General features: G+C 41.9%; 2 protein-coding genes across 2 annotated transcripts; one reads left to right on the top strand and one right to left on the bottom strand.

Moving 5' to 3' along the window:
* Positions 1–25,180: 25,180 nt before the first annotated feature.
* On the top strand, positions 25,181–81,297 carry LOC124775249 (zinc carboxypeptidase-like). Its single transcript, XM_047250090.1, has 9 exons — positions 25,181–25,222; positions 41,867–42,003; positions 42,907–42,982; positions 48,029–48,173; positions 52,748–52,908; positions 55,515–55,605; positions 59,421–59,623; positions 64,919–65,003; positions 81,101–81,297. Exons 1-9 carry the CDS (start codon positions 25,181–25,183, stop codon positions 81,295–81,297), a joined length of 1,137 nt encoding a protein of 378 aa, XP_047106046.1.
* A 43,677-nt stretch (positions 81,298–124,974) lies between these two features.
* Positions 124,975–250,695, bottom strand: LOC124775238 (synaptic vesicle glycoprotein 2A-like). The gene is made up of 11 exons (XM_047250079.1): positions 250,668–250,695; positions 246,169–246,240; positions 207,549–207,710; positions 188,515–188,677; positions 176,294–176,415; positions 169,876–170,120; positions 159,517–159,722; positions 142,194–142,555; positions 137,442–137,601; positions 133,479–133,606; positions 124,975–125,630 (listed from the first exon to the last, which is right to left on the bottom strand). Exons 1-11 carry the CDS (start codon positions 250,681–250,683, stop codon positions 125,563–125,565), a joined length of 1,704 nt encoding a protein of 567 aa, XP_047106035.1. The 5' UTR covers positions 250,684–250,695; the 3' UTR covers positions 124,975–125,562.
* Positions 250,696–288,358: the final 37,663 nt, after the last annotated feature.

The following is a 288,358-nucleotide window of genomic DNA, read 5'->3' as shown; positions in this document are numbered from 1 at the left end:
TCTTTTTCTTATGGTCACCTCCCCTTTGGCAGCCCCTTTCCGGATATCTGAATGGCGGACTAGCCTGGAATCTTTTGCCACTAGAGAGATAACCATGACACTTTCAATTACAGGCCATATGTCCTGTGGACACACATTATGTGTGTTTAATGCAGTGATTTCCATTGTCTTCTGCATCCTCATGCCATTGATCATTGATGATCCATCCGCCTTTTAGAGCCAGTTTCCCACCCGAACGGCAAGAGAGTGCCCTGAACCTCTGTCCGCCCGCCGCCTTCTTTGACAAGGCTTTTGGCAGAATAAGGGTGATTTCTTATGCGGTAAGTCTTTGGCCCCAATTTCTGACAATTTTTTTTTCAAAATTTAAGAAGTGTCTGGGTTCGAACATGGAAGCCATGATGGTTTAAGTGCTAGTCAAAGACGCTACCAGTGAACCACGCTTAGGCTATTCAGCACAGGTCTCCACGCTGGACACTCGCACCAGGGTCGACATCTCTACTCCTCACGCATTTTGGAAAGTGGGGTGATTCTTATCACGCAATATCTATCTCATGTACTAGTTGTTAATAACTGCAACGTCAGTGCTTTCATGAGTCGGTGAAACAGAGTGCCTTAAGAAAAATTTCAAGGCGTATGCGAAAGTTCCAACCGTATACCAGTGTCCTGGAGGAACGGTAAAATGAAATTCTTGTAGTCAGATTCTGGTGCCGCAATAGTAATTTTTTCGCTGCCTTTCCACTTATCATTGTTGGATTTTAGAGTTCTGAGAGCTGTCCACTCTGCAAAAAAATGGACCCACAAGTACGTCCACTATTCCCTGTCATATGCTCGTATAGGTAAGAAACAAAGGTTGCTATGCCTTCAGCTACCCACTTTTGGCTGTTTTTTCGCAGTTACTGACTTTCGTTTGCTGTCAAGATCATCGTCCAAATACACATATACTTTATTGTAAACAGGAGACTTTTTGTGGTTTTTGGCATGGTAGTGCAAGGATATTCTTAATGGAATTAATGGTTGGTTTATCACCTAACATAATTTATGGTCGTCAAATAAAGCCAAAATAAAAGGAAAACACTTACAAAATTACCACTGGGCTGCATCTCCCACACTCTGCGCGAAGAATGGAGTTATGTTAATGTAGGTGTAGAAATTTTGCTGCCTCGACCTCCGACCTGTTGCAAAGCGGCAGGTAAGGAGCCTATGGTGATTGAGATCTGAACTTAACAGCGTTGCCCAGGTAGCTGTTTGTAGCTGTGCCCAAGACTTCATACACATGGAATTTATTTTTGGCTTATATAGCTTATTTGTGTACAAAGTTTGAAGTAGTATTAAAACTTCCACTTTGAATGTAAAGAATGCTGGTAAACTTCTACGTTACTTCATATAGAACCGGATGAGTAAAACTGAGCGTACTCAGACAGTTTCCTCTTTACTTATTCTGATCATCACTAAACTGACACACAACATTTTGGCGCAACGCAATCTGCCTTTTAATGATCCCTACAAAAGAATAGCCCCGACCAACAATAACCTATACCTTTCAAGAATCACTTACCTCACAAAAATCTTCGTTACTCGAACTACTGCAATACAGCGAGCACCAATACTGCCAGCTAAATAAAAGATTCTAACTACTGAAGGCACTAGTAACTGATAGGCATACAGTTAGCAAATGAAAGAGTTTGACAGATAACAAACAATGTATTTACCTTAATAGTGTTCAAAAGTCATAATATGTATGTAAATTCTTGATATCTATCTTGCCAAATTTCCTTTTTCTGACAGACGCGCGTCCAGATCGTCCGCTCTTATTAACATTTCAAAACTCTGGCATCTCTCTCCACACATTCACCACTGCTGGCGGCTCACCTCCAACTGCCCAACGCTACGGGCTGTTCACATCCAACTGCCCAACACTACACTAGCGAATAATACAACTATGAGTCCAACCAGTCACAGACTGCACACAGCGGAGTCAGCGATTTTAATACAGAGCGCTACATGGCGTCACCAATATAAAAACCTAAACAGCCTACTTACAGTAAGATTGGGGATATGCACGAGATCTGGTTTGCTTCGCTAACACGGTAGAGAGCCAATTAGAGGCGGTCGAGCAAAAAGGAAGTGACACCACGGTCCAAGTCCGCACTACGTAGCGTCCGGCCTTGTCTTTTGTATATGGTCATGGCATAAGTCCACAGGAACTTGTTCACGTTTGAAGCGAAATGGTAAATTGTTAGGAATAATCGGGATTCGACACATAAAAACTTACTCACCCGCACTGTTTTCGTCAAAATTTCCGCTTAATTGATGTTACATTGCAGTAAAGTAACTTTAAGTCACTGCGACTGTTTTATTCTAAGCAAAAAGTAAGATGTTATGAGTTGGCACCAAATCACAAAGCAAACTTAAATAAAACCTATCGAAAAAAAGCAATGTCTCGACGTTTTTAATACAAAGACCGAAATCAAGAATCCGTATATCCTAGCCATGTAAATCTGCCGTTAGTCTGCATTCGTAAAGATAAGACTGCGGCGCTTAATTTTGCCGCTGATGTAAACTTCGGAAAATGCATCTGTCAGTGAGTTAAGAAAGCTAAGAGCGCCGTCTATCAGTTCCATAGTGTAATAAGCCGTGATGATTAAAAATCCGAACTACGGTTTCAGATAAAAATTTTAACTACGACATGATTTTGATGAAATGAAGCCTCTATGTTGCACCAAGCTATGCTCAAGTTACGTGTAAAAACTCCATGAAAATTCGTCTTTTAAGTTAGAAGATTTGTGAATTTAAACTGACAAACAAACAGATAAGACAGTTTTAGATAAAAAATTAAATCACGATGTATTTTTTTCCGTGGTCCGATTTTGAAGAAATAAGCCTGTATATAACCAGGAGCTACGATCAGCTTACTTGTGAAAACCTCATGAAAATTCGTTTAGTAAATTTGGTTATTAAAGTATTCAAATAGACAGACCCGACGATTTCACGGTTTTATTATTAGTAAAAATATAGATCATACTAGCAACCCGCAGACGATTTGCCTGGCATAGTGGTAATTTTGTTTATGGGCCACTGCATAGAGTTACGATTAAAATATAGAGAAAAGCATTAGGTAGCTGAACATCATCACTTTCACATAATTTAATCGAATTCAGCAGGGAATACAAGGGTAGTTCTCAGGAAGCACAAATTTCATGTACCAGAAAATCTGTTCTTATCAGCTTTGGAAGTCGGCGGTAGCTCGCACCGGTCTCCCGGTGGAAGTAGCTTATCCCTGCCTGCCGTCAAGCATCAGACATCCCATATGTTTCGATACTTCCAAGGAATTCTGCCATTCACTACTAGACGGCGATGGTATCGTTTTCACAGCGGCGGGGGTCCTTGAATCATCGCAGTTAAATCAATACGCATGACAGATTTATAAATTGTATGCATAAACTTTCGTTGTGAATCAATCTATCTGTTATTGAAATCTGTGTCAAAATTCCAACGGTAATTTCTGAGATTATCCCAAACAGACAGAAACCGTGATGGGGAAATTTAATTTATGTATGTACACAAGAAGATAGACATCTGCATCCATCTCTTCTTCGGGTTTATTAGGCACGCCCAATCGACAAGTATTAGCAGCTCTTATACACGTAAACATGTGAAAAGTCCTGTCACAAATACTTCGAGGCACGGCAGTTCTGTAATTGAAACAATTTACAATGCTGCACGTTGTGAAACAGTTCTTTCACACCAATACATGCACACAAGCTTTGATATTGCATACAGCATTTCGAGTGTCCAGCACTTTATGTAAGGAATTTGATTTAGAGAACTGCACTTTATTTAAACAATTTGGTTGCTTGGATGTCTGCTGATAGTCCTACTTTACAGAGAGCTACTGATGGCTCTAGATTCCACACATGGCTGGCACATACATGCCTCCGCACGTGACAGCTAGGGAGAGCGAGTGCTTCGTGATGCAAGAAAGCATTTCATCGAATTTACCAGAGGCCATGAGATCTTCCAAATACATATGTGTCTCCACTCGCTAGTGCTGAGATGACAGGTGCCCCTACAAAAAAGAATACCCCCAGCACTCAGAATCCAATCACAAAGAACACCGGAAAGCAATAATTTAGAGCCAACTTGTACACGTCAGACCGTACTCCAGTAACCTAGCGTCAGAAATAAAATGAAGTACACGATTCCGTTACGATCACACTGAAGGTGGACACTAGTCAGGCAATGTTTACGTTGCTCAGAAGGTCAATGTCCAAAAGACCAATACACACATGAAGTATGTTATAGACAACTTCCGAGCTCACGACAGCATCTACATGTCAAAACGTGTACACACAGAAAACGCGGGACATTCTAAATTATACTCCAAATCACGAACTGCTTGCAATGGGAGCCGGTGCACTGGCGATATTCAAGGATTCGGAGGCCGCGTCTCTTGGTAATATATTTCCAGGCGCCCGGTAGCTTGAAGCGGGATCGTGCTATGAGGCCTTAAACCTAATGGGCTTATCATTTCCAGCGAATGCCACAGCAAGTCAGTGTTGTAGGACAGCAGGAAAATTATTCACACGTAGAGCTGATGTCGCGGGTTGGCACAGTGTTACCTTGGATGAAGTACCGTGGTAGAATTTGAAGGAGATGATTGCGGGGACACCTGCGAGTGAAGTGGAGTTCGAGTTGTGTTTGGACTTTAAACTGAGCAGTGACACGAAAATGTTACGTTTGCTGGTCCAGAAAAGTCTCAGTCGAGATCACGAGTTGTACATGCTCTGATGAAAGTGCTGTCTTTTGTATCTGAAGTTCAACAGGCACAACAAGAACGACTCGCGTTATTTGGAAATTTGGATTTCACCATATTGCTCGTAGATTTTCATCGTAACAAAAGAAAAGAGAACCCAAACAAGTAAACTAACGGTTTGATAAGCAAACACTTGTCATTTTTGGTATTAATGTATACCATCGATTAAACTTGTTAAGTAGTCTGACTTTGTTTGAGAGCATTGTGTTCAACTCTATATTGTGAGTGGTACTCTGTGTGGTCAGGCAGTTCCCCGATGTTTCAGCATTTTCTTTTGGCTGAGTGACGTTAGGTTTTGTGTCCACGTGATGCTTATTGATGCACTGCTTTTAAAAATTATATGACCTGGTACATTATTTCTTCTTAAATTTTTTAAAATTGTTTTAAAAGCAAAAACATTTTTATTTTATTGCTCTGCTCTTGGTTAAGATTAGTGATCTATTTTCCTTACAGAAAGAAAAAAAGAAATTTTTGATAAACTGTGATTCACACAAGGTGCTTTTGAAGTCATGCTGTAGGAAATTTGTTGTAAACTTTTAATGCGAAATATTTTGTCCAAATATGGCAAAACCTTACTATTTAAGAGCAGAATTTTATGCAGGGGCGGCTCTAATTTAACATATGAGTTAGTTCCGTCACTTATTTGTCAGATCACATTACCGAAGAAAGTGTTCCTCATTCTCTTAGAGTGTAAAGAATGTAACTGCTTATTTCATTTTAAGTCATGTGTTGTTAGCTGTTTCTTATGTGTGGTTTAGATCGCTGAATAGTGTGTGACCCACTGAGAAGAGAACATTCTGGAAGGGCAGACCTGGCAGCTATTTTTGAAGCTGTTGTTAAATGCTGTATTCCACGAAGAGACTGTACCTGTCTTAATGTTTAAACTGTACATGTAATAAAGAAATATCTTTTTGCCATTGCTGACCGTTGTTATTTTCAAATTTTTAGGCTGGCAGTGTTCATTAGAGTTACTTGACAAAATAAAATTATGTAAACATGGCATGTGTTTATATCTCGATATGTAACTTTGGTACCTTCCATTACTGAAATGAGTGTACAATCTTGTGGTAATTTTGAGACAGTTCACAATGAATAAATGATGGAAACATTAGTTGTTTAGCTACAATATAAGAGGGAGATGACATCACATATATGGCCTTTAATAAACACACAATACTAATATTCATTCATAAATAGGTGTTTTGGAAGAGAGAGTGACACCATACGTCAGCACTTGGCAGCGGAAAACTACAGGGAGTCCCACTCAAACCTCCCTGATTCCAAAGACCCAGGAAAAAAAACAGAGTAGTTACGACAGTGAAGAATGCACCACATTGTAGACCATCTCAAAGAATTTATTTATTTATCATCAATACACCTCTACATGTGAACCACTTGTAGCACAATGAATATCGAGTCTATATTCAATTTCTTGCCAAAGTCTTTGTAACATTTCCTCTGTGATTGTTGCAATCGCATTAGTGATACGATGTCGAAACGTAGGAATATCGTCCACTTTGGCTGCATACACGCGGTCCTTCACGAATCCCCACATGAAGAAATCAAGTGGCGTAATGTCGGGTGAACATGGTGGCCAGGCAATGGGTCCTCCGCGACCGATCCAACAATGGGAAACTACCTATCCAGGAACTTGCGAACAGCCGTTGACCAATGCGGCGGAGCTCCATCTTGTTGAAAAATGATGTTGGGTTGCAAGTCTTGAATCTGAGGGTCCACAAACTGCTCCAACATGTCCAGATACACTGACCCATTCACTGTTTGTTCTGCAAAGAAGAACAGTCCAACAACCCTGTCGTGCATTAACCTGCACCAGACGTTTAGTTTAGGGCTCTCACGAACATGTTCAATGACAACGTACGGATTTTGCGAACCCCAAATGCGAACATTATGCCAATTAAACCTTCCTGACTTTTGACTTACATGGGCTTCTGAGAAACGCTTGTTTGATGTCATCCACTGTCTCTTCTGAAACTCCGTAATGTGCACTGACAGAATGTTTCAGAACAATCTCCCTGTTGCCAGAAACTTCCTATACCACTCCTTAATTGTTTTCACATCAAGTGGATCATATTCATACACACGACGGTAATTTCTGTGCACAGTAATTGGCGATTTTGCTTCTGGAAACCACACTACTGCTTGTGTGCGCTGCTGTGGAGTCGCCATTTTCACTCTGTGCGACCATGCTGCACTCTGAAGACGATAATTGGCACTTCTGACTTGGGAGTATGAACTCTTTGAGATGCTCTACAATGCAGTGCATTTTCATTGTCGTATCTGCTGTGGTTTTTCTCTCCTGGGTCTTTGAAATCAGGGAGGTTTGAGTGGGACCGCCTGTATTAGGATACCTGAATCATTCGTTAAAAATCTTTATCACCGGGTCAGACTCCTATGGATAGAAATTGCTGGCAGTGGAAGCACAGAGGACACTGTTAAGAATTTGATCGAGTGGGAAGCCTTATTCCATATGTTTTCAGATCATATCGTTATTAATTACGCAATTATATTTTACATCTTTTTCATACCTACCATTACAATAAAAACACATCACACTGTACGAGCTCTCATTTATGTTTTTCACATGACAGGGTAGTTTCTGGCCAGAGAGAAACAATGATACATCTCCAGTAACATATCAGAGAAAATTATATCAGTAACTCTGTTGACTATAAAGCTAATTATTCGAAAGGGAACTGCCATTCCGTTTAACTAAACAAACATGGTGATACATTAAGATGAATCATCTTATGTAGCTAACTATTGTTCCCTTGTCAGTAGAAATGTCGAAGCTATCACTAAGAGTACAGACACGACAACAGAAATTGAAAAGTTTCTCATAACTATATTTATGAAACGTCGAGACGTTACTACCTTCTATACATCAGGTAATTAGTACTAATCAATATTTCTGACGACAACGGACAGGCAGAATGTTTACGACTGTAATATTGTAGACTGGATAGAATACTATCGTTATCTGAAATCACTAAATGTACTACTACAAAGTCCCTGTCCAAACAAACATTCAATGAAAATATTACGATCGGTTGCTCAACTGTGTTTCTAATTTTTACAGTGACTTCTTACACTTGACTGATAAGAAAAGAATATCACTTAGCCGGAAAGTGCTTTTTGAAAAGCATTGTCTGGACCTTGCATAACACCAGTGTTTCGAAACAATATCGTACATCAGCTCCTAGCCGGTGGACACTGATATATCACCTCTCGAGAGCACTTCACGGGCAGTAAACGTGAGAAACGTCTGCCCTGATTACCACTCTTTCAACCTGAACGTTTCGTCCGCTTATTTCTGGGTACTGTTTAAAATTCCCAAACACGATTTTGGGCGATCACTGGTTTCTCCCTTTTAGCTTGTTCTAGAGTAGAAATTGTCATTTTGTAGATTCTCTTGCCACCGTATACAAAGGTAGCACGTTGATAAGCACAATAGGAAAGATCAGTAATATGTGTCGTCTAACTTACACACTGAGGTGACGATAGCCTTGGGATAGCAATATGCACATATACAGAAGACGGTAGAACCGCTTTCATAGGCTATAAAACGGCACTGCGTTGGAGGAGCTGTCTTTGTACTCAGGCGACTCATGTGAAAAGGCTTCCGACGTGAATTTATGGCCGCAAGACGGGAATTGACAGACTTTTAACCCGGAATGGTAGTTGGAGCTAGACGCATGGGACATTCCTTTTCGGAAATCGTTAGGCAAGTCAATATTCCCAGATTGACAGTCTCAAGAGTGTGCCAGGAACACCAGATTTCAGGCATTGCTCCTCACCATGCCGACCGCTACGGTCTCAGGTTCGAATCCTGCCTCGGGCATGGATGTGTGTGATGTCCTTAGGTTAGTTAGGTTTAAGTAGTTCTACGTTCTAGGGGACTGATGACCTCAGAAGTTAAGTCCCATAGTGCTCAGAGCCATTTGAACCATCTGAACCCCTCACCATGGACAACACAGTGGCTGAGGGTCTTCATTTAACGATCGAGAGCAGCAGTGTTTGCATAGAGTTGTCAGTGCTAAAAAACAAGCAGCACTGGTCAGATGTGTCCTGATTTCAGTTGGTAAGAGTTTATGGTAGGTTTAGAATGTGGCTCAGGCCCCACAAAGCCATGGACCCCAAGGTTTTGCTCTGAGCACTATGGGACTTAACTTCTTAGGTCATCAGTCCCCTAGAACTTAGAACTACTTAATCCTAACTAACCTAAGGACATCACACACATCCATGCCCGAGGCAGGATTCGAACCTGCGACCGTAGCGGTCGCGCGGTTCCAGACTGTAGCGCCTAGAACCGCTCGGCCACTCCGGCCGGCAGGACCCCAAGGTTTCATCAAGGTAGTGTGCAAGGTGGTGGAAATTCCGTAATGGTGTGGACTGTGTTTATATGGAATGGACTGGGTCCTCTGGTCAAACTGAACCGATCATTGACTGGAAATGGTTAAATTCGGCTACTTGGAGACAATTTTCAGCCATTCATAGACTCCATTTTTATGGATGAGAGTGTATAATATCACCGGGCCACAGTTCTTCGCTACTGGTTTGAAGAACATTGCGGATTAGTTCGAGGGATGATTTTGCCACCCAGATCGCCCGACTTGAATCCCATCTAACATTTATGGGACATAACCGATAAGTAAGTTAGTGCAGAAAATTCTGCAATTATGGACGCCTGTAGAAGCAGGATGGCCCAAATTATTTGCAGAGACTTCCAACGACTTATTGACTCCACACCACGTCGAGTAGCTGCACTAATCCAGGAAAAAGGAGGTCCGGCACGATATTAGGAGCTATTTCATGACTTCTGTCACCTGTTGTATATATGTACACTTGATAGCACAAAAACTGACCAGCGGAAATCGCAGCCAGACTTGAAGTCCGGTACAGCACTGACGTGAATGAAATGCAAGGTGCCGTATTTTCCTATTTACCTTGAGCACATGCAGAAGAGGAAGTATTACTTCAAAAATTATTGGAAATTCATCTTGTCAGTAATCGAGATCTGTTGCAAAAAGGCAGAATTTTTTCTGCAAATAGAATATGCTGGTATTAACTTTAGATGTAGTGCACGTGAACTCAATCTAAATATTTTGTCAATGGTCAGTGTAAAGTGCAAGCTTTATAATTATACACCTAAAGTGTCCGACATTCGAATCCATGCTAATCACTTTTCTTTTTCTTTCGCCATAAGGGACACATTCCTCCGGTTCGAATTTGTTCTCTGTGGATCCTTCCACTGCATTATATGACACATATTTTGATGATGTGCAGCTTATTTCCCACAGTCACATTATCCACGTGCCTTGCCTCGTCGTCAACTGGCTATTTGTGACAGGGTCATTCCCTAGCGGAGGAAAGTAATCTGACAGCGTCGGTGGGCAGGGACAGCATGACGTTCCTGAGCACCTGTACGGGATAATGAACTTATCAACATGTCACAGCAAAGGCAAGTGTAGCTGAAACATACAACAGTACTGCAGTTCCCGGGTCGGTGGACACGGTTTGGTGGACGTTCTGAAGGCCGAACTACTTAGCAAACCTACGGCGATCAAGAAGAGGATCCAGGGACACGAATTCGCTGCTGCTGCTGCTGCTAAGGAGGCTTGCTCCCTTCCTCCCCCTGCCAGCTGTTCAGTCCCTTTGAAGGCTGTCACTACATTTGTGACCAGGAAGGCCGTATGTTGGTGGGAGTCCCTGTGGCTGGAAGTGAGGAACAATAAACTACGTTCCATCAAGACTTCAGTGCTACCATGGACTTCCAGTGCGTTAACTTCGAAAATTATGTTAATAATTTCATAAACTCGACGAATTATAAATATTATTATCATTAAAAACAACAAATCTTTCATCGAGTTTAAAAAATATATATAGGACGGGGTAGGTTGGCCCAGGTGGCCATCGTGCCCCGTCGTCTCTGGGCCAGCCTGCCCCATCGCCATGTTTACAATAAATTCTATTCGTCCCAAAACCCACTGAAGCAATTTAGATTGTATGCCATATAGAAATAATCCTTAAACTACTACGTTTAATTATACTACTCAGCTCTCGCGCCTAAAGTAAGCAAACTTTACACAACACACATTACCCGACGAGTAGAATTTTACTCACACACGCACAAAAACAGTTAATCAACACAACTTGTCGAAAACTGCTCCGCCCACCATATTGCTCCTGTAGAGGGAGTGGGACAGTGCTACCAACCTGTTGATTGATTCCCAGCACGATCTAGCGTCTATTGTATGAACTAACTCGACTGGACCATCCTGCCCCTATGGCCAACGTGCCTCGGTCTCCCCTACTAACTTAAAACCATTAATTAACATAGTTGGACTGTTGTTTCTAACTGACATTCAGCATTACAGTATTGCTTGGCTGAACGCAACACAAAGGACCGTTTAGTATACTACTACAAACTAAACACTGAACTGGGTGAAGAGGCACGCTTGTGACATACTCCCTGCGCAATTGCAATTTGCAATGCGTCATTTACCTTCGCTGCATGGTGTGACATTGGATGTGCGAGATGCCCGACGACTAGATCTACTCCTTGCTGCTTATTTTTGAAAGTAGTGTCTGTCATATACTCTTACCGAGTTCTTCTGCGAAGCAAAGCACTGTTTATCCGAAGTCTGTCTACAATGGCTGTGTACACTTACCTGGTTGGAGGTGTGATTCCCTCGTAGTTCTCGCAAGAATGTATTAATTATCAGAACTCTTCTCCTTCTCTGCATTTGGAGAATATGCGAGACTCTCAGATTATTTAACAATGATCCATTTAGAGTCCATTGTGATCAAAGCGACCACAGAATAAACCTCTTCTCCATGGATTTTAATACCTTGGTAAACATAATCTTCTGTTTCCCTTTTCCTTCAAGCGACAATAGTAGCAGGAACCATTTGCGTAGAATGTATTTGCGCCACATTATATTCCATCACGTCCGCACGCATACGCAACCCCCATTTACTTACTTTGCACGCACGGGCTCAGTAAAATGTTTCGCATATGTATAGATGAGTAGAGATAAGTATAGACGTGTACGTCATATTCCGATAAACATAAATGAGAAATGAAATTTAATATAGAAACGAGTTACTGTTTAGTACCAGGAAGAATAATTACCATTTTGTAAATAAATGTATAGGACGAATTACAGCACAACACAGCTCTTCGAGGCAAATTTCCTTGTCGATTACACCTAGATTAAAACTGCAAGCCACTGTGTACCAGCAGCGTTTATTTTGTTTCTGCATTTCTGTCTGCAGACCTTATGAAGAAACATCAAGCGCTCCCCTGTTTCATAAATAACTGACTTTTCGTGCACCATAAAATGATTTACGGTAACAGCTTTTAGTATCTTACTCACCCAGGGAACTTTAAGGGGTGATAAAGTCTAAGAACATATCCAAAACATTTTAGTTTTTAGCTCAAGATCATAAACAAAGTTCTTAAAGCAGTCACTCTGTCTCATAGGAACATTGAAGTCACCAGATGAAATCTAGGATTCAGGTCTTTTGTGGTACTGAATGTTCCATTATCTTTCGTTTTTGACAAATGTAATAAAAACAAGAATATGTCATTATATAGTTTATGGAGACAATTTGTGCAGCTCTGCGAAAATTTCTGAGGTTATTTTTTCGAAAATTTGAACCTCCTTTGAACTCTCCTTCTCACCCTAGACTCGTAAATACGAGCCTCTACATACATCAAGGATAAGATACAGGTATATAATTACGGCATGTTCACCAGACACTGTCGTCTCTAACTTCCTTAGCGAAAACTTACTTTTCTTTATGCCAGTACGTACTATTTTCTGCTTTTATAAAGTGCAACGCCGTCGAAAGTTCCTTCATTTTTCCATTTTCTGTGGTATGTTTATTTGAGGTGTAGGAGTGAGACTACCTTTCGAGTGGAAGCTGAGATTCAATATACCACAATGATAAGAGCGCACTGAACTTATCTTTGTAGTGGATTGCCAGATGAATGATCACCCGTCAACAGACGCGTTACCTTGCAGTGGCGGACTGCGCAACCCGTGGGCAAAGGCTATCCATTTTATCTCACTTGTTGCTGAAATGCGTGGCACTGATATAAATAATCATCCAGTGTGGCACAGTTAATTTCACTCTTCGGCAGACACAGGTAACTAGCATATGCGCCTGTTAAGCGTTCCTGTGGCTTCATCTATTATTTTAATAATGTTCAAATACGCTGCTGTTACATGACCCACCGTAGATGACGTATATTGTTTCGTGTGTCTGTTGAGCTTAATTACTCACCAGTTCCGACCATATTTCGTTCATTGTAATGTGCACTGACATAGAAAAACGTTTTCGGCAGATTCATCCCTCACATGTGTGAATATGACATTAAAGACGGCGAGTTAAATATTTTGTGGTTGCAGAAATACTCAAACTGTATTTATAACCGTAATCTATATGCTACTACCATTTTCGGCCTTTGAAGCATTCTGTAAACTGTCTTGCTCAATAGTTCACAAAATTTTCTCTGATATAAAGATTCTGACCGAGTGTGTGCTTCCAGATTATATAGTACAGCCGCTTTTAGTAGACCTTTTGGCAATCACTCCTTTTCATGTCCTTCGACTGCAGTCTGGTTTCTGTACAAGTTGTAGATGACCGTTCGCTCCCTGTATTTTGTTCCTGTCACTTTCAGTATTCAGTAAGAACATTCCAGTCAACAATGTCAAAAGCATTCTCTAAATGTACTTCAGTCGCAGTCTCTCTACGGCTTTATCGGACAGTTATAGAAACGGTATCATAAGCGTGATTTAGTAGAAAAATAATTATTATCTTCACTTAAATTACGGTGGGGAGCATCCTGTTTTAAAATTCAGTAAGTTCCGTATATTTCTTTATTTGGAAATTCAGTGTACAGAAGTTATTTTCATCTTGATAAATTGATTATTGTTGTCGTCGTCTTCATTCCGGACACTATTTTGAATGTCCTTTCACGCTGGTCTGTCTCGTGCAAGATTCGTCATCTCTACATAACTACTACAACCTACATTAAAGTATAGACTTTACTTTGATGTAGGGACCGATGACCTCAGCAGTTTCGTCCCTTAGGAATTCACACACATTAAAGTCTAAATGTGATCAGTGATGATGTCAGCTTCCAGCTCGAAAGCTTGGCTGTGTAATCAATGAGCGCTTGAGAACTGATTTAGGGTCCTCAAGTCATTCGCCAAAATTGAAAAATAAATAAGTAAAATAGAAACAAACTGTAGCCTTAGAAATTATTTTTGCGAAACAAAGAGACCCGCAAATAGAATTCTCTTTCGAAATAAATCGAGGCGATCTTCACCCGACATCTGCTTGAATCTGTTTACTTTAGCTAAGCTTTTGTCTCCGTCTACAACTTTTACCCCCTCTCTCCCACATTTCCCTCCATTAGCAAATTGATGATTCTTGCCTCAGGATGTGACATATGCACCGATCCATTCTTACAGTCATGTTTCACCTCTGCTTCCTTCATCCCCTGTTTTGTTCAATACCTAGTTAGTTATTCGATCTAATCATTTAATCTACAGCAATGTTCTGAAGTGACACATTTCAAAAACGTCTGTTCTCTTCTGGTCTGAACAGTTTGTCTTCCTCTTTGCATTTCCGTACAAGGCTACAGTCCAGACAAATAACTTCAGAAAACATTTCCTAATATTGAAAATTATGTTAGATGTTAACATATTTCTCTTTTTTCAGAAAAACGTTTCTTACTAGAGCCAGTTAGCATTGTATATCCATTCTACTTTACCCACTGTCACTTATTTTGCTATCCAAATAAAAATATTCATCTACTACTTTTAGTGTCTGAGTCCCTTACCCAATTCGCTCAGCATCTCCTGTTTTTATTCGACAACATTTCTTTATTCTTATTTTACTATTGTTGACCTACATTCTATAACCTCTCTTCAAGACACAATATATTAGGTTTAACTTTAGTTCCATGTCCTTTGCTGTCTCTGGCCGAATTGTAACATCACTGGGAAACTTCAGTGTTTTAATATTTATAGAATATTCCGTCGGTTCGTGGAGGACCGTAGACATTAACTGTCTCTGCAGTAGAGTGGACGGTCTGTTTAGTATTAAGTTTTCCGACGATGACTTAGGAAGCCGAAACCCGGTTCATAACTAACTACTAAATAAATGTTATTGTGTAACATTAATTTAATGTTTTAATTTCTTCTCTTTAAACGTAAAATTAATTTTCTAACTTTCTCCTTGACTGCCTTCACATCTTGTACAATCTACACACTGAACTACATCGAGGATATGCTAAACCCTGTCTCACTCCGTTTTCGTGTCCTTAGACTGCGGTCTGGTTTCTATACAAGTTGTAGATAAACGTTCGATCCCTTTATTTTGTCCCTGTCACCTTCAGTATTCAGTGAGAATATTCCAGGCACCGATGTCAAAAGTTTTCTCTAAATCTACAAATGCTACTCCCTCTGGCGTTGCTACTTTTCTCTGAAACCCAATTTGGTCTTTCCTGAGGTCGGCTCTACCAGTTTTTTTCCATTCTTTTGTAAATAATTCACGCCAGTATTTGGCAACCATGAATGATTAACCTAATGGTTCAGTAATATTCACACTTGTCAGTACCAATATTCTTTGGAATGGGTGTTATGTCGTCCGTCTTATATATCTTGCATACCACGTTGAATAGCTTATTCACGGGTGCCTCTCCAAAGGAGTTCAATAACACAGAGAAATGTCGTCAACTTCAGGGGACATGTTTCGACTTTAGTCTTTCACTGCTCTGGCAAAATCTTCTCACAGTGTCATATCTCTCATCTGATCTTCATCTGCTTTCCTTCCCCTTTCTATAACATTGTCTTCAAACTCGTTTCCTTTCCAGATTCCCTCCATCTTTCAGCTTTCTATTCTTTACTTAGTACTGGCGTGCCATCCCAGCTCTTTATATTCCTACAGGTGCCTCTCATTTCTCCACAGGTGTCTTTAGTTTTCCTACAGGTGGAATCTATTTTTCGCAGCTTTGAATTTCTTCTTCAGCCAGTCCTGCATTGCATAATTGATTTTCTGGCTGATTTTTTAGAGGTCTGCATTTCGTTTTGCCTGCTTCATTTGCTGCAATTTTATATTTTCTGTTTTCGTCAGTAAATATAATACCTCGTGTGCTATTCAAAGATTTATAATGGACCTTGTTTTATTGCCTGCATGATGCTCTGCTTTCTTTAATATCTCGTCTTCTATTGTGCTCCTTTCCTCTGTTTGTCATTCGTTAGATCTTACTCCCCTTGAAACCCTCGGCAATCTCTGGTCTTTTCAGTTTATCCAGGTCTCATCACTTTAATTTCACACCTTTCGGCAATTACTTCATTCTTAATCTGCAGTTCATAACCAGTAAATTATGGTCAGATAGTACATATGTCCCTAGGAAAGTTTTGCAATGTTAAATTTTATTTCGAAATCTTCGTCTTTCCATTATTTATTCTGTACAAAAACTTTCGGTGTCTTGAGGGACCTTCCACGTAAACAGAGTGATTTCGTGATGGTGTTACAAACTTTCAGGGAAGATGGAGAAGGATAAATGCATCAATTTCAGGTAACCATCTAGTCGAAAGTTACAAGGTAAAATCATTCTGATACATCTAACTGTGGCATGCGTGTACCGGTACTGTTGTTGTTACGATTGTAGGCTAGGCAACTTTCGGAGGTAGATGTATGGACCAAAACAAGAAAAGAAGTATAGTAAATATGACCTATAAAATCCCATACCAAAAGCGCAATAGGCACTTACACAGTGAAGACATGTTTTTCACAGTATTGAGGATGAACAAGTGTTCCTAGATCTCAAGGTATTCATTTTAGAGCCAATGTTTACTAGCCTCTTTTTCTTGTATTCGTCCATACTACCACGTCTGACAGTTGCATACCCCACAATCTTAACAACAACATGCATTTTACTGTCAGAGGTATGAGAACGATTTTCGCTTACATCTTTGGACGAAGGTCTCTTACTTCAAATTGATACATCGACCCTACTCCATCACCTCTAAAAGTCATCAATGAAGCATGCCGTGGCCGAGCGGTTCTAGGCGCTTCAGTCTGGAACCGCGCGACCGCTACGGTCGCAGGTTCGAATCCTGCCTCGGGCATGGATGTGTGTGATGTCCTTAGGTTGGTTAGGTTTAAGTAGTTGTAAGTTCTAGGGGACTGATGACCTCAGAAGTTAAGTCCCATAGTGCTCAGAGCCATTTGAACCATTTTGAATCATCCCGTATAAGCTTCTTTCATGTTTCTTGAACCAAGTGTGAGCAATCACTCGTATGATGTAAGTGTTATAAGCTCTTCAGTTCTGGCCACACATGAACCAATCGGCCCGACCGACCGCCGTGTCATCCATCAGTCAATGGCGTTATGTGGATGTTGTATCAAGTGGTGAGAGTCAACACACCGCGCTCCCAGTTGTTGTAGGGTTAGCAGACCTGCTGCCGCCACCACTCACGAGTGTGACAAGGAACCACTTGATTGCGAGGTCGCAACTGCAACCTTTAGTAGGGATCATATGAAAGTGCTGTGTTAACTACTATGATAGGAAAAATATAGATGCTAATAACTCATCATATGAATCAGGAGGGCGACAGAAAATGAGAGTCCGGGAGGTGCAGAAACCAACCTTCTACGGGAAGAATGTATTACACTTCACAAAATGGACATCATCGACATTCAAGAGATGTTCAAAGCAAACCATTAACTTTCTCCATGAACACCGAATAAAAAATGGCGCGCCACAGTGATCACTAAGGTTCGCATCATCAAGATCGAAGGCGAAATCCTTGGGAGTTGTAAACCGTACAGGACGTTCAGCTAGGAAACCACTTTAAAATAAGGCATATAGAATCATATAACAGGGTGAAGAGAACTGGTCAAATGTGATGGCATGCCATGCAACCCAATATGAAACAGTATGTCGTGGATCTTATCATGACACTTGATATCCTTTACGGCGTAGCTGAAGATAACTCCATAGGCACGGAAAGAACAGACATCCAGAGGCAGGATTTGTCCAATAGTTCCGTGTGGTATGAACCGTAATGTCACACATTTCTCAGGAGGGATAGATTCCCCTACTGGAGTATGATCTTCGTACGCACACCAGGAATCAATCAAAAGCAAATTAGTTTGACCAGCTATGGACCAAAAGCAGTTTTCATACCGTAGTTGCAAATCTTTTGCGCCCATTTTCCCACCCTTGCTTGCTGTGACGTAAATATTCCCTACTGCCCTTGCAAGATCATCCGCACGAGAAAGAATCGTAGGTGCAGAGCACCTCCAACTTCTTGCAGCGCAGTAAATAAGATTAACGGTCAGCATAATTGTATACGAATCAGTTAAGGCACTGATGTTAGTTCATCTTGATACAGCTCCATTGGTACCTCTAATTTCCAGGGTTCCTTTCATAAGCATTTCCTCTTCAAATCCCGACTGGTCGGAGTTGAAAACAAACTCCTTACTGAACGATGGTATAAGTTTGTTTATCTCATCCACAAATTTTCTGGACGATTCCGCTGTTTGCTCTGCACCGTCAACTTGACGCTTCAATTCTGTAGCAAATGTTTGAAGTTACATAACCATCCACTGTTTATCTTGAAATCACTGTAATCCATGTCACTCGCAATTTGATGTGCATTAACGTAGTAGCTCACTATCACGGACATCTTGTAAACTGTATCGAGCACCCTTGAAACCAGTTTTTGTAACAATTGCGCCTTATCCTCCATCTTATGAACTACGCGGTCATATTGCTGCAGACTTACTCGAAATCTGTTCATAACTTTTTCTTTTTTTTTACTATGTTACGGATGATGTTCCATGTACGTAATTACGTTCAGTACCCGCTCCTTGGACAACGATTGTCATTTATTACGTTTCACTGGAGACGGGATTTGTGGCACCGTTTCTGACTAAGCTGATGAACTACATGGCTCGACACCCGTTTCAATATCACATACACTTGTCTAGAACGTACCGTCATCATTGTACTCCTCATTTACATTGCCCGCACGGTCGAGGGTATTCGACACCAAACATTCCAATGACTCATCTTGCAGAAACGGTAATATTTCATCTGTCACTTCTTGTTCACTCTTGGAAAGGACTTGGGATCCTTTCTGACGAAATGTCAACTTCGGCAACTGTTGTTATACGAATAATGCATTGTTTACTTTGTTTATCGTTGCCATTGCTCTGCTTTGTATCACCAGACTTGTACTATAGCACCGTTGTGAGTTACCCTTCGAGTAAGCAGTTCAACCACGCTTCGTATCCTCATGCTGTACTCACCATTGGACAACTCCAGTCTCGCCCCCTGTTGCCATCAGCTGCCAATATTGTGGTTGCATGGCAGACAATACATGGGGCGTCAAATGCCGTAAACACCATTGGCGTTTTACGACCTTGCACTCAAGGAGATCTTTGTGAGTGCAACCCGTTCCAGTCTTCCCACAAAGGAAAATTCCCTGGCAGTACCGGGAATAGGACCCAGTTCCCCTACATGGCAATCAGCCATGGTGACTACTCAACGGAGGTGGACAGTGATCATGTGCTTGGTGGTAAAATTCTACTAGGTGGCTTCCCGTTTCATCCTTTTACCCCATTCCATTATCCTCTCAAGTTTTTCCTTCCGTTCTATCTCCTGCTTACGAATTCTCCGTCATCTCAGCGAAGTTTTTGTCTGTCTTAAGTATCTGAATATTATCTCTTCATCATCTGTGGAGGTATTAGGATTACAAAGTTGCACTACTGTGTTGGGAGTTGTCTCCGAGTTTATCTTGGCTACAGTTCTGTCACTATACTGCTAATCATAGCTTACCCGCAATGATATTTTTCTTTTCATTTATGGCCTATTCCTGCATTACTTCTACTTAATTTTGTGTTGATAACCTTGTATTCACACGGGCAGATGTCCTTTCTGTGCTGGCACCGCGCTTCAACAATTCTTACCATAGCTATATTAAACTTTCTCTTTTTAAATTCTCTAATCTGCCTACCCGACTGAGAGTTCTAATATTCTACGCCCCAACCTGTAGAATGCCAGTTTTGGTTTTGCTGATGACAACATCTGCCTGAGTGGTCCCCGCGCGGAAACCCGAATGTGGGGCTTTTTTACCTTCTCAATATTTTACTCAAGAGGATGTTACCGAAGACATGAACTGTTCGTCCTCAGGAAATGCAATGGGTGTAGTTTCCCCTTGCTTTCAGCCGCCCACAGCACCAACCCAAAAGGACCATGTTGAGCTATGTTACCTGGTCATATCAGTCTGCCATCCAGATTGTTTCCCCTTTCCCCATCAGGAACCACACGTTAGTCGGACATCTCAACAGATGCGCCTCTGATGTGGCTGCACCTACAGTGGGGCTACATGTATCGTTGAGGCACGCAAGCCACCCCAATGTGACGATTTTGTGATTCGTCATTATCTATTTTAAATTACAATTAGATAAGGGTTTTTTCCAAACAGCAGTACTGATTAATAACCAAGAATCCTTCAGATGACGAGAACAATGATTTCATCTGTGGGACATTTCGATGGCGACAGAAATTGGGTAATATAATATGAATATCAGAATGAACCAGTTTTCAGATGTTTTTAATAACTTATTTGAAAGGCTTATCTTCTGCGCTCGTTGTTGGTGCATACTTTATGATCAAGTAACCAGAGCCGCCAGTGCATCTTTGAGTTAATTTGTCGTAAGCCAGGAGCCCCAGTCCCACAAATTCAGTAAATTGTCTGCAAACATGTAGTTCAGGAATCAGTGGTAGCAATTACACGTATTCTGGGATATTTAGAGTTACTTCTTTTGGATGACCACGATGTTGATAGACCTAAATTGGAACGATCACATAGATAATATTGCGGTTAGAGCAAACCAAAGACTGCGATTCATTGGCAGAAGACTTAGAAGGTGCAACAGGTCTATTAAAGACACTGCTTACACCACGCTTGTCCGCCCTATTCTGGAGTACTACTGTGCGGCGTGGAATCCGCATCAGGTGGGACTGACGGATGACGTCGAAAAAGTACAAAGAAGGGCAGCTCGTTTTGTATTATCGTGAAATAGGGGAGATAGTGTCACAGACATGATACGTGAATTGGAGTGCCAATCATTAAAACAAAGGTGTTTTTCGTTGCGACGGGATCTTCTCACGAAATTTCAATCACCAGTTTTCTTCTCCGATCGCGAAAACATTGTTTTGGCACCCACCTACATAGGGAGAACCGATCATCACGATAAAATATGAGAAATCAGGGCTCGCACGGAAAAATTTAAGTGCTCGTTTTTCCCGCGTGCCGTTCGAGAGTGGAACGGTAGAGAGACAACTTGAAGGTTCTTCATTGAACCCTGTGCGAAACACTTTACTGTGAATAGCAGAGTAATCATGTACATGTAGATGTAGAACTACTGAATTCTAACTATCGTTCCCTGCATCTTACGAACATACGTTTTGTCCATGTTCTGTGCGGTAGCAATGTCTCCATCAGGTTCTGAGCTGGAAGACTGACACTGGTCTTTGGCTTATCGAGTCCACGCAGTTAGTGTGCGACTCACGTTTCTCATTTTGAGGCAACGAGAACAATGTTGACGTCACACCGGCCAGAGTGATTGTGTATTTTCTTTTCCTGGCAGCATATTTACTATTCAGAAGACGTACCGCCGAACACGAAGCGTATCTCATGCACGCTTAGCACCAGCTGTCTGCGGCATTCGTGACACTGTGCAGCCGGAATGGTTTCCTCTTCTTTTGACGCTCGGTTTTATGAAAGTGGGACATCGCTTAACCGTAGTGCCTTCGGAGAATCCCCTTCAGGAGCTCTGTCGCTGATGAAAAACTGAGAGGTAACTGATCTGTCCATTTTAATAACAGGTTTCGTGGAAATGTAAGCTTGCCTCTGTCTTGATTACGACGTCGCAGAAAGATAGGAAGAAGTCTGACATGTTTGATGAGTTTTCCCGCCGTCTACGATGTACTGCAGATTTGCAGTTTGAAAAACTTCTTCGACACTTCTCCTCCACTGACCCATATTAGGACTCTTGTTGTATAGAAGATTACTTTCTTAACGGGGTGCATCGTCTTAGCTCATTTCTCGTTTCTGCTACTTTGTTTCAGCCTTGTCCTAGAGATACAGTCAGGTGACAAAAGTCATGAGTTAGCTATAGCCGGCCGTGGTGGCCGAGCAGTTCTAGGCACTTCAGTCCGGAACCGCGCGACTGCTACAGTCGCAGGTTCGAATGCTGCGACTGCTACGGTCGCAGGTTCGAATCCTGCCTCGAGCATTCATGTGTGTGATGTCCTTAGGTTAGTTAGTTTTAAGTAGTTCTAAGTTCTAGGCGACTGATGACTTCAGATGTTTAGTCCCATAGTGCTCAGAGCCATTTGAACCATTTGAAGTTAGCGATATGCACATAAACAGTTGGCAGTAGTATCGTGTACACAAGGTATAAAAGAGTTGTTCATTGGCGGAACTGTAACTTGTCCTCAGGTGATTCATGTGGAAAGGCGTTTGGCTTGGTTATGGCCACTTGACAGGAATTAACAGACAATGAAGGCCGAATGGCAGCTGGAGCTGGATGCATGTGACATTCCATTTCGGAAATCGTTAGGGAATTCAGTATTCCGAAGTCTACAGTGTCAAGACTGTGCCGAGAATACCAATTTTCACCATGGACAACGCAGTGGCCGATGGCTCTCACTTAATGACCAGAGCAGCGGCGTTTGCGTAGAGTTGGCAGTGCTAATAGACAAACAACGCTGCGTGAAACAACTGCAGACGAACGTCTCCGTCAGGGCAATGCAGAGAAATTTGGCTTTAATGTCCTATGGCAGCAGATGACCAACGCGAGCGCCTTTGCTAACAGCACGACGTCACCTGCAGGGCCTCTCCTGGGCTCGTGACCATATCGGTTGGACCCTAGACCATTATAAATCGTGATTTAGTTAGCTGAGTCCCAATTTCTCGTGGTAAGAGGTGATGGTAGGATTATGGGGGGCGCAGACCCCACGAGGCCATGAATCCAAGCTGTCAGTAAGGCCCTGTGCAAGCTGGCGGTGGCTCCGTAATGATGTGGGCTATGTTTACACAGAACTGATTAGGTTCTCTGGTGGAAGTGAACTGATCATTGATTGGAAATTGTTACACGGAGACCATTTGCAGCCATTCATGGTCTTCAAGTTCTCAAACAACAATGGAATTTTTACGGATGTCAATGCGCCCTGTCACCGGGCCACAATTGTACACGATTAGCTTGAAGAACATTCTGGACAATTTAAACGAATGATCTGGTCACCCAAGTCGCCCGACATAATGGAGAAAACTGGAGAGGTCAGTTCGTGCAAAAAATCCTGCTGCGCAATGCTTTCCCAATTTTGGACGGCTATTATGAATATCAAGAGCTCAGATAGAAACCCAGTTCTAAGCAAAGAAGGGAAAGCAGAAAGGTGGAAGGAGTATATAGAGGGTCTATACAAGGGCGATGTTCTTGAGGACAATATTATAGAAATGGAAGAGAATGTAGATGAAGATGAAATAGGAGATACGATACTGCGTGAAGAGTTTGACACAGCACTGAAAGACCTGAGCCGAAACAAGGCCCCGGGAGTAGACAACATTCCATTGGAACTACTGACGGCCTTGGGAGAGCCAGTCTTGACAAAACTCTACCATCTGGTGAGCAAGGTGTATGAAACAGGCGAAATACCCTCAGGCTTCAGGAAGAATATAATAATTCCAATCCCAAAGAAAGCAGGTGTTGACAGATGTGAAAATTACCGAACTATCAGTTTCATAAGCCACAGCTCCAAAATACTAACGCGAATTCCTTACAGACGAATGTAAAAACTGGTAGAAGCCGACCTCGGGGAAGATCAGTTTGGATTCCGTAGAAATGTTGGAGCACGTGAAGCAATACTGACCCTACGACTTATCTTAGAAAATAGATTAAGGAAAGGCAAACCTACGTTTCTAGCATTTGTAGACTTAAAGAAAGCTTTTGACAATGTTGACTGGAATACTCTCTTTCAAATTCTAAGGATGGAAGGGGTATAATACAGGGAGCGAAAGGCTACTTACAATCTGTACAGAGGCCAGATGGCAGTTATAAGAGTCGAGGGGCATGAATGGGAAGCAGTGGTTGGGAAGGGAGTGAGACACGGTTGTAGCCTCTCCCCGATGTTATTCAATCTCTATACTGAGCAAGTAATAAAGGAAACAAAAGAAAATTTCAAGTACGTATTAAAATCCATGGAGAAGAAGTAAAAACTTTGAGGTTCGCCGATGACATTGCAATTCTGTCAGAGACAGCAAAGGACTTGGAAGAGCAGTTGAACGGAATGGACAGTGTCTTGAAAGGAGGATATAAGATGAACATCAACAAAAGCAAAACGAGGATAATGGAATGTAGTCCATTTAAGTCGGGTGATGCTGAGGGAATTAGATTAAGAAATGAGACAGTTAAAGTAGTAAAGGAGTTTTGCTATTTGGGGAGCAAAATAACTGACGATGGTCGAAGTAGAGAGGATATAAAATGTAGACTGGCAATGGCAAGGAAGGCGTTTCTGAAGAAGAGAAATTTGTTAACTATAGATTTAAGTGTCAGGAAGTCGTTTCTGAAAGTATTTGTATGGAGTGTAGCCATGTATGGAAGTGAGACATGGGTGATAAATAGTTTGGGCAAGAAGAGAAGAGAAGCTTTCGAAATGTGGTGCTACAGAAGAATGCTGAAGATTAGATGCGTAGATCACATAAATAATGAGGTATTAGATAGAACTGGGGAGAAGAGGAGTTTGTGGCACAACTTGACAAGAAGAAGGGATCGGTTGGTAGGACATATTCTGAGGCATCAAGGGATCACCAAAATAGTATTGGAGGGCAGCGTGGAGGGTAAAAATCCTAGAAGGAGACCAAGAGATGCATACACTAAGCAGATTCAGAAGGATGTAGGTTGCAGTAAGTACTGGGAATGAAGAAGCTTGCACAGGATAGAGTAGCATGGAGAGCTGCATCAAACCAGTCTCAGGACTGAAGACCACAACAACATAGAACAGCATGGCTCTATATTTCTGCATGGGACTTCCAACGAGTTGTTGAGTCCGTGCCACGTCTAGTTGCTGCAATACGCCGGACAGAAGGTGGTCCGACTCGGTATTAGGAGATATCCCCTGACCTTTGTCACCTCAGTGTGCAATTTCTGTGTTACCCTTGTAGATGAGTTCAGTCAGCCTGTGGCCAGCCAGCGCCTGTTTCTCTCGCCCTCCCCGCCTCTGACTTTCCCTGTGCCCCCAGCTCCGCCGACATGCCTCGTGTAGCCGTGCTGCTGCTGGCGCTGACGACGCTGGCGAGCGCCGCCCACGGCGCGCCGCCCCACTCGGAGGCCGCGCCGGGCAGGGCGCGCTACGACGGCCACCGCGTCTACTGCGTCCAGCCTGCCTCCAGCAGACACGTCGCCATCCTCCAGGAAATCCAGCGCCGATACCCGCAGGTAAGGACCCCACCACCAGTGTCACTGTGGGATGACATCAATGTACAAAATTTCAAACTTCTTACAACGTACTCCAGTTAAGAGTTCCGGGCTGATTGGCCGTAGACGACATACGAAACTATTCACAGACGTTGCGTCCTCATCTGCGGTAAGTACCCTCAGAACTGTACCGGCAGTTGCTTCATAAGCTCGAGGAGGTGCTACATTAGGAAACTAGTACGGAGGGCACAACCACACATCACGTCTCATTATACTTGCCTGATGAAATGGTAAATGATAGTTATTCTGTTGGCGCAAAGTTCGCATCCAGACTTCATTTAACTCAGCTTCCTCTTCTTTTGTGTTGAAATTATGAATGTTCGTAAATCTCAGTTGGATAGCTATCCAACAACGCAGACAGGGTGTTTTCCTAGCTACAGTGCTAGTCTCACTAAATGTCATTGCACGTCCTTCACTGTGAAAGGCATGTTTCACTAGGATTGATTTTTTAGTTTGTCCCAAGCTGCAGTTCTTTTTATGCTCTGCTAAGCAAGTGTTCATACTTAGTAAGCCCCCCGAGGTATTTCTAGCATATGGCATTCGTATGTGTGGTTGCCTAATGTTGTCTTTGCAATGGAATTCACAACCTACAAATAATTTAACGACTCTGGCTTTGACAACCTACAACTAGAGATTTCCACGAAACGAAGTATCATGTTGAGGTTTTACTTCGCTTAAGCAAAAAACCAATAATTCCCGTCTGAATCCTATTACAATGAATAACAAATTGGATACCGTAAACGATTTATTCTCAAAAAGACATAGTGTCCAAACATTGTATAAATACGAAGTACACAATTCCAAATTCTACTCTAAATGCAATTTCGAGAAATGGCATTGCGTTGCGTTCCCCCCCCCCCTTCCGCCCCCCCCCCATGCCCCTTCCCCCCCCCCCATGCCCCTTCCCCCCCCCGCCTTTTTTTGCAAAGACACAAAGTTGGCTGATACTGATTAGCCATGAGAAACAGAAGACATGATCCATGACTGGCATTTCCAGAAAAAGATCAGCGGTGCAGCAAATCGAACTCAACACATTTACTTTTAGTGTCTCCCTATCTACGAAACCGAAGTGCAGATATCACGTACTGAAGGACAAACAGCAGTTGTACTGAACCAGTGAACTACTCACTCGGTCGTTGCTTGTTGTGCAATTGATGTACATGGTGTACCTCTAATTCTCTGCCTAAACAGTGGGCGCGATAATCCGTCCGCAAACCCCTAGTGCTGAAATTGCTTCAGTACAAGACAGAAAAGGAGTCAAGATTTCTGTTTGCTCACTAGCCAGTGATAGAAATTCGGCTCAGGTAGTCTTCCGCACGCATTTCAGTGTGCGTCAGGCTTCACAGAGAGGTAACGAATCCTCACTCATGTGAACAGAATAACCACTCTGTTCATGTAGAAACGACTGCACACACTCCTTGAGGCGAAATCAACACCTCTGAAAATCTAACTGCCAGATTCTCCGCTCTGACTCTCACCAGCAAAGTCTGTCAGTCGATCCATGGTGGGAAGTGTCTTCGGGCAACCTCCACAGGATAGTGTCTCCAAGGCATATGCGTGCTCCCTCCTGGACACTCATGATCTACATTTGTGCTTAGGCAACGAATTTTAGCAGCCGCTACAAAAACATTACCTCTCACCACATGAGTCATGGATCTGCCAGCCAATCTCCTGAATCTCGTACTCCTTTTAGAAGATTTTCTGTAAGTTTCCATTTCCCCTCCTACAGCCTTAGCACTCAAATACGTGCCTCTGCGTTTTGGTTGGAAGCGTGCTCTGACGCTCCCTGTGAGAAGATTCCTCAGAGGTCAGCTCACGACCATTTTTTGTGACTCCGCAAATTCCTTTACGTTAAGAGGATGTCTTTTCGCCTTGTTCCACCCATGACGCTCTTAAGCCAGGAACGCTATTCTTTTTCTTTTCTTTTTTTTTTCTTTTCCACCAGAGTGCAATCTCCCACCTGTACTGTCTGCGCCATGAGCGTTCTGCAGCCTTCAGTTTGTATATTGCTACATCCTCGCTCTGCTCTCTCTCAGGGCACCCCTGCATAACATGACATCTCTCATCCCTTGCCCCTCTTTAGCCAATACTGACTTCTGGGGAACGCGTTGCCCAATCACCTTTCCTACCAACCCTCAACTCTAATTAACTCCCAAACACGCAGTACTTCACAAATTGTTAGTATGTGGTGCTAAACAGTATCAAATAATGAAATAATTAATAATCTAATTTTTCATCATAAACAGTGATCTAATGTAAATAGTAAACGTTGGTGGCAAAATCTTCATTTCGTTATACCAAAAAAGTTCCGAGCCGATTTTATTCATGGCATATAGGCGATGTGAGTGCAGTAAAACTACTATGGTAGCTAACAAGTGCAAACAACAAATGTGCATTCGACCAGTCAGTTTTTGGCAGACAGTGTTAACTCGTGGACATATGGCCATAGTGTCTTAAGTTTGTTGTGTCAGAAACCGCAGTGGAACAACATCTCTAAATCAGATGTCCCAGATTTCTTCCAGAGTCTTTTGAAGAAGAGAAAAGTCTGTGCAAAATTTGTCCGACACACTTCGATTACCAAATAAAAACGACGACGCAAGGACACATGCCACAATTTGATTAAAATATACGATGTGAACAATTGAAACTTCCCCTTTGAACAATTTATACAAGACTGTGCTTAAACTGACACACAATATTTTGTTAGCACAACGCAATCTGACTTTCAAAATTCCCTACAAAAGAATGGCCCTGACTAACATTAAACTATACCTTTCACAAATCACTTACCTCACAAAAATCTTCGCTGCTCAAGCTACTGCAATACAGCGAGCGCCACTACTGACAGCTAAATAAAAGATTCAAACTATGGAAGGCACTAACTACTGATAGGGATAGTTAGCAAATGAAAGATGTTAATAGAGAACAAACAATGTATTTACCTTAGTATCATTAAAAGTCATAATATATATAGCAGTTCATGACAAATTACAAAACTCCGCCATCTCTCTCCCCACATCCACCACTTCTGGCGGCTCACCTCCAACTGCGCAACGCTACGCGCTGTTCACAGCCAGCTGCCTAACACTACAATGGCGAGTATTACAACAATGCAAAGCAGCCACAGACTGCACACAGCACAGCCAGTGATTTTCATACAGAGGTGGCGTTACCAATAAAAAAACCTAAACAGCCTACTTACATAGAGAAAACATGAACAGCCTACTTACACAATTACTATTTTCCGGAGAAAATCATCATGGGTAATTAGACTTGGTGTTACCAGTACAAACCTACCACAAAACGACAAAGTGCAGAAATTCACATGAAGGTTCAACACTTCGACGACAAAAACGACATTCAAGCCAATGAGGCCCCCAAGTTGACATACCTTCGAAGGACGTTTTGACAGCTTCACGTGATTGTATGAATGTTCTGCGAATTTTACTCAAGTGCGAGAAAACTATCTACATTCTAAACATTCTGCGCGGTGTCTGTTTGTTCTATATCGTGTCTCCCTACCACTTTCGCGTAACGACGCTCTGAGCGTGTTTTTTTAGGGAATTGACTAGTTTGAACCTGGGACCTGTTGCCGGTAAGGAGACGCCAGACCACACATGACATGTAGAATTCAGAAGAGTTCAGTGAGACTAGCAATGATATAACCAAATACTTAATGATTTCGCAACGCGGGATTAGCCGAGCGGTCTCAGGCGCTGCAGACATGGACTGTGCGGCTGATCCCGGCGGAGGTTCGAGTCCTCCCTCGGGCATGGGAGTGTGTGTTTGTCCTTAGGATAATTTAGGTTGTGTGTAAGCTAAGGGACTGATAACCTTAGCAGTTAAGACCCATAAGATTTCTCACACACTTAATGATTTCAGCGTCAGCTCCACTGCACTCCTTGTAAATTTAGTGGAAGGGGTTCAAGGTTTTGCTATTTTTAGTTAGTTGGTAAAATAACGTCGAAAAAGCAGTTAAGTTTACCATTGAGAACTTTATTCTACTCACAAAACATCGTTTATAAATTGCACTATTGATAAGAGGAAATGTTTTAATACAAGATGGTGAAAACCAACTGCGTTCAACAAAAATGTGAACGAATGTTCCCTGAATGGGTTTCCAAGTTCTACAATGGATCGAAGGATGACCTATGCCATATCACATCTATAATCTAGGTTTAAATTAAGTTTCATAAGAGAGAAAACTATCAAAATGGTCTACAGTGACCCTCAATTATCTTTAATTACTGATCTAACTTGTCGTAAATTACAGTGGCTGATGTGGCTTCTCAATAACTATATAACAGAAAAATCATCGAGTTTCAGATTTTTACTTCAAGTGGCAAATGTGAACACCATGAGCTTTAATTGACGATCGACACTAGTATTACGTAAAGGGGATGTAACAGATGAGACTTCTGCAGTTCTGAGTGAAGCCTTATGCGCTCAAAAACGCGGCATCGCGTTCATTACCTTGTCGGTGTTCGTCAGGGGGCGGCGGCCGGCGCAGCTCCGTCCAGCTCGCCCTCTCGGAAGCAACTCTCCTCCTAACTTCTCCTTACTACAATTTACCGAAGTTGGTTTAAAAAAAGGTATCTGGCTGTGTTTTCATCTGACCAATCAGGGTCTCAATGTTAACCTTAAGCTCCGCCTACAGAAATTCTGTCCATCCAATGAGAAACATTATACGTTTCGTTGTGGAACAATGTTTTTAAAGTTTGCAACGTAACAGAGACGCGAAAAAGTCTCACGCTAAAACTTGCAGCTGGTGTGGTCCTTTTAGCGTTATCGTAAGATCTATACTGTTCTTCTGGAGGGCTCTATCTTTTAACATGGGCTGGGGGTGGTCCTGATGTAACAGAGACGCGAAAAAGTCTCACGCTAAAACTTGCGGGTGGTGTGGCCCTTTTTGTGTTATCGTAAGATCTATACTGTCCTTCTGGAGGGCTCTAGCTTTTAACATGGGCTGGGGGGTGGTCCTAACGTAACAGAGACGCGAAAAAGTCTCACGCTAAAAACTTACGGTTGCTGTGGTCGTAGCGGTTAGCTGGCGACGTCGGTGTCAGTCCCTTATCGTAGGGCCTTCTCGCTTAACACGGTTCTGCTCTCGGCTTCTGTTCTCGTTTCTCCCCTCGGAACTGCGTCTGTCTCACGGTGGGAAGGTATGACATACATTTAGGCATTCTTGTGTTAGTCTGTGGTATTCCATTTGCTCATTCGTTACTCATATTACTTTGGTTAATTTAATGTCACGATTTATTCGGAGCTATGTGACATACTACTGTATTTGCTTATCATGTCAGGGTTTTCATGGAAGGTGTTGGATTTGCCTGACACCTTACAACATCTGCATCTACATCTACATCAACATGATTACTCTGCAATTCACATTTAAGTGCATGGCAGAGGGTTCATCGAACCACAATCATACTATCTCTCTACCATTCCACTCCCGAACAGCGCGCGGGAAAAACGAACACCTAAACCTTTCTGTTCGAGCTCTGATTTCTCTTATTTTATTTTGATGATCATTCCTACCTATGTAGGTTGGGCTCAACAAAATATTTTCGCATTCGGAAGAGAAAGTTGGTGACTGAAATTTCGTAAATAGAGCTCGCCGCGACGAAAAACGTCTTTGCTTTAATGACTTCCATCCCAACTCGCGTATCATATCTGCCACACTCTCTCCCCTATTACGTGATAATACAAAACGAGCTGCCCTTTTTTGTACCCTTTCGATGTCCTCCGTCAATTCCACCTGGTAAGGATCCCACACCGCGCAGCAATATTCTAACAGAGGACGAACGAGTGTAGTGTAAGCTGTCTCTTTAGTGGACTTGTTGCATCTTCTAAGTGTCCTGCCAATGAAACGCAACCTTTGGTTCGACTTCCCCACAATATTATCTATGTGGTCTTTCCATCTAAAGTTGTTCGTAATTTTAGCACCCAGGTACTTAGTTGAATTGACAGCCTTGAGAATTGTATTATTTATCGAGTAATCGAATTCCAACGGATTTCTTTTGGAACTCATGTGGATCACCTCACACTTTTCGTTATTTAGTGTCAACTGCCACCTGCCACCATATAGCAATCTTTTCTAAATCGCTTTGCAACTGATACTGGCCTTCGGATGACCTTACAAGATGGTAAATTGCAGCATCATCTGCGAACAACCTAAGAAAACAGCTCAGATTGTCACCCAGGTCATTTATATAGATCGGGAACAGCAGAGGTTCCAGGACGCTTCCCTGGGGAACACCTGATATCACTTCAGTTTTACTCGATGATTTGCCGTCTATTACTACGAACTGCGACCTTCCTGACAGGAAATCACGAATCCAGTCGCACAACTGAGACGATACCCCATAGGCCCGCAGCTTGATTAGTTGTCGCTTGTGAGGAACGGTGTCAAAAGCTTTCCGGAAATCTAGAAATACGAAGTCAACTTGAGATCTCCTGTCGATAGCGGCCATTACTTCGTGCGAATAAAGAGCTAGCTGCGTTGTGCAAGAACGATGTTTTCTGAAACCATGCTGATTACGTATCAATAGATCGTTCCCTTCGAGCTGATTCATAATGTTTGAATACAGTACATGCTCCAAAACCCTACTGCAGACCGACGTCAATGATATAGGTCTGTAGTTCAATGGATTACTCCCACTACCCTTCTTAAACACTGGTGCGACCTGCGCAATTTTCCAATCTGTAGGTATAGATCTATCGGTGAGCGAGCGGTTGTATATGATTGCTAAGTAGGGAGGTATTGTATCAGCGTAATCTGAAAGGAACCTAATCGGTATACATTCTGGACCTGAAGACTTGCCCGTATCAAACGATTTGAGTTGCTTCGCAACCCCTAAGGTATCTACCTAAGAAACTCATGCTAGCAGCTGTTCGCGTTTCAAATTCTGGAATATTCTATTCGTCTTCCCTGGTGAAGGAATTTCGGAAAACTGCGCTCAATAACTCCGCTTTAGCGGCACAGTCGTCGGTAACAGTATCATCGGCACTGCGCAGCGAAGGTATTGACTGCGTCTTGCCGCTTGTGTACTTTACATACGACCAGAATTTCTTTGGATTTGCTACCAAATTTCGAGACAATGTTTCGTTGTGGAACCTATTAAAGGCATCTCGCAATGAAGTCCGTGCCAAATTTCGCGCGTCTGTAAATTTTAGCCAATCTTCGGGATTTCGCGTTCTTCTGAACTTCGCATGATTTTTCCGTTGCCTCTGCAACAGCGTTCTGACCTGTTTTGTGTACCATGGGGGATCAGTTCCATCTCTTAGCAATTTATGAGGTATGAATCTCTCAATTTCTGTTGCTACTATATCTTTGAATTCGAGCACATCTCGTCTACATTTGCATAGTCAGTTCGGAAGGAATGGAGTTTGTCTCTTATGTAGACTACTGGAAGCGTTAGAAGCACCATCTTAACTTTACTCTATTTTTATTAATTCATTCTAAATCTTTCTGAACTGGCAAGGTAGACTTGGTCACAACTAGACCAAACTTCGCCATTGTGTGAAGCACATGTTTGGCAGGTCTCAAGCATTCTATTAGTTTCCTTGTCGATTTAAAATTCATTGGAGGCCCATATTTGGTCAAAACTTTTTCGATGCGATCAGTGACCTTGGTGATAAACATGAGGGAAACAACTTTTGGATTCGGCGTCTGTTATTCCTCATCGCTCCTGAAATTCTCTTTTCTGAGTGTAGCGCTCATTTCACCTCCTTATTGAGGTTCTCCTTTTTCTAAAAATATTGACTGTAGGTATTCGAGTTCTTCTTGTACATAAACTGGCTCGTATAATGTATGAGTCCTATACATAACGGTTTCAATTAAACATCTTTTTTGTGGTAAGTGATGATCAGATTCCTTGTGGGGGAAACGACCAATGTCTGTTGCTTTTCGGTGCACTTTATGGACTAAATTTCCGTCCCGACATTCCATTACTGATATACACATAAAATTATGTTGCCTGTTGCTCTCTTCCTCCATCGCAAATTGAATATTTGGGTTGACACTATTGACATGCGTCTTGAGAACATACAAATCCATAAGTCAAAACTATAAAGGTTATACGTAAAGGCAATGAAATTATACGCCACGACAATTTTAACAGAAAGTAAAAGGGAGCTAAACATTTGGATACCGATTATTTAGCAGGAGGGTAACGATTGTTTGTTTGTAATCGAGAACGATGTCACCAGGTATCTAATACGGCGAGTTACGCAATTTTATTTTTCGTCACACAACTATATATGCAGTACCAGCTACGGCGCTGGTTAATCACTTCTTGTTTTCTTATCAGAGTTTGTGAAGTCGAAGCAATTTTGTTAGACAAAGAAGAATGAAGGTTCGGCAGCGATAAGGTCGCTGAAACAAGAATTTCAACTCTGCTACTGCCTCTCAATAATATCGATTAGTTTTATGATTTGATCGTTTTGAGATGTGGTGTCGACCAAGTAGTTCTTTGGTAGACATAGAGCATTCCATGCCTATACAACACTATTAACACACAACGGGCATATGGTTAGCTCTCATACTCTGACATGGGAGTGTAAGCAGGTGGCCAGAATGCAAGATGCAGACCGAGACTGATGTATACGGACTAAATTAAGAGACCGCATTGACGGTCTTAGGCAGAACTGAAAGCAGCAGGAGAGAATATCAGAGAATAGATAACAGATACTGCTATAAACCGGTCTTCAGACTGGAGCTTGCTGAAGAAGGCTGAATTTATATCGGACTAGTGTCTTAACTACTCAACGGCCTTGCTGCACGGTAACAACGGTTCCCATCAGACCACCGAAGCTAAACACTGTCGGGTTTGGCTAGCACATGGAAGGGTGACCCCCGCGTCTGCTGAGAGCTATCGGCAAGCAGGGTGCACTCAGCCCGTGTGAGGCCAATTGAGGAACTGCTAGACTGAGAATTAGCGGCTCACAGTAACTGACAATGGCGGGAGGGTTGTGTGCTGACCGCATGCTATGTCCACATCCAATGACGGTCGGTACCGTTGGGCCTTCCGAAGCCTGTTCGGACGGAGGTTAGACTGGGTTAGTCTCTTAACTATTCTATGACATCAAGATTCTCATTACCCCATGACTCTCAGTTTAATCATTCTTACACATTCTTTGTAACACAATACCATCATTTTGACAGCCACTGGAATAACGATGACTCGTGCTAGATATCTTACGTATTCTATACTCTGCAGCTGCTACAATGGACATCATACAAACAGTCGTTTTCACCTGTGATTAAGTTTCCAAAGCGTGTGGTTAACAATACAAGGAAAAGGGAAGATTAGGATTTAACGTGTAGCCAAGTCGAGGTGATTAGAAACTAAACGCAGATCGCATTGGAGGTGAAACACGGAAGGAAATAGGCCATGTCCGTTTCAAAGGAACCATCTCAACACTTAAGTGATCAGGGAAAGCAAGGAAACCGTGATGTGGACGTATTAGGAAGCACCTTTCTGCAGAATGCGATCCATTGCCTCAAAATATGCCGACCTCGCCCGGTGTTGTAATTTATGTAGACTTTGTCGTTATTACCAATCCAACTGTGCACATAAGATGTCATCGCATGGCAGTTCGGCTGGTAACAACACAGTGACACTGTGCTCGGAGAAGATACATCTCTTTATGCTGACACTGTTAAAATCAACATTTTTTATATACTGTTATCAAATATTTCATTATAAAATCTTGTTATTAGTTTACGGGAATCAAGTGTTTACAGAAACAACGTAATTAATTAATGTCTACTCCGGCCGTAATGGTGAGTTCTGATTCTCGCTGTACAAAAAAATACAACCACTTCTCACTTTTGTTGTTTTACGAAATCTCCTCAAAACGTTTATGCTATTTGCATCTTGGGAAAAATTCATATACAATTAATAAACTGAAATTTTCCAGGGCAGGGGAGGTTGTGGAGAGCTATAGTTGAGAAAGTAGTTTGATTCAAAGCTTGATTAATAAATGAAACAAATATTATGACTTCTCATGGTATTCTATGAACCATTTTGTATGCGACAAGGCCTCATGAAAAGCAACACTGATCTAAGAGTGCTGCGTTATTTCCCATTAAAGTTATGGTTTGCGGATGATTTTACGAAAAATAGTCCGGTATTAGACTGTGTTGCGAAAGTGTGTATGTGTCTCCAGGAACAGTAAGCACAAAAGACTTCATTTATATTGCACTAGGTTAACGCTCGCACCTTCACTCGTGTAGACCGTATGGCTTGCAGAGAATCTATTTTTTATTTAACAGAATTTTTATGATTTTCACAAACTGCAACACCTTCTAGGCTTTTCACGCTAATTAAAGCAATATAAGCGTGGTCTTTTCCAAGTGTACTTCTGACCAAAAATCGATTCTGGTAGCTGGAACCCAAAGTTTTGTTAATCATGCCATTTGATTACTTGTGGAAATATTTCGATAGCGACTTTCATCCCCTAATAAATATTTATTTCTATCTAACCGAGAAGTGAAATACCAATTTTCATAAATTTTACTTTAAACTTTTTACTGTAACTAAATATTGTCTTACAAATGTTCGTCCCCTATTGCAATCGCTTATCGGTTGAATTTCCAGAAACACTGAAACACGTATTTTTTTTAAATTTAACCGAGAAGTCAAATACCAGTTGTTGCAGATGTAGCCTTAAAAACCCTTTAGTTCTGTAGTAATTATTTAATTTCAAAAAAATTGTCGCCTACTGTTTTACCCCTAGTGACTTAATTTCCAAAAATGTTGAAGCACGTACTTTTTATTTTCTGACTGAGGAACCAAATACCAGTTTGAATATTCCTAGCTTCAAAATTCCCTTAATAGCGAAATATTTTCAAAAAGTCATTCATCTCCTATTTCGCCCCATTAGGGGTTGAATTTCCGAAAACAGTGAATCACGTATTTTTTCGCCTGTAACCAAGAATCCAAACACCAGTTACAAAAACTTAGCTCTAAAATGTTTTCGTAATAAAATATTTTCATACAAAAGTCTCATCCCCTATATCACCTTCTTAGGAGCTCAACACTGAAAAACATATATATATTTTTTTATTTGTAACTGGGAAGTCAAATACCAATGTTCACAGATGTAGCTTTAAAAGTACTTTAGTAGTTCGCCCACTATTTCATCACCATATGGATAAATTTCCAAAAATGATGAGACACGTATTTCTTTATTTCTGACTGAGGAACTGTGTACCAATTTTCGTAGGTCTATCTTCAAAATTGCGTTAATAATCACATTTTTCAAAAAAGCCCTTCATCCCCAAATTCCCCTCTATATGGTTAGAACTTCAAAAAATCCTTTGTTAAACGATGCTTATGGTAAAGGATTCTTACCTTCTCCAAATTTCAAGTTTCTATCCTTAGAATTTTGGGCTGGGCGAAGATGATTCAGTCAGTACGAAAGTCAGCTAGGACGTTGCCTTTCATAAATAGAGATGAAAGACATCTGTCTGGAAAAGCACCTTGCGATTTAGCATCGCACTTTCGTCTCGTTGTGTTCTTTAGAAGAGACTCGATCGCCTGCTTGTTACTCAAGCGGACTTAGTCATGAAACAGCCTTCTTATCGGATCTTCCTTCGTCGCAACACTGATCCCAAACAGTTTACAATAATTAATACACAGTCTTTCTTAAGGATCTGATAGCTCTGTCTTGAACTACTGAAGTACCCACCATCTGATACATCGCTATCAAAGCATGAGACGGGAGCTCGCGATATAATCAAAGGCGATAGGGCACAAACGCCAACAATTTACGTTAATGAATTAACGACGCTTTCTTTGGTGCTTTGCAAGTCATGATCATATCATCAAATTTTCCATTTACGTGATGAGTCACTTTTCTCAATAGGATAATGTAAAATAATAATCGCGAAGTAAATGCAGTTGGTACCGGGTATGTTTCTTTTCTGTTTTTCGTTGTGCAGATTATGAGAATGATACGAATTTAGTTTTAGCCGTCTTCTCTTTCATTTGCGAATCTGAATGCTGAGGTCTGCTTGCTCATCTTTGTTTGTTAAATAAACAACAGAAATACTTACCTTTCAGGGCAACGAAGATAAGATAGTTCGCGTTGTTGATCTCTCTTTCGGTGAGTGTGTTACATCTTTCCAAAAAAACAATACCAGTTCCGAACACCTCTGCTCCACTAACTGTTCTCTGGGATTTAACTGAAAAATAAACCATCTCTACAATGGGCAGGCTCCGTAACCTTTGGAGTAAGTATTAATAAGGTTAAGAATAAAAAATACATACGTCGTCTGAGTAACAATTCTTACTAGTGCTACAGTCGTCACATGAAAATGTAAAATCATTTATTTCAAACGAACTTAGAAGATCAAGCGGGTTAACTAGTTATGCTGTAATGATTGCCATAAGTGGTTCTTTACCTGCTATAGCGGTATGCGATGTGAATGATATAAGAACAACACTAGGGTCAGGTAAATCACACCAAACAAGAATGTAAATAATTTTTCTGTGAAGTGCACGATAGTTTTCGGGTACAGTTTATACAAATATTTTTGTGAGTTGTAGTTTGTATAGAAGAATCATATCGCATTCTACTGAAAGCCATTCTGGTAACGGAATTACATTGATATTCATATCATGTGGAGCTACTCTACGAATCCAGGCTCTGAATAGGGTCTATCTCCTTTTTCTTGTTTACATTATTGTTCTACCAGACGTTGCATTCTACGTGGTGCTGAAGTTCTAGATAAGCTGACCGACGGACTGTTTTAATGTTGCTACTTTCATCACATCCATCTTTCCGGACGTAGCTTTCCTCATACGTCTGCTGTCAGATAGTTATAGTATGTTTTACAATATCGAATAAATATATTTATTATTCGCAGAAGCCGAAATTTGTAACCATTGAAGGACGTCATTTTGCGTTAGTTGTTTGTACATCAAGTCGAAGACTTGCCTTGAAATTTTTGTGCTCGTTAATGATGTCCATTCTTCAAAGAGTACGGAACACACGCCAGCATTACTCTGCATCGTCCTGTACCTTTAACCGCTGCTGCTTCAGACTTTTTCAGTTTCAACAGCATTTCCAGCTGATACCTCAGATATGATCTTTGCCTAGTTTCTTCATGATGGACATCGTCACTGAAGTGACAAAGACAACACTATTTTCCTAGATCCAGTCGTCTTGTAGACACCTCTTCAAACAACTAGCCATTTTAAATGCTCCTTCAAAATATGAACAACCGATAATGAAATTTGTCATAATAATTCACCAGAATTTGAGAAGAATAGTGAGGTTCAACCTGAGAAGAAAAAATGACCTCTATTCCTCTATTCTGCCAATGGCACAGCAGATTTTAAATTCAGTGTAATATAATTTCTTCTGAACAACCACTTCTATTCCAGGGACGATTTTTTAATTAAAAACTGGCGTGTGTAACTTAAAAAAAACTAGATTTGTTTTTATCAATAATTACATGAGTAGTATTAAGGACTAATTCATTCATTCGTAGTAATCTGCATGTGGCCAGCATGTAATCGTACTCACAAGCAAATCTCATATACGTAGTCTGTGCATTGGCTCGTTCCTCATCATTTCGATGAGAATCGTGCAGTTGATCTACGGAACAAGTAATTAACTAATTAAGTAACCAACTATCCGTGGCTACCGCGAAGTTACATTTCAGTATTACCCACTAAAACAGTTTACTAGCTCTGACTGCGCAAATAAATATCTCAGATATCCAGAAATATCTAAAACCAGTCTATAGATTCATTATTACTGCTAACTTTAACCTCATGATAACTACGGGGCACATTTTCTGATATTTTGTTGCTGCATCAGTTGGCGATTTTCAAGGAATGCCAGAAGTAGTTCTTCTCGACATCATTTACGGAGACTGAAAGACGTTACCTTCAATGCCTTTGATGTAAAACGCCAATAGAAATTATCCAAGCAAACTACATAGAGCCACGCTTAACTTGCTCATTACTATGCTGTAATACACCAGTTACTATGCACTTTTTTCCTGCCTGTCAATCCACAGAGCCAGAATAATAAAGACGGCACTATTCCTCCAGCAAATGCAAACAATCCAGTTGGTATTTTTCATCAGACTGAACTGACCATCAAATGAAACATTAATTGGGAAGATATGCAGAGGTAGCGCTGAACGAAAAGCAATATGGTGTTGGCTAAAATTAGTTAACTTCTAAAACGCAGAGCAGTGGATAAGCAGGAAAAAGAGGGGTGCACTATGTCGCATGGTACGCAACCTGGGAAAACACAGAAACTATCTCGATTCCTTTAAAAGAAAAATTAATACTCGCTGGCTTATGTGACACTGACGTGCATGATCCAGTGTTCGATGCACGCTACACCATAACGCTTGTATATAGCTCGACGGTGGTCAGACACTTACGGCACCATGCGATAGGTGCAACCAAGAGAAAAATCACTTTGTTCATTAAACAGTGTATAGTATTCTACAACTGGTAGAATTTAATAATTGCCTCAAAAAGAAAACTATCCAACGAACGACGACTTTATCTGATTGACAGAGAACCTGCCAGAAACAGCATACCAAAACAGTGAAAGGTAAACCAATATAACATCTATCTTTGACTTCCTTTCTAATGGTGTGGGCAAGGCGGTCCCTGAACCAGTACAATCCAGTAAGGGAAGAGAAAGTTCCATTCTGGAAATGCAGCTCAGTGCATGGAACGTATGTTCTAAGTACAGTCCATTAAGAATTCCACCTAAGGTTTATGTAACTAGAGGACACAAATACTTAGTTGCTACCAGTTAGCACCTCAGAGTGGGGCAAAAGAAATTGTTGTAAGCCTAACATACTGTTTGCTCTTCCGACTAAACGCGGCATGTTAGCGACCTGTAGGACAGGACAGAACACAGCATACGCTCGTAAGGTAGAAGAAAAACTGTTTTCGTAGGTGGAAGTGATTTAGTCTGCGTATTCATGGGTAAATTCGGATAGTGTGATCGCTGAAACCAAAGAGTTTAAGCTGTACTAACAGTACCTGAGGGAACGGGAAGGAGGGAATTTAATATTTGTATAAGATACAGTGGTGATTAAGATCACATACGCTGGAAAAGTAATACTATCGCTTCAGAAAATTAATACTTAACTGCCATGAGAAACATTGGCTAATTTGATTAATAAATTTATCGCACACCTGTTATGTATCTTCAGCGTACAAACTGTTTTCATGTCCAGACTGTCCACACTATAATCAGAAAATCAATAAGTCTTAAAATACTTTTTCATGTAAGAATGGATATTCTTAATCGCACACTTGCCAATTTACTAAGATGAATTCCTCCGTAACTGAAAAAGCAGCGAGTCCACTGTCCAAAATCCTCTGTACTCGTGTATGAAGAGAGCGTACCTGTTTCTCCCACGATCTCTTAAATCATACTGATTTTTACAGAGGCAAAAATTTCTCGAGAGCCCTACGACAGGTCGGCTTCAACACGCAGACATGTGGGAAATACGCTACGTCACGCAATCATAAAAAAAAACACTGGGATCACGTCCTCTTTGCTCCTGCTACCTTATTAGATCTAACGGTCTTGTGACGTGTGGTTGGTATCGGTCACTATGGCAAATTACGTTGTGTACTCCGCTCAGGAAAGAAATTACGAGGAAACCCGTAACGTCTTGTCCAACTCTCTTTTATGTTCCTGTCCTTAGGTTAGTTAGGTTTAAGTAGTTCTAAGTTCTAGGGGACTGATGACCTCAGAAGTTAAGGCCCATAGTGCTCAGAGTAATTTTTTGTGATTACGTATGACGGTAGAAACACCTCGTGGTTATTCCACGCACCCTGACTGCAGATTTGTCCGTCAATCTGGTTATTCGGCCTGTTGCGCTGCCGTAAAGAGTGTCGAAGGTTGTCTTGGCATGCTCAATCACCGGGCCTTTCTCCAGTCCAGCAAATATTAGACATCATCTGACGGCAACACCAGCGTCATCCACGAACAGCTTTAATTATCCCTGTATTGCATTCAACATTCTGACGGTATCAGCATTTCACATTTACAACGGCTTATCTCGCACTAACATTAATTTGTAATCTTACAATGTTAATCACTCACATATGTTACCTAGACAAATTTATTCTCAAAATTTCATTACTCCACATTAATTATTTTTTGGTGTTTCGATTTTTTGTGTCGTGTGTAATGAGAACTGACACGTTCCAGATTTTTCTGTAGTTTTATTCTGATCGTTCCACTATCATTACCTATTTTCTTCAGTATCTGCACAACGTTGTTGTTAAACTGCTGCAGAGCCCTCTGCGTCGCTGTTTGCCTCTGGCGAAGTTCCTTATCTGAATCGTTAGTTACAGACGTTGCTTGATACAGCAAGAGCGATGCCGTGGTTGCCAATTTTCGAACATTTATGATTTCTGAGTTCTCCCTGACTAATATCTTTGATTTCTGTTGTTGCAGCTGGACTTCTGGACTCAGCCCATTGCAATTTCGCGACCAGTGGACGTTATGGTGCCCCCTGAACTGCAGGAACGAATAACGGAAACATTTAACGGATATGCCATGCCCTACAGCATCTTTATTGACGACGTACAAAGGTAAGCCCTGCTATTTAACTGCGAAACGTTGCTAAGAAGTACTACATTATATTAAAAAGGCTCTTCATAATTGAATATTACTTACGTTGAATTGTTTTAAGTAACTGCATATGAAGTGAAGAATACCTGCAACGAGAAAGAAACTGTCCGTATACGTTTCATAATTTTTTTTTGTGCGTGGAGACAAATGAAAGAGAACTACTTATCTAAACACATCGAACAAATCAAGTTAACTAGTCGAAAAATTAGGACACCGCATAATACCCTGGATGACATGTGCATTGGTTTCCACTGTCATGTCTGTGTTGGGTGTATTGAATTATACGCTTTTGCTGGGACAATGTAATGCAAGAGACAAAAATTTATGAGCTAGGTAATACTTATACATGCCGTACAATCACACATATAAATTAACGAACACATTCCATAGAAGAACTCTGTTTCTTCACAAATGTCATTTACCTAGAAGACATTTTGTCCATTCATGAATTAGCACTGTCTAATCGCTTATATTGCCATTCTCCGCAGTTTTTCCTTATGGTAGCATTAGAAATACCATTTTTTCAACCGATTAATATCCTACAGCGTGGTCTGTCCTAATAATCATTTCCCAGAGCAGTTCCTTCAGGACCCAGTTAGTCGCTTCTCGTTCACAAAAAAGAACTATTTTAGAAAGGGCATAGAGAAAGCGAGTGGAAGCATTTGGGAGGAGATATCAGTTCGGACTTGCACTTGACAACCGAAGGAAACCTCCTTAAAACCTTGGTGGGAACTGAGACGCTGGAATTATCATCAATTAGTTGTGCTGACCTACTGTTCTCTATCTCACTATGAGAAAAAATATTATAGAACTTATCTGTTCTAGTGTTCATCTGACGCGATCTAATCCTTGTTTCTGTCCAGACTGATCGACAACGAGTCATCGCACCGGCAGCGCGCCGCTGGCTTCGACTGGACTGACTACTATCCGCTGGAGAACGTGAGTACCACCATGCCTCCATAGAAACACAGGGATTCTTGAGAAGGCACCTCACTTACAAGTCACCCTGGAGCTGAGCTTCTCTGCTGCATTCCGTTCAGTTGGTTTCTGTAGTATTTATTGCCCCACCCTTACATGACAATGCAAACGTTGGTTGGCACAGATGTGGCAGACACTGAGAGCAGAGAATTCGTTGTACGTCTCTGGCAACACTAACAATGCATGTGGAAAACAGCACAAAATAATCTAAGAATGTAACTATCAGGGATCCTTCAGCGTACGGGGCATGCTGAAAAATCTCGGAAAACTCTCCATTACTTGAAATTTGCTTATAAAACAAAGTCAATAAAATTTTTGTCCAAAATGACTGTACAGAATGAGGAGGAGGCTTCTTTCGTTTTTAACAGGTACAGGGTGTTATTTTGTCCAGTTCTAGAGGATGTCCCAGGAAGAATGGTCAATATTCAGGGTACAGGAATGATCATTTTAGGCAAAAACTTCATACGGACATATAATCTATCCCGAATGGTTTCCGAGATAGAGCACTTGTAATGTACATTGTTATTATTTTTCTGTGTTATTCAATACATAGGTTTAGACAAATACAACAGTTAGTAAACATTGCAATTTTACAAAGTATCAATTGATAAAGACCTATATTTAACACATTCATCTGTAAACATTACCTTATACTCACATCACAGCTTTTGTACTGTTCAGAATAAATATTCGAATATGCCACCGTCAAGTTTAATGCATTTTTAGGCTCTTGGAAGAACATCTTGTGTTGCTTGTCTGAGAACTTCTGCAAGTTCGCTAAGGGCAGCAGCGTCCATGATGTGACCAAGCGATTCAACTCACTTACACGCCTTTCGTTTGTGCAACTCATACTTCATCCAACCCCATAAACAAAAATCTAATGGCGTAAGGTCTGGCGGCCTTGGTGGCCAGTTAATTGTACTGTCACAAATGAACAAGTGATTAGCGTTAAGTGCGGTTGAGATATTCCCTCACACGTCTGGTATTATGAGGAAGGGCTCGGTCATGTTTGAAGTATCTTGCAGACAGCATGGCGAAAGAATGTCATCAAGACGTTCAGCAAACGAATTTTCCAAAAAGTGCAAGTAATTCTGTCCCAAGATTCGTCGTTCTAAAATGACTGGACCTATCAAAATGTTACGGATCATGCAGCACCAAACATTGATCATAAAACGAACTTGCAAATTAGTTTCCATGTACTCTCTGGATTTTCTTGCGACCATCGATGAATCATCTCATTCGGCGTAAACATGACTTCATCAGTGAATAGTATTAATTGAAAAAAAATGATTGTCATTTATCTAGTCTCAAAATTCAAGTCGTGTGGCATTTCACGAATGTGAAGACTGTAGACACTTTGTTTACTAAATAGGTGCAAGTTTTCCGCATGTAATGTTCGCCGTACAGGTGTTCAAAAATGATTCAAATGGCTCCAAGCACTATGGGACTTAACATCTGAGGTCACCAGTCCCTAGACTTAGAACTACTTAAACCTAACTAACCTAAGGACATTACACACATCCATGCCCGAGGTAGGATTCGAACCTGCGAGCGTAGCAGCAGCTCGGTTCCAGACTGAAGCGCCTAGAACCGCTCGGCCACAGCGGCCGGGTACACGTGTTCGTGGGACAGTGATATATGCAGAAAGTTGTCGTGTACTGGTAGTGGGACTACGCTGCAGCATTGCAACATTGTGTTGCTGTTCCTGCGCAGGTTGCTGAACTAGACGTTAAGAAGAAAAATAAGGACTTGGAAGAATACTTGTTTACCGCTATGTGCTGAAAACTCTGGTAACACACTACGATCAGGAATTCGACGTGTCGGAAAGCGCCGACTATATTCTTCGACAATAGCAGTAGAACTGCCAGCGCAGAAGCCCTAAATATCACCATATCTGCATATCCTGCATTTGTATAGATGTGTGGAATTTTAGTCAGCGCGAGTACATTGTTAACCGATGCATCTCTCTGGCACACTCCCAAGGCCTCGCATTTCTCTGTTCACAACACACCATGGACAACTGCGTGTTCAACGGGCCACTTTAATAGCAGGAACACATCAAGAGCAAGCAGGTTGAAAGCAACGAAGTAGGTTGGGTTAAAATGAAACGTCGAAGACGTGATTGGGTAAGACACATACGTGTGCGCCACTAGCCCTTAAACAAATGTACACTAAATGTGTTCGATCTCGGAAACTACTCGGAGTAGAGCATATGTTCACATTAACTTTTTTGCTTCAGATGATCGTTCTTCTGATATCCGTGAACATTGGTCATGCCTCCTGAGACACCCTGCATTTTCTTCCGTTGGAAATTTTAGTGTAATATCGATTAATGATGGACGACATCTGATGTCTGTGATTTTAAATCTTTGTTTCGGAGTTTTGATTTACTTGAAGATTCTCATTCACAACGAGAATAAGTGACTACGATTATTTATGGCGTAGTAAACCTCTAAAGCAACAAAAATTTCCAGTATTCGACAACTGTACCAATCTTTGCTTTCGTAAATGATTTGAAGTATGTGTACGCCTTTCTTCAAAGCTTATTCTTCTGAATGAAAAGTAGCAATCACCACATCATCATTTTGTTCTGTTGAACTCGGTAGCTGTAACCAAAGTGCAGCTACTCACAGAGGTCCAATGTGGGGTGTAATTAGGGTATGGCAGCGAAACTTGGTAGATGTGCTAACGCGATAGTGCGGAACCGATGTACGCTGCAAAAAATTAATTACAATTTTGGCCACCTGGTGCAAATCTGGCGCTGTACAGTATCTTGTCAACGTATCCGGTGCAAATATTGAAAAAATTGTGTAAGCGGCAATCAATAATAAAATTAGCATTATGCCTTTCTCACCTGACCTTTTCTACCTATGTTCCGTTCTTAAATCATTATATATGCATACATTTCCATACGCCTTTCTCGCATTCACAGTGCCAGATTTGCATCTGGTGGCCAAAATTGGAACTAATTTGTTTCCAGCTCAAGTCAGCTCCGCATTAACGCATTAGGCTATATACGATAACCGAAAGCCTCGTAGGACTTCTGTGAGTAGCTGCACTTTAATCATAACCACCCGGTATATTCCATCATGATTCCTCTTCTTATATATTTCTATACTCGAACAGAAAGTTTAAACTTCGAAATAGTATTGAAGAAAGTCCAAAATTTCTTGGAGTTTGAATCTGAGTTTCTATCATCACATCTTCCACATGTTACTAACTCTTCCCGTAACACATTTCTTCTTTTACAAAATGTGTTACAGATTTGAGTCTGGCGTTCTTCCGAAAACAGTTTTCGCTTGCTTTCGAATGATGTACAAGATCTCTAATGTATCTCAAATTATTTTGGGTACCAAAATTCAGTTTCATTTGGGTCTTGCAAGCCACATAGAAGAAAAATAATACAGTTTTAGGCTTCCGTACACTTGCCTAAATGACAAGCGCCTAGAGATGTAGCTTTTCCCATTCCCATTTGGAAGGCAAAGCTGTTAATTGAGAACTGGTTGTGGTACATACCCCCTAAGAGCCTACTGCCAGACCCTACCGCCCTAATTACAGCGTTTAAATCAGTGGGTGCTGAACCCATCCACTGGAATCGACTAGTCGATCGCCATGGCTTTAGGAGTCAATCTTTTAAAACCTATGTCCGAATATGTTTAAGTGAACTGTTTTTGTAAAATAGTGTTCTGTTGACGACGAGTGTTTCACACGGTATTTAAAGGCGGTACAGTAAATCTGACAACACCGTCACCGCCTCTTTCGCCTCCATCTGCATTTCACCACTTTAAACGCTCATGCCATGTAACAGTCTTTTCTTCTATTTGGGGATATTACTACTAGGGAATTGTAGCTTGGCAGAGAGCTAAGAGCAGGGGGAACGAGCTCCGCACCCAGTAGGCAACATAAATCTATTTTTCCGAGCTTCCACAAGAAGACGATGTGCATGACGAAGTTAATGATCTGTTAAATACTTTGTGTTATCGAATCTGAGAGGTCTGTTCATATTGATAAGAGAATAAGATCAGTCACAGCTGTATGTTTTGAGCTGGTTGTTTCATCTGGCATTTGTGACTTATGACACTTAAACTAAATGAGTTAAACAAAGAACTTCAGGGAAAAAAACAAACTGTCATAACTTTCATGGCTTCTATAACGTGTTTCTTGCAAAAACGTGAGGTTTGTATATCCTAATTAAAGAAATGTTAAACACTTTCCTCAAATACAGTCACAACTCTCGGATTAGCAAGCATCATTGGATCAAGAAGCTGCTAAAAGGTATATGGCCAAGTTAACAGCACTGAAGTCAGTTTGAAAACTATCAAAGGAATAGATCCGGTTCTGGCTTTCATAGCTCAACCTTTCGAAAAAGTGGATGTGCCAGATATTTCAAGTAAAATGAGTAATCTCTTCTCTTGTTGTGAGCCTGAACCAGAAATAATTTGTTCAGAATGATATCTACTTAAAAACACAGTAGAATGAATAAAACTTCTGGAAATTAGTTAATGTATTGTTTTTTGGATGAACTGATCCATGTTAGGTAGCGTTTACAACGATGAACATAGTGAAATATAAGTGTACAAATGCACTGTTTGGTCTTTATCTTTCACAATGTGTCAAGCTGGCGTTGACAGATTATCGTTTTATGCTTAAACCTTAACGCATTTTTAAGCCAGTAGTTCTCTAAATGGATTAAATTGCATATAGTAGATCTCAAGCCTAAAATGTTTGAGCACTCCTTGTTTGGATACTACTGAGGCTTGTTATGAACGGTCATCATCTGCCATCCATGGCCACGATGTTAACTCGTCCAACTGACACAGTCCTCTCCTCCCCTCCCGACCAGCCTGCCCGCACCTCAGCTTTGCTCACAGGGGGTCCGTGAGCGATGTCATGTCCTCACGTCTGTGCAGTACACATCTTGGTGAGTGTTACGCGATATGCAGTTCCAAAATGTTGCGTCACTGGAGCAGAACAATTACTGAGTGCTTGTTGCGTGACCTTTTGCAGGTGTACTCGTGGCTGGACTCCCTGGTCGAGCAGTACCCCGGCGTGGTGTCCTCCGTGGTGATCGGCAGCACGTTCGAGGGACGCGAGCAGCGCGGCGTCAAGATCTCCTTCGGCGACGGCAAACCCGTCGTCTTCCTCGAGTCAGGTTAGTCATGCTCACATGGAGGCGCTGTGTTCAGAGAAGAGGTACCATTAAAAATTATTTTTACATTAATATCGTGGTGAAACTAAAGTGACAACAGGTAGTCTCTTTCTCTTTGCCGTAGCCAGATAAGATCACAACTAGTAATGTTTACTTTCCGTGCTGCTCACTGCTTCAACATGTCTTTTGTTTGGATGCCATATCTGTGGCTTCTGTGACCGATGGGGCAATTGTGTAGGATATACATTCCGTGAATGTGATGAGTGCAGGTAATACGTAGTGTTACAGTGGTTGGAAAAAATGAAGAAGTGTGTGTTTGAACAGAAATACAGACGGTAGCCAAACCTGCAGCATGATGCGCTGTTGCATTTGACAAGTGACGGTACCTGTGAAATGTCCTCAACAGGTGTAAGTGTTAGTCGAGACAAGTGAATTCGAACTTGGACAAATTATTGGCGCTTGTGTGGTGGGTGCTTCCGGAACCAAGGTATCCGAAGTGTTTGGTGTTTCGAGATCCACCGTATCGAAAATTTATAGCACATACAGGGGAAAGATAAAAACATCATTTGCTAACTCACAACATGGAGGAAAATATATATTGAGCGATCATGATGGACGGTCGTAGAAAATCATTGCGAGGAAAACGAAGAGGACTACAGCTGCGAAAGTCACCGCAGAACCCTGTCAGCACCAAAGCAACAAGAAGGGAACTCCATAACCAGGGAACGCAGGACGAACTGGAACTCCAAAACCACTCATCAGTAATGCAAAAGTTCGTAATAGGAAAACGGGGTGTCGCAGCCATAAAACTTGGGCTATGGAGCAATGAAAAAAAGTCATGTAGTTGGTTGAGTCTTGTTGCACATTATTTCCAACTTCCGGTGGAATTTAGGCCCCAGCAGTGAAACATGGCGGCGGTTCGGTGATCATTTGGATACTTATATCGTGGTATTCACGGTCCCCGTAATTACTCTGCAATGTCGCATTGCTGTCAAGAATTACTTGATTATTTTAGCTGACTCGGTCGATCCCATGTACAGTGTTGGTTCACTAATGGCGTTGCTGTGTTCCAAGATGACAAGGCCCTGTTCACACAGACCGCATCGCCCAGAACTGGTTTTGCGAAATCGAGAATGAATTGTCACATATCCCCTGGCCACTACAGTAACCATACCTCAACTTTATTGAGCCGCTGTGGTCTACTTTGGAGAGAAGGGTGTTTCGTCGCTTCCTTCCCCATGATCCTTACCTGAAGTTCCCACTATTTTGCCGGAAGTGAGATACAAGAGTCCTTTGTAAATCACAGAGGACCTTTGTTTATCGATTCTGAGGCGACTTGAAGCGGTTTTGAATGCCAGCGGTTTTCCGACATCATATTATGCTTTGTAAGGTGCTGTGTTTTGGTGTGTTCATTTTTTTCTCTAGCACCTGCAACTTTGCTTTGAAGCCAATAACGAGTGAGTAGAGGGAGGGTGAAACCTGGTTTGGGCACGTATCCTATTTCCCTTAAAAAGCGGTTGGAGTCAGTCAATAGCGTCAAATACGCTCACTCCATGAGACACTGCGAAGAAGTTCGGAATTATCCCAGAGGATAGGTACAGTGTCTAGGGATCAGCTACTGTACACCGCTGATCTACACGTGAGGATCTGCTATTCGAGAGCCATTGCACAAGTGGGCGTTTGCGAACTCGCCTGCGAAAACGAGTAGGACGTGCAATGAAATTTAGCTTTATTCCTAGAGTATACAACTGATGTCTTAATCTGGTCATAAATATCCATTTCTCTAATTCGTTTCAAAACAGAATTCTGGACATTGATGAGAGAGGGGGGAGGGTGAGAGCAGGTCCTCCATTCACGAAACGTTGATGATAAAAATTCTTAGTTTCGATTACGCATGTATAATCAACAGTGTTTCTTTTAGGAAAAAAAATCTCTTATTGCAACACGTAATACTCTAAAACGGGTGAGAACTTCTCTTATGACTAAGAAATTCAAAAAGAATCAAGACTTCTGCTTTCTTAATAACAGACTCAAATAAAGCTGACCACGTAGGGACAATTTGAAGGTCTGGTTTTTACAAGAATCTTGTCTTATTGAAACATATCACAACACAGTAAACCACTTTTATGAACTCACAATTTTCCATTAACATACAGTTTAGTGGCTGCCTGTCTCAATGTTAGGTTGCGGGATAGAACATGATGTATATATTCAAGACATGGCTAGACCTGCGTCAATCAGTAGCATAAAAAATAAGCTCAACTCTGAGAAACGCAAAAGTTGCCTTTGCAGCTACTAAAATCTCTGCTTTTTGGTATAAAATCAGGTTAATGGTTCTGAGCACTATGGTCCAAATGGCTCTGAGCAATATGGGACTTAACATCTATAGTCATCAGTCCCCAAGAACTTAGAACTACTTAAACCTAATTAACCTAAGGATATCACACAACACCCAGTCATCACGAGGCAGAGAAAATCCCTGACCCCGCCGGGAATCGAACCCGGGAACCCGGGCGCGGGAAGCGAGAACGCTACCGCACGACCACGAGCTGCGGACAAAATCAGGTTACTTAATGATTTGTAATTCAAGTAAGTGAAGTATCGTCTTCTGTCAGTGGGTCGAATCTCTCAGCATTCTCGACGTATTGCAAACTAAGAGGAAGTTTGTCACAGGCCATCAAAAGATCCGAGCATTTCTCAAAAGTGCCGCTTATGCAAGCATCGTCTTTCTTTTGTAGGCAACATTTCCTACTGCCATTTGTTATAATTTATGAATTTTTTACAAATCAGTTTCAAATGAGGACTTATTTCGACACTGTTACGACGTACAAACGTCATTGTACGCTACGAAGGCCGAATGGCGATCAAAGAGTATTACTACAAACTCTGTCTTTTGTAGTGAACTCTGAACTTAGAACGTTTTGAGTAATATTGGATGACAAGGTACAAACGGATTTTTTTGCTACAGGTAAAATAACAACTGTAACAATCAGAATTCCCGCTGCTATAAATTCCTTCGATTGTTTTGAAAACCGGAATAGCACATTTCCGTCGTACAATAAAGTTATAGTTATCCTAGCAGAGCCCAAACAGCTGGGCCATTTCGGGCTATCTTCTCCGAAAAGTTTTATTGCGATGGTCTGAGACAGTACTTGCTAAGTATGGTGGTGCAACAACCGTGTTGTGTGATTTTCTGATACAGAACACAGATCTAGTGGCTCTTTTACTCCAGCCAATGTAGATTATACATTCGATTTGATACTGTCTTCAGCTTTGACTGCGAATTGAACAACTACATAGATGAGTTAATGTTGAAAATGATGACTGCTCTGCATTCACTACAACACCTTTAAATTTACGTTGTTGAGGTCTTCAGTCCTGAGACTGGTTTGATGCAGCTCTCCATGCTACTCTATCCTGTGCAAGCTTCTTCATCTCCCAGTACCTACTGCAACCTACATCCTTCTGAATCTGCTTAGTGTATTCATTTCTTGGTCTCCCTCTACGATTTTTACCCTCCACGCTGCCCTCCAATGCTAAATTTGTGATCCCTTGATGTCTCAGGACATGTCCTACCAACCGATCCCTTCTTCTAGTCAAGTTGTGCCACAAACTTCTCTTCTCCCCAATTCTATTCAATACTTCCTCATTAGTTATGTGGTCTACCCATCTAATCTTCAGCATTCTACTGTAGCACCACATTTCGAAAGCTTCTATTCTCTTCTTGTCCAAACTATTTATCGTCCATGTTTCACTTCCATACATGGCTATACTCCATACAAATACTTTCAGAAACGACTTCCTGACACTTAAACCCATACTCGATGTTAACAAATTTCTCTTCTTCAGAAATGCTTCCCTTGCCATTGCCAGTCTACATTTTATATCATCTCTACTTCGACCATCATCAGTTATTTTGCTCCCCAAATAGCAAAACTCCTTTACTACTTTAAGTGTCTCATTTCCTAATCTAATTCCCTCAGCATCACCCGACTTAATTCGACTACATTCCATGGTCCTCGTTTTACTTTTGATGATGTTCATCTTATATCCTCCATTCAAGACACTATCCATTCTGTTCAACTGCTCTTCCAAGTCCTTTGCTGTGTCTGACAGAATTACAATGTCATCGGCGAACCTCAAAGTTTTTTATTTATTCTCCAGGGATTTTAATACCTACTCCGAATTTTTCTTTTGTTTCCTTCACTACTTGCTCAATATAGAGATTGAATAAATCGGGGAGAGGCTACAACCCTGTCTCACTCCCTTCCCAACCACTGCATCCCTTTCATGTCCCTCGACTCTTATAACTGCCACCTGGTTTCTGTACAAGTTGTAAATAGCTTTTCGCTCGCTGTTTTTTACCCCTGTCACCTTCAGAATTTGAAAGAAATTTTAGCGCAACTTGTTGCAGTTCAAGCTACCAGCTAAAGTCACAATTGTCATATAAAAGACACGTACGACACAAATTACACAGTTATTTTACGCTCACATGGCTGATCATCATCGTTTTGTGAGAAACTGAAACAGTAGTCATTTTCAGCCCATCATCAAACATACATTTTGGCGTTGGACAGGGGCTCACGCACGGGAGTGGATCACGGTGACGACGGCCACGTACATCGTGAACGAGCTGCTGACCAGCAGCAACGCCACCTTCAGGGCGCTGGTCGAGAGCTTCGACTGGTACGTCGTGCCCAGCACCAACCCGGACGGCTACGAGTACACGCACACCTCGGTGAGCTCACCCTGCGACCACACTCACGTGGCTCTCACTCGCTCTCCTTCTGTACAGTAGCGCAGTAAGCGCTCGCTGCTTTACTTGCCGAGGTTTTTTTCTTATCAACAGTTAACTAAGATAATGTTAAAGATGTGGGTCCCCCATGTGTTTGCCTAACATGCGCTTCAATTTAGATGTGAGTTCTACATTTTAAAAAGTAAGGAAATCGGTGAGATCAGTTCTAAATGAAAGATATAAGATCTGCGTAGCATAACGTATCAATGAAAACGGACGAATGCATAGCTCTACTGGTCCGAGCACCAACAGAATGCGTTTTGCTCTTCCATTTTCTTCACGAATGTAATATTGACCTCCAAATATTAAATCTACAGAAATACTTCATGTCACCAAGTGGTACTAGAAATTAACCAAAACAAATTAAAAAGTTTATTGAAGTGACCAATTTCCGCTGCAGTTGCCACTTGCAAAGACGATGAAAGAATTATAAAATAAGTTAACATGGAAATAAAAGAAACTTGTAATATGATATACTACTGAAGAAGTATTAAGGGGAATGCTGATTGAAAACCCTGTCGAGCCAACAAGATTTAGGTTTAGCGTGGCTTCCCTAAACAGCACAAGGCAAATACCAAAATGGTTTCTTCAAAGAGGTCAGTGCTGAATTCTCTTCTCATCTTTTCCAAATCCGAGCTTCTGCTCCGTCTCTAATGACTACGTCGTCAACATTACGTTAAACCCTCATCTTCCTTCCTTCCTCAGGAGATTTCTTCGGGTATATCCACGCCACAGCAGCAGCAGTCAATGTTTCTCTTCACTGAGTGTTTGGAAGCGGGCACAGGACCTCTGTATGGATCAAAATGTTTAACGTTTAGTCTTTAGCAAATGTCAGAGAAAATTGAATAGGTAGTTAAGTCTTAACTGAGAGTGAGACATCGTTTTTATCTTCCTTACAACCTAATATTTTCAAAATTATTGCAACATCGTATTTTATGCTATTTTATCAGAAACTGACATTTTGAGCCCGTAGCTGTGTACAAAATATAGGCTGACTCTTGCATAGAAGATAACAGCAACTAGCCACTTTTTACAATGCTATTTATTTATTTAAATAAAGCCGTTACCGGTTTCGAAACGACAGGTTCATCTTCAGATGGCTAGTTCACGTTTTACATTAGCTTTCTTCTTTTGTTTTCCCAACTGATGAAACTTCCTTGCGGTAGTGGTGCCCTACAATCAAATCAAGATGTGAAACGATGTCTTTTAACTGTGGTTGTGCCTCACAACGATTTTCAGTAATGTAAACAGATTATGAAAGGGAAGATGTTTCTTTTACTTACGATGAAAAATCCGCGCCATTATGTTCCAGTGCAGACTGCTTATGACCTTGCAGCAGCAGAAACTGTATGATGCACATTTTTATATATATGTATGCACATAATGTAAAGCACCACTAACACAGTAAGAAGTTTCATCACATGGAGGTATGAATACAAAAATGGCAATATTACAACCATAACAATGCCCAAGACTTCCACTCTGAGATATTTCGTTATATACGTGTATGTGACAGTAGATATTTACAAATCACTTATGTTACATTACTTACTATTTACATTGAAAGAGAACTGATTAAAATGAAGATAAACAAATAAAGCTGTCAGTTTATTATAAATTGTTACTGCAGCGATTTAACGTAAATATTATGGTATACATTGGAACCAAAGTAAATTGTAAGGGCCAGATGTACGTAAACAAATATTACAACTATGGATATATTATGTAAATATTATGGCACACATTAAAATTACAGTAAATGGTTTGGGATAGATGTGCGTATATAAATATTACAGCAGTGGATATTTCATTGATTTTTCTTTTTTCTTTTTTTTTTACTTGAAACTGGAAAGCAGATGAATGAAATTTTGAAGAAAGGCTGCATTGGCTAACTCGGCCTGTTCACTGAGGAGATTTTGTGGTGATTTGCTTTTATGTACATATACTTCACCTGCAATATGCAGCCTTTCTTCAAAATGGTGTCGAAATAGTTTGAAGAACACGACATGGACACGAGGTTGTTCGAAAGTCTTCTCAACTCATCTGAGGCCAACTCATTTTGGCACGTCGATTTTTCGAATGAGGGGTGCATGCCAAAGAACCAGCCACCCAATCAATATCCGTGAAATGCGTGTCTCGTTTGAGCGGACACGTGTCAGAATGGCTCTTCAGTGCTTTCAGTGTCTCATAGACGCCGTGCCATGACTCTTCTCTGTCGTCATCAGGGCGAAAGCAATTGCTAAGTGCTGCTCGTTAGGGATCTAATTAAATTATTTGTGAGCGAAGTGACTCCGCACTTTCCTCCAATTATTCAACGTATTGGCTCTATGCATATTTGTACGTCGAAGATCCCCGAGCAGAAGATTAGCTGTCTCCAAAAGCCCTAACCAATGATGAGAAACACTTTGTTTCTCTTGGTTCACTCTTTTAGTTTGAGCTACTAGGCCCACATGCTATATAAATAACGAAACGTCGCACCTGTTATTTGTTTAGCTCACAATGTAAGTTTTTTTCAGCTGCTCTGTACAGACTATGTGTATGTGTTTCAGAACCGCATGTGGCGCAAAACCCGAAGCCAGTCTGATGATCGGGTGTGCGTCGGCACGGACCCCAACCGTAACTGGGATTACTACTGGCTGGGTAAGTACGGTATAGCTAAGTTGACACCTTTAGTGTGACTGCGTTATTACCTTGCACTTTCGTTTAGTGGACCGAGGCTTTGTTCAACAGCTTTTGTCAAAAACCCCAGCTGACAGTTTCACCAGTCAACACCCACAAGTAGCTCGCGATGCAGCATTGCCTTTTTCACAAAGTGGTTCTAACTTAACCTGCACATAATTTAAAGCCCTTCCCAACTATAATTTCTCCCTTTGGTGTGCCAGCATATCTTTTTCATTAAAATGCAGTGTAGCACAGTTCATGTTTAAGCAATCTGCTGTCACGATTATGTCTCCATTCTTATCTATTACCAAACTCATCACAGATCATAAGCGAGAAACATGTGTGCTCTGTGACTGTTCGTTGCACATTTTTGACACGGTTTTCACATCTTCGGAAATACCATTTTTGACTTTGTTATGGTGATTTGAAAATCGGTCTCGGCCCGAAACTAGTCATCGAGTCAATAAAAAAGTAAAATTGGGTACTTTGGACTTGTTGTTGTTGTTCTGACACGGCGTTTAGTTTCCACAGACACAGAATTACATTTCTGTTATGATTCATGAAGGAACTGCTAAGCACTCATGTCAGATAAGGCACTGATTCAATGTATGTTAGTATGCTGAAGAATGTATGCAATACTATAGCTACCATTACACTCATGAAGTTAGTGGGAAGTTCAGAACTGAAAGAACGGGTAGACAAAAAGGTTTCATGTCACCACGACAATTCTCAGCTATCCTAAACTAAATTTACAGTATGTAAACTAGTAAAACAAAATGATGCATGTTAACGGAAAAAAAACAATTTGTAAATCATCTTCATACCGTTTCCCTCTACCACTAACGCATATGAACTCCAACAGCAAAAGTAAGGACTTTTTAGAACAAATCTGAAAGTAAGCAAGCTTAAGTCTTTGCATCAAACTTCTAGAGCTGACAGATCACAGGGTGGGGAAGGGTTGACAGATCACAGCATGGCAAAGAACTTCTGTTAGCGACGAATGTTCGCTAACGTTTCCAGATGACAACAGACATGCTTTTGTACTGGTTATATCCCTGAGAGGCGGCAGTGCATAGACTCTCTGCTGCGTGCGTATTCAGTTATCTGCTGCTCCGGGGGGGAAAGGGCTGAGTCCAGCAAAATTAAAGCTAGTGATACGCTTCTAAAATATCTTTCTCCGTTTGGAGACAATCACTCTTACATTTTTTGTTGACAATCGCTCAGAGTAGCAGTATGCCGCGCATTTAGTTTGCAGACCATGCAATTTCGGTGACATCTCATCATCCTAGAGCGGAGAAAACTAAAGGTTGCCTACCGTTGCTGGGAAGCGTGAACGAGCATTTTGTCTCTAGCAAAAGCTGTTCGCCATGAAGTGATTTAGTAAATGTATCAGTTTGAGTTAAGTGACCCTGGTCCGGAAACGACCGAGTCGAACGTTATAAGCGAAAATCGCCTTTTACACCTAGGATAGTGGGCCTCTTCTACTACTAGCGTTTTGTTTTCCATATTTTGGAATAGGGTATTAAGGACCAAAACAAGAGAAAAAAGTCCAGTAATCACGGGCTGCAAGATGCATACCTTATGAGCTAAGAGCACTTGTTCATTATTGGTACTGTAAAACACGTCTCTTCCACTGAACAAGTGCGCATTGCTCTTAAGTAAAGCGTTTTAGACCCGTGGTTATTGCATAATTTTTTCCTGTTTCGATCCATTACTACCCCTTCTCAAAATATGAAAGTCAAAGAGCCTGCAGTAGAAGAGCTCCACTGTATTAGAACGATTTTCGCTTGGAACGTTCCACTCAGTCGTTTCCTGACCAGGGTCCCGTACCTCACCTTATCCATCATCTCTGAAGGTTTCCAACGTCATCACGGAATTGCCCTGTACATACTAGCCGAGAACATTGCATTGCCTGGATATATATTTATTCCAATTCTATTAGTCCATCTCTCCTTTCCCCCTCTCTCTGTCCAAACGCTCCTCCCCCCTCTCTCTGTACATCTCCTCGCCCCTATTTCGGTCCATCTGCTGCACCTCCCTTTCTCTATCCATCTCATCCTCCTCCTCTCTGTCCATTACCTTTTCCCCTTTTCTCTGTCCATCTCCTCTTCCCCCCACATTTATGTCCATCACCTCCTCTTCTGTCGTCCCTCTTCTCCTACCCCCTCCTAACTCCGTGTTATTACCCCTTCCCCAATAGGAAGTTGCTGGTTCTTACCAGCCCCCCCCCCCCCCCCCCACTGTATTTCTCCCCAGATAGTAAGTAATATGTGTATCAAATTTAGTTAAAATCGCTCAAAGGATTTAGGAATCTTTTACCCGCAGCTTTACTCGCACACCCACTTGTCACATATATTTAACATACTTCACACATATTTTTACACGTATTACACCTGTACCTCAAGGAAATTTCGCCCTGAACTTTCGTTTTCACGCATCTCATTGTTTATGACGTCACATCTTGTGACCTATGTGTCGTATAATGTCACATTTTTGCAGTTTCGTTCAACCGTATGCGTTAATATGCGTGCGAAATGTGTTGCGGATAGTTATTAGTAAAAAAGTAATGAATTAGAAGATTGTGCCTGATGCGGCAGTTTTGCTGCGGAAATGTAGTAAGTAATAAAAAAATTTTCCTTCCATCATTTTGTGGGCCGGGGGAGGGGGTCGACAAAAAGTCTCGTCATGAGTTTTAAGTTATGTGTAAAGTTCGTTGCAAGTCACGAAGAGCTCTCATTCTGAAATACTGGACGAATATAATGTGGCTATTTGCGCATCTTGAGCTACGCTTCTTCTTCACCCTCCTGGCCCCATTTTTAGAGATAGGTGGATCTTACCACTACAGTGGTTCCATCCAAACAGTAAGTGATATTTGTACCATGTTAGGTTGAAATCATTCATATGGACACATTCATCCATACTTGCACTCACTTTTTAAAACTTATGGATTAAACATAAAATAACACAAATTAATGATAGAGCTACGGAGCCATTAGATAACAGGATAGACAACAAAAGGAATACACAGTAAAGTAAAAATGGCCTGGGAAGGACTTTTGGTTAAATAAATAGGATTTTAAAACTCAAGCATTCGAGATAACTGGAAAGGCTTAAGATCTGAGTATATTGCCTATTTTGAATTGTGGTACTGAGAAATGGACTTGCAAAGTAATAACCATTCAAAAACTGGGTGCTCTTCTGCAGGTAACAGAGATATGTATGTTGGGAATTACTAGGAGAGACACGAAAACAAAGAAATGGATCAGATAACAGAGTAAAATGGAGAACTTAGTTGTGACTGTAATGAAAATGAATTGGAGGTGGATAAGATATGTACGCAGGCGAATGGCTAAAATTTGGATCAAGGAAACTGACTGCTGAATTCCAAGAGATATTATGAAATCGAGGCGAAGAGGCTGGGTTGACGACATCAAAAAATATGTAGGGACAGCATGAATGCATACGGCTGAATACGGTAGTTCATGGAGAAGTCAGGATGAGGCTTTCGCCAGGAGTGAATGTCAAATGGCTGGTGATGACCACTGAGGAATCTTTTGGACTAGTCACTGAACCGATCGGGGCTTCCTTCATAAGTATTTAAATTGTATCCTAGCTGACGACCTCCATCTATACCATAGGAGAATGTAATCTTTCCGTCGTATTTGTCAAATTCCTCCATCCTCCCTCCATCTGCCGCTGTCCTAAGGGAAAAATATTCCTTTTTTTTTTTTTTAATCAAACGCTGCAAATTCAGCAGAACGGCGTGTAACCAGCCTACCGTGTCGTGCTTGCAGACGAGGGCGCCAGCGCCATATCGTGCTCGGAGACGTACGCCGGCCCTTCGGTCTTCTCGGAGGTGGAGACGCGCACGCTCTCCGAGTTCCTGCAGAGCATCTCCGACGACCTGCTGGTCTACCTCAGTCTGCACAGCTACTCCCAGCTGCTCATGATCCCCTACGGCCTCAACTACGAGCGACCCGACAACTACGACGAGCTGGTGAGTACTGCACACAATCATTTCCCTTAGCTATCCGAGGCTAACTTAGTAATAACTAGAGTTACGCTCTGCTAAAATTACGGTTTGGTAGTTTTGGTACACTAAATAAACGTCCTAGGAAACGGTAGCATTACCAGTAGTATTGACAGCCAAGATAGGGAAAGAAATGAATGTAGAATTGAGGAACTGGGAGCCAATGACTTCTCTTTGTTTTTTGATTGGTTGTTTGTTTTACACATAATTGGAGCCGCACATCATTCAGTGTTAGTCCATTGTGTCTTTTATATCCTTACAGTAAGTTTAGCAGTACAAAAAAATTATATGATCGTGTAACTTCTGCACTTTTATGCAACCAAAGCAATTACTTTTGATGCAAGCAAAGTTTACATGCACAAACTGTTGGGTCTTGCCCACTCATCTCGCATAGTGTGCCTAAGGGATGCTACGTTCTCGGAATGCTGTACAACAATTCAAGAAAATAACATTAGTAGTTTTATTTCTATAAAGCAGATTTAACAGTACTTAAATTGTATGTACAAAATGTTGTCGCAAACGATGGGCGACATGCAATATAATTCAGAGTCCTGGCTATACACAATCTTCCTGCACGGTTAACACATTGCACTACTACTGCTCGGCGAATCCTGTCCACTAATGCCGTTTACTCACCCGAATTGAGCGGCCTAGGCTGGCTGGAGCGGCGCTTATATTCACTTCCTTCAGAGGTCGTTCCTGGCACGGCGCGGCCCTTGTCAGCGGGCTATTGGCTGACGTTTCCTCACCGCCATCTCTGGTCTTGCGTTCTTCCTCTTCTTTCCGGCGCTTATGGTCACGCCACAGCACAAACATAAGAAATAGATATAATAACTGTTCTATTTTGCACTCAATGGAACGTTCATCATCATGACGAAAGGCAAACGTCTCCTGTTATTATCGATAAAAGAGGAAGTTGTTTATGAATAACAGAAACGTGTTTTATATAAATTGTTCATTTGTGTGGCCATAGTGTCTGTTTATATAAGTTCGTCAAATTACTGAAGCGATGTTTGATACATTTTTGTTTCGCAGTTTTTTATTTTTCATTTTACCTTTTTGTTGAGGAAATTGCGTTTCCTTGCACTATATGACAAATCTGTATTGTTTTCTTTATTTTTACTACCACATCCCTCTGTTTCACATTAAAAATCAATTTTAGAATTAAACCTGAATTAGACATTGAAAGTTTCAGTTTTGCAATAAATACCGTTTATTTGTATTGAATAGAATTGGGGAGAAGAGAAACTTGTGGAACAACTTGACTAGAAGAAGGGTCGGTTGGTAGGACATGTTCTGAGGCATCAAGGGATCACCAATTTAGTATTGGAGGGCAGCGTGGAGGGTAAAAATCGTAGAGGGAGACCAAGAGGTGAATACCTTAAGCAGATTCAGATGGATGTAGGTTACAGTGGGTACTGGGAGATGAAGAAGCTTGCACAGGACAGAGTAGCATGGACAGCCGTATCGAATCAGTCTCTGGACTGAAGACCACAACAACAACAACAAAAACTGTTTATTTTTACATGAATACGGGAGGAAACAATGTTGAACAAAACTTTTCTGTTGGCTCTTCGTAAACTCTCGCTCATTTTCTAGAAGGTTCACCATTTCCGTTTTCTAGGGCTATCTAGTAAGACACTGATCGCATGCCCAAGGAAAGCGATCATTAAGAGGTAATGCCTGATAGGTATTCAACACACCTAGCATACAGGTAATGTGGACACGACCTTAAATGCCCAAAGCTACTAGGCAAATTACTGTAGCATGTGCTTACGTATGTTAGTCTGCGATAACCTACGACAGTTTTACAGCTCTAGTAACAATCGATGTCACTACCCACAGACGTTATACTATTTTTGTGGAGACATCGACAGCATGGAAAACGTGATAGGTACTCCCTTTACCTAGCTCAAGAAACCTGGGTGTCTTAGCACGGGTGTACCACCAAAATGTTCTTCGTAGTAATTTTTTTTTTCATAGGCCTCAATTAGTAGCTGTTCCGTTTTTTACCCTTCATATGTCCGCTTAATTTATAAGGTCATTTTGTAACGTTACATTTAAACTTCTGCTTTTTTCCTGTTCTCCATTTCCTTGATACGAAGTTTTTGCTGATCAGAAACGAAATACGATGTCAGCTCAAAGACACCGGTTGCTTTTGTTGGAAAGTCAGATTGCTCTATGTCGCCTTCTTGCTTCAAGTAATGTAAATCCATATCCCTTCCTACAAAACAGAATTCTTCCAATTATCCCAATTTCTCCTAGCAGTTTCTGATGCTAAGTGGCTACTGTTGGCATATCGCTACTTTTCAATATTTTTATGAGTTGCGTCCTATTGCACCGAATTCCTCTCTGAGAAAGGTGTCCATTACATTTAACAGTGCTTCTAAGCCTTGAAACGGTTTAGTTTAGTACTGAGTGGAGGATTTCCGTTTTATTGTTGGAGTGGAGGACAGCATATACTTATTTCAATCGCCCTTCCCTTCACCTGTATTTTATTTTCCCTTTAACTACCCTTTAATCTTGACTTTTTGAGGTACTAATCTCTTTACTTGGATCTGATATCCATTTTGAGAAAGGCACAAGAACAGGACGTTTATTTTCATCAATAACGCTTCAACTTACTCTTCCACAAATACATTTAGGATGTGGAATGGGATTTTAATCATCAAAACATGGAACATAGGATCCACAAGGTTTAAACAACAATTTCATTTTTTGTGGACCAAGCTCAGAGAAGACGGTAGTATTCAACTAATAAATTGATGTGATCCTCTGCAATACACTTATGTTTAAAGGCGTATCTTAATGCATCAGTTCATTTACCAAAAGAAATCAGGAGAGGATGATCTAAATGTGAGAAATACCACGAAATTACTTTAAAGTGGTCAATTGTCGAACCATCAAATAATTTAGCAAAGTAAATACATATTCCACACTACGGATTGATTAAAGAAATATACTCTATTATGTTCACACGTGGTGGAGATACCTTGAATCCCAGAACGAGAAGGGGCTGATTCAATAATTAAAACTGCGTTTCATACAATGCTCATGCACTGAAGGTGCACACATTTACTATGAGTTACCAAAGAATGAGCTTAGATTCCATCATCAACCACGTCGCAACGTGGATGTACAAAGCCACCTATTTTCGAGTTCCCAAACTCGCGAAAGAATTAAAATTCAGACTCGTACCTCTCGCAATTCCGTTTCATTAATTTACTCTGCATATTTAGAATGAATTTATTAGAACACCGGTTTGGGAAATCAGGTCTCTATTGTCTTATCCCAAATGTGGAGACCAGATTATTCATACATTAAGTATTCTTGACAAAACCTTATTATGATATTAAAACTTCACACTAATATATTCCCACGCTAACTAATATGAGTACCCCTGATCGCCAAAAGAAACTGCAATGAAGTGACTGAAAATTCGCACCTTAAACATTTGAAATTCCACTACTCCTGATCTATCCGTAAATCAGTACATACTCACCAAGCCCCGGCAGAATAGTGCCTTTCTTTTCGCACCGAACACAACCGCTCCCGCTACCTCTCTGGTGGAGAGGCCACGAAAGAAGTTGACGTCGTTACCTGCCAGTCTAACTCTTTTTCTATGCTACGTACCAGATCTGATGACCTAGCTAGTCCTCTCTGTCTTTCTACGTCGCCTACAGCTATTGGCAAAACTGGGTAGGCAGACGAAACCGCAGCAGCAGACGGACACCTACTGGCCACTCTCACAAAACTCGCATGCACTCGTTTTATTCGTGCACAGTAAGTCAAATAATGCACGAGGGATGCGGGACTGGTTCAAGTGCCCACTTAGTAGGCAACACAGTAAAGAAAGGAAAGACATATTCGTGTACATAACACAATTCCTACCGAAAGACTAGTGCCACAAAAGCAACAGATACACAATATAGGCAGGAATCTCTATCTCTCGCTCCCAATCCCTCTTTCTCTCTCTGTCTCTCCCTCTCTCTCTTTGTCTCTGATGGAGTTCTTTCAGCCTTCCTTACAATCCCACTGACCGGCAATGCGCTGTCAGTTACTCGTCTAGCCGTGTATTTCATACTTACTATCCTGACAATTATGAACACATCAGATGCCTAACTCTCGTTTGACAGAAGTATCAGCTAACTCAGAAAGCTGCATACATGGCCTACTTCTTGGAAGCACATCGTACTTAAGATCTGGTTACCCATACATATTCTTCATTACAAAGATACTGTGCGGAACAAAAACACTTTACATTCTCTGAAACCCGTAACTGCTGTATTTCAACTGCAAGAAAGCAAAATGAAATAAGATTATCGAGATCTTTGTTCGGCACATTGTACAGTGGGAATTCCAGTGCTGTGACAGGTCCGCTTTGGATAGAGCAAAATTCGCCGGATAACCGGCGATCGCTAATGAACCGTCTTGGAGCACCTCCCACAAAACGGCAGTCAATGAGAGACAAGTCCGCTCAAGTGAATATTCGTGCACATCTGTTCTCAATGAGGCTGTGAAAATCGTTTCCGGAACGCCAAAAATTTTCGAGGGTATGACCTAACATTGTTTTCGAGGACAAAAACTTTGTAACGATGGTGGAGGTAGAAATTTCGAAAATAAGAAAATGACATTCGAGAAAAATAGTGTTTAAAATGCAAATTTTTGTTCCCATCAGCTTCGGTTACAGTTTTGTTGGAATAAATAAGTTCATCTTAGCAGGAATTCTACACGTGGTCTTTAAATTTTATAATTAAAAACATTTCACGTTTCAGTCGCAGAAGTCGACCTACTTATTGCCGAGTTGTTTTAATGGTGATTCTTATTGGCTTAAAAATGTAATAGAGTTGCAGTACTTCTTGTTTAGATGGTAACAACAGTCCAACTTTACACAGTAAACATTACAGCGAAATCGTGTCTAACGAAGCAAGAACTGGAATTTAATGTTTGTCTGCACATACCTATTCAGTTTAAAGTTTTATTTTAATGCAATTTAACCCCCTAAAAAGATGGTTCCTTTAGCAAAAGTGGTGTTAGGTGAGGCAAGTTAAGTTAAACGCTCACACTTTTACACGGAATCCGGTAAGTGGCTATCGTTCTATATTAGTGGTTTTACTATGCTCTATTTTCAAACACTTGTTTTCTGGAAAATTATGCTCGATTTTACGTCCGAACCCCGCCCTGATCTTATTATGAAATTTATTTTACTTCATTCTGTGTGTTAGCTTACAATCTAACAACAATTTCTGTTTGCCGTAACAGATGGAAATCGGTGGGAAGGCAGTGGACGCCCTGAAACAACGCTACGGCACGCAGTACCAGTATGGAACCATCTATGACATCATCTGTAAGTATCCGCCTTCTCTGCGAACTGCGCGGGTCACGGCGTAATGGCTGTGCGTTAAGCCATTTTTCTGCAGTGTCGATGGATGATTAGGGATACAGCGTATGTAGCTACACACACTTCAACATTACTCTGACGCGTGTGGCCATGGAAGATCGAGACTGTTGTTAACTGAAAAGTTAATTTCAAAAGTGTTAATTTTCTTCAGTATATCGTGAAGTTTCCTTGTACGCTTTAACGGTCAAAGAGAGGAACTGAATAACCTAGCAGATGAAATGAATGAGATGGATCCGAGAATCAAAGATCACATTCATAGTTGAACAACAGAAGGAAATAATTTCCTTGACATGACTGTTTGCTGTCATAATAATAAACATACCTTCCAGATGGAAACCCTGTTCATTAACAGTAACTCACTGCCACATAAACCAACATAAACTCTCTTTCTTCGGTTCAGCTGCAAATCGTATGCTCCGCATTTCTATCAGAGAAGCACATGCATGTAATGAAATAAACATACTTAAACCTTTTGTATTAATGAGTATAATCCCTCCCTCATAAACATCATAACTGAGCAAAACAAAAGCAAAGTACAGCATTCACCTCACCACTGCATACCAAAAAAAGGAATACCAAAATTTATGTCTTCAATTCCTCAGCAAAATGTCACAGAAAAAGTTGCAAATCTTTTCATACCGCCTGACAAAAAAATATTCTTCCATACAGACCATAAATTGCAAAATAAAATTATTCATAATAATAAATCGACTGGACAGTGGCATCAGAAGTCGAGCATATGTAATCTTACATGCTTATCTTCTTGCTTCTACGTAGGACAAACAGGGAGAAACTTTGCAACCTGCTACGAAGAGCATATGGATGCGCTCCCATTCCAAAACTGAAGTAAGTCTAGCTTTGTTTCACACGCTGCGGATCATGAATATTCTGTGATGACACCAATGACAACCTTCCAGTGTTACACATTTTTGACAATGGGTTATGGATGGATTTTGTTGAACAGTTAGAGATTTGCATTTACTATCTAAATCTTGTCACAAAATTCTTAACAAACATACTGAATCAACACATATCTTCTTCCAGATTTTTCGATGACAATCAGGCACGAAAATACTTATACCTTTCAATGATCTTCTATATCTGTCACATACGCTAGTAACTCGTTCATTGTTTTGTTCTTTAGTAAATATCCCACACTGTTTGTTTATCTATAACATTTCCTTCTTGTGTTATGTATTCTGTCAACAGCTGGGAACTCCTGCAGCTTGCAGTGTTCTCCTACGTCCATTATGAGTGGATATAAATATATTATTCTATAATTTAGTGGATCCCATCCAAACACAATGATGCAGAAAAGTGTGATGTCTAACAACTTGATAGTCTGTGCACATGTTTAGCGTTTTGTTTACTCTGAAACGACGCCCACCTAAGTGCTTTGTGTGTGTGTGTATTTGCTTGTTTCTGTCTGTGTAATTGCGTGTGTTCTGTAATCGCGGGTGTTCTGTTGTTGTTTCCAAGCCATGCACGATATTTCGACGACTAACCAAACCGTCTTCTTCAGGTGCTGAGAGTTTTACTGTTATGTATACTCGCTGCCTGGACTCCAACCGCACTGTCGGCTATTATTGGTCTTGCTCCGCTACTTATAGTTCGATTCCCAACACCGTAGCCGGACGAAGTGGCCGTGCGGTTAAAGGCGCTGCAGTCTGGAACCGCAAGACCGCTACGGTCGCAGGTTCGAATCCTGCCTCGGGCATGGATGTTTGTGATGTCCTTAGGTTAGTTAGGTTTAACTAGTTCTAAGTTCTAGGGGACTAATGACCTCAGCAGTTGAGTCCCATAGTGCTCAGAGCCATTTGAACCATTTGAACCCAACACCGTCTACGGCCTTTAACGCTCTTTTGTTTTCAGAGCCGGCACTGATTGTTCCGTGAAACACAAATTCTCTGTGTCGCAACACTGTTGGATGTGATGGCCGACGAGATCTGAATAAACTGTATCCCAGCTCCCAAGTCTTGTTTAAATTCAAACCTTCGCCCCTGTTTTTTATGGTTTCTTACATCTTTCTTTCGATAGATTCCTTAATTATGCTCTCCCAGAAAACTGTCGTTTGCACCACGAAACTGGTGTCATCATATTTCATTTCATGATTATATTCCAGGCAGCGCTAGACTTGGTCGTTTAAAGCGGGCGCGTTCCTTGATGTCCCTTATATCACTCCTTGACCGTTCTGATAACCTGTCTCAAGTAACGTATGTCACATTCGCATGGAATGCGACGCAAACATTGGTCTCAGAGACACGGATCGTAATTAACATTTGTAATGTTAAAGACGGTCTTTGTCTCGTAATTAACATTTTTAATTCAAAAGGCGATGTAAGTCTCCGAAAGCAGACTGGCACGTGTGGTGTCACCGCCAGACACCACACTTGCTAGGTGGTAGCTTAAATCGGCCGCGGTCCATTTAGTACATGTCGGACCCGCGTGTCGCCACTGTGTGATCGCAGACCGAGCGCCACCACAAGGCAGGTCTGGAGATACGATATAGCACTCGCCCCAGTTGTACGACGACTTTGCTAGCGACTGCACTGACGAAGCCTTTCTCTCATTTGCCGAGAGACCGTTAGAATAGCCTTCAGCTAAGTCCATGGCTACGACCTAGCAAGGCGCCATTAGCCTTACATAGTTTGATAGCTATCGTATGAAATGTCTCATCAAGAATGCTGTATTCACATCAAAGAATAAAAGATAAGTATTCGAGGAGCTGCATACTTTTCTTATGAGAATTCACTACTTATCCTGTTCCAGAATTCACGCCCGTCTGCATTAAATAGCGTGCATTTCGGCCGCCTCTATCTACAAGGTGTTGGCACATTTACCAACACATCAGCACGTATTACATGGGGTAGATTATCAGGACAGTCGAAGAAGGACGAAAGGAATATCAGCGACACCCGCAACTAAAACAACCAAGCGCGTCAACTGTCCCCAAGCACTGCCCCGAATGTAATCGTGAAATGATGTACGATGAGACCAGTATTGTGGTGCAAACGACAGGTTTATGAGACAGCATAATTACAGAGTCTATCGAAATAAAGATATCAGAAAACCTAGCAAACAAGGACACTGCTTTCAATTTACACAAGGCTTGTGGTTTGGTACTCAATTTATTAAGATCTAGCACGCCATCACATCCACCAGCGTTCCACAGAATAACCAGCGCTGGCTCTGAATAAAAAAGAGCATCAAAGGGAGTAGTGCGCGTCGGGAATGGAACTGAGTTTAAAATAGCGGCGCACCAACAATAATGGTTCACAGTCTAGTTGGTGTCCAGGCAGCGAGTGCACATAACAGCAGAACTCGCTGGGTCTGAAGTGTGCTCCCTGCCGCCGTTGGATAAGCAGCTGCAGCAGCAAGTCGTATACTCCTAGCTCACTCATTTGTTACATAGTTTAATTCTTAATTTCTTTGCGTGTTTTTGGTACTTGCATTGTGTAATTCATAAATTTCGAGCGTATTATAGTATTTGAGAGTTGTAGCATCGCGTTTTAGTACCTGAATAGTGGAAATTCGCGTAGTCGTTTGTCTACTGTTTTGTTTTGAACGGCCAGTGTCGGTTGGTCGCAGTCAGTGTGCTCCCTGCCGCCGTTGGATAAGCAGCTGCAGCAGCAAGTCGTATACTCCTAGCTCACTCATTTGTTACATAGTTTACTTCTTAATTTCTTTGCGTGTTTTTGGTACTTGCATTGTGTAATTCATAAATTTCGGGCGTATTATAGTATTTGAGAGTGTAGCATCGTGTCTTAGTACCTGAATAGTGTAATTTCGCTTAGTCTCCTTCCGCCGCCGAGCAGTGTCAGCAGTGCGCAAGTAGCAGCATTACTGCATTTACTAGGCAATCTTGTATTTTAATAACCGTTTAAATTTTGTCGATTTGTTTGCGCTCTCTGTAGATTAGTTCAGACGTTCTTAGCAAAACAGTTTTTAGCATGGATAGGAACTGCAACTGCTGTGTTCGGATGCAGGCTGAGTTGGCATCCCTTCGCTCCCAGCTTCAGGCAGTGTTGGCTTCGGTCACACAGCTTGAGGCTGTTGCCAATGGGCATCACTGTGGGAGTCCGGATGGGGGTTTGTCGGGGACGGCCAGCTCGTCCCACGCATCCCCTGATCGGACTACGACTGTGGTTGCCCGGGATACTGCCCGCATTGAGGCTGATCCCTCACCTGTGGTAGAGTGGGAGGTCGTTTCAAGGTGTGGCAGGGGGCGAAAGACATTCCGGAGGGCTGAACGGAAAGCCTCTCCAGTTTGTCTGACGAACCGGTTTCAGGCTCTGTCTCAGGCTGATACTGATCTTCGGCCTGTCATGGCTGCTTGTCCTGTTCCAGAGGTTGCCCCTCAGTCTGCAAGATCCGGGCGGTCGCAGAGGGTGGGCTTACTGGTAGTTGGGAGCTCCAACGTCAGGCGCGTAATGGGGCCCCTTAGGGAAATGGCAGCAAGAGAGGGGAAGAAAACCAATGTGCACTCCGTGTGCATACCGGGGGGAGTCATTCCAGATGTGGAAAGGGTCCTTCCGGATGCCATGAAGGGTACAGGGTGCACCCATCTGCAGGTGGTCGCTCATGTCGGCACCAATGATGTGTGTCGCTATGGATCGGAGGAAATCCTCTCTGGCTTCCGGCGGCTATCTGATTTGGTGAAGACTGCCAGTCTCGCTAGCGGGATGAAAGCAGAGCTCACCATCTGCAGCATCGTCGACAGGACTGACTGCGGACCTTTGGTACAGAGCCGAGTGGAGGGTCTGAATCAGAGGCTGAGACGGTTCTGCGACCGTGTGGGCTGCAGATTCCTCGACTTGCGCCATAGGGTGGTGGGGTTTCGGGTTCCGCTGGATAGGTCAGGAGTCCACTACACGCAACAAGCGGCTACACGGGTAGCAGGGGTTGTGTGGCGTGGGCTGGGCGGTTTTTTAGGTTAGATGGCCTTGGGCAAGTACAGAAAGGGCAACAGCCTCAACGGGTGCGGGGCAAAGTCAGGACATGCGGGGACCAAGCAGCAATCGGTATTGTAATTGTCAACTGTCGAAGCTGCGTTGGTAAAGTACCGGAACTTCAAGCGCTGATAGAAAGCACCGAAGCTGAAATCGTTATAGGTACAGAAAGCTGGCTTAAGCCAGAGATAAATTCTGCCGAAATTTTTACAAAGGTACACACGGTGTTTAGTAAGGATAGATTGCATGCAACCGGTGGTGGAGTGTTCATCGCTGTTAGTAGTAGTTTATCCTGTAGTGAAGTAGAAGTGGATAGTTCCTGTGAATTATTATGGGTGGAGGTTACACTAAACAACCGAACTAGGTTAATAATTGGCTCCTTTTACCGACCTCCCGACTCAGCAGCATTAGTGGCAGAACAACTGAGAGAAAATTTGGAATACATTTCACGTAAATTTTCTCAGCATGTTATAGTTTGAGGTGGAGATTTCAATTTACCAGATATAGACTGGGACACTCAGATGTTTAGGACGGGTGGTAGGGACAGAGCATCGAGTGACATTATACTGAGTGCACTATCCGAAAATTACCTCGAGCAATTAAACAGAGAACCGACTCGTGAAGATAACATCTTGGACCTACTGATAACAAACAGACCCGAACTTTTCGAATCTGTATGTACAGAACAGGGAATCAGTGATCATAAGGCCGTTGCAGCATCCCTGAATATGGAAGTTAATAGGAATATAAAAAAAGGGAGGAAGGTTTATCTGTTTAGCAAGAGTAATAGAAGGCAGATTTCAGACTACCTAACAGATCAAAACGAAAATTTCTGTTCCGACACTGACAATGTTGAGTGTTTATGGAAAAAGTTCAAGGCAATCGTAAAATGCGTTTTAGACAGGTACGTGCCGAGTAAAACTGTGAGGGACGGGAAAAACCCACCGTGGTACAACAACAAAGTTAGGAAACTACTGCGAAAGCAAAGAGAGCTCCACTCCAAGTTTAAACGCAGCCAAAACCTCTCAGACAAACTGAAGCTAAACGATGTCAAAGTTAGCGTAAGGAGGGCTATGCGTGAAGCGTTCATTGAATTCGAAAGTAAAATTCTATGTACCGACTTGACAGAAAATCCTAGGAAGTTCTGGTCTTACGTTAAATCAGTAAGTGGCTCGAAACAGCATATCCAGACACTACGGGATGATGATGGCATTGAAACAGAGGATGACGCGCGTAAAGCTGAAATACTAAACACCTTTTTCCAAAGCTGTTTCACAGAGGAAGACCGCACTGCAGTTCCTTCTCTAAATCCTCGCACAAACGAAAAAATGGCTGACATCGAAATAAGTGTCCAAGGAATAGAAAAGCAACTGGAATCACTCAATAGAGGAAAGTCCACTGGACCTGACGGGATACCAATTCGATTCTACACAGAGTACGCGAAAGAACTTGCCCCCCTTCTAACAGCCGTGTACCGCAAGTCTCTAGAGGAACGGAGGGTTCCAAATGATTGGAAATGAGCACAGATAGTCCCAGTCTTCAAGAAGGGTCGTCGAGCAGATGCGCAAAACTATAGACCTATATCTCTTACGTCGATCTCTTGTAGAATTTTAGAACATGTTTTTTGCTCGCGTATCATGTCATTTCTGGAAACCCAGAATCTACTATGTAGGAATCAACATGGATTCTGGAAACAGCGATCGTGTGAGACCCAACTCGCCTTATTTGTTCATGAGACCCAGAAAATATTAGATACAGGCTCCCAGGTAGATGCTATTTTTCTTGACTTCCGGAAGGCGTTCGATACAGTTCCGCACTGTCGCCTGATAAACAAAGTAAGAGCCTACGGAATATCAGACCAGCTGTGTGGCTGGATTGAAGAGTTTTTAGCAAACAGAACACAGCATGTTGTTATCAATGGAGAGACGTCTACAGACGTTAAAGTAACCTCTGGCGTGCCACAGGGGAGTGTTATGGGACCATTGCTTTTCACAATATATATAAATGACTTAGTAGATAGTGTCGGAAGTTCCATGCGGCTTTTCGCGGATGATGCTGTAGTATACAGAGAAGTTGCTGCATTAGAAAATTGTAGCGAAATACAGGAAGATCTGCAGCGGATAGGCACTTGGTGCAGGGAGTGGCAACTGACCCTTAACATAGACAAATGTAATGTATTGCGAATACATAGAAAGAAGGATCCTTTATTGTGTGATTAATGATAGCGGAACAAACATTGGTAGCAGTTACTTCTGTAAAATATCTGGGAGTATGCGTACGGAACGATTTGAAGTGGAATGATCATATAAAACTAATTGTTGGTAAGGCGGGTACCAGGTTGAGATTCATTGGGAGAGTGCTTAGAAAATGTAGTCCATCAACAAAGGAGGTGGCTTACAAAACACTCGTTCGACCTATACTTGAGTATTGCTCATCAGTGTGGGATCCGTACCAGGTCGGGTTGACGGAGGAGATAGAGAAGATCCAAAGAAGAGCGGCGCGTTTCGTCACTGGGTTATTTGGTAACCGTGATAGCGTTACGGAGATGTTTAATAAACTCAAGTGGCAGACTCTGCAAGAGAGGCGCTCTGCATCGCGGTGTAGCTTGCTCGCCAGGTTTCGAGAGGGTGCGTTTCTGGATGAGGTATCGAATATATTGCTTCCCCCTACTTATACTTCCCGAGGAGATCACGAATGTAAAATTAGAGAGATTAGAGCGCGCACGGAGGCTTTCAGACAGTCGTTCTTCCCGCGAACCATACGCGACTGGAACAGGAAAGGGAGGTAATGACAGTGGCACGTAAAGTGCCCTCCGCCACACACCGTTGGGTGGCTTGCGGAGTATCAATGTAGATGTAGATGGCTTGGTCACTCATCGAAGTGTTATGCATAATGTGGAAACAGCAACTCGACAGGACACACAGAACCACACAAAATCTGTGTGTCTGTGTGTGTCTGTGTGTCTGTGTGTGTCTGTATGTGGTGTGTGTGGTGTGTGTGGTGTGTGTGTGTGTGTGTGTGTGTGTGTGTGTGTGTGTGTGTGTCTGTGCGAGTTCTTAAGAGACCAAATTGCAGAGGTCATCGGTCCCTAGACTCACACACTACTTAAACTAACCTATGCTGCGAAAAACACACATACACACCCATGCCTGAGGAAGGACTCGAACCTCCGACGGGAGGGGCCGCGCAGTCAGTGACATGGCGCCGCTAACTACGCCCAGAAATCCTGAGAGATGGCAAACGTGTATTCTCAAAATGCATTTGTTAGTGATACCACGAGACAATACGAATTAGTATCCTATAATATAACGATCATTTCGTTTCGTACACATTTTGTAAACATTCATTGTATTACACTTACATAAACTACCAGTCTGGAAGGCTAATTACTTGCCATCGTAGGGCTACCATCGCGTATAATCTGTCATGGAAGACACTACAAGGCAAGTTCCGCTTCTCAAGCAGAAAAGATGCATTCGAAAATGAGTGCCTCTGTCTTGAGTGTTCATTCGTAATAAAGTTTCCCGATTCCCAGCTACAGAGTCACAACAGTCTGGTGTGACAGTTATAATATAGCAAAAGCAAAATCGAAGTCTTAAATTTCGCGTTTAAGAAATAGCTCACTCAGGAAAATTGTACAAACATACCGTCGTTTGACTATCGCACAGACTCCCGTATGGTAACAGGAATCTCTGGCGCAGAGAAACAACTGAAAATGTTGAAAACAAATAAGTCTTCTGGTGCGGATTTAATCCCAGTTAGGTTTTGCAAAGAGTACTCTACGGCATGCTCCGTTACTTAGCTTATATTTATCACAAATCTCTCGCCCAGCGCAAAGTCCCAAACGACTGGAAGATAGACCAGGCGACTCCTGCACATAAGTAGGGTAAAAAAAAGGACTCGCAAAATTACAGTAAAAGAACGGACCCGCAAAATTACAGACCAATATTCTTAACATTGTTTTTGTGTGGAATTCTTGAACGTGTTCTGAGTTCGAATATAATAAATTTATTTGGGAAGGAAAAGTTTCTGTCCACGAATCAGTTTGCCCTTTTCTCACGTGATATCCTGCGAATTATGCATGAAGGCCAACAGGTAGATTCCGTATTCCTAGACTTCCAAAAAAGCAAGTAACACGCTACCTCACTGGAGACTGTTAACGAAGGTACGAGCATACGGAATAGGTTCTCAGATATGTGAGCGGCTCGAAGACTTCTTAAGTAATAGAACCCATTACATTTTCCTCAACGGCGATCATTCATCAGAGATGAGGGTATAGTCAGGAAGTGTTATAGGAACGCTATCATTTTCTATATACATATCTGAAATGGCGGATATGGTGGCCAGCAGTCTGCGGTTGTTTGCTGACGATGCTGTGATATACGGGAAGGTGTCGAAGTTGAGTTACTCTAGGAGGGTACAACATGGCATAGACTAAATTTCTACTTTGTCTAGTGAGTGGCGGTTAGCTGTAAATGTAGAAGAATGTAAGCTAATGCAGATTAGTAGGGAAAAAAAATCGTAATGTTAGAGTACGGCATCAGTAGAGTGCTGCCTGACAGAGTAACGTCGATTAAATATCTGGGCGTAACGTCGCAAAGCGATATGACATGGAACGAGCGTGTGAGGGTTGTGGCAGCGAAGGCGAGTGGTCGACTTCGGTTTATTGGGAGAATTTTATGAAACGGCGGTTCACCCGTAATGGAGACCGCATATAGACCAATAGTACGACCCTTTATTGAGTTCTGCTGGAGTGTTTTGGATGCGAACCAGGTCGGATTAAACGAAGCCACGGAAGCATTTCAGAGGCGGGCTGATAGATCAGTTACTGGTAGGTTCGAACAACATGCAAATATTGTGTAGATGCTTAAGGAACTCAAAAGTGAATCCCTGGAGCGAAGGTGACGTTCTTTTCGAGGAGCACTATTGAAAAATTCAGAGAACCGGCATTTGAAGCTAACTGCCTAATGATTCTACGGCCGCCAAGAGACATTTCGCGCAAGGGCTACGAAGACAAGACAAGAGGAATTATGGCTCGTACGGATGCATATAGACAGTAGCTTCTCCCTACATTTGTTTGCGAGTGGAACGAGACAAAATAAATAGTAGTAGTTCATGGTACGCTCTCTTACGCATCGTATGGTGGCTTGCAATGTATGAATATAGGTCTAGATGTAGAGAAGAAAATAAGGAAAATGAGTATGATATCCCGTGGACATTGCACATGCTCGGTTGGACAAGGATGGGGAAAAGATTCGATCGTAATCTTTCACCCCGTGTTTTCCAAAAGTGATTTACGTATGTCAAGGAAAAACTAAATCAGGACTTGCACACTGCTCCTCTGGTCTAAAAGTCCAACACTAGCATCACCTCGTTCCACAAAGCAAAACTGCAGGAACAGAGGCTCATAGAGACCCATTCTTTTACTTATATCTTCCGAGTGAGTTGAAAGAGTGGGGAGATAAGGTGGGGTGATGGTAGACAGTAAGGCTCCACTACACAGCGGAAAGAAGCTGGTACAACGTTATCGCGTGTCTACGTCTGCATCAGCTATCCACAGGGAAGCGTTTGGTGTGTGACAGGGTGCGCGTAATGAACCTGGTAAGTCTCTCTCTCACCTCTCTCTTACTCCATTCATGGATAGTATACGGAAGAATTAATGTCGGCATACAATCATAAAAGCCGTAATTCCTCTAATTTTACTCTCGTAATCCATACGAAGAATGTATGTTGGACAAAATAGTACGTTAGCCGATATCAATTGTCTGATATATTTCTTTTACCACGTACACTGGCACCTTTCCTTTGCGATGTGTTCTGTCTCAATAAATTATTAGGGGAGTGTGATTGTGTCGTTGGTAACATAATGAGACAAGTGAGTCAGAGAAACACGTTATCTGGCACACTTTCTCACGACCAACACGTCTCGAGCACCTAAAAACCCTCTGTACTAATGTCCCTATCCAATGGACAGATCATTATTGATAGTGCCATCTAATCTCATTCTATGAAATGTTGTGGAGAGATTTGGAATTTAGCCCCCGACATTGTCACACAGTCGTATACAGAGTGGTCCATTGATAGTGACCGGGCCAAATCTCTCACTAAATAAGCGTCAAACGAAAAAATTACAAAGAACGAAACTTGTCTAGCATGAAGGGGGAAACAAGCTGGCGCTATGGTTGGCCCGCTAGATGGCGCTGCCATGGGTGAAACGGATATCAACTGCGATTTTTTTTAAAATAGGAACCCCCATTTTTTGTTACATATTCGTGTAGTACGTAAAGAAATATGAATGTTTTAGTTGGACCACTTTTTTCGCTTTGTGATAGATGGTGCTGTGGTAGCCACAAACATATGGCTCATAATTTTAGACGAACAGTTGGTAACAGGTAGTTTTTTTAAATTAAAATACAGAACGTAGGTACGTTTGAACATTTTATTTCGGTTGTTCCAATGTGATACATGTACCTTTGTGAACCTATCATTTCTGAGAACGCATGCTGTTACAGCCTGATTACCTGTAAATACCACATTAATGCAATAAATGCTCAAAATGATGTCCGTCAACCTCAATGCATTTGGCAATACGTGTAACGACATTCCTCTCAACAGCAAGTAGTTTGCCTTCCGTAATGTTCGCCCACGCATTGACAATGCGCTGACGCATGTTGTCAGGCGTTGTTGGTGGATCACGATAGCAAATACCCTTCAACTTTCCCTGCAGAAAGAAATGCAGGGACTTCAGATCCGGTGAAGGTGCGGTCCATGGTATAATGCTTCGACGACTAATCCACCTGCCATCAAATATGATATTCAATACCGCTTCAACCACACCCGAGCTATGTGCCGGACATCCATCATATTGGAAGTACATCGCCATTCTGTCGTGCAGTCAAACATCTTGTAGTAACATCGGTAGAACATTACGTAGAAATCAGCATGCATTGCAGCATTTAGATTTCCATCGATAAAATGGAGGCCAATTATCCTTCCTCCCATAATGCCGCACCATACATTTACCCGCCAAGGTCGCAGATGTTCCACTTGTCGCAGCCATTGCGGATTTTCTGTTGCCCAATAGTGTATATTATGCCGGTTTACGTTACCGCTGTTGGTGAATGACGCTTCGTTGCTAAATAGATCGCGTGCAAAAAATCTGTCATCGTCCCATGATTTCTTTTGTGCCCAGTGGCAGAACTGCACACGACGCTCGAAGTCGTCGCTATGCAGTTCCTGGTGCATAGAAATATGGTATGGGTGCAATCGATGTTGATGTAGCATTCTCAACACCGACATTTTTGAGATTCCCGATTCTCGCGCAATTTGTCTGCTACTGATGTGCGGATTAGCCGCGACAGCAGCTAAAACACCTACTAGGGCATCATCATTTGTTGCAGGTCGTGGTTGACGTTTCACATGTGGCAGAACACTTGCTGTTTCCTTAAATAACGTAACTATCCGGCGACCGGTCCGGACACTTGGGTGATGTCGTCCAGGATGCCGAGCAGCATACATAGCACACGCCCGTTGGGCATTTTGATCACAATAGCCATACATCAACACGATATCGACCTTTTCCGCAATTGGTAAACGGTCCATTTTAACTCGGGTAATGTATCACGAAGCAAATACCGTCCGCACTGGCGGAATGTTACGTGATACCACGTACTTATACGTTTGTGACTATTACAGCGCCATCTATCACAAAGCGAAAAAAGTGGTCCAACTAAATCATTCATATTTCTTTACGTACTACACGCATGTGTAATAAAAAATGGGGGTTCCAATTTTTAAAAAAACGCAGTTGATATGCGTTTGACCTATGGCAGCGCCATCTAGCGGGCCAACCATAGCGCCATCTGGTTTCCCCCTTCAAGCTAGACGAGTTTCGTTCTGTGTAGTATTTTCGTTTGATGCTTATTTCGTGAGATATTTGGCCCGGTCACTATCAATGGACCACCCTGTATACTCTACGATCTCTTCCCATTTGCTGGTCAGTATCTGGAGCTGAAATTGGCTCCTGAACTGGCGAACTGCTGGTCTGGCGAAATAGCATTAGCGCACCTTGAGCGCAGAGGCATGTCTTACATCTTCTGTGGAAGATAGAGAATCTGACTTCATTTACGTGAGAAATGGTGAATTTTTACAGTTTATAGGAAACGGTCTGTAGTAGTAAATATATTGTTTCTTGCCGTTCGTACGGATCTAGCAATAATGAAACGCGTACCTCATACTTCAGACGTTTGACGCTATTATGCACATTTCCCGCAGTTATTGTTGGCCGGCAGGAGTGGCCGACTGTCCTAGGCGCTACAGACCGCTACGGTCGCAGGTTCGAATCATGCATCGGGCATGATGTGTGTGTTGCCTTAGGTTAGTTAGGTTTAAGTGGTTCTACGTTCTAGGGGACTGATGACCTCAGAAGTTGAGTCCCATAGTGCTCAGAGCAATTTGAACCATTTTTTAGTTGTTGTTGTTGTTGTTGTTGTTGTGGTCTTCAGTCCTGAGACTGATTTGATGCAGCTCTCCATGCTACCCTATCCTGTGCAAGCTTCTTCATCTCCCAGTACTTACTGCAACCTACATCCTTCTGAATCTGCTTAGTGTATTTATCTCCCTTTACGATTTTTACCCTCCACGCTGCCCTACAATGCTAAATTTCTGATCCCTTGATGGCTCAGAACATGTCCTACTAACCGGTCCCTTCGTTTTGTCATGTTGTGCCACAAACTCTTCTTCTCCCCAATTCTATTCAACACTTCATCATTAGTTGTGGGATCCACCCATCTAATCTTCAGCATTATTCTGTAGCACCACATTTCGAAAGCTTCTATTCTCTTCATGTCCAAACTATTTATCGTCCATGTTTCAATTCCATACATGGCTACACTCCATACAATTACTTTCAGAAACGAGTTCCTGACACTTAAATCTGTACTCGATGTTCACAAATTTCCCTTCTTCAGAAACGCTTGCGTTGCCATTGCCAGTCTACATTTTATATCTTCTCTACTTCGACGATCATCAGTTATTTTGCTCCCCAAATAGCAAAACTCCTTTACTACTTTAAGTATCTCATTTCCTAATCTAATTCCCTCAGCATCACCCGACTTAATTCGGCTACATTCCATTATCCTCGTTTTGCTTTTGTTGATGTTCATCTTATACCCTCCTTTCAAGACACTGTCCATTCCGTTCAACTGCTCTTCCAAGTCCTTTGCTGTCTCTGATAGAATTACAATGTCATCGGCGAACCTCAAAGTTTTTATTTCTTCTCCATGGATTTTAATACCTACTCCGAATTTTTCTTTTGTTTCCTTTACTGCTTGCTGAATATACAGATTGAATAACATCGGGGAGAGGCTACAACCCTATCTCACTCCCTTCCCAAACACTGCTTCCCTTTCATGTCCCTCGACTCTTATAACTGCCATCTTGTTTCTGTACAAATTGTAAATAGCCTTTCACCCCCTGTATTTTATGCCTGCCACCTTCAGATTTTGAAAGAGAGTATTCCAGTCAACATTGTCAAAAGCTCTCTCTTAGTCTACAAATGCTAGAAACGTAGGTTTGCCTTTCCTTAATCTTTCTTCTAAGATAAATCGTAAGGTCAGTATTGCCTCACGTGTTCCAATATTTCTACGGAATCCAAACTGAACTTCCCTAAGGTCGGCTTCTACCAGTTTTTCCGTTCGTCTGTAAAGAATTCGTGTTAGTATTTTGCAACTGTGACTTATTAAACTGATAGTTCGCTAATTTTCACATCTGTCAACACCTGCTTTCTTTGGGATTGGAATTATTATACAGGGTGATTCAAAAAGAATACCACAACTTTAGGAATTTAAAACTCTGCAACGACAAAAGGCAGAGCTAAGCACTATCTGTCGGCGAATTAAGGGAGCTATAAAGTTTCATTTAGTTGTACATTTGTTCACCATTTCAGCCAATAAAGCTTTTGGTCCCTTTTTCTTCGAAGGTGCTACTGTAACTGGACTACAGTATCTGGAGATGTTAGAGAATTGGCTGTTCCCTCAGCTCGAACAAGAAGCACAACAATTCATATTTCAGCAGGATGGAGCACCACCACATTGGCACTTATCTGTCCGTAACTACCTGAACGTCAACTACCCGAGGCGATGGATCGGCCGCCAGGCAGCCCGTGACAGAGCACGTCATCACTGGCCTCCAAGAAGCCCTGATCTTACCCCCTGCGATTTTTTCTTATGGGGGTATGTTAAGGATATGGTGTTTCGGCCACCTCTCCCAGCCACCATTGATGATTTGAAACGAGAAATAACAGCAGCTATCCAAACTGTTACGCCTGATATGCTACAGAGTGTGTGGAACGAGTTGGAGTATCGGGTTGATATTGCTCATGTGTCTGGAGGGGGCCATATTGAACATCTCTGAACTTGTTTTTGAGTGAAAAAAAAACCTTTTTAAATACTCTTTGTAATGATGTACAACAAAAGGTTATATTATGTTTCTTTCATTAAATACACATTTTTAAAGTTGTGGTATTCGTTTTGAATCACCCTGTATTCTTCTTGAAGTCTGAGGATATTTTGCATGTCTCATACATCTTGCTCACCAAATGGTAGAGTTTTGTCAGTACTGGCTCTCCCAATGCCGTCAGTAGATCTAATGTAATGTTGTCTACTTCCGGGGCCTTGTTTCGACTCAGGTCTTTAAGTGCTCTGTCAAACTCTTCACGCAGTATCGTATCTCCCATTTCATCTTCATCTACATCCTCTTCCATTTCCATAATATTGTCCTCAAGTACATCGCCCGTGTACAGACCATCTATATACTGCTTCCACCTTTCTGCTTTCCCTTCTTTGCTTAGAACTGGGTTTCCGTCTGAGCTCTTGATATTCATACAAGTGGTTCTCTTTTCTCCAAAGGTCTCTATACTTTTCCTGTAGGCAGTGTCTATCTTACCCCCAGTAAGATAAGCCTCTACATCCTTACATTTGTCCTCTAGCCATTCCCTCAGTAGGAGTGTGAAGTAACCCGGAGCTGGTAGCAGCAGCTCTAGTGCCCCACGGTCAGTGTGAGGCAGCGAACCTGAGGGGAGTCCATCTGTTGCAGACCCGGCCGCCGGCGGCTCCATCGACTGGGTGAAGAAGGCGCTAGGCACGCGCTTCGTGTTCGAGTGGGAGCTGCGCGACGAGGGCCAGTACGGCTTCCTGCTGCCCGCGGACCAGATCGTGCCCACCGCGCTCGAGACCATCGACAGCATGGTCGCCATCCTGCAAGAAGTGGTGGCGCGCACCGCCAGCCGCTAGCGGGGCGACGCCCCTCTGCCGCACCAAAGAAGAAAGACTGCTCCAGACGGAAGTCAAGCTTTTACTCAAATTGGAGGAGTACCTTCTTAAAAAAAGTCTTTCTACATGTTAAAAAGAAAATTAAAAACACCAAGAATTTGTGAAACATAGTAAGACATGCTTAGTAAAACAGTGTAAAATAAGAACTGCCTTTCGCAATTCAACAGATAAACTAAAAGCATTGCTCGATGCACTTCTTTCAACCAGTGTTACAATTTTGTTTTTTAATATCAGTTTTGAATACCATGTATCTCAAAAAGTGTCAGTGTAACAAATCGCTCTTATAAACTTTTCTTTTTGTTTCTTTCTTATCACACTCCTTATGTCACCTATACGCGTCTTGAATTTCACTGGTATATTAGGTTGGTGCAGAAGTTCTTAGCGTTCTTGTTTTGCATATTGGTATTCAGGTCACTATGGGTTTACTCATCGATTGTCACTTTTTACTTGTAGTTCGCTGTTCCTATTCGAGCTTACATATTGTCATCTGGAGATAGTTAGTGGAGCTGTGGACGCTGAAAAATGGAGTGCTAAGTGGAGAAATCGGAACATTTCCGACATATTCTTCTGTTTAAGTTCAAAAGATGGCAGACAGCGTATGCAGCCAGGAACATTTGCACTGTGTATTGGGACAATGCCATTAGAGAATAGCACGGAAAGAAAGTAGTTTTCTCTTTTTAAGAAGGGTCTTTTTTAAGACTCTCTACGTTCAGGAAGACCTTCGGTGTTTGATGAAGATTGTTTAAACTGATTAATCCACAATGATCCGCGCCATTGTTCTCGAGGAGTGTATCCCTACAGCATTTTTTGCTCTGGTATAGGGGATGGAACCATTAGGGATCGTTCTAAACCACTGCGAAATATGAATGTGGTGTGAAGTAGCAGATCGTGTTTATACTTTTTGAGGAATCCTGTTTAGCGCCCTCGTATGGCGTCATCACTGGGTGGGGTGGGGGGTGGGGGGGGAAATGGGGAGGGGGGCTGCGACATGTGCACGGTAGAGCGTCCCTGCAAGACCCCTCAGTTCGGGAACACCCTCGGTGCTGCCCACTCAAGTTTATTCAGCATTTTAAAAATGTTTCTGAGTCTTCAGTATCCTTTCAATTTCGTATGCGACCAGTAGGCGACGGTTCACTGACGTGGCGCCAGTCAGCTATAGGGGGCCGAAAATGATTGTGTGTTTCACCGGCTCCTAGGAACCAGTCAATGGCTTTCTCTGTGCAGGAACATTTTTAAAGTGCTCCACAAAGACGTACGAGTGAAACCTATGGTGTTGCCGAACTGAAGGTCTTAGGAAGACATGTTGCTGTTTTATTCAGACATGTACTAATATCACACTGCCATCCTCGTCTCCCACCCCCCTTTCCCCCCGTTAAACCACTAGAGACAGCGAAACAGGAACGCTGGATCACCATAAACATCCTTTGCTGCTTCCTTTGATTTGCTAATTGGTTTGCTATCGCAGAGTGCATTCTCTACAACCATGATATTTTTGATGACAGCTCCAAGTTCGTCACGTTACTGAGTCACCTAGATAAGCATGCCAACATTATCAGTGACACTGTTTTGCCGCCTCCGGCTACCAGCTTATGCAACACTGGAAAGACAGCGCTTCTCCAATGCCTCGACAAAATATCGGAACAGCGAATAGCCAAGGTTTTTGTAATGGACATTTAGGCACCAAAACGCCCTCCCAACTCTGGAGACGTCTTTGAACATTAACTGACGTTACACTCATGTCAGATCACACCCTGCGGGCGCTGTGAATGGTGAATTTACCTCGTAACTTAAAACTAATAGCAATGATCATGCATTAGCATGAGTATTTAGTAAAGAAACTGGTTTTGGCAGACAGATTTCTAGCGGTGTCACAATATCGACAAGGCATTAATTCAGCGTACAACAAGCTCTGCCTCAGTAAGGCACGACGCTGCCCAGGATGGTGTGGCTCACCCCTGCCCGTATTGCGACCCCTAGTCAGTCAAGACAAAGGGGCTGCCAGCTGACAACAACACTCCACATGCTGAGAAAAAGACGTAGCCAAACCTTTGTTGCTTTCAAGCACATTTCGGCGATAAAACACGAAACTGCAAGGCACCTTGTAGTCATCTAAACAGGAAGAACGATCCGTAATAGGCGCTACTACATGTCGTCTGTGTACTCAACACATGAGCCAGTCAAGTTCTACATCATTACCACGTGAGGGCGGTAGACCCTACATCCTCGATCATACTCGCAATCAGTATTGTCTTGCCCTTACTGGGTCTGAGGTGAGTGCGGACCCATGGGAGCTATCACCACCGAAAGAAAACTTAATATTGTAAGATGGCAAGAACTATGCCCCTTACATGAAGTCATTAAAGATCACCTAACTCACGTTGAGCGAACAGTAGGGCTGAACAAAATGACTGACAAGGCACAATGCATCTTGTAGAGGGTATAGTATGGACGTAGTGGAATAATTAATGTCGGGTGATGGTTTTAAAGTAATTCACACGACATGAAAACTTTGTGGAAACGAGTCGATTTACTGGACGCTAGTTTACCCCAGGGAAGTATTTAGAATTGACCGTGGCCGGATGGGGAACAGCGAAGGGAAGCGACAATAGGCAGCTTATGGCGGCTCAAGTTCTGAGAAAGCGGTAACGTGGCGCAGCCTCCAGCCGCCTTAAGATGAGTGACAGCATGGGTGGTTGACACCGACCCCATGCTGATGTACTGGGAAACAGACGGAGAACTTTACGCCTGTTGATAAATGTCCGTCGTCCCGTTTTCTGTGAAACATGCGAGAAAGCTGCGCAAAGCTACAGTGGAGTGGTCAACCAAGGTCTAAATATGCGTATTCAAGACTATAGCAACTTCATGGTCCGCAGAGCCTGAAGTAAATCAGGTGAAGAGCGACAGCATGAAATACGCTGGCCTCCGATGGGAACGTAGGACCAAGGAATTTGAAGTACTGTCCTGGGAGTCAAAATTCCGGAAAACTTGGTGTTTGTGCAGACTCTAACCTTGATGGGTGGCCTGGGAGGAGCTATATAGCAGAAGTTGAGAAGACGGGAAATTTTGTGGGAATTTGTTCACTTCCCAGAGCAGACATTGGTTGGCGCTGGGAAGCGACGCATAATTAACGCGACTTGCGCTACAATTGGCGTAAGTGATTTTGCTGGAGGGGAAACCGAGGTGAAGAGCGGACTGTGAGAAGTCTCCGTAGAGGTCTTCTTTTCCCAGCTTGCCTAGAGTGCCGACGTGGCGTTCTTTACTCAGCTTGCCTGAGAAAGAGTGAGCTTCTCTGCAGTTTAGGACTTAGCAAATGGAACGATTGAGCTTGGAGATAGAAAGTTTTGGTTCAGCTATGTACTGAGCAAGACAGCTAGGAGTGAATAGATGAGCGCAGCCTTGCAGCACCATGAGGTCGGTCGACGTCCACACGACGACGACGCTCCGCCACGCTGTATTCGGTGATATTGCGCCTGCTCCGTCCACTGATTAATATGTTGGATCACGTCAGCAAAATTTGCATGAAGGCTTCATGGGCCATGTATCGCAGAATTCTTCTCGCACTTCCCATTTCACCTGGGTCAGTCGATAGGAATTACTTTTGAGTTATCGCAAACGCAATTTATTGCCACCGCCTGATAGGAGAGTCTTGTAATGTGATGATTGAAGGTCGGGAGTTAAAATAAATTTGTGTTAATCGACTGCATCTGTTTTCAATGAAGTAGTGGAAATCCCAAGTCACTTTCTTAATTAATTTTAGGTTCACCACCGCAGTTCAATGAGGGGTCACAGGGCCATATTACCTTTTTGCGTTATCCGATATTGCGGCAGTTTTTGCACTCTCTGTTGACCTGTTAGTCAATTAGTTGGGGTGAACACACGCCAAAACCAGCTAAGTGACGGGTGGGGTGTTACAATATACCTTCCAACTTCGTATGGCAAACGATTTACATGTTGTAGTATATGGTACCACATCTCGAACCAAGGACCTGGGTTTAGAAGATATGTTTTCGTGGGAATTCTTCATTGCCAACGTCAAGGAATCTGTGCAGGAGTTTGAGTTTCTAAGACATTTTCATCTCTCTCTTGATTTGACATGTGGAACCCTTCTACATCTCAGTAGTGGATGTTCTGTAACCATGATCACTGGCACACCATCGCCATCAATGCTGGTGCTTTCTGTAGACTCCAGCTGGCAAACCCTTCTTTCTGCGGACACACTCAACCAGGATCAACAAATACTTCGAGACACTCAGACATCAGTGTTGATATTACAACAACTCACTCAGTACTACTTAACAATGAAGAAGAAACACTTCACCTATGCGAAGTGAACCACTCTATATGTAACAAAATTCGTGCATCTACGGATGAGTTCGTAACTGCACATCCATACTTGGAACAGATCACTGAAGAACGACCTCATGATTCTGACAGTATCATTATCCACGTGCCAAATCAGGGGTGAGATGAAAATGTCTTATGTTAGAAAGTCACCCTCCATTACAGACTCCTTGACGTCGGCAATGAAAAACTTCCATGGAAACGGGTCCTAGGGTCAGGATTAGGTAGAAATACATTGCACCAGCAAAAAGCAGCCCCACCGCCAATGCTGTTCTCAAACATGGGATGAGCTGTGAACGTAAGCTTTCCCAGTATATACTGATGATGAAATCTTATCTGGCTTCCATCGCGGATTTTCGACGTAGGTACCCGGATGGAAGCCCGAGAAGATTTCATCGTGGGATGAGCAGTTTGGCGCTCATACGCAGCTGGAAATCGCCCTCACTACTGTCAAACGATTTGACAGCTGCTGCGAATAGATGTGTTGGAAGAGCCCCAGAGAGCAGTGTACATGTGGTACCTGTGGATCCTGTCTCCTCAGCAGTAAGTACAGGGTCTGTCATTACCTGCTCACTTGATTGTAAGTTGTGTGTCAAGTGTAGATCTAGTCAAATGCCGCGCGGAGCGGTACCGCCATTAGAGGCGTCATGTCATGAATCGGGCGGCCACTCCCGCCGGAGGTTCGAGTCCTCCCTCGGCCATGGGTGTATTTTTGTTTGTTTGTGTGTGTTTGTTTGTTTGTGTTTGTTTGTTTGTTTGTTTGTGTGTGTGTGTGTGTATGTGTGTTTGTGTGTGTGTGTGTGTGTGTGTGTGTGTTGTCTTTAGCGTATGTTTAAGAAGTGTGTAAGTCTAGGGACCGTTGACCTCAGCAGTTTGGTCCCATAGGAATTCACACACACATCTAGGCAAACTGTACGGGGTGTACGAGGAACAGGGAGGACCCAGGCTGTTGTACCGATCCCCTAATCAACAAGTTTGATGTGCTGTCTTTCACCAACTGAAACTGAGCTCGTTTTGTGTATACCTGTTACGTCCGGTGTCAAGAGGCAGCAGATGCAAAAGGACAGGGGTTTATTAATCGTCGGCAGTTCAAACGTACGGCGAATGCTGGTATCCCTTACGTAAATGGCAGCAAGGGACAGGAAAGGGCACCAGATGCACTCAGTGTGTATGCCCGAGGGCCTCATTCAACATGTTTAAGAGGCTATTCCGACAGCCATTGAGGGAACAGTATGTATCCAACTGCAGATTGTGCTGCATGTTGGAACAAATGATGCCTGTCGTCTGGGCTCTGAGGTCATTCTTGGGTCATTCCAGCGACTGACAGAAAAGGCTGAGAGGACCAGCCGTGTGTGAGGAGTTTCAACGAAGCCCACAATTTGCAGCATTCTCCCCAGAACTGATCACGGCACCTTGATTCTGAGTCTAGTGGAAGGACTGAACCAGAGACTTCGAAGGTTCTGTGGCAAACTAGGCAGCGACTTTCTGGGCTTGCGCCGTAGGATTGAGAACTGTAGGGCCACCTAACAGTGTAAGATCGAAAGAAATGCCTCCCAAATCCTAATGGTAAACTGCTGAAGAATTCACAACGAAGTGTCAGAGTTTGAAAAGCGCTCATGAAAAGCAATGAAGCTTACGTAATACTAGGTACAGAAAGCTGGCTGAACCTGAAATTGACAGTAGTGAAATTCTTGGGTAAAATTTAAGTGTATATCGAAAGGATAGGCAAATGGGAAATGGAGGTGGTGTATTTATCGTAGTAGACAAGAAACTGAAATCCAACGAGACAGAAATTGAAGCTGCATATGAGATTGTTTGGGCAAAACTCAGTATCGGGAATGGGCATAAAATGATAATTGGAACCTTCAATCGCCCATCTGACTCATCTCCTGATGTAACCCAAAGCTTTAGAGAAAACCTCCATGGTATACAGTCACTGTAAAGAAACTTCAAAAGAAACGGAGATTACTGCATAAAAGGGTAAAGCAAAGAGTAGGGCTGCAGATAGAGAGATGCTGAATGAGACGTGTTTGGTTGTCAAGAGATCGATGCGTGATGCCTTCAGTGACTGCAGAACCCAAAGAAATTCTGGTCGTATGTGAAGACTGCTAGTGGCACCCAAGTTAGTGTGTAGTCGCTAGCGAATGAGACAGGAACTCAAACAGAGGATAGTAAAACAAAAGCTGAAATGACTAACTCCGTTTTCAGATGTTCCTTTACAAAGAAAATCCCAGGAGAATTGCCCCAATTTAATTCTAGTACCACATGAAATGATGAATGGAGTAATATTAGTGCCAGTGGCGCTGAGAATCAGCAAAAATCGTTAAAATTGAACAAAGCTCCAGGACCCGTTGGAATCGCTGTCAGATTCCGTAATGAATTTCCGGCTGTTAGCCCCTCTCCTAGCTTTATCGTAAATCCGTCGAACAAAAATCGTGCCCAGTTATTGGGAAAAGCGCAGGTCACAACCGTCTACAAGAAGGGTAGTAGAAGTGTCCCACAAAACAACCGTCCAATATCCTTGACATCGATTTGTTGTAGAATCTTAGAATATATTCTGAGCTCAAGCATAATGAGGTATCTTGAACGGAATGATCTGTTCAACGCCGACCAGCATGGATTTCGGAAACATCGATCATGTGAAACCCAACTCGCATTTTTATCACATGACGTATTGAAAGCTTTGGATCAAGGCAACCAGGTAGATGCAGTGTTTCTTCGTTTCCTAAAATATTCGACTCAGTACCGCACCTACGCTTATTGTCAAATAAAGTGAAATTTGTGACTGGATTGAGGACTTTTTGGTTGGGAGGACATAGCATGTTATCTTGGATGGAAAGTCATCATCAGATGTAAAAGTAATTTCGGGTGTGCTCCAGGGAAAAGTGTTGGGATCTTTGCTGTTCATGTTGTATATTAATGACCTTGCAAACAATATTAATAGTAAAATCGGGCTTTATGTAGATGATGCAGTTATCTATAACGAAGCACTATCTGAGAGTAGGTGCATAAGTATTCAGTCAGACATTGATAAGGTTTCAACATGGTGCAGAGATTGGTAACTTGCTCTAAATGTTGAGAAACGTAAAATTTTGCACTTCACTATGATTATTATATCAGTGAGTCACTGTTGAAATCGAAAAACTCATACAAATAAGTGGGCGTAACACTTCTTAGGAATATGAAATGGAATGATCATATAGGTTCAATCGTGGCTGAACCAGGTGGTGGACTTCAGGTTATTGGTAGAACACTGGGGAAATGCAATAAGTCTACAAAACAGATTGCTTACAAATCAATTGTGCGACTAGCTCTAGAATATTGCTCAAGTGTGTGGGTACCATACCAGATACGACTAACAGCGTTTATTGAACGAATAGAGAGAAGGGTAGCACGAATAGTCACAGGTTTGTCTACTCCATGATAGAGTGTCACAGATATGTTGAAGGAACTGAACTAGCAGATTCTTTAAGAAAGACTATCTCGAGAAAGTCTGTTAACAAAGTTTCAAGAACCGGCTTTAAATGATTACTGTAGGGATACATTACAACCCCTTACGAATCACTCACCTAAGGATCGTGAGTATAAGATTAGACTAATTACAGCACTCACAGAGGCAATCGATCGATCATTCTTCCCACACTCAATACATGAATGGAACAGGAAGAAACCCTAATAAGAGGTAGACTGGGACATACCCTCTGCCATGCAGTTCACAGTAGTTTGCAGCGTATAGATGTAGATGTAGATGTAGATGTAGATGAATGAGTAAGCGAGCATGGGGCAGCCAGCAAAAGTTAGATACGCACCTTCGAATCAGCGTGCACCCTCTACACAGCACTGACACAGGTCAGTCTAGTGTATACTTCTCCAGTTGCCCTGCACCTACCTAGTGTGACCCCTAGACCCTCACATGCGTAGTTTAGAAAAAGTGCTAGCCACAACGGAACTGTTCGTAAGGCCGGCCGGAGTGGCCGAGCGGTTCTAGGCGCTTCAATCTGACACCGCGCGACCGCTACGGTCACAGGTTCGAATCCTGCCTTGGGCATTGATGTGTTTGATGACCTTAGGTTAGTTAGGTTTGAGTAGTTCTATGTTCTAGGTGACTGATAACCTCCCAGATGTTAAGTCCCATAGTGCTCAGAGCCATTTGAACCTGTTCATAAAATAAACATCATGCTAGACCTTCCAGTCCAAAATAGGGTGCATAGGTTAGCTACAGTTTAACTTTACACTTTGCAAGCCGACCGCTGTGGCCCAGCGGTTCTAGGCGCTTCAGTCCGGAACCGCGCTGCTGCTACGGTCGCAGGTTCGAATCCTGCCTCGGGTATGGATGTGTGTGATGTTCTTAGGTTAGTTAGGTTTAACTTGTTCTAAGTCTAGGGGACCGATGACCTCAGATGTTAAGTCCCATAGTGCTTAGAGCCATTTGAACCATTTGAACTATTATAAGCTAATATCATCAGGCAGTCAAATAGTCCTTGGGCCTCACCCATTCACCTTATACCTAAAAAGGATGGCATCTTTAGACTGTGCTATGAGTATTGTGGTCTCAATATCCGCACCATTCTGGACGGTTATCTATTTCCGAATATTCAGAACATTACTCATAATTTAGTAGGTGCTTATCTATTCAGCGTATTGGAATTTAAAAAGGTATACTTGTAAATTCCCATGACACCCGTTTTGGACTATATTAATTGCTTTACATGTAACACGTACTCAAAAATGCAGTACAGACTAGGCAAATGTTCTTAGAGAATGTCGTTTCAAAATTTTCCTTTTGCTGCGCCTACTTAGACGAAATTTTAGTCCTCACTCCTTCTCAGCATGAACATGATCAGCATCTCAAATTATTTTTTTATACACTAACAAACTTTGAGTCATAGCCAGTTATCATAAATCTCAATTGCAACAGCCAGTAGTTACCTTCCTTGGTCTTTCATTTAGGACCGAAGGCATACGTTCAGCAATATACTGAGATCATTAGTCAACTAATATGGTCACAGAACTTACAAGAGTAACGCCGATTCCTTGGCGTGGTAAATTTTTATCGCGAGCACTAATGTCCGGAAATATGGAAGCACGTGGTCTCGTTTCACAACCAGATCGTGCATAAATTGCTGCACTGTTCCCAGCTACTCAAAACAAGTGTAGTGTCACGTTTCACAGAATCATCTTCGACCACTAGTACCTCTCAGTACGCGGAGACTCATTTTATTTAAACTAAATGGGCGGGCCCATCCTGGGTTCCTCCAACAATGAAGCTTGTAGTAGCCATATATCGAAAAAGATTGTAAAACTTGTTTCTGAGAATGTGCTGCTTACCAATGGTCTAAAAGAGGATGGCATGCACAGCCACAACACTGCCATTATTCAATCGCTAAGGGTCACTTTTAGCATATCCACCTAGACCTCGTTAGGCCCCTCTCAGACTTATGTGCTTTTCGTTATATCCTTTCAGAAATCGACAGGATACTTGGGTTGAGGCATACTAACATCTATCATCACTGTAGAAACAATGGAAAAAATTTTTGTCCTACCTCAGTTACGACTGACCATGATAAACAGTTTGAACTCTGGCACTTGCGCATTGTTTAGTGTTTCTGAATCGTAGTTTACCAGCTTCAAAGTATTGGACTAATGGGAAGCCCTCATGTGTTGTAGCACACAATGGATGGAAGCCCTGACAGGGGTGCTTTTAGGCGTGCGTTGGGTTTATAAGAAAGATGTCCACATGTTCCTAGTGGAAATCGTTTAAAATGAAAAGCTAACTCTACTGGCGGACTTCGCAGAGCCAATGCTATTCTTCCGTAAGGTGAAGTCGCACATCACTCACCTCAAGGTACCTACCCTACTACCCTACAAGTATTTGAGAGATGATACTGTCCATCTATCATTGCAACTGCCTTATTCAGGACGACGTACACTGATTAGAACGGATAAAACACGTTTAATGTCTTACTGAAAGGGAAACTGACGAGTGTTAGCATCAACAGATTCAATTCTGTGTGGATCCTACACGATACCTCGAGTGGTACAGTAAATAGCACTGACCGCAAGGATGACGGTACTCACATAGATCTGGACGACTTGTAGTTGTAGTGTGAGTAGACATCCAGTAATTTCACCTTGAATAGATCTCAGTTTCACTCATTCTTGCAGAGGAAGGACAGTAAGGCGAATGGTGGATTAAAAATGGGGCACCACTGGGAATATACCCTCACCATTACAGGCTTTGGCAGAATGTCAACCCAGACACTACCTCTTCTTGGTTGTCGGTGGACAGAACCCTCATGGTCACAGCTGATAAGAAACAACCACAGCCTCAGCACTTGCAAACAGAACAAGATATACACCAATGACCATTAAAATTGCTATAGCAAGAAGAAATGCAGATGACAAACGGATATTCGTTGGACAAATATATTATACTAGAAGTGACATGTGATTACATTTTCACGCAATTTGGGTGCATAGATCCTGAGAAATCAGTACCCAGAACAACTACCTCTGGCCATAGTAACGGCCTTGATACGCCTAGGCATTGAGTCAAACAGAGTTTAGATGGCGTGTACAGGTACAGCTGCTCATGCAGCTTCAACACGATACCACAGTTCATCAAGAGCAGTGACTCGCGTATTGTGACGAGCCAGTTGGTCGGTCACCACTGTCCAGACGTTTTCAATTGGCTAGAGATCTGGAGAATGTGCTGGCCAGGGCATCAGTCGAACATTTTCTGCATCCAGAAATGACCGTACAGGACCTGCAACATGCGGTCGTGCATTGTGCTACTGAAATGTAGGGTTTCGCAGGGACCGGATGAAGGGTAGAGCCACGGGTCTTAACACATCTGAAATGTAACGTCCACTGTTCAAAGTGTCGTCAATGCGAACAAGAGGTGACCGAAACGTGTAACCAATGGCACCCCATACCATCACGCCGGGTGATACGCCAGTATGGCGATGACGAATACACGCTTCCAATGTGCGTTCACCGCGATGTCGCCGATCACGGATGCGGCCATCATGATGATGTAAACAGAACATGGATTCATCCGAAAAAATGACGTTTTGCCATTGTGCACCCAGGTTCGTCGTTGAGTACACCATCGCAGGCGCTCCTGTCTGTGATACAGCGTCAAGGGTAACCGCAGCCATGATCTCCGAGCTGATAGTCCCTGCTGCTGCAAACGTCGTCGAACTGTTCGTGCAGATGGTTGTTGTCTTGCAAACGTCCCCATCTGACGACTCAGGGATCGAGACGTGGCTGCACGATCCGTTACAGCCATGCGGATAAGCTGCCTGTCATGTCGACTGCTAGTGATACGAGGCCGTTGGGATCCAGCACGGAGTTCCGTATTACCCTCCTGAACCCACCGTTTCCATATTCCGCTAACAGTTATTGGATCTCGACCAATGCGAGCAGCAATGTCGCGATACGATAAACCGCAATCGCGATAGGCTACAATCCGACCTTTATCAAAGTCGGAAACGTGATGGTACGCATTTCTCCTCCTTATAAGAGGCATCACAGCAACGTTTCACCAGGCAACCCCGGTCATCTGCTGTTTGTGTATGAGAAATCGGTTGGAAACTTTCCTCATGTCAGCACGTTGTAGGTGTCGCCACCAGCGCCAACCTTGTGTGAATGCTCTGAAAAGCTAATCATTTGCATATCACAGCACCTTCTTCCTGTCGGTTAAATTTCGCTTCTGTAGCACGTCATCTTCGTGGTGTAGCAATTTTAATGGCCAGTGGTGTAGATGTGGCCATGGTTTCGCTGTCACCACCAGTGAAGGCTCCACTCCACATCAGCAACCCATTCATGGAAAATCTTCACCTCCCACAAATATCATCTCCACTGACCAGGAGCAATCTTGTATAGCTCCAGCCACTGAACACACTGGGTAACAGTGCTTAGGCAGCCAACTGTAGCACTGCTGGTCATGCACGCCTGCATGAAGGGGAGGTCACTGGCAGTGTCACACACACGTCCTGCGAGTACTCCGAACTACCAGGGCTGAAGGAGGTGGGGAGCTCTGTAGCAACTCAGCAGCGACAGCATCAGTTAACACAGGAAAAACGCTCTGTGCAGAAGTGCCATAGGACTGTCTTTGCAGTCAGTTCGTTCTGAGTTTCTGTAGTGAACACATGCATTTTATGTATTGCTCCCCACCTATAAAGTGTTCTATCATGCACTTGCAGTCACAGTCATTTAATCTGGAGCATCCTTACCTGGGCTCTCTCTACATTCTTTTCATCACCCATATGAAGTTTAATTTAAGTAAAATGTCTTTTTTAAATTGTGTACAAAAAAGAAAGAGCAGGCGTTGATTTTGGTTTTATTTCGTTTTCGTGCCACAAACCACATTAGTAACTCATGGAATAAATAGGCGATTTGTGACACCAACGGTATTGGCATCTGTTGGGTATCATTATAATTTGACAGAGAGACCATACGATGAAAACGAGAGTGACATCTGTGAGTCAGTGAAAAGAAATTATGGAACCAGCGAGTGTTTTTTTTAATGAGAAGCAGCGGTGTAGTTATAATTAACAAAAGATGCTCTTTGCTATTGCTATGTAACAGTACAGTGATTAATTTTTTCTGTGTGTTAATAGTGAGATGTTGGCTTATGAACATTGAAAGAATTCTGATACGAAACGAGATTGATCACAGCAAGAACTGGAGTCCCTTAACTCTCAGTAACTGTAGTGCTAGTAGCTACTCTTCTATGTAACTACGTAGGCTTTCCCGGCGTAATAAGTCTTGAAAGTCTTTTCGGGTTTGCTGCCGGATCCTAAAATCAACTTGACTCGATATTTCGGCGATCCAACTGTTCGCCATCTTCAGGGAATGCTGCTTCTGCTGATGAGTCCCGCTGAGAACTCTTCTAGATTCGGATACTGTTAGTTAAAGCTGCTCTGTCAACGCATCACACTGACACCACCACCACTACATTGATCATCAGCCATCACCACCACATCAACACGAGAGGTTCGTTTCTCCTGACACCAATAAATGCTACCTCCATCGTCGAACCATACTACGATCACCAAGTCATCAGAATGAGGACATCACCTGGAACTGCTGCCAGAACAGCAACAACCAAAATCTTTATGACACCGCCTGCAACATGGGCAGTGACTGTCAGACGATCGCAGGACCTCTCATCAACACTCCAGCACCACCAACAGCGCCAGCGGCTGCCCATGACACAACAGTATCACCACTACTGCCAGTTACTGCAGCACCAATCGCATCATCGCCAGCAACGTCATCATCCATAGCATCACCAGTATCAGTAGCAGCCATACCATCATCAGGAGCAGCTCCAATGCCACCAGACATAACATCAGCTACGACACATTCACCAGCGCCTGCAGAAAAACATTCCCTACCCCCCAATCATCCTGCAATCTCTGTTCTAAACTCTACCTAAACTTATCACAAACTCATAAAAAAGGAGCACTACAAGTGAGATCCTAAGTGAATCCAAAAGGACTCAGTTAACTCTCTCAGGCACTGATGACAAGCAAGTCGAAATCATTCACAAACCTCAAACTACATTACCTTCTTCTTTCTTTTTTCTTTTTTTAAAGCAAATTCCTAAACCCCAAGACACTCCTCTGTTACACTCAGAGATACATACCAACATTGCAAATACAGCGACTCACCCCATGAGAGACTCCACCATCATTAAAACCAACGACTCACATTAACATTCATCCCTAATCCAAATTATTCCCCCTTTTTGAGACAGCTGTTACTAATGCTCCGCCAAAACAACCACAGCTTACACACTGACCTCCAACATTCACAGCAAGAATCAAAATGATTGATTTAGAGTACACAGACGAAGAAATCAAAAAGTGAACTGAACTCGCAACCCAGAATCAATGCATGCAAGGCACTTTGCACTCAGATTGATAATGGACATCACTTCTTTGTACGAATATTCTCTGACTCACCCAGCACCATAAAGAAACTCATAAAGCACTATAAAACATGTGGCCTTGATTTATCAGAGGAAGAATCCAGAAGAAACATCTCAATTCACTACACAAGTGTATCGATGTCAGCAATGCCTCCAGTTAATGACCACCTGATCGAAAATTGCAGGAACCCAACCACCTCCGTCCCCATTTACAGTTGAAGATGTAATCCGTTTCTTAACCTTAATTCTAGAAAACATACACCCTTTTCAAAGACCCCACATTTTACAGAACATAACCCTCGCCACTTGCACCATCTTCCATCTCAATACATAATCTACTCCATTCATTTTTGATTGCCTCGAAACACTAGTCTAAACCTATCGCTCAAACACCCCCTTGTCTCATTGAAAATAATGCAGCAGACGTACAACATTCTATAACAAAATATCTGTTCCCTCTGGTTCAGTAACAATATTCTTATACGTACCCTCTAACAACGTGAAATCCCTGCCTTCCTCAACGAAACATTTCTCTAGCGCCACTGTTACATATGCATGTCTCCTTACATTTACATTGCGCTTATTATTCAAATACGATTTCCTGTGATGGAGTAGCCATCGCCGATCTCTGAAATATTCCTTCAGCCTACCAAACAACTGATCCAACTGAGCACATCATCTTCACCATATTTCTCCTAAACTCACATTAACTCTTGCCACTATGTAGATCCACCCTAACCATTTCACCCCTTATGATTCCTTAATCCACGTAGACCAAACCTTTACCACATACTCGAACATAACTGCAGCCGACCTTAACATTCAGTACCCCACACCTCTGAAAAACGGCGGTGGTGTCAGTTCATCGTCCTCAGTAGCGATGATATCCACATCCCTTTCCACATCTGTTCTGACACAAATATTGCCACCAGTGCCATTATTGTCTCTCCTGACCTCTTGAGTCACATCACGTTAGAAGTCCTAGATTCATTTGTAAGTGATCTCTTACCTGTTCTTCCCCAGATCTCATATATTGTACAAACCCCACACTACCACATTCCTAATCATCCACTCCGACAAATACAGGTCCAAATCTATACCCTAGCAAAATGCCAAAATTCCAACCTTCGAAGTCCTGACGATCTCCAACGTGAGGCTGACTTCCTGTAACATATAATCTGCAATTTCCAAACATAACCCACTCAGAACACTCTACTATGGCTGTCCTACACTTCCTCCACACGCTCTTGCCTCGCTCCAAGAATCCCCTAGTGTCCACAAAGAATTTCTTTGTACTCGTGACCGGAACATGTTCATACGCCGCTAACAGCTCCAGAGATATGTTCACAGTTGCTTTCAAGCAAAATAACAGCAGGATTGGCACACTGTATTCAATAAACTAACCGAAACACCCACATACTCTACAAAGCATTGGAAAGCATTCCATGGGCTCTCCAGAAATCCAAGAACAGGACTGAATTTGCTAGCAATAGCTGAAGACATTACACAAACACTCACTAAGAAGCGAAATACTGCATCCAGTCACAACAAAATTACTTGTCACCTCCTCAAAAAAAGTCCCAGAGCCTATCACGAAACCTTTGACAGCCTTTACAATAACACCCTGTACACAGGCTGTCACCCACAGCAATGGAAAACGTTCAAAGCCCTCCTCTTCCCCAAACCTAACAAACCACCATCACAGACCTCATCCTGTCGACCTATTAGCCTCAGGTCAATTTTCAGAAAAATTTTTGAAACCATCGTTACCCAGCGAATCCATCAGCATCTTGCAAACCACGTAACTATTCCCAACCCCAATATACACTCCTGGAAATGGAAAAAAGAACACATTGACACCGGTATGTCAGACCCACCATACTTGCTCTGGACACTGCGAGAGGGCTGTACAAGCAATGATCACACGCACGGCACAGCGGACACACCAGGAACCGCGGTGTTGGCCGTCGAATGGCGCTAGCTGCGCAGCATTTGTGCACCGCCGCCGTCAGTGTCAGCCAGTTTGCCGTGGCATACGGAGCTCCATCGCAGTCTTTAACACTGGTAGCATGCCGCGACAGCGTGGACGTGAACCGTATGTGCAGTTGACGGACTTTGAGCGAGGGCGTATAGTGGGCATGCGGGAGGCCGGGTGGACGTACCGCCGAATTGCTCAACACGTGGGGCGTGAGGTCTCCACAGTACATCGATGTTGTCGCCAGTGGTCGGCGGAAGGTGCACGTGCCCGTCGACCTGGGACCGGACCGCAGCGACGCACGGATGCACGCCAAGACCGTAGGATCCTACGCAGTGCCGTAGGGGACCGCACCGCCACTTCCCAGCAAATTAGGGACACTGTTGCTCCTGGGGTATCGGCGAGGACCATTCGCAACCGTCTCCATGAAGCTGGGCTACGGTCCCGCACACCGTTAGGCCGTCTTCCGCTCACGCCCCAACATCGTGCAGCCCGCCTCCAGTGGTGTCGCGACAGGCGTGAATGGAGGGACGAATGGAGACGTGTCGTCTTCAGCGATGAGAGTCGCTTCTGCCTTGGTGCCAATGATGGTCGTATGCGTGTTTGGCGCCGTGCAGGTGAGCGCCACAATCAGGACTGCATACGACCGAGGCACACAGGGCCAACACCCGGCATCATGGTGTGGGGAGCGATCTCCTACACTGGCCGTACACCACTGGTGATCGTCGAGGGGACACTGAATAGTGCACGGTACATCCAAACCGTCATCGAACCCATCGTTCTACCATTCCTAGACCGGCAAGGGAACTTGCTGTTCCAACAGGACAATGCACGTCCGCATGTATCCCGTGCCACCCAACGTGCTCTAGAAGGTGTAAGTCAACTACCCTGGCCAGCAAGATCTCCGGATCTGTCCCCCATTGAGCATGTTTGGGACTGGATGAAGCGTCGTCTCACGCGGTCTGCACGTCCAGCACGAACGCTGGTCCAACTGAGGCGCCAGGTGGAAATGGCATGGCAAGCCGTTCCCCAGGACTACATCCAGCATCTCTACGATCGTCTCCATGGGAGAATAGCAGCCTGCATTGCTGCGAAAGGTGGATATACACTGTACTAGTGCCGACATTGTGCATGCTCTGTTGCCTGTGTCTATGTGCCTGTGGTTCTGTCAGTGTGATCATGTGATGTATCTGACCCCAGGAATGTGTCAATAAAGTTTCCCCTTCCTGGGACAATGAATTCACGGTGTTCTTATTTCAATTTCCAGGAGTGTAGATTTCGTCGCAACTGTTCTATCAATGACTAACTTCTTTGCGTTACCCACCTTATCTATCATCGTTTAAATAAATGGAAATCTGCCATGTTTGTCTCCCTTAATATCCAAAAAGCTTCTCACTGGGACTGTTCTTCAAGCTACAAACCTGTGCACTTCCAGTTAACTGCTGGTTTGTTATAATTAAACTGCTGGTGTACCAAGTGCTGCAGTGCATGCTGTATACATTGCAGGATGATGAAGCATTGTAGGTATTTTCATAAATTGGTGCGCTCGCACAGTTTGCTGAAAAAAATAATACTTCCATTTTGTGCCACCAGGTGAAAATATGGCACTGTAAGCAGTCATAACGTAAAATTTTTCCTGTTCTGATGTCAGTATGCTGACTTGGTGACAGTTGTTGATTTCTTTTGTGAAGTGATCGTTGATGTAAAGAGTTAAGAAGGTAGAAGTTTTCCATACAAGACACAATGGCTATTACGAAGAAAGACAATGCACTGCTAGTAAAGTTATCAGAACGGCAGCAACAGCAGTGCTGAATTGCAGGAATATCGCTGGAAATAGCTGTGAAGAGGCCTGATGTCACTGAATGGGCTAAAGAATATGATCAAGTTATTTGAAGAAAGAGGTGAATTAGTTGATGCAGAAGGGAGAGGCAGGCAGCCCAGTCACTTGACAGTTGTTGATGGAGTTGCTGTAGCTATAGCCTACCGTGCAGCACACGCCTCAAATTCTGCAGCCAGTGCTCAAGTTGTGTTTCAGGAATTGTAACTCTCCAGGCCAACAGAGGCTGGCGAATATTCTTTGGATAAACAAAGCACATTTTACTCTGTATGGGACATGGATGTACATAACTGTCGTACATGGGGTTCTAATCTGCTTCATGTTGTGCAGGAACATCTGCTGCACTCATCTTAAGTGACTTTGTGGTGTGGTCTCACAAGCTCCATCATTCTTGGTCCCTTTTTCTTCGAGGAGATGACACATTATGGGAGTGTCAGGTGTACAGTCACATTTGCAAGTTATAAAGACCTTATGCACAATACACAATTCCAGCTTTGCTGGAACACAACTGGGCTCACACCACCATTTTTACAAAAGATGGGCGACAACACATGTTGCTTTCCAGGTGAAAGATTTGTTTCAAGAAAGTTTTGGTAATAGCCCCATGATCTCTTGGCAATTTCAAGATGGCTTTCCACATCATCTAACTCAAATCTACGTAACTTCTGGTTGTGGGGACATCTGGAAGATTGTGTCTATCAGAGATGCATCCAGTTCCTTTCTGATCTGAAGGACAGTGTTCGATGACATATCACTCTGATTCCACTGGATAAGCTGTGAGGAACTGTCGACCATACCATGTTACAGATGCAGCATATTGCTGGGCCAGGAGACAACATTGAACACATGTAACTTGTGGCCATATCCTAACAAACATGCCAGAGCCACTGTTTCCTGCACCCACACCACCTTCTGGCTGCCAGCGCCATATTTTTCAATTTGTGGCAAAAACTGGAACTACTATTTTTTCGGCATTCTCAGATAGTGCACTGATTAATGAACATACCTATAATGTTTCATGATCCTGTGATTCATAGACCCTGCACTGCACCACTCGGAAAACAGTTGATTTAATAACCACTCAGTACATCCACCTTATAGCATCTTTCCTTCCCCACTGTCCTACATATGACACAGTCAACCAGACGTGCAGTATGACTCAAGGCTCTGTCCTTTCACTCCTCCTTTACGTACTCCAACCTGCAGACATTCCCAAACTGACACCCACAACCAACCCCCTGTAGTATTCTGACATGATGCACCTATACACTCACCATACCTACCAACTATCCTGTGCCTTCCTCCAGCAGCACTTGAATCTCCTGGTTGAGTGGTGCAATACATTGAAACTTCAAGTAAATCCACAGAAAATCAAACCACTTGGCATTTCCATTGCCCAGACATCAATCTATTCACTTAAAACCAACACATCCCACTGACTAACACATTAAAGTATTTTGGACTAACACTTGATGAAAAGCTAACATGGAATGCACACATCCTTATCACCTAACATGAAGCTCAAACCCAACTAAAACTACTAAAATGACTGACAAGCTGCACCTGGGGCATAAATCCTTCTGCCACTAGCCTGATCTATAAATCCCTGGTATGTCCCATCGAAACTTACGCTAATGTTGTCGGGATCTCTGCCTCCACTAAATTTAATAAGTTCCTTAAAATCCTGGAAAGACATGTATTCTGCATTGCCTGCCACGTCTGCTTACCATCCCTGACGTGTATTCTATATCACCTTATCCATTTACCACACCTCCTTTCCTTCCTAGAGTACCTAAGGATCCAATAAATTAATCACACAATCCGGTCCTATCACCCAATATTCCATGCACCAATCACCAGTTCAGGTACCCTGCTGTTCCACTACATCAATGGTCCACCTTCCATGTACCTACACGCGTCTTTCATCCTCTCCCACTGGAATTTAGACCAACTTTCCAACAACGAAATCCATCCTGAGCCATATCTTTCTTTCCAAACCTTGTCACAACGCTCCACCTCACACCATCCTGCTATTGTTTTAGAAAGACTTCATTTGCTGTTTCTACCCCCCCATGAACCATGGACCTTGCCGTTGGTGGGGAGGCTTGCGTGCCTCAGCGATACAGATAGCCGTACCGTAGGTGCAACCACAACGGAGGGGTATCTGTTGAGAGGCCAGACAAACGTGTAGTTCCTGAAGAGGGGCAGCAGCCATTTCAGTAGTTGCAAGGGCAACAGTCTGGATGATTGACTGATCTGGCCTTGTAACAATAACCAAAACGGCCTTGCTGTGCTGGTACTGCGAATGGCTGAAAGCAAGGGGAAACTACAGCCGTAATTTTTCCCGAGGGCATGCAGCTTTACTGCATGATTACATGATGATGGCGTCCTCTTGGGTAAAATATTCCGGAGGTAAAATAGTCCCCCATTCGGATCTCCGGGCGGGGACTACTCAAGAGGATGTCGTTATCAGGAGAAAGAAAACTGGCGTTCTACGGATCGGAGCGTGGAATGTCAGATCCCTTAATCGGGCAGGTAGGTTAGAAAATTTGAAAAGGGAAATGGATAGGTTGAAGTTAGACATAGTGGGAATTAGTGAAGTTCGGTGGCAGGAGGAACAAGACTTCTGGTCAGGTGACTACAGGGTTATAAACACAAAATCAAATAGGGGTAATGCAGGAGTAGGTTTAATAATGAATAGGAAAATAGGAATGCGGGTAAGCTACTACAAACAGCATAGTGAACGCATTATTGTGGCCAAGATAGATACGAAGCCCACACCTACTACAGTAGTACAAGTTTATATGCCAACTAGCTCTGCAGATGACGAAGAAATTGAAGAAATGTATGATGAAATAAAAGAAATTATTCAGATTGTGAAGGGAGACGAAAATTTAATAGTCATGGGTGACTGGAATTCGAGTGTAGGAAAAGGGAGAGAAGGAAACATAGTAGGTGAATATGGATTGGGGGACAGAAATGAAAGAGGAAGCCGCCTGGTAGAATTTTGCACAGAGCACAACATAATCATAACTAACACTTGGTTTAAGAATCATGAAAGAAGGTTGTATACATGGAAGAACCCTGGAGATACTAAAAGGTATCAGATAGATTATATAATGGTAAGACAGAGATTTAGACACCAGGTTTTAAATTGTAAGACATTTCCGATGTGGACTCTGACCACAATCTATTGGTTATGACCTGTAGATTAAAACTGAAGAAACTGCAAAAAGGTGGGAATTTAAGGAGATGGAACCTGGATAAACTAAAAGAACCAGAGGTAGTACAGAGATTCAGGGAGAGCATAAGGGAGCAATTGACAGGAATGGGGGAAATAAATACAGTAGAAGAAGAATGGGTAGCTTTGAGGGATGAAGTAGTGAAGGCAGCAGAGGATCAAGTAGGTAAAAAGACGAGGGCTAGTAGAAATCCTTGGGTAACAGAAGAAATATTTAATTTAATTGATGAAAGGAGAAAATATAAAAATGCAGTAAGTGAAACAGGCAAAAAGGAATACAAACGTCTCAAAAATGGGATCGACAGGAAGTGCAAAATGGCTAAGCAGGGATGGCTAGAGGACAAATGTAAGGATGTAGAGGCCTATCTCACTAGGGGTAAGATAGATACCGCCTACACTAAAATTAAAGAGACCTTTGGAGATAAGAGAACGACTTGTATGAATATCAAGAGCTCAGATGGAAACCCAGTTCTAAGCAAAGAAGGGAAAGCAGAAAGGTGGAAGGAGTATACAGAGGGTCTATACAAGGGCGATGTACATGAGGACAATATTATGGAAATGGAAGAGGATGTAGATGAAGATGAAATGGGAGATACGATACTGCGTGAAGAGTTTGACAGAGCACTGAAAGACCTGAGTCGAAACAAGGCCCCCGGAGTAGACAATATTCCATTGGAACTACTGACGGCCGTTGGAGAGCCAGTCCTGACAAAACTCTACCATCTGGTGAGCAAGATGTATGAAACAGGCGAAATACCCTCAGACTTCAAGAAGAATATAATAATTCCAATCCCAAAGAAAGCAGGTGTTGACAGATGTGAAAATTACCGAACTATCAGCTTAATAAGTCACAGCTGCAAAATACTAACACGAATTCTCTACAGACGAATGGAAAAACTAGTAGAGGCCAACCTCGGGGAAGATCAGTTTGGATTCCGTAGAAACACTGGAACACGTGAGGCAATACTGACCTTACGACTTATCTTAGAAGAAAGATTAAGGAAAGGCAAACCTACATTTCTAGCATATGTAGACTTAGAGAAAGCTTTTGACAATGTTGACTGGAATACTCTCTTTCAAATTCTAAAGGTGGCAGGGGTAAAATACATTGAGCGAAAGGCTATTTACAATTTGTACAGAAACCAAATGGCAGTTATAAGAGTCGAGGGACATGAAAGGGAAGCAGTGGTTGGGAAGGGAGTGAGCCAGGGTTGTAGCCTCTCCCCGATGTTGTTCAATCTGTATATTGAGCAAGCAGTAAAGGAAACAAAAGAAAAATTCGGAGTAGGTATTAAAATTAATGGAGAAGAAATAAAATCTTTGAGGTTCGCTGATGACATTGTAATTCTGTCAGAGACAGCAAAGGACTTGGAAGAGCAGTTGAATGGAATGGACAGTGTCTTGAAAGGAGTATATAAGATGAACATCAACAAAAGCAAAACAAGGATAATGGAATGTAGTCTAATTAAGTCGGGTGATGCTGAGGGAATTAGATTAGGAAATGAGGCACTTAAAGTAGTAAAGGAGTTTTGCTATTTGGGGAGCAAAATAACTGATGATGGTCGAAGTAGAGAGGATGTAAAATGTAGGCTGGCAATGGCAAGGAAAGCGTTTCTGAAGAAGAGAAAGTTTTGCTATTTGGGGAGCAAAATAACTGATGATGGTCGAAGTAGAGAGGATGTAAAATGTAGGCTGGCAATGGCAAGGAAAGCGTTTCTGAAGAAGAGAAATTTGTTAACATCCAGTATTGATTTAAGTGTCAGGAAGTCATTTCTGAAAGTATTCGTATGGAGTGTAGCCATGTATGGAAGTGAAACATGGACGATAAATAGTTTGGACAAGAAGAGAATAGAAGCTTTCGAAATGTGGTGCTACAGAAGAATGCTGAAGATTAGATGGGTAGATCACATAACTAATGAGGAAGTATTGAATAGGATTGGGGAGAAGAGAAGTTTGTCGCACAACTTGACCAGAAGAAGGGATCGGTTGGTAGGACATGTTCTGAGGCATCAAGGGATCACCAATTTAGTATTGGAGGGCAGCGTGGAGGGTAAAATCGTAGAGGGAGACCAAGAGATGAATACACTAAGCAGATTCAGAAGGATGTAGGTTGCAGTAAGTACTGGGAGATGAAAAAGCTTGCACAGGATAGAGTAGCATGGAGAGCTGCATCAAACCAGTCTCAGGACTGAAGACCACAACAACAACAACAGTGAGGAATATTTTTTAGAGTTTATCGTTGCTGTAGTAGAGGAACACATTAATTTCAAACTGAGCCTCATTGCTCTTAATGTGAGGCCGAAAACGACTTCAGTTTACAGATTGATCCATAGCTCAGCGTACAGTGAGTACAAAACAGCCGTTTCACGGGACTAGCTAACATTATTCTGAATTATATCGTAGAAGTAGGTGTCTAGTTTTACTTGTAATATTACAGAAGCAGGAGAGTGAGAGAGAAAGAGTTAGCTTGATGATTTCTGTTAGGTGTCGACATGCTCTTCTGCATATATACCGTTGGAAAAAATTACACTTCCAAGGACAAGATCATTTTATTGACAGTGGTGTGACAGATAATACAACGCTGCAGGAGTATATGATAACAAATGCCGATCAAATGAAACACACCTGTCCTAGTAAAGGATGCCCAAACAGCCACATCAGTACACAGTACACCTCCTCTGTCTGCAACGTAGCTGTGTATTCATGCGTGAGAACTGTCATAAGGGTGCCAAATGGCTCCTGTGATGGACTGCCCCAAACACCTTGCACCTTTTGTTGCAATTTAGCAATGGGATGGCAAGTATCCACAAAGAGATCATCTTATAAGCAGAGAGCATATTATCTGTTTTCACACACAGTTAAATGTTAACAGTCAGATATACTGGGTTAAATGCCAATTTTATTGTTTGAAAATAACACATCTTCCACAATGTTAAAAATGTATAGAGACTACAAACCTAGAAATCAGTAGCAGTCAAACTGTAAACAAAAAATTAAATTCCCACAACAGTTTTGAGTTACATCAGATTCCTCTTCAGTGCACTGTTCACGTATTGTGACATGCACAGTTCCATCGCTCAACAACCTGCAATAATTCTCCTGTTGTTCTCTTGGAATCATCTTTTTGTCATACAATGTTTGCACTCAGAATTCTTTTTTATGTGTATGTCTTGACAATGTGAAAATATTCATCCTTTACTCTACAAAGCTACTTCAGTACAGACCCCATCCAATTCTGTCTTGCAAAACACTGAAAGACATTCTTCTTATACTGGAGTACAAACTTTAACGGAGACAATCAGTCTTGACTGCAAAAATATTTTTAAAACATTTCAATGGTAACCAGTTTCAGTCTTCAGCATCTCTTGATATATATTTATGCTCCACTTTGTGTCTCTGCACACCATCTAAGGAGAAACATACCAGACTGATGATGACTGTCAGTAATGAAATTGGTTAATGCACCATTGAAATAAAATATTTTTGCAGTCAAGACTGATTATTTCTTTTAAATTTCAATACATATCATTGTATTTCCAATAATATTATCAAAAATTATTAGAGTACATAATTAACGTACAGTGGAATTTTGAGAATAGCCTTTTCATCACTTTTTTCAGTTGAAAATAATAACAGCACACAGTATAGTTCATACAATGAAGGACTGAGGATTTCTCTTCCAGCTTCAAACGATTTTTGCCCCTCCTATAGATACAAATACACTGGAACATACTTACTTCTCTTACCTATCTTGGACTGAACAGTCACACTCCATTTCTGCACAATACATTTAATCAATGTGTGGTCCCTGGAGAGCAAATTTGAATTGTCCTTGTGCAGGGCAATCCCCACAGCAATAAACATAGAGTCCTGCTGATCTCGACTTGTGTGATGTCTTGTAGCATCAGCACATAGTCATAGAAGTAGGTGGTAATATCAGTCAATCTCTTTCTTATACCATATGTCTTATTCCACAAGTAGCAAGTGTCATCTTACTTCCCCAGTATGCATGTGGTCAAACTCCACACAGCCAGTTTTATCACATAGAGTATTTTGCCCCAAATTTCTTTTGGAGTGTTTGACACAGCTCAAATACAGAAATTTACAATCATATCATTTGGATCAGTATGTGCTAGCATTTTGTCTTCATCAAGCTTTGTTCAAGTTAGATTTCTTCATCAGAAATATTTATCATGATCTTTTCACTTCAGCAGTATCTCCTCCTATGTCTGCAAATTAAGTGCAGAATATTTACAACAGTTCATTCATATTTGCCATTTTATATGCTTGTTGTGAGCATACAATCTGTGGTGGGAGGGGGGGGGGGGGGGGGGGGGAATATTATAGTGGCAGTTTTCGACTACAGAGCATGTGGCTAGAGATTGCTACAAGCGATTACACGGCCAATCGGAAGCTTGGCAGGCGAGCATATGGCCGTGTTTGCATGCTTGGAGGAATTTACACTCCTGGAAACTGAAATAAGAACACCGTGAATTCCTAGTCCCAGGAAGGGGAAACTTTATTGACACATTCCTGGGGTCAGATACATTACATGATCACACTGACAGAACCAAAGCCACATTGACACAGGCAACAGAGCATGCACAATGTCGGCACTAGTACAGTGTATATCCACCTTTCGCAGCAATGCAGGCTGCTATTCTCCCATGGAGACGATCGTAGAGATACTGGATGTAGTCCTGTGGAACGGCTTGCCATGCCATTTCCACCTGGCGCCTCAGTTGGACCAGCGTTCGTGCTGGACGTGCAGTCCCAAACATGCTCAATGGGGGACAGATCCGGAGATCTTGCTGGCCAGGGTAGTTGACTTACACCTTCTAGAGCACGTTGGGTGGCACGGGATACATGCGGACGTGCAAGTTCCCTTGCCTGTCTAGGAATGGTAGAACGATGGGTTCGATGACGGTTTGGATGTACCGTGCACTATTCAGTGTCCCCTCGACGATCACCAGTGGTGTACGGCCAGTGTAGGAGATCGCTCCCCACACCATGATGCCAGGTGTTGGCCCTGTGTGCCTCGGTCGTATGCAGTCCTGATTGTGGCGCTCACCTGCACGGCGCCAAAGACGCATACGACCATCATTGGCACCAAGGCAGAAGCGACTCTCATCGCTGAAGATGACACGTCCCCATTCGTCCCTCCATTCACGCCTGTCGCGACACCACTGGAGGCGGGCTGCACGATGTTGGGGCGTGAGCGGAAGACGGCCTAACGGTGTGCGGGACCGTAGCCCAGCTTCATGGAGACGGTTGCGAATGGTCCTCGCCGATACCCCAGGAGCAACAGTGTCTCTAATTTGCTGGGAAGTGGCGGTGCGGTCCCCTACGGCACTGCGTAGGATCCTACGGTCTTGGCGTGGATCCGTGCATCGCTGCGGTCCGGTCCCAGGTCGACGGGCACGTGCACCTTCCGCCGACCACTGGCGACAACATCGATGTACTGTGGAGACCTCACGCCCCACGTGTTGAGCAATTCAGCGGTACGTCCACCCGGCCTCCCGCATGCCCACTATACGCCCTCGCTCAAAGTCCGTCAACTGCACATACGGTTCACGTCCACGCTGTCGCGGCATGCTACCAGTGTTAAAGACTGCGATGGAGCTCCATATGCCACGGCAAACTGGCTGACACTGACGGCGGCGGTGCACAAATGCTGCGCAGCTAGCGCCATTCGACGGCCAACACCGCGGTTCCTGGTGTGTCTTCTGTGCCGTGCGTGTGATCATTGCTTGTACAGCCCTCTCGCAGTGTCCGGAGCAAGTATGGTGGGTCTGACACACCGGTGTCAATGTGTTCTTTTTTCCATTTCCAGGAGTGTATATGCCACAGAAAAATTAATTAAAGCATAACTAAGAGTGAAATGGAGGTGCAAGTTGGCACTCATGGACATAAAAATATGTAAAGCTAAATTATCTAGACGCTTCACAAACACATATAATAGTTGTTGTTGTCTTAAAAATTGTAAATTTATGAAAGTTCAAAATCTAATATCTCAGCAATGCTTTGGCCAATTAATATGAACAAAATGTTTATGGATTCAGCTAGTAGAGCTGCATCGAGCAATCAGCTGATTTAGCAGAAAATGTACCATTTTTGAATAAGAGGTCGGAATATGGAATTTGACTGAGAGAAACTGTATTTTTGGTAATAAATAAATTTAAAGAGACAAAACTAGTAGCAGCATTCTACAGTTTAAAGAGGTATATGAGTAATTGAGTATGTATTTTTATTTGTTTATTTATGTTTAGTATCAAAAATCCTGGAAAAGAAAATCACGCCAAAAGAATATTATTTGTGACAAACGTTGCCAGATATAAAACATTGGACTTTCAATTGTTATTGCCAGAAAAATTTCAATATTTTTCAATATGTCATGTGTGGTTTTGTGTTTATTTTTAAAATATTCGTAATTTTTTGTCAAATATTGTTTTGAGTTAGGCAGTCGTTTCGAGGTGTATACGGTGGCCATCTTTGGGGAGTTGAGTTGGAGCAATGTTGAGAGCTCGACGTGCCGCCAATCTGGGGTTGGTATTGTGTTGGTAGCCACAACTGGAGAAAAATATGTGTGTAGCAACATTCTAAAACGGTCAAGTGAGTGCAATATAGTGGTTTAGGACAGCAAACAACAGTGTATTTTGTGAACTGTGAACAGATTGTTGAGTGCTGTGATCACGACATATGAATTAAATAGTGAGGTACTGAATCATCAGTTATTAATGGCTGTACTTACATAAAAGCCCCTCAGAGTTCATTTTGAACATTTAGTCAATGTATTGAAGACTATTCTTGGAAAAAATATAAATCAACTACTTGTTCACATTATAAATCCACACCCGTGACACAATATTTTAAATTTCACTGAAATACCTACCTCCACTGTTTTTTTAATATTTTATTTCAACTTAAAATTGAGTAAACAACAGGTGTGAACTGGCACCCTATGACGAAAAACGTAGCCAAACATTGAGACCAGCCACTTCTCTGGGGCCACTAAGCTGAGTGTTGAGTGTGACAAATATATATATTTTAATGCCATAGCACGTGGGAGCTCAAGCTAACTATTCAGTCTAATGTAACTTTTTTATCAAAATTGGTCATATTCAGCAAATTTTTACAGTGCATAGCGCCCAGTACTGTGTAATACGGGGTTTCTTGTCCAGGATAGTCTTAACTGAACAGGCTCAGTAGGCAGTGCAGGGTTGTGTTGGAAGGTGAAGAAGATTGGGAGAAACATGTTGCCAATCACTGAGCAGTACACTGAAACTGACATCAACCACTAATGTGAGAGCTGAAATGCCGCTGGCCACCAAATAGCGCCGCACTGATTTTGCTGCTGCACTCTGGCGCTGGAGCTCCTTCCACCGCCATCCTGCAAACCATACCACACCATACCACACTGCACCTCACCACGCAGCAGCCAACAGCATCAGGCAGCAGTTGTCAAGCAGCAGCAATCTCAACAAAGCTAAGTGCTGGCAGCAGGCACATTAATTTCTCAGTTTTCTGTCTCACAGTCTGTTCATCTACGGACTCCGAATTTATTGAGATGGTGATAAAGAAGTAAGTTAGTGATGTTGAGTCTACAGGGAGTGGGAGTGAGCCTCAGAGCCCACATGGACAGGGAGAAGAAGCAGAAGCTAGTGTAGTGGCTATGCTTAGATCATTAATGAGCCAAATTGGGGAATTAAAAACTTCATTAAAAACTGATATGGGGGATCTAAAGACTGAATTGAAAACTGATATGGGGGATATGGAAAGTTCTTTGGGGGAAAAACAGAATTAAATGATCTATTGGGGGATTTATAAGAAAAATTTGAGGAGGTAGAAGGAAATTTGAATGCTAAGATTGATGCAGTTGCTGTGGAATTAAAGGGTAGAATTGATTCAGGCAGGCAGTTGTGTGACACAAGGAATGATGGGAGAAAAAAGCTCTGACTGATGTGGGTCAGAAGATTGTGGCTAGTTATGATAAAACCAGAACGTTATTATTAGATCAAATGACACGGACAGCTAGCGACCTAAGAAAGCAAACTGAAAATGTGGCTGCTGTTGCTATAAAGAGTAATATAGAAATTGACAAAGTTAATAATAGATTAAGTAATGTAGAATTATGAGGGTGGCCTATGGTACAAGTACCCAGTGGTAAGACATTTTCAGAGGAAAACGAGTACTGTGCTGCAGATTTTCTAGCACCATGCAGTGATTGTTTTATTGATGGTATGAGTGACAACAGCAAAATTAAACTGGTAAAAAGATTGTTGGAGGATTCTGCTCTGACATGGGAAAACCAATGGAGTGAACAATTTCAATCATATATTATATCTGACCAAATGTTTCTAAATAGGTATTGGAGCCAAGCAAAACAATGCAGATTACAGAATGATTTTTTGAATGGGCCAGTTTAGAAGGAGGTAGGCAAACTATGAGAGAATTTTGTCAAGAGGAATTAAGAAAGTTGGTACATTTGGATAGGCCATTGGGAATTTTGACTGAGATTTCTACTCTAAGGAGAAGGTTATCCGAAAATGTACAGTGGGAATTGGATTCTATTGAGAGGATGGACCAGGCAATGTGCTATAATCCAAACTCAGAGGGTAATAATTCAGGGAATAATCAGAGGAATAATCGAGAGAGAAGAAATAATGTGAGTTGGGGCAATACTCACCATAATCCAAGCAGGGAAGGAAATCAGAATGGTAACTGGACAGAAAACAGAGATAGAATTCAAAACAAAACTTGGAGAAATAACAGGGAAAGATTTAATGATAATGTCAGGTACCAGAGAGGTGCATGGGAAAATGGAAACAGCAGTGATCAAAGGCCAATGCAGGAACAGAGTGATGTGAGAGGAGAAATTAATGCAAGGGGACCACAGGGACAAAATTTTTGTTCCAAACAGGGTCCAATTTGGGCCAATAAATCATGCAGGAAATAGGACCATAAGATGGGAAAATAATTGTGGGAGAAATAATGGTGGATCTTTTAATAGTTTTAGGCAAAATAATGGGAGGTATTTTAATGAAAGCAAAATCAGTGCAACAAGGAAGGTGAAAGTATAGAATCAGAATTATAGGCAAACTGACAGGGGGTTTGTTGATCGTGAAAAAAATAAACAAGTGAGGAAAGAAAGGGTTTGTGGAATGAAGGCAGTTACGGGTAGTTATCAGATGTTTGGAGGCTGGTTTAATCAGTATGATAAGAGAAGGGCCTTTAGAAATAAAAATAATAGGAAATGTAGGAATCAGTTGGAAAAAATAAATGTTGGGGGTTTGTTAAATAAAAGAGACCAAATGTGGGGGCTAATGATTCAGGTAGTATTGGCATGGCAGTGATGTTAAGTAATCAGCATGCATCAGCTGTGCAACCTGTGGGAAAAAATGTGTGCTGTGATGTTGAGAGTGTGTATGTGAATGACAGCAGAAATAGCAATGTGTTGAATGCAATGGAACTTTCACCAGTTATGGTATGAGATATAAATTATGTGGAGGCCATAGTGACTGATTAAAATGTTGTTGTAGATGGAGATATAGAGGAGGGTACATGCTCCAGCAATGCAGGCACTAGATCATGTATCAGATGTAGTCATGGGTAATGATGTTGATTTGCAGCACAAGGCTGCAGAACGGGTTGTTAATGTATGTGGAGGCACTCACTCCAGTAATGATAGGGAATGTACTAGTGAGCAGGCTACAGTTCCTGTAACTGATGAATGAGCAGTAGTTGTAGGTGAAGATTTTAAAGTGCGGAATGGAGCTGCAGGTGTTGGTATTGTGGTTGAAACTATGAGGGATTCAGTTGACTCAAATAAATTTATGTTTCATGCTAATGGTATCAGTGAAGAAGCTGGACAGACACATGTTTCAAGGAAGCATGAGAGAATAAGGCAAAGAGTGATTTTGATTCCAATGATTGGATGGCCAGGGCAAAATGGTTTCAGTAGTGGGCACCTGAGGATTGGGAGATTAGCAAACATGAATATGCCAGGCAAATCAAGGATTTATGTAGGGAATGTGAGGTGTTCAAACATGCTTACAAGGAAATAGTTAATTGGGATAAATAAACACACAACGAAAAGATCCGAGAAATTAGAGCAAATACAGAGACTTACAAGCAGTCGTTCTTCCCACGCACAATTCGTGAATGGAACAGGGAAGGGGGGATCAGATAGTGGTACAATAAGTACCCTCCGCCACACACCGTAAGGTGGCTCGCGGAGTATAGATGTAGATGTAGATGTAGAAATCACTGGATGAAAAATGTGTATTTATGATGGGAAAAGATGCTATAGCTGATGATAATACTGTGAATAATAGGGAGGAACGTGAGGATGTAACAGGTAGCCATGCATGAGAAGGTAATACTGAATAGATGGGAAAAGAACAGGTGTGCACCATGACTAAAAATTGCATACAGGAGATAGAGGAGGACTTGTTGGCCAAAACAGAATTGAAGCATGATTTTATTGAAAAGGTGCAGCTGATAATAACTTTTGGTGTGGCAGGGGTCTGTGAAACTGTTTTGGGGGATACTGGAAGTTCTGTGTTTGTGGTGGCAGAGAAATTTTATGGTCACATTAAGAACAGGGAAACAGTGGAATTTCCAGTCACAGAATGGGAATTAAAAATGCTAGAGGAACAATCAGTAAACCAGTGAGGAAGGAGGTAGTTCTAGATGTAAACATTGGAAGTGAAGTATTTAGTCACTCATTTTTGGTGGTCCCAAATTTAAGTATGAATTTTGGTGTTGGGGTTGATTTCCTGAGTAAATATGAGGCATGTGTAGATTGTAAGAACCAGATGGTGGAACTGAATACTGTTGGGGGAAGAAAAAGGGTTAAATTCAAAACTGCTCTTAATGAAGAAGAATTGGTGGCTAGTTTGCATGTAGCACAGTGCTTAATGAATCAGATGGAGGTTGAGAAAGAGATAAGGAGTAAAATAAATGGTAAAAAGGGGATTCCATAGGTTGAGAAGACAGAAAAAAGATGTGTTTTCTTAAAAACCAGGGAAGGAGACTGATTTTGATGAACCCATTAAGGTCAGGCCATAGCCTATAGCACTGGCAGAGAGAGAGGCAGTTAGAGGAGAACTACAATGCATGTTAGAATGGAGAATCAACAGTGCAGAAGTGACTATTGCAACCCAATAGTAGTTGTCAAGAAGAAGTACAAATCGGTGTGTTTGGTTCTAGATGCTAGGAGGCTGAACAAAATAATTGTAAGGGAAACTGACCACCCTGAGAACATGGATGAATTGATTTTAGGGTTCAAAAAGGTAAAACTGTTAACAACTACAGATCTGAGAGATGGGTTTGGGCAGGTGCCTTTAACAGTGGAAAGCAGAAAGTATACTGCCTTCCTGTTTGAAGGCAGAGCCTATCAACACAAAGTAGTTACTTTTGGACTGTGAATATCTGTAGTTGTATTCATGAGAACTCTCAGTTATGTGCTGGGAAGTGAGTTCATGAGAAGACTGTCAATTTACATAGACAATAGTCTGATTGCTACATCAACTTGGTGAGAGTACTATGGTTTGTTGCAAGAGGTGTTTACAGCTTTAAGAAATGGGGGGATGACTCTGAATAGAAAAAGTGGGAATTTGTGAAGGCAGAAATAAAAATTTTAGGACATGTATTGTCATCAGAGGATCTTTTACCCAATGAAGAAAAGGTAAAGGCAATAGCGGAGTGTGCCAAACCAAAAAACTGCAAGCAATTGAAATCATACCTCACAATGGTAGGGTCCTACTGACAGTCCATAGATGATGTAAGCCTTAATTCACTGAACCTATCATGGCTGTTTAAGAAAAATGCACCCATGGGTGTGGACAGCTGACTGTAATAGGGATAGTTTAAGTAACAGTAGTCTACTCTATTACTTAAATATGTCACTCCCATTTTGCCTTGCCACTGACAGCTCAGACTATGGGATAGGTGCTGTTCTGTTTCAAAAGTTGGTTGACGGAAAGATGGAGCACCGTAGGATGTCGTTTGAAAGTATGATGCTGATTAAGCATGAGCGGGCCTATGGTATATCTGAGAAGGTATTGTTGGCAGTGGTCAGATATACTTGGAAGGGCATGAGACCATTGTAATGATGGACCCATAAGGCCCTTAGTTATCTGCAGGATTGTAACCTGCTGAATAAGAGGCTCACCAGGCGGGCAATGTTCTTACAAAGGTTCCAGTACCAGACAGAGTAAGTTACGGGCACTGAAAATGTGGTTGGGGTGGTGACTGTGCTGGCCTGAGGAACATGTCCAGTCACTAATTAATTATGTGCATCTGAGCTATGGGCAGTATGGGGCACAAAAATGTATAGGGGTACTACAAGGCTACGTTATGTTCAATAACATGGACCACAGGGTGAGAAAGCAATTACGTGCGTGTGACAGGTGGCAGCAAGTAAAACACAGCACCATTACCAGGCGAGGGCAAATGCAAAACATCTTGCCCAAAAACACTAAAGAACTCCTAACATTTGATGTGTTTTGCCCATTGCCAACCAGTAGGTGTGGGCAGAAGTACATTCTGCTGGCAGTTAATGTAGTCTACAAACACATAAAGATAAACAGGATGTAAAAGACCACTAGTGGAACTATGATTAAAAATTTGGAGTCCTACTGCAATGAAATTGGTAAGCCAAAAGCAATGCTCTCTGACAATGGGTCCTAGTTCACCTTCAAGGCACGGGAGAACTTCATGGAGTGAAGAGGTTTACCATCTGGCAAGAAATCCAGCTGAGAGGTACATGTGTGAGCTTGGACAATTGTGAAGGACATACTGCAGCCACAGACATACAATCTGGGCAGAATATGTGGCCAAGTTTGAGGAAATCATGAACAGTGTGAAGCGGTGCCACTGGGTTCACTCCTCATGAAGAAATGTGGAATAAAAAGGGAATGAAAAGGCAGCCATCCAGATAGCTGAGGCTGTGAGCTTTCCACCAGGTACATCTATTTCTGAACAACAGAGACAGAAGTTAATTACTGGACAACTGTCGAAAGGGGCCTTACAGAGAAAACCTAGGCATGATTTAAGGTACAAGCGTACAAAGTACAAGGTGGGTGACCTAGTATTAGTAAAGACAAAGTAATGGTCAAAGGATTTAGATGGTGAGATCAAAAAGCTTTTGGAATTGTACCATGTGCCATTTATTGTGATAAGCTGCCCTCACCCAAATGCTTACAGATTGGCTTATCCTAAGTTACATAAACCATTGGGACTCAGGAATGTAACTCAGCTGCGACTGTACAAACAGCCACTATAATGGGACTTAATCCGTTTTTATATATAGTAACAATAGGTGTTTACTTAATGGTGTTTATATACTGAGGATGTGTATGTTAGCTAAGTGTTCCCCCCCTCCCCCCCTTCCCAAGGGACTCCTTTCTGTATACTATTTACGTATGTGTCCAGTTTTAAGAATTTTCTGGATAGCCTAGTGGTTTCCATATTTATCTTGGTAAAAGTATAGTGGTATTTGAAGATGTGGAACAGTTGGTTGACACAGCTAATTGTCTCATAATGACAAGTGATACAGGCTACAACAGTTATAGTCACTGTACAGCACTCACATGTACATGATAGGATGTTAATTTGAGAGAGGGACATTGAGTGCCACTTTTCTTATTGTTCATAATGATATGAATACTGTTTCAATTTTTCATGAGTGGTGATTGTAATTTTGTCACACATACCGACATTTTTGGTGGGTGGAGATGGAGATAGTTCAGTATGGGACTGATTGACGAGAATATGGAATTGAACGGTATACATGTAATATGTTCTTATAATTTGTTTTTATTTTTGTTTATATGTAGGATTACTTAGTTTCAGGGGAACATGGGCTGATTTGTGGACTATGTTGTGCCATGAGATATTTGATTTTATTCAGTTTGCAGTGCTGTAATTTTCATTGGGGAACCTATCAGGGAACTCATCATATAGTAAAATCTTGAGTACTATTGTGGTCACATAGTTTCTTAGTTTGACATTGATTAGAGAAACCTTGTCTTTATGTTGCACACTTGCAATGATTTGGGCCTTTTCTGTTCTTGAATGGAACAAATTGTTGCTATCGAAGAAAAGCCTGTGGCCAGCATGTACTTCTTGGTAGCACTACCATCTGCATGTTTGTGTCAGGTTTTGTCTTGAAATTTGGCTTTAACTGTGTCAAGTCTGGATAGCAGAGGGGGTGGGTTTACATCCAACCAGTTCTTGGTACCCAGACACCTTTGCTGATATGAAATTGATCAGGTGAATTTTGTTTGTTCCTGATAGAATCAGGTTAGCTGACTGGCAGGACAACTGAGAAACAGCGTCTGAGGCCTGAGCTGCAGCACTTATGCAGGTGATAGGCCCACCACAGAAGACATCAAAAGGTAAAGTGCTTACTGTAAGTGCTGCGTAATTTCTATTAAGAAATATAGTGCATCAAAATAAAAACATTGATTTAAAAAAAGAGAAAAGACAATATTTAGAGGGCTATATGAAATACTGCTCATCCACTTCCAGTTTGTTTATGTTTTGTTACTTACAACCTTTGGCGAGTCAGATCAGCATCATGGAAATGCTGATGAATAAATGTATTTGGCGTAAGTTTAGTTAAGTTAGGGTAAGAAGTGATGCTGCGTAATATAATATAGGGACTTGTTCATTTTGACTTGTTGATTTTTCTGCTATCATATGTAGAGTTAATTTTTGTGTATTATTTCATTTCTGAAGGCACAGATTGGAGTTGGTGCTATTTGTGACACCATGCACTGCATTCATGGAGTAGCAAGTGGGGTAATTGTGAGTGTACAAGCTGTGGGGAGAGATTAGAGCCTCAGTTTTCCACCACAGAGCACATGACTGGCAGTTGCTACAGGGATGTGGTGAATGACTAGTGATTATACAGCCATGGAAAAACCCAATCGGAAGCTTGGCGGGGGAGTATATGGCTGTGTTTGCATGCTGGAGGAATTTATATGCAAGAGAAAAATTGATGAAAACAGAACTAAGAGTGACACAGATGTGCAAGTTGGCACTCATGGACAGAAAAAAAATATAAAGCTAAATTACCTAGAGGCCCCAAAAAACATATAATAGTTAAAAAGTTATTGTTGTCTTAAAAACTGTAAATTTTTGAAAGTTCAAAAGCTAGTATCTCAGCAATGCTTTGGCCCATTAACATGAACAAAGTGTTCATGTGGCTAGTAGAGCTGCATCGAGCAATCATAGCTGATTTAGCAGAATATGTACCATTTTCGAATAAGAGTTTGGAATATGTGATCCGACTGAGATAAACTGTGTTTTTGGTAATAAATAAATTTAGAGAGACAAAACACAGTCGGAGACAAGTTTGTATGTAGCGACGCTCTAAAACGATCAAGTTGAGTGCAATATAATGGCTTAGGACAGCAGTTAACAGTGTATTTTGTGATCTGTAAACAGACTGTCATATACCATGATCACGGCATATGAATTTTACAGTGAACTGTTGCAGCACCAGTTATTAATGACCATGCTTGCATAAAAGCCCTCAGACTGCATTTTGGGTGTTTAGTCAATATATTTATGACTATTTGTGGAAAACTAGAAATAAACTACTTGTTCAATTTATAAATCCATGACAGTGACTCAATATTTTAAATTTCACTGAAATACCTACCTTCATTGTTTTTTAATATATAAATTTTATTTCAGCTTGAAAACTGAATTTATGACAGGTGTGAGCTGGCAACCTATGACGAAACTTTGAGACCAGCCACATTTCTGGGGCCACTCAATTAAGCTGAGTGTAGAGTGTAAGAAATATATATTTTTTCGTGCCATAGCATGTGGGGGCTCAAGCTAACTATTCAATCAAAACTAACTTTTTTATCAAAAATTGGCAAACAGCACCAACACCAACTATATAAATATTTTCATCATTTAACCAAATTTTTACAGTGCGTAGTGCCCAGTACCGCCGTGATGTGATCATTGATTGAAATAAATGTGACATTTGTGTCTCTCTGCATCATGACCAAAGAAAACGATGGCTCCACGCAAAGAAAAATGTGGCAGAAAACTACATAGCAGGCAGTTGGCATTGCATGATCATGTGGGTAAGACTACTTCTTGATGACTTTTGTTTACAGGATGCGCTGCTGCGACACAAAGGTAACTGATGATATGTTGCATACATGGTCATTGCTCTCTGACGTTTTGTTATGTGGCCAGTGTCTTTTTCAATAAACCATCACAACATTATGAAAGAGCACTTCTCACAATAGCTTCCATCACATTTAAGATAAGCAAGACACACTGCAGCAAACATTTATGTTTTCTCATTCAGCTATGACAGAATAAAATTAAGTGAAATGCCATCAACTATTTCAAATTGCTGTTTTACTCACAGCCTCTTTTGGATATAATTTGCAATAAACTGGTGCTTTCGGTCTGAACTTCCTATGTTTGTGACAACTCTGTATATGTCTATTCAGTAGTTTGCACCAACTAACATACATTCAAGTAAACTTTTATTCTGACTTAGAAGAGTTAGCAAGGTTCATCCATCCATGTCACACTGTTCCTCTGGATCCAACATGTAGTTTTTCTTTCTGCCATCTTTGTTTCCTCAAACCTTTATCCCTTTTATTTTCATCTCATATTCTCTGCTTCTTAAGGATTGTGGAAAAGGAAATTTCTTCTGATGGTATTACACTGCACTTTTTGTATTTGGTATTGTTAGTGCTTCTTTTTTGATTATACATATTCTGTATCATCCTGAGAACTCTTCTTAATCCTTCACTCGGCCTAAACACAGGTACTAATTACACCAATGTGTGGCAAATGATGTGCATCCTTAATCCAAACTACCCATTCTAGTTACACTATTGTTGGGCAGTAATACTTTCTACAATAAAATGAGCACATAAATGAACAGCTGAAGTGTTTTCAGTCACACTGATACATAAGAGGTGACATAAGCATACCTAATGGCAATATACTAGACTGAAATTTGATGAGACAGCTAATCAACAAGTGCAACAATGCAGTGTGCATTCAACTCAGCGCCTAAATCAAGAACATCTGTTTACTGATGCCACAATGTATGCTTCTCTTAAAATTTCATAATAACAGATCTTTCATTTTGTTTTGCACCACATACACGAACTAGCACACACACGTACAAAAACTAACAATATGATGGGAACTGGAAAGACTAAACTGAACTAAATAGACAGTAGTTGCCAATTGTAGTGCTAATTTTATATATTCAAATCTTTTCCAACTTCACAGCTCATACAAATCTGGGATAACGACAACCATCTTCAACATCAAGACTCATCACAAAATTCTTCATTTTGCATAATTAAATTTATTTCAGTCAATGATAAAAAAATACTTGACATTTTGAGACAATTCATATTACATTATGTGAAATACATCAGATCTCAAAATAATACTAATCTAAAAGTCATAACAACTTTATGAAAATTTCACAAATTAAAACCTTTACAAACAGGTAAATTAGTACCCTTGACATTTAAAATTGAGATTGTAACATGCATGTCATGATTGTCATTGTTCCCTACACCCAGTAACATTTGGGTACAGAAGCGGGCCCACATTCCCTCCATAGGAGGACAAGAGGGTATCTTTATTTAAAACATGATCTTATTTATTGTGGTTTGTACTTCTTGAGACTAGAGCACTTCTTTTAAAAATGCATCAAAGTTACTGGTTTTAACAACTTTAACATGTAAAGATAATGTAATTACTTACATCAAGGTACAGTATATTGACAATGTTAGATTGTGGCTTTCACTGTTTACTTAGGTAGAAGAAAAGTGTGTTGTCTGACTGTGATGAATTACTTCACAGGGCAATGTTGAAAGCATGCATTCTGAATGTTACTTCAGAATGTTTCCACTGAAGTGAACCACAGTAGTGAATATTTGATAATTATGATCAAATAAAATGGATTACAGAACCCATCCTGAACATGTCAGTCATATGCCTTGAGTGACATTACTTCAGATCTGGTTGTGTAAACTGAAGTAGCATAAAAGTAGTCTATATTGTAAGAAAAATTTGTATAAAAATGTACTGTCCATCCATCAGGTTAAATAGTTATTACTAGAGAATATAAAAGTATCATAATTTTGAAACAAAAGTGTTCCATTAAGTATTTTATAATCGTTTTCAGTACCTCTGTAAATGTTAAAACACTCACAAAAAATATTAAATTTTGATTCCATCATGTATTTTTCCTGAGAATGAAATATTTTTACTTTCTGTAAACTCTGCCTAGCCTCATCTTAGAAGATATACTGTATTTGAAGTTATTCAGATTGTTTGATAATTCCATAAGAAGGATAACTAGTGTTCAACGTCCTACTGATGATGGTATCATTAGAGTGCAAGTTCAGACTCCTGAAAGAAATTAGTTCTTCCACAGTGACTATCCTGTCATTTTCTCTCAATAACACTGGGATATGTCCAGAAAGCAGTGCTATGTTTCTTCCTCAGAGTTTTGAAGTATGTTGAACATTTTCTAAGTCACATTATTAGTTATTTGTTTCTCCCCATTTCATCTCTCTGTCAATTATTAGAGCAGCCATATTTAATTTGAATAATCTATTGTAAAGATCAAGTCAATATGTCAAAAATACTGTAGGTACTTGTTATTAACAGCTCATAAAATTGTGTAAAGGAGAAGCAAAATTCCTCATGTTATGTTAAACACTGACATATGAGATGTTGAATAAGTACAGTTACAATTCTTATGATAATTTTAAATGACTTTGAAAATATTGGTAATTTATTTTTGACAATTACTGATATGGTCTTTTGAAACATGAAAAAATCAGTAGGAGATAAACAGATACTTTTGTTTCCATAATTATATCAGGTTTGTTGCTAATTTAGCTTGTGTAAGCACAAGCACTTGTATTAGTTTTATGTACAGTTTATTGTCAACATAGCTTCCTGCTTCTCTTTTGTAAATATATATACATTTAATTACACCACATCCCTAAAGCTTCTCTTTAAGGTTAGGATTTATGTAACGCAAAAAATAAATTAATAAATTTTCTGAACAAGAGCTACACAATTGTATTTTTGTCCTGTAATGGATAGCTACAAATTAAACTTACATAGTTTAAGATATTTTATTGACACTGTCATCTTTCTACCTTAACACATCCTCTTACTCAAAATAAATGAGTAAATTCATTGAAATATGAATCTACCTAAACTGTAGGACTTATTCTTAACTATATAGTTATTGCTCATTTTTTCCTTGCAGTCCTTTGGCAGTGAAGTTTAAGTTATTGTTGCAGACATCACAGAAGCAATCTGCTTATAACATTCTCCCTCTGTTTTAAAGTATGACACGAATTGCTTCAGCTTTCTTTTCAATATTTATTGGCATTTTCTGACATTATAATTGCTCCGAAAAGCACTTTCTTTGAAATTTTTTGTCTTTAAATTGGAAAAAAGAACTATATTTACATTCTTTATTGTATTATGGTACCCCTTGTCTTCTTTCAGTCTACTCAAAATTTCTTCTTGTATTATGTGCCTAATATGTTTTGCTTTGAGCACCAATTTCTGCTATTTCAGTTATTACATATACACAATTATAGTCTCCTAAGATTTTCCACCAATCACCACTTGGTCTAACATTACTGACCACCTTCTCTTACTGTTGATTATTCTGTTTGATGCATCATATCACTGGCAGTTCAACAACTGCCTTCAAAATTTATGTTCTGCTTCTCTTTCAGATCCTCCACATAAGAGGGCTATTCAGAAAATAAGGTCCCATTGATCATGAAATGGAAACCACAGTGAAATTCCCATGAATATTTCCATAACTCTGTTGGTCAGTGTCTCTAGCATGACCACTGATCACATCACGCTGCTCATATCAGTCCTGAGTGCAAAGTGAGAATGTAAAGATGCCTTGAAAATAGTGTCTCCCACCAAGTATGAGTGCCTGTGAGAGATTTCGCCTCATTTTATATAACCCATACAACATAACTGTCATTCATTTTCTTCTTCATGCCATTTTGACCATGCAGTGCAGAGGCTATGAGGAAACCCCTGCAAAATTTTCGATGGGAAATATTTCATCACCCACCATACAGTCAGGACTTGGCTCCCTCTGATTTTCATCTTTACTCACATGAACCGCTGCCTATTAAGACAACATTCTGGCACAGACAACAGCTGCTGATCAGCATAGAGAATTTGCAGAAAGCACAGGCAGCTGCCTTCTGTGACGAAGGGATTGGCAAGTTGGTACAATGACATGACATACTGGAGCAGCGACTACATAGAGAAATAGGTGGAAGGTGTAGCTAACTGTTGCAAATAAAACATTTTTTAATTTTCACTGTGGTTTCCACTTTGTGACTCACTGGACCTTACTTTCTGAATAGGCCTTGTATATAAGTTTGCTACCACAAGAGACAGAGAACATCCCATAGCAATATTTTCCATGTCATAGTAGCTGCTGTCAGGCAGATGGAAGCTAGCAATAAATACTGGTTCAGACAGTTTAGTCTATATGTCTGCAAACTTCCCAACACTGTGATTTATTGATGCCCCAAATGGCTGCTGCGAAAGGGCATTATGCTGAAATTCACCATTAGGCTACAGCTTCTTCTCAAAGAGGAAGCTCTCAAAAGTCGTGACATAAGGGGTTCAGAGTTAGAGGGTTTGAAATAGAAGATCTAAAATCAACATGTTTCTACCGCTAGGTAGATGATACATCTACCATGTATATGTAACATAACTGATGACTGATGATTGGTGTACTAATGAGACTAAAAGCTGATGGCAAGTTGGAACACAGTGTGTATAGAAGATCTACATGCACTGATTTATATTTACATGCACATAGCAGTCACCAAGTGATGGAAACTTCTACACGTTACTTCTTGTAGTAGGAAATATTGAGAGTAAAAATATCTTACCAGCAGTGTTCAAACATTTAAAGGTAACATTTAGGCACCAAATATAACACAATTTGTGGCAGCAGTTTCCACACCACAACAGAGTAATGAATATGCTATAAAGGCATAACTCTGCACTGCATTCATGTGCAGTGTATTCAAGAAGTTCAGGTGGATCCTAGAATGATATCAGGTGCTTTTGCTCAACTTCCAAGGAGCAGGAAATGATTAGGATTTATCAAAGATGACTTCATTCTCTACAAGCCTAAATTTTATCATAGCCTCTGCCAATATTTTAAAGTGTATGCAGGTCAAATGATAGGTACATTTTAGGAGATGTGCAGAGCACTCAAGCTGATCTTGCTGTTGATGATAAAAGAAATAATGGGACTCAAACAATCCTTTTCTCAAACTATTTTGCTTAGTAAGACAGGGATATTAAGTTTTCAGTATGAAGTTGCAATTCAACTGATTAGTGCCACACACATTGTGTCAGCCACTCTTTTGCCATTACAGCTGAGTAGAACACATTTATGCAAGGTCACCCCCACTGCACCAGCTCACTATTTATAGCAGTTACCTGATAATAACAGGAAGTCTCACTTCTAAACAGTCATGCAGGACCAAATACTTATCCCAAGAGAACATCAAACAAAAATCAAAGGACAGTGGTCAGGAAAATTATTGTTGGATCATTGTTCACATTTCCGTCAGTTATCATATGCACTAGCTTCACCTTCAGCTGTATAGTGTCAGTACTGAAATGAACATAGAGAATGAAAGCAACAGTAGAAATATGACAGTGGTGTAATTTTTAGTAGGAAAGTGAATTATAATGTACCTGACAGTGATAAAGTTATTAAAGAGAGATTGATAATCTCACACTCCTGTAAACAGATATTCTTATCCTGGGGCATGTAGAGAGGTTAGGTCAAACAGATGTGGAAATTAGGATATGTTCCTTAGGACTCTAAAGTATAAAAATCAACAGACATTGACAAGATTTAATGAATTGAAAACAGAAAATAAGTTAAGGAAATAAGTTTCAGTGTTGAGTATGTTTTTGTAACTTTGAGTTTTGCTCTTGGATTGTAGTATTTATAATCTACTTCTCCCGAGTTTTGAAAGATTTCACCTCCACTTATGATAATCTGTAGCCTTAATACATTATTTTGTCTCCTTGCCTCTCCAATATTCAACATCCTCTCAAAAACTGTAAATATGGTATCATGTTTGATATCTTTCTGTAAGGCAGTAGTTATTTTCCTGCATTCACTGAATCCAATCATTTTATTTCTACACTACATATGCTCCTAAAATTTGTTTTTGTTGTTTGTAATGTTTGCCAGATCAGAAAAATTGACAGCAGCCATGACATTTTTCTGACCCCATGCCCCACACCCAATGATGTCCTCAGACTGAGGATGACACTGTGGTCAGTCAGTAGCTTTGGACCTTCCGAGGTCTCTTGGATGGAATTTAATTTTAGTTTCAGTCTGTAATGTTTGCTCCTACTTCTATTAACAAGCATTGCTTGGTTCCATTATCATTAACCGCTTTATTCCAGTGTTATGCCAAAAAAAGTTTAAGAACACTCTCAAGTATATTTTTTCTTACTTTCTCAGCTGTCCTTGCAGCTACAGTTAATGTTACGTTTCATGACAATTCATTCCCTTGAACCATTTCACCTTTTTTCATGTCTACCCACATCTCCTCATCCTCAACAATTATGAAGATGTTAAAGTAAATACATGAGAGATTTTATCACAGTTTTCGAATCTCATACAGTATAATAAATGAAAATGATAAATATGATTGCTAATCAAGTTTATGATGTTTCAAACTGTTTATCTGTGATGACATTCCACACAGACTTTTAGGCATCAATAGAAGGGTCACTGACATATCTCCAGAGTACAGGTGTTGGTCACTGACATTTTACTGTAGTACAGGTGCTGACATATCTTTTGGATGGTTTGGGAGAGTCAGCGCCAGCAGTCCACAACCTGTAGATAGAAACCATCAGATAAGTAAATTTGTGAAGAGATGCATTTTAGTTTCTTTTCTATAGACACACATTTTAATGTAATTATGGAAATTCATTTATCTGTACAACTCTCTAAAGTGACATTATGAAGTAATTTTTATAGAAAAGCATAATATCTTCGCCAAATCTATCACTGTGTGGTGGAGTTCATGGGTAGAGGATATGTTGATCACAACGGGAACATATATTTAAAATAAACTACTATGCTATTCTTCAGAACACACTTCTACTGACAGGTACTTTGTTCAGTACCATGACCTACCGACCTACCACAGGTGGCACTAGTGAGGCGAAGTAGTAGGAGGCAAGGGCAAAGTAGGAATAAAGGGAATGCACGGACAAGAGCAAACTAATAAGACAGTAGTAGAAAGTGAATAGGAATGTGGTTCCATCCTAGAGTAGACAAGAGCATCAATGTTTTGCATAAATTTATAAATAATCAGGGAAGTCAGTAAGGGGTAGCGGGATATCATTTATATTGCCAAGTCAAAAAAGAGTCCAGAAATAAAGAGAGATGTGTCCAGTAAATTCAGTAGAACATATTTTAAATGATTGTCAGTACACAAAACGAATATCAAGTTTTCTCAAGCTAAATACAATGATTCTCTTTGTACAATGACTCAAGAATACTCAAAAATTCCATGTATATCCTTGTTATTACTAGTGCAAAGTCTCATGAGTGAAATGTATATGAAACAATGATACTTTGCTAAATGTTATTAAACTGTGATGAAATCTTGCTACTATTATGTTCCTGAGATATTGATGAAAAGTTGTGGAGTTTCCGTATTTCTACACGCTGTATATGAAACAGAATAAAAATCAGTAATAAATTCCTGTACTTGCTTTCATGCAAATGTAATCTTTTGAAGTGATATAAATATTAAGTGGAAATTAATTTTATTTACTTAATACATTTTGGATATATTATGCTGTTCTGTCTACATTCAGACCATTTAATAACAATACACCTCACTTTTTAAATACAAAAGTGTACTGTTGTTAGTAGATACCACAAATAATTTGTTCTTTATTTTAGCACTGCATTTGCAATACATTATTCTTCTCTTTAAAGAATGGAACATCTGGGCAGAATATTGAAAATATGAAAGGATGGAGTGCTACTCACCACATAGAGGATATGTTGCAAGGCAGACATGCCCATTACATTGGAAAAGACTGCTAGATTTTTTCACAGTTTTATCAAACTTAGACAATAAAACTCACACACATTCGCACAAGCACAACTCACACGTGGCCACTGTCACTTCTGGGAGCAAAGGCCTTAGTGCCAACTAATGGCAATGGTCGTGGCATTTGATGAAGGACAGTGGCTGAGTTCCAGCAAGGAGGTACTTCTCCTTCAGATAAATTACATTTTAAAACTGTAGTGACAAAAAAAAAAAAAAAGTCACAGGAGTGCGCAGGATACTGGTTAATCAGAAATTAAAGATGTATAAAATAAATGGTATTATAGAGACACCATAAGAAATAATGTGGTTTGATTGTTGGCCAAAAGCATGTATGTTGGCAAATTTTGCTTTAAAAAGAATTTTCCTGTTGCCTGCATGACACAAAATTGCACACAAATGCAACCTCCCCCCTCCCCCCCCCCCCCCCCCCCACACACACACACAGGAGGGCTAGATTATGAAAGAAAACAATCCTACTCCTCCTGGAGAATATACCCATCCACAAGGACACACAAACAGAAAAATTAACTGATTTAAAGTCTAAACAATGGCAATATCCATCCAGCTTACCATATTTAATAATATGCTCGATGAAACATGTATCATGCAATGGTAATAACCAGAGTTGGCAGGATGGTGTCACCACATCAGGGTAAGAATCATGTTGTGGACTACGTGACCAGGAGATGGGTAATAATGCAACAAATGTGCCCTCGAGCCATATAAATAACTGTGAATTTTGAAGCAGATTCATTCGGAGTCCAACTGTACCACCATGATGCCAGGGCTGTGCTAGATGGTGAGACAACTAGGCACTGCCAGTTCCAGCCATTGGTTCAGGACCGGGTCATGGCAGCTGCCTCCCACACTAAGTCCACCATGTGTAGCTTCAATACGCAGCTGACCTCCTGTCCGTGCCTGCCACTGCCAGACTCCTGCTAGAGACAGCAGCGTGTGTCACTTGCATGGCACTCTTCCCTTCTCACTGTGGAGTATGCGAGATTGGCCTGAGTCATTCTGGCCAAGTGTGGGCATTCTGTAGCAGAACACAGACACAATACACGAAGGAGAATGCTGCTGACATCAGGGCTTTGGTCAGCATCAATCATTCTCTCACAAAACTCTCTCAATTTATCATAATCATGGTCATGAACCTTCTGCATGGTCATAGTTTTCTAAGGATGAAAATGTAACTCATCCTTTGGGATGCACTGCAGTGAGTGAAGAGACAACCCCAAAGTTGGAGCACACAGCCTAGTGGAGTGGGGAGGACTTTGAAGAAAAGATGCTCTTTCTCTATTGACATTTTTCTTCATTCGAACTAAGTGAAAATGACCAGGTGACATCTTCTTCATGACTGATCCAGTTGTGAGAAAAGAGGCAACCCAATCCAATTTTGTCTTGCAATTAGGTATCAAACAGTTTTGATGAACATTGAAGTGTGTACGCAAATGCCATTCAACTGTGATCACAGACACATCACTTTTGAAGGAATATTCAACAGCAAAAACTTGGTGATGCACGGTCCACTGCGCCATTGCTACTGAAACTGCTCGAGCAGATGGGTTAGAATATTTAAAAAGGGAAATGGATAGGTTAAAGTTAGATATAGGGGGAATTAGTGAAGTTCGGTAGCAGGAGGAACAAGACTTTTGGTCAGGTGAATACAGGGCTATAAATACAAAATCAAATAAGGGTAATGCATGAGTAGGTTTAATAGTGAATAAAAAAATAGGAATGTGGGTAACCTACTACAAACAGCATAGTTAATGCATTACTGTGGCTGAGATAGATATAAAGTCCACACCTACCACAATAGTACAAGTTTATATGCCAACTAGCTCCACAGATGACGAAGGGATTGATGAAATGTATGATGATGTAAAAGAAATTATTCAGATAGTGAAGGGAGATGAAAACTTAATAGTCATGGGTGACTGGAACTCGACAGTAGGAAAAGGAAGAGAAGGAAACATTGTAGGTGAATATGGAATGGGAGTAAGGAATGAAAGAGGAAGCCACCTGGTAGAATTTTGCACAGAGCATAACTTAATCAAAGCTAACACTTGGTTCAAGAATCATGAAAGAAGGCTGTATACATGGAAGAAGCCTGGAGATACTAGAAGGTATCAGATAGATTATATAATAGTAAGACAGAGATTCAGGAACCAGGTTTTAAATTGTAAGACATTTCCAGGGGCAGATGTGGACTCTGACCACAATCTATTGGTTATGAACTGTAGATTAAAACTGAAGAAACTGCAAAAAGGTGGTAAATAGAGGATATGGGACCTGGATAAACTGAAAGAGCCAGAGGCTGTAGAGAGCTTCAGGGAGAACATCATGTAATGATTGACAATAATGGGGGAAAGATATACAGTAGAAGAAGAATGGGTAGCTTTGAGAGATGAAATACTGAAGGTAGCAGAGGACCAAGTAGGTAAAAATACGAGGACTAGTAGAAACCCTTGGGTAACAGAAGAGATATTGAATTGAATTGATGAAATGAGAAAATACAAAAATGCAGTAAATGAAGCAGGCAAAAAAGAATACAAACGTCTCAAGAATGAGATCGACAGGAAGTGCAAAATGGCTAAGCAAGGATGGCTAGAGGACAAATGTAAGGATGCAGAGGCTCTTATCACTAGGGGTAAGATAGATACTGCCTACAGGAAAATGAAAGAGATCTTTGGAGAAAAGAGAACGACTTGCATGAATATCAAGAGCTCAGATGGGAATCCAGTTCTAAGCAAAGAAGGGAAAGCAGAAAGGGGGAAGGAGTATATAGAGGGTCTATACAAGGGCGATGTTCTTGGGGACAATATTATAGAAATGGAAGACAATGTAGATGAAGATGAAATAGGAGATATGATACTGCATGAGGAGTTTGACAGAGCACTGAAAGACCTAAGTCGAAACAAGGCCCCGGGAGTAGACAACATCCCATTAGAACTAATGACAGCCTTTGGAGAGCCAGGCCTAACAAAACCGTACCGTCTAGTGAGCAAGATGTATGAGACAGGCGAAATACCCTCAGATTTCAAGAGGAATATAATAATTCCAGTCCCAAAGAAAGCAAGTATTGACGGATGTGAAAATTACCGAACTATCAGTTTAATAAGCCATGGCTGCAAAATACTGACATGAATTCTTTAAAGATGAATGGAAAAACTGTAGAAGCCATCCTCGGGGAAGATCAGTTTGGATTCCATAGAAATATTGGAACATGTGAGGCAATAGTGACCCTATGACGTCTCTTAGAAAATAGATTTCGGACAGGCAAACCCACATTTCTAGCATTTGTACACTTAGAGAAAGCTTTTGACAATGTTGACTGGAATACTCTCTTTCAAATTCTGAAGGTGACAGGGGTAAAATACGGGGAGTGAAAAGCTATTTACAATTTGTACAGAAACCAGATGGCAGTTATAAGAGGCGAGGGGCATGGAAGGGAAGCAGTGGTTGAGAAGGGAGTGAGACAGGGTTGTAGCCTATGCCCAATGTTATTCAATCTGTATATTGAGCAAGTAGTAAAGGAAACAAAAGAAAAATTCAGATTAGGAATTAAAATCTATGGAGAAAAAATAAAAACTTTGAGGTTCACTGATGACATTGTAATTCTGTCAGAGACAGCAAAGGACCTGGAAGAGCAGCTGAACGCAATGGACACTGTCTTGAAAGCAAAACGAGGATAATGGAATGTAGTCGAATTAAGTCGGGTGATACTGAGGGAATTAGATTAGGAAATGAGACAATTAAAGTAGTAAAGGAATTTTGCTATTTGGGGAGCAAAGTAACTGATGATGGTCGAAGTAGAGAGGATATAAAATGTAGACTGGGAGTGGCAAGGAAAGCGTTTCTGAAGAAGAGAAATTTGTTGACATCAAGTATAGATTTAAGTGTCAGGAAGATGCTTCTGAAAGTATTTTTATGGAGTGTAGCCATGTATGGAAGTGAAACATGGACAATAAATAGTTTGGACAAGAAAGAACAGAAGCTTTCGAAATTTGGTGCTACAATGCTGAAGATTAGATGGGTAGTTCACATAACTTGTGAGGAGGTATTGAATAGAATTGGAGAGAAGAGGAGTTTGTGGCACAACTTGACTAGAAGAAGGGATCGGTTGGTAGGGCATATTCTGAGGCATCAAGGGATCACCAATTTAGTATTGGAGGGCAGCGTGGAGGGTAAAAATCTTAAGAGGGAGACCAGGACATGAATACATTAAATAGATTCGGAAGGATGTAGGTTGCAGCAGGTACTGGGAGATGAAGAAGCTTGCACAGGATAGAGTAGCATGGAGAGCTGCATCAAACCAGTCTCTGGACTAAAGACCACAACAACAACAACATTGTTATTGACAAAAGTAACTGTAAAACTTTATCACAGTTGAATAAATCATTTAAAAAAAACAAAAATTATTTTATTTACTGAAAATTACATTTTTTTTATTTTGCAAAAGAGATTTCATGCAACTTTGTTAACAAGTGTTGCAAAAGGAAAAGTTTGTAATGTACTGATAAATTCTATTGGGTACATCCATGTCATAAAATTAGTTGCAATTTCAAATTGAGTGTTGTTATGGAAGAGAGAGCTTTATTACAAAATTGGTTTTTATTTAACTACCTTTCACAGGCAAAACTTCAAGTAGGACAAGCAACATTTTAAAGGCAAAGGGTTTCTCTGTCCTTTTCTATGCCCCAATGACAGCAGGTATATGTTTCTTCAGTTCAAAAGATAAACAACCAGTCGTAATGAAATGTGGGGCTTTTAAGATCATCTGCCAAAGTGTCAGTCTTGCTATGCTGAACAGAGTGGGAGGTCATTCTGCAGTAGGCTCAGAGAACACTACAGAATCCAGAGACTGAAGATGGCAGATTCATCCTTTGCTTAACATTGTTTAAAAGAAAACCACAAATACATAGGAGATATAGAAGTCCTACCCACAGAGGAAAGTATGCAAAGCTCACTCAGTTTGAAATGTTAAAAATTAAGAAACAGATGTGTGTATCCCCACATTTATTACTGAATGAACACACTCAGACCACATTACAACTCCTACACAGGAGGAGAACCGCAGTGCTTTCTTTAATGAGTAGATAATAACAAAAATTCCATTCCAGTTCATATCTCTACTCCAGTGAATGTTCAGTCATAGTGTAAAAACTGTCTTAATGAATTTTGTAAATCCATATGTCATTATATAAATATTGACAATAGAGGCCACTTTTACAGTTTAAGCCTAGAATCAATAGACTAAGAAGCTGAGATGCTTATCTTTGCTTGGTCTTCATCTTTGGGATTAGTTATGTACTAGGAAACGACTTATAAACTGGAACCTAGGTCACACAATAATAAGAAGTTCGTGAAACAAGACTAAAGAAAGTGTTTCACTTAGTTAATGCAATATACTGAAAACCCACAGTTTAATTACTTAAAGTGATTAATTTAACTGTGTTAATAATGACTTTTGAGAAAAGTAGTGTTTGTCTGTAGTCTTTTAGCTAACTCCAACACTTTGATATGAGCTGTAATTCCAAATTTTCATTTTTCTTACTTCAATAATTTAATGAATTTGAAGTGGCAGGGATACAATATTGGTCACAATATATGATTTGTAAAAATGGAAATTCAGAACTTTCAATGCACATTGCTAAAAATTTGAATAAAAATTATTTACTTTTTTTAAAAGTAGTATTATGTAAATGCTCATTAATTGTATGAAAATTTTTTTGTTCGAAAATATGTGAATGTACAGTATCAGTAAGTAAGTACTGGCAATCTGTTGGGGTGAGTTAATGACAGCAGAGCATGTGAGCCATACAACAGCAGTTGAGTTGTGAACATGTTAATAACGTATACAATACAATGGATTATTTGGTATGATTTACAGGTGGATGGAAAGAGAAAAGTTTCCCTAAAATGATTACTTGCAGCAATCAAAAAGATCTCATAATGAACAGAAGATGTAATAAGATTCAACAACTACCTTATCACAAAGAGTTCAAGATAAGTAATTTTTCTATAGCTCATATTGTTTTATTTCTATAATATTCATCATTTCAAGCAACTATAAATGTACATAAAGTCACATTGTGAGTGAAAGTATAGATTTAGATATGCAATACTGTTGAGCCAATCCTATTATTTTTATTGTCAAATCAAGAGTTAGAAAGCTACAGCTTTTCTTTTATATAAAATGTGCGTTGATATTTTTCATTTCACAACAATTTATCCCAAGGTGATGTGGCAGAGAACAGCAAAGCTAGTAAAAGATGTACCTCTTGAACAGTTTCTCTTCAAACTGCACAGTGAAAATTTAAAAAAAAAAAAAACCTTAACAGTGATCAACAGTGGTGTGTTTATGTATGTTTAAGATGTTAGAAATGGGAAAGGTATATTGACCACAGTTATTTTTGTTAGTACTTTTTATTTATTAGTAGCTGCTTCATGAGTTACTATACTCATACTGCAGTTTTGTGTTCTTTAAGAATTTACTCTAAAACATGCTTGTTGTGTGCAATGTTAGTAATACGCTTTCATTTGTAATATGTATGCAAATGACAGTGCTCATTTCTTCCTGTGTATATTCTCTTTTAAGGTAACTTACTTACCAATCACAATACCACTGAGAATGAAGAACACTGATGAACAGGAGATCTCAAGTATAGAACCAATGAAGACGCTTCCAAGTGCGGTTCCAAGTCGTCCCATCATAAGTGACAGACAGACTGCCATTGCCCTGTAAGCATCAATTTTCCAAATGAAAATTGCAGTGGTATAAATGTACTCTTTTACTCTGAGCAACAGGTCACAGATTTTTAAGTGAGTATTTAAATGAAGGTAAATCCATATTTGATAATATCTCTGTGGAGATCGAAAGTTAACTGATATTTTATACCTTGAAATATTTTCCTTGCAGTAGCCATATACACTAACATTGCAACACCAGGAAGTGTACATCTAACTGAAAATAAATTTTTTCCACAGATTAGATATGAGGCCAATACTACTAACACAAACAGAACTGTACATTATCTCTGACAGAAAATTCAGTATGGTGTGATCCCTGCATAATAGCAGGCTCTAAATACTGTGACATGAATTGAAAGAGGGCCTGGAGCTGTTGCTCTGGAACTTCCTGTACGCTATTTTCGAGTGAGTCCCTGAGACATCAGTAGTGGCTGACAGAGTATCTTTAAGTTGGTAACCAGCTGTATTCCACATATGTTCAATGGGCACTCATTTATTTTTGATAATTGCAGTCTATTATTTGAGAAGCTAAAATAGGCCAGATATTCACATTCTCATTAATAAATATATGTGTTAAATATTTACTGCTGGTACTAATTTAAAAAGAAATGCTAACATTGCAAATAGTTTCTACCTCTACAGAACTACAATAAAACCTCTTAATGACTTACCCACTACTTATACTACTTCAGTACTAAAGATTCTGTTACATCTCTGTTCATTTATTAGCGTGCATCTAATCTGTCGATGGTCAACAACCATTGTCTGCCAAATTACTTAGGTGTAAGGCAACACATCAGCGGTATTTCAACTAGAACAAGCGATTACATGATCACTGTAACATCTTAGAACCCACACTTCCATGATCACTTACAGAAAGACAATCTAAATTCTTGAAAAAACATTTCATTCAATGGTCGCCAGCCGAAGTTGTCTTCTCTCTAGCTGTAGAGTATGTTGCCTAGCCTGAATGTTCAATACAATAGAACAGAATAGAATATTTATTCACCTTTGGACATGTTTACACGCAATCAGAGTTGTCATATAAAACTTATATACATTTATATAACAACATTACAATGTTTTTCCCTGTAACCTTAAATAGTATGTTACAAGGAGGCTTTTACCTAAGTAACTACTGTGGGAAAGCACATTGTTATTCAGACTGATCACTTTTTGCAAACCTAATACAGCATGCCGCAATGAATCAGCATATCACACTAATATCTTTGTATCCATATAATCTGTAAATAATTATAATAAGCATAGACTTTATCTGTGTATTGCCTCATAGACACTCATAGCTTCACAAAATAATACAATTTACAATTTTGTATACTCGCATTTCAAAACCCACTTTCTTGTTATGCTTTTAAATTTATTCGAGCGTATGAGTGGGCATTTATGTAGTGTGTTAAAATACATAAGACTAAGATATTTAGAGCTCTTGTGGACCTTTGCTAGTCTGGCATGTGGCTTGTCAATTGCATGTCTATTTATAGTGTTGTGATGGCTTTTTGACATCATAAGACCAAAATTACTGAGGTTTTCCTTTAGTGTATAATAGGCAACTGCAAATATATAAACTAGTTACTATCATTACATAGGGTGATTTTTTCCACCATGTACAAACTCTAGGGATTGGTCAATGAGAGGATATGAAATAAAAAAGATCTAATGAACTTAAGCCTGTAAATATATGGTTTCCATGCTAGAGATTATTTTTCAATCATACTTTGCTATAGAGACTGTGGTGTAACATGTGCTGTACCAGGCAGCCACAGTTACAGTACGCATGGTTTCCTCCCAGAGGGTGGTACTGTTCCTCATACTTCATGCCCTAGCACCCTTTCCTGCCATAGTAACTGATAGTGTTGTGCCTGATTCACTTTCGTTGCTGACTCACCCTGTAGTGGATGTGATACAGCGTTGTATACAATGATTCCACATTCGAACTGAGAGCTTACTGACATGATGTTTACTTACAGAAAGCAAATGGCAATGGGCAGCAGGAAACAAGGTTGTATGAGGAGATCTATGCACACCAACAACGACCACAGCATTCAACATTTGCTAACAGTGTTTAGAAAATTGTCTGAGACAGGGTCATTTCAGGAAGCAGGAAATCATGAAGAATCTACCTGAAATGTTTGGACATCAGACTTGGAGGAAAATGTGATGAACATTGCGGAAGGCAGTCACCATGTCGGCACTAGACAGTTGGCCTGCCAGTACAGGCTAAGCCAGACGACCGTGTGGAACAATTGTTACTACACTTATCACTTACAGTGTCTGCTGAGCTTACTAACAACAGACTTGTCACATAGGGAGCAGTTGTGTCACTAGTTTCTTTACCAGACAACCACAATTCCTGGATTTGTGTCATCCATCCTATTCACAGATGAGGCCACCTTTACACGGAGTGGTATCTTTCATAACAGTCATCTGTGGGATGGTATGCAGAAACTTCATGGTATGGTGACAGTGAATCATCAGCATCGGTGCAGCCAGAATGTGTGTGCCAGATACTTGGCGGGGTATTTTGGGACCAGTCTTCCTTCCACGTCGTATAACATGGCGGAACTATCGGCGTTTCTTGCAGGTGTCTTTAGCTCCCCTGCTGGGAGAAGTGCCACTGATGATTCGAAGCGTTATGCGGTTGCTACATGATCGTGCTCCAACCGACTTCACAATTAACATCTGGGTGCATCTCAATCATGTCTTCCCTGGTTGAAGAATTGGACGAGGGGGTCTAGTTGCATGGCCTACTCGTTCATTGGATACCCATGTGATTTCTGGTTATGGGACCATCTCAAAAGTACTGTAAATGCGGAGCAAATTCCAGATATGGAAACACTGGAGCAGCATATCCTTGCTTCCTTCGTACAGATACAGCCTGGACTATATTAATGTGTGGGACACAACATGCTACGGCGCCACGTACATGCATGGAAACCATTTTCAGCACATACTGTAACTGCGGCTGCATGGTACAGTGTGTAGCAGACTGCAGTCTCTCTAACAATTTACGATTGAATAAATGGTCCTAGCATGTAAATTTTGCATTTATGGGCATAAGTTCATTAGACGTTTTTCGTTCCATATCCTCTCATCGATCAGTCCTTAGAGTTTGTAATGGGTGAAAAAACTCACCCTATATTCATTACCTTGAAGTAGCGTCTACATAATTCTCGTGGTGTGTGTGTCATGCAATGCATCTGATGACCTTTTTTGCCATTTAAATACAGTCTTAGATGCAGGTGATTTTGCCTATAGCAAAATTCCATGTGTCAGACGGGAAATGAAGAAAGCAAGGTATGCACACAGCCTCTCAGTTACACAGCAAATAACTCGCTTGTGCGAGCCTGGAACATGACTTATCCATATGTGTATCCTAGCTAAGACTTTGATTAATATGGAACCTAATGTAGTTTCCTAAAGTAATTACCTACGTAAAAACCTCCAGGTGACATAATTGTCTCCGCAATATCCTTTCTTTCAGGAGTGCTAGTTCTTCAAGGTTCGCAGGAGAGCTTCTGTAAAGTTTGGAAGGTAGGAGGCGAGGAACTGGGAGAAGTGAAGCTGAGAGGACGGGGCGTGAGTCGTGCTTGGGTAGCTCAGATGGTAGAGCACTTGCCCGCGAAAGGCAAAGGTCCCGAGTCCGAGTCTCGGCCCTGCACCCAGGTTTAATCTGCCAGGAAGTTTCATACTGTAAACTGTTTCCTCTCCTGAGTTTCGTGCAACCCCAACTGTGCTACACGCATTTGTTTTTACGATGTCACCTTCTCACGAGCACTGAATACACGGCGGAGAAATAAGAATACCTTATCTGTGTAGGGAAGAGGTCGACGACGATGCTGTTGACGACGGATATGCACATGGTGGCGGGCGCCATGAAGAGGCAGGCCAGCGCGAGCACCGTGTCCTGGGAGCCGACCCAGTGCAGCGCGATGCCGCAGCAGCCCGACAACAGCGTGCTCAGCACTGCAAACACAGCACAGCGTCGCTCAGTCAGAATCACCGCTGCACTTCACAGGGAATAAACTGTAAGGTTATGTGTCTAGTGACACTCATAGACTTTGGGAGAAGGGAGGGATAGGGTGTGGAGTATCCTGGTCGATACTTCAAAGTGCTCTGGCGTCAGTGCGCGATCTGCACATAAATTTTCGGATTATTTCTCTAAGCTGCAGTGTTAGCAGTGGAACTGTATTTGCTTCGGCCAACTGTACTTTCAAGAGGTAATGGAAAGTGTACAGACGAGAAGCTGTGTGGCCCATTGAGAGGATCATGATGATGGTGAGAGGATAGATAAATTTCGAAGTTTAAGTTTGGGAGATCCTAATGAGTATCTTTTTTTATTTAAAATTTCTGTGCCCTCGGCACTGATCATGAAAGAGCAAACGTGCTATAATGTTGCATAGACTTCATACGAATTCCCATTAAATAAGGTTTCGATTTTGTGAATCAGTGATATACTTATGTAACAGTCACACTTTAACTTTCTGCCTGTAGTTTGTAATTTCTGTTTGAGGTATTTGTTGGCCTTCGTGCGATGTTTGAACCCAACAACAGATGCCCTGGTGTCAACACTGGCGTAGTAGTGAGACCTCAACGCCGTACGTCGCACCACGGAATGCTTCAGGCAGACGCCTTCCTTGGAAAACTGTTAAAAGGAGTGTCAACTAGAAATCAGATAGATTCACTCCTTTAAGATTTTTTACGTCGAAAATTGTATTCAAAAACAGCAATAAATCTGTTTTTTACGTGCAAGTCCATCACTGCTCATTGAAGTACGCTTGAGTAATATACGAGAGTATTTTGATAAGTCTGGTAAATTTCCATGAAAGAATGGAACATTTTTGCTGCGCCTACATGGTTGGTAAGCTTGATTATTCCAAGGATCGCATAAAGAATTTCAGCAATATATAGAGTACAATTGATTGTTGCCAGTCGTCTTTATTGACCAGTGTGTCGAGTGTGACTGAAAATGGAGAAATTAAACATATTAGTTTGCAGGGTTGAACTACAGCACAAATCGACGAATTTCACGAGGACTCTGCAACGTCATTAAAGACCATTTTCTTTTGGATTAATGATTTTAAACGTGGTCCGGCAAGCATCGAAGACAAATCGCGCTCCACCCGTTCAGTTGTGGTAACCACAAAAGAAATCATTTACAAAATCCGTGAGTCGGTAATGCAAGAGCGCCGAAAAAAATTGTGAGAGTTCTGAGACTGTAAGCATCTCAACTGAGCAAGTGCATAATATCCTGCACGAGGAATAGGCTACGAAGAAGCTGTATGTGAGGCGGGTGCTATCATTTCTCAGAATCAATCAAAAGCGCATCCGTCATAACATTTCAATGCAATGTCTGGCGGCTTTCAATTGCAATCCGCAATACGTTTTGCACCGATTTATGCCTTCGGTGAAATCTGGATTCATCATTACACACCAGAGTCAAAACGGCAGTCAAAACAATGGACAAAGGATGGTCAAAGATCATTTTGTCAGCTCGTAAGATGATGGCCACTGCTTTTTGGAATTCCCTAGGGGTAATCCTAATAAATTACTTGCAAAAAGGCAGAATCATGATGAGACTCTATTGTATAGTCTGTCTGTAAACTCAAGAGCGAGCAGCGCTTTTGGTGGGGGAAGTGGCCTTTCCCGGAAGAAACCTGCCACCGGCCTACAGGGCAACCCAAAATCAGTTGCCCATTACCTGTCCAGCGGTGTAGTTCGGCGTGCAGTGATATACGTCGTTTCTGTTCGTGGGATCTTAGTTGCCAATCTCAGTCAGTTAACTTTGTGTACTCACTGATATACTTCAGTATCCGGAAGTGATGTATAATCGCTCTGAATTACAAGAGAATGTGCAGAATACGAACAAGAGGAGGTATTTGCAGAGAACGAGCGTTCGATCGTCTCTGACGTTATTACAGCGTGTGTTAAGGAGGCTACACAAAAGAAACTGTTGGCTAATATTATCAGTCTCCAATCGTTTATGCAAACGTCAGCCTCCTCACAGTAGGACGCATAAGGAAGGAACGCGAAAACAAGGCTCATGCTTTACTGGAATAGTCGCAAAGGAAAACTAATAATTTAGGGAGGAAACCCATCGTTATAGACAGTTGCACAAAATTAGTCATTCTACAAACGATGGAGGACTTTTACATAAACCAAAAAATAGTGCCCACATTGTGGAAATTACTTACTGGAGTGAAACAAAAAATACAGTTTCCTTGCAGAAAGATGTTTTACACAAGACATTGTGTGAAATGGGGTTTACCTGGAAACACTTTACAGACATGTTTACGAAAACAGCGACAAAAAAAGCAGTGCAAATCGAGCTAATACAACACACGAAATTATACATTTCTGGTTACTTTTTAAACATTCTTCGTGTTGCAAGAATTGTTAAGTTTCAATGCAGCCCTTCAAAGAAAACTTCTACCTTCTAGTAGAAACACAAAGTAAGAAAAAGCCTTAAATTCTACAGACTGATTGCACTATATCCGGTTCGTCTTACGAATAGAGGAACATACATTCATATGAATAGGCATTTGGTTCTATGGCTACGAAGTCTTTCGCGACGTATTTCCTGAGTAAAAATTTCTCGGTGTACATGCCGCGTCAAATCAGGATAAATATCCTGATTTGACCCGGCATGTACACCGAGAAATTTTTACTCATTTGGTTCTATGTTTGTAGTAGGATCCTGACTTCCGTTCTTATGTTAATATTATTTACTCCTTAAAAGTTTTGTTTCGAAGAAGCTATCGTCTTTTGCTTTCCTTATACTCTCAACGCATTTGTCTAAAAATAAACGCAGCCGGGACGTATCCGTACACGACGTCGCCACAGATTTAAAGCGGGCGCCGCGGCAGGGACTGTACGACGTTGTGAAACAGCCTGTAGAAGCGCCCTGTGACGTAGCAGGTCAGGCAGAGTGGGGGCTCGCGCGCTCGCTCTTCAGTTTACCGACAGACTATACCTACAGGATTCATGGTGTCAGTTCCCTCCAGCACTACTTCAGACATTAGTCGAGTACGTGCCACGTCGTATTGTGGCACTTCTGCGTGCTCGCGACGGCCCTACACGATATTAGGCAGGTGTACCAGTTTCTTTGGCTGTTCAGTGAATGATTAAATGTGTTTGCAAAATTATATTATTGTATGGCGCATAGTTCAGGTGATACGACTTCATAAACACTAATATCTGGTACAAGACAGATCTGCCTGAGGTAATGTGTGATATTCGATCGTGTCGGCGACGGACTCTGGATGGCGAATGGCCACTACAATAGTCTGACTCCTGAAGGGACTTTATACTTCACATATAACTGCAGTATCGTGCATGACCTTTAAATTTGTAACTGCTGAGACAGTATCCACATACGCCGCTGAACGCACATATAAAATTACATCTTTGTACGACACTGAGCTGCGCGAAAATGAGAAACCGCAGGGGCAAATTCGTTAGCGATACAGGTGAAATATGCATACAAATATGTATGAAATATGTTAAACACGTGTGAAATATGTGTGACATATTGCGGGCGAAGCTGCGGATTAAAAGCTCCTCCTAAACCCCTCGATCTATTTTCAACAAACTTCGTATACGCATTACATAAATCTGGAAAGCAATACGGTGAGGGTAAGAAACAGAAATCTCTTTTGAGGTGGGATGATAAAGTGGAGAGGTTCAAATGGCTCTAAGCACTATGGGACTTAACATCTGAGGTCATCAGTCACCTAGAACTTAGAACTACTTAAACCTAACTAACCTAAGGACATCACACACATCCACGCCCGAGGCAGGATTCGAACCTGCGACCGTAGCGGTTGCGCGGTTCCAGACTGAAGCGCCTAGAACCGCTCAGCCACATCGGCTGGCGAGGGAAGGAGGAGATGGATGCAGATATAGAAGGGGAGCAGATGGAGAAAGAGAGGAGAAGTGGGAAATGGAGGGAGAAATGGAAGAGGAGGAAACGGACAGAGAGAGGGGGAGGAGGAGATGAACAGTGAGAGGGGTGATGAAGATGTAGTGGGTGACCAAGAGACAGAAGGGGCAAAAGGAGATGGATTTAGAGGGCTGAGGAGGAGGGACATGGGGGGAAAAAGCAGATGAACAGAGGAGTGAGGAACAGATGAACAGAGAGAGTAGGGAGGTGCAGATGTATAGAGAGAGGGGAGAGTAAGAGATTGGCAGAGAGAGTGGCAGAAGATGGATAGACAGTGGGCAGTGGAGGAGTTGGACAGAAAGTGGGTGTGAGGGGGAGAATGACACGGATATAGAGAGGGGTGGAAGACATGGGCGGAGAGAGAGGGAAAGAGGAGATGGGCTAATGGAAATGGAATAAATACGCACCCGGACACTGAGGGATACTCAGTGTACATATAAACAAGGGTATGTGTATTCAGATGGCAGAAAAAAAGAAAGATGTTAAGGTGGATCATCTTCACTTTCTGGAAGAGAAGGTCCTCTGTCATTTCCATAGCTTGGTTAACTCACTCTTTTGGTGGTTAGTCAGCTGCATGATACCGTACGAAAGAAACAAATTAATAGCGAAGACTGACCCAGGAGGCGTTTCTTCCCAACGAAAGGCACGGCGTATCCGGCGAGTATGTAGGCGGCGGCGGTGGTAGCGCCGATGATAAGCGTGTTGCTGAAGACGCTGACGTCGACGTCGGCGGTGCAGCCGTCAGACCCCGGGGCGAGCGTGGCGAGAGCGGCCGGCGCGGCGTCCACGTCCACGTCCACGTCTGGGTTTCCGTCGGCGAGCAGCCAGGGCTCGAAGTAGCGCGCGGCGTGCGCCTCCGCGGCCGCGGCGGCCACCACCTGGCACACGGTCAGCGTCTCGTTGAGGGAGGGATGCGACGCCGCGTACGACGACAGCCGGCTGAACAGCTCCGGCAGCCATAGCAGGAACCCGTTCGAGCTGCGGCACCGCAGAACCGGCGAGTGAGTATAATACTCTGAGATCGGTACTGTCGGTTTGCACAATGTAGAGTGTCTTAAACCTTTTCGGTCAAATTGTAGCAGATGATAGTGGGTCTACAACCGATTACATTGAGACAGGAAACCAATACACAGCTTACACCGCATAACAACCACGTAGCTCATAGCAATATTTGAAACCGTCTTTTTAAGCCCATCATGTTACGCTAAAATTTAACACAGGTTTCCATTTAAAAAACCAAAGATGGCCTCATATCTCTGTAATAAAAAATAGCACAAACATGCAATGTGATGTATTCAAGTAGCCCCTGTCCCTGCAATTTACTGTCCAAACGGCCATCTTTGTATCTATTACGGTTGGGGAGATGCAAGGGGTGTTATGATTTAGCTGCCTCACCCTGTATATTTTGTTTCCATTACTCATCATGTTATTTAATTTATATGACATTTGAGAGGTAATATAATTTAAAAACGGCATGTATTTGTATGAAGTTTTAGTGAGTTTCATGTCATTTGATTACTCATATTTTTAGTCAAATTTAACTATTAGAACAAACATATTTATAACTATCGATAAGTAAATTAAGAAACGCATAGTGTTTTCCTGAAAATGTATGTCTGTCATGATTTGCGAAATCCCTTACACATGCAATCTAGTAACGTACCTGGAACTACTTTGTACCTGGATGCTACGAGATGCAGACACAGAGCAGGCCCTATTTGGCAGTTAACCTGCGTAGCAGTGAGACGTTGCTAATGTAGCGATAACTAGTAATATAGGAGCAAATTTTTGAATATCACAGAATTTACACTTGTGCTACATAAATGAAGGTTTGAGCGGGAGTCGAACCGTCACCCAGTATCCGTTCATCTTATGGGGCTCAAACGCTTACTCACTTTTCTTTTTTTTGTAATCTCACTATTCTTCGTTGCATTTGTTCGGGGCGGACGTCCCACGACACTTGTTCCAGTGCATCGTTGAGCCATTCACTCACGTTTTTTATTACAGAGGACAGCCAGCCCTCAGACCAAACACGCTGATCTACCGTGCCGGCAACCACTGGACCACCATGAAGTCTACCGTCCGGCGTCTATGCACAGATACTTGAATTACATAATAAAGCGTAAAACTTCTCTTGAGATTTTCTCGGAATTGCCGGAGTACTTCACCTTGAAAGGGTACAGTACCACCCAACATTGAAAATAGGTACGAAATTCTTGTCAGAACAACACATTTTTTGTGTAAAAGTAACTCAATTTCAATTAATACAGCGAAGCCGGATACCAGTGTGGGAAAGAATGACAATTTATTTATTTAATTGATCACATGTGCACTCCCTCAAAATGAATCCCTACATCCAGTTTGGTGAGATCTGTGAAAGGAATGAATGTATGGTCGTCTGCTAACCACAGATAGTGAATCGGAATATATGATCATCTTTGAGTCGATCCTTTGGCTACCTTTGGTGAGACCAAAGAGATGGAAGTTACCAGAGCTTTGAGCGTCTGAAATGTGGCTGACCAATAAGGTAGCAGGGTGCTTCTCCCACTTCGAGAGAGGTGCGAGAGAATCGGAATACGGCCATGTTTCAAGCACTCTGCCGCTGAACCTTCTGCTGTAAAGACCTGTTTTTTTGTTGTGCTCCGGAATGAAAGAGTGGAGGCATGGTATGGATGTGGAATATTTAAGAGTAGTTAGAATTAATAATTTCTCTTTCACAGGACCTTTTGTGGGGAAAATTACAAAGTGAGGCAGGTAATTTTAAGGGGATTGTAGTAAACCAACGGTCACAAAGAGCCCACGTGTAGTTATAAGTTGAGATACTTCCGTGAGCTTAAGCTGAAATATTTAAGAATTAATAGCGTGTGTACAATAAGCTGAAATATTTAAGAATTAATAGCGTGTGTACAATAAGCTGAAATATTTAAGAAATAGCGTGTGTATCATAAGTTGAAGTATTTAAGAAATATCATTCCGTGTGACGCTGAATTTAAACTCTGAGAGAGAATCAAGGTGAGTCGGCCGTTTTTCCAGCAACGCCACTTGGCTTGCATTGCACAGGAAGACGTGCGTTTATCTCCAGAGTTCACAGTAGGAAAGTAGAATTACAAAGTGGGGCAGTGTCGTGTGAAACTGGGATAAATATTGATTGAAGTGGGAAAGCGGAAAGTGATGAAGTTGTAACCGTTCTTTGTGTAATATTTCATATTGTTGTGTTGTGTATGTCTTGTAATTTGGGTATGTGTGTTTTGCATGGGAGTAGCAAGGTAGTTTCGAAAGATTTGTGGGTATGCCTGTTCCTTCTGTATCGCTCGATCTGGAGGAAAGTTTCGTGAGGATAATTGTGAGAGGCGAAGTGTGAGGTATAATAAAAGATCCACCATCCGATCCAGGGAGTGCACTGTTGCGGTAAATAGATTACGAGACCATAGTATAGAGATTCACTAACGTAAAGCCATGCCCACTGGGCGGAATTTCTCATGTGATTTTGTTGTAGGTTGTAGAATTTGTGTGTTTAGGAATAAATCAAATAGTGAAAAGAAAGAGATTGGTGGCCTTTTTTCATTAGATTGTATATTATTGTAATGTCCCGAATTTATATAAAAGCCGTTAAATCAAAGACAAAAGGTAAATGTGGTATTGCCAGTGCGTAGTGTTCAGTCAGAGTTCTATAAATCACTGATAGTCAGATGCGTGTTTCCGTTGCGTATTATTCATACAGGAGGATAATTTGTAACTAAATAGTAAGATACGAGAATTCATGTTGCTCAATAAATTAAGGAAGATTCCACTCGCTTGGCAAACCACTCATCTTGCAGGCCTGACTGCTTGATGCCACAGTATGAGAAAGGCAAGTGGGTGCCTCTCATAATTTCGACCCTGCCAGGATTCCGTTTTTTTTTGCCACGATAATTTTGTTACCAGGATATTTAATTTGTTGCCAGGATTCCGTTTTTTTTGCCACGATAATTTTGTTACCAGGATATTTAATTTGTTGCCAGGATTCCGTTTTTTTTGCCACGATAATTTTGTTACCAGGATATTTAATTTGTTGCCAGGATTCCGTTTTTTTTGCCACGATAATTTTGTTACCAGGATATTTAATTTGTTGCCAGGATTCCTTTGCCAGGATCGTTTTTGTTAGGATATTTTGTTGTTAGGGTTTGCTGTTAAGATTTTTTTTATGGAATGTATTGTGATAGCGCTAAGAAGTAAAATTTTTTCTGTTTGGAAATTCTTTCTGGATTGGTGAGGATCTTTTATTTTATTTTATGTAATTAATTGCTATATCGCACAAGGCTGGAAGATCGTTTCATAATTTTTTTTTTGCGTAATGTCCGTAGTAACTAGGTCGCAGTCAAAAGGTGTAGCCACCATGGAGAATAGCGATTCTGGGGTGGACGTAGCAGTGCAGCAGGAAGTAACTGTTGACCATGGGTTAATAAGCGAGAAAGACAAACACTCCGAAGGGGCTGTATTGTTCAGTGGACCGCTGCAAGGGGATCCTTTATGCGGCGGGCTTTGTCCACAAACGCGGGCTTTTCCCGACGACGCGGGCGAGCCGAGACTAGGCCAGGTGTGCGGTGAAAGTGCAGCTACCCTTAGCGAAGCTACGGTTTCTCAGGCGAACGAGGTGAGCGCGTCGAAAGTAGGAAATAACGATGTGATACTGCAGTTTTTACAAGCGATGAGTAGGGAGACTAACGAAAGATTAGAAGCAATCAATAGAGATAATAAGGAGAGAGATAGGGAGGCTAAGGAGAGAGATAGGGAGACTAAGGAGAGATTGGAAGCAAATAAGGAAAGATTGGAGGCAATTGATAAGGGAAATAAAGAGGCAATGAGGAAGCTACACACAGTTATCGATGAGCGTCTGTCCGCAGTTAATAATCGGTTAGATGAGGGGGAGAAGAATCTGGATGCGGTGCAGCAAGAATGTGATGCTGTGAAAGAAAAGGCCAATAATTTGGAGGTACGAATAAGTGCAATAGAAAGCGATATTACAGAACATAGGGGCGTGTGGCCGGATGAGCGAATCAAAGAGATAGTGGAGGACTTACTTGCAGATAAACAAGGGGCATTAGACAGCGTGGAAGCTCAAGTCACACGGCAGGAAATGGCGCTAAATAAACACAGGGATGAAGTTGCGGAGGTAGTGGTCAGAATGAATACGATTAGCGCAGATGTAGAAAAGATCAGTATAAGAGGCGAAACAGGCTCTGACAGTACGCAGCGAGAGGTTTATGCCGACCAGGAGGAGATACAATCACTATTACAGTTTAAAGAGGCACAATTAGAAACAAATAGGAAACATAGGGAAGAACTAGCACAGTTGCAATTAGCGTGCAGAAGCGAAGGTGAAACACCACCAGGTAGACTGCGGAGGGAGAGTGAGATAAATTCAAAAATCGAAAATAGGCAGAAAGAGGATGACGAACTCAGAGAGTTAGAAGAACGGTTGTGTCGGATAAAACAGGTAGCAAACCCAACTGGGTATAGCCCAAGGTCGGAAAACATAAATGCGGAAGAAGAATGTAGGAGACACTTCGTGTCGGTACAAACGTACACTTGTTTTCCGGATCCTGATAATTACCAACATCCATGCCTGTGGCTGTCTCAATTTCAAGATTCATTACCTTCATCGTGGGGACCGCTCCTAAAAATGAAGTTTGTGTGTAACCATTTGAGGGACGAGGCTAGAGCGAAAATGCAGGAAGTTATTAAAGACTGTAGTAGCTACAAGATGTTTTGTGACAAATTTTTAAATGAATTCTGGTCGAAAAGTAAGCAGGACCAGGTTAAGCAAAGCATATTGATGATGCCAAATTGTAACGAAGGTGGTATAAGAGATCCAGTGTCGTGTTATCAGGAAATGCTGAGACGAAACAGGTATTTGGATGTGCCATACGAAACTGGGGAGCTCATTAGGATCTGTATAACGAAGTTGCCAGTGAGATTGCGCAGAGATATAGTGATAGCAGGCAGAGGCTTAGACGATTCTGCGTCATTTCAGCACTTGTTACAAGAATTGGGTAATGAGAGCAATATCGTGAACGGAGACACGACTCATAGGTCAGACAGAGTCGAGGATAGGAACGGCAGAAACTATCAGAATGACAGGAGAGCATGGAATCCTGGTATTTCTTTCTTGTCATAATAGATTGATGGATAGGAGAAACAAATCCAACATATCAGCCCTTAGCATCTTGCCTTAAAACACATGCAGCTGGCGCTGAAAATTGTCTATGTAGCGGACATACTCTACTGATATGTAGGAGTGCAAATACCATACTTCTGATCAGAGAATAAACCACCAGTAATGGCATCTGTTAGGCTGGTCTCTCAGAGCAAAATTTGCAAATTTTTATTTCGAACTGTAAAGTAAAAGAACTGTTTCTTCAAAGAAACCAGTTGCTAAAATGTTATGTAATAATGCCAAGGAGTCCAGTATAATTACTGCGATTTTACTATTGCAGGTACTTAACACGTAATGTAAAAAGTAAACATTGTGATCTGTATGGAATAGGGTACGTTTATACTGCTGTTACAGGTAACATCAGTAATGTGATCGAAGTTTTTAAATTAGATGCCATCTGATCTATAGTATGTCATAGTCGTGGTGACAGTTATAATTAGGTGCTGTGTATGGTTGTTCGGATTCTGGTGTTAGTGAAAGAGGCTACTAGCACCAAAGTTTCTAACACTTGGGCTGTCCCATTTCTCCCAGCTTGTATATTCTCTGCATACATTTAATTTTCATGTAAGCTTAGATTCCTAACTAGCAAATTCTTTATAGTGGACCATTCAGAGCGAGGCGGATTGTCCATGAAAATGCTGTACTGATTGAGACGATCAAGGGAAAACAGTCTCGTGGGCTTCATCACATTTCTAACATCAAATTATGGAAAAGTTAAGGATAGATCTAAAGTAGGCAATTTATGGTAGATAGTCAGTGTATTTATTTGTGGTGTGTAACGTTGTGCAGGGTCAAATCGAACATAAGAATTTTCAGGCGGGATGTCAGGAAGTATGACGGAATAGACTGGTCAAATGAGTCATGAACAGGAGTCGACAGAGTGGTGTATGTACGTATTTTTTGTCGTATGAATAAGGATCAAGCAGAAACGACGTGATAATTTATGAGGGAATAAAGATGGTAGATAGAGAAGCGACGTGATAAATAGTAGTGGATAAAGGTGATAGGTAAGGGAAGAAGCGACGTGAAGCAGTGTGATTAATAAATAGAGATTCGACGTGATGAAACAGTGGTAAATAAAGGTGAGTAGAATTGAATAATGTGGAGATGTCTTAGATGTATGTTACAGAGAGACCTGTGTATGCTGCAATAGAGATTGATGCGAATGGCGAAGGAAGACCAGGAAATGATGGAGTAATGGACGGACGGAGAGCCGAAATACGAATGAAGAGATGAGGACAACTGCACAATGTGAAAGGACATAAAGGGAGTATGAGATCCAGATGGTGAACGTTGTGGAAAACTGACGTAAGATGTAATATAAGTGTAAGATCTAATTCTTAGCATAACATTTGCGATTTGGCAAAAATAATATTTATTGTTGTTGTTGTTGAAGCCTGGTACCAGGATAACTAATCAAAACGGTACCAAGAATGTGTACAGTTATTTTGCAGGTTGAATAATTTGTGTATTTTTGTTTCTTAGATGAAATGTCGCAATTCTAAGTTGATATTTAGCATGAAGTGAATGCGGAGGTAAGCCGATGGAGAGAGGTGCCAGAGTGAAAGGACGAATTCGGAGACTGGAAAGCTATCTCCGGAACAGCTTCATGTGTTATGTGGTTGAGTATAAGGGAGCAAAGGTATGGTATGTTGTCGTGAGTGTGGTGGTGTTATAAGTATAAGGGAGCAAAGGTATGGTATGTTGTCGTGAGTGTGGTGGTGTTAAGGTTAACTGACTTCTAGACCTATTCAGTTAGTGTATTAATGGATTGAATGAGAAGGAAAATGTGATGTCTGGTGAGTGAGAGTCGTAGAGTAGTGTGATCAATGCGCCCACTCCTGTAAAGGGGATCCTACCGATCTGTAACTAAAACATTATTGTGTATTGTTTGATTTGGATGAACCTCGATGGCAGGTCAGGATTTGACATCATGTGGGTGGTTCATACATGTCCTAGAAATGTTGTTATATATAATAAAATGTAAAATGTATAAAGAGATACTAATTTCAGTCTGTCACAAACACAAAGGTGCATTGTATGTTGTAGATTTAGAGTCACCAGTTTCTAAAATGTTTATTGTCATAGGATGTTAAAGTAGTTTAATATTTAATAACCTGTGTTAGGTAATTGTGAGCTGTATAGATTATTTCTTATTTTTTTGTTAGAACACTTTCAAGTGGTATTAATTTCAATCTGTCACAAGCACAAAGGTGCATTGTATGTTGTAGATTTAGAGTCATGAGTTTCAAAAAAATGTTTGTTGTGTTAGGATGTGAAAGTAGTTTACTATTTAATAACATGTGGTAGGTAATTGTGAGCTATGTAGATTATTCTTATTTTTTGTTAGAACACTTTCAAGGGGTATTAATTTCAGTGTGTCACAAGCACAAAAGTTCATTGTATATTGTAGTTTTAGGATAAAGTTTCTAATATTTTCACTGTGATAGGATGTTAGAGTAGCCTACTATTTGATATTGTAATTATGAGCTGTATAGATTGTTTATTATTCCTTTTGTTTTTTTTTTTACACTTTCATGTTTTGTATGAGGGACGACAGGTACAATGAATAGCACGAGTGTGGGCTGTCTATAGAAAAGAGATAAATGTTGATGTTGTATGTGTAGAAAACTAGGGTGTATAATTTTAATGTAAGAATTTCCTTTTGTCTGTAATGTTGCGAGATGCACGGAAGGCTGAATGATTGGGTGTCGTAACGCCCATACCGCTAGCGGGCCGAGCTGACGATGCCGTGGCGACAGGCGACAGAGCCGCGGCACTCCCCACTCCACTGTCGGACGGGGTACACTCCACGCGCCCGCTACAGCAGGTCAACGGCCTGGGGCGACACGCACGTACCACTGGCCATTCATGAGTTCCGCCACCCTTACGACTGGGGAAGGTATCCCGCGGAGGCAACAGCGGGTGGTTTCTTCTGCTCAACGGCGCGCGCAGCGGCGCTACTGCAGAATGGACGAGGCGCGGCAGAGCCCGGCGAGCATTTTTTTTTTACCAGCAGCTAATAACTAGTACTGGACTGTGGAGCCGTGAAACAAGATGACTGCGACTTTCCATAATGTGGAAAGTGAAGGACTGGTGTTTCCACGTTGTGAGTGGTGGAAAAGATTTTGTCTTTAGCAGACAGGACGATCGTTTTGTTTTGTCTTGACCACTGAATGGTGGGATCCATAGACTTTTGGCAGTGACTTGTTAAGTGTGCTTTGTGAATTGCACGTGGGACACTTGGTACACTTAGAGGACAGTTGTCGTTTGGTGAACAATTATTGTATGAAGGCAAGAAACTAGAGTGGGACATTGACATTTGCGTCTGTAGTAGGAGACATTTCTTGAACTGGTGCGGGAATAAGTGCTGTTTGTTGAAACTTACGACTTTTAATTACACCATGAACTGAAAGGACAGAACCGTGGGTAATAGTAGTTGTAGGGCCATTTTTTTGGACGAACAGATTCGTGTGGATGGTACTCTGACAGTGACTATGACGTTTGTGTTTAATGTGAGATACAGTTTGCTGTCCAGTGCGTGTTCAAAATGCCGATTTGAGTGACTCAAAGACTTTCGTCCGGGTAACCATGGGAGAGCTTTGACACCGAGACAGTGGTTCTAGGAAAACTATCAGCAACTTTTTGACCACAAGAAAATCACAGAATGAAAGGTTTCCGTGTGACTCGCGAGATAGGAAATAATGTATTTGTAATTGTGTAAATGTTTTTTTTATGTGTTTCATTCCTGAAGGGACAGCAAGTGTAATTGTATTTCATCAACATTTGTGTTTAGAATAGTTAGTGTTTGTTTTTTGTCTGTTCTGGGTTATCAAGTTCACGTAGCATGTTTATTAGAATATTTCGTACAATGATGCTCTAATTATAAGCAAGTGGCGTAATACTAACGTAGCGGTTCATGTAGCATTGATCAGTAAGATTGTCACAGGGGACAAGAGTTTGCATTGCACAACAAATATCGGAATTAACTGATGTATTTTGATGTCGTCCATAGTAATAATCTTGTTGGTGTTTTGACTGAAGCCACTTATTTTTATTATCACAGTGGTGACATTTCACATTAAAGTGTAACGAAGGCTAGTCGAAATGCAAGTTCTTGTCGTCTATATGTGTGACAACAGAGAAAGTATTTTTTATTTGTTTTAGAATTATTGAAATTTGGATTACTCATAAAAATAACGAAGATCCCAGTAACTAAAGCAAAATTTTATCTCAAGATTATTTTTTCATTTCTATGATGTGATGTTTTATTTGTCATGTAGATTGTTGTAAATTTGTATGTGTACGTTACTCCGGATTGTGGAGAGTACAATAATGCAACAACTGCCAATTGCGTAAAGTAACAACATTTGGTCGTCTATTTGAGGTCACCAGGGGCTAAGGTCTCCTCCTGGTTACTTTGATGATTTGCTACGTTTGTTCTAATACAGTTTTCTTAAAAAAATGTTCGGAACTACCCTCGCATTGCAAGGATAGTACCGTGCCATTTTTTTCTGCATGGGTAGCCGGTGGTGAAAGGGTACAGTACCACCCAACATTGAAAATAGGTACGAAATTCTTGTCAGAACAACACATTTTTTGTGTAAAAGTAACTCAATTTCAATTAATACAGCGAAGCCGGATACCAGTGTGGGAAAGAATGACAATTTATTTATTTAATTGATCACATGTGCACTCCCTCAAAATGAATCCCTACATCCAGTTTGGTGAGATCTGTGAAAGGAATGAATGTATGGTCGTCTGCTAACCACAGATAGTGAATCGGAATATATGATCATCTTTGAGTCGATCCTTTGGCTACCTTTGGTGAGACCAAAGAGATGGAAGTTACCAGAGCTTTGAGCGTCTGAAATGTGGCTGACCAATAAGGTAGCAGGGTGCTTCTCCCACTTCGAGAGAGGTGCGAGAGAATCGGAATACGGCCATGTTTCAAGCACTCTGCCGCTGAACCTTCTGCTGTAAAGACCTGTTTTTTTGTTGTGCTCCGGAATGAAAGAGTGGAGGCATGGTATGGATGTGGAATATTTAAGAGTAGTTAGAATTAATAATTTCTCTTTCACAGGACCTTTTGTGGGGAAAATTACAAAGTGAGGCAGGTAATTTTAAGGGGATTGTAGTAAACCAACGGTCACAAAGAGCCCACGTGTAGTTATAAGTTGAGATACTTCCGTGAGCTTAAGCTGAAATATTTAAGAATTAATAGCGTGTGTACAATAAGCTGAAATATTTAAGAATTAATAGCGTGTGTACAATAAGCTGAAATATTTAAGAAATAGCGTGTGTATCATAAGTTGAAGTATTTAAGAAATATCATTCCGTGTGACGCTGAATTTAAACTCTGAGAGAGAATCAAGGTGAGTCGGCCGTTTTTCCAGCAACGCCACTTGGCTTGCATTGCACAGGAAGACGTGCGTTTATCTCCAGAGTTCACAGTAGGAAAGTAGAATTACAAAGTGGGGCAGTGTCGTGTGAAACTGGGATAAATATTGATTGAAGTGGGAAAGCGGAAAGTGATGAAGTTGTAACCGTTCTTTGTGTAATATTTCATATTGTTGTGTTGTGTATGTCTTGTAATTTGGGTATGTGTGTTTTGCATGGGAGTAGCAAGGTAGTTTCGAAAGATTTGTGGGTATGCCTGTTCCTTCTGTATCGCTCGATCTGGAGGAAAGTTTCGTGAGGATAATTGTGAGAGGCGAAGTGTGAGGTATAATAAAAGATCCACCATCCGATCCAGGGAGTGCACTGTTGCGGTAAATAGATTACGAGACCATAGTATAGAGATTCACTAACGTAAAGCCATGCCCACTGGGCGGAATTTCTCATGTGATTTTGTTGTAGGTTGTAGAATTTGTGTGTTTAGGAATAAATCAAATAGTGAAAAGAAAGAGATTGGTGGCCTTTTTTCATTAGATTGTATATTATTGTAATGTCCCGAATTTATATAAAAGCCGTTAAATCAAAGACAAAAGGTAAATGTGGTATTGCCAGTGCGTAGTGTTCAGTCAGAGTTCTATAAATCACTGATAGTCAGATGCGTGTTTCCGTTGCGTATTATTCATACAGGAGGATAATTTGTAACTAAATAGTAAGATACGAGAATTCATGTTGCTCAATAAATTAAGGAAGATTCCACTCGCTTGGCAAACCACTCATCTTGCAGGCCTGACTGCTTGATGCCACAGTATGAGAAAGGCAAGTGGGTGCCTCTCAACCTTCCTGCACAAAGTCTGAAATAATTCCGTCATCCCAACCTCGTGGCCTCCCCTTGTAAGTTATGAAGACATTATAAGTAACTTCGTTAATGTGAAGTTTTGGTGCAAACCAATTAGCCAATTATATTATTTAAAACTTTCATTTGAAGGATTATTTTATTTGCTAAAGTATTCTATTTAAATTAGATACCGGTAAAATTCGCTTCGTTGATACACTCCTTTTGTTATTTTGTATTTGCCTAATAGGTATATTCGACTGTCATTAAATATGTAATTTTTATAAATAGTATAGCGGATAGTAGTGCTATACTTTTGGCACACTTTTCAGAGTGTCGCCCGTAGCCAGTCCTGTAATACAAGTTTAATATGTTCCAAAACCCGCACACAAAAATGTGATTTTTGAGGGGGTTATATTTCAAGTTCTATTGATTACAAAGATAAGGGGTCAAGAACTTTGGATAGCCCTTGTATAGTGGCGATTTGTATACGTATCGGAAGGACGGGCATACTGTAGCTATCCTACAGTAAAATAAAACTAAACTAAACTCCTCCCAAACAGGCCATGAAGGACCAACGGTACTGACTGACCGCCGTGTCATCCTCAGTTCGTAGTCGTCACTGGATGCGGATACGGAGGGGCATGTGGTCAGCACACTGCTCTCCCGGCCATACATCAGTTTCCGAGACCACCTACATTAAACTGTTAACATTTAAACGTTACACAATTCCTCCAGTCCATGTAAATCGAGTAAATCCGTTGGTTCTTCCGCATTGGGTGTGGTCTAGGGTGGACCTGAGCCGGCGTATAAAAGAACCATTTGTCATGGGCGGTTCCTGAAAAAAAAAATCCAAAAGCCAAGTTTTTGCGTACGAGAGTGCAAATTGTGGGGTCGGACATTTCTATAATTTTTGATCATGGTAGCTCGTCGAAATTTTAATCATATGTTCTTAAGATGATATTCTCGGGGATTTCGAAAGTATTTTCGATTACGCGCACATTTTACGTGCGTAAGTACGGTAACTTTGAACCTCTGGATTTCGGTAAGAGGTTCAAAGTTGCCATACTTACGTACGTAAAATGTGTGCGTACTATCTGGCCTGAGGCGTAAATGTAGTTTTAACTTAAGTAGTGAACACATGTAAAGGGTTCTAGGGTCATCTCAAGGGTTCTAAGGTCACCGAACTATGTTTTGCCAGCGTTTTTACACCTATAAAATTTAATGGCGCGCTGTCTGTGGATAACGGGAACTTCAAGCTTACACGCACTGTCCTGATCTGGAAACTATCCGATGATATCACCTGGTAGTGTAAGCGCCTTACAAAAAATTGTTTTGTCATATGAAATTCTTTGTACTTGCAAATCAAATGCTGCATCTTTTCGTGTACTGTAGGTCTAGCGTAAAAATTTTGTGTATGGTTATGTAAAGTAGCGTAAAGTAAACTTTCGTTGGGTGTATTAACCTTATACTATGTGTACTTAACTGTTGTGAATGTGTGTCAAAGGATGTAAACTGTGCGAAGTATATGAAGATACTGTCAAAACTTTACTGACCTACAGAAATAGTTTTATATAAGCAGCAAACCTTTTGTAACTGGTAAGACAAGGGAACCAGCTGAAAAATGCTCCTGTCAGAGCATAAAAGAGGCGAATATGTTCCTCTTTAAAAAACTGTGACAGGAAAGTGTGGAACCAGCTGCTTCAATCTTCATTCCGCCTTCTTCACCAAAACTTTTGGCATGCGATTCATTTTTACGCTTTATTGTGCTGTAGGAGAGTAGCAGAGAGGCAGTGACAGTGGAGGAGAGAGGAGAGAGTGCCAGTGGGAGAGAAAGAGAGAGAAGACAGGATGGGGAAGGGAGAGAGCGTTAGTGAAAGAGGAAGAATGATGGACGAAGACAATACCAGCGAGAGCCAAAGTGACAGGAAATATTGATTGTTAGTAAGAGGTAGTGGTAGCAAAAGAGAAAGAGGGATGGAGATAGAAACACAAAGAGTAAAAGAGAGAGGGGAGACAGTGAAAAAGAAAAATACAGTTAAGTGGAAACCACACATAAACTAGGGAGGTCTGGATCCTCCCAGAGCGGCGAATCTTAACAGGTAGGTATACGGGAGGGGGCATTTTAACCCGACATTTTAATCACGTGGGTATATATGTTAGCTCCCCACTATTTTTCAGCTGCCAAGCCATGGTGGAGACACTGCATTGGGAAAGAAATATAAATGGAGACCTGAAGAGGCTGAAAAATCAGCCAACTAGTTGCAAAATAAAGGTTTATTTGTCCTTGACGCAGGTTTCGATAATTCTAAAAATATCTTCTTCAGAAGCAGTGGGCTTTGTTACATCACGTGATGGTACATTAGATTAGTTGAAGCCGAGCGGCTCTTGTCATATATAAAATTGACAAATGGAGAATTATCCCACAGGCAGAGGCTCCTATCAGCATAAAATTGTAACAGGACTCACAGGATAAAATATCTGCATAAGTTACGAGTACATCATGCCAGAAACTAAGGCCAACTGGACGTGCCTGAGTCTGGCATGCCAGAAACTAAGGCCAACTGGACGTGCCTGAGTCTGGCATGATGTACACGTGGAACAGGAAAGAAAATGACTATGGCTCTGAGCACTATGGGACTTAACATCTGAGGTTATCAGTCGCCTAGAACAGAACTACGAGACGTGTTTTTTAAGTACCGGTTTGGAATTAAAAGAAGAGGTGCTAAGATATCTCAATAATTTTATTTTTACATGAAAGCCTGTACCTTAATCTACGCACTGACGCCATTACAGTCTGGTTCTTCCTTGTTTACGATGTGTAGTGAGTGTTTAAGATGCCTCCGATAATGGTGAGTCCCACCGACGGTGAAGTACGGCCTGTTATAAGATTTCTTAGTGCTAAAGGCCTAAAAGCGATCGATATTCATCGTGAGATCTGTGCAGTTTACGGAGAAAACATTATGAGTAATGGAATGGTAAGAAAGTGGGTAGAGCATTTAAAGATGGCCGCACAAATGTGCATGATGAACAACGGAGTGGGCGTCCTTCGGTCGTCAATGAAAGTTTGGTGCAGGAAGTGGACAATAAGGTGAGAGAAAACAGACGCTTTACGATGTCCTTCTTGCGGGATGGCTTTCCTAATGTTTCTCGTAGTGTTTTGTATGGCATTGTGACCGAGCACTTGAATTACCGGAAATTGTGCGCACGTTGGGTACCGAAAATGTTGACGGATGTGCCAAAACCAAACGTTTAGACAGTGCATTGACTTTCCTTGAGCGGTACCACAACGACGGTGATGATTTCTTAAGCCAAATTGTTACGGGCGATGGAACACGGGTGGCCTACGTCACACCAGAATCAAAGCAACAGTCCACGCAAGTTGAGCAAGGGCATTGTTTTGCTGCAAGACAATGCCCATCCGCATGTGGCGAATCAGACCGAAGATCTCATCACATCTTTTCGATGGGAAACTCTAGATCATCCTACGTGCAGCACCGATTTTGCGCCCAGTGCCTACCATCTGTTCCTGCACTTGAAGAAACACCTGGGCGGTCAGCATCTTCAACACGATGACGAAGTCAAAACTGTGGTGATGCAGTGGTTAACAAGTCAGCTGGCAGACTTCTATAAGGAGGGTATTCAAAAACTGGTACAACGTTATGACAAGTGCCTCAGTAGTGGCGGAAATTATGTAGAAAAGTAGATTAAGGTACAGGCTTTCATGTAAAAATAAAATTATTGAGATATCTTAGCACGTATTTTTTAACGGTACTCACTTAAAAAAACACGCCTCGTACTTAAACCTAGCTAACCTAAGGACATCAGACACGTCCACGCCAGAGGCAGGATTCCGACCTGCGACCGTAACAGTCTCGCGGTTCCGGACTGAAGCGCCTATAACCGCTCGGCCACCGCGGCCGGCACTATTAGTGGTACAGCGTACCCTCAGTCACGCAACGTAGCATGAGGAGTAAGTACGAGGTGCATTCAAGTTCTAAGGCCTCCGATTTTTTTTCTCCGGACTGGAAAGAGATAGAAACATGCGCATTGTTTTAAAATGAGGCCGCGTTCATTGTCAATACGTCCCAGAGATGGCAGCACCGTAAGGCAGATGGAATTTTACCGCCAGCGGCGAGAATGAGAACTATTTTACATACTTAAAATGGCGACGTTTTCCTTACTTGAACAGCGTGCAATCATTCGTTTTCTGAATTTGCGTGGAGTGAAACCAATTGAAATTCATCGACAGTTGAAGGAGACATGTGGTGATGGAGTTATGGATGTGTCAAAAGTGCGTTCGTGGGTGCGACAGTTTAATGAAGGCAGAACATCGTGTGACAACAAACTGAAACAACCTCGGGCTCTCACAAGCCCGTCTAACGACATGATCGAGAAAGTGGAGAGAATTGTTTTGGGGGATCGCCGAATGACTGTTGAACAGATCGCCTCCAGAGTTGGCATTTCTGTGGGTTCTGTGCACACAATCCTGCATGACGACCTGAAAATGCGAAAAGTGTCATCCAGGTGGGTGACATGAATGCTGACGGACGACCACACGGCTGCCCATGTGGCATGTTGCCAAGCAATGTTGACGCGCAACGACAGCACGAATGGGACTTTCTTTTCGTCGGTTGTGACAATGGATGAGACGTGGATGCCATTTTTCAATCCAGAAACAAAGCACCAGTCAGCTCAATGGAAGCACACAGATTCACCGCCACCAAAAAAATTTCGGGTAACCGCCAGTGCTGAAAAAATGATGGTGTCCATGTTCTGGGACAGCGAGGGCGTAATCCTTACCCATTGCGTTCCAAAGGGCACTACGGTAACAGGTACATCGTACGAAAATGTTTTGAAGAACAAATTCCTTCCTGCACTGCAACAAAGACGTCCGGGAAGGGCAGCACGTGTGCTGTTTCACCAAGACAACGCACCTCCACATCGAGCTAACGTTACGCAACAGTTTCTTCGTGATAACAACTTTGAAGTGATTCCTCATGCTCCCTACTCACCTGACCTGGCTCCTTGTGACTTTTGGCTTTTTCCAACAATGAAAGACACTCTCCGTGGCTGCACATTCACCAGCCGTGCTGCTATTGCCTCAGCGATTTTCCAATGGTCAAAACAGACTCCTAAAGAAGCCTTCGCCGCTGCCATGGAATCATGGCGTCAGCGTTGTGAAAAATGTGTACGTCTGCTGGGCGATTACGTCGAGAAGTAACGCCAGTTTCATCGATTTCGGGTGAGTAGTTAATTAGAAAAAAATCGGAGGCCTTAGAACTTGAATGCACCTCGTATGTAGATGTAAATACCACTTGGAACAGGCACTGACTAGTATTAATCATTTTATTAAATACTCCCAGATCTTCGTGTTTACTCGGCGCCTGTGCCCCAATATTTCAGTTCTGATCGACATGAAGGTCAAGATACCTTCAGTTAGTTTCATGTCCTTTATACAATTTCTTTTGACTTTCATTAATTTTGCAAGCAGTATCTGGGAGTACAACGCACCATGCGAAGATGGCGAAGTCGATGACGCAGACGGCGGCGAGGTTACAGGCGTGCTGCCGTGAGAAGAGCGGTGCCGTCTGCCGCCACATACTCTTCGCCACCTCGAGGGCCATCCGGCCGGTGCTCTTGGCGGACGTCGACAGGCCGCCAGCCTCCAGGGACGCCACCGAGGGCCGCGGCGGGCTGTCCAGCTGCAGAGACCGCACCTGCACACCGACCACCACACTGCTGCAAATCTACTGAATATCGATATTCCACAAGATTATTCACCAATCGTGTACTTCCTAATAAGTTTCACTACTCATATTGTTTCTTTCCGTCAGAAGTCAATGTTTTTATCAGTCATTTTCATATTCTGGGTCTGGTGTTGGATAGTCCTTGCTGGAATATAAATAATGGAACGAGTAAATCACATTTGGGACACTGAGTTTGCAACGGTACTTTCGCGTTCTTGTCAATATGGTACCAGAACGTTTAAGTAAAGACGGAAGATCCGCGATTCGGAATGTCAGAACTGTGTAGAAAGTAGCGGCAGGAACACCACCACAAAATTACGCAGCACTAACACTCCAAACCATCGACTCTCGGAGAGAGATTTTAACCGTGTACAGCATAATGGTAAAGTATCGAACTATTTTTCTCCGAAGCATACAGTTTGGGGGAAAAGCAGTGAGAATAATTACTTTTGGAAACCTTTTATCAGACAAAGCCTGTTATAACAATAAACTGTTTCGGTTAATAAAACGGCCGCCAGCCCAAATCGGGCACAGTGTCTACATAAAAAGATGAAGTCAATTTTCGACACTGAATAAATAACTACTTTCACTTACTACGTAATTTAAACACAACCACTTAATTTCCATTTACTACAGTCACTTGGCAGTAAGTACTATTAATCCCGCTTTCTGTTACTTATGGAATTTATCACTATACTTCAGTAATTATTTAAAGAAGACACACATATTTTTCGACAAGGATACAAAAAAAAAATGTTTAACTTATAGCTATCATTCATATGACCAAAACTATTATTTAACACGACTAAATTTCATTTCTTTACGACTGTTATTTGTTAACGTTTTGCTAACACCAATATTTGTCTCGCTTTCTTTGACATGGAAAAGCAACACGAACAATTACTGTTAAGATTGTTGCAGTTAAACAGTTATGTTACTTTACTTTCAGAAATGCTATTGAAAACTTACCCTCATGGTCACGCAAAGCGGTGGCCCTTAAACTGATATATGCAAACTTTAGTATTTAATAATGATTTTCAGAATTTACTACCAAAACTATACTATTGCCAGTAATTTACTATTATTCAAGCTTCAATAAACAGCAGGATACTCGGAATAAATTCGTTTAGGTAAGGACCCTACTGAGGAAAATGAAATAGGAAAGTTAAGGTTAAACACAAAGGTACATTTAACACTTATATTCCACTAATTGAAGAAGGATGGTTCATATTGTGGTACACTTCTAAATAAAGTACTTTGCCTGTTACTGATGTCGAAGGTGGCGAGAGGCGGTGCTGCGTAATAACATTGCGCAGGTACGGCTCTTGATGTACATAGCTCTGTCTTCCTCTTGGTGGCGACGATAAAATTGCAAATTTCTTAGCTATTAATTTATTGCCGTACTGCGCCAATCATGTAGAACACGTCCGAGGCCAAAACCCAGTCTTGCAGGTAAATTCGGGGCCTCTAGTGCTTGACCAACGTAATGCGTGTTCACCAATTGCAGGGCAGCTACCGACTGTGTGAGCCACTTGCGCGCCAATTCTCACTCGTGCGCCCCACCACCTTTTCCATTCCATCACAGAACGGAGTTCCGTTCTACCTATGATCCCTACACCTTTTCAATTTACACTTCTGCTTACAAAAACCCTAAGTATGAACCATCTACAATTGCATGACAGCATATACATACAAAATTGACATAATTCATTGCAGTTGTACTTGAAATATTACATAATTATTTACAAAATATGTTTTAATACATATATTCCACATACGTCAAAGAGGTCATTTTAAACAGATAAACTACATTTAACAAAAGCTTACTCTCGTTATAGTATTTGCTTAATTTTTCAAAATTATTACGGAACAAAAAAAATTTTAATATACAGATTAATGGCAGTATTGTAAATACAATAGCATTACATAGTCGAAAGACAGAAAAACAAGGCTGGGAATACAACCAATTTTCATCACAGTTACACAATACACAGACAGCTGCAAAGTTGCTTCGACGTGGCTGACTTACGATGCGCCGGCACTGCAGCTCGCTTGGGGCGAGGGACTGTGTTTGGCAGAGTGGGTGATGGAAAAAAGGAGACAGGGATCGTGAGAGATGGTGTGGGAGGGTCACTGACGACTGGGAGGGAGAAGCAGCATTGGGAATGTAACACTGGTAACTTTGTTCTGGCCACAAGCAAGGGGATTTGAGCACAGCGCACGGCGATGTGGAGAAGTGAGCTGGAGTGGAAGATGGAACGGAGGGGGAGGGATACTGTGGAGATGGGAGTGTGAGTGAAGGCTGAGTGCAGTTATGGTCATGGTGCAGTCTTTCAAGGGGGTGTAAACATTTCTAATTATGCTACCTCGCCAATTTACACCAGATTCACAGAGCGCCCTGGTCGATTTCGAGGGACTGACTGTACTGTCTTTTTGTTTGTTTCATTTGCTCTGTGTATATATCTTTGATGGTTTAGAATATTTATTTTTTGTTCTATAGCATAAAAGGTAACTTTTTTTGCATTATTGATGTTGCTACACGAAGCTCTTTTAAGTGAGTAGCCGGCCGGGGTGCCGAGCGGTTCTAGGCGCTACAGTCTGGAGCCGCGCGACCGCTACGGTCGCAGGTTCGAATCCTGCCTCGGGCATGGATGTGTGTGATGTCCTTAGGTTAATTAGGTTTAAGTAGTTCTAAGTTCTGGGGGACTAATGACCTCAGCAGTTAAGTCCCATAGTGCTCAGAGCCATTTGAACCATTTTTTTAAAGTGAGTATGCAAAAGTATCGATGTATCAAATTTTTAATCATTGATGCGATTCAGCAACTGTATAAATTTGAAGAGGTTGAGAAAATTCAGCCAACCAGTTGTAAACCAAAGGTTCATTTAGCCCTTTGGTTTGCAACTGGTTGGCTGACTTTTTTCAACCTCTTCGTATCAATGTATGTTTGATTCTCTTTGTAATGCTTTTGTGAAATGCGCTGTGTGAAAACAAAACACGCAACATGCAGCACTGTTGTATGAACTGTGATGCGAGAACGATATCGATAGATGGCAGTCGAATAAAGATGTTGAATGGGTGTGCAGCGTTGTGGCGTGCACGCGTGTGTTTTGTATTTGTGCTGGACGGAAGCGCACTAATATCCATGACCACATTCTTATTGTTCGGTCACGTTATAACTAAATTTTTACGCGGATGTTACGAAACAAAATGTTATACTATGAATACTGTGAATTTCAATGAGTACTACAAACTGTAGTGACAATGCTTAGGCGGATGGATTGTGATTGTCGTGCTTAGAGCCGAACTGTTTTGCACGAACTAACATACGTTGAACTTATTATCTCGTGTGTAACTTAATGAACTGCTGCGCGCGCTTAAACATTAACTGTCGCCGTGGAAAGTATTCAACCGTTTGTTACGTGTGGTGCTGTTTTTCGCCATAACTGCATTTCGCGATCGTAATTAATAAAAGCGGACAGACTAACTTTCCGATCGGCGAGTAAAATGTGCAATGTTTACTGTTTTAAAACTGTGTACGGGACGTTAGAATCAGAAATGTGTGTGTGGAGAACTTTGTTCAAAAAATGTTCAAATGTGTGTGAAATCTTACGGGATAACTGCTAAGGTCATCAGTCCCTAAGCTTACACACTACTTAACCTAAATTATCCTAAGGACAAACACACACACCCATGCCCGAGGGAGGACTCGAACCTCCGCCGGGACCAGTCGCACAGTCCATGACTGCAGCGCCCATGACCGCTCGGCTAATCCCGCGCGGCGAGAACATTGTAGTCGTACACATACGAACGTTAAGTTACACAGCAACAATTACATCTACCGACCTGTGACCAAAGAAATGACACCGAAGACGATATTACCGCCTGGAGAACAATATTCCGTGCAAGAGGACAATCCATTGTAATTTCATGACAGATGGAGCCACAATAACTACGCCACCAGTATCATCTAACCGCCGTCGACGCCACTGCGCCACAAGCGCGGACACTGGTAAGCTGTATCGTCAAGCACTCTTCCCCTGTAAAGACTTCAAACATTTCGTATAGACTCAATTGTAATTTCTCTCTCTTTTGTGACATTCTAAATGTTTGCTTTCCTTAGAAGTAAATGTAATTTTAGTGAACCGTGTTTACTATATATTGTTAACACACTACCGATAGCATTACTGCTGTTTATTTTCTCTGTTTTATTCCTTTATTTTATTGCACTTGTTATTGCATGTGTTTTACGTTCTTTTGGAGGGATGTTTTTTATGTGTATTCTTATCAGGTGCATTTGCATGTTTGTTGTGGTATGTGCTAGCCCGCGTAAGTTGTGGTGTCCGCCATTAATTTCTGAGCGCCGACCAGTCACAGCTAGGCGGTACGTCCACTGTTGGTGGAAGGCACGCTATAGGTGGGAAGTATGAATATGACAGCTCTCAACTACGTAAATTATGTTCAAATTCAATGAGACGTCATATTACGACACTCATAACCAAATGTGAGTGTATTTGGCTTTTATTGTTATAAATAAACAAATTTATAGCCATTTCCTAAATTATTTACGAATTTATCTACGGGAGCTTTCGTGTCTCACGTTCTTTTGGCGTTTGTTGCCAAACTCTAACGTGGTTACTTCCGTTAAGTCTGGAACCAAAATGCGTTCTTTTGAGTTTAAACAATCGAAATGCACGGCCAAAATTGCGCAAAGTGCATCTCTGAGAATCCTTTTCTTCACGAATGGCTCAGTTCGTGATAAGTCTAGGTAACACAGCATGGTGTGGCTTAATTTCTTTACACTACTGAGTCATTTATTTCAAACGAGCTAGTGCATATCCGATAGCCTGTGCCCTCTGGATCTTTGTCCTCATAACCAACGTCGCACTGTCATGTACGAGTAGATCCTTGAATCCAGCAATTTGCTTGGCCTCAATTTCTGCTAGACCCTGATCCACAACCACCCCACCGCAGCTCTAACCTCTCACACTACAGTCACACCTGCCTCTCCAAAGTTGCCTGTGTTCGAACTTTCTCTATCAGTCCACTCAATCCCTTCACTGCGCACTGCGCAAAACTCCCTCTGCCTGCAGTCGGAAGGACCTCACCAGCGCTACAGTTCCGTCCCATCCCATCCCGGCCGTCAGCTACCCTTCTCGAACCCTGTCCGCAGTGCGTGGTCTCGCGGTCGCGTTCTCGCTTCCCGAGCACGGGGTCCCGGGTTAGATTCGCGGCGGGGTCAGGAATTTTCACCTGCCTCGAAATATCTGGGTGTTTGTGTTTTCCTCATCATTTCATCATCATTCATGAAAGTGGCAAGATTGGACTCAGCAAAGGTTGGGAATTTGTACGGGCGCTGATAACCACACAGATGAGCGCCCCACAAACCAAACATCATCATCATCTTCTCCAACCCACCCTTCTACTCTCCGTCTCACTTCTGCACCTCTCCCTCTCTATGCTACACAACCCTCACCTCATTTGAGGTGCAGTGTGTTCTGCCAGGGAATACAGCCATGCCTCTATTGGTATATAATGGAACCATTGTATTAGGACAGGTTTTTAAAGCAGATCTAAAGATTGTCATACTGAGTGAAACAGGTAGTCTAATGATCTAACAGCTTTGTAATCATAGATGGAAATAAAGAAATTTTTTCTGTTCCAATTTTAGTTCGATCCTCTCAAATACATTGCGCAAAACCTTTCGTACCGTAAAAGTACGCAAACATCAAATGTAGAGGGGATAGTATATCTGTACGTTTTATAAACTGAAGTTCTCCGCTGTGTTTTTCTGTGCATATTAAGGCTACTCTCAGAAACTGCGGTAGGGATTGTGATGTGATTTTCAATACTGGATAGACTAATTCACAAGGAAAGTTTGTGTGCATAATTTTTAAATTTTCGTGCACATTGGCAGAACTGTGACGAATTAAAATCACACCACAGCGTTTTTCTGTCTTTGCGAATGTTAATCTCAGTGATTGCTGTAGGCATTTTGATACGGTTCTCTTTAATATATGTACAGTGATTCAGAAAAACCGTTTCCAAACTGACATGACACGCCAGGCATACAACAAGGATCAGTAATCACATACGAACCGAGGCTCGCTAAGGCCATCTGGGGTTTCTAAATGGCGTTGCCGTTATTTACTCACATGCTACTAAAGGACGTCCACTACAGATGTTTAAAGTTTTGTCCTAATGCATCGAGACACGTCTAACATCGACTCTCTCAAAGGCACTTGATGTATTTCGAAGACATCCTACTGCCACAACAATCATGCCCATTAGGTCCTCCGGCATGTAATAGATGTCTCATACATAAAGCCCTTCAGATACCCCTACAGTAAAAAAGCGACTGAGGATGGATCGGGTAATTGTGGTGGCCATGCGACTGGCCCACTGCTAACAATACAGCGGCTGGGAAAGGTTGCCTGCAGATGTGCCCTCACTTGTCTGCTGAAATGAGCAACGCCTCCTTCGTGCTGAAATCGAATGCGGCGACGAATAGACACGGAAACATCATTCACGATGTCCGGCAGAACCTCTCACAGAAATATGAGATACCAGAATGTACGGCCCAATCAAACAGTCTCCGACGATGTCAGCCCAACGTTATGGGTAAATTTGCGTTGTGAGGCACGCTCATTTGTAGCACATCCGCCCACATGTGTAGATTTTGAAAGTTCATCACACCCTCGAATGAGAACGCAGCCTCATTGTTGAAGAAAAAACTCGTTGTGAAGCTTCGATCTGCAGCGGATTCCTGCAGAAACCATCGCGCAAATCCCATGCGCGTGTTGTAGTCCCCTGGGTGCAAGGCCTCAACGCGTTGGAAATGAGACGGATGTAATCCTTCGTTATCCACAATGAGCCCGACGAAGGGTTGGGGGATATCAGTGGCGCGGGATACACCTCGTGTACTAACACTTTCTTCCACAGCAGCTGTCGATCTTGTTGGCAACCAGGATCCGGCTGGTGCACATGGAACGAACTGGTTTCGCACATTCGGTGATGCAGGACGGCGAATAAGTATAGCATGGCATCTTTCTATTCGGTTATTTCACACGATACAATCGCACGGGTTCTCGTCCATAACAGTTGGCCGCGTCATAAATGAAATGCATCTCAGCCATTTCATAGTACATACAGCTGGCCATGCTAGCAACGCTTCCACTGCCTGAATGGCGACCGTCTCCGTGCGCTCCATCCGTGTTTGTCCAGTAACGCCCTCTCGTGGGATTTGCAATCCTCAAATTCTATGTGATTACTGATCCTTGTTGTAGACCCGATGTGCCATATCAGTTTGTAAGCTTTTATTATGTAATTTATCATCGTTACGCCAAACAGTCCGTCTGGTCGCAGATACTTAATGTTATACTTGCGAAGCCGGGATTGCTCGGTAGGGTTAATGTGCAGATCATAATGACATGGCAATCGTTATTGCAAAGAACTGTTCGCGGTTTGTAGACTTATTTGCACATTATACTCGTAAATACCAAAAATATTGTTACAGTAATCACAATGTAGTTTTATTTACTGGGAACTCATAAGCTATCTACAACTACATATTCAAACATACCCCACAAGCTACTGCATCGAGCCGCCGACAGTTTGCAGAGTGCCGTTAGATACACAGCTCTATTTCTTTCTCAACAAATCTGTGTAGGACCACTGTTCAGCAGAAATGGAATATCATACTCGTGGTACATAATGACGAACCGTAGGGAAAGTTCCGAACATTAAATACTGTTGAGTTGATAGGAGGCTGAAAAAAAAAACAATGGTATCTGTATTACTAAACGTTTAACTCGGTTCATGGCACTCAACAACTGTTGCAAGTGGTGTATCTAACGGCTTCCAGGGGCAACAAAAACTTTATTTTCAAATTTTCTTATTATTAGCGATCTAATTTAAAAATAAAAAATGCTGTTATGATCTACTAATTAGGAGGTATAAAACTATGTTCAAGGATCATCACAGTAAGACAAGTATAACAGTTTGAAACTTTGTATATGCCTTGAGGCAATGTAACTCATGACATGCAAATTACCCCGACTGTATTAATGAAGGATTTGAAAATCCGAGCATTTAGCTACTTCAAGCCAACTATACATAATTTGAAACAAATTCTAATCTTTTTCTCGCATTCGTGCTGTATGTTAAATATTTAACTTATTTGTAGGGTAATCACAAGGCATGGCATGGGAGTTCTATTCTTTAGAGAATCTGGGGTTCACTGGTTGATAATACACTGTCAGTCACATTGATTTTACATCTTGTCAGAAGCCTGAATAACTACTTTTGCTGGGTGGACCGCTGCGATACGTGCAGGAAGCGAGGCAGTGAGGATCTGGATCCAGTGCCGTGGCCAGCTGCGCTACATTTCTCGATTGACGATTCATGGCACGTACAACCGATCGAAGTGATCCCTAAAGTTCTCGATTTCTTTTAAATCCGGGGACTTTGGTGACAAGGGGTACGGTAAACTCACCCTGGTGCTCTTCGAACCACCTACCTACACTGCGAGCCGTTGACACCCTGAATTGGTCTGCTGGTAGATGCCATCATGCCGAGGAAAAAGAAGCTGCATGTAAGCATAGACATGGTCCTCAAGGATTGATGCACACGTGTTGGTCCACTGTGCCTTCTAGAATGACGAGATCACCCAGGAAACGGCACCAAAACATTCACCAGACCATAAACCTTCCTCCTCCCCCTTCCTTTCTGGAGCCTTCCCGAAAACCCGCAAACAACTATCAGTCTGATGAAGCATAAAATGTGATTCATCTGGAAAGACCACCTGCTGCCCTTGGTTCACGTCCAGTTGCGGTATTTGCGTGCAAATTCCAGTCTTCGTGGTCGATGAACAGTAGTAGTCAAATGGTTCAAATGGCTCTGAGCACTATGGGACTTAACATCTGAGGTCATCAGTCCCCTAGACTTAGAACTACTTAAACCTAACGACATCATACACACCCATGCCCGAGGCAGGGTTCTAACCGGCGTCCTTAGCAGAAGAGTGGTTCCGGACTGAACCGTCTAGAACCACTCGGCCACAGCGGCCGGCGAACAGTAGTGATCATGGGTGCCTGAGCAAGGCGCCTGCTGTGAAGACCCATACGCTGGTCACTGAGGAGACACTGTTGGTTTCCCCTTGGTTCATCTCGGTGGTTAGTTTCTCAACAGTTTCACTTTTATTCGCCCATACACATCTCCAAAGCCGTCGTTCATCCTTGTCATCTATAGCCTGTGGTGCACCACAGTTGACTCGGTACCAATTTTGGGTAGCGCCATTTTGCCATGCACAGTATACTTTAACCATGCCGCCACGAGAACAGAGCTTAGCCATTTTGGAAATGTTTCCATCCTTGGGTGGAAAGCAGTGATTGTGCCCTTTTGGACGTCAGGTAAATCGCTCCATTTCCGCGTTACGACAACAGCTGCACTGTTTTCCGCGTCCCCCAACACGCTTTATATACCGTCTGCTGCTAGTGCTGCCTCCTATCGTCTGTGAGATGTTACTGCATGTCGATGTTAAACATTCGCGGTGGTCATATTAACGTTTCTGGCCGTGCGTATTGCCTTGTGTGCAACAATGATGACACATATACACACCTTTGATGACATGCAAGCATGTACGTTTGATAACTCATTTCTCACATACAGATGGCAGAAGTGAAATATTTGGTGTCATTTATAACAGTCTGGCCAAAAAAATAAAATAATTCTGATTTATTGTTCCATCTCAGTTGCACATTTTTAATTATATTACACGTTTCGAATACTCTGGATCATCTTCAGATCTAAGTAGTTGTGTCAGCAACACGTCTTTTCTACGCAGAACCACATATCAGAGTACTCTGGTAATCCAGAGCGATCTGACATGTACTCTAATTAAGAATATACAAGTGAGATGTAACAATAACTCAGAATTATCTTACTTATCAAGTCAGTTGCTGAATCTCTGAAGACGATTATGTCGACTATAGTGAAAAATTAAAGAAATGAATATTTTAGTACATTTACACCTTTTTCTCCACAAGTACTAGCGTCGCATAACAGAAACATCGGGAATGCTATTATACACGTGCAAGATTTGAAATGGCGAGAGGCGACACTCACGGGGAAGTCGAGAGGGTCCTTGCCGGTGTTGGTGGCGAAGATGAGTCGCAGCACGTCGAGCGCCTGGTGGTTGCGGCCGGTGGCGAGCAGGAACTTGGGGCTCTCCGGCAGCAGCGCCCAGATGAGCAGCGCCGCCAGCAGGCCGGGCAGCGCGCACAGCAGCAGCAGGATGCGCCACGGCCCGTACTCCAGCGGGCCCAGCGCCAGCGTCCAGTGGCTGTTGGGGATCACCAGCCACGCCAGACCTGCGGGCACGCCACGGCTCGACCGTCAACCTCCACACTGGCTCATAAAGCAATACCCGTAGCACAAGCAATCACAAATGCCGTGAATGTTCTTGTGTCATGCGACGAGCGCAATGTGAAATTTATCGGTGTGGTAGTGCAAGGCCTTTGTGGTGTGAAAATGCGACCATCCACTTTTAGGCTAATGCATCTTGTCCGACATTTCTTAGGTGGTTTGGTTATGCATATAGACCAGCTGTAACCTCTAAAACAGTGATTCCCGACCTTTCTGCGATCATTACCCCTGAGGGCGAAACGATAAAATACCTGACGGCTTACCAGAGAGGACATTATCATCGTTGATAAAGAACGTCCGTCCTCAGAGACCAAAAACAGGAAAAGTTAACGTAATATTGGTAAACTGCAGGAGTATCCAGGGCAAGGTTCCTGAATTAGTATCTCTTATTGAAGGAAATAGTGCGCATATAGTATTAGGAACGGAAAGTTGGTTAAAACCGGAAGTGAACAGTAACGAAATCCTAGACACAGAATGGAATATATACCGCAAGGATAGGATAAACGCCAATGGTGGAGGAGTATTTATAGCAGTAAAGAATTCAATAATATCCAGTGAAGTTATTAGCGAATGCGAATGTGAAATAATCTGGGTTAAGTTAAGTATCAAAGGTGGGTCAGATATGATAGTCGGATGCTTCTATAGACCACCTGCATCAGCAACCGTAGTAGTTGAGCGCCTCAGAGAGAACCTGCAGAACGTCGTGAAGAAGTTTCGTGATCATACTATTGTAATAGGGGGAGACTTCAATCTACCAGGTATAGAATGGGATAGTCACACAATCAGAACTGGAGCCAGGGACAGAGACTCTTGTGACATTATCCTGACTGCCTTGTCCGAGAATTACTTCGAGCAGATGGTTAGAGAACCAACTCGTGAAGCTAACGTTTTAGACCTCATAGCAACAAATAGACCGGAACTTTTCGACTCCGTGAATGTAGAAGAGGGTATCAGTGATCATAAGTCAGTGGTTGCATCAATGACTACAAGTGTAATAAGAAATGCCAAGAAAGGAAGGAAAATATATTTGCTTAACAAGAGTGATAGGGCACAAATCGCTGAATATCTGAGTGACCACCATCAAACGTTCATTTCTGAGGAAGAGGATGTGGAACAAAAATGGAAAAAATTCAGAAACATCGTCCAGTACGCCTTAGATAAGTTCGTACCGACTAAGGTCCAAAGCGAGGGGAAAGATCCACCGTGGTATAACAATCATGTACGAAAGGTACTACGGAAACAAAGAAAGCTTCATCATAGGTTTAAGAGTAGTCGAATCATAGCTGATAAGGAAAAGCTGAACGAAGCGAAAAAGAGCGTAAAGAGAGCAATGAGAGAAGCATTCAACGAATTCGAACATAAAACATTGGCAAACAATCTAAACAAGAACCCTAAAAAGTTTTGGTCATATGTAAAATCGGTAAGCGGATCTAAATCCCCTATTCAGTCACTCGTTGACCACGATGGCACCGAAACAGAGGACGACCGAAGAAAGGCAGAAATACTGAATTCAGTGTTCCGAAACTGTTTCACTGCGGAAAATCGTAACACGGTCCCTGACTTCAGCCGTCGCACGGACGCCAAAATGGAAAATATTGAAATAAACGATATCGGAATTGAAAAACAACTGCTATCACTTAGTAGCGGAAAAGCATCCGGACCAGACGAGATACCCTTAAGATTCTACAGTGATTATGCTAAAGAACTTGCCCCCTTTCTATCAGCAATTTATCGTAGATCGCTGGAAGAACGTAAAGTACCTAGCGACTGGAAGAAAGCGCAGGTCGTTCCCATTTTCAAGAAGGGTCATAAATCAGATGCGAATAATTATAGGCCTATTTCGCTTACGTCAATCTGTTGTAGAATAATGGAACATGTTTTGTGTTCTCGTATTATGACGTTCTTAGATAATACAAATCTCCTTCATCATAACCAACATGGATTCCGCAAACAGAGATCATGTGAAACTCAGCTCGCCCTATTTGCCCAAGAAATTCACAGTGCCGTAGACACTGGCGAGCAGATTGATGCCGTATTCCTGGACTTCAGGAAGGCATTTGATACGGTTCCGCACTTACGTTTAGTGAAAAAAATACGAGCTTACGGAATATCGGACCAGGTTTGTGATTGGATTCAGGATTTCCTAGAAGAAAGAACACAACATGTCATTCTTAACGGTTCAAAATCTGCAGATGTAGAGGTAATTTCGGGAGTACCGCAGGGAAGCGTGATAGGACCTTTATTGTTTACAATATACATAAATGACTTAGTTGACAACATCGGTAGCTCCGTGAGGCTATTTGCAGATGACACGGTTGTCTACAAGAAAGTAGCAACATCAGAAGACTCGTACGTACTCCAGGAGGACCTGCAGAGGATTAATGCATGGTGCGACAGCTGGCAGCTTTCCCTAAACGTAGATAAATGTAATATAATGCGCATACATAGGGGCAGAAATCCATTCCAGTACGATTATGCCATAGGTGGTAAATCATTGGAAGCGGTAACGACCGTAAAATACTTAGGAGTTACTATCCGGAGCGATCTGAAGTGGAATGATCACATAAAACAAATAGTGGGAAAAGCAGGCGCCAGGTTGAGACTCATAGGAAGAATTCTAAGAAAATGTGACTCATCGACGAAAGAAGTAGCTTACAAAACGCTTGTTCGTCCGATTCTTGAGTATTGCTCATCAGTATGGGACCCTTACCAGGTTGGATTAATAGAAGAGATAGACATGATCCAGCGAAAAGCAGCGCGATTCGTCATGGGGACATTTAGTCAGCGCGAGAGCGTTACGGAGATGCTGAACAAGCTCCAGTGGCGGACACTTCAAGAAAGGCGTTACGCAATACGGAGAGGTTTATTATCGAAATTACGAGAGAGCACATTCCGGGAAGAGATGGGCAACATATTACTACCGCCCACATATATCTCGCGTAATGATCACAACGAAAAGATCCGAGAAATTAGAGCAAGTACGGAGACTTACAAGCAGTCGTTCTTCCCACGCACAATTCGTGAATGGAACAGGGAAGGGGGGATCAGATAGTGGTACAATAAGTACCCTCCGCCACACACCGTAAGGTGGCTCGCGGAGTATAGATGTAGATGTAGATATTAGCTGGTACCCCTCGCCCCTCTCCTCCACGTTTAACATCAGTTCCCATCGAAACTTACGAATGAAAAAGAACTTTCTTTGAAAACATTCATTTTAAATAGATGAAAGATAAATGGTGTTAAGCTATTACAAGTGTTTTATTAAACCGTGAGACAATTACTATGACTAATTTGTGAGTTGGGTTGGGTTGTTTGGGGGAAGAGACCAAACAGCGAGGTCATCGGTCTCATCGGATTAGGGAAGGATGGAGAAGGAAGTCGGCCGTGCCCTTTCAAACGAACCAGGCATTTGCCTGGAGCGATTTAGGGAAATCACGGAAAACCTAAATCAGGAAGGCCGGACGCGGGATTGAACCGTCGTCCTCCCGAATGCGAGTCCAGTGTCTAACCACTGCGCCACCTCGCTCGGTACTAATTTGTGACAACTTCTTTTGTAGAATGGTAAAACAGTACTCAGTGCATTGCGACTGTTACCTAAACCACTTTCTCTGGAAAGAAAGCTAACTATCCACATTGAGAGTAGACACTTGTTACTAAACATGCGCGGCGCGTGGTAACCACGTGGTCTAAGACCGCTTGTCACAGTTCGCGCGGCTCCCCCTGTCAGAGGTTCGTGTCCTCCCTCGGGCATGAGTGTTTGTGTTGTCCTTAGCGTGAGTTAGTTTTAGTTAGATTAAGTAGTCTGTAAGCGTAGGCACCGATGACCTCAGCAATTTGGTCCCATAGGAACTTACCACCACCACTACCACTAAAAATGCTTCCTCTCCACCACTCCTCTCCCTAGCAGCACTTGCTTCACCCACATCCCGCATCCCTGTTCAGAACCAACCGAATGTGTGAACTACATTTAGGCCCACTCATTGTAAATGATTCCTGACATCTGAATTGGCAGAAATTGGAAGACTTCGGGCTGCCAAACCTTTGTGTCCGGCCAGTGTTAATAATAATAATAATAATAATAATAATAATAATACAGTGTAGGCCACACAGCAGTGACGTAGACGTTAGATAACTACTGTTGTGCTGTCAGTTCATTTACTGTTATGAAGTGAATAATGAATCAATATATGGTCTCTTAGAGGAACTGCCTAATACTCAAGGAGGCGTTTTCATGAGATAATATAACAATATGTGATGCATGTGTCTTAATTTTAACAGATGCGTGGAAGAAAGTACAAAGTATGTGTGTAGTGGATAGACAATGTGAGAGAGATGTTAATACATTCGTTTCACAGGCTGTAACCACCACCACAGCCTGACATGCTTTAAGGCTAGAGTCTGGAAAAAAGACGTAATTTAAGGTAACTTATGTAATCAATATTAAAGTCTTACGAAATAATGATGCTAGTAATAATTTAATTTTGTGATCGAAACACAATTGTATCCTTTTGGTTTTAACCTCCGAAAATTACATTTTATCCCTCTGGGGGTAATTACCCCCTGGTTGGGTGGTTGGGAACCACTGCTCTAAAAGGTTTCCTAACTATAAATTTATTTACGGGAGGTGACAAGTCATCGGATAACGATAAGGACATACACAGTTTTTTCGCGTACACAAGGTATAAAAGAGCTGTGCATTTGGCGGACCTTTCATTTGTACTCAGGTGACGCATGTGGAAAGGTCTCCCACGTGATTGTGGCCACACGACGGGAATCAACAGACTTTGAATGGTGGAGGCTCCACAATGGTGTAGGCTGGTTTTACATGGAATCAACTACGTCCTCTGGTCCAACTGAACCAATCGTTGACTGGAAATGGTCATGTTCGGCTGCTTGGAGACCATTTGCAGCCATTCATGGACTTCATGTCCCCAAACATGAACATTCTGAGCATTTCGAGAGAACGATTTGGCCACCCACGTCGCCTGACATTAATCGGATTAAAAACTTTTGGGACGTAATCGAGAGGTCAGTTCGTGCACAAAATCCTGCACCGGCAACAATTTTGCAATTATGGATGGCTACAGAGGCTCAATATTTTTGCAAGGGACTTCTAGCAACTTGACTCCAAGCCACGTCGTCTTGCTCCACTTCGCCCGGCAAAAGGAGGTGCGACACAATATTAGGAGGTATCCCTTGACTTTTGTTACCTCATTGTATGTTATACATAATATCACACATGTACATGAAAATGACAAATTGTCTAAATTAGCTAATCGCACGGTTTAAATAAAGATCGTTTACTTTACAGCCTTCTACGAACGATGTTTTCTCCTGTGAAGTATTTAGAGGCTGCGGATCCACACAGGAACAAGAAATAAATTTATTTATATGGTGCAGGAGTAGTTGAAAGACAGACGGCGACAGATCTGATGAATAGCGCGCACTTCCCAGCAGTTCACACTTCAAATTTCTGTTGTGCCGCTACAGGGGCGCCTATTACTCTCCTGATAAAAGATTTTTTGTTCATTTTATTTCAGACGTCTACTCACATCGCCAAGCAAACGGAGCGACCACTCGAAGTCTTCAGTGCACAGTTTGAGGTGAGATGTGTGGACAGGATGCAGTCGCAAGAACCCTAGCCAACATACGCACTGCCTTGGTTACATGTCTTTGAGTAGTTACACGAGTCAGCAATTCTCATATGGGGTTACAAAACGTGACCGACGTCTGCAGTACTGCCGTAGAATATTTACTTCCTACTGGAATCTTCACAGCGGTGAAATTGTATTGTGGAAGGAAGAACGATCATGATATGCCGTCGACAATGTGCTCACTGAAGACGGAGCACAACATCGGATTAAGGAAGCATGGGTATGGAAATCTGCCGTCTCCTTTCAAAAGAACCATCCCGGCATTTGCATTAGGTAATTTAAGGAAATCACGGAAAACCTAAATCAGCATGTTTGTACGCGCAAAATGACACTAATGAGAAAATCTGTTTTTGTTATTTCTTACGCTGAAAACGTGTTCGTTTCAATGTTCCGTACGGCAATGCAACACGTAACAGTGACTGTACGTGCCCGGTTGGCAGCCAGCAGGAGCAGCCCTTGCCTACCTGGCAGGCAGATGGTGCCCACGGCGACGGAGACGCCCAGCCAGACGACGGCCCGCGCCCTGGTCGCCAAACCGTGGAACTCGCCCAGGTACGCGAACACCACCGCTGCCGCCCCGCAGATGCTGCAAAAGGCAACGACAGCCGCTGCTTGTTACACGACTGGCATTTCTAAGTCACAGTCTGTGGTTCAGTAGTCTCCAAACAGAATATGCATCGTTGTTGACGGTGTTGGTTTACCAATGTCGTCTCCAACAAGTAAAGTGTGGGTTCACGTTAGAAAGAAAAGTAGAACTGGTTCTAAGTATTATTTTTGGGATTTAACTATTCCAGAATCCTCCACACCTATAAATCCCACCTCCGAACCATCCTCTGCTACACAAATGCATGGATTCCGCGCCTTCCTCCTTTTATTACACCCTACAGATAGACCCGCGAACGCCATGCACTCCGTCTAGCCTTTCGAATCCGCTTACCCACTCCCACCTGCGTCCTCTGCCAACTTGTAAAATTCCTCTCCCCCACTCTTCCATCTTAAACACCTCCGAATATCCTACGTTACCCGTAAACTCGACACTACCCACCCCCTAGTTTTCCCCCTGCTCACCGCTCCTGGTACTCTGCCACAGCGCTACACCTACATACTCTCCACACCCTCTCCCAATGAAACTTGAATCGCCTTCGTTACACGACCATGAAATCCACCTGACATATACCCATCCTACCAGATCTAATCAGAACCCTTCCCCCTCATCTGCTCAGGACTTCCTTCTTCTCCACTCCTCGACACCCACATCCTAAGGCATCAACTGGAACGGCATCCCTCTTCACTCTCCCGCGTTCCTACTCCAAACATCCACCCACATAAATACCCTCTTACGCGCTACCCCAACTGTTATTTTCCCATGATACTCTTCTTCGTGGCAGTCTAGGCCTACTCATCATTTCACTCATGTATGTCTCTACGTTAATCAATCGCCACACTGGCTTTTTACTTTTTAACTTATGCTACTGTCCCTTTGTCTTTTAACTTTTGTGAAACATTCATTTGCCATATCATCTGTGTCACTCTTTTACTTAAGCAACAAACAGAATTTAAATTATTATACTATATGTAAATTACTATATATTTATATAAATTTTTATATTTTAAATTACGCAACTGAATCTCTATCCTTTATTTCTATCAATCATTCACTTTGTCAACCTCTGTGTCCAATTTTATAGTATGTTTTAAACTTTTGCTCTCATATGGCTCAAGAGCGGTGACTTGAATCCACTGACAGCACACCCCACGCTCATATGTAGCGAGGATAATGAAATGACAATAAAGAGCAAAGGATATTGTTTTTGTGAGAAAATTTTGAAAATCTATGGAAATACTTCGAAGCTGAATACACATTTGTAATATCTACTGTAAATGATGAGGTGGTTGTCGTGAAGAACAAATAAAGAAAATACAGGTGCAATTTGACGGTAGTGTGTCTCTACAAGACTGATTCTGCGCCTACACTTCCCCTGACGTCAATAGAAATGCAGAATCTTAAGAGTACTTCGAATATTTCTTCTTGTTCACCATTTATTTTCCTAGTGCATCGACTGATCCGCTGTCGTCTTCAGATTCAGCCGTAAGTGGTTAGCCGCGCGGAGTGTCCGCGCGGTTAGAGGCACGGTCTCACGGTCAGCGCTGCCCCTCCCGTCGGAGTTTCGAGTCGTCCCTCGGGCATGGGTGTGTGTGTGTTGTTCTTACCATAAGTCAGTTTTAGTAGTGTGTAAGTCTGGGGACCGATGACCTCAGCAGTTTGGTCCCTTAGGAATTCACACACATTTGAACATTTCTAAACATAAATGATTAAAGTTTCAGTTTTAAGATATGGGCCTTCCATAGAATCACAACGCAAGTTTATTTAGGAATCAACCTGCCGTTGAATTGAGCCAACACTGAACCTAGATACTAAGTTGGACTTAAAAAAACGCTAATGTTGCTATTTCCTAACACTGTTTTCAACTAGATTACCTTAGTAATTAAAATCACACATTAAAAAGTCAACGACAGGTGCAATTCGTCACTTCTTTAATATCAGGCAACAATTCACACACATGCATTTGATCGGATAGTCGAACTGAATATATGGAGACACAGGACTGACTTCAGATAAGTTGGAAACTTTCCGATTCCAAAAGTTCGGAGAGACTTGACTTTCACCGGCTGGGCAGTTTCAAATACATCAAGAATTATCCGATTTGTTGGACATTGATATAGTGTGGGAGACAGAAATATGTTTTATTCGTGTAATATATGTATAACTCCAAGAAATTAAAATGAATCCATTAAAAATGCTCAAGTACTTGGCTTATAGATGAGCCGAGATTTTGTCTATTAATGTGATACAACATCAATAGAAGCAAAACGAGGATAATGGAATGTAGTCGAATTAAATCGGGTGATGCTGTGGGAATTAGATTAGGAAATGAGAGGCTTAAAGTAGTAAATGAGTTTTGCAAAATAACTGATGATGGTCAAAGTATACAGGATATAAAATGTAACTGGCAATGGCAAGGAAAGTTTTTCTGAAGAAGGGAAATTTGTTAACATCGAGTATAGATTTAAGTGTCAGGAAGTCGTTTCTGAAAGTACTTGTATGGAGCGTAGCCATGAATGGAAGTGAAACGTGGACTATAAATAGTTAGACAAGAACAGAATAAAAGCTTTCGAAATGTGGTGCTACAGAAGAATGCTGAAGATTAGATGGGTAGATCACATAACTAATGAGGAGGTATTGAATAGAATTGCAGATAAATTTGTGGCACAACTTGACTAGGAGAAGGGATCGGTTGGTGGGGCATATTCTGAGGCATCAAAGGATCACCAATTTAGTATTGGAGGGCAGCGTGGAGGGTAAGAATCATAGAGGGAGACCAAGAGATGAATACACTAAACAGATTCAGAAGGATGTAGGTTGCAGTAGGTACTGGGAGACGAAGAAGCTTGCACAGGATAGGGTAGGATGGAGAGCTGCATCATACCAGTCTCAGGACTGAAGACCACAACAACAACAATGTGATACAGGATATACGTATGTAATGCATCTTCGTTTCGCTTCTTTATTCAACAGGATATGAGAAAAACAAGTAACTACTTACGCCCGGCATCCAGTAAGTGTATGTGCGAAGTGAAATGATAAAAGACCGATATAACAGAAGATGTATCGATGTTTTCGATACACGACATTAAGGTATGAATGTCAATAATTTTACAAAATCTTTGTACTGTCGATAAATTGTACCATCAAAGGACACACTTTTTGCCAACATGATCAGATGCACACACCCCATAATAACTGGTCTACTTGGCCCATTTACACAGTCACCCTCTACAGATATTAGTTCGTGCCAGCTTGCTCACTTTTTCAAAACGTAAACGCATGCAGTCTTTCTGTGCTCTCTGTGCACACACCACAGCCACTGTAAAGTTGTCACCTACGGTCAGCGACGATTCCTGCGGCATCACCCATCCAAACACAATCAGGAATATCGACACATATTAATGCACCTTTCACTAAAAGTCACCAATAATCATACCTCACGTCAGGATAGCCAAGGTGAATTCCATCGTCACGTAATAATCAAAGAAGTGTGACAGAACATGTGATATTCTCAACATGCACAAAAGATTTATCAGATAGGTTCAGCAGCACTATCAATTTATTCACTGAAGACACTGTTGTGTACAGAAAAGTATTGTCTCTGGAAGATCGTAAAGAAAGGCAAAGAGAATTAGGCAATATTTCTGCTTGGTGTAATGAAAGAAAACTCTCTTTAAACGCTCATAAATACAACATAATTCAAAAAATAACGAGAAAGAATCCGATATTATCCGATTACAAGATTCGAGGTAAACATCTTGGGCGCAGCACATCATTTAAACATTTACGATTGATACGAGAAAACGATATGAAATGGAACAAACACATAAAATCCGTATTGGGGAAGGCAAATGGAAAACTTAGTATTGTTTGAACGATTCTGGTTAAGTCCATTTCATCTGAAATGAAGATCTGTCTCTAGGTTTACACTCCGTAAGCCACTGTACAAAGTATGACGGAGTGTGCAAGACGCTAGTGGGAACAATTCCAAAGCATTGTTCCACGTTTGGTGTCTTTATCAAGTAGGCATGACAATAAGCATCGAATAAATCTTTTATCCGTTACGGATGTGGGACTTTGAGACGGTTTCCACAAATAATTGTAACCAGTCGCCTTTCGTGATGGTAGAATTATTATTTTCCCTTTAAGGATTTTAAACCGCTTAGCGATTCGTCATCACATGATACATCTTCACCTACATGTATGCTCTGCAAATCACATTTAAGTGCCTGGCAGAGGATTCATCGAATCACCTTCACAGTTCTCTATTATTCCAATCTCGTATAGCGCGCGGAAAATGGTTCAAATGGCTCTGAGCATATAGGACTTAATATCTGAGGTCATCAGTCCCCTAGAACTTAGAACTACTTAAACCTAACTAACCTAAGGACATCAAACACATCCATGCTAGAGGCAGGATTCGAACCTGCGACCGTAGCGGTCGCGTGGTTCCAGACTGAAGCGCCTAGAACCGCTCGGCCACGCCGGCCGGCGCGCGCGGAAAGAACGAACACCTATATCTTTCCGTACGAGCTCTGATTTCCCTAATTGTATCATGGTGATAGTTTCTCCCTAAGTAGATCGGCGTCAACAAAATATTGTTACATTCGGAGGAGAAAGTTGGTGATTGTAATTTCGTCAGAAGATTCCGCCGCAACGAAAAACGTCTTTGTTTTAATGATGTCCACCCCAAATCCTGTATCATTTCAGTGACATTCTCTCCCCTATTTCGAGATAATATAAAACAGGTTGCCCTTCTCTGAACTTTTTCGGTGTGCTCTGTCAATCCTATCTGGTAAAGATCCACATCGTGCAGCAGCATTCTAAAAGAGGACGGACAAGCGTAGTGTAGGCAGTCTCCTTAGTGGATCTGTTAAATTTTCTAAGTGTCCTGCCAATGAAACGCAGTCTTTGGTTAGCCTTCCCCACAACATTTTCTTTTTGTTCCTTCCAATTTAAGTTGTTCGTAATTATAATTCCTAGGTATTTAGTTGAATTTACAGCCTTTCGATTTGATTGATTTATCGTGTAACCAAAGTTTAATGGATCCTTTTATCACTCGCGTGGATGACCTCACACTTTTCGTTATTTAGGATCAACTGCCAATTCTCGCATCATACAGACATCTTTTCTAAATCGTTTTGCAATTTGTTGTGATCTTCTGATGACTTTACTAGTCGATAAACGACAGCGTCATCTGCAAACAATCTATGACAGTGCTCACATTATCTCCCAAATCGTTTACATAGATCAGGAACAGCAAAGGGCCTATGACACTACCTTGGGGAACACCTTACATCACTTCTGTTTTATTCGATGACTTTTCGTCAATTACTACGGTACGCTAACTCTCTGACAGGGAATCATGTATCCAGTCACATAACTAAGGCGATATTCCATAAGCACGCAATTTCACTACAATCTGCTTGTGTGGTACAGTGTCAAAAGTCTTCCGAAATCCAGGAATACGGAATAAAATCTGAAATCCTTGTCAATAGTACTCAACACTTAATGCGAGTAAAGAGCTAGTTGTGATTCACAAGAACGATGATTTCTAAATCTTATTGACTGTCTGTGTCAATAGACCGTTTTCTTCGAGGTAATACTGTACGAAATCAATATATGCTCCAAAATCCTGCTGCATATCGACGTTAATGATAAGGGCCTGTAATTTAGTGGATTACTCCTACTACCTTTCTTGAATGTTGGTTGCGACCTGGGCAACTTTCCAGTCTTCGGGTATGGATCTTTCTTCGAGAGAACGGTTGTATATGATTTCAGACAAACGTGTGGTTCCTGAAGAGGGGCAGCAGCCTTTTCAGTAGTTGCAAGGGCAACAGTCTGGATGATTGACTGATCTGGCCTTGTAACAATAACCAAAACGGCCTTGCTGTGCTGGTACTGCGAACGGCTGAAAGCAAGGGGAAACTATAGCCGTAATTTTTCCCGAGGGCATGCAGCTTTACTGTATGCATGGAGAGCTGCATCAAACCAGTCTCAGGACTGAAGACCACAACAACAACAACAGAGCGCAGCAATCAGTCGTCCGTTTTTTTTTTTTTTTTTTTTTTTTTTTTTTTTTTTTTTTTTTTTTTTTTTTTGCTGGTTTTACTTGGCAAATCTAGATTTCGCGTAGTGCCTAGCCAATATTAATGCATGTCGGTTCCTTGTTGAATACTACTGTATAATGAAGGTAAGCTGTATGATTGTTACGTATGGAGCTATTGCATCAGCATACTCTGAAAGGAAATTAATTGGTATACAATCTGGATTAGAAGACTTGTTTTTGTTAAGCGATTTAAGTTGCTTCACTACTACGACGGTATCTACTTCTATGTTACTCTTGTTGGCAGCTGTTCTTCACTCGAATTCTGGAATATTTACTTCGTCTTCCTTTGTGAAGGCATTTGGGAAGGCTGTGTTTAGTACCTCTGCTTTGGTAGCACTATCTTCGATAGTATCTTCATTGCTACCGCGCAGAGAAGGCATTGATTGTGTCTTGCCGCTAGCATACTTCACATACGACCAGATTCTCTTTGGATTTTCTGCCAGGTTTCGAGACAAAGTTTCGTTGTGGAAACTATTACAAGCATATCGCATTTAAGTCCGTGCTAAGTTTCGAGCTTCTGTAAAAGATCGCCAATCTTGGAGATTTTGCGTCTGTTTAAATTGGCATGTTTGTTTCGTTGTTTCTACAACAGTGTTCTGACACGTTTTGTGTACCAAGGACGATCAATTCCACCGTTTGTTAATTTATTTCGTATAATCTCTCAATTGCTGCCGATACTATTTCTTTGAATTCAAGCCACGTTTGGTCTATACTTATACTGTTAATTTGCAAGGAATGCAGATTGTGTCTCAGTAAGGCGTCAAGTGAATTTTTTTTAAATAGGTATATTTTTCGTTAATTTTTGGAGGATTTTGGGTTACAATATTCAATTTCGCTTCGACAACCCAGTGTTACTAATCCCTTTATCCGTTTTGATGCTCGTTATTAACTCAGTATTATTTATTGCTAAGAGGTCAAGTGTGTTTTCACAGCCGTTTACTATTTTCCGGGGTTTATGATCTAACCGCTCAAGTTTTCTTTGAATCTTTCAGCAATTGTATCATCTGAATTGGGAGGTCGGTAAAAGGATCCAATTATTATTTTATTCCGGTTGCCACAGGAACTATGTACTTTAATTTCGCTACAAGATAAACTACTTCTAACAGCAACAAACACGCCACCGCCAGCCGTGTTTATCCTATCCTTTCGGAACAACGTTTGGTTATTCGCAAAAATTTCGGCTAGGCTTATCTCCGGCTTTCACCAGCTTGCAGTGCCTATAATGGTTTGAGCATCAGTGCTTTCTTTTAGCGCTTGGAGCTCTGGTACTTTCCCAACACAGCTACGACAATTTACAACTGTTATACCGATGGTTCCTGTACCTACGTTCTTCCTGTGCTCGGCTGCACCCTTTGTGACTGAAGCCCTTTTTGTTTTTCGCGAGATCCACTAACCTAAAAAACCGCCCAGGACACGAAACACAGCCCTTGCTACCCGTATAGCCGCCTCCTACGTATAGTGAACTACTAACCTATTCAGCAGAACCCGAAACCCAACCAACCTTTGGCACAAGTCGAGGAATCTGCAGCCTACACGGTCCCAGAACCATCTGAGCCTCTGATACAGACCCTCCACTCGGCTCTGTAGCAGGGGTCCGCAATCGGTCCTGTCGACTATGTTGCAAGTGGTAAGCTCTGCTTTTATCTCGCAAGCAAGACCAGCAGCCTTTACCACTTCTGTTAGCCGCTCGAATCTGGAGAGAATCTCTTCTGATCCAATGTGACACACATCGTTGGAACTGACGCGAGCCACCACCTGCAGTTGTCTGCACACTGTGCTCTTCATAGCATCCAGGAGAACCCATTCCACATCTGGAATCACTCCACCTAGTATGCACACGGAGTGCACATTGGTTTTCTTTCCCTTGGCAGCCATGTCCCTAAGGGGCCCCGTAACGATCCTCACATTGGGTCTCCCAACTATCAGTAATTCCACCCTTTTTGACTGTCCAGGTCTTGCAGGCTGAGAAATTTCCTCTGAAACAAGACAGGCGACGGCATCTGCCTCAGCGCCAGTGTCATGCACAGACAGACTAACCAGGGAGGCCTTATGTGTGGCCCCCTGGGAAGTCTTTCACCGCCTGCTACGCCCTGGTGCGACCTCCCACTCGACCACTCGGGAGAAGTCAACCTCAGTGCAAGCAGTAACTGGGCTGGCCACCAGTGAGTACCGATCGGAGGGCTCTGATGTGCTGGACGTCCGCTGCATCCCCCTGACCAGCCCACAACAGTGGTGTCCATCCAATGCAGCCTCAAGCTTTGTAACTGAAGCCATCACAGCCTGGAGCCGAGAGCAAAGTGCCACCAACGCGGCTCGCATCTGTACACAAGAATCACAGTCCCAAAGTATTCTTAGTGATCATACATAGCGTTTTAAGGGTCTTTGTACAGAGTTATTTGATTCCATACGATTAACAATTCAGTTTGGAATTGTTTATGACCCCCAGTTATTTTAATTATACACTACTGCACAGACTGTGCTACAAAATAACAGCCTCCACATGCTTAACAGGTTCCAGACATATATTGCTAGGACTGTAGCATTTTGATATAATCCATACAGAAGTGTAACAAAAATGCTCGAGGCACTGAACTGGATACCCTTTGAAGATGACTTAATTTCTGCGAAACCCTGTTGGTTAAATTTAGAGAACCTGTGTTCGAAGAAAACTGTTATGCTCTCTCCATCACATATGTCGTATAGGGATCACGTGAATACGATGACAGACATTAGGTCGCATACAAAGGTATAGAAACAGTAATTTTTCTCTCATTCAACAAGCGAATGTAATCGGACACAGAATCACTAATATTAGTGTGAAGTATCCTCCATCAGGCACTGTACAGTGGCTTTTGGAGTACATCTGTAAATTTAGATGTAGTCGCTGAGGAACATTTCGCATAGCAAATTAATTTTAGTATTAAATATACAGTACAGTCATATTAATCTGACCATCGCCTATGTTCGACGTCAACATGCAATAGCCACTCACTGGTGGCAGCACAATAAACAGAACTCCGTCTGAAGAGGCCTTGGAATGCCCAACGGTGCTAATCGAACGCAGTGTGATTCTCAGCCGATAGACGTCACTGGATGGAAGGGCATATGCTCAGCAGACCGCTGTCCCGGTCGTTGTCGGCTTTCGTGACTGGAGCCGCTACTTCGCAGTCAAGTAGCTTCTCATTTGGCCTCACAAGAGGTGAGTGCACTCCGCTTGTCAACAGCGCTCGTCAGACGCAGACGGTCACGTCAGACGCAGACGGTCAACCACCCAAGTGCCGGCCAGTCCCGACAGCCCTTAATGTCGGTGATGTGACGGGAATCTGTGTTAACACGACGGCAAGGCCGTTGGCGGCAGCACTGTAAAGTGAAGGGTACATAAAGCGTGTCGGTGGATACAGAAAATACTACAGTCGTTGTCGTAATGTGAAAAGGGAGCGATTTATCTGACGTCACAAGGTTACTATCAGTGGCTTTCGGGCCAAAGATGGAAATATTTCCGAAGCAGTTAAGTATGAAAACTATTCACCTGCCGCCGTGGCTAAAGTGCACCGTGCATGGCAAAATTTCGCTATACAAAACCGACGCCGAGGCAACTGTGTAGCACCACAGGCCATACATCACAAGGATGAACGACAGCGGCGTTGATGTGTACGGGCGTATAGACGTGCAACTGTTGAGCAACTGACCGCCCAGGTGAACAAAGGGGCTGCCAACAACGCCTCCTCAACGACCGTTCAGCGAACATTGCTGCTTAATGGGGCTCTGCAGCAGGTGCCTGGTTCACGTGACCTTGCTGACTGCTGTTCGTCGGGGACGCCCACTGAGTGACGACAGGTGGCCTTTTCAGACGAATCACGTTTTACGCTTCATTGGACAGATGACTGTTGGCTTCTATGGCACAGCAACGATCGTCAGGAAGCTGCAGAGAGGAGGACGTTATCGTCTGGCGAATGTCTTTGGGCATTCTCTGAGTGGTGTTATTGTCATTCTGATACGCACAATGGATCAGTATATGTATGCATCTATTCTCCGAGACCATGTCCACCCCTACATGCACTTTGTTTTCCCTCGGCACTATGGCATCTAGCGGCAGGACAATTGAATGTGTCACGCAGCACGCAGCATATGTGCAAAGAGCTGCAGAATGAGTTTACTGTATTCCCTGGCCATCAAACTCCTTGACGTTAGACCCAATCGAGAATCTGTAGGTACACCTCCATCGGGCTGTTCGCGTCATGGCTCCTCAATCGAGTAACATAACGCAGCTGGCCACGGCACTGAGTCAACATGGCTGCACATCCCTATAGTTACCTTCCAGAACATCATTAACTCTCTTTCTGCATGTCTCACAGCAGTTTATTCAGATTTTTGATAGGTGATCACGTTAATGTGGCTGGACAGTGTGTTATCTCTCTTGGAAGCAAAACGAAATCTATTGTAACAAAATGACTCCTGTCCGTGGTAAACTGCTTGGCTCCCAAAAACATCGATCATGTGAAACCTGCGCTCTTAAATTAAAACATCCTAAAAGCCGTAAGCTAAAGGTAACAAGTAAAACCTATGTTTCTTAATTCACTAAGTTTTATTTAAGTACAAAATTAAAAGTCATTGAGTCATTATATTAAGATAACATTTGTTTTTGTGTGGGATCCGCCTTTAGAAAAATACAATTTCGTTTTTTGTCCCAGACATGTTTCAGTGCAGTTGCAGCATCATCAGTCGTTTTTTTATTATTGTGGCTGTCAAACATAAGGAATATTCGTTATTGTTTAAATATATGTAAATATTAGTTTCTAAATCGTAAACACAGATTTTGGAAGAGCACATAAAATTGTGTATTCATACCTTCCTACCACATAGCGTGGTTTTACTGCTGTATTACGTTTTTACAGTGTTTGTTTTTCTTTGCAGTTTATCACCTGCAACTAAATACAACTTAATGTAGGCAAAATATTTACGCAAAAATTACGATTTCTAAACTGTTACGGCTATGGCTGAGATTAATAATTCATGTGAAAGGTTGTGTGTGCGTGTGTGTGTGTGTGTGTGTGTGTGTGTGTGTGTGTGTGTGTGTGTGTGATCTATTTACATTATGTTTCGCTTACGTTTTTGCGTAAATATTTTGCCTACATTAAGTTGTATATAGTTGCAGGTGACAAAATGTAAAGAAAAACAGACACAGTAAAAACGTAATACAGCAGGAAAACACACTATGGGGTGTAATTACGATTTAGAAACTAATATTTACATGTATTTAAACAGTAAAGAACATTCCTTATGTTTAACAGCCATAATAACAAAAAAAAACACTGATGATGCTGCAACTGCAATGAAAAATATCTGGGACAAAAAACAAAATTATGTTTTGCTAAAGGCGGACACCAACCAATAGAAATGGTTCAAAAAATGGTTCAAATGGCTCTGAGCACTTTGGGACTTAACATGTGAGGTCATCAGTCCCCTAGAACTTAGAAGTACTTAAACCTAACTAACCTAACACACACATCCATGCCCGAGGCAGGATTCGAACCTGCGACCGCTCGGCCACACCGGCCGGCCGGACCCCACCCAAAAAACATGTGTTATTGTTAAAGGGAAAAACAGACAAAAGAGCTTCAGCCTCAAGATGATTATATTCAGATACATAACCAGATTCATGACCCGACATTCTTCTTGCCAAACAAAATGTAGCATCCTGTCCCGGGCGCAACGTACGAATACAACTAAATTACTAAGAACAAACATTCATAACGTAAGAATTTCAGCACAAAATTTAGGAAACTATATTCTTACTTTTCGGGAACCTACCTCTACTTTATTCGTCAGTAGGCTGACGATAAGTACATTTACAGACAGTTAGTTTTAACTCGATACTGTGGCAATAACTGACAAGGTTGTGAATGATGACTTCAGTCTAGATAAAATACAGAGCTATAGCCAGTATGAGGGAACCAGGAGGTACTCACAAGAAGCCGTTCCAGAACCTGAAGATGAGCAGCAGCCAGAAGGAGTGCGAGAAGCTGGAGAGGACGGTGCACGCCGAATCCGCCACCAGCGTCAGCAGCAGCACGGTGCGACGGCCGCGCGTGTCCGCCAGATAGCCCCACAGGTGCGAGCTGCACAGCATGCCTGCACACACCAAGCACAGCACATCAGCACCGTGTGTCCGCCCTCCGTGTCACATGTGCCTTCGCCATGGCCAGATGCACTGCACGACTGCACAAATAATGTACGGGTTGGTTACAATTAAAAGTGCGGCTACTCACAGAGGTCGAGTGGGGGCTATAATTACCGTATGGCAAGGAAACATGACAACGAAACTCGGTAGCTATTCTCATGCATTAATGCAGAACCGATTTACACTGAAAAAGCTAGTTCCAATTGAGGTCACAAGGTGAAAATGTGGCGCTGTGAATCAAGAAAGACGTACAGAAATGTTTCCGTATGTAATTACCTTAAGGAAAGGGTCAAAGAAGTGAGTCAGAAATAATGTTGATTTTAATACTAACCGCGGTTTACTCAATTTGTTCAATGAGTACCGGAGACGTCGGCGAGATGCTGCATCCGTACAACGATGTGGTCAACAGTTGCTCGCCGGCCGAAGTGGCCGTGCGGTTAAAGGCGCTGCAATCTGGAACCGCAAGACCGCTACGGTCGCAGGTTCGAATCCTGCCTCGGGCATGGATGTTTGTGATGTCCTTAGGTTAGTTAGGTTTCACTAGTTCTAAGTTCTAGGGGACTGATGACCTCAGCAGTTGAGTCCCATAGTGCTCAGAGCCATTCAACAGTTGCTCGCGGCAGTTCCGGTGGAATCTGGGAAACGCGTTCCTATATACTGGCCTTCAGATCAGATAGAGACCGAATGTGTCCCTGATAAACGCTGTCTTTTAGATATCCCCAGAGCCAAAAGTCACGTGGATTCAGATCAGGTGTTGTTGCAGGCCCTGCATATGGAAAACCTCTGGAGATAACACGTTTGTGGAAGGTTGCGTTAAGCAGATCTTGCACTGGGCGAAGCGACATTGGATGTTGCCCCATGTTGCATCAAAACAGTGGTTTCCACGCAGTTTCGCTCATCCAAAGCAGGAATTACATACTGTACAAGGAGATCTAGGTAATGTTCAGACGTCACAGTCCATCTGACAGACCTTCTGAGTGTATTCTCGTGAAAGAATAACGGACTGATAATACTGGGTGTTCACAAAGTCTCTCCGCAGTGTCGTATGACTGTTAGCCGCGCGTGCAGTATGATTGTTCGCCTGTCTGGGTTACTCCCCTTCAAGTGGACTCTCCCAACATTTCACTGTTTCGTTTATCTCAGTCAGCGTCAGTAGTATCGTTGGTGTGTGACGTTACGTGTTGAACGTTTAGTTCCTTTGTCCGCTTGTTTCGTTTTTGTCACTGTTAAAATGCTAACCATTGAAGAACATGTGTTTTTAGTCGAACCAGTGTTCAAACCTGGCGGTAAATACAGAGTTTCAGTTCGTCAAACATTTAATTCAGTTTTCCCGGAGACAACACTCCCACATCGCGATACTGTGTTAAATTTGATTAACAAATTTCGAAGTGACAGATGCACCGAGAAGTGATCGTCCTAGCGTTTTGTCTAAGGATAAACTACTCGACATTTCCGATAAAATGTCCATGAATCCGAACAAGTAAATAAGAAAACTCGACCAGGAAACCGATGTTAGTGTCGGAACTGCTCACACAGCTGCAAGGAAAAAATTAGAACTTTTCCCATACAAAATAACAGTCGTGCAAGAACTGAAAAATACTGATCATGGCAAGAGACTGCATTATTGTCAATGGTTCAAAAATGTCGTTCAACAAAATGGAAGGGATATTCTTAATGAAACGTTTTTCACTGATGAGGCGTGGTTTCATTTATACGGGTACATGAATTCTCGTATGTGGCGTACTGCAAATCCAATGTGTATTCGTGAGGAACCACTTCATTCTGTGAAAATAGGAGTTTGAATTGCAATTTCTAGACGTCGGATTGTGGGTCCCATATTTTTCAACGAAACAATAAACGCACAACGATACTGCGGTGATATTCAGTACCCATTCATAAGAGAACTTGTGTTAAGTGAAAGACTGAACGGTTATTTTCAACAAGATGGTGCAATCGCTCATACAGCTCGCGTTTCAATGTCATTGCTTGCTGATGTTTTTGGTGATCGCATAATTTCACAGGGATTTTGGCCCGACCTAACACCAACTGACTTTTTCTTCTGAGGTGTAGCGAAAGCAACTGTCTATAAACCGTCCAAAATCCATTGATGAATTGAAAACTCCAATATCCACTTTCACTGCTTCTGTTACAGAAGAAATGTTACAGCTTGTGTTTGGAAAACGTGATTAGACGAATTGAATTGTGTATTCAACAACAGGGGGGACACCTGCAACATTTAATGTGAAAATTTGTAAGTAAAAATGAATATTCAATAAATTAATAACTTGTATTTCACTGAGTTTCATTTCGGTATATTCACTGTGGCATGCGACACGCGCGGCTAACAATCGTACGGCACTGCGGAGAGACTTCTTGAACACCCCGTAGAAGTACTTGCGAATCCACACCATACAGTTCACATACGGCGGGTGCAGCGGCTCTTCGTGTTCAACATGCGGTTTAACAGTACCCCAGCTTCGGCAGTTCTGTGTATTCACTGCACCCTGCAGTGTAAAATGTGCCTCGTCACTCCACAGAATATTGCCCGGCTACATGTCATCAAGTTCGATCCGTGCGAGAAACCGAAGAACAAATTCAGAACGTTGCTGCGGATCATGAGGTTTCACTTACTGTACCGTTTGGATTTTCTGCTGGTGCTAGTGTAAAATAGACCTCAAAACATTCCGTACTGTTGGTCATCGTATGGACAATTCCTCGTGACAGTGCAGGGGCATTAGCACTACCCGGGACACGTGCCGCATGCTCAGTTACAGCAATAGCAACCACGTCAGTAACCGCCACCGGGATAGGACACTTCCTCCTTCAGGTGCCACATCAAGCTCACGTGTACTTTCGAATTTCATTATGATGTTTTTAAACCAATTAACGACATTGGACCTCTCCTCAGGCCTTTCAGTTGGCGATACTCCCTCAATGCAGCACTGTTATTGCTACCGTTCACAAAAGCAGTTCTGCTTGTCAAATGACAACTTGGACGTCATACCGTCATACAAACAGTGGTGGTCTCAATTGGAATCATTTTTATTTTCGTATTTTAACATTTTTTGAAACGTTCCTTTCTTGAATAAGCATTTATAAAACATAGTCTTGGGATGTTTCCTATGCGGAGCACCCGACACACCTGGACCACAACCTGCTTGTCTACAGATACAGTATCACACTTTTAAGTTCTTTACTAACTGTAGGCAGTGATTGCAGTACACCAGTTAACTGTTTTATCTTAATGATCGTTATTGTCATCATCACAAATACTTGAAACATACGATACCTCCGATGATTCTGATCGTTCCTCCTTACATCTGCTTACACCTGGCTTTCCTTTTCACCTGCTCTGGCTGCTCCTTAAGGCACCCACGTTCAGCTATCCCCATCTTGTTCTAGAACCCAGTCTATTGTTTGTTTTCACTCCTTACTTTCCTCTTCCTTTCAACGGGGCTGAGCACGTGTCCTCTGTTACCGTACCATTACCCCAGTCTACCATTTCATACTAACACGATCAGATTCTCTTTGTTATACTGTTAGCAAATCCGTGCAATCATATAATGAATTACAGGTTTTAATAACATATTCCAGATAAATACAAATCAGTAATAACTATAAGCTTCCCTTCTTATTTCCTCTTTGCTGAAAATAATAAGAATCTAGGCTGCTTATTACCTCACGCCATCCATAACTCAAATGGCGCATATCTTCTTGTTCCTGTTGACGCTAAAGATGGCATCTGTGGCCAAAAGTCGTCAACTTCACTACCTTCAGATACTGGACGCGTGCGATTACCCGCTGCACAAAGTACCATACTCTCCCTTACACCTCACCATACAGTCATCTTTTACATGTTCATCACGTGCGAGATGCAGAACGTGCTTGTGTCGATGAATAGCGTATCTACACGTTACGGTACTGCACAAGGGATGCGCAGCATGCCTCCAGAAGAAAAAAAAGATGCATCACGACAGAGGACATTAGGAAGGACCCGCATCTACAGGAAAACGTTCATAGGTGTGAGATGTACAGCATTCCTACAGCAAGGATTGACAATGTTTCACCTGCAGGATGGCCATCAAGTAGTTCACAGGCGCTAAACGTACTGCATTCCTGCAGTTGTGAACAGCGGCACGTCACTACTTAAAAAGCTATGCACGAATGATCACAGCGAGGGCCAAATACGTTACCTGAATAAAAATGCGTCCAAGAACATCTACAAGTACCAGGTGTAAATCATGCCTGAGGTAGCAAACTACAGTGTGCCGGGGAACAAATTATTAGTCGACCACATTATTATTGTACCTGCGAGTGAAAGCACTTCGGTATTTCTATCGCGGTATTCCAAGATGACTCGCTGATCCACTTGATATCTGCACAACTGTCTCGAAATCACTCACAAAGCGATGCGTTTCCCCTAGTCACCACTGAACTTGTTTACTGTTACGCCACCGCGTGTTTCCGATAACGGCCGCAGGGGTCCAAATGCTGTAATATCGTGGTCAGGTAGTACATCTTCGTATCGCTGCCCAGATGTCCGACTGGTGCTGTGATAGGTGTGAACTGCATGGCCACAGCAACAAGACAAACTACCTCACTTCAAAAACCATTCATTTCATCATTCTGCAGTGGACTCCTGCTTCCGTCACTCATACTTCCTGACCGCCGGTCCATAGTGTCCAACAGGGACACCAGGTACTGACAGTACACCTGTGGACTGTTAAATCGTCCTTACCGCTGTATTTAGCACAATATAATTGCACTATTTAACCAGCCGGGGTAGCCGACAGCGCTAATGATCTACTTCCAGGACTCGGGTAGGCGCGCCGGCCCCGTATTGAATCCGCCCGGCGGATTGACGACGTGGGCCGGTATGCTGGCCAGCGTGGATGTGGTTTTTAGGTGGTTTTCACATCCCGCTAGGTGAATACCAAGCTGGTCCCCACGTTCCGCCTCAGTGTCACGACTCGCAGACCTTTGAAATCGTTCACACTATTCCATGGCTTACACTAGACGCAGACAGCTGGGGAACATTAATTCCGTCCTGGGGGAGTTAGGGGTGGCGCCAGGAAGGGCATCCGGCCACCCTCTGCAGTTAACACTGCCAAATCAATAGTAACACGGCCGACCCCGCGTTGAATCGGAACAAACATCCCAAGAAAGAAAGAAAGAAAAATTGCACTATTTAGTGTATGGGAGATTCAGCTGAGCCCGTCGATCCATGCAGTTTCCTTTCTACGTTGCTATACCTGTCATGAATTAACGACTAAATGCAGATCAGCATGTACGTTTAAAAAATGTTACACAGGCAGAAACCGAACTCCACCAATAAAATTTCGGACGTCGTTTAGCGATATTTCGTTGGTATTTTGATAGAAAAAACTCGTGCTCGCCGGTAGCTCGTTACAGCGTAATAATGTACCTACGATATATTCGGTTTGTTATCCCATTTACCTTCGTTTCTATACACTAAACACACAGCAACGCAACAACCTTGATACGAAACAATTTAGAGAAGTATATTGCGAAGAGGTTGCCGTTCAGAAGAGGATTGTGACGCACTTCCATTGGATTCAGTGAACCCTGTGCGGGATGCCTATACGCCAAATTTTCATTAATATACTTGTCCCTACCTTGTGTATCACAATGTGCAACTAACACTGCGATAAAATTAAACCGGAGACACAACCGAGCAGCACTGAACCCAAGCTTTAGGCCGAAGACTAAACTGAGCATTATTATTGTCAGCAATAAGTATCTCGTGTGAATGGAACATATTTGCTACCGAAGAATACACACAGTGCATACCGTTAACGTTTGCATTGTTGTGCAGATGTTTTCAGAGTGATGCAGATACACAGATAGATTGAGGTGAGAAATCAAACGAAACGCAATAACTTCGTAACTAGCCACCGGAGACCCGGCCTCTAATACCAGAATACTCAGAAAATATCCCCGGAAAACCCCTGAAATTTTGTCGGTGAAGTTCAGTTTCCCCCTAAACACTCGTGCACATACTAATGTCTTCATATATAGGATGCAGACTGCATTAATGAAGTTAAGAACCTCGAATCCATTTTCATTATAGGTAAAATAACGTTAACCAATACTGATCTCCGAAGATATCGATTAAAATGGCATAGAAAGGCGCTCGTAAGTAATGTGATAGCTCAAAAAATAAACCTCGATCACACTGAACACTCTTAATAGAAGTTAACTTTGGTTAGTACGGGGATATATCAAGAGGTTTTTATTTGGAGGTACTTTTTGTCTCTGAGCATGTGGAGCGAGCAGAAGGCAAGACCGTAATAGTCCGAGAGCATCCAAAATACAATTTAGAGAAGTGACTTTGAGAGATTTTTCTCGAATCTCTGCTCTTTGCACACACATCAAAAAAGTTTTGCATCATCTCGGTTCCGAGAGCTCCGGAATCTGTACTGAAAATTGGAATAGAGATCAGCATAAACATCATTTCCGCCCTTTCTATTGCTCATGAAAACCACACATTGTATGTTGTACCACCATACAACGAGACCTTCAGAGGTGGTCGTCCAGATTGCTGTACACACCTGTGCCTCTAATACCCAGTAGCACGTCTTCTTGCATTGATGCACGCCTGTATTCGTCGTGGTATACTATCCACAAGTTCATCAGGGCACTGTTGGCCCAGAGTGTCCCACTCCTCAACGGCGATACGGCCTAGATCTCTCAGAGTGGTTGGTGGGTCACGTCGTCCATAAACAGCCCTTTTCAATCTATCGATAGGGTTCATGTCTGGAGAACATGCTGGACACTCTAGTCGAGTGATGTCGTTATCCTGAAAGAAGTCATTCACAAGATGTGCACGACGGGGGTGCGAATTGTCGTCCATGAAGACGAATGCCTCGCCAAAATGCTGCCGATATGGTTGCACTATCGGTCGAAGGATGGCATTCAGCCTGCAGCTCGTGACCGTACGGTAGAGGTCTCGCTTCCCGCGCCCGGGTTCCCGGGTTCGATTCCCGGCGGGGTCTGGGATTTTCTCTGCCTCGTGGTGACTGTGTGTTGTGTGATGTCCTTAGGTTAGTTAGGTTTAAGTAGTTCTAAGTTCTAGGGGACTGATGCCCATTGATGTTAAGTCCCATAGTGCTCAGAGCCATTTGAACCATTTTTTGATGGCATTCACGTATCGTACAGCCGTTACGGCGCCTTCCATGACCACCAGCGGCGTACGTCGGCCCCACATAATGCCACCCCAAAACAGCAGGGAACCTCCACCTTGCTGCACACGCTGGACAGTGTGTCTAAGGCGTTCAGTCTGACCGGGTTGCTTCCCAACACGTCTCTGACGATTGTCTGCTCGATTATGCGACATTCATCGTTGACGAGAACGTGATGCCAATCGTGAGCCGTCCATTCGGCTGTTGTTGAGCTCATCTGTACCGCGCTACATTGTGTCGTGGTTGCAAAGATGGATCTCGGCATGGACGTAGGGAGTGAAGTTGTGCATCATGCAGCCTATTGGGCACAGTTTGAGACGTAACACGACGTCCTGTGGCTGCACGAAAAGCATTATTCAACATGGTGGCGTTGGTGTCAGGGTTCCTCCGAGCCATAATCCGTAGGTAGCGGTCATCCACCGCAGTAGTGGCCCTTGGGGGGCCGAGCGAGGCATGTCATCGACAGTTCCTGTCTCTCTGTATGTCCTCCATGTCAGAACAATATCGCTTTCGTTCACTCCGAGACGCCTGGACACTTCCCTTGTTGAGAGCCCTTCCTCGCACAAAGTGACAATGCGGACGCGATCGAACCGCGGCATTGACCGTCTAGGCGTGATTGAACTACAGACAACATGAGCCGTGCACCTCTTTCCCCGCGGGGGGAATGGAACTGATCGGCTGTCGGACCCCCTCCGTCTTATAGGTGCTGCTCGTGCATGGTTGTTTACATCTTTGAGCGGGTTTAGTGACATCTCTGAACAGTCAAAGGGACTGTGTCTGTGATTCAATATCCACATTCAACGTCTATCTTCAGGAGTTCTGAGAAGCGGGGTGATTTTTTTTATGTGTGTATTATCATGCGTATTTAAGTGCTAGACGATCAGGTACGAGTCGTGTGCTGTGATATGCTTTTCCTATCCACTATTGTGCTTTCGTTGTCTATGGCGATTCGAATCGTCCTTGTACCCATAAAGGTAAAAAGTTACGTGCATAACTAAAAAAAAGATTGCTATTCGCAACGAGTTTATTTACATCTCTGTAACGGGTTATATTATCTATGTCAGTGACAACTGGATTTCATGCAAACTGCATACAATGATCGACACGGTTTTGTAGTCGAGTTGCCCATCCTCCTGTTCGTTGAGGAGCTCCGGAAGAAAAATTTAAAGATGTCTGATAAATGAGCTGGTATGCATTATGCAACGATTTCAAGTTCATGAGGTATACTAAGTTATCAGTTTAATTAAAAAGGCAGCCTTAGTAATTAAATAGCTCTTCACGTCAGAGAAACTTGGGATATAAACTGTGACCAAAAATAAAACGGGCAATGTACGTATCTGAAATGGGCAGAGAAATAACAAGAGGACAGTAAATGGCCGTTGGAAGATAATGTAAAACGGCGATAGATTTCTGCATAAAAGTGAAACTCCCTAGTGACGCAATGAAACATTTCAACCCGTGTAGTACATGCAGATAATTGTAGAGTATTTCGGCATTTTGGGGAGCAGTTCCGTGACTTTCTCTTTTACAGAAACTATCGAGTTTGGCGGAACACAAAAAAATGTATGAAATATTGAAGTGTGAACCCACGATCTTTCAGTTTTTTTAGCATGTTTATCAACGGAGTGTGGGAAATTTTTGTGAATACTTAATTCCAGTCTAGAACGATCCAGCATTTACTCAAATTTCCATGGTACACCATAAACATCCAGCCAAGAACCGTTTCAAATTATAGCTTAAACACATGTGTGCAGAAATTAATGGAACCAAACAAAAGCTTTCAAGTATCTGGATGGATATAAGTGACGAAATGGCTCCATATTTCAGTCCATCAGAGTACCTGTTGATGCCATTTCGGTCTGACACTGAAATATTTTCATTTCGGTACTTACATCCGGTGGGGTACCTGAAAATCTTTTCTATAACACACCCGCTGGAAAAGACTGCAACAACCATTGAATTTTTTTGCTGAAGAGCGTCACATACTTTAGATTTTTCTAAACATGTATTAATATCTAGTTCAAAACTTCTTATCGGTTTCGCTTACGCACAGCCATATTCAGATTCATAGTTATATGATACATGTGATTGGCCAGTATCTTCATGTAACATGGGCTTACTTTTTCCAGTCGACCATAGATGTGAAAAATGGTTGTGAATAGTGATGAATTATCTGTGTAGCCTATATAATAACATATTTGAAGATACATGTGCCATTCTGAAACCGGCAGTAATATATAAAGGCAATTCGAGCTCCACCAAATAAACTTTCGGACTGTCAGTTTAAAGACAAGCAAATTCAGCCGTTCTTCATCAGCCTTATTACTACGAGTTTCCGTGGATTATACGTTCATCATCAGGAAGATATAATTATTAACTAAAAATGCGATTCTTAGCCTTCATACTATTTTCCGGGCAACCTATATAGCGCAGACCTGCAGTGATCACAGATTACTTTTTCAGTTCTTAATTGACTGAAGTAAGAGGAGACTATCAGTCTGTAAAGAGTGAATAGCACAGGGTAAATATGGCTCACGATAGCAGACTTTGACTAATGAAAAAACAGTGTCACTAGTTGCCTAGACAACAGTATGAACAAATCATCTGTTTCGTCACTTTAAATAAATACTTCTGAAGATTACGGTATATTCCCTCGAAACGCATAGTGCAAAGATTAATAAAAGTAAGTGAACACAGTTATTTGTGAACTCGAACTGATACTCGTAACAAGCACGTTTCGTACTATCATAGAATATTCACCTTGTTTTATATGTTGTCCTGAACCGGACTGAATTGATGGTCTAATTGGACCAAACTATTTTGTGATCAGTCTGCCCATTCTTAGAGTATCAAAGCAATAATACTTTTCTCAAATGAACTAGATTGGCAACCAAATCGCCCCTTCCTATGTTCATATGGAATGTAAAAAAAATGCATAATACTGTAAAGATAAAACTAGGTATAAAAGAAGCGTAAAGTACCGTAGGGTAGGGAGGAATAAATCGGGCCTTCTGTAACATACTTGCGACACCTCTCTCCCCCATCCAGTCATTGTAAAATACCGCTAAGAGGTTAGTCAGGTCAATATAATATTACTAGGATTGAATTGTAGAAAAGTAGACGAAATAGCAAGTGAGGATATCAAGCCGACCTGCCAGCAAGGGGCAACCGATGGCCCTCCGTGACTGAGAATGTGCCGGGAAGCGACCAGCCAACCACACTTGGAAGCCGGCAAGACCATATTGTCTGACCTCCAGATAAGATTATACACGTTGCACAGTCGGATAAAGTGCAAAACGTGGTCCCCTGCTTGGACGTTATTACCCGAAATTGTGCGTAATGAGTATTGTTTGCCTTATCGTGGTAAAAATAGGAACTCTTCTCAAAATGTGCGGCACTGATAAAGAAGGGCCACAGTTAAAGTGGAACGATTTATTTTCTAACGTATTCGTGAGTAGTTCCAGTGAAGCCAGTGGGGATCGGCAAAGAATATTAGACTTTCGGTGAGACATTCTGTGTGTAGACTGCCCCGCAGTTGTAGAATATTTTATGACTGTTTGTTCGGAGGTTCCACACCCTTTTCATGACGCTATGAGTTGTCAATACAGGGTTCTCCGTAAGTTAGGTCTCGGTAACTTCGATTCCAAGGCGTTCATTAGCGATTCTTCCGTGGTTAAATGATCCATTGTGCAGGAACTCTTGAGAAATAGCTTCGGCCTTCCAGTGTTTTGAAGCACAGAAATCAAGTCGTGAATGAACAATTCCATTTGGTGTTTCTCATAGTACTGATTTGTAGCTAGTAAACCGCTCAAAGAGTAACTGCAAATGAGGAAAGTCTCGCAAGAGCATGTGGAGATATATCAATGGGCTTTTATAATGGCTACTGGTACTTTTGTAAGGACACTGCATTCCTATAGTGGAGATGTTGTTTACTACCTAAAGAGAGGGTAATTCGTTCATCCTTGAACAATAAAGTCATCTTATTGTTATGTCTTTATATATTTTGTGCTTAAGGATAGATGTTGACGAAGTCATGGGCAAGGTCCCCTTCAAGAGAATGTTCGTGTGAGCCTGTGAAGAGGTTCAGAAAGATCACTTGTTGTTTGGGGAGGATGGATTGTGGACGAAATGATGTCACGACACTAGATGGAGAGCGTATTTGTGGTGCTTGTGACCTTTTATCTTCCAAGAAATCTGGTGGTTCGGATGGTCTCTGTGACTACGTGTATGGTCTGCGAAGTTAAGTAATAGTTGGAGCCGGTGCATCCTCTGTTATGAGGCTATTTACGGAGCTCATCCGAAAGGCGCAGGATGAATGTCTCACCACACAGTATGGAAAGATGCGGCAACGATAGAACCCGACTTCCACAGCCCAATCGAGACAGGATAAGAGAATGAGGAGAGTGAAGTGACCAACAACTCATAAGAATTGCTGAGGCGGTAACAAGCGGTAATCGGTATGCATGCGACATGCGTACCTAATATGTTTCCAAAACCCCGCGCATAAAAACGGGGTTTTCCGATTCTCATACATCGGATTTAATTAATGATAAAAAGGTAAGGTCAAGCGTTTTGGGTAGCCCTTGGACTAGGTACCATTTATATAGCCAACAGAAGGATCGTTTTAATGTCGTTATCCTACAGCACAGAGTCAAAGTATGAATATTACACACTTCCTTCTGCTGAGGCCAACGGCGAAAATCGGCTGAACCTTTTTGCATTTGATGTGGTTTAGTGTGGGCTTGATGGGATTTAGGTGGCACCATTAGTTAATGGGTGCTTCCACGGAAAACCCCACAAAAAAGGTTTTTTTTATTATATTTTCGCAGTCACCAGTGGACCAAAAGTTAGCCGATGATTTCAAGGCGGCTATGCACATCATATGGCTGAAATCTTGACGCTATAGTCCGAAGATCAACCTTGAAGATTTTCGATATCTTTACCCATTTCCAAGATACAGAGGCTCGAAGCTAACCTACTTGTAGACTTAAAATCATTTGTGAAGAGAAAACGGAGTTTATAAACTGGCGTAGCACAGAGTAATACGGTGTGAAGTATCTCCTTTATCATTTGGAAACCCCATGCTGTAGCACTGAAGTACATGCAAAATTCTTTTCCACGTAAAATCGGGTCTGAGGTGTAGAATTAGTTTTGCGGTAGTGCAGTTTCACATAAGTAAACTATCTAAATATTACTGATGTTCCTTTTCAAATGAGTTACACACCCTGATGCAGCAGGGAAATAAGGAAAACAGAGGAAAAATGCTCCTATCGGAGCATAATAAACACGAATATGTTTTTGTTTATTTAAAAGACCGTGACTGAAAAGTGAACTACCGGCTGCTTCGTTCTACTTTCCCCAGTACCTTTAAAAATTTTCCGAAAAATTTTGACATGTGAACATATTCGCTCTTTTTGTGCTGAGGGAAAAGAAGCCTGTAGCATTGGAAAAGAGACCCAAAAGTAATAAATACTGGAAGATAATAGTCAGTGGATGGGTTATACAAAGAGCGAAGGAGACAATGGCAGAGTGAGAGCAAGAGAAGGACGCAATAGTAGTGGAACGTCGTTGACAGTGACAGAAGAGTTCTAGGAAAAGAGTGAAGAAGAAATGCCAGGAGGGGGAGGCGGAATGAAGAGAAAATTGAAGTGGTTGAGAGCCAGTGATAATGAGAGACAGAATATATGACAGTGATAACGAAGAAGAAAGAGAGGTAGTGACAGTGAGAAGAGGCAGCAGCAGCATGAAGGAAGGAATGGGATAATAGCAGCAAGAGAGAGACAGTGACAGTGAGAGCAGACTGTAGTATTTGCATTTTTTGTGCTCCGGTAGAAGCATTTTTTCGCTGGTTTCTACCTGTTTAAGCTGGCATGTATGAGAAAACTTAGTATCGGTAAGTAATCCTAGAGATCGATATGTTACACTTGTTCTGGAAACGAGGAATTGCAAACCATAATTGAGAATTCAAAATTGAGCCTTTCTAGTGGAGGTCTGTATTGGGCGTTCTGCGTTGCTAACTTTCGAAGACATGTAATAGACGCAGAAGTCATCAACATGCATGGAAGGCGAGGTCACAGGTCCCACGGCTTCAATAAGACCATTAACTGGTTTTAGGAAAATGGCTACACTCAGAAAGGAGCATTGTGAGAATCCATTTTTATGTCTGGGAAGAAGACTGTGAGAAGCTCCTGTTTGAACGTGGAAGGACTAACGAGATAAAAAATTCCGGGTAGAAGTCGTGAGGGCACCTCAAAAGTCTTACCCATTCACAGTAGTAATGATAAGATGCTAGTATGTAGTGTCTTAGGCATTTCAAAGGGCAAAAAATAAAATATGTCGTTAAAAAGTAGAAGAATGTGACGTTCTGTTCTAAGCATACATAATGCACCACCTAATTAGATATGAGGTCAGGGCTTGGTACTTAAAAGCTGAATAATTCATGATCGATGTATGGGATATTATATGCTTCAGAGACTTGAGAATCGAGGGATAGATAAATACTCTCCGGATAACTTTTATAGAAGTGGATGTTGCCGAACCTCAGCAGAGTGAGTTGCTAGTTGTTCAGCAACAAAGGTAGAGTCAGACTAAATGATACCATCTAAACGGTGATCAGTTTGCCCCGTACGTTAGAAGAGGTGTAACAGATCCCAATAATGGTTACAAATCTTTCTCAACTTTCCTTCCACGGAGTTTTAAAATCAGATAGTGGGCGCAGGTTCGGAGTCTTTTGAAGGTGATAAGTACATCCCTCCACGGATCTCGTTCACGTTGCTAGAGTGAATCTCTAATTTGTATTGACCACAGCTGCTTCACGTTTCCACCACGGTGATGGTTTGCAGCAGAGGGATGTGAGCAGAGTGAGACCGCTGTAGGCATACCCCTAGCATTAGGAAGGTACACTACATCTTCAGCGGGGAGTCCTGCATGGAGGACGATTTCCAATCCAATGCCATTGTCAGAGGCATGTGAGATGTGGGCCACGTAGCCAGTGGGAGTGTAGATATCAGCAGCGATCACTTCTTGGAGGGGAGGCAATGTCAGCATCAGCAGTGTAAATCGTGTCTCTGAACATTTACAATTTATGTGGTGCCTGAATGGTGGCCAGATTAATCGCTGCAATGCGGGAGTGTTTTGGACATGCTACCCTGTTAGCATGGAGGATCATGCAGAGATGTCTAGCTGGCATGAAACATCCAGTGCAGCCACTGTGGTCACAGTCACTGGTGGAAGCAGGTCAGGCTCCACATTGGGGCGTTCCCAGACAGGTGGGCCAGCACCCTGATCTGCTCTGTTGTCGACATCGTCATCCCAGGAGATTGAAACCAATGGCAGTCGTCGCGCCCATCGAGCACTAGGGATGGTGATGCTGCCACGATGGGATCTGAGAACACCCCTCCAAGAGATCCATTACTGTCAGCTGGGATTGCAGGATGCTCCGCAGATAGAACATTAAGAGTGGCCACTTCTGTCGTCAGGGTGCTCAAAAGGAGATCACTAGCTGGTATCTGGTCCACTATCTACGATACCTCGTGAGGGAGTGTGTCGTTGGAAACCGTGAGACTTAGCTTCTTCTGTTTTCAGGGCGATTGCTGCTTCCAGAGGTGCTGTTCTGTTTCGGAATGTGGCTGTTCGTTGTCCAATGTTGTGTACGTCTGAAGAAAAGCGAAGTTAGTCACCACGCTCGGTTCGATGTGCATCGTGGTAGGCGGGCCGTTCGTCGAACTCCGGAGTGTTCTCGTCGCCATCAGAGGAGATGGTGCCGGCGGGGTCTCGTCCACCCCGTCATTCCCGAGCGAGAGTGCTGGCGGGAGCACAGGCGTACACTGAAGTGACGCATCCGAGTTGCACATGGCCAAGGCGTAGGTGTCTGGTAAAGAAATGGTTGTCACTTTGGGAGCTGCGTCACTGGAAGGGATCTGAGGCGAACAGCAATGGAGAAATCGAACCTAATGTAACGCTCTTGTCGATATCCTGCCCGTGTCTGCAGTTGGTCATCATATATGACGATGGCTCGCACACCACCCGTCAGCAGATATGATGCGTGTTTGGACAGTTCGACCTTGATCTCTCGCACACCATTTAACACATGGCATGTCGGGAACGTCTGCTATTTTTCCGCGATGTAGCCCACAACGTTGTCGTAGGATCGGAAGGCATCAACGACCACATCTTGCGGCACTTCGAAAGAGAGCTCAAACACCCGAATTGTCTACCGTCACCTTTTCAATATGCCTGTCACAGTGTTTGAATTTTAGTCCGTGTGCATGTTGTCGAACTACGTCAGCGAGTCCGTCGTCATTTTAATGCAGACAGTGCTGCTGGTGATAGAGAAGTGAATATCTATCACTTGTCGCAAAAGAATTGTTCGATTTCTTAAGCGCCAGGCGTGAATATTCGGTTTGGAATGTAACTTTAAGTGTCTCATGGCGGTAAGGCCGGGCGGGGTAACCGTGCGATCTAGGGTGTCTTGTCACGATCCACGTGGCTCCCACCGTCGGAGGTTCGAGTCCTCCCTCGGGCATGGGTGTGTGTGTTGTCCTTAGCGTAAGTTAGTTTAAGTAGTGCGTAAGCTTATGGACCGATGACGTCAGCAGTTTGGTCCCATAAGACCTTACCACAAATTTTCCTCTCGGCGGTAAGAGTGATCCATGGGGTATAGTGTTGATGGACGCTATACAAGACGAATATCGCGACGCAGAAGTAAACAACACCGTAAGCGGAGCTGTACCCGATGCTTCAAGCAGGTCCGCACGCGACCACAGACGGCTGGCCGGTGTGGCCGAGCGCTTCTAGGCGCTACAGTCTGGAACCGCGCGAACGCTACGGTCGCAGGTTCGAATCCTGCATTGGGCATTGATCTGTGTGATTAGTCAGGTTTAAGTAGTTCTAAGTTCTAGGGGTCTGATGACCTCAACAGTTAAGTCCCATAGTGCTCAGAGCCATTTGAACCATTTGATCACGGACGGAAGCTGTCTGTTACTACTAAGCCATTCGGACACAGTGGTCAGTGCAACTGCACGGACTATACCGGGACGCCTCACTGAAAGGATCATTGGCCAGACTCGTTTTAATTACATGTTCGAACTCTTGCGAGAATTGTCTGAATGTCGTGAGTAATGAGGATAATGGGCAGCAGCAATACATCAGTAGTCTGCAGATAGGCTGAGATAGCTTACTAGTCAGAGCATTTGCCTTATGAGCAGGAGGCCGGGATTCGTATCCCACTTCAGCACAAATTTTCAGCTTCTCCATAGACGTGGATCAATGGCCACTGGCAGCTAAATGTCATTTATTCCTCTGTGCCTCGTTCGTTATTCTTCCTCTTCTTCTTCTTCTTCTTCTTCTTCTGGCCGTTGGCTGAACTAGAAGTAACTTTCGTAATCTATATATTATCCGTTGAATTATAATGTTATTACATTCAAGGGTGTGTGCAACTTTCTTAGAAACGATTACCTTTCATTTCTGCCGTTTCATTTAATTTATGGATTTGATTTCTGTCCGTTTTAAACAAGTAGATTTTGGAATGTTTTTGTAACTGAACCAACTAGTGTTTTATGTTATCTATCGTAGATTATTTCGTGACTGCGATACAAACCTAATTATTTCCATCTAACAATTATATGTACGAAAATCTCAATGAACATCTTTTACGCGGTCGAATGTTATCAAACGATGATTGGCTTGATGCAATCATTTAAAGCGATGGATATTTAATAAATGTTCTTTATTTGCAGAAATCTCCATAGTGCAAAAAAATTCTGAAATACAAAATTATAATTTTTCTTTTTCATTGCTATAGGAGTGTATCCTTTGGATGCGACAATTGGCGATTATGATCGGGACATTCTCATTTGTTTGGTCGCTAGAAAACTTGTACGAAAATATCATAAAAACTATAAAAGGATACCCTTCAAGCATCACTCACATAGTTAGTTAGTTATCTGGTTGCGTGTTCCACTGATCAATCGCACGGTACGGTAGCTGTTATGATGTGGAACGTGTCAAGTGCGCAAGAAATGCACATATGAAACAAGATTTTTTAATATGTATATATTACAATACAGAGTTAAGGATTAATATTTCTATTGTTTATCTCATTCCCTTAAATGGCACAAAATGCATATACTATATTTATAGATTTCTTTATTCCTATTCGAAAATTCATCTATGGTATAGAAGGAGTTGTCAAGGAGATATGATTTCAATTTCTTTTTGAAGCTTTTACTGCTGTCTGTCAGACATTTTATTTCATCTGGTAATTAGTCGAAAATTTTTATAGCAGCATATTTTACCCCTTTCTGTGCCAAAGATAGGTTGAGTAAAGGATAGTGTAAGTTTTTCTTTTTTCTGGTATTATAACCGTGAATGTCACTGTTGTTTTTAAACTGGTTCATGTTGTTGAGAACTAATTTCATTAGTGGGTTAATGTACTCTGAAGCTGTTGTAAGAATTCCCAATCCTTTAAAAGATGCCTACAAGATGTGCGACTATGAACCCCACACATTATTCTAACTACTTTCTTTTGAGCAGTGAATACTTTTTATCTAAATGTTAAGTTACCCCAAAATATTATTGCGTATGATATATGAGAGTGAAAGTATGCAAAGTATGATTATGTTAGCGTACTAATTTCTAGATCCTCAAAATTGTCAATTATTCTGATTGCAAAAGTTGCTGAACCTAGTCGCTTTAGAAGATCCAAAATATGAATTTTCTAATTAAGATTCTCATCTATGTGTACACCCAAAAACTCAGTATGCTCTGCCCTCTCTACTGACTTCTGTTGATGTGCTATATTTATTGAAGGAACTGTACTTTGTGCAGCAGAAAATTAGATGTACTGTGTTTTTTCAAAGTTTAGAGCAAGGCAATTTGCAGAAAACCAATTAATGACTTTTCTGAAGACCTTAATTGTATCATTTTCAGTTGAAGTTTTTTTTTACTGGATTAATAATGATGCTAGTATCATCAGTTCAGCTTCCTGTTTCAGAGAGGAAGGGAGGTCGTTCACATATATCAAGAACAGAAGGGGACCCATGACTGAACCCCGTGGAACACCTATTGTAATTTCACCCCAGGTAGATAAAGTGGCAAACTTATTTAAATCACTTGACCCATTTAAGAAAACTTTTTGCTTCCTGTTCTGTAGGTACGACTTAAACCACTCATATGCTGTTCCATTTATACCATAGAACTGTAATTTCTGTAACATAATGTCATGGTTCACACAATCAAATGCTTTGGACAAGTCACAGAAAATTCTTATTGGCGACATTTTATTATTTAAAGACTGTTATGTGGACAGTGAAATTGTATATTGCTGTCTCAGTGGAACAGCATTTTTGATTTTGAAATCCGAACTGTGCTTTATTAAGTATGCCATTACTGTTGAGATGGCTAATCACTCTTCAGTACATTACTTTCTCGAAGATTTTTGAAAATGCTGTAAGCAAGGATGCTGGCCGATAATTATTGACATCTGTGGTGTCCCCCTTTCTGTGGAGCGGCATGACAATGGCATATTTTAACCTGTCTTGGAAAATACCTTGAGTTTAGTACCAGCCTAGACGGGCCTGATACACTCCGACGCTCCACAGCCTGCGGTGGCAGTACTCACCGATATAGCAGATAGCGTTGAGTATGCCCTTGTCCTGCGTGGCGAGCCGGAGGTCGCACTGGGCGTAGGGCAGCGCGTAGCCCGTGCTGAGCATCGTCACCAGGGTGGTGGCCAGGCACACGCCGCACACCAGCTGCAGCACCCAGTGGAAGCGGCCCTGCCCTGCGCACACAGACACACCACACTGCTCACGCCTCTCCTCCAACAGTTTACAGAGCTTCCAGGCAGCGACGAGGCGAGGAATTAGATATACAGAATTTGAATCAAGAAGAGCTGTCAATATGAGTAACTTAGAAGTACAGGGCTATTACAAATGATTGAAGCGATTTCATAAATTCACTGTAGCTCCATTCATTGACATATGGTCACGACACACTACAGATACGTAGAAAAACTCATAAAGTTTTGTTCGGCTGAAGCCGCACTTCAGGTTTCTGCCGCCAGAGCGCTCGAGAGCGCAGTGAGACAAAATGGCGACAGGAGCCGAGAAAGCGTATGTCGTGCTTGAAATGCACTCACATCATTCAGTCATAACAGTGCAACGACACTTCAGGACGAAGTTCAACAAAGATCCACCAACTGCTAACTCCATTCGTCGATGGTATGCGCAGTTTAAAGCTTCTGGATGCCTCTGTAAGGGGAAATCAACGGGTCGGCCTGCAGTGAGCGAAGATACGGTTGAACGCGTGCGGGCAAGTTTCACGCGTAGCCCGCGGAAGTCGACGAATAAAGCAAGCGGGGAGCTAAACGTACCACAGCCGACAGTTTGGAAAATCTTACGGAAAAGGCTAAAGCAGAAGCATTTCTTAAACAGGAGGTTGGAAAACCGATGGATCGGTCGTGGTGGAGATCATGATCAACAATTCATGTCATGGCCTCCACGCTCTCCCGACTTAACCCCATGCGATTTCTTTCTGTGGGGTTATGTGAAAGATTCAGTGTTTAAACCTCCTCTACCAAGAAACGTGCCAGAACTGCGAGCTCGCATCAACGATGCTTTCGAACTCATTGATGGGGACATGCTGCGCCGAGAGTGGGAGGAACTTGATTATCGGCTTGATGTCTGCCGAATCACTAAAGGGGCACATATCGAACATTTGTGAATGCCTAAAAAAACTTTTTTGAGTTTTTGTATGTGTGTGCAAAGCATTGTGAAAATATCTCAAATAATAAAGTTATTGTAGAGCTGTGAAATCGCTTCAATCATTTGTAATAACCCTGTAGATATCCTCGGTGCAGCGACACTGCTTAAACCAATGAAAGTAAGTCTTCCGGTCCAGACTGTGCACCATTTACGAAGGTCACTCCAAAAGAAATGCACACTATTTTTGTAAAAATACAGTTTTCATTTTGCAAGTGTGAAAGTTTTACAGCGTGTAGAGTCATCCTTCCCGCTTGTTTTCAAACTTAGTTCTACCTGTTCCCGTGAGTGGCGCCGTCACAGCATGTCTTCAAGATGGCTGCTACACTTGACGTTCGTCAGAAGTAACGTGCTGTCATAGAATTCCTATGCTGTGAAAACGAAACAGTGGGAAACATCCACAAGAGGTTGAAAAAGGTGTATGGAGATACTGCTGTTGATCGCAGTACACTTAGTTGGTGGGCAAGCAGGTTACGTGATGAAAGCAGGCACGGCAATATTGAGGATTGTCCTCGCAGCGGCAGGCCTCGTACTGCACACACTCCAGACAATGTGCACAGAGTAGAATTAACGAATTGGTGAATGCTGACAGACGCATCACAGTGAACAAATTGGCACGCTACGATGGGATAGGAGAAGGAAGTGTTTGCAGAATACTGAAAGTGTTGGCGTTAAAAAACGTTTGTGCCATGTGGGTTCCCAGGATGTTGAGAAGGCTCACAAAACTCGGATGGACAACACTGAAACACCTGCCTTACAGTCCTGACCTGTCTCCATGTGACTATCATCTCTTTGCGAAACTGAAAGACTCTAATCGTGGAACAAGGTTTGAAGATGATGACTTCCTTGTGTACGCTGCCAAACAGTGGCCCCAACAGGTTGGTCCAGAATTTTACCGTGCGGGTATACAGGCGCTGGTTCCAAGATGGCGTAAGGCAGTTGACAGGGATGGAAATTATGTGGAAAAATGAAAATATTGTTCCTAAAGGATGTATTTACACACTGTAAAACTTTCAAACATGTAGAATAAAAGATGGATTAAAAAAAAGTGTGCATTTCTTTTGGAGTGACCCTCGTAGATTCTGTTACAGTATGCTGCTACTCCTACAATAGATGCACACTTACACATCATATGCAACCCGTATCTTTTTAGTAGACATCCTGCATCTTCTAAGTTTTCTGCCAATAAAACACAGTCTTTGATTCACCTTCGTGACAACATTATCTGTCCAACTTAAGTTGTTCGTATCTAAAGACTGCTAAGCTGCACAGACAACTCCAATGCTCAAGAAAGTAATTAGGAGTAATCCTATCGGTTACTGACCAGTATCACTGTTGTCGATTCCCAGTAGCATTTTGGAATAAATACTGTGTTCGAACATCAGGAATTACCTCAAAGAAAACGGTCTATTGACACGCAGTCAACACGGCTTCAGAAAATATCATTCAGGGAATCTCAAATGATTCCATATATTTAGATTTCCAGAAGGCTTTTGTCTTCGTTCCTCAGAAGCGACTTCTAATCAAATTGGGTGTCTGTGGAGTATCGTCTCAGGTGTGCGACTGGATTAGTGACCTTCAGTCCATCGTACTAATAGACGGAAATCCATCGAGTAAAACAGAAGTAATATCTGGCGTTCCCCAAGGATGCGTTACAGGCCCTCTGCTGATGCTAATTTATATAAACGATTTAGGAGACCTGAGCAGTTCGCGTGGACTGTTAGCAGATGATGCTGTCGTTTACTATTAAAGTCATCAAAAGAAAAGGTATCTTTATGATGTGAAAAGCGGCAATTAGCTCTAACTTTTGAGATCATCCACGTGAGTAGAATACTACAATAAATTCGTTAAAAATCAGTTACACGAAAAACCTCACAAATCTGAAGGTTGTCAGTTCAACTAAATGCCTAGAGATTACAGTTACGAACAACTTAAGTTGGGCAGATAATTTTGTCAGGAAGGTGAACCAATGACTGTGTTTTACTGGCAGAAAATTTACAAGATGCAGGAGGTCTACTAAAGAGATTGTCCACCTTACTCTTGTTCGTTCTTTGCTACAGTGCTGTGCTGTAAGGGATCCTCACCAAATAGGATAGATGGAGGACATCGAAAAAGTTCAAACAAGGGCAGCTCGTTTTGTATTATCGCGAAATAGGGGAGACTGTGTCACGGACATGTTTCGCGAGTTGGGGAGGCTGTTATTAAAATTATGACGTTTTGATTCCTACGAGGTCTCTTCACGAAATTTCGATCACTAACTTCTCCTCCTAATGCCACAATATTTTGTTGGCGTCGATCTACGTAAGGAAAAATAATCATCCTATTACAAAATAAGAGAAATCGGAGCTCGAGCCGAAAAAGTGAAGTGCTTATTTTTCCCTTGCGCTCTTCGATAGTGGAACGATAGAAGAATAGCTTGAAAGTGGTTCGATGAACCCTCTGCGAGTTCACTGCTTTAACCACTGCACCGCCTCACTCTATGTGAGACCGTCACCCATTACACTAGGACATTATGTCATTGTAATGAAGGAGTAACATTCACATAGGAGACTAGCGATAATTCTAGTAATTATGCGTCGATCTGCTGCTAACTGGCTAGGGCGTATAAAAAATCATGCAACAGGGGAAAAATGACTTTATTGATCACAACGTGACGCGTTTTGGAATTATTTCCGTCTTCTGAGATCCAGGCGCAAAGGTGGCACAAGGACAACAACGTTACCAGACGTGTTCGCAACAAGAGATGACATACTACAGTAGTCTGTAGTTCTGAAACGCATCACGTTGTGATCTATGAAGTCATTCTTCACCTACTGCATGACTTTCTAAGCGACCTAGCCAGCTTAAGGCAGATCTACGCAAGATAATATCTGTCTTAGACTGCTGCTCCAAGGACGCCATTGATAGAGGAGGACAGGACGATCGGTCGGTCCCGACTGACCCATCACGGCCAGAACGCGGATTATTACTCAGGTCTTTTTAGTTTGCTGTGCAGAAAATTCTCACGTAGTATTAACTAATAACCGATTTACTGCTGTCCATTAAAACTGCAACGCCAGGAAGGAAAGCAAATAACTAAAATCAACTTATTTTGTGTTTACAATATAGCGGGAAGAATACATGATCGAATTTGTATGTGATTTGTGGGTTTACAGGGTGAAAAGTTTGGTACACAGAGCTGCCACCTCTGTCAGAACCTCTCCCTTCTACAGCCTAAGAAATCAGTGTCTCTAACCCTGTTGGGTATCGAGTAAGACGGAGGTTCGATAACAGATACAGGTACGCAATGCCATGTTGCCTCAGATACGTAACAGTTCATCAAGGACAGTGACTGACATGACCAGATGTTTTCTGTGGTTGAGAGATTTTAGAACATGCTGTCTAATAAAAGAGTGGAACATGGAGACCACGGGAAACATGTGGGCTTGAGTTGTCTTGTTGAGAGATAACGTCATGGAGGCCTAGAACGATGCTTTCTAATTGACCTATACATCGTACATGCCGCGGAACATCCCTTCAGAAGGTAGACCGAAGGAAAAACATTCTTGAAGTATTCCCGGCGGATCGACTATTCCATCATTTTTCGGCATGCATCCTGGATATGTTTAATTGTGTTCAGATATTTCGACTGACAACCGTTCTGCCACTCTCAGGGTAAGTCGCTTGCAAGTTTTTAAATTGCTTTACACACTGTGCAGTAAACGTGCATGTCTCAGAGATAACACTGTTGGTATCAAGAGCCTCAGTCATAGGTACAGGACAAACAATAAACAACACACACTGTAAAAGAATATTGCATTGAACACCGGCAATACACCCCCCTTCAGCGGTGACTGAACCACTGGCCATTCCATGGATTACAGTAAAGTTAAAACACTGGCCACAGCCCGTCCTACTGGGATTCAGAGGTCAAAGAAGCTGTGAAAATACAATTTGCTTACAACTTGCTCAGCTGCGCTCTCAAAGGAAATATTCTGTGTTCATGCCATTCCTAATTAGCAACAACACCCTTCGTAAGCACAGTGAATTTGGTGGAATATTACTATGGGAGCAAACTGCTGAGGTCATCGGTCCCTAGGTTTACACACTACTTAATCTAACTTAAACTAACTTACGCTAAGGACAACACACACACCCATGCGGGGGACTCGAACCTCCGACGGGGGGAGCCACGCGAAAAACCGTGGCAAGGCGCCGAGACCGCGCGGCTACCCCGCGTGGCCACTGTGAATTAATTGATTCTGCGCTTGCTTTGTTGTATTTTTAAACGCCTTTATGGCTGACGCTGTTGTTATGGACAGTGTTATCTCTGACGCATGCGCGTTTACTCCACAGTGTGTAAAGTGATTCAAAAACTTCCAAGTGACTCACCTTCAGAATGGCTGAAAGGTTGTCAGCCGAAATACTGGAACATGAATTAAAAACAATCCGAATGCACGCCCGAAATAGATGGAATATTCGTCGCCATGTCAGCAGATTAGCTGTATTGATAAGGCTGGTAGGTAGAAGTCGGCACTGACAAAAATGACAATATGTATAAGATCAGTAAGGTCCCCCGCCCACCATACACTATATAAAAGTTTACTTATGCCTGGGTAACGTGATTAAGTACTATTATGACCAAACGTTTTATAAATCATACGAATTAGTGTAAGTCCACATCTGATATGACTTTAGAAATGTCTGAGTTTATACGTGGTACAACATTTATTGTTTTATTGGGGTATTTTGTTAAAAATCTGTTGAGCGTTTGAAGATTAAGTCCTTTGTTAGTTTATATACGCCTAGGTGTATATAAAGTCTTTCGTATATTATACTGAATTCACACGAACTCTTAGAATAATCTTCTCATAATAGCAACAAAAATGTTTATCTGTAAAGAACAGTCTCTGTACATGCTGATTTGGTATTCACTGTATTAAATAAATTGATTTACTCACTAATTGGGAGCTAATCATTATACGCCTATGTTAATATGTTAGGGCAATGGAACAATAGTAATAAAAACCTATACAGTACTGAAATGAATCGTAATTGTACTTGTCCTCTGTAAAGTGTTACCTTTTAAAGATTCTTTAAGTATATGCCAATTTTGATTTTCGGCTAGTCAAAATTATCTCATTCGATAATATCCTTACAATTAAGATATATATGAAACTGATTAGACCTGACAATCATTGCACCAAACGTGCCTGCTGAAAATTTGTTTGTAACCTCACAAAATAGATCTTACGTTTTTTCTTCCTGTTCTATTTAACTGTTTTAATTTTGTACTCATTTTCTTAATGAGACACCAGTTATAGTTCTGGCTATTTTCTTGCATGTGTGTGCCATAGTATTCTGGCCTTTGTAATTTTTCAGATCGCCTTCTGACTTCAGGGTTTTTCAATAAGATTATTTTAATGAGATTTGTTTCAAGCATTTCTTGATGCACAATGATGAAGTGTAACAGGTTTTCGAACACACCTGTGTAAATATTACTCACAATAGTGTTCATGAACAAAATTTACGCCATTATATGTGTAAATAAATATTTGCATTCTTAGAATTCTTTAAGCCTGTGTTTAATTTTTTATTTTATGTTGTGTAGTACTGGTCACTGTTATCTGAGCTGTAATTACGGTTGTTTTCATGGCTTTGCTGAGCGGCCATTCAAACGCAATTAATTTGAAATTGCTAGAGCTCGTGAAAAGTTATTGACTCTGAGTCATGTAGTTCACTGTTAATTTCGAATTGTCACTAAAGGCCGGAAGCAATCTGTAGTGACAGGATTTTGAACGCCCTTGCAGTTGAAATAAAATTAATGTTACTATTTACCCTTGTTTAGGTAAGGCATTTAACATTCAGGTCTCTGAAACTTCCTGTTTTATTCTTTGCGTTCAGAACTTAATCTCTTAACGCTTTAAGTTGGCTTCTGCGCAGTTTGAGTAAATTCGCATTTCAGCGACGTTTCCTATAATTTACATTTGTTTAAAATAGCATTCCTTGCACATTTTAATTGTACAGGATGATTCACGAAGATATGCAAATATTTTAACATGTTATTCTACAAGTAAGACTAAAGAAAAAAGTTCATATAAACATAGGCCCACAAATGTTTAGTTACAGAGTTACGGCTAATAAAAGATTTTGCCTGAAATTTAGCAGCTTCGCTAATGTGAAGAGATCGCAAAACTGAACCATGTTAAAGTGGAGCACGATTTTCATTTATTTTGTTGTTATTGATCTGGTGAATCTAATAAAACATGTCCCAGACGTGTATTTGCAGTAGTTTTCCAGAACGTCCAGAGAAGCAAAGACGTAATTTCGTTTAATTTTTAATTTTTTAAATACTTGGCCCAATTTATTTTTTTAATTCCATACAATTGCACGAAGTTTTCAGCAGAAGTTGTAGAGAATTAAATGTTGGAAAAATGATGTTAATAACGTTAACTGAAACTGTATGAATATGTCAGATAATCTGCTTTTATTATTCCAAAGCACACGTGAATTCATGTTAAACCGAAAAACAGCAGACCTCGGTGTTAAGGAAGTTGTACAATGCACATATAGTACAATTTCACAATACATTCACAACAAATGTTCAAAAATGTCTCCACCGAGTTCAATGCATTTAGCTGCACGTGTGTGAACAGATTTTGTTGCTCGTTTCAGTTTCACAGGGTTATTCTTAATTTCGTCTATTGCATTCATTATGCAACCAAGTAATGTCTCACGTGTATTGACTTTGTCCTCATAAACTGTGTCTTTCATCCATTCCCATTCACAAAAATCCACTGGTGTTAAATTGGACGATCTGGGTGACCACAGACGTGTTGCACCGCGACCAATCCACTTCTGGGGAAAATGTTTATTTAAATGTGTAGTAACGGCGTTGGTGAAATGTGGAGGTGCGCCGTCATGTTGAAAATACATTTGCAACCGCGTAGCAAGTGGAATATCTTCGAGCAAGTGGGATATTTCTTCTTGAAGGAATTGTAGACGTCCTGGGAAAATGAATGGTTCAATAAAGCGTGTGTTGATTATACCACACCACACATTAATGCTAAATCGCTGCTGAAAATTCCATGGCACTGTTGCATGTGCGTTTGTTTCACGTACTCGCTATGTAAATTGTTTATACCATCTCGAGTAAACTATGTCTCATCAGTAAATAAAATGTATTTGTGTAACTACCGATTAGTATGTAACCAGTTGCTCAACTCCAAGCGAAAGGCAAAATCTCCCGGATGTAAACGATACACTTTTTGTTTATGGTAAGGATACAGATTATTGTACTCCAGTGTACGCCATACTGTACCTTAGACTGTGAAATGCCTAATCGTTGAGAGATACGTCGTGTACTGGTAGCCGGGCTGCGATGAACAGCATCCATAATATCCTCATCATCGTCTTCACGTATCGAGCGCTCATACTGATCATGAACGCTAATTAGAGAACCTGCCTCCCGTAACATTCGAAATACTCCGCTAGTGGTTCGTGCTTTCGGAATCCTCGGAGTTGGATAACGCACGCGATATTCGTTAACTGCAGCCGTAGCATTACCATCGCATTTGTCATAAATAAACACATCGGCGTATCCCCCTGTCGTAAATTTGAAAGGCATCCCTGTTTCATGAATAATCCACAAACTACAGCAGTTACTATGTGGTTTCACTTAAATACACTGTTGTTATTATATTCTTTCACTGAACAATACAGAAGACTTAGACAAATTTACTTGTATAGTAATCTTTGCTTCTCTGGATGTTCTGGGAAACTACTGCAGGTACACGTCTGGAACATGTTTTATTAGATTCACAAGACCAATAACAGATAAATGGAAATCGTGCTTTACTTTAATCTCTTACAGTTTTGCGGTGGTTTGATATTAGCGAAGTTGCTAAATTTCAGACAAAGGTTCTTATTAGCCGTAACTCCGTAACTAAACATTTACGTACCTATGTTTACATGCACTTTTTTCTTTAGTTTTACTTCTAGAATAACATCTTAAAATATTTGCATATCTTCGTGAATCACTCTGTATAACAGACCTTCCTTTTCATTAAGAGCATTCAATTGATCAGTTCTTGTCTTTTCTTTAATTTGCTTGCATGTTCGCAAAATTGTTTTGTTGTTATGGATACACTTGGATTAAAACCTTTATAAGCATGTCACTTTCTACACAGTCTCGGGAAATAGTGATTGTTGTATAAATTACACTGCCTTCTGGTTTCTTTGACAGCCTTCTGCGAATTATGTTATCCAGTTTTGAATTTCCTTCAGTTAATTTAAAAATTTTATTTATTATTTTATTGATTAAAAATTTTTGTGACTGAGTGTAAACAGTTATCAATAAAATCTTGTGCGATATTCCTGGCAAATAAATTTGTCCCTGGCAGTTTCCACTCAATCTCCCCCCTTATCACTTACGCGCCTCAGTACTGGTTGTGAGCCTTAAATACGCTGTTACAGATCATGTGTTCCACACACACACCAGAATAAATTTCGTGTCATACTTAAACTCCTAACTGAAGTCTTCTGTATGCCATAAACACAAGCTCAGGGGACAAAGAATTAGTTACCTCCTTAAACGACAGCACTGGTCGCTTTGGAGCACTGCAGATCATGTGAACCCGCACCACTGACATACTTGATGCCATGAAGTGGGTCGCCGCGGAGACGAATGGCAGAAAGGAGCTATCGTGTTTGGAAGGGCCCGTGACAATGAAGTTCCCCAATTTGTTGGGGTGTCAAAGCAGACAATCCGATGTGTCTACATGGAATGGCGCCCCACTCGCCTCTATGTAACACAGCTTAAGATCAGTAATTGTAAAAAGATCCTAAATAACAGGTACAGGAGACGAATATTATCCCTTGCCAGTTCCGATCGGCTTCTGACCCAACAATAATTGCTGCTGTCTGTGAACGCAGGTCAATATAAAACCGTTTTCGATATAACATTGCGAAGAGAAATGAATGTAATGGATATTTGGAGTCTGATACTTTGCAGAAGGCGTTTGGCCATAGCGTCACATAAATCTACACTCCTGGAAATGGAAAAAAGAACACATTGACACCGGTGTGTCAGACCCACCATACTTGCTCCGGACACTGCGAGAGGGCTGTACAAGCAATGATCACACACACGGCACAGCGGACACACCACGAACCGCGGTGTTGGCCGTCGAATGGCGCTAGCTGCGCAGCATTTGTGCACCGCCGCCGTCAGTGTCAGCCAGTTTGCCGTGGCATACGGAGCTCCATCGCAGTCTTTAACACTGGTAGCATGCCGCGACAGCGTGGACGTGAACCGTATGTGCAGTTGACGGACTTTGAGCCAGGGCGTATAGTGGGCATGCGGGAGGCCGGGTGGACGTACCGCCGAATTGCTCAACACGTGGGGCATGAGGTCTCACAGTACATCGATGTTGCCGCCAGTGGTCGGCGGAAGGTGCACGTGCCCGTCGACCTGGGACCGGACCGCAGCGACGCACGGATGCACGCCAAGACCGTAGGATCCTACGCAGTGCCGTAGGGGACCGCACCGCCACTTCCCAGCAAATTAGGGACACTGTTGCTCCTGGGGTATCGGCGAGGACCATTCGCAACCGTCTCCATGAAGCTGGGCTACGGTCCCGCACACCGTTAGGCCGTCTTCCGCTCACGCCCCAACATCGTGCAGCCCGCCTCCAGTGGTGTCGCGACAGGCGTGAATGGAGGGACGAATGGAGACGTGTCGTCTTCAGCGATGAGAGTCGCTTCTGCCTTGGTGCCAATGATGGTCGTATGCGTGTTTGGCGCCGTGCAGGTGAGCGCCACAATCAGGACTGCATACGACTGAGGCACACAGGGCCAACACCCGGCATCATGGTGTGGGGAGCGATCTTCTACACTGGCCGTACACCACTGGTGATCGTCGAGGGGACACTGAATAGTGCACGGTACATCCAAACCGTCATCGAACCCATCGTTCTACCACTCCTAGACCGGCAAGGGAACTTGCTGTTCCAACAGGACAATGCACGTCCGCGTGTATCCCGTGCCACCCAACGTGCTCTAGAAGGTGTAAGTCAACTACCCTGGCCAGCAAGATCCCCGGATCTGTCCCCCATTGAGCATGTTTGGGACTGGATGAAGCGTCGTCTCACGCGGTCTGCACGTCCAGCACGAACGCTGGTCCAACTGAGGAGCCAGGTGGAAATGGCATGGCAAGCCGTTCCACAGGACTACATCCAGCATCTCTACGATCGTCTCCATGGGAGAACAGCAGCCTGCATTGCTGCGAAGGGTGGATATACACTGTACTAGTGCCGACATTGTGCATGCTCTGTGGCCTGTGTCTATGTGCCTGTGGTTCTGTCAGTGTGATCATGTGATGTATCTGACCCCAGGAATGTGTCAATAAAGTTTCCCCTTCCTGGGACAATGAATTCACGGTGTTCTTATTTCAATTTCCAGGAGTGTATATGTCACCACTGTGCCAAACAGGTCAGAAACTGGTCATTAGCTAACTGGAAGTATGCAGTATTATTTGAAGAGTCGCGATTTTGTCTCTTCTCAAGAGATAAAAGGCACTGAGCGCACCGGTGGCCCTAGGAGTCGATTAATCCTCAGTGGGTGGAGGATGGAGTTCAGGTCGAAGGTGATTCACGGAAGTTTTGCCGGTGTTTTACATGCCATGACTTGCGTCTTGTCATTCAGATTGCCATGAACATTAGCCAAGATGTATGTTTCAATATTCTTGGTGGGAAACTGTTACTCTTTGTGGAACGTCTTCATGAAGAGTATGTCACGGACAATCCCGTCCTCCAACAACACACCAACCGCGTTAACAGGGTTGATCTCATACTTTCCAGATCTGACGAAGACTCAAGCACCTTACAGCAACTCGAGTGGCTCGCTAAATCGCCCGATGGTAATTCCAAAGAAAATATCTTGGACTGTTTGGACCAGCAGGTGAAACGTAGCAACCAAAGTCTCCTCAATTTGATAGCTCTGCGGGATTTAATCGTCGATGAATGACTCTAGTTGGATGTGACACGCCTGCAGAAATCTACAGAAATCTATAGTCTCTTTTTCTTGCTAAGTATAGCCCATTGCATAGACTAGATGTGGTGATACGCGGTATTAGCTTCACGCCTCCCGCGGATATGTTTATAGGGTGTTTTCTCCGCCTCCACAGCTGAGTTTATAGCAAGGTTGATGGCCATGTGGCTGTGTAGAAGGTATTATCCGCTCAGGGATTGTGTGTTGTGTTGTCGCCATCATCATTTCATCATCATCGATGCGAATGTCGCCGAACTGGCGTCGATTAAAAAGACTTGCAATAGGCGACCAAAAAAGCCTTTACAGGGCGTCCTGATCAATAACGCCATAGGATCCTTTCATTGTGTGCTTTTTTGATAGTCTACCAAAAGTACTGAGGAGCTCGCAGAATGGCCAGTGGTTGTCAAATATGTATATGTAAGTCTCCGATGTTCGTCCATTGTAATGCACCAGAAAGTGCGATCGAATGTAGTCTTAAATCGTGAACATTTCGAGACGCAATAGCTACACAAATACTCTCAGTGCCACATCAGGCTTCTATAAGTCATTATCCGGATTTCTCTCGCTCCCTTGGTTAAAGTGTCCACATTAACACTATCTGATCAAAAGCATACTGCCATCTATTATCAGTGCACATAAATATGTGGTGTCTCCACCCTTATTTGTCATGACGGGCTTAATTCTGCTGGGGACACTTTCAATGCGGTGTCTGAACAGGTCTGACAAGAACCCGCAAATGTGAAAAAAAAGAAATAAAAAACCCAAGGGTAAACTGAGCTATTAGGATTTTTTTGTACTGACGATTACATAGTTCAGTTTAAGTGTCTATGATTAATTTATTCACACCATTAACCCAGTGTTTCAGCTACTTTATTAGTGTCTCTTTTCTTATCTTGCCAATACTGCATCCACTGAGAATCTTCTCCACCAAGGGCTTGTTGGTGAAAACAAGGAAATAACTGAGGAGAGAAAAGATCCGAGAAATTAGTGATCTCTGCGTGCTTCCAAAAACTAATGAATTCTACTTTACAGTTGTTACGACTCTACATCAAGTTGAAGTATTTTTTCTGGATGTGTAAATGTTAGTTAGCTGTGTTCCTTATAACGTAAGAAAAGTTAAAACAATATTAATAAAATAAATTCTTGTGACATTACATAGCTGCCTTCAATAAATATTAAGGCTCTTTTTATTTCCGATACTTTAGAGCCTGTGTTACTTCGTACATGCATGCATGTCCGAAAGAACTTAGCATCGTACTTCCGAACAACACAGGCACTGCAATATCGTATTTATCCGCCGACAACGGACAAGCGACTTTCAATTAAAATGTCTCCACTGTACGGGAATAGACATAGTGCACGTACAAGTGCTGCTTGTACACATATAGTTTAAGACACATGGAAGTTTGGATCTGGCCGTGAAGCGAACACGGATAGCCTAAACGTTTGGCGACCGCTCGCGAAAAGGTCGTCCGTATTCTCAACTGCGAATACATGTCATATCTTTGAAATGCGAATGAGGCTAACAATGTAACATTCTGTACGTTGATTAAATTTTTACTGTTAAATATAATTGGGTTTTTTTTCAAACAAGCCAAATGATCTTTTTGTGTAGAGTTAAATTACAACAACCCTATCTCTGAATGTCTGTGGAGGAATGGCGGCCCATTCTTCCTCAAGACCCGAAACCGGAGAATGTAGTGATGTTGGAAGCAGGGTCTGGTGGAAGTCGCCATTCTAACTCATTCCAAAGGTGTCTCATTGGGCTCAGGTCGGGACACACGTCGAGCCACTGCGTTTCAGGAATGTTACTGCCGACGATACCATTGCCTCACAGACACTGCTTTATGGTAGGGTGCAGTGTATTGCTAATATTAACAGCAGTCGTCTCGGAACTGTTCGTCTACTGTATACTGTAAAGTATGTCACATCCTTTCACATTTAGTGTTTTCTTGAATACAGTATGGGGACAACAAAAAACATCTGCATACTGTTACGTCACCTCCTCCGTATTTTACTGTTCACATAACACCCGATAGCAAGTAGCGTTTTCCAGGCATACGCTAATCTCAAACGCTTCCATCTGATTGCCACGGGTTGTAGCGTGATTCATCACTCCAAAAAGTTTCCAGTCATCCACTATCCAGTGGCATCGCTCTTTAAACCAAGTCAAATATCGTTTAAAGTTCACTATATACATATGTGGCTTATGAGGAGATGCTCGACCATTCTGTCCCATTGTTTGTAACACCCTGCCCACGGTCATTGTGCTGGCTGGACTGCAGGTAGCACTTTGGAAGTCTTTAGTGATTCCTTCCGCTGAAGGTCTGCCTCGTTTGGTTTAACTATGATTGTTTCCAGTTCGCATCAGTCGCAATACCAACTGTCTACTTGTAGTTTTAGGAGGGTTGGAATGTCCCCGATAGATTTCTTGCTCAGGTGACGTCCAGTGTTTGGTCCGCGTTCGAAGTCATTGGGCCTCTCTCAGCGATCCATTCTGTTACTACTTCTCTAATAACAACACAATACTCCCCGTCCCGTTTATTCCACCGAGTACGTCTCTTGCGACTTCTAGTGGTCGATTCCGCATTGCGTGGGGGTGTCCGGATATTTGACCAGGTAATCTATTTTGCGATCATCTTCGAGTCACCAATTTCATATTACTGCAAAACAGCATAGGTATGGAGTATCAGCTCAGCTGAATGAATATGGACGGTCAAATCATAAAAAAAACATTCAGGGCTTCGGCTGAAGTGATATAAGGAAAAAGAAAAACGTAGATCACCGAGTGGTGACTTGAATTCCATCCTGCTCGAAATGAGTTCAGTATCTTATCCAGTGCATTAATCCTTTCTACGAGGCGTTGTGGAGCGGAGATTCAGATGCATCATCTCGCTCCTGGACATGTATCACGACACTACTTCCGATCTACACCTACACATACGCCGTAAGTCACGGTAGAGTTCACGCCGAAAGGTACGTTGGTCCATTCTAATACTGAACTTCTTCATCTAGAAGAAGTTCCTTGTGGCTAACTTGTTAAGACGGAAGCAGTGTTCGAAAACAGACTGCATGACAATCACATGTGGTCTGCTCTACACACGCGGTGCGCGTTTTCAGATTCTTTTATACTAGTCCTCCATACAGCTGATATTGCGAGTTCCACTTTAATCACAACGTTTGCAGTTGACCTACATGCTTCCAGCAGAAGTTAGTACTGGCGATCTATGTAGTCGGACCAATTCACTGCGGCACTCAGTGCAGCAGTTAAAACGCTTGTCTGACTTATTAGGAGAGAAGGAAAGACTTATAACATCTCATGACCTCATCTAAAAACACAAACTTTTTCTGATTAAGACAGTTAAAGCAAATAGTACAACTATATCATCTGAGGAATGTGTTCGTACATTCTATCAAAAATATTTCGTTGTAGTTACATACGTCTATACTACTGCTAGCGCCGTTAATGTGAAAAGGAAACGTTAGGGTAGCACTAAACCTGGTATAGCTAATAAGTTAACTGACAGGAACAGTGAAACTGTCTCGTAAAAAGGGTAGAGTGCTGTTGCCTGAAATGCTTTCAGAAACATCTACTTTCCTTTTGTCACCGGCTAAGACTAGAGGTTCAGCTCCATGTTATAAGAAATGGAAAGCCACTATAACCACAAAAAATTTCGCTGCAGCCATAACACACTACATACGTTTGTTAGACTTCCTCCAAGACAAGCATAGCACTTCAGTGTCACGTCGCGTACTGAGATTCGGCAATACATATTTTCTTCTATTGCTCCACGCACAGACGAAGTGCTACCAACATATTTTCTACAGCTGTAAAGCTTGTTGTCTTCTAACCAAATTTCAGGCAAATTCTAAAGAACGTTCACTAATTGTAAAGCTTGTTGCATGCCCGCCAGCAGTTAATTCAGGTATCCTGTTCATATTTTCTCTTCTTAATACTATTGAAGTTCCTTGTATGCACGATTTTAGTACTTTGATTTTTTTTCCTTGAACCATGGACCTTGCCGTTGGTGGGGAGGCTCGCGTGCCTCAGCGATACAGATAGCCGAACCATAGTTGTAACCACAACGGAGGGGTATCTGTTGAGAGGCCAGATAGACGTGTGGTTCCTGAAGAGGGGCAGCAGCCTTTTCAGTAGTTGCAGGGGCAACAGTTTGGATGGCCTTGTAACACTAACCAAAACGGCTTTTCTGTGCTGGTACTGCGATCGGCTGAAAGCAAGGAGAAACTACAGCCGTAATTTTTCCCGAGGGCACGCAGCTTTACTGTATGGTTAAATGATGATGACGTCCTCTTGGGTAAAATATTCCGGAGGTAAAATAGTCCCCCATTCGAATCTCCGGGCGGGGACTACTCAGGAGAACATCGTTATCAGGAGAAAGAAAACTGGCGTTCTACGGATCGGAGCGTGGAATGTCAGATCCCTTAATCGGGCAGGTAGGTTAGAAAATTCAAAAAGGGAAATGGATAGGTTAAAGTTAGATATAGTGGGAATTGGTGAAGTTTGGTGGCAGGAGGAACAAGACTTTTGGTCAGGTGAATACAGGGTTATACAAAATGAAATAGAGGTAATGCAGGAGTAGGTTTAATAATGAATAAGAAATAGGAGTGCGGGTAAGCTACAACAAAAAGCATAGTGAAAGCATTATTGTGGCCAAGATAGACACGAATCCCACTCCTACTACAGTAGTACAAGTGTGGTGTCACCGCCAGACACCACACTTGCTAGGAGGTAGCCTTTAAATCGGCCGCGGTCCGTTAGTATAGACCCTCGTGTCGCCACTATCAGTGATTGCAGACCGAGCGCCGCCACACGGCAGGTCTAGAGAGACTTCCTAGCACTCGCCCCAGTTGTACAGCCGACTTTGCTAGCGATGGTTCACTGACAAATTACGCTCTCATTGGCCGAGACGATAGTTAGCATAGCCTTCAGCTACGTCATTTGCTACGACCTAGCAAGGCGCCATTATCATTTGCTATTTATCTTGTGATGCATGTACCGTCAGACCGATGTTCACCAATGATGGATTAAAGTTAAGTATTCCAGAAGCTACGCACCTTTTTTGCTAGTCTCTATTCCTTTAACTGTTCCAGACCTCACGCCAGCCTGCGTGAGCTTAAACGCGTGCCTTCGGCTTCCTCTCATAGTGGCTTGGCTGTCTTGCCAAGTCACAACAAGTTTATATGTCAACTAGCTCTGCAGATGACGAAGAAATTAATGAAATGTATGATGAGATAAAAGAGATTATTCATGTAATGAAGGGAGACAAAAGTTTAATAGTCATGGGGGATTAGAATTCGATAGTGGGATAAGGAAGGGAAGCAAACGTAGCAGGTGAATATGGAATGGGGTTAACAAATGATAGAGGAAGCCGCCTGGTAGAATTTTACGCAGAGCATAACTTAATCATAGCTAACACTTGGTTCAAGAACCATGAAAGAAGGTTGTATACATAGAAGAATCCTGGAGATACTAGAAGGTATCAGATTATATAATGGTAAGACAGAGATTTAGAAACCAGGTTTTAAATTGTAAGACATTTATAGGGGCAGATGTAGACTCTGACCACAATCTATTGGTTATAAACTGTAGATTAAAACTGAAGAAACTGCAAAAAGGTGGGAATTTAAGGAGGTGGGACCTGGATAAACTAACTAAATCAGAGGTTGTACAGAGTTTCGGGGAGAGCATAAGGGAACAATTGGCACGAATGGAGGAAAGAAATACAGTAGAGGAAGAATGGGTAGCTTTGAGGGATGAAGTAGTGAAGGCAGCAGAGGATCAAGTAGGTAAAAAGACGAGGGCTAGTAGAAATCCTTGGGTAACAGAAGAAATATTGAATTTAATTGATGAAAGGAGAAAATATAAACATGCAGTAAATGAAGCAGGCAAAAAGGAATACAAACGTCTCAAAAATGAGATCAACAGGAAGTGCAAAATGGCTAAGCAAGGATGGCTAGACGACAAATGTAAGCATGTAGAGGCTTATCTCACTAGGGGTAAAATAGATACTGCCTACAGGAAAATTAAACAGACCTTTGGAGAAAAGAGAACCACTTGCATGAATATCAAGAGCTCAATGGAAACACAGTTCTAAGCAAAGAAGGGAAAGCAGAAAGGTGGAAGGAGTATATAGAGGGTCTATACAAGGGCGATGTACTTGAGGACAATATTATGGAAATGGAAGGGGATGTAGATGAAAATAAAGATGAAATGGGAGATATGATACAGCGTGAAGAGTTTAACAGAGCACTGAAAAGATGTATGTCGAAACAAGGCCCCGGGAGTAGAGAACATTCCATTAGAACTACTGACAGCCTTCGGAGAACCAGTCCTGACAAAACTCTACAATCTGATGAGCAAGATGTATGAGACAGGCGAAATACCCTCAGACTTCAAGAAGAATATAATAATTCCAATCCCAAAGAAAGCAGGTGTTGACAGATGTGAAAATTAACGAACTAACAGTTTATTAAGTCACGGCTACAAAATACTAATGCGAATTCTTTACAGACGAATGGAAAAACTGGTAGAAGCCGACCTCGGGGAAGATCAGTTTGGTTTCTGTAGTAATATTGGAACACGTGAGGCAAAACTAACCCTACGACTTATCTTTGGAGATAGATTAAGGAAAGGTAAACCTACGTTTCTAGCATTTGTAGACTTAGAGAAAGCTTTTGACAATGTTGACTGGAATACTCTCTTCAAATTCTGAAGGTGGAAGGGGTAAAATACAGGGATCGAAGGGTTATTTACAATTTGTACAGAAACCAGATGGCAATTATAAGAGTCGAGGGACATGAAAGGGAAGCAGTGGTTGGGAAGGGAGCGAGACTGAGCTGTAGCCTCTCCCCGATGCTATTCAATCTGTATATTGAACTAGCAGTAAAGGAAACAAAAGAAAAATTCGGAGTAGGTATTAAAATCCATGGAGAAGAAATAAAAACTTTGAGGTTCGCCGATGACACTGTAATTCCGTCAGAGACAGCAAAGGACTTGGAAGAGCAGTTGAATGGAATGGATAGCGTCTTGAAAGGAGGATATAAGATGGACATCAACAAAAGCAAAACGAGGATAATGGAATGTAGTCGAATTAAGTCGGGTGATGCTGAGGGAATTAGATTAGGAAATGAGACACTTAAAGTAGTAAAGGAGTTTTGCTATTTGGGGAGCAAAATAACTGATGAGGGTCAAAGTAGAGAAGATATAAAATGTAGACTGGCAATGGCAAGGAAAGCTTTTCTGAAGAAGAGAAATTTGTTAACATCGAGTATAGATTTAAGTGTCCGGAAGTCGTTTCTGAAAGTATTTGTATGGAGTGTAGCCATGTATGGAAGTGAAACATGGACGATAAATAGTTTGGACAAGATGAGAATAGAAGCTTTTGAAATGTGGTGCTACAGAAGAATGCTGAAGATTATATGGATAGATCACATAACTAATGAGGAAGTATTGAATAGAATTGGGGAGAAGAGTAGTTTGTCTCACAACTCGACTAGATGAAGGGATCGGTTGGTAGGACATGTTCTGAGACATCAAGGGTTCACCAATTTAGTATTGGAGGGCAGCGTGGAGGGTAAAAATCGTAGAGGGAGACCAAGTGATGAATACACTAAGCAGATTCAGAAGGATGTAGGTTGCAGTAGGTACGGGGAGATGTAGAAGCTTGTACAGGATAGAACAGCATGGAGAGCTGCATCAAACTAGTCTCACGCCTAAAGACAACAACAACAACATATTCGTTAGCGTCTTTTCGATGGTTTGTTTGTGTATTTGCTAAGTGCAGTTATTGGTTTCATCAACTGATGATCTTGACCTGTATTTGTCTGTTTCTCTTCCTGTTCATCTGCTTGGTACTTTTAAATTATTTTCACTTAGTTTTGGTAGGCCTTTATTATAGAGCTTTAAGCAGCTAGCGCAATTACCAAGAGTAATTATTTGATTGGTCTTGACCTGTGAGTCTTTGTCAGCCGTTTGTATTATAACTGTTAAATAAATTATTTTGGTTTTGGCTTGGAGAACGCTTGTTATTGAATTTCAAGCTGTTTGTGCAGCTGCAAAGAATAATTGTTTGATGATCTTAGCCTATAATCCTTTGTCAGACATATTGCAGTTACAATAAACGTTAAATTATTCTGGCTTCTGGCTTCGCAATTATCAGTGGACCTTAAGCCGTTTGCTCGGCGACTTACTATTATCAATTGATCTTCATGAATAATCAGTTAATATTTAAGTGTGTATTTTCTAATTGTAAAAGATTTAATTTTTTGCATTAATATCCGATTTTTCTATAACACTTTATTTTGTGGCCCCAGTACCTTTCCATTCCCCACCCAGCTCCCTATCGTTTCAGGCAACATCAAAAGTGAGGAAACAATTTCTCAAGAAGCCATTATAGTGTAGTAAGCCCTTCAAACCACCACCTGTATCTCTGCCACAGTGCACTGTCATCTATCATCAGAGCGATGAGCTGTATTAAGCTTTATAATCCTCAAATTAATCCTTCGTCTTTCCCAACCTTTTAAAAAAATTATATAAAAATAAGTGTTTGTATCAGTTGTCATCATCTCATTCTTCAGTTCATACCGTAAGCCTGCAGCCTGTTCTGTCTTCACTGTTCTGTTCCTCGGTCATCCTACATGTCTCTCTCCTATTGGTTTATAATTGTTTATTTGTTTAACTAATGTGTCCTCCACAACTCTGTTGATAAGTCGTTTCTATTTTATGCTCTAAATGTATTAACTGTCTTGGTTTTATAATCCGCCATTAACAACAATGTTACCAATGCATGTAACCATTTAAACTGTATTCGGCTTGCCGCGGTGGTCTAGCGGTTCTAGGCGCTCAGTCCGGAGCCGCGCGACTGCTACGGTCGCAGGTTCGAATCCTGCCTCGGGCATGGATGTGTGTGATGTCCTTAGGTTAGTTAGGTTTAAGTAGTTCTAAGTTCTAGGGGACTGATGACCACAGATGTTAAGTCCCATAGTGCTCAGAACCATTTGAACCATTTGTATTCGGCTTAAAATATAGCTGCCAGTGAATTTTTCGCCTTAAAAAGGTTTTTCACATTTTGTTGCGGTATTGAGAGGTGGCTTAAAAAAGGCCCTTTAAAGTGCAAAACTTGGAGCTTATGCTTCGGATTTAACAACCAACTAGTTTACTAGGGATAGTCATGATAGTAGTGAAAAGATACAAACGAAATAGCGCGAATAGAATTTAGGCCAGTTGGAGCTTCTGCAAGAAATCAGTCCGAATCATTTTCTAAAAACCTTAGAAAATATGATGAAATGCTTACGTTTTTAGGATTCTTGGCCAGTATAGATAATTATCAGTTTGTTATATTCAAGAAGTTCTCCCAAGTAGCTCTACGGCTTCAACTGAGTTTCTGGCCGAAATGCATAGTTTTTAAAAAGTCAAAGACTTTTATTTAACCCTTCTAGGCAAACAAGTAAACTTAATTGCTGACTACAAAAAAATCTTACTTGGAAGACATAGTATTCTGTATAATGTTTATGTGCTCAATTGAGTATGTCTGCATCTCAACAAGTAAAAGGCTTTTTAGCAGACGGAGGGGTTGGAATAGGAGAGACATTTATAGAAGTAGTTATCCAAAGGTTTGAATGAAGCTTTTAATTAAAGTTTTACAAATGACCACCAATGCCACAAGCGTAATTCTGGACAGGTGAAAAACTGAATATTCTCAATTGTCGCAAGATGTTGGTACTTTTACAATTTGTAGATTATATAAATGTAGGGAACGGGTTTCTCAGTTTATCTAACATTAAAAATTAAATTCCGCCTCAGACTTGAAGCAGAATGTGCGTGCGGTCTCAACTTTTATCCGTAAAATCCCATATAAGCATATTTGGAAAAACAGGAACCACTAGCGCTCATCTCACTCGAATTTAAATTGAGAGTTCCTTTTTGATTGTGATTTTAAATTTAAATTACTTCATGGGCTTTTGGGTTAGTTTTTAAATTGCTTTTTGAAGCAAATAAATTGGTTACATTTGTAGCAAGTAAACCATTTTCATAATGTTGGATTAAAAACATAAAAACTATAAAAATGGACATCGAAAAGATTAAGAAACGCTGTGTCAAATTACTGCCACAATTTGCTCTGGAGTCTGATAAACTTCCTAAGTTTTTCGTCTGTGTACAGTGCATATCTCCGTGTGTACATTGTCGTGCGCTTCATATATCTCTCTGTTGACGCGCTAACAGCTGCAACTCTTTACGTAAGGTCCCGCCCGTATTCCCATAATTTAAGTTTCTAGCATTATCTGTAAATGGTAACAGTGTTTTTTCTGTAGCTGTAAATTTGTGTTTATTATGTAGTGCAGTAATAATATGTGACTTCGCTGTAGTAACGAAAAGCTGACACCCTGACTTCCACGTACGTAAGGAGTTCATTTATTTAATGAGTCCTTTGGTAAGAAAGAAAGCAATATAAAAGACAGAAAGACATTTTCGAAGAAGTATATCCTGTCGCTTAGAGTAAGCAAACTTGCAGAATGTCAAATTTACGATCCTGAAAAATAAACCTCTTGTTTCAAAAAACAGTTCTGCATAAAAATGTTGTGTATCTGTAAGACTGATCGTATTATGACACAACAAGGTAGGAAAACTACACGCTGTTAAAAATTAGCTCATGATCGACAGTTACGACAGAACTAATGAGGTGAGATCCACACCGAAGGTACGGCACTCGTTTAGGCATTTCCACAAGACCTGGGGCCGCAGCAAGCAACCGTGGTTGCCAAATCTGCACCCCACCACTGCAACGCTTCCCCCTTATTCTACGCTTCAATTTCAGGCAACATGTTGTTCTGTGTGAGGGTTCGTTGCAGAAGGTGATTTTGTTTGTGTTCGTTTTTATGTTTGCGAAAATTATTATTTTGTTTGTTGTTACTGTAATTTGTTGTGTTATATTGAACAATTACGGAAGCAAGTTTGTCGGAAGTTACGAATGGAAAAGTTCGATGTTCTCTCGGACACGGGATTGCCATAACAAGACAGTCAAGAGAAACAATTTGCGTGTTACGTACTAGTTGCTCTCCGTTAACAAGATAATCGATTCTTTGAATATAAACAAAACCGTTGTTGTGAAAATTGGCAAGGAGATGATCGAGAAAGAAGAGGAAGCTGGAAAACATCCAAGCTTTGAACTCCATTCCTTTCCTGAGGATTCAATAGCCGCATTTATGGTTATTACTGTGGAAATGGACGTGTAACACTCAACACGCTTAAGGCAACATTTTCAAGGCAGTCCCACATCTTATTCACAGTTTTACACAAAGTGGAATTTCATTATAGTGGTCATAGTTGTTGATGGAGGAGGAGGATATACTATAGCTGCATGCTGATGACAATTTCTATGGTACATCCGTGCAGTGAATATCGGCTAAGTGGTGTGGCTTGATGAAACTTGGGATAGTACTGCCCACACTCATAAACAGAGCTTTACAGGCTGTACAACTAAAGAATCAACGGTAATGCAAGCAGACATCTCGCACAGTTTTATCACAAACAGTCTCTTGCATTTAAGTCAAAGAAGAAAGAAGATTATCATGAAGAAGTGAATCGTAGTAATTTACCCGGTGGTTCGCAGACTCAGGAAACCAAATTTGGGAAACTTGTCGACAATTGTTTTTGGTATGTTCCTTATCATTTTCTTATTCTTGGTAACACGCTGACCATAGCAATCCTATAGGAGTGAGTGATTTATTGGCTTTAGTCTTGCAATTTACGAGTGATAATCTTATTATAATGGAATTGATGCAGTTCTCCACGAACCACATTTCACCAGGTACGATATCGATGGACTGGAAACACCATATGGGCATACAATAATTATACTACCTCCTTAACACTGACATGTCAGCACAATAAGTATTGATGTGGGCCCAAACTAATGATTATGTTGCCAGAAATAATAATAAATTTACCCGGTCTGCAGCTGAGACACAAAAGAAGCTGTAGGATCGCAAACCTTGAAGACGGAAAGAAAATTGTTAATCATACATAGACTATCATGGAAAGAGCATGGCAGGGTGAGACTGTCTTAGAAAAGTCAGTCTAGAAAATGACTATTTCATTAAATAACGACAGAGGCGCTTCAAGCGTCAGTCTACTGACAACAGTCACGTCAGTAGATTTCATCCATTGTCATCATAGATATGAAGCACAAACAACTTCTGCTGAAAGATTAGATTAGAGCGACGATATCCAAATGATAAATAGCTAGTATTTTCTCATAACTCCCTGTACCACGGTCGCTGCCAGCATAGGTCATCTAACTACACACTACCCACGTGCAACTTAGCGCCTTTACAATGTGATTGTCGTACCCTCCCGCGTCAAACCAGTAAGTACATGTGTAGTAGACATGGCCACTGTTTCTATGTTTCGATACAGTGCATCGATACGTGGAACTGTTTCAGTGTTTCGGAACGGCTACGGTTCACTGTTTCGAAACAGTGGTGTTTCATTCCGCTCCTGTCTCGGATAACTGGACCAGATTCTATCTCGAGCCAGACACAGAAACTGTATCGTTGTTTCAAAATAAGGCAGTAACATCTGCTTTATAAACACTAACCAAACAATAAAACAACGCATACTATTCACATTCAAAATAATAAATATGCGAAAATCATTCAGTTAAATTACACTTTTTGATAACATACGCTTCTCTGTTGATGTACAGTAATCATATTAAGAAACGTATGTAAGCCTACAACATTTTGAATAAAAAAAAGGCGTAGAGTGACAGTTATTACACATATACATAAATTTGATGTAGGTATAATTGCAAGCAATCTGTTTGACATATCACTGATAGTGTTGTAAGTAGGCTGTTTATGTTTTCTCTATGTAAGTAGGCTGTTTAGGTTTTTTTATTGGTAACGCCACCTCTGTATGAAAATCACTGGCTGTGCTGTGTGCAGTCTGTGGCTGCTTTGCATTGTTGTAATACTCGCCATTGTAGTGTTAGGCAGCTGGCTGTGAACAGCGCGTAGCGTTGCGCAGTTGGAGGTGAGCCGCCAGCAGTGGTGGATGTGGGGAGAGAGATGGCGGAGATTTGTAATTTGTCATGAACTGCTATATTTATATATGATGATATCAAGGTAAATACATTGTTTGTTCTCTATTAATATCTTTCATTTGCTAACTATCCCTATCAGTAGTTAGTGCCTTCCATAGTTTGAATCTTTTATTTAGCTGGCAGTAGTGGCGCTCGCTGTATTGTAGCAGCTTGAGCAGCGAAGATTTTTGTGAGGTAAGTGATTTGTGAAAGGTATAGTTTAATGTTAGTCAGGGCCATTCTTTTGTAGGGAATTTTGAAAGTCAGATTGCGTTGCGCTAACAAAATATTGTGTGTCAGTTTAAGCACAGTCATGTATAATTGTTCAAAGGGGACGTTTCATATGTCGACCCTCAGCCTAGGATACCTCACTGGAATCTTCTGATTTTTTTCTTGTAGTTTGTGTATTTAGTGTAGCTTTTGTTTATTGCTAGCGCGTAATTGTAGAGAGAATCTCCTTTGTAGTTGCAGTCTTTCATTGTTGTACTGTAAAACAGTTGTGGCATGCATATAGATTTGCACCAAGTATTTCGCAGCTGTAATTAACTAGATATTATTTTCAGTGTTATGTTAATGTGTTCTCTTATTTTTGCTCTTCAAATTGTGTTTTTCTGTGTTGTCGTGTGAAATACTGTGACAATAATGGCGTGTGAAAAACGTAATCCTAGGCTCCAAAGTAAACTGAGAAATGACAGTGAAGACGAAGGCAGTGTGTTAGCGCCGCAGAGTAATGAATTAACTGATGTTCAAAGTAGTAATTTGGTAATTGCGCATAGGGAAATGGAGCGGGCAGCAAACAATGGTGTAGACAGTGAAACATGTAGAGAACAGGGAAGCATTATCGATCGATCGGTCGGCAACAGCTCGCCTCAGGAATCCGAAATGACAGGAAACAATCTCGCAAATACTGTAGATTCAGGTTTTGGATCCTCACCGTTTTCTCAAATAAGTCAAGACACATTTTCTGCTTGTCAAAATGTGAATGTTGCCGGTGCAAACGCACTGCCGAACAGCGTAGAGAAACAGATTCCAGACACTAATACATTATTATTGCAATTAATGCAACAAATGGAACAAAATCAGAGACAAACACAGCAACAGTTAGACACAGTGGAACAAAATCAGAGACAAACACAGCAAAAGCTTCAAAAGTTAGACACAGTGGAACAAAATCTTAAAAAGTTAGACTCATTGGAGCAAACTCTTGAACAAACACGTGAAGATTTAACTACTGAGTTACATAACATTGAATCTAAATGTCAAAAAGTGTGTAATGACGTAAAAACACAAATTTGTGAGCATTTTCAGCTTATTTTTTCGCGGCATGAAAATGCATTACAGAATCACGAAGCAGCCATAAAAGAACTGCAAACTATTGTTCATGAAAATCATGAGACCTTACAAACTAAAATGGACTCAGTTGCATCTACCGATTCGGTTACGCAACTTGCAAAAACTCAGGAAAACTTAAGGGACACAGTAGATACTCTGAAAATTGGTTCAGAAAGACACATGGAGGAAATTAGTTCATTATCAGAGAAAGTAGCCGAACTTTCGGATCAGGTCACTAACTTATCTACGAAGGTAGATGATAATCTGAATGACACAAAACCGGTAGTCTTTAATGACACAGAAGAGTGCGAACAAATTAGGAAACTGAAACAAAATCTGAATCAAATTAATACGCAACACCAAAGAGAAATCCGGGAAGTACAAGAACAGCTGACACAGGTAATACAAGAATTACGTATTTCAGAGGACACTCGCGCTCCAACACGGGAAGAGGAACTTAGAAATACGCAAAAGCCACAAAATAATAACACAGGGCATTTCGGTAATTATGAAAGAAATTGGCAAGGTACACCGAATTTTGAGATGGAACCGCCGACACGACGTAACAATGACCGATATGCTACTCGCCGACACGATGATTTTGACTATAAGCTGTTCATTACTACACGTAAATTCAAAACGTTTAAGAATTCTGCCAACGACATTCACCCACAAGCGTGGCTCCATCAATTCTCTCATTGTTTCCCTCCCAACTGGTCATTGGAGCACAGGTTAGAATTTATGTGTGGCTACTTAGAGAATGAACCAGGTGTAAGAATGCGATCGGTCATTCACGATTGTCACAGTGAAGGAGATTTTTATCATGCCTTCCTCTCAGCGTATTGGTCTCAAGCTACACAAGACCGTGTAAAACATAGCATCATGATGATGAAACACTTTGAACAATCTGAATTTTCCAGTCTTGTCAAATATTTTGAAGACATGTTGCATAAGAATCAATATCTATCAAACCCATACAGCCCCTCAGAACTCATCCGTATTTGCTTACTCAAATTGCCTGAACATTTACGACATATTATTTTAGCAGGACGCTGCAAAGATGACATTGAAGCATTTCAGGGTCTGTTACAAGAATTAGAAATTGACACTGACAATCGCGGAACGCGAAACCAGGAACACAACAATTACAGGTCACATCCGTCACAATTCCACGATGAAAGAAATAATAACTGGACACGACAAGGCTATTCTCACAACACATATCGTGACCAAAACAGACACCACCCATATGACAACCACTGGCAGAGTAATAATAGTTACAGAGAAAGATCGCATTTCCGTAGTAATGAATATGACAAAGATTACCATAGAAACAGACAATATGGGAACAAAAACAATTCTTATCAAGGGAGACAGAATAACTACAGACGCAACAGTTCTGCGCGCAGTTACGATTCAGGGAGAAATTCTCCACCACATGACCGACACGAAAGAAACTGTGTAAACTACCGACAAAACGACAGACCTGAATTCCATCAGAACTGGCGGGACTCTAACAGAGCTGGGCCCTCTCGGCAAGGCGAATTTGTAGAAGTTAGGTCTCCTAATCCCAATAACGGCGCGCGCCAACAAAGAGACAGACAATGACTCGCACAGCAGGCAGCTGCGTGCGGCCGCTGGCTCAGGGAAAAATAACAAAGACGCTAGCCTTGAGAAAAGATTTAGCATTCTTTACCGATGTAAACAACATGATAATTGCTTTGAAGTTGAAAGTCTGCATACTAGGAAGAGTAAAGGATTGCACCACACTTCACATGTAAAACCGCTTACTGAGAGATAATCTGCTTTTTAACTTTGTCTTTGCCATAAAACGTTTCACTTCACGTTACTAGTATGCTTTAGAAACTGTTACCATGCAACAATGTTTGAAGTTCAATATCCAGCCAAGAACCAAGAGAAATTATTTAAACAGAAATTACGAATGCATTGTTATTGCGAACAGACGACACAGTGTTATTGTGTGTGTACATTCTTGCTTGTTTGTTGCACGATTACGTAACGACTATAAGGCTCACATACTTAGAACATTTACCAGTACTGCTAATGAGACTTTAATGCAACATTTTGGTTTATTTGAAAATACATTCTGAATTTAAAGTGCTTTCTGAGAGATACCAGATGACACAGAGGTTAGTTTATGTGACAGCTACACGATTTTTATCACGACGCTACTAATGAGTGACAATTTACAATGTTGCTTTTGCGGTGTATCTGTTTTATATCTGCACAGTTTTCTGAATTCTTCTGGAAATCAAAACATGTTTTATTAGTAACTTTTGTGGTATAGCTACAAGGAGACAGCCTTTTCCATAGCACAACAATACGTTACAGCACAGTACTTCCATCATCACAACTATAAGCGTAATAACTAAGATATCTCTACGCAAAGCATTTCACTTTTGTGTATCATGAGGTAAGTACATTGACTTTAGCAGAACTTTGCTTACAGAGGACGATAACTACGACAGTTCCACAGAATTATCTTACAGCAAGACGCGCAGTTAGCGCTACAGGACACGCATTTGAGTGATTAATCTTATACTTAAAACACTTATTTTCAAAGATTTTTTAATTACAAAGAAAGTTTTCCGTGATACATTTCATTCCATTGCTGTAATTTGTAACACCTGAGGGTATAATTACATTTATCCTCAGGGGGGTACACGCTTACTTTGTGTACCATGTGTGTGGCAACCACAAGGAACCCTAGCTAATATGGTATTTGCTTATACAACTTTACACATCGGTACCATATTTCCCTAACACACAAATTACACAGCTATCTGATCATTTAACTGAGACAGACAAACGTTTTTACTACATCAGTGACAGATGTTTACGTAATTACACAGTTGGATAACTTCACACTTACGAAATTATATTTTGTCTGTACTTTGAGAAATGCTCACATTTGTCGGAACCATTGTGATACTATGAGAGATTTGAATGATATATTTGGTAAGGGAGCATGATTTTAAAGTACGTTTGAGGTAGATGACACTATTGAAATGAGCAGAGAATTTTTTTTACGTTTTGAAATTATTGGAGGAAGTTACGACGATTTTAAGATTTGACTGAAGTGTTATTATTATTACGACGACGATGTGTACTATGCTGTTGAGGTATGTTTATGATAAATAAGCTGATGCTATATGAGGAATCTGATTATGCTATGTATTTATTATGATGAAATATTGAAGTGCCGTCGCAAGATTGACGTGTCGACGAATATATATATGTGTAATAAGGTAAGGAATAAGGAGTAGGGATTAGGGACTCTGATTTATGAAAAGGTTGTTGGAAACCAAGAATCGTACTTTAAGAGTTATGAAATGTGTGTGTATATGCATGAATGTATCACAATGCCACTGAAAATTTTTTTGGACACTGTTATATTTATAGGGTTTTGTTTCTACAGATTTGCAACGCTAATTCTTGACCTGTGAAATATTTTTATATGAGACGACCACGGTAGCAGAATCTCCTGTCGTAAATATTTCCGTACGAAAGTTAAGTGACCACCTGCACGTAATGCGTCGCGGGCACCCAGCTGTGTCAGACGCCTGGAGAAAAAGCCATTATTGCGAGTCCTTTTCAGCGGCACAGGTAGCACAAAAAAAAGGGGATGCCATTATCCTTGGAAATATTCTTACATCTGCAAACCTGATAATGACAAGTGTCTTTCTACGAGAATTGAGAGCTACTGACTTACGAAATGCCACATAGCTATTGAATGATGTTTTTATGCTTTGGTTTGCGTAATTGCTTATTTCATTTGATATCTGGTTTCCAGCTGTGTTGCAGCATTGCTTTTATAAAATGAAATGCATTTGCTAATGTGAACACTTTCTGTCAACAGATCTATTAAATAATTATTTTATGATCCACATTCTTTAAAAAAGGAGCACTTGGAAAGGAAAGAACAATAAGAAGGAACTAGTAACTGCATTCATAATTTTCTTTTCAAGTAATTGGTAACTTTTTGGTAGAATAACTTCTTGTGGTGCACCACTTTAATTACATAGACATTAAGATGATACATTTCCCTTATCTGCATTGTTGTTTAGTGTAATATTTTTTCTGCTTGCGCTATGTCATGTTTAGGTATAAGTTGCTGCTGTTTGCCAGGCATAGTGTTATTGAATTTGACTTTTGCTCATTTATGCTGCTAGCTTTGCCAATTTGCATTTTTTGCATTGCTGTTTGTGTTGATTTGTTATGTGATGCTGCATTGCCTCGTCCCTTAGTTTAGCATCTGAGCTCAGTAGATTTAAGTTAGCTTAAGAGGGGGTAGCCTCTAAGAGAATGAGTTGCGATGAATTGGAAGAAATGCATTGAGAAAACAGGTTTAGGTAGGATTTTCTTGGAAATAAATAATGAGGTAAGAAATATGTGAAATAAATACAGAAAGCATGCTTAGATAGAATTTTTTTGGTGGAAACAAAGGATGAAATAAGAGGAAAGATATATGAAGTTTTGGGTTGGACTGCAGTACCACATGTTACACTGAAAACGAACCCTGTCCTTTCCTATTGGTGTTATCCCACTATGTGTTTATGTACCCTTGAGTATTTGTTTTCTTCCTGTCTCTGTGTAGTGTTTCATAGAATTTTTTTCTCTTCTAATACTAAGCTATATTCACTATGAGGAGGAATACTGTTATCCTCAAATATAAGTTGCATTAATAATATGTTATTTTCTTTGTAAAGTTGTTTACAATTCTGTTCTGTTTCAATGTTCATGTGTGAAATTAATGTTTCGAAAACTATTCTCATTATTTTATGTATGTACTTATGTCACTATTTTTGTAACACTGATGTATATGTTTATTTCTATTCTTTTGTAAAGCCTGTACTACAAATGTTATCTGTATTATTATGTTTTAATGATGTATTTTGTACCTTTGTAATTGTATTCTTATGTTATAAAATTGTAATTGTCACCAGTTCATGACATTATTAACTTGTTAGTTACATTTCACTGCACACGTTTCTGTTGGTCATAGTATGTGGACAATATGTGAGAAGTAGGGACTGTTAGTGTTTGCACGTGTGTTAATAACTCAGCAAGGGACTGGATAACAGCATTGCTGGTTCTAAGGACAATTTCAAAAACTTTGTGAGTGCACAAGTGGTGGTTTATGGACTTGCTATATTATCCGCAAGACTCTTCAATGGTGATTATGCACCTGCACAGTCACAACAGATGGCTGCTGGCCATCTCTTCAAGGACTACAGTGGGTCTACATCTTTGATGATCCATCAATACCATTATTTCTACAAGGACTGCAGTGGGTCTGCACCTCTGGTGGCCCACCAATATCGTAATCTCTACCAGGACTACGGTGGGTCTGCTCTGTGATGACATACCTACCAATACTCTTCAAAACGTCGACTGACTCTGCTGTGGGTTTACTCTGTTGTGGCCCATTACCTGTCTGCATGTCGAGTCAGCACTGTCTTTCCGTTGGAAGGACAACACTACTTCTTCAAGACTGCATGGAAATCCACTACTTCCATGTGCATTTTCTTCTACTGCTCAGACTTTGAGAAAAACACTATTTTACTGTGATGAACAATGTGGACTGTCTTTATGGACTGTGACAAAATTTTAGCTTTTGACCAACGTTGTATCAATAAGTGTGTGCATTTGATATCTTTGTTATTGTAATTATAAAAAATTTTAACAAATATGTATTGGCCACTGCCCAAAAATATTTTGTAAAAATTTTTGTGGGGAGCATGGGGGCTATGTAAGTAGGCTGTTTATGTTTTCTCTATGTAAGTAGGCTGTTTAGGTTTTTTTATTGGTAACGCCACCTCTGTATGAAAATCACTGGCTGTGCTGTGTGCAGTCTGTGGCTGCTTTGCATTGTTGTAATACTCGCCATTGTAGTGTTAGGCAGCTGGCTGTGAACAGCGCGTAGCGTTGCGCAGTTGGAGGTGAGCCGCCAGCAGTGGTGGATGTGGGGAGAGGGATGGCGGAGATTTGTAATTTGTCATGAACTGCTATATTTATATATGATGATATCAAGGTAAATACATTGTTTGTTCTCTATTAATATCTTTCATTTGCTAACTATCCCTATCAGTAGTTAGTGCCTTCCATAGTTTGAATCTTTTATTTAGCTGGCAGTAGTGGCGCTCGCTGTATTGTAGCAGCTTGAGCAGCGAAGATTTTTGTGAGGTAAGTGATTTGTGAAAGGTATAGTTTAATGTTAGTCAGGGCCATTCTTTTGTAGGGAATTTTGAAAGTCAGATTGCGTTGCGCTAACAAAATATTGTGTGTCAGTTTAAGCACAGTCATGTATAATTGTTCAAAGGGGACGTTTCAGTGTAATGGTGAACGGGAAGGACTAGAAAGCATGGTGAATTTATAGTAACGGTTCGAAACACCTTGAAAGACAAAGTTTTTTTCTGTTATATTTTGTTATTTATTCGAATTATTTGGCGTTATTTGTGAGTCTATAGTCACTGTGCCTATTATTCTTAATGATTCCCTTTGTCTGCATGGAAATTAGCAGGATGGGTATATTACCCATACTAACTGAATGTGGGAATCCCAGTAGCATATCTGTTGTTTCTGCAGTTTGCTCCCACCTCCAGTTCCGTTCGTGGTGACGCTCTATCTTCAGCTATGGCTGTCCTCAGCCAATGGAAAAGTATAAAAATCACACGACACGAAAGCAGCACATTTGCTGCAGGGAATACGAAACTGTCAAGACACCTAAGTGATAGTTTCATACTTTCTGCGACATGATTAGCGCTTCCGCACCTCATTTGTGTTTATATGGACATTCAAGATGATAAAATGTGTAGGTTTATTAGATTACAAAACACCAACTGTTTCACTGTTTCGAAACAGCATATCGAAACATTACATTGTACTGTTTCATTTGTTTCGAAACAGTTACGTGTTTCAGTTTGCCCATCTCTAATGTGTAGTGCTAACACTGTCTCACAAACACACGGCTGTCCACCCCCACACCCTTCAGCTGCCCGAGTGCTCGGAGTCGATGGGTGGAGCTAGATTCCTCCGCTCTCCCCCCGCCCCCCCCCCCCCCTCCCCGGTCCCCCTCCTTGAGAATTCAATCCCGACTTTGCAAAAATAAACGTACACCAAAAGAATTATAATTTCGTAAGTGCTGACATTTTAATAACAAGGCCATTATCAGCAGCTAACAGCAAAAAAATTTCTTCTCAGGTATTCACTCAATTTCACACAACACACGTACCACAGTTTGCAAGACAATTGCTGCAGTACTGAGGCGCCGTTCTTTTGGCCTATTTAAGACAAGTTTTCTCACTGTAAGTAATGTGAATAAATCTTTTTTTCATACGCTGGTAAAAAGTAGAAAGTCTTTTGACCAGAAAACGTAAGAACAGGTTAAGTACGAACCTAGTGATCTGTTCTCTTACCAAAATCAAACCGGTGACTGCTTGGTACTCGATTCACGAGCAGATCTTTTTTCTTTTTTGTCACATTTAACTGAAATTTTCATGCGTTAGGTGCTCAGTTCCATTTTGGATTAGACAAAAATATTTTTTATTCCTAAGATTTCGTTCGGACATTACGTTCACCAATTTTCAATAACATAACAAGAAAGTTTCCTGTTCGTGTAAAATTAGATTACGTTATCACAAAATGCGTTTTCGTAAACTTTCCATACATTACCTTAAAATTGTTGCAATAAATAGAATTAAAATGACAACATTGTGCAGTTCTTCCAAGAAACACTCATGTCACTACCATCTTTGTACCGAATGAGTAAAATAAAACTGGAGAGGAATACCCTCCTTACATCGTATTCCCCGGTGTAGATAATGTAAGCTGGGTTGCCTTTCTTAAGGTCCATGAAATATGGGGGGGGGGGGGGGGGGGGGCTACTGGGGAAGTTAGTTCCGATCGATCGCGAAAAGGAAACCACCGTGAAAATCAATGCTGTTTTATTTGCGATAGTTAGCTATACCTTACAGCTACTTCTCTACATAGCTGCCGCTCTGACATACACGTTTATCGTAGCGCTGTACCAACTTTCCAATAACCTCCTCATGGAAGGCAGCCGTCTGTGCTTTCCGCCGATTCTCTAAACATCTTCTGCACCTCGTTGTCTGTGCCAAAATGCTGTCTTCACAGCCAGCGCTTCATGTGAGCGTTTCCTATCGGAAACTGCATGGCATCAGGCGAAATCTCTCAGCAGGCCCTCATATTTGGCCTGGAGCCACTATTTTCTAGGCATATTTACGTGTTCACTGTGCGTTCGGAATTGGAAAGAGCGACCTGCCGCGATCGACAGGTATACTACAGACAACACCCAACACATCTGTGCAAAACTGCATCGCATTTTCACAGTGGTTTCCCTTTCACAAGCGATCGGAACTTACTTTCCTAAAATCCCTCTAATCATCCGGCCATTTTACTGTGCCCACACTGTACCCTGAATAATTTTCGAGACTGAGAGAGTGCATGACGTATAAGATTACGCCTGTGTTCTGTGCAGGACATGGCGACTCTCCTCCATACCTCCAAGTGCTCCTGCCGAAACTTAAAAAACGAGGAATAATACTACATTATGTGGATATCTTAATGTGCTTAGATAATGTCCTAATTAAACTATTTTAGTGTTAGAGGTCTGTTCGTTCATTAATTGTATCGAGAGAATGGGAATGATGACTTGCTCAGATTTCAGTATCTTCCAGAACATCGAGCATTCCACCTTTCTCTACACTACACTACATGTGTATAAGACAGTTCGTTCATGACTAACCTACTGCAGCTGATGCTGGTTGTCAGTCAAATGCGTCGTCAGAGCTGACCTGGAATTGGCCAGGTATTTATGTTCTTTAAATCCGCACAGGTCCTCTTCCCTTTTAACGTTGTGATGGTTTCGTCTACTTTCTACTGTTAGTTCCCGCTTTCCCACTTCAAACAATTCACCAATCTGTTGTCTGTTTCGTGCAGCGTCTGCGCTTGGGTTGTGTGCGGCTTCAGTATTCACGGCTCTCGATTCACGAGCAGATCTTTTTTCTTTTTTGTCACATTTAACCGAAATTTTCATGCGTTAGGTGCTCAGTTTTCCTGTTTGTATTCCCGCTCGCGCAGTACGGGGGGGGGGGGGGGGGGGGAATTTTTTAGGTCCCTTTTCCCCTTTGACACGGAACCTTTGCTTCCTTGACAACATTTGAGTGAGGAAGGCTTCAAATGCTTGAGTGATTTTATTTGTAGGTAACGTCCTGCTCTCTCTTGTAATTTGTTTGTTGGAACTTTAACCGTTCCGAAACCCATCGTGTACACAATAAAATATTGTGGATTAAGCAACTGTCCTGCGATTTCCCCATTTTTCAAAATGGACTTGTACAGCATCGGCTGCTCCGTAAGAAGAACTAGTAATGTCTTATGTTTCTCTTCAAGGCACTTACATAAATTATGAGAGTCGAAAGCTGCGAGTAAATGTTTATTATTCCAACACAATGCTCAAGTATACCAAGAGAGAGTCAGCTATGCTGTTCACCTCAAATACTTCCGGAATCGTTTAAGATATCATATTGCTGACACCTGAGTTTCTCCCGGCTCGTACAGTGTTCGAATAACTTACGTGAATGCAGTCGTGTGACGTCGTCCGACAACCGCCGATATTTCGACAGGAGCGCACCCTGCCATTTTCAAGGTATGGCAGGGCGTGCCCTTGTCGAAATATCGGCGGTGTAGATGACATAACCCGGCTACATTCCCGTAAGTTATTTGAGTATCATATTGCTGTTCCCACCCAAATGAGTCATAAGAAAGCCCTCATTAAACTATGTATTATTTCTTGTCATAGCTATGGTGACTGCAGAGATATCGGTAACAACTTCCCTTTTTCAAACGTAACTCCAGTAATTTCAACTGCTAGTATCGTTGAACTGAAAGAGACAAATTCACCGCATTTAACTCTACGAAATCAAATAAGTAGTTTCTGAGAAAATACGCTATTTAGAACCTGGGAGTTATCTATTTTAAATACAAAATTGTTGCTGTTTAACGGATAAGTTTGTGATTTCACATCAAAATGGAGAAGTACATCTCGTCAGGTAAGGAATAAACAGTGTTGCACTTCCAAGATACCGGTACGAAAGGAGTACAGAGGAAGGTAGCTTTATATTATGATTCTATAATTTACGTGTATCGAGCGCTGGCTACGTTGAACAAAAAATTTTACAAATTAAATGAAATTATTTCACTTCTTGAAGGCAACAGCAGAGCAAACGCAAAGTGAATAGTTGAGTGGTACTGGGCAAATGATCCTGGCAAACGATGTTCAACAAGAATGACAGCTCAGCGGATGTCCAACTAATTCTTTCTGAAAGACATTGGAATATTGTGCAGAAGGTAAAGGGCAAGCTAAGTACGAGCATAGTGAACAAAAAAGATATCCTCACAGCTATTGTCGTACTGCACATATTAGTTCCAGAGAAATGCCGAGTGCCTCTGAAATACATCAGTCCAGTGTTGACATCTTGTGCACAGACAGCTTCTATGCGTCATTTCACGTGCGGGTTAACCAGCAGGGTTTCACTCTGCTCTGAATAGGTTATTTCCTCGAAGAAATCTCTCTACTAATGAAGAAACGTATACAGATCATGGAAAACTGAACGTAAGAAATATGCATTATCATAGGGACTACGTAACTGTAATTCCTTCTTCGTTGAAGAAACCTTTTCGACTAACAGACAAACACAGTTTTTCACCGAAAAGCTACCGACCCTCTTTGAAGTACCACAAAAACACGAACATGTATGTGGTACCAGCACGGTGAGTGCCCGGCTCACTACTCATGTGTGGCCAGGGATGCGCTCACCCAGCCAGCTCTTTCCCAATAGCTAGGTACAACGTCAGAGCGTTATCAGGTGCCCTACACGTTTTCCTTATGGGACGCCAACGCCTTTCCTCTTGGATTAGCTCGAAAGTTAAGTCTATGCGCAAGTTCCAAAAACCAAAGAAGATTGAAACATCTCATTGTTACAGTGTGTGCTACGATATCGAAGGAATCTCTACAGCCTTTCCAAAAGTACTGGCACCGACGGCTGAAAATTCGTATTCCTGCCGCTGCTGAAGTGATGTATGTGTATATCTCGAAATTAATTATTTTACAACCGAAGTTATTATTTAACATTCTTTATATCTCAGTTTCGTCTTTTAAAAAATCCCTTCAGTTTACGACATTCATATATATCTCTTGCCTCTGTCAGAATCAAGAGCGCTTTGCTTTAATTATCAGGTGAATCGTAAGTCCATTGGCGTCCGTTTGATATGTCGTTCAGACCACACGCAGAGCCTCGCCAATTGTGATTAGTGTCAGTCGAACACAACAGATCCCTATCGAAGATGAACTTCGGGATACTACAGAAATCGATTTGATGTTAAATGACAGATAAATTCTAACTTCTAATATTATAATTTCCCCTAAACTACTTATCAGATTTCGTAGACTGAAACGCAGTTGAATTTGTCTGTTTGTATCTGCAATAATTGCAGCAGAAATTGCTGTAGCTACATTTCAGAAAGTGAAGATATCTATATCTTTATTTGAATCTTTGAGATGTATTTTGAAACTTAGAGACTAATAGATTTTTCAGAAGTAACTGCCTACTACAGAAAAAGTATTTTACTAACAGTCCTTTTTCTGTTAGAGTAAGATCGATACAACATGGAGCCTTTGTATGTTGTGCGCCTGTGTTCAGTGGCCCGTGGACAGAGTCTGCGACATAAGGAGATGCACAGTAAACAGTCAGTGTCAACGTGAATTGTCTCCAATAAGCGGGCCTGGCGTCCCAGAAGTGGACGCGCGTAACGCAGGCCACAAATAGCCCGTCGTTCGATTTGTCGCTTTCCAGCAGAGGACAATCCATCAAGCTCATAGATCCATTTTTCAAGACAATTCACTTCCTGCCCACGAGTGGAAGAAACAAAATATGCACTTCTTGTAGATATTTACGCAAAACACAGCGTTACTCACCTGTTAAAGAAACTGCTTCCTCGAAAGCCACGGGCTTCTCCGTTGAGGCATTGTTATGGTTGTTGTGGGTGACTGAAAAACGTAAAGGCAGAGGTTAACACACACTAAAAAGTTTATCTTCAAATATGCTGAGACATGCAAACGCCGGCATATGAATGTTATCGCTGATGCGACGGTTTGAATAACTAAACGTTTGTACGTGCTTTATTAGATATTTTACGTAAAACACTCTCTTACAATTAAATTAACTTATGTACTTAGATATACTTGCATACAAAGTATATGATGCAGTATTTTCGCTCGTCACAACAGAGACAGGTTACTGAATAGACTGTTTCCTCCTTTTCATTTTTAATTTTTTTTTTAATCAAAGGCAAACCAGACACGAAGTTTCATCTCGGAAGGCAATTATCCTCAGAGTCACACAACTGATACCTCAGACACGGATTATAATTTGGCGATGGCATAATACGTGAGCAGGTCAAAAAGACAACAGTAAATTTTGGGAATTCCAGGACACAGTTTTACATTTCCAGTAATGTGATGGTAGCCGTCGCAATACTTTGTCGACAGCAAGGCTGTGAGGTCTAGATTACCATCTGGATAGAAGAAGGATGAGCAAAGTACCTATAGTTACATTATTGTAGGATAACCCCAGCAGTCTCCCATGGCTATTTAAAAGCCCTCCACAATACAATTTCCCTGTTTACTATTCCAACACTCATATGAGGTCCGACTATCTGATGTTTGGTAATGAAGAAGTGCTTGCTCGTATGTGGCCGGATAAAATTCTGGCCCCGAAACGAATTTTAACCACTAGTCTTTGGCTGGTGAGGAGAGAAGCAGTGGTGGAGAAGGTTTTCTGATCAGTAGACCATACATCAATGTCTTGGGTTAATTCTAGAACATATCTGTGGTGCCTTTCGGAATAAGAGCGTGTGACACAGCTGGAGATCCGTCGGCAAGATGGAGACGTTACACTCGTTGGGTCCCTAAATGCTTTCCAATGGACTACGCTGTGCTGACACCGTTGCGTTAATTCCGCAATTAAGAGGAAGAGCCTTATCGCATTCGTCCACGTGATATTGGGAGACATTTGACACATCGTAACTATCTCCATAAGGATCTAGCGCAGACAGGTATGAGGAATTCCCTTCATGTCTCCGACACTCTACGTATCACGTTCCGAGCGACGTGCTGAAGCCGCCTTCTTCTTCTCAACGCGAAATATGGGGCGGTCGTTCATACTTCCTGCCTTCTTTATGCCAGTCTGCTGAAACCCTGACATCTCCTGACAGCTTTAATTTCATCCATGAACTCCTGTCTAGGTCAACATCTCCGCTTCCTTCCTTCCATCATTGCTGCAATAGGAATAGTGAACTGCGATGAAAGGCAAAGTACATGGATAACCACGTTGTTCCTTTTAGCGCTGACAGTTTTGAGTACGCTCCTTGTCTCTCCCTCTCTTCTCAGAATTTCTTCGTTTAAGTGTCATCTCGGCAGACTGCAGATTTTTTTCCTCCTTCCACCGCCTCCAAGTTTCTGCCCCGTACAACTATCCGCTCCAAATGAGGTTACTGAAGAACAGTTTTCTGACAGTCAAGGAGATATTGTTATTCTCCTTGGGCAATTCGAAAATCCACTTTTATAGAATTTCCGAAGGTAGTCACATGTATCAACTTTTCGTCTTCAAGGTGCGCTGCGTTCTGTTTTTGTCTCTTATGCACTTCATGAATTTCGTTTCGCTAATGTTCATCTTCATCTCGCGCTCTATGAAAACTTGATTCATCTGGTAAAATGCCTTCTGTTGCCACTCTTCATTCCTGCCCAAAGAGGCAACATCGTAAAAATAAATAAATGTATTACGCAAGTTTAAAATGATTGAAAGACAAACTCCTATTCACACAAATATTTATTTATTCATGTCAGAAGTACCAAACAAACCTGTAGTGAATATATGAGACACGGACAAATCAATCAATTGACAATATATAAATGAAGTTACAGCCGAAGGATATAAAGTGCTACTCAGGTCACAAAGGGAGCTAATCAAATCTTTAAACTATATACACTATTTATGCAAGCCGTAACCAGTATTTGGCTACACTAATAGCATTGTTTTAGCCAGTGCCATTTACAGCCCTTTTCACGAATCAGAACAAAGGAGGAACATCATAAGATAACTGAAAGTTTGTCCGTCCGCAAACTGACACAGTTAGTCGCCATACTGCACGACGCCCCATTTCTTGAGGTTGTTCCTAAACATCGAAATGCCTCTGCCACACAATAAGTGATAAGTTGTCGGGCCTGCTAGTCAGCCGCTAAAGAGCGTGCGCCGCACCTGGAATGTTCGCGCTATCGAACTGAGGTCAGACTACCGGTGTTTCAGGTCTGCCATTAACCTAGAATTCACCTCTCAAACTGTAGGTCCCATTCCCCTGTCGGGTAACCTGGGTAACTTACGGACACGCAAGTAGCCGAAGCGGCACCCAGCTGAAAGACATACAGCAATCACTTGAGCCACACGAAATAATCATCAGCTGTGGTTGCTGCATTTCCTCAAATGCTTAGTGATTCATGCAGAAGTCCTACCACCGCACAGACTCCAGTATGGAGGCTATAGTAATAAGCAGCGCTGGTGTAGAGAAACAACTTAAAGAGATGAAAGCAAATAAGTCGACAGGACCTGATGGAATCCCATTTCGGTTTTACGAAAATGTAGTACACAGCATTTGCCCCTTACACAGCTTGCTTTTATCTCGAATATCTCGCCCAAAGCAAGGCCCCAAGCGACTGGAAAAAAACTCAGGTGACTCCTGTATATAAGAAGACTAAAAGAACGGATCCGCAAAATTAATGACCATTATCCTCAACATCAATTTGCTACAGAATCCTTGAACATTTTCTCAGTTCGAATGTAATTAATTTCCTTGAGAGGGAAAAGTTTCTATCCACAAATCAACACGGTTTTTGAAAACATCGCTCGTGAGAAACTCAGTTTGGCCATTTCTCAGATGAGATCCTGCGAACCGTGGGATGACGGGTAAAGGCGGATGCCACAGTCCTAGATTTCCGTAAGACATTTGACATGGCGCCATACTGCCGACTGCCAACGAAGGTACAAGCATACGCAATAGGCTCCCAGTTATGTGAGTGACTCTAAGACTTCTTAAATAACAGAATCCAGTATGTTGTCGTCGACAGCGAGTGTTCATCAGAGACAAGGGCATCGTCAGGAGTGTCCTACGTAAGTGTGACAGTTTCACTGTTATTTTCTGTACTCACAAATGTTCTGGAGGATAGGGTAAGCAGTGTCTGTGGCAGTTTGCTGATGCTGCGGCGTGTGGGAAGGTGTCGTCGTTGAGTGACTGTAGGAGGATAAAAGATGACTTAGACATAATTTCTAGTTGGTGTGATGAATGGCAGCTAGTTCTAACTGCAGAAAAATGTGAGTTAACATAGATGAGTGGGAAATGTTCGAATACAATATTAGTCGTCTGTTGCTTGACATGTCGAGTAAATATCTAAGTCTAACGTTGCAAAAAATGTGAAATGGAATGAGCGTGTAAGATCTGTGGTAGGGAAGGCGAATAGTCGACTTCGATTTTTTTGGAGAATTTTGGGAAAGTGTGGTCTATCTGTAAAGGAGCGCATATTGATCACTAGTGTAGCCTACTGTTGAGAACTATCGGAGTGTCTGGGATCTGCACCAGGTCGGATTAAAGGAAGGCATCGAAGCAATTCAGAAGCTGGCTGCTAGATTTGTTAGCGGTAGGTTCGAAAAACACGTAAGTATTGCGGAAGTGCTACGGGGACTCAAATGGGAATCAATGAAGGAAAGGCGACGTTCTCTTTGAGGAGCACTACTGAGAAAAACTAGAGAACTGGCATTTGAAGCTGACTGCAGAGCGATTTTACTGTCGCCAACGAACATTTAGCATAAGGACCAGAAAGATAATATTAAAGAGATTAGGGCTCGTACAGAGGCGTATAGATAATCGTTTTTACCACGCTCTGTCTGCAAGTGGAACAGCAAAGGAATCGACTAGTAATGGAGCAGGATACCCTCCGTCACGCACCTTACAGTGGCTTGAGGAGTGTGTATGTAGATGTAGATGTGGCGAAGATCTTTCTTTCCGCATATCATTTGCGACTTGAAAAGAAAAAGGGAGAGCGTGCGGAGGTATATTGGTCTGTACTGGTACACTTTGCACCTTCCATTACACGCAGCATGGTGGTTAGCAGCATGCACAGATGTAAGCCATGGATTGCTGTGTTGAACATGTAGGTTGAAACAAGTCACCGACTCATTGCGAAGACAGACTTTGGTTTGGAGTTTCGGTCCTACAAATCATTACGAGGATTCGTGAATATAACTTTGTGTCAGTCACTAGAACTGCTTAATGGGATTGGAAGGCTTAACCAGACCTGTTTGCTGTGTGAAGTATTTGTATAGGCTAAGCGGAGCGAGCAGCTGCTACTAGCGAGGAGTGGCTTACCTGCAGCGGCGGTCATGTTGGCGTCGGCGCCGGCGTCTTCCGACTGAGGGCCGTGCGGCGCTGCGGCGCGGGGCAATAGCGGCTTGCCGCGACCCCGGCACGTGAGCAGCTGCGTCACGAGTCACGCCTCCGCGGCGCCCAGCCCGCCACGGGAAAACATTTTACCCCCCTCCTCTCGCTCATTGCCCTCTCTGCTTAAGCCACTGTGCGTACTCTCGAGTTCTAGTCAAGGTCGTGAAATTATTTGCCAAAAAGAGTGACTCTACGTTCGTGCATTCTATATTTACTGCTTCCCATGTAGTCCATAAGCCCGTTATGTTGCGAGGCGGAGAGTATCACGGGTTCCCGGGTTCGATTCCCGGCGGGGTCAGGGATTTTCTGTGCCTCATGATGACTGGGTGTTGTTTAATGTCCTTACGTTAGTTAGTTTTAAGTAGTTCTAAGTTCTAGGGAACTGAAGACCGTAGCTGTTAAGTCCCATAGTGCTCAGAGCAATTTGAACCATTTTCGAGAGTATCATTGTATCCGGAGTGCATTATTTTACCCCATACCGTGTCATTTGCCGATAATAATAATGATGTCGTACGGCGTAACGGCTTGGGGCAAGCCTTTCAACTGGACATCACTTGACCCTGAGCGAACGTCATCCGGCGAACCCAGCCAGTCATCAGTCAAAGCATTAACCGGGCCCGACGTTGCTTAACTTCGTTGATAGGGTGAGAATCGATGTATCCAACGTGTAAAGGTCGTTTTCCGTTTGCCGATTATGAGCGGGAACAACTTAATCATTCCCGAGGCCATAAGAATGAAGTCTATTACAAGTGGAAGACCTAAGACATAACCAATCAATTCGGCTCCTGTTTGGCAGGTCGTTTGTGTACCACCTGAAAAGGACTCCCCCCCCACAGAAAAAGCTTCCGCTGTTTTTGAAAAAAATGGCTCTGAACACTATGGTACTTAACATCTGAGGCCATCAGTCTTCTAGACGTAGAACTACTTAAACCTAACTAACCTAAGAACATCACACACATCCACGCCCGAGGCAGGATTCGAACCTGCGACCGTAGCAGCAGTGCGGTTCCGGACTGAAGTGCCTAGAACCGCTCGGCCACAACGACCGGCGTTTTTGAAAAAACCACGCATTAATTCATTACGCATACCAGACTCAGAATTGAGGTGATCGACAAACAATGGAAAATCGAGCACTTTTCATCATCATATATAGGTTCTGCAAACGCTTATTTTCCGAGAAATCGAGAAAAGAAATTTTTACGACTGCTGCTTGCGCACCTATAACGTTACCTGACTGATTAACGCCTTTTTGCGAAAGTTCTTTTCACATTTGCGCTGTCGGACAATAAAATGAAGCATCCAGAAGAAGCGAAGGAAAAGAAATGAAACTTCGCGGTTTGAGAGCTCATGTGACGTTATTTCAGCGACGACAATATCGACTCACATTTATTAGGAACTTGTTAGTATGAACCCCGTTATCAGCAACACGTTGCACCGCCTCTGGCCTCGATAAACGCACTGATTCGGTTTGGATGGATGCCATAAGACCGTTGAATACTCCCCTGATGCAAACTGGCTCACAACTGTAGCAATTGGTCTTTGCTATCCAGGATATTGGGACTGGTATGAAGTTGACTTCCAAGCTGGTCCCACACATGTTCTGTTGGGGACAGATCTGGTTAGCTTGCTGACCACAAGGAAACCTCAGCATTACACGGCAGTTCCTAGAGACGCCATGTGTGAACGAGCAATGTCCTATTGAAAAACACCGTCACAATATTGTCGCATAAGAGGGAATACATGAGGACACAAGGCGTCCATCCCCCCAGTCGCTACCAGCTCTAACGTCAAATCTTATCGATGGCTCTCCAAACCATGACGGCAGAAATAACACAGCTGTGCCTCCCCAACACATTGGAAGAGTGGGACCTCCCACCCAGGTTACCGCCATACTCGCCGACGATTATCTTCTTCTATTTTTTAATTTTGGAAATTTGTGGTAAGGTCTAATGGGACCAAACTGCTGAGGTCATCGGTCCCTAAGCTTACCCACTACTTAATCTAACTTTAACTTACAACACACACACCCATGCCCGAGGGAGGGCTCGAACCTCCGACGGGGGCAGCCATGCGGACCGTGACAAGGCGCCGAAGACCGCGCGGCTGCCCCGCGCGACGACGACGATGATCATCTATGTTATTGGAGAACCGTGATTCATCGCTCAACACACTGCGACGCCACTTATTAACAATCGATGCTTCTTGGCCACATTATCAACCTAAACGCAGTCGTTTGGATTCTAGTGTTCATGGCAGCCTATACATGAAACGATAATTCCCCATTCCGGCTGCTGCTGGTATCCGCCCAACGCTACGGCATGACGCGCGAAGTTGCAGTGAGACCAGCATTCGTTCTCGGATGACAGACGCAGATGTGAAGGGGTCACATGTGCTTGGTGCACAACACGGCGATGCTCCCTTGTGGCGATCAGACATGTTCGACCAGAACCTTTGCGACAAGTTAGCCTGCCTTCACGTTCCCCAATATCTGGATATTGGATGAATCGACCAGTTGGTCAAATGGAAATCCATAATCAGTTCCCTTTCAAATTCTGTCGGGTGCTGATACCGCTGTCTCGCAAGAATAAGTCGTCTCCATGTCCTTCAGTGTTGACTCACCACTGTTCACGTCTCTTATACACGCTACTAGGCCTGGGAACAATACTAAACATCAACAACGCTAATGCTCTATGGTGGCCATCCAACCTGTCACAGAGGTTTCCAACTCTGCTACATGCGTGCCGAGGGTGTTTACGTGTACTAACTTACAGTGGTATCGTACCATGTCTTTTTTATCAACCAGTGCATTTTAGAGCCTGTCAATTTAGGTGGTACGTAAGAACCAGCCAAACATGAGCCGATTCGGCTGTTCGTGTTCGAGGCCTGACCGTTGTTTGTATCAATTATCAGTTGCGGCAGTTGATTCGCGTATTGGCTGTACAGACATTATATGCAGCGTAAGAGGCGACATATGTTCTTGAGACGTACTTGATTTTCACAGTTACTGAGACGGAGGTCGAACTCGCAGGTGATTTCATTTTTCTTTGTACTCTTCGGGCGGACATCTGCTAGCTGTCATATTCCCCTAATCCGGCCCTCACTTAACGAGAACAGGTGTTTCCTGAAGTCTAGCATAGCTGGCTTTCTGGAAGCTTGACAACGCACGGTGATGTCGCATGACCTGTGCCGTTTCTGGCTTTTGTGAAGCGAAAGTTCCGAATATGATGGTTTTCGTATTTAAACATGTGTGCTTCGAGAATAAGGTATTTCGATGAAGCTGCGCTTTAAGGGCAGAAAATACGAGGACTATTCGGAAAGTAAGGTCCAATAGGCCGCGAAATGGAAACGAGGGTCCGATGAAGCTTTGCACAGATGTGTTAGGCATTGTCTCTAGCACGCTCTTTTCGGTTCTGAGTTCTCAGTGAGCATGCACAGATGCCTAGAATAATATTGTCTCCTACCATGTACGGATGCTCGCTGCGAGGTTTCACCTGATTTCGTACAGCCCCATATAACGTACCTTTAATGCATTTCCTTCTTCGTGACAATTCTCGACCGCACAGTGCAGGGGCAATGAGGAAACCCCTGCAACGTTTTCGATGACAAGTGTTTGATCACCCACCATACAGCCCGGACTTGGCTCCCTCTAATGTTCATCCCTGCACACCTGATCACATGAACCGCTGGTATGAACACAACATTCTGGTACTGATAACGAAAAGCAGACCAGCTTAGAGAAGTGGCGGAAAGCACAGGTGGCTGCCTTCTATGACGAGGGTATTGGATAGTTGGTTCAACGTTATGACAGATGTCTAAGTCGGAGAGGCGTCTATGTAGAGAAGTAGCTGTTTGAAATAAAACATTATTGATTTTCACTGTGGTATCCATTTCGCGACCTGTCGGACCGTACTTTCCGAATAGCCCTCGCATATTCTGTAGTTGTTTGGAATTCGCGTAGTCGTTGAGCCACCTTGGGCTCCCGCAAATTGAAGTGAAGAAGTTATGGCGTTTTACGGTCTTGAGACAATAAAAGTATTATTCACAGGGATCGGCAAAGTTAATTTCTAGGATCGGAACTTTGGAGGAGACTGCAGTCAGTTTCTCTTATCGCGGACACTATTTAACTAACATTTCAAATTTTTTTTAAGGCGAGGGCTATGATTTAGTATACGAGCGTGAAATGTATTTGCAGCTGCGAATACGAACAACCATCAGCTGTGTAAGGGAATGACGACAATGGAACATTATGCTGGACCGAGAATCGAACCCGGATTTCCCACTTTACGAAAGCAGTCCCTTAAGCGCTTCAGCTACCATCGCACGATGCACTGCCAGCCCCAAATGTCCGTATGTCGTCGTTCCTGCCTCACAACCTGTAGTCTTGCACATGTTGTGTAACTCCCGTACAGGGGAGAACATTTTAATTGGAAGTGACCGCCTGGTGGATAAATACGATATTGCAGAGTCTGCGTTCTTAAGAGGAACGATGCAATGATCCTTCGGATATGCATTCATGGCAGAAGGAACATTACATCGCTTTTCCTAGCAACACACTAATGCAATATCGTATTCAGGATAGGCGAACGTTATTACTGATGACCAGCCTAGTGCTGGATTGCGCAGCTAATGGCTACCTGCTGAATGAAATGGTTTTGATTTGTTAAACCCAACTTGTTTGTTTGTGTGGAAACTGGCTTTTGAACTCTTATTTGGGACATTACTTCTAAAATTGCGTGGAGACTCCAAGGAACGTATTTGAAGGTTAAATCGTGACAGAATGCGACGTACTTTTTCCGAACCAGTGGCAGGCGTCTTCCTGAGAGTAATAAGATTGCTTCAAAATTACCATTAAAACTAACTTTGTCCGAACAGGTCTCGGGAGACCCTAACGATATTGACCGACCGCCGTGTCATCCTCAACCTATAGGCATCACTGGATGCGGATATGGAGTTGCGTGTGGACAGCTTATCGGTCTCTCGGCCGCTGTCTGTTTTCGTGACTGGAGCCACTACTTGTCGGTCAAGTAGCTCCTCAATGTACCTCACAAGGGCTGAGTGTACCCCGCTTGCCAACAGCGCTTGGCACGTCGGTCAGTCACCCATCCAAGTGCTAGCCAGGCCCGACGGCGCTTAACTTCGGTGACCTGGAGGGAACCGGTGTTACCACTGCGATAAGGCCTTTAGCTGCAAAGCTGGCCTTGAAAAACTATTGCACTAGTATTTGTTTTGGGCACCAGTCTCACTGAGTTGTTTAAATGACACCGCATTCGTCACCGACTTCTAAGTCATTCTAAACTAACTAAGGCACCGAAAACACTGCAGTTGTCAAAATTTAGCAAACTAAGTAATGCTGACAACTGCTGTGTTTTCAGCACCTTGACCATTTGAAAATTACTTAAACGTCGAAAATGCTAATGTCAGAACTCTAGCGAATACTACAGTCGACGGTGAACATTATGGATTTGTTTAGAAATTCCCTTACAAACTTCTAGGACATGTAAAGGGGAGTGAGCATATAATATACTGAATAGGAACCATTTGCAAACGTGTTGGTAACGCAACCACTTTTACAAGTAATTCATTAGGCATGAGACAGTACATTACTTGCTTTACAGATTAACTCATTAATAGCTAAAGAAATTTCTCATGTGCTCTTTGACGGACACACTTCAACATAATGCAATACAGCCTCTTCCATTTCGGATATGCGGCATCTCCTTGCAGCACCAGAGTCACGCCTGCTGACATTGAAGGCACCCTTTCTCGAATCAGTAGCGTTTTTGTGGCGAAAACGGTATGCGACGAGGCCGAGGTTGCGAAGAATGGTCTTGATGGAGGGCACGAGTGTAGCTCTTCCATTACTATGAGCTTCGCCTTTCATAATGATCATGTGGGTGTTTTCTGCAAATGTGTACCCAACTATGTTGTTCTAACACTCACAGATACGTGAATGACGCTCGAACCGGGTCAGACAGGTAGGATACTGGAACACACGTACCTCCCTCCAGTATTTAAACAATTAAATATTATGAGTTTAGATTAACCAACGTGGAGATAGGAAATCACGGGAACAACTGAAATAGTGCATCGCTTCAATGCAATTTGCATTTATTGTAACACTTGGTAACAGACCAAGAAAATGTTGGGTGTAACACTTGACAAATAATAGCACTAAAACAATAATAAACACCTGATTCAGTTTTCTGCACTTTAGTTAAAGTTCAACAGGGGAACACACTTTAAGTTCTCACATTAATATAAATATGCGCGTAGGCGCGTTAAAGAACTGGTTATGAAACAGTTACTTATAACATCAAGGTAGGCACATTCCATGTAAAGAGAAAATAATTAGCAAGTTTACCCATTGACTAGAACATTAAAACGAATAACAGGAAAATGCACCGTCCATAGCACCTTACGGCGACAGTTAACCTCCAGTAAGTTCCTTTCTTTACAATATGACATTAAGTGCAGCTCAATAGTAATAAAAAAATTTAGGTTCCACCCATAAATACATATAAATACATATACCCGCATAAGCACAATGAAAAACTGGTGGAAAAACAATAAATTGGAAATTGACAAATCTATACTCAAAGGAGCTGCACTCCATCTAAACACCCCAAAAATGGCAACTTAATGGCTACCTAAAGTAACAAATTAAGAACAGCATGCTTATAGATTGACTAGAATAAAGGAATAAATAACTCATACACGGCTTCTGACGGCCGACAAACTGTGTTGGGATATTGACCAGTGATTAATGTAAAATAGCCACAATATACGCTAACCAGGTTAGCGGCGTATTTAAAGGCAAGCGTCGACCAAGGACCCTGGTCAGAAGGTAATTAAAACTAGCAGGATTCCCTTACATGGCAGACTTGCCAACACACCCGTTCATACCGCCGGCCATTGTGGCCGAGCGGTTCTAGGCGGTTCAGTCCGGAACCACGCTGCTGCTACGGTCGCAAGCTCGTATCCTGCCTCGGGCATGGATGTGTGTGATGTCCTTAGGTTAGTTAGATTTAAATAGTCTAGGGGACTGATGACTTCAGATGTTAAGTCCCATAGTGCTCAGAGCCATCATCCGTTCATACCCCAGAATCAACTAGTGCAACATAAATCATTGACACATTTCAGATAATATTTTTAAAACATCATACTAAAATACCTTTGTTTACTACAAGCCTTAATTAGTTCACAGGTTAGGCTCTGTTATTGAAGCCACTCAAATGAGGTAGCAAGTTAAGGTCTACAATTCTACTTTTCCATTTAACACGCGTTGTGACGAGGAAAGGAAGAATCCAGCTAATTATTTGAAAGTCACTACTTGGATCCAGTATTTAACGATGCGCTCAAAAACAACAGATAAAGGTGAGAGTCAAGTTTACACCCGCAAACAGCAAATGCAGAACGCAAGCATAAGGTGAACATTAACTAAACTGCTCCTTGTTCAGTCATTTACACACCGACGAAACAAATAATCTTCGCCGAATTACTGTAAACGCTCGAATGCCCAGTTGCTTGCAAAAACCGCAAAATAATGGTCTTACTTAAGTCCAAAAAAATGTTCAAATGTGTGTGAAATCTAATGGGACTTAACTGCTAAGGTCATCAGTCACTAAGTTTACACACTACTTAACCTAAATTATCCTAAGGACAAACACACACCCATGCCCGAAGGAGGACTCGAACCTCCGCCAGGATCAGCCGTACGTAAGTCCGACGACATCCGTAGGATAGGAGTTTCAATGGACAACCAGGCCTCATCCCCTTTGATCCAGCTGCGACCAAGACAGTAACATTGGCTGCTATCACGGCCTTAACGATGCATCACACCTGACACGAGTCACGCCAAACATCAACCAAACGGCGTGGCCTCCTGTACGCTTCCAGACGTCCGCACTTAAAGAGTTCCTCCTCCAGACCGACGCTCTCTCGCAAACACGGCAGGCAGCTGGCAGCAGCAACGCCTGAGCGCCCTATGGCTAGGGTCAACAGGCAACAGAGCGCGAAGCGGGAATTTCAAAAGGAAAGCACTGCAGACAAGGAGGAAACGCAGAGAACCAACCGTGACATTTCGTCACGATGCAGATACATGCCAAATAATATCAGCCGATCTGACATAACCACCCCCTCCAGCACGACTTCCCTGTTGCCTATCTACCTAGCGAACACGTTTTCAAACGGCTGTAGCACGGAAACGGTGTGTTTCAGGACATGGTTTCCTATTCAAAATATTATGTGCTCACTCACCTCTACAAGTCCTAGAAGTTTATATATAAATGGTGTCTCTTCTGTTCTTTCGGACATGACCGAAAGAATGGACACCACACACATATAATTAAGGCTAAGACGGCCAATGATCTCTTCAGTGCAGATGAACACCAAGCTCGAATTCTTCTGGGAATCGTCGAAATGCAGCTGGTAATGAGGTTAATGGGCAAGAGGCACTACATTCGTAGTGTGTGGATAAGTTAAGAATTAGGGTCTGACAGGAGGCGTGCTAGGGTAGTTCGTGCATGTGCGGTGACTACTGTGTCTGGATGGCTCAGTGACCAGTCAGACTTAGGCTGTGGAGCAGTGCAGTACGTCCCGGCCGTTCCATGCCACCGCACTCGTGTAAGTAAATTTGGAACAAAACTGCTGAGGTCATCGGTCCCTAGGTTTACACAGTACTTAATCTAATTTACGCTAAGGACAACACACACACACACACACACACACACATACCTATGCCCGAGGGAGGACTCAAACCTCTGATGGGGCAGCCATGCGAATTGTAACAAGGCGCCTTAGGCAGTGCGCCTACCAGGCACGGCGCTTGTGTAAGTGCTATAGTTACATTGAGAGAGTATAAGTTACTATCTCACCTATTTTTCGGATACAGAAAATTATTAAAGATTTTATTACAACCTGACGCACCTTGAGCGAGATTCTAGAAAGTTAACAGCCCAAGCAGACATTGATAAAGCCTGGTAGGGCGCTAAAAGCATAAGGCGTTTTCATGATTCTTAACTCATAGAAACAGCTTGTTCGGAGTTAATAGCAATTGGAGGGGAGCCCATCCATTAGTAAATCTTGCCGGACAGGCCCACAGCTTTAAAGGGCAGCCCCTTGTAGAGACAGGGTTCCAGCAGAACAATGCCGCGATACCTGCCGTGGTGCCAGCAGAAGCCTGGGCAGAGGCGACGGTATAAAGGAATGTGTCCATCCAGTGGAGTCGTAAACCGGGCATTGTGTGCAGAGCCAGGTGCAATAAAAATTCACATGTTTTAATGTTTGCCAATAGTGCAAATAAGCCAGTGAATCACTTCCCTTGGCCGCCTCTGTTGTATAAGAACAGTACGGCATCTGAGAAGCGTTTAGAGATAGAATCTTTATTACACCTCATAGCTAGGACTAGCAAGCTCCAAGGAACAGGCGATTTAGATGAAGGTCTTTGAGATTGTATCTGTTTGCTTGCTGCTGTGGGAAGAGACTCGACTTTGGAGAAAATCATCTCTTCCCCCTGCAAAAACTTAAATAGCCAGTATAGCCAGTAACTGGCGGTTTTTTCTTTTTTTTTTTTTTTTTGAGCTGTAGGTTTCTTATAGAGCCCTGTGATTGGCTCAAGATGGGGTGGAGGCGGTGTTGTTCGTGCACTTTGTGGGAAAATGGAATTTTTTTTTGCTGGAGAGGTGCGAAGCACTTGGGTGCAGGACTTTGGTCAGGTAAGGACGTCTGGACGAAGCTCTGGCATGTGCGGTTGGTACTTGAGACCTGTCCTGAGACTGACTTCACTTTCAAGTAGTTTAGACTGTGGAGCCTGTGGTGAAGTTCTTACTCTACCGACAGTGTGACTTCAAACGTCTCGGACTACTCGTTTGCCGAGGGCACACTTCTTCGTTTTTGGTTTACCAGTCTTGACGTTTGGTATTCTTGTGCGCTCTGTCCTATAAGTGAGCGAGATTAGTCCTTGGTATGATCAGCGAACGGGTGTGTCACACACTGAAATCTACCATGATATCAGAGCTCTGGTAGAGAGTAAATTGCCATCCGTCTGTTTGATCGCTAGAACATTAGATTTTTGCATTTCTTTCGTGGCCGCGAACGATTCACAGGTGCTGCCTCTACGTCTCAGCACCTCCGCCGCACACATCTCGCCAGCTGCAAGTCACATCGCCGCACGAAGTAAACAGGGGAATGGGGAGCAACCCCACCGATCCAGACAACGCACCCAACTGTGACATTAGGTTAAGTGTAGTTGTAGGACCTAGTTTATAGATACTTTTTAGGAACCTGCAGCGACCAACTCCATGGCCTGCCCAGTGTCAGGGGCACGCCCATTGGGGTTAGCTCAATGGGCAAGGCCTAATAGTAGGTTTATACTATTAGCTGACACCTTTGTAACGCTGCAGGCTTAGTGACTAGTATATAGATAGTTTAGTTAGGTCACCATTTAGTCCTTAATTAACATACTAATTGCCCATTGTAGTTTCCATGTACTTTGCTATTTGCTACTAACTAGTTACTAACTTATATTTAGAAAAGCTGCAATTGTATTGTATAAATGTATGAGATCTTCGGCCCACTAATCAATTAAGGCAGTGGGCTATACTGTATAATTAATATGATATGGAAAATAAAGTTTTTTTTAAAAAAAAAAAAAAAAACAGGGTAATGTACTGCCGCTCCGGCATTGTCAGGGAGTACAGATCTCAATCGCCACTTGCTCTCAGCTGAACCTCTGTAGAGAAACTTCAGCAGATTTGATCAAAGTCTGCTCAGTGTCAGATTAATTCAGCTTGCGGTATCCACATTTTTAGGGCCAGAGTACATGAGTCACGGATCACCCAATTAAAATTTATTTGCCAACCAGGATCTACCCAGTGGAGTATTAAACCACCTGTTAGTTGTTTAGGGCATTCAATCTGTAACTTGTTTAGTATGATTTAGGTCTTGTATTGGAAAATAAATGTTGTTAGTACACTAAATTTTTGCCAACATTCTCAATCAATTAAATAGTCCAAACAAGTTACTTCCAACGTTCCTGACATCTGATGGCTCTTTCGTATCAGAAAGCCACGATCAAGTTGCTGTCTGACGCTATGTATCTAGACCCAAGATTCACGAAATAGAGAGGTATTTAATCGACGTGGTGCATGTTGACCCGAAAGAGCTGCTGGGTATCCACTAGCATAACGTCTCCAGCGTTGTGTTTCTTAAGTTCACTGATGATGACGTCTGTGATAATCTTCTCAGGCACTCCTTGGAAGGTTATAGATTCTGCCGCTCTGACGGAAACGTGGGAGTGGTAACACTTCAATGTACTCGACAAAATGTGCGCGATTGAGCTACCATTTGATATTCCAGTGGATTTGGTCATCCTTGCTCTTCGACCCTATGGCACAGTCCTCGGCCATACAGCCGAAAAATGGAAGGCCTTCGAAACTTACCCTGTCCTTAACAGGGTGCGACAGGGCCATATTGAATTGCACCGCCATACACCTTCGTATCTCACGATGGCTGGTTTCCGGGAGATAATTATTTACAACGGTCAGCCGAGAACCTGCTCCAGATGTGGACAAGTAGGGCATGTACGTACGGAATGCCTGCGACGCCCTCTCGTACAGACGCCCTCAGCCGATCAGATTCAGCCGTTGATACAGACCTCTGTACAGATTACGTATGTTGCGGCGGTGAGACGGGAGACACCATCTGTCTACGACGACCCTTCTATATATTGGTACAAGCTTGGAGGCCCCTGCATCAGTTCCTGAGGATCCCCCACCGTCTTCCAGCGCCGATGCCTCTGTTGCCCTTTCGTCGAGCTCAACGACGATCTACAACAACAAGTCAACGGTGCGGCGAAAGTTGAAGAGCAGGATGCCGCGTCCACCCGCTGCCCTGCACCGGACAGGACACACAGGAGAGGTAGCGTAAATAGGAATCGCCGAAGCGCCATAAGAAACGGCGCATAACGACCGAAGCAGTAGAACGGCCCGAGCAGCAACGATGGATGATGAGGTGCGTCAACGGATAAACCGATCCGACATGGCACATCCTAACATAGCACACGGTTCGATGTCTTCCCCCACTAAGGGTGGGACCACGCACTGTGGGGATGTGGGAGGTCACTGAAGCCCCGCTCCGGGGATGCACCCATGACTACGTCTGCCTCTCGAGATCCAGTGGTATCGACCTCCCTAGGAGACTGGGTGCAGGAGATGGAAATGCAGGATGCTTTTCAGGATCCTGACGTTACACCGATGCCGTTGGCAGCATCTGCGTTGACGGAGACAGACACCTAGGCTGACATGGCCTACACCCACCGCTTCCTATCCCTTCGCCCTAAAGACACTCCACACTGTGACTACTGCCCACCTGTAATACCAAGGACAGCCCCCATGACTTGGTGGAACAGGCATACCGCCTCGCCACGATCAGTATCAACGACGTTACTTCTGCTGTCAAAACCCTTATGCCGCACGATACATTCCAAGCTGTGGATTTTGATATTGTTCTCCTTCAAGAAGTCTGTTCATGACTCTGTATCGATACCTGCTGAAATGTTGCCTACGCTTTACCTTCATTAAGTGGGCAGAGGAGGTACTTCTGCTGAGGGAAGGGATTATGGCAACTGATGTATCCTATTTACCGTCAGTTCGTGGGGTCGCACTCACTGTTGGTACAGTTCCTCTGGTGAATCTGTATGCTCCTCCCGGCACCAACAGAAGGAGAGATCGCCGCACCCTTCACACCGAAGACATAGCGCTGCTCTTCCGTGGCAATGCCGACCACTTGGTGGTAGGCAGAGGTTTCAACTGTGTGCTCAGACCATCCGATCAGATGCCGCACTATACCTCCTGCCCAGCACTTCAGGCGCTTGTAAAGGACTTGGCTTTGTCGAACGCATGAGTCATACAACACGGCGACCGAAAGGCATACACCTACTTTACTAGTCATTCCGCGAGCCGTCTGGATCGAGTTTACGTCACACGCGGCCTGCGGTCGGCAGTTGTCGACGCTGAGATGTGGCCGGCAGCGTTGACGGACCACGTAGCGTATGTGTGTACGCTCATCCTCCTCTGCCAGCGCGTCCGACGAAGTAGAGGTCCACGGCGCCTCAGTGTGGCTCTTCTTGATCAGGTAAATTGCAGACGTGAAGTTGAGTCCACATGGAGCAGATGCCAAATGTGATTACCCGCCAAGGGTGCACACTTCAGTGGTGGTTATGGTGTGTCAAACCCGCCTTTTGCCGAACATTAGCCGGCTTTGGACGATTCAGAGCGCGCTGGTATACCGACCGCGACCGCTAATTTCAACTACACTGCGCTCCGCGAACTGGCTATGCAACCGCCGTAGCCGGAACGACAATCGGCAGAGCACCATGCCCAGGCACAATTGCTATGTATCACCGCGGTACAACTGGGGGAGGGGGTGCGGGCGAGGACAACTGATGATGTTAGTGGAGAACGACCTTCCCTACACCATATCACTCAAGACAGGTGAAGACTCAAGAGGCAGCTCATTACGGAGGTCTAGACAGAGGATGGACGACGAGCTGAAACGCAAATGGACATCGTAATAGCGTTCACACGGCCATATACACTTCTCCACGGGAGAGAGTACAACATAGATGTAGGAGTCCTTTCCGACCTACCGTCTCACGGAATCCACAAGATGACGCTACGCTCTTGTCGGAGATGACTATGTTGCACTGGCTATGTTGCACTGGACTCCCAACAAAAACGCCAGGCCCTGACAGACTCCCTCTTCAATTTTACAGAAGGTTTTTTGATCTTATTGGCCCAATGTGGGTCAGGATGTACAGAGAACTCCCGAACCCCGATTTTGATGTACCATCTGAATTCACTGGGAGCATCTTGATTCGAGTGCACAAACACAGAGGAGGCTGTCGTCCACATGATTTTCGACCACTGACAATGTTAAACACCGACAACAAACTGTTAACACGCGTCTTCCGTGGAGGCTCAAATCTACGGCAATGGCGGCCATTCACACTAATCAAACCTGCCTCGGAGGCAACACTAATGTGTTTACGGCTTTGAGCACCTATAGAGACGTGGTGGCGCTGAAGCAAACATGCCGTCTCCACGGTGTTCTTGTTGTGATGGATTTTGACCATGCTTTCGATCGCGCCGAACATGGTTTCCTGCGTGCAGTTGTGGAACACATCGGTATCCCGCGCGTGACGACATCTGTTGGGCTTCGTTTGATCCATGGGCGGTGACGAGGATTATGGTAAACAGCTATCGGTCCGCCCCCGTCCGTGTCAACAGGTCTGTCAGACAGAGTTGTCCTCTTTCTGCCATGTTATTCGCCACTGCCCTCGAACCAGCTCTTCACAGACGTTTGGAAGGTCTTAGCCTCCGCTCAGTGACCTTTCGATGTGACGCATACGCCGATGATGTGATGTTCTTAGCACGGACTGATGACAAAATACGAACGGCGCTTTCCAGGCTCCAACAGTATGGGGCGATGGCAGGCAGTGTGATCAACCTCCGGAAATCACGCTACATGGATCGAGGCATACCTGCAGAGCTGGATGTACCCTTCACAAAGGTCCCAATGCTCAGATGTTAGGGATATCTCTCCATCGACAAATACAACGTACGGTGGCCTTAATGTACTGTAAAATCTTATGACGACTCCACACAGAGGCTCGCCTCAACAAATTTAGATCGTTGGACATTTTGCAACGAGCTCAGTACGTCAATGATTACGTGGCTTCTCAACTCAACCGTGACATACACAATGGGTTCCGGGATACAGGCAGTGTTCGGACACGTGGTGAACGATTGTGCAGTTTTTAAGATTCGTTTTGTTACTCTTACTTTACCCTTCCACAAAGGAGATGTTGGACTCACTCACGTCAACCACAGGGCGCTGCCGCTGTATCTTCGCTCAGTGCGGTGACTCTGGCTTTCTCCAACAGACGATCTTCGTGGCATCCTGATAACAGAGGTGGCCCCACACACGCTGTGCCCACCGGTAGCTGTTGGACATTTATCGCCCTCGCTATCACATATTAGGACGCTTCTCATGGAACACAGCTGTATGTTGGGAGGGAATCGGACAGCAAAGATATTATACCCCTCCACAAAGGAGATGTTGGACTCACGTCAACCACAGAGCGCTGCCGCTGTATCTTCGCTCAGTGCGGTGACTCTGGCTTTCTCCAACAGACGATCTTCGTGGCATCCTGATAACAGAGGTGGCCCCACACACGCTGTGCCCACCGGTAGCTGTTGGACATTTATCGCCCTCGCTATCACATATTAGGACGTTTCTCATGGAACACAGCTGTATGTTGGGAGTTATACCGGAGACAGGGAATCCGACAGCAAAGATTTATTATAGTGTTCTCCAACGCTGGAATTCAACTAACGACATTCTACGACACCACCTCACGGTCGATTGGACGCGAATTTGGTAAGCCATCCATGCGCCCTTCCTGTCAACTTTAGTGCGGTCGATGTGGTATGTGGTCACTGACGAGAAATTTCCGACCCGGTGAAGGCTACATGCCATTCACCTAACTGACGACACTATGTGCCGCCGTTGCGCGACGGTAGATACGGGCGAACACAGACTGAACTGTGACCCAATGCTGGAAACTGATCCGCCAGATACTGGCTTTAGTCGTATGCCGCCTCTTTGTTTCGATTGTGCTCCTGGATCTCTTTCATCCTGATGCCGTCTATTTTCCGATGACCCGGATCAATGCGGTCAATTGGGTACAAGGAATGGCGATACACTACACGTACCGCGATGGCGAAAAGGAAGTCCTTAAGTTGTGGCAGTACATGATCGACGAGTTCCTGGTCTTAACGATCAGAACGCAATACCAGAACCATTTTGCTAACTATTTACAGTCGTCATTCGTGGACCCATCGCCAACTAGGGAGTGACTGGTGTGAGAAGGAGTTGGCTTGCAGACGTGATGTTTGCACGATTCCTCTACGGTAACAGAAACAGTCTCTGACTGTATGCAGCGACCCTGGACACTCCGACGGATGACGACCGCCTCTTAGTGGCCGCCCGTTTCGATAAGTTGATCCCAGCGGGCAAGATGGCGATTTTTAGTTCAAATTATCGTTGTAATTTTTGGCGTACGGCTTCCTTGTTTTTGTTGATTATTACATTAAAAACAAAAAAAAAAGGTGATGGTGCGCTGCGGTGGTAGGAGGAGGGAGACATCGTGGCCAGGCCTCGGAATTCGACCCCTGCCCGTCTTACCTCCTCCAGCCTGCCACTGACTGTGTTCCTCAGATAATAATAATGCTAAACATGGTAGGCGGCCTGGGTTCGATTCTCGGGCGATGCATTTGTTTTTTACTTTATTTCGTTCCCGTATACAAGAGAAAGAACAAATGCAGTAGTCATTTTTGCCATCAAGCAAAGAAAACCTCTCTCCTTTTTTTCTATTAAAAAGAAATTAAGCAGTAAAAAATAAAAAAATAATAAATGAAAAAAGAACATAAAGTAGGAAAGGCTCCGTCCTCCGCCTTTCACATGACGTCAGTAGCAGCCAATTAGACGCAAAGTAATTAAATATGCTACAAAAATAAAGTACATATAAGTAGCAGCAGAAAATTAAATACAAATAGTAAAATTTTAACGTACATAACAACAAAAATTAACTGCTAGAGGATACAGTAAAAAAAGGAAATAAGAAGAAAAGTAATAAAAAAAGTGGTCATAGCATTTGCCTCGTAAGCAGGAGACCTGGGTTCGATTCCCAGACCGGGACAAATTTTCAACTTTCACCACTCATTTACATTGATTCACTACTAGCCAATGTCTGTAATTCCTTTGTGTCCTAGAAGTTTGTAACGGGAATTTCCGAACAGCCTGCAAATTTCATAAGTGTACTACTATACAAAGTTGATCCCGAGCAACGAGTTGTGGCAATACCCTGTGTGGGGCAACTACGTCGCGTACCATCTCTGAAAGCTGATAAAAGAAAAAAAAAAGTGGAGTCGATGTTGAAGACATCGCAGATTAAGTATTGCACTCAAAGTTCAACAATGCTTTGGAGGTATATATAACATTTCCGCAAAATTTCTAAAACCATTGAGGGATGTGGCAACCAAACGACTATAAAAATTGGTATGTAAAATTCATTAGAATGAAAACGTATCATCAGAATGTTGGAAAAAATATTATCCTCACAACCCAGCTAGGTTAGGCAAGTACGAGAACTATCGCATAATCAGCTTGACATCCTAAACAACCAGGTTGCTTACATCGGCTGTGGCAACACCGGTAAAGAAGAAAATCGAAGTGTTTGAGATGTGGTGATGCAGAGTATGTCTGAAATTAGGATATATCGAATTTCTCCGCAGAATCGGCGAAGCAAGTAACATATCGAAAACAGTGAGAAAAAGACGAGACTGCATTATAGGGCACATATTTAGACATTAGAGAACAGCTTACACGTTACTGTATGCTGCAGGGGTAAAACCTACAGCGGAAAACAGAGATTAGAATACATCAAGCAGATAATTGAAGACGTAGGATGCAACTCCTAGTGAGATGAATAGCAAAGTGCTCGGCTGTGCAACAGGCAGTCTGTACAAAACAGGCGTCCGCAAGGATGGAGGGGGGTGGGGAGGGGGCACTTGCCCCCCCTTGGAATCTGCAACACGGACATTTTCATTCATAATAATACTCTTATGAACTCCTAGCAATGATTACCTGGTACTTTAGTAAACTACTTATTTAACATTGCCTAGCATTACAGTAAATATTATGACTTTAACAGTCACTATGCATCGTCACGCGTTTTACAGGGAACTACGTCGATTGTTTGATATGGCAGCAATGTCATGCTGTAATTGTCATCAGTCATATGTCTGTCGCGTCCTACGAGAAAAGAAAAAAAACTGTGGAATTTCAAGATCGAAAAGATGTCGTTCCAAACTCTGTGGTGTGCAACACAGCGCCACATGCCATCATAGAGCTATGAATTCTGCTCTTCAGATGACATGACTCCACAACAATGTGACAGGCTGAAGAGACGAGGGTTGGCCACGCCGAGGGTGGGTTTGGAAGACTTCCGACTTAATCTAGTCGTATGGGCCTTAGAGTATCACTTTATTGTCCGTCTATCTGTCCGAGTGTTAAAAACCCTTTTTCTCGGAAATGGGTAGAATTCTCTAGTTGACATTTATGTCGCATACTTATGCCTGTGGCTCCTTGGTAGTGAAATAAACTTTAGCTTCTCTGTCATTGCAATCAAAAGATACGACCATTTACGTCACATACTTTGATACTCGCAAACTCACTCATCAAAACCTATCGGTTACTTTCCGTTGACCATGACTCACGAAATTTACCAAGAACCAACGTTTCACAAGCGAAGAAAAAAATCCAAAAACTGTTAATTTGTAATCAATGACCCAAAAATATTTTTGTTGTCATTTATTATCCGACTGTGGGTTTAGTAAACCCCCGTTTCTTCAGAGAGTTAGACGTATATGTTGCCAGCATCGACATCGATAACACGCAAGAACCGTCGAGATTCTAGATTCCAGGGATGAATGAATTATCTATATACATAATTAAGTTTGTAAATAGCCATAAGTGTACGAGACCTACTCGCCCTATTTTTGTGAAGATTTTTTAACTATATTCTTAACTCGTTGCGTACCTTGAATTGAACTATATGAGACTTTAACCTAAAGACCATTGCTTCAACTATCTACATACTGAGGAAGCAGTAAATGAAACAAAAGAAAAATTTGGAGTAGCAATTGAAATCACTGGAGAAGAAATAAGAACTTTGAGGCTTGCCAATGACATTGTAATTCTGTCAGAAACAGCAAAGGACCTGGAAGAGCAGCTGAACGGAATGAGCAGTGTCTTCAAAGGAGGATATAAGATGAACATCAACAAAAGCAGAACGAGGATAATGCAATGTAGTCGAATTAAATCAGGCGATGCAGAGGGAATCAGATTAGGAAATGAGACACTTAAAGTAGTTGATGAGTTTTGCTGTTTAACTGATGATGGTCGAAGTAGACAGGATATAAAATGTAAACTGGCAATGGTAGGAAAAGCGTTTCTGAAGAAAAGAAATTTGTTAACATCGAGTATAGACTTAAGTGTCAGAAAGTCTTCTCTAAAAGTATTTGTATGGAGTGTAGCCATGTATGGATGTAAAACGTGGACGATAAATATTTTAGACAAGAAGAAATAGAAGCTTTCGAAATGTGGTGCTACAGAAGAATGCTGAAGATTAGATGGGTAGATCACGTAACTAATGAGGAGGTACTGAAGAGTATTGGGGAGAAGAGGAATTTGTGGCACAACTTGACTAGAAGAAGGGATCGCTTGGTCGGACGTATTCTGAGGCATCAAAGGATCACCAAGTTTGGACTGGAGGGCAGCGTGGAGGGTAGAAAATCGTAGAGGGAGACAAAGAAATGAATACATAAGGCAGATACAGAAGGATGTAGGGTGCAGTAGTTACTTGGAGATGAAGAAGCTTGCATAGGAAAGACTAGCGTGGAGAGCTGCATCAAACCATCTCCGAACTGAAGACCACAACAACATCGAAATATGCTTACCATTTTCGTATGAAAGTAATCTACCTTAAAAGTACGAAGAGAATATTTGTCAATTGGTAGAGGACAAGGTTTCCAACCTATCCAAATCAGCTATATAAAAGAAAATCAGTTTCTGAATCTTGTCCCCTCTCGGCAAAATTGCTGCCGACGCCCGTGTTGTGTAATGCCTCCGCTCCTGACTTTAACGATTACTGTTGATATAACATGAATGAGTGCACCGCTTGGCACATTTTGTGATTGATGAATTAATTTCTATCACTATGTGACAAAGTGACGAATTCTTGGATTGCATTAAGTCAACTAGTATGATGATGTAAATGTTTTTGTGACGCTAATAATGGTCCGTGGATCGAAACTGGTTGTTCAGTACAGAAACTGTACCAGCCGCTCTTGGTGATAATGCCGATAAAGCGTGACATTCTTCAACTGATTACAGTTACGTTTCTCTGTGACAGGTAGAGCAGCCACCAGAGTGCATTAGCGTTGTTCGTGTTACGTCGAAATAATGCTACCCGCCTAGTTTTAAACTGGCGGGACTGCATCTCGTGAGATGTAGTGCTCAGTTCCGCATTACAAGGAGTTAGTGAATACTTTGGGCCACATAGTGCATAATACCAGTCCAGGAAGAAACTGTCATGCTATTATACGACATTCTTGTAGTTCTTTATTTCCAGATGTATCAACTATTGCATCAAGTTTCATTATGGTTATAAAAGTCCATCTATAATTTCTTTACACAATCTTCTGTACATATTACGTAGCTGTTTGGATTAACACAAATGACATTAGCCAGGCAACATAAAGCACCATCAAAGCTTTCTGTAACCCAAACCATTTGTGGTAATTTATTCTTTATATTCATTTATTTATTTCTTTGTTTAACCTAACGAGATTACCACTACAGGCCCTCTCTTACATCGGACTAGTGTTTTACAGATACAGTACTTTTAAGTCTTACTTAAGAAATTAAATCAATTTTTAGTTAATATAATTAAAAATGATTTGAAAATAGATTTGCATGTATCTAATGGCTTATTGACTAAGAATTACTAGTGATTATACTAGTACAGCATAATTCTGTTGCATTCTCTGCTCTTTTCTCATCAAAGATCGATTCCAAGCACTGCAGCTACACCTCATGGACTGCTTCAGAATGAATAACCTTTGTTCATCATAGCTTAAATTTTCGCCTAATAAAGGTTGGTTCTAATGTTACATAACAGGTAATTTCGGTTACTACATAGAACTGCTTTAAATTACCCGTCTCTTTCCATTAAAATCTTTTTGCTCATTTTACTTTATCAAGTTTCTTCGTGAGATCAAAGTTTTCATAGTTACTTTCCCTTTTAGAAATAACACACCATTAATAACACTTATCGGAATTCCGAACCACCTCTTCTTTTCATGGACATAATATATTTTGAACTTGCTTAAAAACAATTTCTGAAGTAAATGAAGTATCACAGCCGACGTACAAGGTCGAAATACATCGATGGAGGTAACTCGTTTTGTCAGAATGATGATGTTTTAAGCAATATAAATTAATTTAATCATAAATACAAATACATCGATAACTTATTAAATACTTTGGCTTAGAAACATCCAAGTTCAGATTTGTTATCTGTGATTATAATACAATCTCCCTATATAAACCACATTATGTTTAGTTTTGCTTCGGGCGTTTCGTAGTGATTTTGTTCTTTGTATGTTTTTAGCCCTTCTGCCCCACGCAAGCCCCTTTCAATTAGTATATTATAAATATTGTTTGGTGCAAACAGAAATGGGAATCTGTACGCATCCCAGAATTCTACTTAGTTGGACTGAGTCATGCTGAATACTGGCCTTCAGAGTCACCGGAAACTATGCACATGCTCATTTTATTCACAAGACACTTCGTAATTCTGACGTGGGGCTTGGATGACACCATTATAATGGCGTCACAAGCTACTACCGCATAATAATAGAAGCCGCGTTAGCTGAAAGTGGACCTTTGTCGGAGGCTCTAGAGAGTTTTTAGTGACTTAGGCAAGTTACTAGCACAGTGGGAGGAACAGTAGTTTCAGATGATTCCATTCTAGAAAATAGTATAATGGCAACAATGTCAACGTCATGATGAAGTGAAGCATATTTATGTTAATCTTTTCAAGATAATAAACAAAACCATTACGACAACTTTTTGTTTAATTTTCAGTCATTTCAAATCACCTCAGACATTTTGAAGCAGTGTACCTGCAACCCTGCACAAAATATACTGAATTTCTTTTCTTTTGCCGCGCGGGATTAGCCGAGCGCACAGTGGGCCAGAATCTTGAAAACGTGGCCAACAAGGAAAAAAAAAAGTTTAAAGATGGGGATTTTGGACTATCAGGTTGGCAGCAGCAATGCTGGGACAACTGAATGCCGGCTGTGCGGACGATCAGATGTTCATTTGTTCGGTAATATCTCAGGTCAAATGCGGCAGTTCATTGTCAGCGTGAGCGCAGCTGGCCAGGCTACAAAAACAGTCGTGTTGTTGAAGGAAGTTATTTATGTTTTGTGCAAGTGAAACCAATACTTTCAATATGGAATGTATTCCAGGAGGTATAAGTGAAAAAACACTTATATCACTATTAAATCATCAATTATGCACGTTTACATTTCAATTAACGTACTACAGGGAAATGAATGACAAAATCGTAAAATGCGCTTAAGAAATAGAGATAAGTTACGAATTCCTCGACATTCCGCTTTCTTTTGCGCTGTGTACGCAAGTATATATTATTACCTTTGTAAATTAAGCTTCAAATCCTGCGACTAGTTGCGACTCTGGCTTTGAGCCACGTTTTAATCGACACTTGCAAAATGTCATTGTTCAGACATCTTCAAAAATGACAGTAGAATCAATTAATTATGAGTTTTATTTGTACAATTTAAATTACAATCGACACGTAGAAGCATTGTAAAGAATAAAATAATTAGAAAAATGACGAAAATTGTAACACAGATTTTTTTTTTTTAATTACAGTTTCATCTGACCCAGCGTATTCCAGAATCGGATTTTCGAGGAAAGATATTTTTCTAATAACAAAAGAGTATTTGTCAAATGATTTGGAAAGGGTCGTAGAACATTTGGAAAGGTCGTTGACAGAAAAAAGTGGACATACAATTAAAATTCCCTATGATATGAGGCCTACCATTTCGATTTTGTTAACAAAGTTAAGAAGCAAGTATAAGGAAGCAATTCGGCAACAAGGATATTTTTTCAAGAAGAACGAAACCTGGTTAAATACAATAGTATACATTCCGATTGATTCGAAACCTGCAAGTGTGACTAAATCAACAGGCCGACCTGCCACAAAATTTGAAACATTATCTGATAGGTCTAAAAGAAGGAGAACTGAGGAGATTCGTACGAAGTTCAGTCCTGTCGAATTATCGTTCGCAGCGCAAATGAGTCTTCGATCTTCGGGGCACCCAGATGCTGCGAAGATTGTGAAAGACGTCACACTCTCAAGTCCATCCAAGGTGAAAAAATACAACGCAGGCCTGCGATTTTCAACATCATCGCCATCCTCATATGATGCAAATGAAAGTCTAGCACTCCTTTCCGACTTGAAATTGTCAAAAGAATCTTACCAGCATTTGAGAAATGGGGCTAAAGGAAAAGGCTTAAACACACTATATCTACCGTATTCAGCTGTTTTGGTAGCAAAAAAAGCTTTCTGCCCTCACTTTTACCGAATCAAAAGCTGAGGTACGGTTGCAAGCTTTGTTAGACCACACTGTTCAACGTGTTCTACTGCTGAAACGAGACGATATTTTACATATGAGTGATTCGGAAATGTCTAATATGGCCCTTATTTGTAAGTGGGGCTTTGACGGAACCTCCGGGCAAAGCATGAATAAAATGAAGTTTTCAGATTCGAGTATTTCAGATGCAACTTTTATTTTTCACTTCGCTTGTTCCACTAAAACTTGCAGGTGTAAATGAAGAAACTAAAGAAGAAAAGATCTTATGGATTAATCCGAAGCCGTCTTCAACCCTCTTTTGCAGACCACTGAAGTTAGAATTTACAAAGGAAACAGAGCAAACGTCTTTAAATGAGAAAGCGTATTACGACAAACAGATCGAACAACTCCAGTCATTCGAAACAGTTATTCATGGGAAAGACATTTCCATTAAATACAATTTAAGCATGACCATGGTAGATGGTAAAGTGTGCAATGCTATTACCAACACGAAATCTGCGCAACGGTGCTATCTCTGCAAGGCTACGTCTGCCCAATTTAATAACATTGGCGATGTTTTGAAAAAACAAGTTACCGCCGATTATCTGCAGTACGAACTATCAACTCTTCACGTCTGGATTCGATGTTTTGAATGTTGTATTCATTTGGCATACCAAATGAAAACAAAAAAGTGGCAGGCACGTAAAGCAGAAGATAAAGAGGAAAAAGCAATACTGAAAGCCAACATTCAAAAAGCTTTCAAAGAGCAGCTTGGAATTGTAATTGACATGCCGAAACAAGGGTTTGGCAGTACGAATGACGGAAACACCGCTCGACGTTTTTTTGAAAAAACTCCAACATCAGCGCTGATAACTGGAGTTTCCGAAGAACTAATCCACCGTTTCCATATAATTTTGCAGACGATTTCGAGCGGACGTCAGATCGACGTTGAAAAGTTTCGAGCATACGCCTTAGCAACTGCCAGGCACTACGTGAAAGAATACCCCTGATACAACATGCCAACAGCAGTCCATAGATTGTTGATTCACGGTCCAGACATTATTTCTTCGGCCATTTTACCCATCGGTCAACTATCGGAGGATGCTCAGGAATCAACCAATAAGTTGATAAAGCAATATCGCCTGAGTTTTTCTCGAAAGTTTTCAAGAGTTAAGACTATGGAAGACGTGTTCAGGAGATTGTTGGCAACGACAGACCCCTACGTTTATTCCTTACGCAAATCTTCGCCGAAGAAACTGAAGAGTTTGTCGCCAGAAGCCGTTGCCCTCTTAGTTCCTGCGACGGAAGACTATGAAGATTCAGATGCAGATGCAGATAATGAGGAAACAGTGTTTGAGGATGATGACGATTCAGTTGAAGCAGAAGATGAAAAAGAATAAGAAAATGAAAACTTGTAAATTAAGTTATAAAAAATTTACAAAATAAATAATTGTAATTAAAATGAAATAATTTTTTGTAATATTTTACACCATCTTGTAACCTATATTTGGTCCTTTCTTCGAGTTTTCCACTTTTTTGGTTTATTTTTTAAGCATTAACTACAATAACCCCTAAATACTGACTTTTATATGAATAAAAATATATAAATATAAATAAATAAAAGACATACATTTTGACCGCCATCTTGGATCCACCATTTTTAAATTTTTTGAACTCTGTCATCATCAGTAACCTCGATAATTCCCTAAAAATTACTTTTATACGTAAAAAATGATAGTAGTGTACATAGAGCCTGCCATCTTGGGTCCGCCATTTTGTTTTTTTCACTTTTTGATATCATATTCTTAATGAGAAACTCCGTAAACCCTTACATACTACGTTTGGTACAAATTGAACAACTACTTATATTTTGACCAGCTTTTTGGGATTCTGACCCACTGTGGAGCGGTATAAGGCGCTGCAGTCATGGACTGTGCGGCTGGTCCCGCCGGAGGTTCGAGTCCTCCCTTGGGCATGGGTGTGTGTGTTTGTCCTTACGATAATTTAGGTTAAGTAGGGTGTAAGCTTAGGGACTGATGACCTTAGTAGTTAAGTCCCATAAGATTTCACACACATTTGAACATTTTTTTCTTTTCTTTTGTGCTTTCTCATTTTCTACGAAGTGACATTGTTACGTGAGGTGTGACCAAAAAGTAACAGGATTTTTTTTTTAATTTCACGGGCTTTATACGTAATTTCAAAGTTTCTTTTATCTGGTTTGTACAAATGTTCCTGATGTATGTTTGCATTTTTAGTTCTTTTCAATATTTGATTTGTTGTTGACAGTTGAAAATGTTACACGTGTTTTCGAGTGCTTGGCGAATTTTTGCTTTAGAATAGTTGAATCAAAAGATTTACATTAAATTTTGCTTGAAAAATGAAAAAAGGGCGGCGCCGCATTCGATAGGTTGACTGTGGTTTTTCGCGAAACTACTATGTACAAGACAAGAGTTTACACGTGGTATAAAGGTTTCACAGAGGGTCGAGAAGACGTTGAAGACGACGACTGCTCTGGACACACCACATCTGTTACTAACGACAGTGTGGAAGAAGGAAAGAAAATGGTTCTGTAAATTGCTGAATCACGATCAACCATGTTTCCGATGATGTCATCATATCCTTTCGCTCATGCGAAGCAATTTTTGTTTAATATTTTGGGCATGAAAGGTGTAGCAGCAAAGTTTCTTCCGAAACCGTTGAATATCGACCAAAACGAAGTAGCATAGACATCGCTCAGGAATTGCTGAACGAAGTCGACAACGATCCAGAACTTGTGAATGAGGTTATGACAGACGACGAAAAAGGTGTATAAGGGTATGACGTCGAAACCAAGGCCCAATCGTCCCAATGGAAACTGCCTGAAGAGCCAAGACCGCTGTTTATTCGACAAGTTCGAGTAGATGTGAAGGTTCTTCTCACTGTTTTCTTAGGTTATGATGGAAGAGTGCACCATGAGTTGCTGGCTTACGGTCGTACGTTCAATAAGGAATACCGCCTGAAAGTCATGGACCGTTTGCGTGAAGCAATCCGACGAAAAGGACCAGAAATGTGGCGTCACGATATTGCTCCCGCTCACACCTCAATGCTTGTTCGTGAGTTTTTCACTAAACAATCGAAGCCGTTATGTTGCCTCAGCCACTGTATTCGCCGGACACAGTCCCCAGCGACTTCTTTGTATTCCCGAGGCTGAAGAGATCCATCAAAAGACGTCGTTTCGCCACTATTGATGCGATAAAAACAGAAGCGCTTATGCAGCTGAACACCATTACGAAATGTGAGTTCCAGAAGTGCTCCCAAGATCGGAAAAAGCGCTCGCACAGGTGCATTATATCTGAGGGGGATTATTTTGAAGGAGACAAAGCTGATATTGATGAATAAATAAAGATTGTTTCAGAAAAAAATTCCCGTTACTTTTTAATCACGCCTCGAATGGGTTAAGGCAATGTTAGTGGCAGTTGGTGACCCCCTGACGCCAACACTGCCCCTGGGACGGAATCTGTGGCGTCCATGTGTTTGCGTCTAGAGCACACCTATAGTCAAGTGAGAGAATTTTTTTTTTTAACTTTGTGTAGCGTGTATCTGAGGCAGGACGTGGGTACTAGCCCGGCATTCGACTAGTTGGATGTAGAAAACCGCCTAAATACCACATCCAGGCCAGTCGGCTCACCAGCGCTTGTTAATAATGCGATCCGGGACAGGCTCGCCTCCCGTATCCCAGAAGCGGCGCTTGAAGGCGCTCGGCCATTCGGGTGGATACAAATAAATCAATCTAAGTATAAATATTGCCGGGTGATGTGTTGATTTTAGAAGCCACCAAGAGATTGCCTTTAAGGAGGCTTCGGCTTTACGCCAAAATGACGTAATATAGTTTTACGTCACTGACAACGACTACGAACAGTGACATTAACAGCAGTAACGACATAGTTACAATTGTGCCAATAAATTGATCACAGACAGCCTATGCAACGTAGATTACTTTAATATTCAGCCTGTCAGCAAGAGAATTTCTGGGCACGTGACGTTGGTGGCTGTTACCAAGCAACTGTTTATCACTGCGACGACTGTGAAGCTCAGGGCCAATTTAAGTTTGATGTTGTCTGCGAGCTATTTAAGGCGAGAGTTTTCTGCCGCAGCTCGATTGCACATCCTTGTGCAAAAACGAACAACAGCCAAGTAATCTTCATGTCAACACTCCGAGAGCATACGCAGGCCTACTCTATTTTCTGGTTGCGGACATTGTTAAACCGCTTAACACAGTCAAGAAAACGACACATTAGCCATGCTGTGGTTGGACAGTATTAGATAATATTTCGAATCTCATGTAGAAACCTTTCGGCTGAATCAGTTATGATGAATTTGTGAAAGTACTGGGCACTAAGTACTGTTTCCAAATGTTTCACATGAAGAAATACGCCATTTCCTGTTGGTTTGTATTATCTGTGAGAGCTATTAGTCCAGTTTTATTTTGGAGTGTCGTCCAGCATACTGCTGTTGGAAGCTATCGCCTGGATTCCAGTAAGGAAATATTGTCGTTTGTTCGTTGCTTTCTTAGGTAATAATAGTAAATGACAAGTTTACCAGGTCATATGAGTAGCTTACTAGAACAGAAATTGCACTTGTTACATTTCGAAAATATCTATGTACTTAATTGCCTTGTGTGCTGGTGCGTTGTCGTGGTCGAAAATGAGAACTTTTTTTTTTCGAACGTTTGAGAGAGACGAAGTGGTAATGCCTTAAAGCAAATTGTGAGGCACAGCTATTCAGCTGTCACTATGTTTACGGTACTCACAGAAAAATTAGTCTGATATCCGGTCTTCGTGAAGAGGAAAAGGACAAATTCCTTCCCATAGTTGAGATTCATTTTCAGATTGATGACCAGGGCTTCGTGAGAGAAATACTAAACAACGATATGTCTGTTGGTGTCAGGTTTGTGTTATTGCAATCTAACCAGTATGTTCCATGTTTCCTTACTTTTCTTTTTGGCATCAGTCGTTCCCAGGCTGCTCAAGTGGTCTATACGAGCAGCATTCAAAAAGTATGGTCTGTTAGGTCATTCAAAATGTATTCGTTAGATCAAGCCTTTAATGTCGGTTATAGTTTCCTACAAACCTTCACTTTTCCACGTAATAACGATTGACCCGTAAGTACTTTTCCTAACGTTTTGCTATCTTCTTCAATGTCTCTGTACTGAAGTTCTCTGACTGTTGACAACGTCGGTCTTGAGTATCGCGTCATCTCCCAACTGTTGTTTACTACTTTTTCAAGAACAAGGAAAGATAATAGTCGTTACGTTCAAGGTCAGGACAGCAAGGTGGATGGTAGAAAGAGTCCCAACAGAAACGCCTTTTGTTAACGTCCTTTATCCAACGGTTTTCAATCCTCTTGTTACTCGTTCAAGTAAGAAAGAGACCCACTTTCGTTTTAGTTTGGTATCGTCAATGAATTCTGTGAGTACACTGCTGGGTGAAAGAAAGAACATTATAACATACAGAAACTAGCTGCCTAATATCTGTGTGATGAATAATTAAAATTTCAGATCAATCTCATCAGGCCACTGATCCAAATAAGTTAGTAGTAGTTTAAGAAACAAATAATAATTTTCTTCACGTTGCGACATCGAATCTAAATAAAATTTGATGTGTTACTGTGAAATTGACTGCCGGATTACATAGATTAACGCTCATAGTGTAATTCCACAAATCAGTATGAAAAATTTTATTAGTGAAATGACTGTTTGACATTGTGCGATGTATGTAGGAATCAAAGACGTTATAATCTTGCAGAGAGATTATGAACAACACTAGCATCTCTGATTTATGTATAATTTTCGTTGTTATCTGGAATGTTAATAATTTCCACTATTGTTCTTCGGACTGTTGTTCTTGTTAAGATTATCTTGAAACTATTACAGGTCTATAGATATATCGTATTGTATCAGAAGAAATAAAAGAGCTCATTTCAACTGATTAATTGGCGAGACTCGAAATTAATTATTCTTCTACAATTACATTCTCATAAATACCGGTATCTATATGTTCCAAATATCTACGTTGACGTGCATTTGGAGAGACGCTGGAGACGTGGCGAACGAACCTACAATCACACGGCGATTCCTTACAGACTCAAGAACTCGCAATACATAGCGTTAACAGCGCTTTACCAAGATTTCATCACTCAACATATTACGAAAACTACGAGTTTAGTTAGCAGTACATCACTTGAAAGCCAACAATACAGAACAAAATCTCGTCCTAATGATGTTCCAGCGCTACTTAAAACACCGCAAGAAATAAAACAATACAACAGCCGACGACCGTGACAGGACACGGCTTGAGTCTTCACAGAAACACGAGCATTATAACGTATTGTATTTTACAAATTTTGTATGTACTACTGTTATAAGGAACTAATAATCAATTTCTTTTTCATGTATGATTGCTGAAGTACTATTGACGGAGAGGAGTACATAATAGAACGCTGGAGAGTAAAGAATTTTAACAGCAGTCCACTTAACAGCAGTCTACGAAAAGTAGGTGTACATTTTCGTCTCTATCTCTGCTGACTTTTCAGCGAGCAGCCTAGCGGTTTAAGATGCCTTGCAACGGTTGGCTTGGATCCCCTCCACCCCACCCCACCCCCTCGTCGGAGGTTCGTGTCCCTCGGGCATGGGTGTATGTGTGTTGTCCTTAGCGTAAGTTAGTTTAAGTTACATTAAGTAGTGTGTAAGCCTAGGGACCGATGACCTCAGCAGTTTGGTCCCATAGGAACTTACCACCATTACCTAATTTTTCTGCGAGTGCTGTAGGGAAGAATTAGGTAGACAGGAACCTTCCTTTTTGTAAATTAGGCGTAGTTAGTACCAAAGTTTGTTTGTGTCAACTATTTGTGCGACTTTATCGCTACGTAAGCGATGTTAGTTTCTGGCGTGCTGTTGCGCAACAGGCAAGCACGTTTTCGGTTGGTTGATTTGGGGAAGGGGACCAAACAGCGAGGTCATCGGTCCCATCGCATTAGGAAAGGATGAGGAAGGAAATCGGCCGTGCCTTTTCACAGGAACCATCCCTGCATTTCCCTGAAACGATTTAGGGAATTCACGGAAAACCTAAATCAGGATGGCCGGACACAGGTTTGAACCGTCGTCCTCCCGAATGCGAGTTAGTGTGCTAACCTCTGCGCCACCTCGCTCGGTGCACGGTTTTGCAGCATAGTATTGTGAAGACCCATTTGCAATTAATTTAATCAATATAGAATGTTCGAACAGTCCACGGGTGTACTGCCGGTCCATAGTGTCCAACGGGTACAATATTTCGGTGATCAGACATGTCGCCATCGTCAGGTGCGCTGACGAACTGAGCTCCTGAGGGCGTGTGTCACACGATCTGTGTAAGATATTAATAATTTTATTGTCACAAGAAGACAGCTAGCTAAAATGGCAAAACAGAACGAACAAAATGTTCCGCAGCCGAATGTGCAAGAGGCTGCCTATCCGATTACGTGACAGCGCATACTGAACAAATGTTAACGAAATTAAAAACGGAACTCAAAGCATAATTTCAAATTAGTCAAACAGCGCTAAGAACTGAATTTCAAAATAGTCACAACCGAGCAAGGTGGTGCAGTGGTTAGCACACTGGACTCGCATTCGGGAGGACGACGGTTCAATCCCGAGTCCGGTCATCCTGATTTGGGTTTTCCGTGATTTTCCCAAATCGCTTCAGGCAAATGCCGGGATGGCTCCTTCGAAAGGGCATCCTTCCCTAATCCGATGAGACCAATGACCTCGCAGTTTGGTCTCCTCCCACAAATCAATCCAATCAGAATGGCCATACAGCGTTAAAAACTTAATTTCAAACACAATTTCAAAACTATCAGACTGAATTAAAAACTGAATTGCAGGCTGCTAAAACTGCATTGCATAATCAAGTAGTAGAGTAGCAAACTGTACTCAACAGTGCAATTCAACAGATTTCCAAGGCACAAAAGGGTATAGCCACTGAATTTGGTCATTTCCGACATCAGCATGAGTAATTGCCAGACGCATTTAATACTTTAAAATCGGAATTTGAAATTGTCAAATTAGGTCAAGATGAGCCGTCGAATGCTGTTGCTGAGCATCACAAGCAGTAGATAATGTGGCTTGGGGTCAGCGTGAAATAACTCACGCAACAAACGGAAGAATTTATACATTTTTTTCCAGCAGCTGTTCGGTGAGCAAGACACACAGCTGACTAAAATTGTCGAACAAAAGATTCAGGCTGTTGTAAAGGATGTCATCTCAGACAGAAATTTAGCCAATCATGAGTTTGATAGAAGTTTGCAAGAAGTTTGCCAGCAGGTCGAAGGTGCTCTGAGCAAGCAAGTAGATGATTTACGTCACGCTTGTCAGGATAATTATTCAGTTTGCGCGGACAATGAATCTGTGAAGATCTAATCCACACATAACGCAGCAAACTTTTAGAAATAATTAACAGATTCTCACACAAATTTTATCACATGCGAATGTAATGACAAATCAGGTTAGAGAATATGCGGCGTTACATATGGAGGAGAAATTAATTAAGTACAGGCAGTTTCCATTTTATAATCCGAAAAAGAAGACTGTAAATCCAATTGTTTTTAATAGATAATTTAACGGAGTTTTATCTAGAATATCGACGGAAAAGCAGAAGATTAGTTATGTGACTGGCCTTATTTTAGGAGATGGAGCTCTATGTGCAGTTAAAGAAGCAGAAACCTGCAGTACGTATGGTGAGTTTGAACATTCACTCATTACAAAATACTGGTCTTCTGCGATACAAGAGAGGATTCGTAAGCAGATATACAAGTCCGAACCTTACAATTCACGTTTAGGCACACTGTGCCGATACTTCGAAATGCAGCGTAAAAAGACTAAGGCAGGTATTACACTATCATATTTCTTTGACAAAGAAATACGATCAGATATTCGTAAAATTTCTTTGACAAAGATCTTTGACGTTCGCTAAAAAGGGGTATTACACTGTCGTCACATTTTTTATCAAATATCAAGATGGCTGACAACAATTTGTTGTTATGCGATGCAGATGCTAGTAGCACAATTGCACTGTTTGTGTATTTGGAAGAAAAGCGGCGGAAAAAGAAAGAAACATACTTGGATGAAGCCATAGATATTACGTCAAGATAGTAAAAGCATTCAGCAAAATTTACTACGAGAGCAGCTAGTGGAGGAAGTCAAGTCTTATATATAAATTGCTTACGAATGTATGAGAGTGTATTTCAGTATTTGCTGAGTAAAGTAGTTACTCATATCACAAAACAAACACTCTCTTGAGAAATGCTATTAGTGCAGAAGACAGACAAACTGCGATTCTAGGATTTCTTGATATAGAAGAGAGGTACTCTAGTTTACAACACAGCACTGGAATACCACATTGCACATTAACAAAAAGTATTCCAGAAACGTGTGAAGCGATTTATTAAGCACTGAGGGGGAATATGTGAAGGTAAATAACTGTTTAGTACACTGTAGGGGCAATAAAAATATTTTTATTTTTGAATAACTTAATTAATGAAATCAGTGCTCCAACAACTACAAAATTAATAAAAAGTGCGAAACACATAAAGCGCTTTTTAACTTGTGGCATCCAGAGTTCAAAAATAAACAGAGTAGAATGGAAAGCTAAGGAAGAATTTTTTTATTTTAGTGTGACCTCATCCTCTATTCTGGCTTGCTGAAAAGCTGCCTTGATGTTTCCAGATGTGGAGGTGGTTGGCTGTTGATGTGATTGTGGACATGAAGTGACCAGCAGCATATTCCACCTACCCATCAACACAATTAATAGCATGCACTGTGCCCCTTGCTCACCCCCACTCTACTCGAAGCAAGTTTATTAAAAAAAATTAAAGAAAAAGCCGAAGGAACACATCAACTTTTAAGACATGTTTACAAACACACTGCAGAGACGTCAAATCGCTGTGGCGACGCCAGTGCTCCAAGTGGTTACATTTGCGGTGAACAGAAGACGAACAACTTTTATGGTCAAATCTTCGGCGAGACCCTACATTTTTTTATTTTTTATTTTAGTTTTTTTTAACGACTGGCGAGATTTGACAAAGTTCCCTATTACACCTTCAAATTTACATAAATATTTGACATACCAACTTTGACAAAGAAATATGATAGTATAATACTGACCAAAGTATTTGACAGAACTAGTATCTGCCAAAGACCTCATTAGAATATTTAAACCAAAATTGCTACTGGACCCTACAAATTGAATTATTGCGTGTCAGTGATAGCAATTTTGATGATTTTTTTACTGTAGTAGATGCTGTAAATATGTTAATGGAAGACATCAGAGCCAAACAAACCAAAGGGAATGGAATAACGTGTCAAATAGTTATGGAAAAGGAAATACGAACATCTATCAGCAACATGCGATTGCTGGTGCAAACCAACAAACAGGTTCGCTCAGCACAGGGTTTAAAATGCCAATAATCAAAGACATGAAAATGGCAATAACCATGGATAAAAATACAAGAACAAGAAATATGGTATGTGATTTAATCCCGGTTATAAACAGAATCCAGGAACGTCACACTGGAATCAGAATAGTAATATTCCACCAAATCAAAATAGAACCAGTAATGACTGGAATAATCGATCACCAATTATAATTGATGTTACGGATGAACAAGCATCACCTAACCATAGATGGCATCACCTAACCATAGATGGCAGCTTTAGCCCTGAATGGCTGGTCAGAGTTAGTAAATGGGGCTATGACAGTAATATTAAGATGATAAGGTACAACCATGGTGCTGACATTAGGGACGAACCACTGCATGGTGACAAACCCTGTAACATTAAACTGGAAAGCATGTCACAAACATCTGTTAATGTGAACATTGTTGGATTCAGTGCTATAGCAATTTTAGACATGGGCACAAGTGTAAATGCTATCTCCATGGCTCTTACGACGAGATTACAGTAACGAGCAAATTTACTGACCTTACCCATGGCAAACTGCAAAATACTTGGTGCTGTAGGAGGATGCTCTCGTTCAATTTAACGGACCTTGGTAATGGAGACACAGATTGCACATGTCTAGTGGTAACTAATCTTGTTGTGCACTTAATTTTGAGGCATGAATTACTGAGGGAGACGAATGCAATAATAGACATTGCCTCCAGTAAGTTCATGTTAACTATAGACAGAGTACCTCTGATAGTTTATCTGGTACAGAAGCAGGAACTGCATGGACGCTATTGTCAAAGGATTACGATAAAATTAATTACTCAGAATAATAGCAGGAGGATCACCACTCAATGACTAGTGATTGTAGCCTAAGCATATTAGAGCAGATTAACAAAAAAGGAATTGAATCTAATGTCCCAATGCCACAGCAAAAGCATGAATTACAATAGTTATTCCAGGATTATGCTATGGTGTTTCAAGAGAAACCAGGCATTATAAGAGGATTCGTCTGTCATTTAAATGTGAGACCTCATAAAATATACTGTTGCAGGTATTACGCCATTCCTTGGGCACTAACATCAGCCACTGACCCAGAAATAAAGCGAATGCTGGGCTGGGGCATTATTGAGCAATCCAATAGTCATCATTTTAGTCCATTACACATGGTACCCAAGTCATGGGAGTGTTTGCTCGGTTCTGGATGCCAAGGAAACAAATAAAATTATTTTTACAGTTAAAACACATCCTCCCAATATAGAGTAATTAATCTAAAAAACTCGTGGTCTCAAGATTTTTTTTGACAATGGGTTCAAGTTACTCGTTTTGGCTAGTTTCATTAGACTTGGAGTCAAGAAAGTATACTGCCTTCCTTTACTCGGGACACAGTTACCAATTTACTGTACTACCATTTGGTCTTAATATGAGCTGGGGTGTATTCATTGTTGCACTAGATAATGTCTTAGGACCTGAACTAAGCGATATGGTCACACCATTTGTGAATGACATGTTAACTGCAACTTCTATTTGGGAGCAACATGTTAAGATTTTAAAACGTGCTGGAAAATATCTGACTGTCAGCAATTATATATGTCCATGGAAGAGAAAACATTGTTGCAGATGCCTAATCTAGACTACCAGAAGGACTAACCGACGTTTTGCAAATAGGGGACCAAACAACAGAATTTAAAGTTTTGCTAATGAAGGATATCGAAATTCAAAGAGTGTATATTGGAATGTGTAGGAACGTGGCACAACTGCAATGAACAGATCTTCATTGGGACCATGTCATTCAGAAGGTTCAGGCAGTAACTCACTAAGGATAAATGAGCTGCATCAACTGGATGATAATGTCTTATTTCACAGGAGACATCCTCAATCAAACAACTGGTGTGTTTGCATTCTACGAGATTGCGTTCAGAAATTAATGTGGCATACACATGTAGTTTGGGTACATTGAGGAGTACATAGATGCTCAGAAGAGCATCCATGAGACTATGTTCAGAAATTAATTGGCATACACACGTTATTTGGGTACATTTTGGAGTATATAGGTGCTCACAAAAGACTGGAAGATGTTTCCACATCCCAATCTAAGAATAATTGTGCAAAGCACGATCAAAAAGGCTCAAGTATGTCAGAAGGCAAAATCTTCGAACTACGACACCAGAGGAATATTACATCCAATTATTATTGAAGAACCACTACGTTATGTGAGCATGGATATAACGGGACCCCTGCCTCGTATTAGAGAAAATGTCAGATTCATTGTTAGATTCTACGATGTATTCACTAAATATATAACATTATATCCAATCAAGGCATGTACTGTGCAGTCCATCATCCATAAACTCACGACGGATTATATTCCGCGTATTGGAAAGGCACGGGTTTTGTTGTCTGACAATGCAGCCAGTTTTATGCGACACAAATGGAGAAGGTATTTACAAGTCAATGGGATTTTAATTTGCCGATTCCACCTGGAAGCTAACCTGATTGAGTGGTTGTTTTGTGAAGTAAATAAATTTATTAGAAACCAAGATTCATCGAGCATTAGTCACAATGAAGAGAAAAGCTCAACAGGGGAAAAATTATTATGAGCAACAATTGAAGAAAACGCAGACATACGAAGTAGGCACAAACGTACTACTAAAGACCCATCTAAAAGCATCATTGCTTAAAAGGAAGAACAAGAACTGGTCACTTGTGTACTCAGGATCTTATAGGATCATTTCCATACCTAATCCTGGAGCCTATGTATTAGGTTACCCGAATAATAACAAATACGAGGGAATATACCCTCATCACGATCGAACTGAACTTCAACATAAAAAGTTGTGATGTAATTAGTGACTAATAATTTTAGTAAAAGCTTAAACGTAAGTTTTTTACTAGTGTTTAGTCACAATTGGACTCACTAGTTGAGACGAATTTTTACATATAAGTATTATGTTGTCTGAACTCTAAGTGTATTCATTTTAATTGTTTCTACCAGCATTGCAAGAAAGATATCATGTTATTTTGTTAGTTCTTTTGGTATTAAGTGATTAGTGATAAATTCTCAATGTCTGTGAAAAGGATGCTAGTGATTTGTTCCTACATAGCGCACACACAGATATACACACTTACTTACGGACGACAGACATTAATATTAATGGTGTCTGCCCATTGCTAATCTACACACATTCACGAGGTATCTATTCGAATCCTTCTGGGAGTATTTTTTTGCTCTTTTTTCTCTTTCGTTTTAGGAAAGCCATCCACATGAGATGAGCCAACAGAGACGGATATGAACTTACATACTAAGGTACGACTGCATCTCATTCAAGCATTCATATCATGTATATACTGAAGCTTACTTATATTAAAGAATGTTTCAAAGTGCAAGAACAGAAATGACTGTGACTGTGGGACTATCTCTTTTCTAAGGATATTCGGATACAGTGTTTTCAGAGAACAATTCTGTGAACTGTTTCCCTGTGCAATGACTTTCATATAATTATGCGTACGAACCTTGTGCAGCGATTAACGTCAAAATCTATTGAAACTGGTGTTTCTACATGCCTTTTCAATCTGTAACTTCGTGAAGACGTAATTGTAGCTTATGCCCTGAGTTACGTACTATTTATTGCCTATACAAACCGAAATATACTCCACGGGCATTTAATTGAGCCATCTCAACAGCATTGTCAGCTATTAATCTAATTTTTATTACACTATCTTCGCTATGCCTCACTCCGCTGAACTCCAGGAAGGCCATTGTAATATCACAACTTCATATGAACAATTTTATTACTGAAATGACTGACACTGTGCGATGTATGTAGGAATCAAAGAAGCTGTAATCTTGCAAAGAGATATGAGCAATATCATAGTCT

This window comes from Schistocerca piceifrons, chromosome 1, assembly GCF_021461385.2.
Source record: "Schistocerca piceifrons isolate TAMUIC-IGC-003096 chromosome 1, iqSchPice1.1, whole genome shotgun sequence".
In the NCBI taxonomy this organism is placed as follows: domain Eukaryota; kingdom Metazoa; phylum Arthropoda; class Insecta; order Orthoptera; family Acrididae; genus Schistocerca; species Schistocerca piceifrons.
The sequence above is the reverse complement of the archived record's forward strand: the minus strand, read 5'-3'. Positions and strand labels throughout refer to the sequence as shown.

Bases quoted from the DNA above. Each gene is read 5' to 3' on its own strand.
- LOC124775249 (XM_047250090.1), top strand. From the start codon at position 25,181: ATGCCTCGTGTAGCCGTGCTGCTGCTGGCGCTGACGACGCTG. The intron at 55,606-59,420 runs GTAAGTACGGTA...TCGTGCTTGCAG, and splicing joins CTGGGATTACTACTGGCTGG to ACGAGGGCGCCAGCGCCATA. The intron at 59,624-64,918 runs GTGAGTACTGCA...TTGCCGTAACAG, and splicing joins CCGACAACTACGACGAGCTG to ATGGAAATCGGTGGGAAGGC.
- LOC124775238 (XM_047250079.1), bottom strand. The intron at 176,416-188,514 runs GTGAGTACCTCC...TGCCTTTTGCAG, and splicing joins AGGTTCTGGAACGGCTTCTT to CATCTGCGGGGCGGCAGCGG. The intron at 170,121-176,293 runs GTAGGCAAGGGC...GCGTGCCCGCAG, and splicing joins GGGCACCATCTGCCTGCCAG to GTCTGGCGTGGCTGGTGATC.